This window comes from Lepeophtheirus salmonis, chromosome 13 (genome assembly GCF_016086655.4).
Source record: "Lepeophtheirus salmonis chromosome 13, UVic_Lsal_1.4, whole genome shotgun sequence".
NCBI classification, from domain to species: Eukaryota; Metazoa; Arthropoda; class Copepoda; order Siphonostomatoida; family Caligidae; genus Lepeophtheirus; species Lepeophtheirus salmonis.
Window position 1 is genome coordinate 45,238,328 of NC_052143.2, and position 269,863 is coordinate 45,508,190.

The 269,863-nt window shown below is 31.5% G+C and overlaps 3 protein-coding genes and 1 long non-coding RNA gene across 5 annotated transcripts; 2 read left to right on the forward strand and 2 right to left on the reverse strand.

Annotated features, from left to right (window-relative positions):
- Positions 1–39,742: 39,742 nt before the first annotated feature.
- On the forward strand, positions 39,743–85,804 carry LOC121127896 (uncharacterized). The gene is made up of 11 exons (XM_040723467.2): positions 39,743–40,208; positions 57,414–58,202; positions 58,942–59,109; positions 73,068–73,397; positions 73,463–73,690; positions 73,754–74,696; positions 74,756–74,877; positions 75,168–75,269; positions 77,044–77,180; positions 84,082–84,324; positions 84,600–85,804. Exons 2-11 carry the CDS (start codon positions 57,924–57,926, stop codon positions 85,051–85,053), a joined length of 3,006 nt encoding a protein of 1,001 aa, XP_040579401.1. The 5' UTR covers positions 39,743–40,208; positions 57,414–57,923; the 3' UTR covers positions 85,054–85,804.
- Positions 85,805–127,085: 41,281 nt separating this feature from the next.
- LOC121127931 (uncharacterized) lies at positions 127,086–156,600 on the reverse strand. Of its 2 annotated transcripts, XM_040723518.2 has the most exons (8): positions 156,298–156,577; positions 151,724–151,801; positions 129,530–129,706; positions 128,841–129,459; positions 128,519–128,778; positions 128,302–128,403; positions 127,918–128,219; positions 127,086–127,850 (listed from the first exon to the last, which is right to left on the reverse strand). In XM_040723518.2, the coding sequence occupies exons 1-8, from the start codon at positions 156,298–156,300 to the stop codon at positions 127,604–127,606; spliced, it is 1,788 nt and encodes a 595-aa protein (XP_040579452.1). In that variant the 5' UTR covers positions 156,301–156,577; the 3' UTR covers positions 127,086–127,603. The 2 variants fall into 2 exon arrangements, with proteins under 2 accessions (XP_040579452.1, XP_071748819.1); XM_071892718.1 differs by lacking the exon at positions 151,724–151,801 and having other exon boundaries at positions 156,298–156,600.
- Positions 156,601–203,195: 46,595 nt separating this feature from the next.
- Positions 203,196–206,274, reverse strand: LOC121128313 (uncharacterized). Its single transcript, XR_005868136.2, has 2 exons — positions 205,989–206,274; positions 203,196–204,456 (listed from the first exon to the last, which is right to left on the reverse strand). It is a non-coding gene; the product is annotated as an uncharacterized lncRNA (long non-coding RNA).
- A 41,495-nt stretch (positions 206,275–247,769) lies between these two features.
- On the forward strand, positions 247,770–248,870 carry LOC121128286 (uncharacterized). Its single transcript, XM_040723867.2, has 2 exons — positions 247,770–247,885; positions 247,955–248,870. The coding sequence occupies exons 1-2, from the start codon at positions 247,815–247,817 to the stop codon at positions 248,700–248,702; spliced, it is 819 nt and encodes a 272-aa protein (XP_040579801.1). The 5' UTR covers positions 247,770–247,814; the 3' UTR covers positions 248,703–248,870.
- The last annotated feature ends 20,993 nt before the right edge of the window (positions 248,871–269,863 follow it).

A 269,863-nucleotide genomic window follows, 5' to 3' on the forward strand; every position in this document is an offset into this window, starting at 1 on the left:
GTTGTCAATCCCCAATTCTACTCTGAGTCCAACGAGGATTTACAATTAAATCTCCACTACAAATCTTCAGGGTTACGCTCCGTTGAGCACACGCGAATGTTCAATCAGATTGACAACTGCTCAGGAGACTAAAATCCTGTTTCAGTCTACAAATCCCAATAAAAAAACACGTAAAACAGGAGCACACACAGACTCATAATTACACTTTACACTTAGATGTTATCTCTTCAAAAATTAAAGAATAATGATAACAGTATTAACTCACATTATTTGAAAGGATAGAGTCGAGCCATTAAGAGTATCTCTAACAAAATAAAGGCTCTCAATTAAAGAAAAAATGTTAGGGTTCTCTACTTATCCTGCAAATTTGAATACAAAGCATTTGAATTGATGAAAATATGTCTATAAAAAACAGTGTTTAAGTTCCAAACAACAACAAAAATCTTGTATGTATGTAGATCAATTTACCTTAGTAGAAAACTGTTATGTATATACAGATATAAAGGAATATATTATATATTTACTATCATTCTGAATCAAAGGATTGCTTGTGGCTGTATATGTATCCTTCCACTTCATTTGACCGATTTATCCTTTCTTTCTATATAACATACATATATATATGATGTTAGTTCATCTTATCGAATCTCACGCCAAATTTATTTACGTTTACTTTATAGATATTTCATATTATAATGTATTTACTATTATAAGATTATCTGCATTTTCAGTGTGTGTAAGCAAATTGTACTGTTTTTGTATAGTAAGATTTAAATCAACTTTATCAAGAACTACATGTACATATATACTACATTGTATTAGGAGTCTTTTTTATTCTAATTAAACATTATAATATCAACAATTATTTCCTCCTTCTGTGGCCAACGTGTTTTCCAGTCCTGGTCAAAAAGACCTTACACAAGTTGATGACGTAGTTATTAGATATAAAGGGGGTTTCAACAGGAACGCTCACATTTTACGTTGATAGGATTCGAAAACGACGTCATGTTTGTAATTGTTTCTTTGACAGTTGTGCTCAGAAATAATTGTAGTTTCATCATGGAGCAATCCACACTCGAGCAACGCTTGCAAATTATTGAAATTTTATTACAAAAGTGGTGAGTCTTTGATATACAAACTTTAAGAGCGTTAACGCCAATTTATTGTGAACATAATCGACCTGCAAAATCAACAATTCAACGTTTGGTGAAAAAAATTGAGTCCATATACACGCTACATAATGTCCCGGTGCCAGTGAGATAAAGAAATGCACCAAGTGAAAAAATATTGCTGCCGTAAGCGCATCAATTCAAGATGACCCAAATTTGTCTCTTACACACCCTTCTATATAGTTGGGCATCTCTGTGACATCGTTGTGGCGAATTTTGCAAAAAGATCTTGGTCTGCACCCATATAAGATCAAGTTGACACAAGAACTGAAGCCACTTGACCATTTCAAACGTCGGGAATTCGTAAAATGGGCTGAAGGAAAATTCGAAAATGATCCTCATTTTCAACGTAAAATCATTTTCAGCGATGAGGCACATTTTTGGCTCAATGGCTTTTTTAACAAGCAAAATATGCGCTATTGGGCTGAAAAAAAACCACACGTGATTCATGAGGTGGGGAGGTTTTCCTTGCACTCCGTTTGAGTTTTTATAGTCTTAAGACCCTGGTGTGGAGTCTTGGAGCCAACAGTAGTCCCTTTCGAAGGCCCTTACGACAGTTGATGATACTTCTGACTAAGCAAAAATCTCAACAGAGCAAATCACAATGTTCCTTTACAGAATGATGAGTGCAGAAAAGATGTCGAATCTGTTGCCTTTTTGCCTCCATTGTCGTTTTTTTGCAGTTTATGAGAGTTGATACATTTTGAAGCAATTTCTTATTAATAAGATAATAGGGTTGGAAAAGTAATCATGGTGTTTTGAACCTCTAATGGGGGCAGTACGATTTGCTTACACACATTATACATGTATTTATATACGTACTTACTTGGGAATGATTGTGAAAGGGACTCTGAGTTACAACAGCTGCAAGAACTCCAGAGGCCTTTGTATACAAATGACTCATTATAACTTTTGACTCATATATAGTATGTCAAAATTATAGCGTTCTTCTCATTAAGAAAAGTTTTCCTTCCAAGAGACTATTTGATTAAAAGGAGGCTACTGCTTCATCTCTCCTCTTCATTTAGTTTTTTTTTTTTTTTTTTTGTTATTCTTACTGTACATATATAGAAAGAATGAAATTGTAAGACAATCTAATTAGGAGAATCAAATAAAATGTATTTATCCTCATAAATAAGAGAGGGTAAAAGAATAGAAAACAAATGACAATTAATTTCTTTAAACTTTTTTATTTATATGTGTAGTTTCTTGTTTCTGTCTTCTTTGGGTGAGTAAAGACTTTTTGCTTTCTTAACCTTTCTTTCCTCTCTCCGGAAGGAAGGGAAAATAAAGGAAGCTGTTGTGTGTTCTTCTTCATTATCATCAAGGAATTAAATGGGAGAAGAATAAATAGGGGAATGAGGCCAATTACATGAATCGTAGAAGAAGCTCTACCAAATAACAACTACGGATTAAGGAACGGATTTGTTATTTTAATTTCTTTGTACTTGTCTTTTATCAGAGTTAAGACTCGGATTTAACAAATGAATAATGATAATTAAAATAACAATTATCTACATAGTACATCATATTCTTTTTTTTTGAAAACAAATAGTATTTTTACTCTGTTTATCAGTCGAAAGCAGAAGAATGGTTATTTTGTAATTAAATATATGTCATATATGTTTATATTACCCACCTATTTACACTTTAAATTTGACAACGACCCTTTTCAATACAGTAAGACACTCTGTAGAAAAGGAAAAGATGAACACATCTTTTCTTTTCAGGAAGTGATGTAATTTTAGAATGGAATGAGGAGTAGGGCTTTTAGTCAGCTTTTGAGAAAAATATGTAATGGATTGTAATGCACCAAATAATTTAAAAGTAAAAGAGAAGAAATGAAGTATAATCACTCCATATTTATTTAAACTACACGTGGACTACTAGTGTTGTCAAAACTATTAATCCAAGAACAAGAACCAAACTTATCTATAAATATTTTAATTACTAAAAATAATGGCAATTTATGCATTTCTAGAAAATGTGTTTATTTTTTGTTGAGTGCAATTAAGCTTTAATTACAAAATTTGACCAAATTAATATATATATATATATACAATTAAATCGCTCTGATACACGTTCACATTAATGGTTATTTATACATATAAAGGTATATTACATATATTTTAAAATTATAACATGTATATGAAGGCAGAGGTAGAGGTATATAACCAGAGTTGTAAATTATAAGTATTTTTTGTTTCTATTTGACAATCTAAACGGTTTTTTTAAATTTTCTGAGCCTGTTATCATTATTCTTAAGTATAAAGTAACTACGGGTGAGTGTTGACAAAAAATATAGAGATTGATGCTGATAAGTTGTTGGATGTTATAGGTGTAAGTTTTTGTTGGACTCCAAACATAATTAAGAATCGACACCGAAGCCATTCCTGGGTATGTGCTTGCTGTGTACAAAGTTGAATTTGTGTTGTCATCCTTCTTCTCAAGGCTGCTTGTAGACATTTTAATAAAAGATCATGTCAGCTAAGCTGAGGGGTCCATTTAAATATAAACACTTTGAATTTTAACTGCAGTAAAATATAATTTATTAACTAGCAATATAATTTCAACAAAAATAACACTATAGCTAGATGTTTGTCTCATATCTCTTAAATATTAATGTAGCCGCCAATGGAGGCTTCCAGGTGACGGTGGAAGGTCTGTCACCTGCTGTGAATGGGATCCTCTGTCATAGCGTCCCGGTACTGGCTGACAGTAGCATTGCCGGCCTTGCTTTTGGGATGATGGACACTGTAGGCCTTCCCATCATCATTTACCAAAAAAGTGTAGTCAAGGGGGTTGTCATTTAGGGTTATAGGTTGTTTTTTTTGGCAAAAGTGGCAAAAAAACAACTCAAATGACTAATTCAAAGGAGTTTTGCAACAGAGGAAATAAGTTTCTTTCAATGCTGGTGTCCAAAGTGGCCTTTCTACCCTCACAAGGCTTTTCCCACCCAATTTTTTTGATATCTCTGTGGACAGTATGATGTGAAACTCAGAGATCTCTTGCAAGGGCCCTCATGGACTTAAGGGGATTAACATACACTGGTTTTTTTTAACTCGTCTAGGTCCAGTTTGGCCTTTTTGACAAACCCCTTCTTCCTCTCCATCATTTTGGACTTGCTGACGGCGTAGACAGTGGTCTTGGGGACACCCGACTGTTTGTCGATCACGTTCAAGTGTGATTTTCTCGACTTGTACATACTCTAGACAGAGCAAGATTTTTTTAAAACCAATTTTTTATGTGTTAATTTATCGAGATATGAATTAACTTCAATCCTTCAACCTTCATTAATTATTGAATTCATAAGTGTTGAGATTTCAATGGACCACCCTGTATATGAAACTATATAAAGCAAATTAAACCAATTCCGCCTTGCTAAAAATATATATTTAGTTTTTAGGAACTAAGGAGCACTGAAATATTATGTAAAATATTTCATTTCCATGAAATGAGGGTACCGTAAGATTCAAATGGGCTTTCTAAATTAATGAAATAAGTAAAAAGTATTAAATATAAGTGACACATCAATCAATTGTTATTAAATATACTGGAAATTATTGTAATGATTTTAATTGCATTGTGTTAAAGATCAAGTTGAGAGACAAGACCAAAAAAAACAATAATTGTTTTTTTTTTATATATTTAATATAATATGATTTCTTGGATATATTGGTCTTGATAACAGGACCACGAACATATAAATACTTTTAGGAGTGAGAAGAAACACGAGAATAAGTCTTTCTTTCATTAATTTATTGATTGCCTCGTATTTGAAATTTTATCTTTGTAATTTGCTCATAAAATTCAAAATACAATGCATTATAAGCTTTTTCTGCGGATTACTGTACTCATGATTGGTGATGTACAAAACAGTCAACCCCATTCGAAGCCTCTTGAGCAGAATTAAGTTATACCAATTTGCAATGATTTTTTCAAATCATTGTATGTTCGTCTAACGATTCCTAATAATGACCCTAATAATTATTGTATACAATACATTGTAGAACGATATACATATAAGTTTTATATATAGATGGAATCTACCAAAAAGCCATTAGTTTATCCAATGAAAATGGGATCTCCTTTACTCTAATGGTTTTTTAATCCATGTTGTTCCATGCTCACTATATTTACATAATATCCACACAAAACATTATTGTTCTTTTTATTATTGACTCTGCTAACTTTCAAAAATAAACATTTTGAAAAGACATTTTACGTACATAGATGAAGGGGGGAGGGGGAGTCTGAGTTTGGAGTACATATAAGGAAGTCCATTATTATAATACTAAAGTACTTTCTAGCTTAGAGCTAAATCCTTTTTTTTGGTCATTCTTTTCTCCGATTAAAGTGATGTTATTTTTATTTTTTTTCGTGGAACAACATAAAAATGCAAATCAGAGGAAGGGAGAAAGGCATCTCTTCTTTTTTGTGCCCTACCAATATACTTACAGTACATGATTATGACGAAGAGGAGAATGGTTTTTCCTCTTCTTTTTATTATTGTTATTGTTGATTATGATGGTATTAAGTGCTACGTTCGGAAGGAAGTTATTTCTCAGAAAAATATGTAAAATCTCTTGTTAAAAAAATTAAGAAAATATCTAAAAGGGTGTAAACTCAACGAGAGACTCTGTGTTTCAAAGGCTCTTAAAGATCCTTAGAGAGTATGACAAAAGACATACCAAGTAATTAACACTTAAATTTGTCAAATGGAATATTCCCCCTCTTTGCAATATCTTTTCTCTAATTCCCTATTAATTAATTTGGCAGGGATTATGTAGTAGTCCTCCTTGTCTTAGTTATCCCTGTACACATAAATTTGTACATGGATTTGTTCTCAACTTTCTCTGGGAGGTCTTGAGAAATGAACTAATCTTGTAAAGAGCCCCTCCACTCTGTAATTAATTGTCTTAGACGGAATCTCTTCTAACAAGATATTAATTATGCACAATGTTCTACATACTAATGATCCTACTAGAAAAACAATAACAACGACTGCAAAGGAGTACATAGATGTACAAATGATATGGTGATTTCCATCTATTATGTAGTTTTCTTTTTTTGAAAGGGTTGAGGGGAACGTATGTATGGATATGTACATCCATACATACAAAGGAACAAGGAAACATCTAAATCAAGGCGTGAAAAGGGTGTGGTCTCCTGTTGGATTCTTCTATGGTCATTTGTTTTTATTGTTCTGTTCGTCTTCGCTTTTTTTTTCTTGAGCTGAGTGACAACTTATGAAAACATTTACATCCCTTTGGATGAGTTTTTTTTTATTACAGCAGAGAATAGGATCCATTCCGACTGCTCTCTTTTTAATTTGGGTAGACAAAAAAATATGTATTCTCCATGTTTTTATAGGTACGTTGTACATCTAGGAGATCCATGGAATGAGATCTATTTTTCCCGATTTATATAACACATTTTCATATAATTAATCGTTGTTTCTTCCAATGTAATAATAACTTTGAGCATGGTCTGCAAATTAACAAAAATGATTTAAAAAAAAAAAAATACAATTCTGCGTCCATGTGGCCTTTCTTCCATCAAACATTGCTCAACCTCTCAGTTTCCCAGTTGCATTAACATCCAATTAAAGGAGGAAACAAAAATTCTATACAATTCTGTGGGAAAATATTTCAAAAGTGAATTCTATGCAATAATTAAAATTAAAATCAAGGGCATGAGGCCTTTTCCAGACATCTAAGATTGTATTTTATAGCCAAAATTGAAAAAAATGTTTTTACATATTCCACTAGTTTTAATAGACATAAGTAAGTTCATATATTTTCTTTGACATAAAATAAAACTATATTTTAAATAATTGTTTGAAGAATATAATTTTAAAAGAATAAATAACATTCAAGAAATTTTTATTTGTAAGATCAAAATAGTTAATTCATATAATGTAAATAATAGAATTCAAAGTTTCGACTATTCACACATGATATTTTAAATATCTAATTACAATAATATTTTTTCTAAATTGGATTAGATGAAGGAAGTATAATGAAACTCAACCCGTACTCATTGGGTACATTGACTGCAAAATATAATATCCTGAACTCAATCAAGATTCCGGATGGAGACGACTAAATATTCTCGTGGGTCTTTCACTATACCTTCAATAAATTGAATATAAAATTGGGTCTAATGGGTTTTCTAATTAAACAACTTATATCCTTTCTTTTAAATACTCTGTTTTCGTATATTTTTTTTTCCTTCTATCCTATTCATTTCTGAAACTCTGTAAATACGTTCTTTCTCCAACTTTTCATATAATATAAAAAATACAAAATAAATATTTATTCAAAAAAAAAAGAAGTTTATTTTATGAAGGATTTATGTACGCAGCAAGGTATACCTCTTCCATACTGAATACATATATTCAAAGACGCACACTGAACTCTTCAGATTCTATTTCACTATATATTTTGTTAAAAAAAGTGTATGAACTACAACTCTAGAGACAAAAAATAAAAATTGTATTACATAAATAAATAAGTTAACAAAAAAATTCTTCAAATAAATAAATTGGATAAAAAAATATCCCCCCAAAAAAAAATTAATTAGATGTGTTTATAAAGTGAGAAATGGAGCCAAGAGAAATACGAAATTGGCTCTTTCAAAAACAAAAGTGTAAGGGGTGTTTGTTTCAAATAAAAAAGTTGGAGAAAAAAATCACGTTGAATAAATTATAATTGATGACAAGAGGAGGAAGAAGAAGAAGAAGCGTGACCTGAAAGCTGAAAAGCCTTTCGAGTATTAATAATAATATTACCACATAAATAAATATATATGTACAAAGATGTGAATATAATGTAGAATTTTCCTTCCATACATAGAGATTGTCAAAGGGGATGATGATCAACTTAGTTTGAACAAAAATGATCCATAAATTCAATTTTAATTAGGCCTTAAATGCAATAATAATACTCCCTATACTGCTTCAAATTACATACATAAATATGACGATTGTTGTCGTTTCTTCATACGAACAAGCCTTGCTTCAATAAATGCATCCGTTAAGTTAAGAAGGGATTCTTAAATTCTATTCAAATTGATCATTTGTTGTCATTCGATACATGTACAAATGCATAATTGCCATACTTTAGAATATAGGAGAGGTAATGATGACAAAGGGGAAGTTCGAGCACGGAGTAACAAAAGGTAAGCTTCAGGTTTATTCAGATACATAATTGTATAACTAATTTGTTTTGTTGATTAGATTTTAAAATGATGTATACATAGAGTGGGAACCCAAAAGTAGCAGTATCATTTAATTATATTAATTGTTTTTTAAACAATATTATCAACGCAAGAAGAACCCAACTTATATAGCAACAATATGGCTGACTTCCTGACTGTCATATTTGTATTCACTCCGAGCTACCATTACGACTGCACAAAACGTCAGGGACACATGTCCTTCATCATCAAGAGCTTCCAATCTGTTTGCTGGCTTGTTGAGGCTGTTATTTCTTTTGAAGTAGGACATATTTAATAAAAAATATAGCAACCTAGTATTTAAACATATCAAAAATTGGTTTGATTAGTTTTTGTTTTTTGATTTCATAAAAGTTATGTTTTTCGTAATTTAGTCATGCCACTGCAAGTTTTGGGTCCTCACTCTCTATATAGATACATATTAGAGTTGAAACTTGATCTAAGATCAATTTTCAGTGACTTTTATAAACCGATATTTTGGTAAAGACTGCAGTCTTAGATCGTGGACCCAAATGTAATAGTTTTAGAATTGTCTCCCATTACCAGGTATTTGAATGAAACACTTTAATATTCATATGACGTCATTGTACCAATGTTCACGATTTGAAAACACACTAGTCCTTATTCAACATGCATCTTTAAAATCAGTTTAAACTGATTTGGTCGGTTTTGGGAGGAACTTGTCCTAAGCCCTTGACTGAGGCTCCGCGCTCGATAGATTTATTCAAGATTTACTATGCCTTAAAGTGTGCATGATGTTGCTTATGGGCAACATGCTAAAAAGCTTCTAGAAAGCTTAATCAATTAACAAATGTAAAAAAGGGATTCTAAGTTCCATCAGATGGGACTGTATGTTTGAGCTGGATATGAAATGAAAATACTGAATACATATATATTAAATATAATATATTCATTATGAAAAGAGTAAATACTATTTAATCAACAATTGCTATACAGTGGAGAGGTTTGAAATTTTGTTTGAAATTTATTTTTTGAATGCCTGCCGCTTATCAAAGGTTGTTCCTAGGCATAAAAATATGCTTTGCAAAGTTTTACCCCATATCAATATATTTGCCTAGTTACAAAATCAATTAAATCATGGAGTTTCATATGAATGTTTTCTTTGTTAATAGGATTTTTAAGTGCAATAATTCAAATACTACCATGGATTTATGATACAACTCATAGTCAATAAGGGGCATTTATCTTTGTTTTTTCAAATAATATAAAAATACACATGTTTCGAAAATTCAAACATCTGAAAATAATTTTTCGAATTGATTTATTCTTTGAATAATTTCATCATATATGATAATATATTCTTAGGCCTGAAATGCACTGCATCATTGTTAATTTTGATACGAATGACAATTTAAAGCCATATAAATATTTTTTTTAGAATAATTATCTTGTTAAACCTTTTCATAGTACTATTGAGGTAACTAAAATTTGTTATGTGGCAAATATTGTGTACAAGGTCATCAACTGACCTAAAACTTACTCAGTAGCAATTTACATTTAAAAATGATGCTTACAATGCCTTTCATTTACAAACTATCAATCTATAAATTTTACAACTGTTATATAAAGATCTAGAGCTTTTTCATAATCATTATAATTTCTTTTATTTGTTATAGAAACTAGAAACGATAAATTCAATAACCAATTGAAATATCAATTTAATTAATTGATTGGATATGTTTTTTTAGTCTACATTATTCTACAAATCTTTTTGTTTGAGCCAATCACCATCAGGATAAATATATCCTTGAGAGTGAGCTTATTCACATGTGACTCATCTGTCAATCCAAACGCATTTAGAAATAATGAATTTGTCTGGTTTCCAACTATCACATTTGAAGAAATACGTAGATTTTCTTGACCGACATTCACAGGGAGTCCCTGGAACGGATCCATCACCTCTCCTATCAAATCATAGTAGCCAGATGTAGTCGAGTAGATAATTAAATCCCTACTCAGTGAAATAGTAGTTAAATTTTTATATCGATGAAAACCGATTCCAAGTTTGGGATTCCACTCGCAAGAGGGATTTACTCTAATATTTTTGAGTTCCACGGCCACTTAACTTTCACTTTCTAGTCTTTTTTCCCCCTATGGCCCTTAAATAGTTGAATAAAGGAAATGAGATGTATATATTTTTTTCAACGATATAGACCTTTTTTGAATGGAGCTTTTATTCAATTAAATTTTAGGCTTTTTAGCTATCAATTGGTATATTTTTACACTTTCGTATTTAATTTTTTGTGGAGCTATAACCTTTGAATAAAAACATCCGTTTTCAACGTTGAACAAAGGCAACTTGATTTCCTCATATTCTAAATACATTTTAAAAATAATTTAAGATTAGGTTTTGAAATATATATATATATCATTTATCCATATCTTCAATACCAAGGTATTATAAAAGCTTTAAAACTTAAAATTAGCCAAAAATACGAAATTAAGGACATATTTGTAGTCATGGGATCTAGTTCTACTGGTTTAATCTTTTCGACATTTCTCCTGTTGACCAGTGTAGTAATTCATGTCTATGCAAAATCAATGATGTATAATGAGATTATTCTTTATTTCAATCATTTGAACATGGATTAAGATGGTTGCTTCATCTTGCGGTTTAATTTTTTATTGCTAACGCCCTATTGAATTAAATTAAAGTTTCTTCATAAAAAATTCAAATGATCAGAATAAAACGTTTTTTAAAGCTTTTTGCTTAGATTTTAAATAACATTTTAATAAAGATATAACAATTGTAAAAAAGTGTGTTTTTCAAATTGCGATTTTATGAATGTGGACCTTGGAAGGACAAGTTTTATTCATGGGTATGTATGGTTTTTTAGAACAATTTTGAAGTCCTTGGTCTAGACAAAAGAATATTCAAACATTTGTATTTCTTCATTTATTATGTTAGACCTGCAAATATGAAGTTTAATATTTAGAATAATATGAGAATATTAATAAAATATAGAGGTTTGAGAGCCAAACTATCGTAACTTACATATTAATTAATTTGCTTATATGTCATCCTAGAAATTAAGGGAAATGAATTTGCAGACCATTTTGTGAAGAGGGGTACTGAGATACAAAACCAGTTTACTATTGGGATGCCTCCAAGGTACATAAATAGGGTAATTCATGACTTCTTCTATCAATATTGGTGTTATCGATATAAAAGAGATAAAAGTATTAAACATAGAGATACTATGCTTAATAAGTCAAAGTCGAAGTGTTTCATGCTTGGAAGAAAAAAAATGATACTCATTGTACAAGCCTAAACTGGACATGGCCCGAAGTAAGTGGAAGGGCATAAGCTCAATGTGCAATCCCTGTATGGAAGAATTTCAAAGGACAGACCATCTCATCAATAGATGCCCCACCCATTCTTAGAGAGACATTAAGCTATGAATGGGGAAAATGAAATATATTCGTATTTTAAAATTATGAAATGTAAAAAGAATATTATTGAACAAAATTTTAATGCAAAGTAGGTTTTAGAATCTGCTGTAGTCGTACAAATACCCCATTGTGTGGTTGTGTTCGTTGCCTCATATTTGTAAAATTTTATTTTATGTATGTATGTATGTCAAGCAGTAATAAATATTTAATTAACTTCTCATCCTATAAGTCTAATATTTAAAAAAAGAGAAATTATGGCTGTTGAAATCAATTTCTCAGATCTAATTGATTGTAAAAATTTGGAAAAGAGGATTGTTCATAATCAAAAATGGAGTTTCCAAATTTCATTCTCTAAAATAAATATTTTAATGACGACAATTTGGCTCTCAACCCTCGATATGTCTTGGTAGTTTTAAGAAGAAAAAATATGTATAAAAAAAGGTAATTAAAACATAAGTTTTGGGTCCCCACTGTGAATCTCTCAATGTATTGGTACAGTCTTGAGTACAACACTGTGCTAATTGTTCTTCCATATATTACAAAATATAGACACCATAGAGCTATATTATTATAAAAAGGAGTAGATTGGGCTCTATGTCCACAAATGGGACCACAATTTAAGCAATATTTTTTCTTTCTCCCTTAAGAAGATATATGACAACATATTATACCATATCAATTTATATGTGTATGTATATAGTTTTGTAGTATTTTTTTTTTTTTTCAATTTCTTGTATACTCAAATGATATATCAAAAAAATTATTACACATTATTGAACAACATTCCTCAAATATATATATATATATATACATCAATAATATTACAGTAACATATCATTCCATTTGAGAGTGGAAAAGGGGTTGAACACTTGTTAGGATATATTATACTATGTTTATATTTATTTTTATAAAAGCTGATATTTTGTAACTCTTAATTCAATTATCATTCAATTTTCAATTTTTATTAATTATTAATATGTTGGTATAGACTTCTACAACGTGTGTGCATGGTTAATTTGTTTTGACATATAAAAAGGAACGACGTCATTTGATGTGCTCTGCAATTTGATATTATTGAAAAAAATCAATTAAAAAAAAAAAACAGTTATAAAATAGTTATTTTTACAAATATGCAAAATTTTGAAGAATAAACAATATTTTAAAAGATTTTTCCTTAGATTATATTTTTTACTTTAATTTTATACAATAGTAGAAAATGGCAGAGCACACCAAATTATTCTAATTTCCAATTTAATTATCGTTCGATTTTCATCTTTTTTTCATTATGTTGGTACATATATTTATAACGTTTGGATTGTTACTTTATTTTAAATATACCAGAGGTTAGATATATTTTAGTGTGCTCTGCAAGTTTATATTAATGAAAAAAATGGAAACAAAAAATTAATTTAAAAATAGTTATTTCTGCAAAATGCTAAATAATCTTTAAAAAAAAAGTTCTCCTAAATTGAGTTTTTCTTGTCAATAGTCAAAAATTGCAGAGTATATATTTACCTCTATCAAAAATAAACTAACAATACAAATGTTTGCAACATGAGTAACAACATAAACAAATTAGTTTTTTTGATTTTTTTAAAAAGTTTTCGAATTTTTTTCTTAAGTTCATAGCTATTCACATCAAATTTTCAAAAATGAAATTTGAAATATTAATTTTTTGTAAAAAAATTAAAAATTTTTTTTGAATATTAAATTTTGTGTAAAAAAATTAAAAAAAAATTTTTAATATTAAATTTTTTGTAGAAAAATTTCAAGGATTAAATGTTAAATTTTTTGAATTTTTTTTTTACAAAAATCTATCGCTATTTTCAAAAAATTTTCTTTTTTATTGAAAAAATTTCAATAAAAATGAATTTTGTTTGAACAAAATTTCAAAAATCTTCAGTTATTGTCAAAGAATTTCAAATATTAAATTTTTTGCACTACTGTATATTTTCCCGAATAACAAAAAACATTTCTAGTATAAAGCAAAAAAATCCCTCATTGGGGGGAGGAGGCTCTAGGTTCTGTTGCTCTTTTATCAATGTTTTTGTACACTTTTGCTATGTATATGAGTTGCCAGACCCTTATTTCGGTATATATTACATATACATACATAAATCACTCAAAAATTGATCACATTTTTATGTTTTTTTTTTCCTTTACTTTTTCCCCCTTACCACTTTGAGTATGATACAAGCCCCCTCAAAAAAAAAGAAGAAGAAATACACAGCTAAACGCTATATTTTAAACAAAATGGCGTAAGTTTTGAAATGCAATGAACATACATACATAATATTTAGTACAAAAGAAGGAAGGAACAGATGAATCCATCAAAATGATCAAGTGTTTTTTTGGATGATGAATATTAATGAGCAAAAGAGTCATCCATTAATTAATAATAAATACGTAATACTAATAATAATCTACCGTGATGTTTCTTTTTTTGTCATGAGATCACCCAGTTGTGTTTTACAAACAACTGTTCTCAAATAATATGTATCTAGGATATTAAAGCACGTGATGATTCAAATCCACTTTGTATCTCTCTCTCTCTCTCTTTCTTCTTTAGAAAAGATATCAATGTGCTTTTTTCAAAGCATATCAATATGTGATGCGTCAACATATACAGAATCTAGAATAAATATCAACAAAAAGGCACTTTTTTTTTTTTTTTTTTGGCTTTACTGCCAAATATATATATTTTGGTGAGTTAAATGCTTAATATTCAAATTTTTGAGGGAAAATGAAATATTAAATAATGTATACTATAGTTTAAAACTTTCAATTGATTTATGATGGTTTATTTAGGCCAAGCTTGGGCGTTTCCAAATTTAAATTGTTTTGCCTTCAAAGGATCCATCAAAACAGTTTAGCAATTAGTTGAAGAATAAATATTTTATTAATTTTAATTTTATGCTTCTCATGCAATAACACCCTCGGCGTTGCAGTGAACAGATTGGAAGCTTTTGACGATGAAGATCGTGTCCATGTTATATCCAGCCCTCATGATGGCAACCCGGAGGAATAACAAATTCAGATGGGAGGTGTAGCAGTCATTCTTCTCGAAGACGTGCCAACCCAAACTACAAAGTCCAGGGGGATGGGGTTGGGGCTCGAGACAGGCCAAAAGTCAACTGTATTATTGTTGTAGAAGTTTAGATATGTCTTGGTTGTATGGGACTATCATGGGCTTCTTGATAATCTAGGCAGCTCGGATGGAGATGTTAATGCTCTTTGCAACCTTTTTGGCACCGACACAGAGGAATTTGCACACGCGAAGCCTTCTTTTCTCCGACATTTTTACGCAAAGAGACATGAATTAAAAACAAAACTTGAATTTTAACTGTCAATTGGCTCCATAATTAAATCCCGCAGTAGAAAATAAGGGGAATACAATAGCAATTATATCATACTGCAAGTTTTGGATCCCCACTCTCTACAATCCCGTGAGGTCTTAAAGAAGCTTATTCGTTCACTCATAGAGATTTTAAACTAATTAAAAAGGTAAAAAACGATGTTTATGCTGAGATATTTGGTTAAATTTATGAGTGCTTGGTTGAGGTAAACAAATATCATGCACTTCATTTTGAAATGAGTGCATGACTTGATTTTAAATATTCAAAGTGGAAACAAGACCTTTCAAAGTAGGAAAAATTTAAGATTTATAAGCCTGATTTTCAAAGCAATAGCTTTGCTTTTATTAATATATATTCACATTTAGGAGAACAATATCTATCAATTTTGATCAACTTGTCTGATCATATGAGGGGATATCTTAATATATCAAGAAAAGGAAAACATTCTCCTGGTAGGATTTCCTAACTGGGAATGGGAGTCTCACGCTTGAGAGTTAAAACCAAATAATTTACAAAAAAATATTATATTAAATAGGAACATTTAAGATCAATGGCTTGGCTTTTAACAATATCTTTCCTCGCAAATTCAAACTTTACTACGTGAAATCAGCCATTTTCATTTGATATCAATAATTTTTTAGCAATTCAAAGTTTATTCACTAAAGTAGCTTAAATATAATTGAGTCTATACATCATTCAATAGAGAAACGAAATAAAAAAAGTGAATTGGCTATTTTTGGGCCCATTGGGGTTATTTTATCTCGTAGGATGTATCCTTGGAGAATTTTATCCTAGAGCCCATGAAATTATTTATGTGGATTGTTAGTGTTCTATGGGAACTTATTTAAAATTTGGAATGCATAAATTTTGTCATGAACGACATCAGTGCTTCTCTAACTAAGGAGTCCACCCCATAAATCAGGTACAAAGTAACTCCAGATGATGGAATCGTAGCAATTTCTTATTATAATCATCTTTATTTATTACAAAAAAAAGATCAAGGAGTCTTTAAATTTACATAAACATTCTTTTAAAAATGAAGAAACCATACTTAGATGCTCAAATACTATCTGAAGGAAGACACTTTTATTTTTATTTTTAATCTCCAGGTCAAAATAAAGGGATTTGTTCAAACGTGGAGATGAGCTCAAAATGAAGATGATTTGAAGGGTCAAAATCAATAAATTATTGATTAAGAAGATACATTTTATTCAAAATATGTCAAACTGGAAAAGGAATAAAACATGCTTTAGAAATAAAAAATTAAAAAGGAAAACATTGTCTGTCCCAACTCGCAAGGGTTTATTTTTGCAATCTCAAGAAAGGATTGCTCAGATGCTGATATTGATAAATACATGTACATATGTACATTGTAGATATGTATACACAAATCTTGACTCATTCTACCCAAGATGGTAGTGTTCCAACTACCTCATTATTCATTGCCTCCATAAAAAGAATCCTGCTCTTCTCTTCTTCCTAATTTAATCCCAGGATCTTAACAACAAAGTAAGGACAATAAATACATACGCATTACGCACAAACCAGGTCATTAATCATCCTCAGCTCCATCATTACCATCAGGATATCATCATTCCCCTTATCCTAACTAAACAATGAATAGATTAGTATACCTAATCCTTCAAGAGAGTAAGAAAAAAATTTTTTTTTTTTTTTTTTTTTTTTTTTACCAACTATATATATTTTTTAAATTTTTAAAGATGTAAAGAACTCAAAATGATGCATTGAAAATTTCAAAGAGAGTTTCTGTTGTTTTTATGAGTATAAGAAATGCTTTAGTTTAACAGCTTCTTCTTCTGTTGTTTTCCTTTTCCCCTCTTCATTCTTCTTCTCTATCCTATGTTTGATTGATATTCACACTTTAGAATATAGAGTTTTCTGATCCCTAACTAAAGTTGGACAAGTACCTATTTTAATTATTAGAGTAGCATAGAAGTGTAAATATTCTCAATCTATTGTGTTTGTTCATTAAATATTAACGATATCTCAACGTGGTTTAATGAAATTCAATAATCAAATTTATGGATACACTAACCAATGGTACATAACATTCATGTCTTTATTAAGACGTCATAAAAATTAAATTTTTACTAGTTATATATGATATTGATAGGTCATGGAAGTTATATATAATTTTAGAGCACTCCTTGAAGGGCCTCGTTAATGAAGTATATCAGTTTAGTACTATAGTTAGTTAAGTAAAACTTTAAGTTTATTTCATGGTTTGCCAATTTTGCCCTGATTAAAGTATTAGTTATTAAGATTGATTGATGATGATTGTACACATATGATGACTTCGTTTCTTAAAGATTTTCTGAAAGAATGCTTTTGCTTCCTATTCAAACGTGTCCTTAAGACAGGAACAGACAAGACGTTATAATTTTTGAACCAATACATCTATAGTAAATGTCCTTGTTTCTACGGATATATAAAGCTTGCAGGCCCTATAAAATATTTTATTTATCATTAGAAATATAATAATTTCTATTTTCTTTTCAATTTGAAAAGTAAGCTTTCAATTTTCAAGATATTATGGCACTAAATAATCACATGTTAAAAAAAAAAAGATGAAAATATGGCTCTTTATTTAAATAAGGGTCATCTTTATGTACAAAGCTGGGACCCACAACTTGCAGAACGAAACCCCTGTTTTTTATTAAATCATAAAAGGGTAACACATTCAACAATATGTGATATGTTTACATAATTTACAAAGCTATATTTTCAATTCAATATGTCTTCCTTCAAAAGCAATCATATCCTCGACACGCCAGTGAACAGATTAGTAGCCCTTGACGTTGAAGGCAATGTCCATGTTGTACCACACTGTCATGACGACAGCTCGGAGCGAATCAAAATTTGGATGAGAGGCGCGGCAGACACTCTTCTCCTAGACCCATTAAACTGTAAATTCCAGGGGTGGTTGAGATCAGATATGGAGGAGGGGAACATGGAGGCAGGCCATAAATCACTCATATTGTTGCTACAAAAGTTTTGGTTCTTCTTTTTTTTTATACCTTTTCACTTATTATTTTATAAAAAAATATTGGTTTTAATTTTTTAACACATTAAATACACTATTCTTCAATATCCTCGTCAAATCCTCAGGCAATGGTGTTCATGTGCATCTAAATTTATATAAGATAACTTGTACATTTGTAGTTATATAATTTATTTCCACTTGATATGAGCTGGTATAAAAAATAACAAAAATGTTTATGCACTCAACATAAAATTGAAAAAAAACAACAACTTTATCACTTGGTCCATTATACTAATTATGTGAGTGGATTCGAATAAAAATGTTGGGATGTCTCCGTAATTGTTTACAGAAGAAACCTGTTCTCTCTTCCGGTGTTCTACCATATTAACTACTCAAGGGTTTTTATTGTTGGAAACCACTCAGTACTTCATTCAAAATAATGAATAGTCTCTCATCCTATTCAGCCCTACGATTATCTCCCCAACCGAGGCATTAAAGCCAACCCTATCTTTCTGTTACTTTATTTGATCTAAAAATTGATTTCGTTTTGAATTGCCCACTAAAAGCATTGTCACGTTATTGTTTCCGATCATGTTCATACAATGAAAAGAACTATCCCTAGGCCCAACTTTTATTCTCTTAAAAACAACCCTCTTTAAAATACTTTCACTTTTCAAAATCTCATTTGCCGTAAATTCACCACTTTTATTAAATATCAAGTACAATATCTTTATTTTGATAGATATATCCGATATATAAGCCAATATGCTATTATCTAAAACTTGTTCTTGACTTTCCATTCTTTCTAAAACTTTCTCCGCCAATTCCTCAATAATTGCTTCATTTTTTCCTCAGAATGGGCTTATATCCGTAGTTTTCTGTATAATTTTGTATGGGTCGTTACCTTTCTCTCCCTCTAGTGGAGTGTCCATTATTTCAAGGAACGGTTGTTCCGATATTTTATTCCATATATAATCCTTATAAAAAAATTAATATAAGATTCATCGTTTTCCAAAAATCTTTAAACCTTAATGAACCAATCCCAACTAATTTTATAAGGAAATTAATACGAGTCCAAAGTATCCTTCTGCTTCGTCCTTCCGGTTCTAAAAAATGATATATGTCTTTCTGGTGTGGGACTGCAATGGAGTTCTTGACGTTGAAACAACGGGGATAAATCGTAATTTACTGCAAGTCTTGGGTACCTATTCTGTAGATATAACCTCTTTGTTACATCTCCTGAAATCAGCTTTTGAGCAAATTAAAAGAGCACAATCAGTGAAATGAGGATTAAAATCTGTTTTTATTTTCTTATAGTTTTTGAAAGAACGGCTTCAATATCCTTACTCTATGAATATATAATAAAACATATTCTACCTTTTGATATAATGAAAAAAGGACTGTGTATACACTACTAAATATATTATATGTATATAGTAGAAGGTGAACCTATGTTTTAGAATAGAAAAGTATACATACATGGAACAATGCTTTCGACATGCGCCTATATAAATATAAGAAAATGTGAAACGGAATTAATAATTAATTTTGTGAAAAATGGGAATGAAAATAAAAGATGAGAATATATATATATATATTTATTTATATTTCTGTATATGTCATTTCTTTAACGTTTTCCTTTAATTTTGCTTATTATTGTTATCCTTCCCTCCTTCTTAGTAATAATTTCTCTTTCTGAGGAGCAGTCTAAGTATGTATGTACATACATACGAAGAAAATTTCCTTAGTCAAATTTCAGTTGTGAGGCAGGAAAAGAAAAGCATTAATATGAAAGAACTTGGGAATAATTTTTCTCCTTGTCTTTCTGTCTTTCCTTCATATGTATGTATGTACTTCGACTATCTTCAGGCAAAAAGAGAAAAAAAAAAATAATATCAACTGAGTATATTAGAATGTAACTACTATAAGTAGAATTATCCTTAAGTTTGACTAGCAAACATATTCCGCATCTGTGTGAGGGAGAAACTTAAATACTTATTTCCTTAAGGCAACAATTGCCGTTCCCTTACACATACAAAAAAAAAAAAAAAAAAGTGAAAACTCATTGGAAATTGGAAACTTTTTAATATATATATTTTTTACTTTTTTTTTCTTCCATTGGGTTGTTTAGAGGGATATATATTTTTTTACTATTAATACAAGTCATTCGAGCCCAAAGAACTTTCAATAGGTTTTTTTTCTTCTTCTATATGAATTATTGTATATATTGCAATGTATGTACCTCAAAAAGTAGGATGCAAAGAGTCTCTATATCTTTTCTTCTCTATCTCCAGGGAGAAAAACAAGTCGTAAATTTAATTTCAATTACCAGGTGTGAGAGACAAACTTTTTGTAGAAGAATTAAAGCATGTTTTGGAAATGAAGGCAACCACAGGGATAGGACATTCTGTTAACTCATGGAATTAAATATTTAGACTTTTTATATTATAAAAAATGAAATTCTACTAAAGAGAAAAACATGTTCCTAATACGTATCACACTATATGACCTAAGTTTTATAACAATTGAGGTAATCGGTATGTGCTTCAACTCTTTCAAATTTCATGTTATAGAGCATGGAACGCACTGATTTTACAGATTTCTTATATATTTATGTTGTATACAAGTTATAACTTGTACAGTAGGGTACAGTTTGTCCCTGCGAATCGTGAACGAAAGTTTGCAAGCTGAACTTTATCTAGGTTCTCAAAAAGCACAAGTAGTAAGATAATTAGACTAAATATATTTATTTAACTTTAAATATTCAAACTGAAAATGACCACCCCAGGTATCCAGCATAGCTTTGATCCTAGGTCTGAAGACTTTGCAGGTCACCCATTCTTCCCACAAAGGGCATCCACATCTAGATGGCACATGCCTTATTCCTGATCTTCTAGTCTAAAAGTTGCAGTCAGGTGAGGACAAGTTGTCTTAAAATCCTTCTTGAGTTTTTTTAACCTTGTTGCTTCCACTCTTCCTCTCATGGTTCTTGTCGTCACCCTTTAGCTTTTTAATCTTGATAATGATACCCTTGGAGCAGAAGACGATGCAAAAAATCTTGTCATATCTCATTCCTTTTCAAAATCACTCTCATTTATTTTGGCCTCCATCTTAATTGTCATTCGTCTAATGACAAAATTAGTTTCACAATAATCGTTTGTTTTTATACCTCTACCAGTTGATATTATGGGAAAAATCGCCAAAATATTTAGTAAGTAAAACAAGCCTGTCCAATGTTTCATTCACGATTCTCTGGGACACGCTCTAATGTATTGTATTAGACAAATGTACAAGTTGCAACTCAAAAATGAGATGAAGCATTTTAAATAAAGGATTTAGAGTAGGACTTGTGACGAAGATAATGCAATAATTGAATGTACTATAGATTATCAATATATTAATGGTGTATTATTTGACTAGTCGATGAACAACACTAATTAATAAGACGTACATATTCTGTGGCACATTATACAGTTCAAATGTTTATAGTTACAATACTTTTAAATAAGTTATATGCCAATGGGTAATTGGAATCGATCAGAGTGAAATGTAAGCAACTATTAACACTTGATAACTAAAAATGATTAGAGTCATAGAAGACATTATCAGACGTAAATAACTGTACAATCTGCTTATACAAGTTACTTTTACAAAATTTATGCATTGTACATGGTGTTATATATAAGTAAAACTTTATTTGTAAATTCTAGGATGACTTGACAAATCACTTGACCCATTTTGGTTCCCATTGCAGACTTTAAACAATTGTAATTATAAATAGAATTAAATTTACAATCTGCTTATATGTACAAATTTTATGTGGCACATTAAAAGTTCAAAAGCCCACAGTTACATTATATATAAATACATGCTAACCATACAATTTTGATAGATCAAAATGAAGTGATCACGTCAATGTGAAGTAGGTAATTAGAATGACTAATATTACTATTAAATAATGCATTAAAGAACGACGTAGCCCAGTGCGAATTTATTCGCTTGAAATCAATGTGTGTATGTTCGTGCCTTGGTCGTTTCTAGAAAAGGGAAATACATAATGTAAATGTATATGGACTTCAAAGAAGATTACGAGGTCAGACGGAGTAAATGTAATACTAAATTAGTTATAGTTGCAACTGTATCTAAAAAAAAAGTAATGTCAATACCATTTTAAAATGAAGAAATGGACACTTTACTTATAACAGTTACAACTTGTACCGGCATCGCAACTTTAACATTATTATATACATATACAAAAACAAGAAACAATCAATCCATATTTGACCCATAAATCCAGGAAGATGTGTGCCATTTTCATTATCTTGCTTAGCATCATTATTAATGTATATCTTTGACGGTAGAGATTAGAGTATGGCAAAAAGTTATGTATCTATAAATGGTATATCCGGTGGCATTACATTTAGAGTCTTTATTTTTATTTCTCCACGACTCCAAGTTCTTGCACACATATCTTACATATCTGAATGGAAACAATAAATAAGAAGAAAGAGACAAAAAAAAGTTTACACATTTATTAGAATCTTCTGTACGAAATATTTTAATAGCCTCTGTAGAACTGTTTGAGTTTTTCTCTTGTTATTATTGTCTTTTCCCGGGCAAATATATACATATATGTATGTAGATCGAATTACTGCTTCCGTTCAGCCCCTTAAAGCTATGCTTGACAATAATGAGTTATGCCTTATTGGAGTGTTTGCCATAAATAATTAAGAAAAGACACAGTGAGGTTGTGTGAGATATGATAGGGAATGATTTACTAATTAGTGGGGGAAAAGGCTTGTTAGTACAAGGAAGAGTAATAAGGATCTGGTGTAAATTGTTATATACACGCTCATCAAAATACTTTATTTATTTAAGAGTCAATTTTAGTGACCTGAAAACATTCGTTAAACACTTGGGCCACCTATAGTTCAAGGTCAAGTCGTTTCTTATATAATTTGACCATTTTGTTTTCTCGTTCATTTTTTGCTCTATTCACCAAATATGGGGGAATTATACAGGATTCCCCCATAGAGGGGAATGAATGTTATTAGTAATATATTATTTATTTTGTGGGTTTTTTATATTTTATACAACTTCTCTCTCTCTCTCTCTCTCTCTTGAAACACAGAGACACCAACGGATTTTGAAAGAAGAAGCAACAAAAATAAACGGAGAAAAACTAACATTTATGTATATTATACAAATATAGCACATATACACACACACACTGGTGGAATATAAATTATATTTTTCTGTCTTCTGTTTTGAATAAATATTCTCTTCTTTTCCCCCCCTGCTCTTTTCACTTCCAATAACCCGAGATCATGTTTCCTCCTTTACAAAAATAAAAATAAAAGATACTTAAGAAAACGTTATTCAAGAATCACATTCATAAATTTCTTCTTAATGAGAAGTAAGGAAAAAAAAAAACAACCACAGTCACATGGATAAATGTATTTAACACACATAACATAACCAAAAAATGTGCACTTCCAGTTACAATTTACCTAGTTTTGGTAGTAATGGATTTAAGCTTATTCAATCCTTTTTTTTCAGTGATACATTTAAAATACATGGGTTCCTATCTGCCATTTGCTGGGGAAAAAAAAAAAGTTGACTAATGAATAAACTCTTCCTGATCTTCCTACATATAATCTGGATGTTGATCCTTAGAAATCGGTTAAATATAATTATTTATTGATCTTCCAGAGTAAATTTATCTCACTTTTTTTGCAGCAAATAATCATTATTAAGGATGACCAAGCAATTATCAACACACGCAATAAAACATAATCATAAATAAATTAACTAAAACAATAATAGACAATAATTTACTAAGACATTAGCTCGTAGAAATGAAAAGACGAAAAGTTTTTCTTTTAGATTTTTTTGAGTAGGCAAAATTTGCTGTGAAAAAACGAGGGTTGATGTAAACAATTTATAATGATTAATAACAGAAAAAAGGAAAAAAAATTCTTTTATTAAAATGGTCATTCCAAAAATTTCACTTTAAAATTAAAAAGTTTTTGACACCTCTCTATCTTTAAATTACTTTTATTCTAACTTGAATTCGTCTAACTGAACAAAAAGTAAATAATTTAGCAAATATTACTAAATCAAAGTTTGTCTATCTATAGAGGATTCATTTTTGAGAGTGTCTTAATATCTTAAAAAACTAAATGACTAATTGATTTGAGAAATAACCATGTAGCAAAGAGCATGTATGAAAAAAGTTTGGCACGTCATATTAAAAAGAATATAGGGAGAAAATACAATTCCATTAAGGTAGGGACTCCCACTGGAAATGGTAGATTGGTTTAAGACCGTTATGAATTTATTATTCGGCCTGGAACGGTCTTTTTGTAAAATCTACCAAAATTGTTCTTGATTTTTATTTAAAAAAGATGATTTTTTCATTATTTGCAAACTGAGCTTTTTTTAGAAAAGAGAATTTTGGTTCTATAGTTTGAATTTTTGGTACACGGTCTTAATTTTGATTTATGATTTCAATTTCGATCCACAGTCTAAATTTCGGTCTATGATTTGAATTTATGTTCACGGTCTAAATTTAAGTAAGGACCAATATATCTGTTGTATCATGATACACTATAGAATTTTTTCATTAATTTGCTTTTAAATCTGATACATTCAAAAATCCCACGCCCCTTCATTGGAATTGATAGATTTGTCTCAAATAAAAAAACATTTGAACCCTCTCCTTCCTTCCTTCAAAGGTAATTTACTACAAAGAAGAATCCATTTACATATATATAAAACAACTTCATTTCTCAAAAGTGTATTTTTCTACTTAAAAAAGAAAACCCCAATAGATAGAGTTGACAAACTAAATTTGAGGTGAGATTCAATGAGACACGCAACAAAGAGATTATTCTTATACTCAATAAAGAAAAATCATATTATCTGTAGATATATGTAATATGTATTGATATATACGTATAATGTGTATCTTGTATATGGTTAAAGCAACGGGAAACATGGATCATTTACGATGACAAACGATATCTGCATTAAGTTTCTTTTCTCTCTTTGTCTCCCTTCCCTTTCATTCGATACATTATATCCCAGGCAATTATATTAAATCATTATGTGAAACGATAAATGAAATTAGTTTTGGGTTCCTATTTGGTTGAGGAAAGTACTCCGGTGAGCTTACCATTATTCGAAGGAAATTATCGGTAGATTTGTTCACACATAAGTGTATTCTGAGATTATGAAATTATTCAAGAAGGGCATTTTGTGGGTCAAGGATAAGAAGGGATTGTAATTGTTAGCCATGAGGAATGAGATCACTGAAAATATGAGACATTCTAAAGTTTTACTTTTTTGGGACAAATGCTGAATAGCAAACAAGGAGGTTTGAGAGTACTTTATTAAATTCTTTTGATTTTAAAATCTCTACAGTAATGTTTTAGATTATTAGGAACATAATTAAAAAGTGTTTGTAAACCAAAACTAACTAAGTAAGAGATTACTTTAAGAAAATAAATTATAATCAGGTATTCAGTCTAAAATCTTCATCAAAAGGGAAACAGTTTTGACTATATGAAGTGTACGAAACAAAGATATTACCTACCAATAGAGGAAATATCTAGTTATTTAAATCGAAAACGATCACTTTATAGCTCTATACACTCTCTATCTAACTTACTCGTAAACCAAAACCGAATAAGGAAGAGTATACTTTAAAAAAATTATAATCATGTAGTCTGTCTAGAAAATGAATATCCTTTTGAAAATGAGACTGTTTGGGCGTTTTGAAGTGTCTGAAACAAAGAAAAAAACAAAAAACAATCTAACACATATCTATAAATCAAAATCGAAGACTTTGTAGTTATATAAATACAAGTGGCTCGTTATTCGAATTATTAAATTATCTTGTTTTGAAATTTAATTTCTACCCAATAAAACCAATGACTAACAAATTCTTACTCGAATACGGTTTTTCTTATCCAAAACCAACCCAGGATTTGAAGAGGAGAAGGATCAACATAGTCACGAGAATCTAAATGGTTCTACATGAAGGGTCTTGTCTAAAATATACCTTTCCGGCATTTTAAAGTGACGTACTCCTAATTCAATTATTCACTTGTTATTCAAATTCAAAACAGTCAGCTTCTCGTCCATAATGCTCGTACATACTTAACAAGTATCTTCACATTCGAAAGGATCTGTACTAAATTGCTACCCAATAAAACCATTGATTAATCAACCTTTAATCTGAATTTGAAAGCATTCTATTATAGAAAGTTTGGTCACACTCAATAAAGAATGATTATTTTTCCATAATTTATGTTACTACAACTTTTTGAGCTGATGTTACAAATATATATGTATTAATCTCCAAACCTTTTGCAAGAATAACAGGCTGGAGTTTCTTTGTTTTTTTTGTTGATTTTTTTCCACAATCTACCAGGCTCCTTTGGAGAGGCTTTCGAATGTATACACATAAAAAACAGACAAGAACTTATCTAGCTTTTTATGTTTTTCCTTCCTATACAAAACTAAATGTATGTATACATTTATAGAACACTCTTTCTTTTCTTCATTTTAATGCTTTCTTGATATAGGACCACTCTGGTGTCTGTATGTGTATTTTTCTCATTATTCTCAACGCAGTAAAGTCATACTTTTTGTCTTTGCATGTATATATATACACATATACTTAACGAGAAAGCAAAGGCATAAGTGGGTGTTGTTTATGAAATGTTTCCCCCATTCTCCTTCTTCCTCTCAGAAAATACATAGCAAAGGAATGAAGAGAAAAAGAGAGAAACAAAATAATAATAATAATAATAAAAACAACAGCAATAATAAAAAAAGCAACATCCAAAAAGAAAGAAAGCAATACAGGAAAGCCAGAAGGCCCCGCTGTTATTTTCTTCATCTTTCAAGGCCCTTGCTTTCACTAAGAAGTAGGGGGGGGGAGAGGAAGAAACAAGGAGAAGAAGAAGAAGAAGAAAAAAAGCAAGAGCAAATAAAAAGCACCAAAGAAAGCTTTAAAAAGCTTCTTGAAAATGAAAAAAAAAAGGAAGGAAAAAAATAATTTGTTGTGTGAGACTTTTATAGCATAACAAATGCTTTCATTTGGCCATATTTTGTTGTTTTCATTAAGGAAAAAGAAGAGACTCCTCCCATTTTATACATATGTATATGTAGTTTGTTGCTTCTGTTCTTGTTGTTGTTGTGGAGTGAGGACAGTGGAGGAGAAGCCTCCTCCCATTGCTTCTTTCCCCCCCTGACTAAAATAGGCTCTCGTGAATAAACAACAAGAGCAAGAACTAAAAAAAAGTAGTAGTCGTGTTTTGGCCTTCATGTTTGGTGAGGAAGGAGGGGGGGGGGTTATAAGGAATGAAGATGGAGAGAAAGCTTGGATTCAAGGAAGTTATGTGTGTACATATATATATATATATAGTATGAACAAAAATAGGACTTTAAAAAAAAGTAGAAAGTATATATAAATAATCAATATTGTATATAAAACATACACATATTCATTTGTATAGAGGTTCTTTGCCTAGTATCTATACATCAATAGCAAAGTATGTATAACCTCGGATGCAAAAGAAATCCTTTAAAAACATTATAAAGTAACTGACATATATAATCAATATCAATATGTACTAGGTGCAATTCAACATTATGTACCTATATAGTTTTTAGAATGTACAGTGTGCGAAGTACAATCGTGTTTTTTTTTTGATAAGGAACAGTTAAGGTAAACTTTTGCAAGAGTTAAGTAGGAGTTCAACTTTGAGGCTTTATCACATACCTCTTAATTGATATATCTTTCTACATTAGAAAACGATTTGCTTTGACTGCTGCCAAGGCCTACAAACCTGGGCCTAAAGACACTGCATCCATCCTTGATGAAGGCATTGGACATGGTCAACCTTGCTGCTTGATGGAGGCATAGAGGTAATCCAAATTTCGTTGAAGTAGAGTCTCTTCCCATATTGCAAAATAGACGTTAATGCTTTAAGCAAGTCAATCATTTCTGGCCTAGTTAGCCTGGATTGCTGTTAAAAGCAATGTCGTCATACATAAGAGTTCTTCCCCAAATCCATCACATGGCTCCTCAGAGTTTAATCACTGACATTGAGGACCCTGTCTGCTGCCTCATCGACTTGCCTGGACTTTTATTGATGACTGTGTCCCCACTCTCCATGATCCCTATTTCCAGCGTCTACCACTCCCAGGGGACATCTCAAGGCTCTCCTCAAGCCACCAAGCTTTTAATATTGTAAACGAGACTCTGAGAGTACCCTTTGGCCTTCATGGTCTCCTCGACACTCCATTGGGCCTGGAGCAAATGAGACACCCTATCCCTTTACGTCTCCAACGTGACAACTGTTGACTTTTGAAAGTTTTTATATTATTGTTTATTAACTGGAATAGTTCTTACTTCTTATAGCGTAAGCTAGTACTTGAAAATATTATCCCTAAGTTAATTTGGAGTGATTTAAAGTCAAGTCGACGGCTCTACCTTGCATACTGTATAGTGTATATGTATATAAACTATCATAAAAGCATTTATACATAATGCATATGCCTGAATGGTTCATTAAGTATGTAGTATGTAATAAATAGAATATGGAGTTGTATATTTATATATAATATGTCATTTTGGCACACATCCCATTTGAGAAAACTATGTATATTATATATATATATAGTTTTCATCAACATTATTTCTCCAACAGAATAAAAAACTCCTGTGAAATTTAATTTAATATACTATTTGCATATTTATTAAAAAGTAATGAATAATTCAGACTCAATAATGCTTTAACATATATGAAAGACTCTCTCTATAAATTTTCTTCCAATTATATACATATATAGTATTTTTTTGTATATCAAGAGTTAACAGCTTTTTTTATACAAGAAGTCAAAATGTACAAGAAGAAACAATTTATCAAAAAAAGGATATTTAAAAAATAAAAAAGGTAAACAAACTTTTACGATTTGCCAATAAAACAATATTATTTTTAAATTATTACTCTACCAAACAAAAGAAAAAAAAAAGAAGATATCTTATCTGTTATTTAGAGTAGGGTCATGGAGGATCTTTGTTAACTTATGTTTGATCTGTCAGAGGACCACTATCCATCATTTTGATTATATTATTTTAATACATATATAATATACACTTCCTATACTTGAATTATAATTGATGATGATATAAATGAAATGGCTCTAAAGAACCTGGTGTGTCCTTTTATCAAAATCTTTTTTTTTCTCCAAAAAAAAGGGTGCTTTTTAAAAATGAACTTTTGTTCTGTTATATTTTAGAGTAGATTATTATATGTATACATTTATTATACAAACGAATCTTCAACATAGAGTATAAATATTCCCTTAGAGAGAAGGGGGGATTCAGAAGAGGTGGAAAAGGGGGGAGACTGACACTGATTGATAAGAAAGATGGATTTATCTGTCCTGAAATTATTTTTATTTTTCCCTCTCTCTTTTTTTCTACTGAAAAATTCAACCTAACCTTTGGTTGAATTACATGTTATTTCCTAATTTATTGTTAAAAGAATCGTCATACCAACTATTAGTGTTGATACTCGGTCCGATGCCAAATTTTTTCTTTGGTTCGATCCTAGGGGATTCTTTGTATAACAATGTGGACTAATATTTCGATTCAGACTTAAATTCAAACAATGGACGGACAACATCATTTTTTCCTCCTCAAATTTCTTTTTTTATAAAAACCGAATTGGGATCCGAAGAAGACGGATTTTTTATGTAGCCAGAATTTTACAAGGAGGCCGGTCAATACCAAAGCACGACAGATTATTATTATTATTTTTTTTCATATTCGGTTAATTGGTCGAGTCCCACTGATTAAGTATAAGTAAACTTTAGAGTATTAGATTGATTCTATTTGACCTAGCATTTTTCTTTGAAGCCCATATATATAAATTATATTTCCTTCTCTAGGATCGACCGAGACACGAACCTACGCACATGTAGTACAAGAGATCAATTTGCGTGCGTGGTCCATTGAGCTACATTGTGGTCGGAATTTTACTACGAAATCGGCCCGGAAATAAGTTTTACCGAACTATTTGTCATTTTTTTAATTTTTTTAAATGTAATCTAAATTGATATCCAGACATGGATATGGATGGAAAAAGTACGGCATTAATATTCAAATTTAAAGATTACTTGAGTTGTTAAAACTTTGGAATTATTCATCTTATTTCTTGCTTCTTAGATGTTGAAAATCTTAGGTAAGAACTAAACGTTGTCTGTTCTCTGAAAAGTTTCTTAAAATATCAAGATCTTTTCCACGAATTTTTTGTATATTTATTGGAATTGGAACTTTATTTCATTTCACAAAAATTGAATAATTTAGTCATTATCGAGGATGAACAATTCAATCATTTGACACTGAGCTGTGCTATTGCTTTGCGCCACTTGGAAGATGTTGCAACTTTTCTTCGTAAGGGTGAAGATGTAATTAGTGCTGTATCATCCAAGAATTCCTCAAAGTTATGTCTTGTGCCCTCGTTGGACTATATCTGGTTGAGCAATAACTAACTCTAAAAATCATGACAAATAAAAAATTATTTAATAAAGTATTGCCGTTCATTTCGCACATTGGTATTTTTTAAACGCTTCCCAATTGATTAACTATTATATTTGATAGGTAGTCTATTTATAATACACAAAGTAATGAATTTAGAAGGACCAATCCTGGGCATGACTCATCACTAGCAAAAGATCAAATTAAAAGGGGGAAAAAAACCCTTTTCACCTCTGTTCCAAAGAATTATCTCATTATAAAGACTTGTCCAGTGACCTTTTTATTTAATGATTCCCTTGAGTCAATCTTCTCAAAGAATGGATTTTTTAAATACATTTCCCTTCTTTTGAAAAAGTAAACACGTAGATTAATTCCCTCTCAAGTGAGTTAAAATTTTAATAATACTTAAGTAAGTCTCATTTGTCGAGTGAGAGAAAGATAAAAAATGAAGTTAGTAAGAGTTGCCCTCCGAGGGCATAGAAGAAAGAAACAGAAAGGATTCTTAGCAACCTCTCTAAACTCCTTGTCAACCATCAACCATCATCTACTCCATTCTATAAATCTTTATTTTGTCAATGAAGTCAATATGTAGCAATGGTACTTACCTATGTATGTTATAGTGCAATAAAAATACAAGAGGAGAAGAAAAATCAAATTAAATATTGGGAAAAATCCTTATAGAGAATTTTTTTTTTTTTTCTTAACTATAAATTATCTTGTCTCGTTATATACATAAAAAGGAACATTTAGTGGAAGGTAAAGTGAGTAAGAAAAGCAGGGGGGTACTGTAATGATGTGTATGTTGTTATTTAGTTCCCCCTCTCTTCTCTCTTCTCCCCCCTCTTTTCCAACATTACAATGACTGCATTGCTTTCTAGAAAAGAAAGTATTATACACAAAAAGTAAAAGAAAAAAATAAACCATTTGAGAAATAACCGATAATCGTCGTTATTTATTCTAGATAAGTAAGAACAATTACCTATATATATAATACATACAAGGTTCGTTGGTTTAAGGATTAAATACCTTCTCGTTCCTTATTTAATGACCTAATAAATTAAAGATAAAAACAAATTAAATAAAATACCTCTTCAGAGAGATAAAATATAGAATTAAAAAAAAAAAAAACCTTGTTTTTATTATTCCATGTTATTTATTATTCGTGAATACTTTCTAATTTCTGCCTCTTAGAATCAATAGCAAAGATTTTGAAGTACTCCTTATGTATAAGATTGATTTTAAAAAAAAAGACCTATGAGGGGTAAATTGTTATTGTAATCAATTGTAACTAGACCTACTCATTGTGGCCAATCCATGTGCGACACTTCCCTTCTTAGATACAGGAAATAAAATTAAATAATTCTTGGATCTATTGTATTGTCTGGCTAAATATGAGTGAGTAATCTTTATCCTATCAAAAAGTTATTTCTTTATTTGTCAATGAAGTCAGAGGTGAAAGGGATTATAAGCAAAAATACAATTGTCAACTACAAAAAATCTCTATTATCTCTTCAGCTTTTCTGATTTAAAGCACATATTTAGGAATATGTATTCACAAGCCATTGTGTGTCCAAGTGTTTAAAGATTAAACAAGTTACCACACCGAAAATGTATTGTTTGAATAGATTAATTGATAAATTGGAAAAAGTAATAAATTATTTTATTAATAAATATATATTCAGAGTGTACACCTCACGTTACTATACCAATCCTTCCAATTTCTCAAATGAAACACTTTAAACTATCAGAAAATATCTTTGAAAGGGTTTGGTGAAGGTACTAATTAATAAAGTGAGTCATTCCTTATTCAATCACCTAGAATTTGATGAAATAAAGCATTTGATTGAAATATCAAGGAGGTGAACATCAAAAATGATACAAGGAGCTTTTTTTTCTTTTTAATTTTGGGCCTCACTTTTTACAAAAATTATTGGACATAACCTTTTCTAGGTATACCATAAAGTGTCACATGTTGCCTAAGGGAATAAGCTACAAACAAAGTGATGAAACGCGCGCTTGTTAACTTAAAGAAAGTTCCCTGGGCTACAATAAAACTTTTTCCTACTACAAAATGTTGTTTTTAATATGGGGTTACTTTATCTTGTTTTCTCGGCATGTGTCCAATTTTGTATTTCTTTTACCGAAGTTACCAATTGTTAATTCAATTAAAACTAAAATAGACACTCAGTAGAGCGCAAAACTTCCATTTAAAATCAAATTGAATGATGTATCTCAATGTGTTCTAAAGTCAATAGTGTATTTTTACGTTTTGTATTAATTTGACTTCCACCTTTGACCTTGATTTTTCGAAATTTAATGGCATCTTACTGTGACCATATTCAATCTTGGTACGAAGTTTGATCAAAATCGGTGTTTGATAGTGTTTGATAAAGTCACAATAACCTGTAAAATACCTCAAAGGAAAAAAAGTATTTTCATAACCATATATGTTAATTAGGACAAAAATTGATCACTCGGTAGTCGTTTTTCTACACCAAACGTAAATAAAACACATCTATTCCATAAAAGTAATAATCTGGATAAATATTGTCATTTGATAATTGTCGAAATACATACATCCATATTGCCGGGTGTAAAAAAAATAATAAGGCCTTCAAAAAATACGGTTTGAATAGTGTTGTTGATTAAATGTAAAAGTTCTAATTATTTTTGAATAGCTTAGACTCTAAGCCTTTGATTGACGTATATGTTGCAAACAAAAATTCTGTATATGTCGCGATGGTGGCAAGAAGAATCATCATAGGCAATTTAATCCGTGTCAGGAGAAAACGTCAGACATCATGAAGGCATTAAACGTCGGTAAAGGCACAATCTGTCGGTTCAGAAATCATTTGGCTGATGGGGACAACCTTAAGGATAACCCCAAGAGTGGAAGACCCACTAAAGTGAACCCTGAAGACATCATGGAGGCATTTATAGCCAATCCAACGATGAAAATGTCAGAGTACACCAAGAATAAGAAGGTGCATCGGTCTACTGTGTGCAAAGCCATCCGAAAGCCTGGAAGATGGTCGCTTGGAAGAATTTAGAGGCCACTTTTGTACCACTGTCGAAAAAAGACTCCGTCTTGGGCGATATCAACAGCTTTTGAATGGTCTGAAGCACAACATCTACTTGTTAATTTTTTTCTCTGATGAAAAGAACTTTACCGTTGACCCCGTCTACAACAAGAAAAATGATCGGATGGTATGCTTTGACAAGGATGAATACAGCATCAGATAAGTCACCAAGACCAAACATTCGGCCTCTGGGATGATTAGGGAATGTGGCATCAACTGGAGAAAAAATGTCTCCAATTTGGTTTCCTGTTGAATACCGATTACCCGTGGCCGACTACTTGATGGAGTTGAAGGAAAATGTGGTCCCATAGATCACCAAGACCTTAAAGAAATCCAACAAGGTCACGTAGGTATTTCAGCACGAGGGGGATCTAGGCCATACTGCTAATATTATACAAGAGTGGATGGGTAGCAACATGAAGTTCTGATCCAAGAACCCCCTCACAGAACAGATCTGAATCTGCTCGATTATTCCATTTGGTGGCAAATTGAGAAGAAGCCCTGCAAAGTCCGCCACCCGAGTAATGATGCCTTGAAGACCTCCGTTAACCAGCTGTGGAGGATCATGAAAAAGGACTACGTTGGCAATGTGTGCAAGGGGTTTCGGAGGTGGTTGGAGGCTGTCATTAAGGCTTATTGTGACCATATTCATAGTTAATGTGTATTGTTATAGTAAAAAATATTATAATATAATTTTTTTTATGTACAACATCATCCAGATCATATAAGTATTTTAATGACTACTTAGAAGCAGGTCTTAGTACTTTTATACACCCGGTATATGTAGATTGGTAGAAATGAAAAATTGAGAGAAACACGGCTCCTATTTTTATAAGACACTCTGTTTATTTAATATTATTATTTTTTTTGATATATGTATGTTTAAATGTGTACAAATATGCAGGTTGTATTTTATTTATGTGCATAAATTTTCATTTTTTATTCAATCATTAGACGTGATTAAATATTCCCCCAAAATGTATATTTATACTTTCTTGTTATTATTAATCTCCTATCATATTTTATATATACATAAGATATATTGACTGAGTTTCACATATGTATAGATATACAATATTAGTAGGCAGAATGGTTAAAACATAATTTAGATGTTTTGAAAGAAGTGGAACAAAGTTTATGAAGGGTGTGACAGTCAATTTGCAATCAACATAAATAATATATATTAAAAGATACGGATGTGTTGAATATATGGCGTAAACCAAAGTATGGTCAAGAGGGGTTAGTCTGTTATACCATTTTTTTATCTTGTCTCAAAATCAGGATTGTTTAATCAATTCATGCCTTATTATTATTCGAGGCGGTATATTAAGATTATTTAGTTTGCAAGGGATATATGGTACACCTGATTTCAGTTTGGATCATCATAAAAAGTGGCATTTTAATTTGGTGGATAGTGGGGAAATGTATTTTTATAAATACATAATTATAGTACGCTGTTGATAATTTTTTTGGGGCTAAACCTGCACAAATGAGGATAACTAGCAATGCAAGTAACAAGTTTCATATGTGCATGCTTAAAAATTAAACTTTAGTAAAATATTTAGATGAATATGTTAAAAAATTATAATTCCTTTCTGGTAGACAATACCATCACTGATCTAAAGATTTACTGAAGTCTTCCAAAGAGATATTATCATATGAAGTAACAGAAAAATACTGCAATTTTATTGCAAATAAATATATTTATTATAAATATTCAGGGGTAGATTCTTGTGGTTTCATATATGGCGGAAAAGATTACTAGATTTTGGTAGTGAGGATGATAGCGTACTTCAAGATAGAGACGTTGAAGTTGTATTCTCATCTATGTCAGCTCGGAAATATTCGTCTATTGTATCACATGATGTATATAGACCACCCATTTGGTCAGTGATTCGAAGTGTTTATTTGTCCCTACGAGCCATTGTAACATTAGTAATTTCTTTATCTAGCATTTTTTCTTTTTTAATTTTGTTTTCTTTCAAATCCTATGCTGTGTTGATCGGGCCTTGACTTGAGACGATAATGCACAACTACGTTGCTTAGCTTCTCTTCTATAGAGTACATAGTTAATAAAGACTACGCTGCGTTCTTAGCAGCTGAAGTACAACTTGTACTACAGCATTATCATGGAATAACCACCTATAAAAACTGTTTGATACAAATGTATAGCCACAAGGTCGCTCTCGATCCAGTCAAAACCTGACATGAACTCAAATTTTATTCAATCAAAGGAAGTCAATTTTGTGTCGAAAGTAATTTTAGTTGTATACACTTTGCAATGTGCATGAATTTCTCATATTTTATAATGTTGTCGGTCACAGTTATTCTTTTATTTATGTATAGAAACTGTTTAAGGTCCAGCACGTCTTTTCAACGAATGCTAGGCCCTAGTATAGCAACAGAAACTCAGAGGGTATGAAAGAATAATTATGAATGGAAACATTATGAAAAGTGAAAAAGGGAATATATTTATATCATAAAAAAATTATGCTTTCTACAAAATAATTTCTTCATAGATTCATGGGAGAATACTATTCAAAGATTGATTTCCTTATATATTGAACTTAAAAAATACCTCCATTGATTTTGAATTTGTTATTTGTTATTTTTCTTTAGTCCGTATTGAAAGATTGGTAACGACTAGAGGAATAAAAGTTTAGTAAATGGTTTCCAATTTCTCCAATACGGTCTATACATAATTTATACATAATTTTTATCAAATTAGAAAATAAATTGTTGCGAAACAATTCGGCTGGAGACATAGGGCACCATCGTTTTTCCTCTACAAATTAGCATGTGTAATGAGGATTACTCTTATTAATGTGATTATTTTCTAACTAAGCAAGTAGATCTGAAAGAAAACTTATAGAATATTGAAAGGATAGTTAATTGCTATGAGTTTTTCCTTTTTGTTGAATATCTCAGATCATCCTTGGGCCAAGTTATGGCAGAGAGTCCAATGAAAAAGAAAAGGATTTTTATGTAGAGGGTGGTCCAGAAAAATTGATATAATCTTTAAAGGCTCATAACAAACGAACTATATAATGAAGAACCATATTTTTTTATTAGTTAATGAAATTCAATTATTTATAATGAAATCCACTTTTCTTCATAACCTCTGCCAGACGACCCCAGAAGCTGTCCACCCGCCCACAAGTTCAAAAAAGTCCAGCATGTCTTTGCCACAAAATGTCATCACTTTTGGAGCCCATATTTTTGGCCTGCATACACCCTGGACCTGAATCCCTGGAATTTTTTTTTCTTGGAGAGCGTCGAGCATGAGGCTTGTACCAAATATCATTCGTGTGAGGGCCTTAAAGAAGTCCATTACTCGTAAAAAAGAAGAGCTGAATCCACATGAAGTTACTAGGGTCTGACAAAGCTTCAATAACTATGTTAAGAGAGGCGGATCTCATTATGAATAATTGAATTTTATGAAATGTAGCATTCAAATAAAATAAAAAATATGGTTGATTAATTTCCCACCTTTTTTTTCATTATTCATAGTTATTATTGGTGACATCGGATCGTACGTTAAGCCGCTATAAAGGTGTGCGTATATACTACAATCGATTACTCAAAAATATTGCGGTTGGGAAGTTCTGTTGTGAGTTATTGTGTGTCGAGACTGTTGGTCCGAAATGAAAAGAAATGCCACATTTTACATTTATACAACCTGAAAGGGAAAAAGGCGATTCGAAAGCGAGAAAGAAAATTGCTCTTCTGGGTCTTGTTGTACAACAGTGATTCGAGCAATTTCGTTCTGGTATACTGTAAGTTAATTATTCACCACGCACTGGTAGGCCTGTTGTCAAAAATATTGATAAATTGTATAAAATATCAAGATGCACCGTCATGTTAGCAATCGAGCTGAACATCAATAATCATAAAACTATTGGATGGATATAAAAAGAATAGGAAAAGAATCGTGTTTCATCAAGGCAACCCCAGGTCGCACACATCTTTCATGACGCGTCAGAGTTTCTTATGCCTCCACTTATAGTCTGTACCTTACACCAAGTGACTACCACATGTTTTTGTCTATTTTCAACACGCTTGGGGGTACAAATTTAGCCTCCAAAGAGGCCTGTGAAAATTGGTTGTCCGATTTTTTTGCCAATCGGTACAATGGCTTGAACAAGAAGGGCATTAAGAAATAGGATTCTTGTTGGTAACAAATTATCAAACAAAATGAGGCATACTTTGCTTCAATCGAATGATTGTAGCACTTCTTATTAAGCATTGAAATAATACGAAATTACTTTTTCCACAACTTAATATTTATATATACATTGTACATATATACTTTGATGTCAATATTTCTTCTACAAGAAAAGCAATATCTCAAAATATGAACGATGAACCCTTTTAACAACTTGTTATGGGGTACAAAAACCCCTAATAACCTTTTTTAAACATTCACACGGATCGTTGCTATCAAATATTTTAGACTACTATTGTCCATTTTACATGGTATTAATACACATAAAAATAAAGTCAAATGTAGAAAACTTGTACCATTTGCATTTTGAAAAGACATATGGGGCGGAAATTAAAATAACTCCTTTTCTAAATCCAAGGGACTCTCATGAAATTGGTTGAAGTTCCTTCCGTTCAAGATATTGTACATAATTCCTCATCCATCTGTAAATATTTAAAGAACATTAAAAAGACAAACTCTCTGAGACCCTCTTCTCAACTCCAACTCAACTTCTTCAAATTACATATCTCTAAAATGGACTTAGATCAGTGAGTCTCAAACTTTGTACAGTGATAAAGTATGATGAATTTGAAGGATCAGCAAAATAAATGAAGAAACTGAATATAATGAATTGGTACTATTGCAGAAGAATAACCTATTCATCACTTTAGTCCTCGTACAATTTGGTGGAATTCACTTACCTTGGAGAATTAAGTGTAGTACAGTTTGAGAACCACTGATTTAGATGTAGGCATCTTTCAAATGATTAGGTACCTTAGCACATTAATACAAATAAATACTACAATCGCAGAAGCTTAACCTATTTATGACGTTTCTTCATGTCCACTTAAAGGAAGCTTGTATACCAGAAGTGGTACGCATACCACAGTTTGAGAGCCACTGATTTAGAATTATGTATATGACAAGAAAACTGAGAAAGGGATTTCCTAATGAATCCACAAACATCACTCCAATGATTAATTAATTACCTTTGCCACATTTTGCAGATATTAACACAAATGAATCATATTCAAATGTTTAGTTTGAATATATGTACATATGTACAAATCCTTGAAGCATGAGTAAGTGGCCTAAAAGTGATGGTGTTACCCACAGATAATCTAAAATGAGTCACTTATACAAATTGTTGAAAAGAATATTTGTCTTTAAAAGAACAGAAGAAGAAAAAGAGTTCAAAATCAATTACTAATTACTGTCAACTCTAGCTTAAAAACCTATAGAAAAGTATATGGGCTATTAAAAAAAAATGTAGTAGGTATGGGTTATTTACAACACTCTACAAGAGTGGGCGGCTTTAAAAAAAAAAGTATACACTTACATATATTAAGGGAAACTCATTTGCTTTTGCAAACAATTTTTTTTTTTTTTTCATTTTTCAAATATCATTTGCATTTTAATTATTACTATTAGTATGTAGTTTTTAATATTTTATATTTTTTTGTATAAATAACATAAATAATATGAGCTAGGCTATGGTGTTACATACCTACATACATACTCGTACATGTGAAGGTAGTTATTTATGAAGAGTCTCAAATATTTGGTGGTTTCTATGGATATTTGCAAAAATAAAATAATAATAACCAGGGCATTATGATGCTAAGTATTATATCATATTTTTTTCGGGAATGAATGTATATAACATACAGATAGTATTGATTAAATTCCGTTCAGAGCAATTTTCTCTATACCTCTCAATTGCTAAAAGTATGCTTAAAGGTTAAGTCTACACTTAAAAAAAGTTCATTTTGAGTTTTGTTTTTGGTGAAGCCAGTTCTTTGTTAGAGCGTACACAAAATGAAAGTAAAAACAGAGACAATTCGACACATTCTTCAGGATCACTACGACCCAGGTGAAAAGGGGGATCAGGCGCCCAAAAACTGTTTGCTGTTTATGGAGCCAGTATCGAATACAACAGCAAAGCAGGGGCTTCAACGATTCTGTTCTAGTGAAATGGGCGTCGAAGATTAGGCTCACTCTGGCAGGCCGATTATCGATCCCGTCGATAAAATAATGGAAATTGTCGAGTTGGACGAGCATGTGAACACTTATTCAACTCCCAAGAACTATAAGTTAGCCAGAAAACCATTTGGAACCATGTAAATCGGATAACAAAACAAAACTGTCAATAAATTTTTTACATGCCTACGCTTAACATTTAAGTATATTGAAATTTTTTCTCATGCAAGGTATTAATCGTGAAATAACTGCTCACTAAAGACATTCACATAAAAAGGCTCAAAACAAATAATAAAACCTAATATTTGAAAAAAAAGAATAATAAATATTTCAATAGGTCTTCTAGAAGGCTATACACTTAGTGACTCCTAAATTTTGATGTCCTTTTCTCCTAAGTCTGAGGGACTTGTCTGTGTCAGACATAAAAACCGTCTCATAGAATAATCTTTTATAAATGACGTCATTATAAATATCATCCAGTGACATCCCCGCCAATCAGTAATCACCAACTTTTATAAAAATAGTATACATACTTTATTGAGGCCTAACTTAAGAAATTGCAGGCTATTATCCTGCATGAAAGATACTTCTATTTTGACAAAGCTAATTGAATTGGTTAACTGAGCTACTTACCAACTGCATTAGAAAAAATGATTTCTTGAAGAGAGTTTTTTAAAATTCGGGACGTTTTCCAAAGATTTATAATTGGAACGGATTCTTTAGTGACATTTTAAGGACTGATGCAACTCTATACATAGAAAACTATTAGACAAATATAACTTTTAACTTATTTATAAATAGGATCAGAGTTGAAAGATAATATATATATATATATATGTCTTGGAGGAAATATCTTTTGTTTTTTGTAGGTCTCACCTCTTTAACTCTCAATTTATTCCCCATAGAAGATTCAAAGGATCGTTGTTTGAATGAGTCATCTGCGTATTACCTTATACAACTTAGAGTTAGTTTGTTCATCTTTAACGAGTCTTTTGGGAGTTGATACAGACTCATTTACATTCATAAGCATTTCACCTGTACAAATGTTTTTAAAACTTTTATTTTCTGTAGGTTCGTCTACTACTACTCCTGTGAGTGAGTGAGTGAGTGAGTTAGTCGTCGTTTTTGAAGTCAAGATAAAGAGTTCAATAAATAAATTTAAGGTTTATAGAGAAACACAATACATACTAGTTGTAGTACATTCTATATATGTTTATGGCATTCTTCTAACCCCCTTCTTTTCTTCTTCTTCTGAGAGAATGAGGGAGTTACACAAAGGGAAGAAGACGAAAAATCAATAAATTAATGGGTCAAAGAATAGGATTTATGAGGCAAGAAATAAACAAGAGACTTCTTGCCAATACATACATACAAACATATACATATATGTACAGAGTGACTCATGGGAATGGAAGAAGGGGTTATGTTGTGGTCAAGGACGATTGACTCTATGAGTGTACTACGTATTCAGCTGTTCATCCTTCTCCTAGGAAACAGAGGGGTAAGGTATAATAACGTTGCTTTAGCATAGAGTTAATTAGGAACAGAGTACAAATAATGGGCATTCTTTGTACATTAGCGTGTCCCGGTTTGGAGGTAATGTGTTTCTACACTGTTAATCCTACTCCGCAAATTAGAGCTCAATATATAAATTTTTACTTGCAATCGATGTTAGACTATTGAACATAAATTGTTCTGAAATTTACCAGCTTTGATACGCTCTGTTATTGGTTGCAATACCTCAACAAACAATAAAAATGAAGGCAAAATGACAACGGATGGCATATCTCCTCTGCGCCCATCAGATTTCTTGACTGTTGTGGCGCAGGAAGAGCGCCAATGAGTACCAGGAGGTGATGGAAGAAGTTGTGATGCCAACTACTTCGATCACTGTTGCCAACAAGACTCAACACTCAGTCATTACAACCTTAACAACTCAATCTTGGCGCAAGGAAAACCTCACTGATTTTCTGACCTGTGGCCCCTCATCACCCGCCTGTTTGTCACTGGACGATAGAATATGGGGCTTTGTGGATATCGAGGCATGCAAAGTTCCCCACTACAATGTTGATTCCATATCGACCTTCGTTGAGAAGGAGTGGGCTAATATGTCCAATGAATACGCCATCAAGGTGTGCATGGCCTTCAGACTCAGACTGGAGGCCATGGTGGCCCCAGAAGGAGGAATTTTAATAAATAACTGTTAATAAAAGGTTTATGCAGTTATAATAAACCAATAGACTTGATACTATGTACACGTTCTTCTTGATGAAGTTCAATTAAATCTTACTATCAAAAACACTAAGATTTGCTGTCGCATACTGTACTTTGGTTTTATCGTCAGAAGATGATCACTTTTTGTTTCCAAATAGGAAGACATGTGGTCTGATAGATTTCAGTTGTATGGGGGAAGGAGGGTACATATTTTGAAATGATTAAAATTTAATTTAGAATAAAATATTGTTTGCTTGTTTTTTTGGAGAAGATTTTCTCAATCTTGGAAAATTATTTATATCAAACTTTATTTTTATTACAATTAGACTTCAACTGATTTTTTCACAACATTAGAACAGTTTATCCATTTAAAAAAAAGTATTCATAAGTTACTGACAGCATGGCAAAATATGAATTGTCCAATGAAAATAAAATATTTCGTCTCTACATCCTGAATGGTATTTAAAAAAGTAATCTGCTAAATTTTGGGTTCTACTTACAATTTTTGGAATGACATTGCCAATTTAAGAATAAGAGAAAATAGTATCTTGGATAAAAAGGGTCTCTTTCACATGTCTTGCACTATTCCATGTTCCATGCCAAATATTGTAACTTTATTGTTGCAAAATTTTTAAAAAACAACAACTAAAGTGCTCCTTGTCTTCCAAAATATGATACGTCTGAAATGAGTTCAACTCAAACAGTTCCAATACAATATTCAAGCTAAAAAACTATCTTATTTGATCAAAATACAAAAAGAGAGGTACACAATTTCAACTAGAATAGCACTGGATGGAGTGCAAAACCACCCTCTAAAATCAAATTGAGTTAATGATCTCAAAATTTAATGGTTTGTTATTGTGACTATATATATAATATTCTCTCAAAATTTGATCAAAATCCCTTTGGAACATTTGGCGTAATCTTGGTGACTAAGAAACTAAGGTAACAACCAAAACAGGAGTTGAACTAGAATGGGCGCTCCGTCAAAGTGAGTTACGTAACTCAATTTGTTCCAAATTATCGTCAATTATGTATTTTTGACGTTTTGCGTTACCTTAACCTCTTACAGTCTCCAAATATAATCTTCGTACCAAGTATGATCAAAATTGATCTCTAACTTTTGGCGTACTCCTAAAGTGAATAAAAAACAAACAAATGCAAAAAAATGCCCACCGTTCACCTTTATTGGCGGAAGTAAATATCATATTTATCGTCATTTGAAGCAGCATTTACCTTGAATTATTCTTAAATACCCACAAAATTAATGACAAGTTTTGATATTTTGGTTTTATTTTTCATTTTTTTGTAGAAAAAAGTTGCATATGTAATACAACAATAAAATCTCAACATTTGGCTAATTTTAAGTCAATTTTTGTTTCAATTTTCAATGGCATGAGGGTTATACAATTTTGCAAATAGTATTTTTTCGATGGTTTACAGTAAACATTGACGCTCTACGTATCCATGGAGGAGATGAAATATCATTATAATGATAGATAAAGGAATCAACTTTCTTCTTCAGATTTTAAAAAGATAATTGATAAATATATGATACACTCACTCAAGAGGATATTTCATTTGCATAAATGTGGATATATTTATATCTCAAAAGAGCACACTTCTTCTTAAATGAAGCATTTTTAATTAGTTCCACTTGAATTATTTCATAGCTGTACACCATTTGATGAAAAAGAAAGGAACTAAAAACGAGGACAAATTAGTTGGATATGAATGCGTAGCTAGTATTTCCATAAATTAGAATGCTTTATCTTCCTCTAAAATGTTTAGCTATATCAATTTGTATATTGAATTAATAGAAAACTTGTATTATTGTAAATTACCGGTAAGTATCCTTACATAAGTTATTAAGTCATTTTGAGAGATTTGGCCTATCACTTTTCAACGATAAATTGGAACTATCTTAAAATTCAACCTGCTTGATAAAAATGGAATTTGGAGTGTATTTGTTAATATGAAAAAGTTAGACATGATATTAAACAATAAATTTATTTAACATGTCCTCCCTCAGCAGCCACCATCTTCTCTATCCTGCCCCTAAAGGATTTGCATGCCCTGATGACTTCCGCGGAATCGACAGCATTCCACTCCCTCGTAATGGATCCCTTCAGGGCCGCGATGCTCTTGTGGCTGACCTTGCACACCTCCCTCTCCAACTTCCCCTACCAGTAGTAATCACACGGATTGAGGTCGGGTGAGTTGGAGGCCAGGTGTTGCGATCCCAGAAAGTGATGTCGTGGGAGTTGAAGAGGTTAGTGGTCCTCATGGCGATGTGTGCGGGCGCGGAGTCTTGTTGGAATATGAACTCCCTCCCAGTGGCCGTATCCTTTAGCCAGGGGATGACGAACTCCTCCATGACTTCGCAGTACCTTATCGCGTTAACTCTTTCCTTGGGATTGAAGAAAAAAGGAGACATCACCTCACCGGTGCTGAAGATGGCACCCAGGGTCATCACTGAGGCCGGGAACTTTGTGGTGAAGACCACAGGGACCTCTTCTCTCTCCTTGGCAAGCCACCTCTCCTTCTGGACGTTGTAGCTTCATCGACAGTCCAGTTCTTCTCGTCGGAGAAGAAGATGATTCTTCCTCCATGGCTCTTCAGGTCATTGAGGAGACGCTTACCGTTGGTGAGCCTGGTGGCCTTCATGGATGCCGTGAGGATGTTCTGTTTGGCCATTCGGTATGACCTGTACCCGAGGTCCTCATTCACAGCCTTGGAGACCAGCTGTTTGCTCACTCCACAGTTCTTGGCCAACCTGGACAAGGAAGTCACCGGCGAAGCCTTGATGGACTTCCGGAGGCCTTCAAGGAAGCGGGGAGTGCGGATTCAGTCACTTCTCATGTTGTGGGCCTTGCGGTAGACCTTCCCCTCAACCTCCCAGGCATTAAAAATCCGGTACGCCGTGGTCTTGGAGTAGTTAAGAAGCTTGTAGATAGCAGAGGGCTTGTGTCCTGCGCGAGCCAATTCGAGGATGGCGTCTCTCCTTGCTTGTTCCATGAGAACTATTGTTTGTTGTCAAAACAATTGTGGTGGAAGTTATAGTGTATTGTTTACGCAACCTTTTATATTAGTATGATTTAACCCCGAATATCCACATTATGGATCTGGATGAAGTTTAAAATAGTTCCAATTTATCGTGGACACCCTGTATATACTTTTAAGTTGCTCAATTTATAAGCTAAATTGATTTTGAAACCCTTTAATTTTAGTCATGTATACGGAAAATAGAAATTTTGAATCCCTGACCATTTTTATGGGCATTATAACCAGTAATACTTAATTATTTTTAATAAATCCATTCAGTAATTATCGTTTAATGGAAAGAAGGATTTCAATATATTGTAGCATTTACAAGTCATAACTTGTATTAGTAAGTTAACGCCTAAAATGAGATGATGAGTTTAGAGTACTTGTGATGAGAATAATGCAATTCATTGTATGGTTGATATATTTAATCTTATTCTTTTAACTTCTTTACTGAAAATGACTAATTGATAATGAGTATTCTAGGGTAAACAATAAAGTTCAAATTACATGATAAATATGAAAATACTTTTCAATAGAGCAAAACGTAAATGATATCATCAATACATAGTTGGTAATCAAAAGAACAGATGCGTTTTAATCCGAGTATGGACACGTATTCTAATGTTAATTTCCTGAACAGATACTTTCCTGAATTACCACATTGCCAAACGTACACTCTGTCTGAAAAATAATAAATATACTATATAATGATTCAGATTCTCATTTATATTAATCTAATCCTAAAAGATATAATATTAGTTGTAAGCCCCAGATTGCAATCATTCAGTGTTTATTACTAATAATAAATTCATTTCCTTATGAAGGCACTTCAAGTGTTCGCTCAACCCACAATCAGAACCATTGTAACCATAAACCTGATATTTTCTCAATAAATCACGGAGTTATATTGATATCACATATCATTTGTTGTCTTCTATCGATGTTTGGATTTCTTGGGTTAATATTTTTCGTATTAGTTTTCAATGATGACCAGCTTACACTCTTGAGAATTATAGAGTATGAAACAATAATTAATTTATGACACTTAATCCCTGAATTTTGCGGCAAATAATTGAACATTTTATCTTATAAAATTGGTGCAACATTAATATAAGTCATAATTACAAAGGATTACAGCAGGAATTTATCATACAATAAATAGCTCATTTTATTTTTTCCAGCAAAAATGACATTCGAAATGTGGCTATGGGCAAAAAAGTTTAGGTCAGAGTGTCTTAAAACTCATTTTAATCAAAAAATGCATTATGAGACATATAAATTGTAACTTCTACATCATTTTCTTATACAAGTTACAACTTGTACACAATATGTGTTTCCTTCATGGTTATATAAGAGAAAACTTATTTGTACATTTTGGGACGATTTGACATATTACTTGACCCATTCTTGATCCAATACACTCCTTTCAGAAGCTGTAAATAAGATACAAAATATATAATTAGAAACAAAACATGGGAAAAAGTATCAACAACAATAACAACCATTAAATTGCATGATCAATTACGTAATGAAGAGAGAGAGAGAGAGAAGTTTTGGCTGAAAAGAATAAAAAATAAGAACAAAATAAAAGGGGTATTAATTTGTATGTTATATACAATGTACATAAGTCTGTTATTTGTGATTCTCATTTCATAATCATGGTAAAGACATTGCTAGCATGTCTTAAACATGTTCTCCTTACATACATATGTTTATTCTTCATTTTTCTCTTAAATTATAGATGATAAAGGAACAATCATTTGACTTGAAAACCAAGAGGGAATTACTAGAAAAACAAGAAGATAATTATTTCAATACACATTATACATACATATTACGTACGTAGTAGATAGCTACAAAAGTAGCGTGTCTTGAATTGTGTTGTAAATAGACATGCATATAGCATCCTCTATTCATGTCCGTATGTATGTCGATATTCATGATGATGCAGAGGATTGAATCCTCCTGCCCTGCACCTCACTCACGCCAGAGTTGAAAACACAATCGAAGAATAAATAAGAATCAAAAATACATTTAAAATATAGTTTTTCTTGGAAGACGTCTTGCAATAAAAATATTAACAAGTATTGTATGTTATTTATAACCTAGATTCTGAGTCACTTTGACATTGCCTCTATCCCACAACCCTTTCTCTAGAAAGAAACAAAATAAAAAGGCTGAAGTCAACTAGTAGTCATCTTCTTATATATTTCAAAAGTTATTTGTAATTCCTCAGATATTGACAGGAATTAAATAAAATTCAACCTCTCCACGCTCAGAAAATTGATAAGAGGTACAAATAAATCAACAGATAACAACCAAATACAGTCTACAGAATTGGTACCCAAAACTACGTTTGTCGTATTTTTTATGGAAACAAAATAAGACACTTCTAAACACTAATTTTGATATTTTGAAACATTTTATTTAGCTATACAATAATCAATAAAAGCTTCTACACATCGGCAAAAGGATTGGCAATGAATGATGTGTCCATGGCGTTACCATGATAACAACTTTGAGCCGCCAATCTAAATTTGAATGACAAGTGCGATATACATTCTTCTTCAAATTGCCCTAAACTGCAAAGTCCAGAGGGTTGAGGTCAGGTCTAGGAGAGGGCCTCATTGAGGGAGGCCAGAAGTGGCCCATATTGTTGCAGCTGATGTTTTGGTTCTTTTCAGTTGTTTGGCCCTGTGAAAAATTCTTTTGACGTTGTAGGTAGTCCATATGGAGATGTCAGCTGTCTTTTTGGCACTGATACCGGTGTGGAGGATATAAGACAATTTTAAAACCCCAGTTCAAAATGAATAATGACCATCCAATTGCTAATTAATTCAATGTGTTTCTTTTTTCCAATAACCTAATAGACGAATCAATAAAGAAAAACAATCATATTATTCTAATAGAAATTGAATGTCAAGTAATATTCAATGCATACTTACTATGTTATTTTTTTAAAGCTATTTACTGAAGTTACATCAAGATTTTTTGGAAATTTGACCATTTTATTTAATAATATACCAACTATAAGCCCCAAGATGGTGCCGTCTTCAATTATGATACAATTCGTAACATCAATATGGAAGCTGTATAGGTATATACGAGTATATGTTTGGCAAACTCCGGGAAAGTTAACGAAAATTGGATTGAGGGTCTCTGACATTAATTAGAAAACATATATTACTAATTATGTAATTTACTAATATAAGATACTCTGCAAGTTAGATTTCAAGTCTTTTAGGGATTTAATAGTTAGTCAGATCAATGTTGTAATTGGACGGTGCCAAGTCTGGTCAAAAAGCCGTATGCAAAAGTATTTCAAAACCAAACATCTCAATCGTTTCTTTGGCGAGTTTTTAGTTGTGTAATGTTGCGTTATCATGAAATAAAATCACTTTATGTTGCTTTTTATGAAATTCAAGTCGTTTTGAGAGGTATGAACACGCCCTCTGGTTTTCACATTCAATGGATCTGCGAGTGCTTGTTAAGTTTAAGCATAATTGTTATCCAATAATACTAACCAATCGCTGTTGTTAACCCTGTTTCAGTATTTGTCCAAATTTTTAGTTTTTTACGTCCCAATTGCAACTTTTGAATTTTTTATACCACTCAAGGCTCTGTTATTTACAAAAAAAAAATATATATATCTTTTCATCGTTAGCTTCGACAGGTATTCGATGCGATTCTGTAGCTGTTTTCTTTAAATGGAAACTTAATCTTAGTTTCCAGGCACAAAGTTCGACTTTTTCTCCTCTCTTACAACTTTACTGTTGCATAGAACTTGCATTGTGAATAATGTAAAATATCCTTTGTCAGAAGTTAAAACCAAGAAAATTGTACAATTGCGTTGTCTGACGACTACCAAATAATGCTTATGTAAATTCCAATTTCATATTTACACACCTTGTAAACTGTATTGGTATTGAAACGAGTACTTGCAGTGCGCCATTATTTTCTAGAAATATATTACCAATCTAGAATGGACACTTTGTAGAGCGCAAAACGTCAACCTAAAGTTAAATTGAGTTTTGCAACAAAGTTATCGTCGATTATCCCTTTTATATGTTTTGTGTTAGCTTGACCTCTCAAAATTTAATGGCATTTCACAGTGACCACGTATAACATTCGTACCAAGTTTGATCAAAATAGACAGGTAACTCTCTGCGTAAACCTTGTGTCTAACAGACAAAATGTTCATAAACAAAATCTCTGTACAACTTCATTGGCGAAGGTAAGAATCCATATTCCTGAGACCACTAAAAAAATGAGAACAAACTATCAAATTTTTGTGCTCAAGCATATTAAAATATAGAGAACGCTTCGGTTATTTCCTGTCCATTACACCTTCTTTGTATATTTTAGTCGAAAAAGTATTGACAATATGTCGCGTCTTGACGAGGGAGAGACACAAGCTTATTTATAATAGGAGAGATCCAGGATGACCAAGAGACGTGAGGAGAAGAATTCACGTGGAAGAATAATGTAACACAGTTTATATGTTCATGTGTATTCTAATTATACTCTAGGACGATACTATTTATAATACGTAAAACTCAGTACTTATAATACATAGACGAATATACAAGAATATAAAAACCAGAAAGGACATATTAAATACATAACACAATACTAAACGTAATTGATTAAAGTGTTAGAAGAGATTAGATTTTGTTGATCCTTGGGATCAACAAAATCTCATTTTGTGGGTTTTTTTTTTTTTACCAAAACAACATTAATTAAATTAATAAAAAAAGTTATGCTACGAGAAGAAGGGTTTAAAAGTGCATGAAAGTGATGGATTTTGTACTTTGAATATAAAACAACTGATGTTTTCTTATCCTACCTAGTTCATCCTTAACATCTTAATTAATCTGACTTGTTTTAAAATAAAATAATAAAAAAGAAGAAGAATTAAGTGAAAAAAAAACACAATGCTACCATCGCATCGGTTGCTTTAATTAACTCCTGCCTCCTTTTTCTATTGTATTTTTGTTTTTTAATCTAGAACATAACTTTTTTCTCTGCCGTTGTTATTTTTATTATTATTAAGTTCAACTTAAAAACCCTGTCGTAATTATGTCATTTTCCTCGTGACTGATATCATTGTGTTATGTATTCTCAATGTATTTTGTTTTTTGAGAAAACACGAAATAATTTCCGCAATGTCTTCTTTTACAAATGATATAAGTGCCATACATACATAGAATAATATGTTTCGAAAAGGTGCTTGTACGTGATTATGACACTAGTAAACTAATTAATTGTACTAATTAGACTAATTAGTGACAGATACAGAAATACGTGAGGAACGATGACTTTTCTACATACATAATGTGTGGAATTGTGTTTTTTTGTTTTCATAAGAAAAAGCTAATCCACAATGCATTTCACATCATCTCTTGAAAAAAGATCATCAAAGTGTTTTATAGAGCAAATTCACATTCTATGACGAAACTACATTATTTGATATTATTATTATGATTGAAGTCATCCTAAGGGAAAGGGGGATTTTTCATTATGACAATCTTTGACATAATTGTAATTTAATTAGTAAGAAAGTTGAAGAATAATGTTTATTTAAGCTATGTATGCCCCTGAATATGGGCAGGGAGTATCTGAAAGAAAAAAAACCCGTTCTACACTAAATACTTTATGAGAGAAAACTGGAATAGAAATTACAATTTTTAATATGAGTTATCCAAAACTACAATATTTAAGATTCTATCATCGAATTATCCACCTTCTGTGCCCACACATGCCTCAAGACAAGGCTGAAGGCTTCTGAATTCTTTGCCAATTTCGATGAAATCAACAGAACTCAATTCCTGGACAATGAATGCATTTAAATCAATGATATCATCGTGGTCGATCTAACATGCCTTCTCTCAATGTATAAAAAACAATAATAATCCGGTAGATTCAAATCTGGTGATGCTTGTGGCCATTTCCCCCCTTCTGCCAGAATCTCCCAAAGTTGTCGTAACACTATGATTGATGATTTTTTGGTGAGCAATTCTTGCCTTTGTCAGTGGATAATCAAATTTGACGATGGAAGATGGTACACTTTTTGTAATTGTACCCTGAATAGGATTTTAATTTTACAGATTTTTCCGTCTAAGTTTTTTAACAAACTACTTTTAGTAAATATTTTATATTTCCCTATTTTCTTGGCAAAACGGAAATCATTTTACATAGTAAAAAAGAAGGGTCCACACGTTCAACTTGATGAAAATGAATCTATAAAACTCTTATAAATGTCTACCTAATTATTCCTAACTAGATATAAGCTGATACCTATCTACCTATAAACCATTTGTCCATGCACAGAGATGACTAATTTTATGTAGTATATATATATATATATGGAGCAAGGCAGTTTGGTGTTGCTGCTACTTAAGGTATCTACTAACGGATGTCTTAATGAATCATGCTGCACATTTGCGCTACTTAAATGCAATAATACAAGCCACTTGACACAGACGCAGAATTTACGAGCCCCTACGCAATATTAATTAAGCTAATGGTTGTTCCATATATTTTATGTACCTATGGTTCTTTCATGTAGATATGAGTGAGTGCATTAAGAAGGTAGATGAGATCATTTAGTCGTTTTTATTTTTTACTACCAGTGGATTTTTATATGTATATTTTGCTGAGTAAAGAGAATCTCATAAAAAAAAAAAAAAAAAAAAGAAATAATGCGATATCAAAAGGAAGTGTATCTACAAAATAAGTCATGTGGACTGCCACCTTATTCTTTTCTTGCTTTGAAAAAGGAAAGAGAACAATAGTAATTGATTTTAAAAAGAGCTCAATATTGGTTGATCATTACTAAAAATACCTTTTCAACTTTACCAACAATAGCACTGCAAAACAGTTGTGTATGAATGACCTAAGGCCTAAATAAGCCTACATCACACTAACCTACTTGTCACGATACTAATATTTGCGTACAGCTCCGGATACAATCGGTGTTTTTTATACTATTTTGGAACTAAAATATTCCCATAGACATTTACAGGGGAATTTACGTCGAAAAATAAAAGGAATTTATTTTTTTCTTTTCTTTAGCAAGTTTTGTTTAAATAGCTTGACTTATGAATTCACAAGAATAAAGTTGGAACTGTGTCTCTCCTATGAACTCACAGCGACACAAAGGAGATTGCATCCATTGATAGGGTGTCCCTGGTCACTGGCTACGTTGAAAAAAAAAAATTATTATGAAAAATAACCACAAAAAAGCATATACCTGCATCAAGAGTATATCCATCTAAATAATTTCAAACAAGGGATGTCGGTCCACACTGGGGCTTACTCCAAAATGTCTTATGTCCAATGTCTTACTATGGTTGATGGGTAATTACTCCATGGGTCCATGGGGGATTGTTGGTGGCAGAAGGAAGGAGCTCCTTCAACATAGGGAATTAGAACTAGGTCTTCTCCCAGTACGAGTTTCGCATTTTTCTGTGCCTGGAACTTCTACCCCCCATCATCTCCCAGTCTCAACTTTTTGGACTATTATTGTTGGATAACTGTTGAGCAAGTACAACAGAACCAACCAGGAAAATAATCAATCTGTCAAGTCAGCCATCAGGGAGTCATGGGAGATCCCAAAGTCTGGAAACTGTTCTTGCAGCTGAGGGAAAATACTTGGGATAGTTCAAATAGTAACTTTTGTGTTTATCAATTTACCAATCGTGAATTCAAAAGTTGAATCAATCATAAAATTATGGCTCTAAAACTCATTATTTGAATATTTTTAATTTTATTTCCGGCACACTGTACATACAGGGATGTTTTATAGGGTTTTTGGTTTTCTAGCTTGGAAATTTGATGACTTCTTGTTATATATTTGCTAATTTATTGGCTAACAAATAAATTTAAAAGGTTAAGTAATTTGTTTTTATGATCTCGTGACACTTAAACTACAGGCTCCAATTGAAATTTAGACCAGAAGTTGCAAGTCCCCATATCTACGAGGGTGGTTTGAAAGGTTTCCGACCTCAACATGTATATGGAAGCACTTGTAACTGAAGTCATCTCACAATCTATTTAGCTGGTTTCATCCTATTTGGACAACAAATATTAAATGAAAGCTAGATAATCGATTTTGACCATTTTCAGAAAAGCACTCACATCAAGTGTCTCAAACAACAGCTACATATCAGCTGTTGTTATGTACCAAATTAGCAGAAACTTTGTTGAGTAACTATCCACAAATGCTATATAAATCATTCTTTACATTGAGGTGGAAAACTTTTCAGATACCTCTCGTATAGAGTATATTTTAGAATGCGTTCAGAACTCCAATACCACTATAGGTACAACCTCCACAAGTTTGCTCAAAATATACATATAAACATAGCGAGGCACAACATGTCAATTATGAATAATTTGAATAATATGGACAAAGGGAGGGAATAAGAAATTAAAAAAACCTTGAACTCATTCAAATAATTAGCATAAAGTGGTCATACGTTTGGAGCATTTCTATTACTAACACGAACTAAAGTGATTTTGAATTGTTATAATTTTAACGACTCCTTGAAGAGTAGTTCTAATTAAAATGATATAGCCACATAAATAAATACGTAAAGAGAGAGAGAGAGATAAAAGCCAGAGCTTAAAAACAAATAAATGTCGAGTACAAAATACACAAAAAAATGAACAAGAAAAACCCAGAGCTTGCAAGTGCTTCAATAATTTCATCATCAAAATATAAGTACACAATATAATATTTACAGTGAAGAAAATAGTAGAGAAAATAACAAGATATTGATATTGAGACTACACGCCCTGTTTTATGGGTGACTACTACCAACAACACCTTTCAGGTTCCTCCAAATATTAAAGAAGCACAGCACATTCCATGCAGTATAAAGGCACTACCACTATTTATAAGCATATATACATACCACCACCACCACCCACCCAGTAGGCATGACTGAAAGTGAGATTATTGAATATTTAAATAAATAAAATCAAACAACAAAAACATCCAACTGATTTGGCATTTATTTCATCTTTTAGAAGAAGACACACATAACCTAACGTTAAAGTCAAAGTCAAGTATTATTTAAGGGTTCATTATGAATAAATAACGTTGTGGTGAGGTCCCTTTCATGTAAAAAGGAGACTTGAGACAGGTTGGTATTGAAATAACAACACATCTGGTTAATTGAGAGGTGGTGTATTTGACATACGAGGGGGGTACTTGTGGTTCCTTTTGTATTGATAGTTAGTCCTTCTCTAATTAGCTTATTAATTATTAAATGATGATTCTATTAGAAAAAGGAAGAAGTTTTGGCTCCATCGTTATAAGTCATGATCTATTTATGTTTATTTAAATGGTCGGTTATTACCTTTATATTTTATTAATAATATCATCATTAAAGGAGGCTTATTATTTTTCCAGAAGAGGGCAACACTATCATCTTCTTTAGGAATAATATAATGAAGTACCTGAGTTTACTAATTGAATTAATAATAGTTTGGAATTATTTATAATTAAAGTCTAATCAATGTATTTATTATAATAATAAGCATGGGTACAGATAGATTGATGATGATGTGAGCGGAAGATTTCTATGATTACGTCCTTAAGAAAAGTATATTTCTATAAAAATTGACTTTGTGTCGGATTTCTTAAGATTAAGGTGTATTCAGGACGTGATTTGTTTGGAACCAATACAACCTGGGGATTTGGGTATGATTTTTTGTAAATTTTATCATTTATGCTTGACTCATTTTTTCAAATGTATTTAAACTTTTTTAACTATGATAAATAACTGCAAAATAAAGACTCTTCAAAAACGAACTTGATTATATGAGGTAAAAAGTTGTTTTTCAAACAAAATAGTATTTGTACAAATTTACCAACTTGCAATAAATAAAGTAGCACTCAATAATTACTTCTTCGAAGTCCTTGGCTTGGATGGAACATCCTAAAAAAAGATACGCACACACATGCAATTTCCTCATGTCGAATGTTTTTTTAATGGGGGGGGGGAAAATATTTGTAACGAGTCGTATCGTTGCCGTGAGTGAGACTAGTCAATGCTAATGAGGCCTTTAATGATTCGTACAAAGATCTCATTCACTGAATTCATATGTTGTGACCGGTTATCTAACAGAAATGAAAATATGTCATGTACAGTAATATTTGAGATTGTAAATCATAGATATATATTGATTCTTAGGCTCGAGGGTTGAAAAATTCGTCGGAAAATTTAATATAATGTAAATCAAATTTGTTATACATTCAATGTCAAAAGACGGCCAAATATTTTTTATAGTGTAGGAAAATGTCTAAAGTTCGGAACTTGGTATTGCAGCTATTCATTTATTTTATTAATCAAAATAAGAAAGTAATCTTGAAACGTCCGAAAAAACGGATCTTTATTGACGTGTTTTGATTTGAAAATCTTTAGGATATCGAATAAAAATGATTAAATGTAAAATTAAGTATTGCAGATTATAAGTAGGAATATATATTTACCTCAATACTCTAACATCCTTCACGACATGAATATTTTAATCCTAAAGATGTTGCAATTAAATAAATATATGTACTCTTTTGGTACCGTGTATTACGCGCAGATATTTTTATTTTTAACGATTTTCTTCATTTTTACTACTCAAATTTTGTTTTTTATTCCAATCGATTAATATATTATTATTAATTATACTTTGAGGGTTCATTTATGTCCACTAAGCAATCTTATGTTACCTACTATTTGGATCTTTTAAATACATACAAATAGGAAAATTTATTGACAATTCAAAATATCTTGTTTTACCAAAGGTCATCCAAAAAGATGAATGGTTCTATTTTGGATGACCAGTAGCATCATTTCTCTCACACGGATATGACTCAACCTAAGCATGTCTTGATTTCATCTATTCATATATTCAAAAAAATATGTTTTTGAATGGAGGAAAATATCAATTTGAAAATTGGCAATAATTACATATACATAGTATGTGTTTATAACTAATGATGGCGTTAACAAAGGGAACTTGCTTTTGACACTTCATTCTTCAAGTTTATCTATCTCCTTTCAAAGAAAATGAAGGTTTAAACGTTCATAAATCATGCTGGGATTTAATTAACCTGATCTACAACCATCATATTTTTAATGTAGGGTGGTGCTATTGTTTGCTGTTCCTTGGCAGTCACCTCTATTTTTCTTGCCTTCAAATAAAGATTTAAAGGCTAATGGATTTTTGAATATTAAACGCACTAATCACATCATTTCAACTCTTATTGTCTTTGCATAAAGTATGTAACAATATTGTTCAAAGAAAGTAAATCATTAATGAAGGTTTGTTGGGCCCTAAATCAATAATGATAAATTGTTGTATTAATACAGATGAGGGACTATCAATTCGTGACGTCATTCCAAGTCAGCCATTTTTTTCTCTTCCCTTCTATCATTTTCTCCTTTTTTTTTTGTTTATTTGCAATATTTTCATTTGTTTAGTCCGCTGCCGCCAAATAAAAAAAGAAGGGGGGGGGGAAAAGGAAGAAATAAACAACAACAAGACCTACTAACAAATAACAAACAACTTTGTGTATCACAAACTCCTCCTCTACATCCAGTGGAAGGGAAGAAAAAAGAGAAAAAGACAAAAAAAAGGAAAAAATTGTTTCCCCCTTTTTTTTTTTGTAAACGTCGAATTGTATCGTTGTCGCCGGGGTTTTGTTTATTTGTTGTTTACTACTCTCCTTTTAGGAGTAACATACTACTATGAGTACACATAAAAAGGAGTGAGCACGCCCGAAGGAAGGAAGAAAAAAAAGAGATGAGAAGAGAGGCGCAATAATAATAATAATAAGAGTACATAACAAAATAAAGGGAAAAAAGTGGGAAGGGCTTGAGAAACAAAGTGTAGTGTGTTTTTCCCCCCTTTCGACCAATACAAAACAAGACTCGAGTTGTTTATTATTTATGTATGTCAAGGCGTAAATAAATGTGTATATTTGTGTACATCTATATATATATGTAGAGAGAGGAGAAGTCCTACTTATAGAGGAGATACAAATTCATAGAAGCGATACATTTGGCAATTTTTATATATGTATAATTTAATTTACTCTGATTGTGTAAGATGTAAGAATGTTTATTATCCCTTCTCTATAGGTTTTGTATATTCGTGAGTGTGTGTGTGTGTTTCTTCTCTTTGCTCCCCCAAAAGAAGAGGAGTAGAAGAGGTACTTCTTCTTCGACTACTAATACTACTAACTTATGCATGTATCAACATACATACAACATATTCTCGCCGAGAGCTTGAAGTAAGATCAAAAACAAAAAGAAAGCCCCTAAATTTTGAAGAAGTAGAAGAAGCGCGCGATCAACAACAATAACAACAACATTTTTAGTGAGGCTGCGGAGGACACATACAAAAGTCCTAATCAAAGACGCATTTAAAAGCGAGGACGCTGAGGACGAGGTTCTAGTTGATGTGAACTTTTTTTCCTTTTTTAGTCGAATTATTTATCTTTGAAAAATAATAAGGATATTGTGCCTCTGGAATAAGAAGTTTGAAGGAAGAAAAGGGCGTCTTCTTGCATCATCAGGACTACATGAGAATCTCATCGACTCTCATCTCAAATCTCGAGTCGAATCATCCTTGACTTGGAGATTCTAAATATGCTAGGTGGCGCTGTGGGATTATCAAATATCTGCAGTCTGAATAGTAGTACTTCCAACCCCACAGGAAATAATATCCCACCTTCTACCAGTAGTAGCAAGGCTAGAGGATTCAGCCTCTTTAATAGCATCTCATCCTCTAATTCAACATCTTCTTCATCTTCAACCTCATCCACCTCGGATCGATTCGCTTCTGATCTAGAGGCAGCCTGGAGGGACTCTCTTCTCTCAATAGCAGCCGCAGCAACTTCTTCTACTTCCCCCTCAAACGGGAAAATCGTAAGTTTCTTCTAACAAATACATAGTTGTAATTAATTGACCGATTTCCGTTGTACATATCACCGTGAAAGAAGTCATCACGTAGCTCTTTGGTTCATTGATAGTTGTGAAATATGTCTATTTCAAATGAAACAACTATCAATAGCAGTAATAAATAAAAACAATAACAAAAAAAAAAACACAGTTATTTAAACTGTGAAATCTCGTGTCTACTCCATTCTACAACTCTTTTCATACAAATTCATTTCCAATTGTTTATTATAGAAGGGGGGGTTATTAGTCTATTTAGAGCAGGCGAACCGAACGTAGAACAAAAAATGAAATAAAATTTTGTTAAAAAAAAAATATACACATTTTCATTAATTTACTTCTTTTTTTTATTTATTATTATTTTATGTATCTCCTAATATATACAAAACACAGATCTTTTGAGGTGTAATTGTTTATGTTACAAAAAAAAATTGCGTGTTAGGAATGGGCCTGGATTTTGTACACACACACACACTAAAAATATTTGCTCAAATCATTTACATACAAAATAAAACAGAGAGTACATTTAATGATGTGATTTTGTTTATATTGAAAATGATTTGCAACCCGCACCCATGCAAACACACAACAAATTAATCATTGCCCATCAACACCTAAAAGAGTGATTGATGGAAGGATGTATACAGAGCACCTAATACTAATAAAATACTCTAGTATCCATGTTCATGTAGTACTCTTTGATTTGCAGGATACAAGCCTTGAGGATCATCACGACGGAGTCATCAATCTCTCATCCTCCTCCTCAGCAACAAACAGCAACAACATTCATTCAATTCACAACAATAATATTAGTAACAACTCACCCCTTACCAATAATAGAAGAATGGACGTCTTGGACAACTCCAATGAAGAACAGGTAAATAATCTTCTCTTTTTTTTTTTGCAATTTGCCCTTACTTAGCTCCTATCAAAAATAGGGGGGGGGGATGTGCATGCATCCTTCCATCTATCAAAATATTGCAAATAAAAACCAAGATACTTATTCTGAAAAGAAAAAAACATCAGTTCACAAATAATAATTTCTAATCTCTCTTTTTTTCCAAATAAAATTTTGTCAATAATTGTTAATATTATTTATTGATAATCCTTCATGCCTCAGTGAGCAGACTTAAATACGTACATACATATGTACGTGAACAGTACACCCTGCATAACTTGGCATTGGATGTGTCATTAATAGAGATGATAACATATAATATTATGTAAATATGACACATTGCTCAGAAATGTAAATCATTTAACTAATTTTTTTGATTGATAATTACATAAAATGTACCAACAAACCCGTGGTTCTTCTTTGCCTCCATAGAACCAATTTAAGAGTCTCAATATAACCATTCCCTAAATACATATTTTTGGTTCTAAAAATGTAAATCCTTTTCTTCAAATTCTAACGCAATTTTTCCATGCGGTCACGCCAACATTAAATAGATATTTTGACAATAAAAAATTTATTTATCCCTTAGTAATTGTTACATACATATGATAGTATTTGCACAGAGAAACACGCTTTGGAACCTTGATAATTAACCCCAGAATTGGTGAATAACTCAGACACCAATTATAACAGTAAGGGTTAATACAAGGCAATTAAAAAAATTGTGTGAAGGACTTTTTATATCATAATTAAGACAAAATAAGACACACATTTTATTAAGAACTACTGATTTAGCATATAGTTAGACTCAACGGAGGGTTGCAGACCAAATTGTCGTAACTTAAAATGAAAAACATGCGTACTATTCCAAAAAGTCTAATATTTAATGTGAACCCATTCTCTTCTAGTGATCACAAAATACTTTAAAATGAAGAAATTTTTAGAATAAAAATATTTTTAAAATATTATGAATAAAAATATTTTTTAAATATATGAATAATTAATACGTGAAATACCTATATTAATAGGGAACCATACTGCATGGGCTGAATTGTAAAAGTTAAATGATATAAAATTTTCATTTTTTTTAAGAGGCTTAATACTTAAAATGGGAGAGACTCCCCCCTTGAAATGAATTTCTCAGATTCATTTTGCTGTAAAAACTGACAAAACCATTATTCATAACGAAAGAATATAGTTTTCATAGCTTAATTTTTATGCTACGACAATTTGGCTCTCAACCGAGTGAATGCTTGTTTAAAAAAATAGAGAGTACTTAAGTTTTTGATCGGTATGAAACAAAATAAATATAAGTTAGCAAATCGTATAGCCTCTAACATACCGAGTTAGCAAAGTTTGAAAGTAACACGTCATGATACGTTATGACTACTTAACAAAACCACAAATACCTATCATTTGCAAATATGGCGTGGCCATAATATCTATACCTACATCATAGGTATATGTGAAGAGCACGCTTTTCAAAGAGCTTCAATCCCTATTTCAAACCGACTAAATAAAAATATAATAATACCAACATAATGATAACATAAAAATAACAATTTTTGCATTTTGGAAGATTCATATCAGAGAATTTCATTTCCTTTCTGAATATATCTACGTTCCCTTTACTGCTCCTACGTAAAGGGAACGTCTTACCTTGAAATAATGAACGTAATGTTTTAACATTAAAATGCTAAGAATTTACCTCTTAACTATTAATATTATCATTGTTTTGTATTTTTTTGTTTCTTCGTGTTGTTGTTATTAATTATACAAAGAAAGATTTCTTGACTTGATATGCAAATTCTCTTAGAACTGTCTTTAATTGTACTCCATTAAACTACATGCTTATCTACCTGCATTAAGCACAAAGTAATTTATTAATGTAGTTTTATTGTTCATGACAAATTGTTTGTGTATTTTCCAGTGGTTCCCAATCTTTTTATTATTATTAAGGTACAAATGTGAAAAAAATTGTTCTAATGGAAAAAACCCGTTTGTATAGACACTTTTAGGCATCAGTACTTCTTAAGGGTTTTCATTTACTTCAAATAAGAACCAAATTTAACATATTCGATATATGTTACTTTTTTTTAATATAGTCAGTGTGTAATAAAGTTATTTTTGAATCTTTATCCTCTTTATTGACTCCTTGAATGCTGTTACTTTTTGGGTTGTTTCCAGAGATCAGCTTTATTTGGGACCTTGATTTTCTACCTTTATCACCAATGTTGATTTGATGATCAAATAACCTAAAAATATCAAAAAACCATTACATAGATTTATGTATAAAAAATCAGATTTTCATATAGGCAAAATTTATTGAAAAACACCACATGGATATTAAAATAATCATATACTACGCATAAAACCTTTTAATCGCTCAGAAAGCGATTAAACGAAACGTAAAGAAGATCAATAACCCACAAAATTTTCATTTTCTTAACTATAAATACAAGACTTTAAATAGTCATATTTTAAATGATTGGGGGTTGATAAATTCAAACTCAGAGCTAAAAGTAAATATAGATGATTTTAGAGACCAATCCAGACAGAATTGTTCTTTTTTTTGACTAGTTTAGATTAACCTTCTTTTACTTTTTTGCACTAAAAATTAGAACAATCTGATTCTGGTCCAAGATTTTCTTACTAAAACCCAAAAACTACTCCCTATGTACTTTGTACATAGCCTTTAATCCCAAATATATTCACTTTCCAACTTTCCAATAGACCCAAAAATTATTTAAAATTTTGGCACTGATGTCTTGGTGCCTATGGAATTAATACAAGAAGTGAGACTCTCATTAGCGAAAGATCCCAAACATACGTTCAATGTTCGTAGATCCTTGAAGGAGTTAAATTATGCTTTTCAAAATTAACTTAAAGACCTAGACATTGGTAAGCTTTTATGACATTTAAAGTTTGCTGAATATGTAATTTTGGGTCCGGATTTTGTAAAATTAAAGCATCTAAATAAAAAAAAGCGTTAATGTCTGAATTGGATCTTAAAAAATTATTACTCTGTATGATTCTTTTCTCAACGTGGACTGTTCCAGGAATTTTTCTATATTTTGAAATATTTTATTTCAATTTTCCAACTCTGATAAATCCCAAATATAATAATGAACACTTTGTGATTAATAATTTGGTTCATTTTTAATCTATTATCTTTTTTTTTTTAAACCTTAGTGGATCCTTTTTCCCAAAACTGTGTCGATAATAATTTAAATCCATTTCCGTTAAAATGGTCTATGTTAAATTTAAAAGGACTTTATGTCTATATTCTTTATTAAAAGTAATTACAAAAATAATCAAAAATTCCGAGTAATCTCCTAATTATTCCGACTCAGATACTTGATAGTTGGTAGAAAGTTCACCCTTGTTGCAACAGTTCTATCCATAGTGATAAAAATCAGGTGCCTTTTTCCACTCTTCTTTTTTTTTACGTTGGCAAACTAAAGAATAATTTTTTTTTCCTACGACCTGATTGAATATTTGATTATGTTCATTAAAGACGGAGAGTATCTTGGACCTTTCGTTCCAGAGTTATAATTGTAAGTCCTTGTTGTAGTCAGAGTGGAGTCGAGGATCGGAAACGGAGTAATTCTAGACAACGTCTTCTTAAATTACGTCTTTTCCTTCGTCACAGCTGATCTAATAAAACGTCATGATAGCTAAGCTACTCTCCTACAAAACATTCTTCAAATTGTAAGGGTAGATTTTCGGTTTCTTTTATTTAAAATGCCCCCAAAATACACGCGATTTTCATTACTATATATCCTCAGCATTAGAATGAATGAAAGTCAAGAAAATTTCAGTTTTCAAGCTAGTCAAAAACATATTCAACTACAAAAACCTAGACTGAAAAAAAAAGAGACCAAAATAAATGTTAACAAAGTAGTTCCTTCATCACAGGAATGTTCTCAGTATAGATCATCCCACTACCAATCTATGTACAATACGTACATAACCCCGCAGAATACTTGTATTTACAAGCAAAGTTTTTTTCTTCAGAAATAACTTCAAAAAAAAATTATGAGATATTTAACTAGAGATATAACTTTTGTTGGTAGATATATTTAAAAATATTAAAAAAAGAAATAGAAATGTTTCCTTCACTTATCATGATGAGTATATACACAAAATCTTAATAAAAAGATTTAAAATGTGTAGCAGTACATATATGTAGACTTTAGAAACCACAATGTTATGTTTTACATAAGTAAGTAGTACATTTGACGAAAAATAAAAAGTAATATCTTCATTGTACGTACTCTACAACCAAATACATAACATTATTATGAATGTATATCTTTAAAACGTGATTTTTTAGTACGTTAATGACAAAAAGTTTTGTTCAATCTATTTATATTCTCAATGATAAGGAGGTAAAAGACAGAAAAAATAGAAAAAATATTTCCTATTTCATTACGGTTCTTATTATTTCTGTGGTCTTTTGTCTATGACGTGTGTGGGAGGGTGTGTGCTTTTGTTCTACTCAATTGATGAGTGAATAAACATATATTTTTTTCCTCTTTTCTTTCTGTTTTAATAAAAACGAAAGGGGTGGATGGATTCTGAAGAATTTGTGTGGTCTAATTCAAATTCCCTCTATATTATATATATATACTTATTAATTAATTAAGATTGATGCATTTATCATTCTTTTCGATGGAATTTGTACTTTAAAGGAATTGTCTTTTTTGATTAATTATAAATGCTTGCTGTGTGCAAATTGAAACTTGTACGTCTAATAAATTTAATGCGGCATAAAGGTTGTGTACTGTTATCAAAATGATCCTGAGGTGCGATATCTTTCAGCCAAATAACACAATTCCGGAGTAATTTATATTTAATGACATAAACGACCACATTTATATTTTTTATTCATTCTTATTATAAACAACAATAACATCGTCAAAAAGTCCCAAAAATATAAGTCCATGACACTTAAATCCTCTCCTCATTATATTTCAAATAATTCCGTCAAAACCCAACCATTTCGAATGTTTTTAAATATCTAAAATTGAACAAGCTATTTAGTCTAAAATCCATCTCTTTGTCCAAATAATTCGCCATATCTTTTTAATTGTAGCATCAATTTTCATTTAAATTTTTCCCAAGACGTAATGCCAAAAAGTATTCTTTCTCGGCATAGTAATTAAGTGTCCTAAGGTCAACTATAATAGACTAAATAGTTCCTTGTATTTTGGGACATTCTCACAAAGAACAGACTACCTCCTCAGGAGAAGCCTTGTCCCAGAAAAGACTCTATACCTAAGCCATCTTTCGGTAGATTTTAAATATGCGTTCCGTAATTATCCAACAATCATCTTGACAATACGATTTTCGATTCACCGTCTATTTGCAACCCTTTCTAAGAACCACACATTCGTCTGTCAAACAATGACTCTAAATGACTTTGAAAATGAGTGGATGTAAAATATATTTGAAATGGGACCGCTGGTTTTTTGGCTTTGGTCTCGAGCAACTCCCTGAATCATTATACAATTTTGTAAATTAAGATAGAAACGGTATTACCCGGGATTTCCTGGAGTTGTTAGAGACCAACTCCCTGAATCATTATACTATTTTGTAAATTAAGATAGAAACAGTATTACCCGGGATTTTGCTTTGATAAAATATAAAATAACTCCTTCAAAAATCATTTATATTACTTTTGGTTTTTCATGAGTACTTACTTAAAATTTAGTGGTTATAACCTCACGAGTAAAAGAATAATGATAACATCTGGGGGATAATACAACAAAGAATTCTAATTCTAATATATAAATCCAATATTGCATTTAGGGCATAAAATACATAAATTAAAAAGGAATACTCTGTTTAATTCATTAATGTTGTGGCCCCAAACTACATACCTAATCATCAACTTGGGGATAATATATATTTTTAGTTTGTTTATGCCACATTACCCATTGAGGATATCACTTTTATATGATGAAATAGTATTGTTAATTATTTGTATGAAAGATGAGATCATGGACTTTTGGTAAATTGCATCAGTAAGCTCTAACGTTTTAACAATTTGCAGTTCCGACATTACCAGCTCGACTAATATTGTAACTTTGAAATTATGACATAACTTTAATCATTGAATTTCGGAGGGATCCACCAAATATAAATGTTTAATTTAAAATGTTTTACCGCATTTTATAAAAAAAAATCTACTAGTACAATCTCCTTAGTTTACAATTTAAAACTTTTTTACACAACGTGTATGTCTGTACAAAATGCAAAGGAAATTTGCTAAAAAGTAATGAAATTAGTCTGGGATTTCGAAGATTAAAGATGTTAAAATCAAGACAATATTTAAAACGTTTTTGTACAAATATTGAATATCTCATTTTTTTTTGCAAAAGGTGACTTTTTGAACATTTGCTCTGAGCTCACGGCATTGCAATGTATAATTTTTATCAGAAAAATTACATACTCAAATCAACCCTCTATCAGAATTTCAATCATTGCATTATACTGGGTTGGGGAAAAAGTAATTTCGTATTTCCCACCCTTTTTTTTTTAACTAAGTATATCTTGTTCATTATTGGTCACATCGGATCAAACGATAAAATGTTGTAAGGGTATACTAAAAACGCTTTGTGTAGTGTTGCCCATGGCCAGTTTAGTTGTAAATTATTTTACGTCAAGAATGTAGGTCTCACAGAAAGAAATTTCCTGTTTTTTACATTTTTACTATCTGAAATGGTGTTGCACAACAGTGGTTCAGTCGATTTTTTCCACCTTATTTCTGCCCTCGTCTGTGAACAAATCCACCGTTTCCAAGTTGGCGAACGAATATAAGGTGCAGTATTAGTGAATAGGAGACAATATCAAGACAATGCTTGGCCATGCTCATCTTTGATGACCTTCCAGAAGCTCCGAGATCTCGGATAGGAAGTTCTTAATCATCCAACCTACAGTCCGAAACTGGGACCAAGTGACTAACCCCTGCTCCTATCTACAACTAATGTACTTGCTGTACAAATTTGGTCTTAATAGCTGCTTGTGAAATTGGTTGTCCTAGTTTTTTTGCCAATAGGGACAAGGGGCTTCAACGAGAAGGGAACTATAAAATTATACGTGGGTTCAATTGCACGATTGTAACACTTTTTATAAAGCATTGAAGTAATAAATACGAAATTACTTTTTCCCCAACCTATTGTATACTTGTATACTAATCAGAAACAATTCTTCATTTAATTTTTTAATTGCAACTTATGCAAAAATCCTAATTTGTACATTACATAAATACATACAGTTGTAGTATCAAACCCATGTGATGACTCATTTCCAAATGAATACATAAAAAATAAATTAGTTAAAAGGTAGGAAACATTGATATATTTAGAACGTTTTCATTGAAGACATATATGCATCATAAACCGACGTGAGGCCATCTTTATTGTCTAAATTAATATATTTATTAAATAATTTAAAAAAAAACAACGACGCAAATGCATCGAGAACTTCTAGATGCCAATGAAACACACTGATATTTAAATACAATCAAGTAATGCGTGCAGAAAATGGATATTTTTTACAATTAATTTTATTTTAGATCAATTAGGGGGAAGAAAAGACGGAGGAATAAAGAAAAATATCATATTCTGAACAAATATAACAGTTAAAATGTAATAGGAACAAACATATCCTTAATTTCTGATAGACACCAAAAGTTGAAGCCTTTTATATCTCAACCCTATATTGAAATTCAAATACACGATAATAGTAGAAGAATTTCTTAAAAAATGGAGTTTTTATTCTTATAAAAACTTGCTTGCTGGGGCATCACTTTTGTAAATGGTTTACCACTGACGTCATATGAAACCCCTTTATCCAGTGATTGTTTAGTTCAATAATACTTTTTTCCTCTTTAATCCCACACCTATTAAAGATATTTTATATCTTTTTGGCAGTTCAAAACATAATCTCTCACACCAGATTTACTCTTTTTCAATTAATGTACTTTTTAATCCCTAAAATTATGGTCAGTTTTTAAGAGATTCTCAAATTGATTTTGATTCTTTTTTTATAAATAGATCAGGGACGTTTGCAGGATTATATATATATATATATATATTTTGGAAAGAGGGGGGAGGGGGGAGTAGCAATTCTCATTAAAAAAATTAAAAAAACTAAATTTTTTTGAAAAAATAATCAAAAACCCATATCTATTCATAAAAATTGAATTTTAAAAAAAATTAAAAATTAGATTACATATTTAAATTTAAAAAAAAAAAAAAAAAAAAAAAAAAAAAAATACAGTTATACACACAAGCTTATAAAAAAATTTCAAATATTTACTGTTTTAAAAAAAAAAATCAAAAATTCACAATTCTTCACCAAAAATTTCAAAATAAACATTTCAAATATTAAATTTTTTTTTTTAAAATTACAAATATTTAATTTTTTGGAAATTTTTTTATAAAATTGACAGCTATTTAATAAAAATTAAATTTTTTCCCAAAAAAATTCAAAAAATATACACTTATATACAAAAGTTTAAAAAAAAAATCTCAAATATTTCATGTTTAAAAAAAAAAATCAAAAATTCACAATTGTTGACCAAAAATTTCAAAAAAAAAACATTTCAATTATTAAACCTTTTTTAAAAAAAATTACAAATATTAAATTTTTGGAATTTTTTTTTTTAAATTCACAGCTATTTACTAAAAATTAAATTTTTTCCAAAAAATATACAGTTATATACAAAAGTTTAAAAAAAAAAGATTTTAAATATTTCATGTTTAAAAAAAAAAAATTCAAAAGTTCACAGTTGTTCACCAAAAATTTAAAAAAAAAACATTTCGAATATTAAACTTTTTTTATAACAAAATTACAAATATTAAATTTTTTGCAAATTTTTTTTATAAAATTGACAGCTATTTACTAAAAATTTAATTTTTTGGAAAAAAAAATCGAAAATATCGTTGTATATATTACATTTTTTGTAGAATAATTTGAAAAATTCACGGCTGTTAACAAAAAAAAAATTGTCTCTCTAGCCTTCTCCCTGGAGACGTCCTGCAGATTAGAATACATATATTTTTTTTTGATCCATGATTATAGGGATCGTCATTGTCCATTTGTTAGGTTGAGAATAATGAAAATGACTTCATTCATTAAGAACTTTCTATTTTTTAGAGTCACTCATAACTTTGATGATAATTGTTTATTTGTCTTTCAAATCTACATATGAATAAATGATAATTATATTTTATGAGTCGTAATGTGAAACAATAATTACAAGAAACTTGATTATTTTCTTTTCTTCTTCTGTAACTCCAATTATCATTATGATTTTTTTTTCTCCGTTTCTTGATATTGTTATTAAAGTAAATACAATGTTATGTATATAATTTATGAACACTGATTGTTTAAAATGCTGGAAAAGGAAAACTTTCTGAGCGGGTTGGATGAATTTCATGAAGAAAATGATTCACTCACTGCAAGAGGAAAAAATCTCAAAAACAAAGGCATAAACATCCACGTTTCTTTGCATAAAGTTTTTTATTTTATAACTTTTTGCAATCGTACATATTCATGTACGAATTACGATTTCTTAAGGGGACGTGATATCATTAAAATATGTTTTAATGCATATAAGTACACAATTTGCTTTAACAAAAATATGGTTCTTAGAAGTCCTTTCTCGCAAGGTTAGTATGAACCCCCCTCTCCATATCTTCCCCTCTTTAATTGGACCATGGAGTCAGAATGAATAAAAGAATGAAAAACGCATAAACGCAATACAATTTTATATATATAATATGAATTGAAAAGTCGTTAAATAGTTCATTTCAACACTAATTTATCAATCTTCCCAATCCTCCTTTGACCCTCCCTAGTGTACGTACATAATATAATATGTACCATTGAGGGACACACGTCGTTGTGCCATCATTAGTTAGCTTTTATAATAACCATAAATCCTTTTTTGTTATATATATTCTTTAAATGGTTTCAAACTATATAATAAATATATGTGTATGTATAGTCGTGATATCTTTATCAAATGGAGAAAAAAATACATAAATGAAATAAAAACTCGGAAAGGAGAAAAAATTAACATGACAAAATATGTACATCATAATCATGGTTAGAAATTCAATTTATACTTTTTTGGGGCGGAATAAAAAAACAATAACAAGAGGAATAACCGCAATGGACTCTCCTTCTCTTATTGATTGTATAGATTACATATTGTTTTATTATTACTCTGCTATTCTACAATAATAAATTATTATCATTATTCTGTATACAGAATATACTTTTTACCGAATTTTTATATTTATTTCGTGTTGGGCGTGTTGGAGACTATTCTCCCTTCCTTGTGGTGTTAGGGTTGTTGCAACTATCATGTAAAATGTATTGGTTCTATGTTTGTAAATATACAAATAGTCTCACCAATTTGGATTATACCTCAATTACATATGTGAGTAGTACTTTATTGTATTACCTAAGGAACCACAAACCATATGGTTCGTGAATGGTTGGTTGGTTGTGTCTAATGTCTTTAATATATATAAAATATATATTAGGCTAAGTAAAAGGTTCTGAGCGTTTTTTTCGCTAGATGTCTTTAGTGAGCGATGTCTCACAATTAATAATTTGCATGAAAACTAACCGTATACTTAGAAAAACTTCATTGAGACTCTTGTTTTTGGTGAAGCGAGTAGCGTGTCACTGCGTTTTCAAAATGGAAGTTAAAAAATAGATACATTCTTCAGTAGAAAAGGTGAAATATTCAGGTGAAAAGGTAGAGGAAGTCCCCAAACAATTGTGCTGTTTATGAACCCAATATACTATTGAATGAGACAGCAAGCAGTGATTCCAACAATTCCGTTCTGGTAATATGGACGTCAAAAATGTCGATAATATAATGGTAATCGTGGAGTTGAACCATAATATTCCATTGCCCATGCATTGAATATTAACAAGAAAACATTTAATTAGGCCATCTACATGTAATTTCACCTATTATATACCCATATATATTTAATGAGTACCTTCCCTACAACATCAAGAAGTCCATAAAGGAGAACATCCGTCCATACAACCAAGAAGAACCAATACTTATTCAACAACAATATAACTGACTTCTAGCATGCCTCCAAATGGCCCTCCTCCAGCCCAGAGCTCCATCCCCAGGACTTTGCAATTCAGGGATTCTTAAAGAAGAAACATTTTTTTCGTGAGTGGGTTGAAGCTGTTATTACGTGTGAAGGAGAACAAATCAAATAATGATTAAATAAATAAATGAAACAGATCATAAATTGGTTTGGAGATATATTTTCTTGATTTCATAAAAATCACATACCACAGCAAGTTTTGTGTCCACACTCTGTGTATATATTTAATGAATACCCTGTGAGTACTTCTCCAGTCTATGCTTAACTTGTTCCATATGATAACAGTAAATATTTATCAAAAAATATTAAAAAAAACATTGTGACATATTTTTGTAATAATCATTTAATAATTGATGTGTCATTAGAAGATAATAATAGTAATAACAAACGTGAAGAAGGGGTCTAAAGATGATGATGACATCATTGTTTGCTAACATATTGCTAATCGCTCTCAAAGGGACAATATAATAATAAGAACTTAAGTCAACAACAAGGGTTGAGAGACTCTATATTTATTTATATTGAAGTCCTTGTTCCTTAAAAAGCTTATGTTACAAGATGTTGTAGAGTCCTCTTTGGTTATTGGATAAAAAGCTATTTTAATATAGTGAATAAAGAGAGAGTGGTATTTTATTTTACGTTTCCCCTTAAAAGGATGGGGTAACGAACCTATCATCTTATCATAATAACGATAAATAAACCATATCTCTTTACGTATACATAGGTCCTGAGTTGTTGTTAAATTATTCAAAAAACAAGTTGAATTTATGTTAAATTATACATATGGTTCTATAGCATCACGAGTACATAGTATAATTATGATTATTTTTGTTATTATTTATGTCTGTATATCTCAGAGAAATCCTTCCATGAAAAAAAAAAAGGCAATCAGCCATAAAATTATCGTTCAAACGCCATTTTTTCTCATATTTATGTATGTTAAAAATACATTTAAAATATGTATAATATGTCAATTTATGAGTTTTTAAAGAAATTATAAATGTAGGGGGATAGACGAGGAGGGGGGAACGGGGGTCAATCCACGGATATTATCCTTATAATATATATCATAAAATCAAACTTTTTCCCTGTCTACATTCGTCAACCCTCCTTTACAGATATATATATTTTAAACTATAACAAATTCTGCCAATTTTATTCGTTATAAATAAATACAAATTGTATTCATATATATAGGATGTGTATTTTTTTTTATTATTATTTATTTAAAAATCCGTCTGCTACAATTCATGTGTGAAGTGAAAATTGTTATGATAAATTGGAAAGAAAAGTTTTATTTTTTATTTTTTAAATAAAAAAAAGAATAAATTTGTTAATACCACCTTGAAATGAATTTCCCAAAAAAGTTTTTCATTTATATATTTATAAAGTAGCACATTTGTAATATGTAGTGTTGTGTGCTGAATAAAGTCGAGTTGTAATAGATCGAATTTAGTCGATAAATTAGGAGAGTAAAAATAGAAAATGAGAAAGAGTGAAGACTAGGAATGGGAATATTGTCTAAGTTGCGCTAAGGATAATTTAAAAAAAAGTAGATGTTTAATTAATTTTTCTTCCATACTTTAAAAATTCGACCCTTATCTGCGAGCAATGATCATTATTTTAGTCAGTGATGTATGTATACATATATTTATTTTTTTCTGGAGGGGGGAAGAATTGATCTTTTAAATTTCCGTGAAAAAAATATTCCAAAATATAAATTTTTTGAAAAAAAAATCATAAATTTATGTCTTTTCTCAATAAATAAAATTTTTTGGGGGAAAAAAATTAAAAAATCAACAGTAATTCACAAAAAACTTGAAATATTAAATTTTTTGCAAAAATATATCATCAATAAAAAAATTTGAAAAATTTAATTTAATTTCAAATCTTTTTTTAAATTTTCAAACTTTAAATTCTCTAATTAAAAATGTTAAATGTCAATTTTTACGAAAAAAAAACCCTTTTAAAACAAAAAATAATTATTCTCAAAAATTATATCTCTAAATTTGAGATTCATATAATTTTTCCTACTCTCCCGCATTGAAAATCCATATTCGAGCTGGGTATCCTTTTTTATTATGATATCATGCATTTCGTTACAAAACCGTGAGACACATCTAATCGGTCTGCTCAGATATGAGAAGAGTCTCATTGGATATTATCATTGTTCACTTAGGGAAAGAAATGCCGCGAAATTCATAACATTTGATGAGATTTTATGATAAATATCAAACTATCTCAATGATATATCAAGTAAATTCTAGTTTTTTATTGAAACTTCACATTGAGGCATTTAATGTTCAAATCAATTGAGACACAACACTAATATGTAATACAGAAATGCAAATGGGAAATTTTTTAATACTATGAGGATCTATGTACATGCATAATATCCCTAATTGTGAGTCTATTTTGAATCATCAAGAGTGCCAATGATGACTAAGATGAATAATATGAAAAGTAATATGTACTATCATCATCATCAACAACAAAAACAACAAAAACAGTAGCAAGATGTAATTTCAAAACAATGACAAAGCATTTTATTTTATAATAATATGTGGATATTCAAATTTCATTTCACAAAATATAATTTTATTTATTTATATGTACTTATATATATACATATATGAGGAAAGGGGGAATAAATACTCGTTCTACAAATGTAATTTACATATTTTCGATTGGATCCAATATCTCCTCTTCTCAATTGTGTACTTATTATTACATATACAAATATACCTACTAACAAAGTATCTTTTCTTCTATTCTTCTTAGAGCAATTCCCTACTCAAGGCACTGAAGACAACAAGTTCTTCTTCTCGGAATGGGAGCGGGTGTGGTGGTGATTCGGATATTGAAGAAACACATGCTAATGGAGATCGTGACTCTTCTCCATCCTCTCTTCCTCCAACGACCACATCTTCTTCATCCTCACCCAATGCACATCCTCCAGTCCCCGTCTCGTACTCTCAGTTCGTACCTCCACCTCATCCTCCACTCTTTCCTCCGGGACTGCAGCAAATGCAGCAGCTCCTACAAAATCAACTCGGGGGATTCAGTCCGGCACAACTTCAACAATTTGTGGCTCAGCATCAACAGCAACAGGTAGGTCCTTCCTGTTCATACAATGTCCATTCCTCTAAGTCCTCTTTTCTAATATGTATTTGAAGCAAGATGCTGGGCGAAAACAGTTGGAAGCATTTCTACAGCAGCTTCAAGAGCAGCTACAAATTAACATTCTACAACAGACGCATCTCATGCAGACTGGAGGAGGCAATGGAGATAAAGGTGGATTCGGTCGACCTAATCCAGGCCAAGCTGCTGCTCTTCAGCAGCTACAAATACAACAGCAACAGTTGATTTCCCAGCTACAGCTCATTCAACAACGCCTAATCACGGTAAGTGACTCACTTCCTCTTGCTGCTAACACAGTCCTTCAGCTTACTCCATCTGCCTTTCAGCTTCCAAACTTTCAACAACAAATTCGAAAAGAAGAGTTCAATATCATTGATCGCGTCAATAGCTGGAAAGAGAATGGGGAACAGATCAAATCTCCAAGTCCAAAGCCTCCTCCACCCTCAAGTAAGAGCTTGTTAAAGTGCAGTGAGCCAAAGGATGATTTTGGGAGTTGTCCGCCTCCCCCTCCTTTAGGACTCCTTCCACCTCTACTTGATCCTCGCGCTGTCTCACAACAGCATCCTCTTTTTTCTCATGGTACATGTCGGTGGACTGGCTGTGATACTCAGTGTGAAGACTTGAGTACATTTCTCAAGCACATTTCCTCAGATCATATCCTGGACGACAAAAGCACTGCACAAGCCCGTGTTCAAATGCAGATTGTTTCCCAATTAGAGCTCCAACTCCAAAAGGAGCGAGAAAGGCTTCAAGCCATGATGGCACATCTCCATTTATCAAAAGAGGTGGACCTGAAGAGTCATAATCATGGTGTCAACAATAGTGTTAATAATGGACACAACAATTGCGTTAGTAATATAAGTGGTAGTGTGAATTCTTTGTCCTCAAAGTCAGGTCCCCCTCCCTCATCTGCAGCTGCTCTTAACAATGGGAGTCTAGTCATTTCTTCTGGAGGTGGGCACAACGAGTCTCGCTCCACTCCAGAGCGAGAAAACCAATCCAAGACTCCTCCAAAATCCTCAAATACTAAATCCTCTTCTTCCTCCAGTAGTAACAATAATCCTAATTCCCTCTCCGCTGCCTTCCCCAGTGGACCCTATCCTTCCCTAAGCCTTCGTGACGGTGTGAGTCATCCCAATCCACTTTCTGCACTATCTGTTGCAGCGAGGAGTCCTTCTCTCCCTACATCCGCTGTCACCTCAATGACCGCCAATAGTATCAGCGGCCCCATTCGACGACGAATATCTGACAAAGCCCCCATTCCCATGAGTAAGTGCCCCTTGGATCTTAACCTCAAAATAGCCCATTAATACGATTCCTTTTTTCAGATATGCCCTACATGTTGGATCGAGCTGGTTTGGATATTGCACAAGAGATTTATAGAAATCGGGATTTTTACAGAAGCCAAGATGTGAGACCACCTTTTACGTATGCCTCCCTAATACGACAGGTAAGACCCCATTATCTCCTCTTTTTTTTTTTTTTTCTTCAAATAATCCGAAACACAAAACTAATCCATTCTCCTTTTCTGAAACTCTTTATTGAGCCATTTATAATTACCCCATCAAACAAGTAAATCAAATAACATGTTGTACGTCAATGAATCTCTTATGCATGGCAAAGCAATTAATAATTGAGTCATGGTTCATCTATATATTTATTTATTTTTGTTCCCTCCTCATTTACACTACTTAGGCTTGTATATTTTTTGATATTTGACCCTTTTTGGGATAATTTCAGGCGATTATGGAAGCAGCCGATCGCCAATTAACCCTACATGAGATTTATAATTGGTTTACTACCACTTTTGCATACTTCAGAAGAAACACTGCTAGTTGGAAGGTACATTTAAATATTGTTACATTGTAAATACATGCATACATTACCTTTAAGAAGCGAGGAGGTCAATCAGGAGGAGGCTGAGCTCCACAACTTCTTCATCTTCTTCCTCTAAACTTTCATTTCCTTACCTTTCCAGAGTTGTTTGAAGTATGCAAAAGTGGGTGTGAATGTCCACTTCTACCTAATTTCTTTGTTCATAAAGAGTAAAACATCATTATTCATCTTAAACGTATCTCTCATATTGTATATTTGTCTCGATTTTAATGTTTCATATCATATAAATTCCAGGCCATTATTGAGTCACCCCATAATCGACTCTCTCTGTGTGAGATTTACAATTGGTTTCAAAACACTTTTGCACACTTCAATCAAGTTTCAACGACCTGGAAGGTATTTCATAACTATTATTTATTTTCCCTTACCTCTTACAAGTTAAGAAAATTATTAAGTAGAATAGGATATAACTACATAAATGCGGGGGGAAATATTTCGGAAGTTTTGACTTAATCACGCAACCTTCTTTATTTCATCATCTTTATATATACAGTCTGCATAAGCTAATCGTACCGTTTTTGATACTAAGACGTAAATCAACGTAAGAACTATTTTTTAATTATAATTATACCCGATAATACCAACAATTATTTCGCAAAAATCCCTCCTACTACGGCCATTATGGCCTTAAGTCTGGCCCTGAAGCCTATTGCCACCTTCATGACGTAGCTATGAGACAGCAGCCTTCAAAGAAATAAGTATCGATATGGGGGACTTTGCTGACATTGTTCTCAACAAAGCCCCATATTCTATAGTCCAGTCGAGAACAGTCGAGGGCCACAACTTTGATTGCCAGTAATATGTGAGGTTTTCCTTGCACCTAGCTTGAGTTGTTATGGCCAGATGTAGACTACTGTTGCCAACAGTAATCCCCTTTGGGTTAGTTGGTATCCAATCAGGTCTTCACAGCCTATTACATCCCTCCTGGTACACATTTGTCCCCACCCTGAGCCACACTGGCTAATAAGTCTTCAGTGACAATCTTGTTGTCACTTACTGCCTTCCTGGAGAGGCACTCACCACTGTTACCACAGCCTCCTGACCGTACAAACAAGCTCAACAGAGCAATGTACAATATCTGCTACTTCTAATACAGATTGTTGGCTGTGGAGTATATTTGCAATTTCTTGCCTTGTTTGGTGTTGTCTCTTGACATTTTGTAATCAACAATATGTACATCGTATCTAAGGAATTCATTTTAATACCATTCCTTGTGATTAATCAAATATCGATTCAAAGTAAAAATAGCTTACTGGAGCTCTAATTGTGGCGGTACGATTTACTTTTGCACACTGTAGAATATACATATATAAATATATGCACCAGAGAGCTTAATTAATTATTGTTTTTCTCTTTAATAATGGTTTAATTATTGCAACTGAGAAGTACATATAAAGAAAGAGAAAGCCTTAAAGCCAAAAATTGTCAAACAAATATACAGATATATAATTTGAAGGCGAAAAGAAAGAAAGCGATGGGGGGGCGGGAGGGTAAATTTCTGTTGTTGTTTATTGGTTAAGAGAGAAAGCTCTCTTCTGCAGTGTGCCTTGTTTACACAAACCATGTTGTATGTATTATATTTTTTGTTTTGTTTTTAAGGGAGGCCTCTTTTATTTTTTTAGCGGAGCAATGCTCTCTACCCATTTATTTTACATTCATAAGAAGTATGTAGATAAGAAAAATGATTGAATTTGTTTTTTTTTGTTATTTTTCCACCTAGAACGCTGTTCGACATAATTTGTCTCTTCATAAATGTTTCATGAGAGTAGAGAACGTCAAAGGTGCGGTTTGGACAGTCGATGAAGTGGAATATCATCGAAGACGGCCACAACGTGGAGCTGCGGCTTCCACTGGCGGGTACGTTGTTCCGTCTTCACCCTCTCTGAGATTCCTCCCAAGAGAGACCCTTTATTAATCCATTTTTTAGCCTTCTTTCACTCTATCACTCACATTGATTGATTCCATATTTTGCGTCTCATTTGTGTGTTACTTTTTTATTATGTTGATTTGAATCACTTCTTTCAGTCTGTTCAGAGACCTCAGCCGGGGGGTTTCACCTACAGCGCACACTCATCATCACTAATTCATTATTCATTCCTTTCTTTACAGCGTTTTTCAGGAGTTTTATTTTTATTGCAATTACATACCTGGCTTCAAATCTTCAAGTGACTGTTATTGGTGCAAAAATTTAATTCCTTATATTGTTTCCTAGATATCCTATGAAGATTTGAATGCCAAACATCACTCTGTATATACTTTTATTTCCTTCTTCTTAATCTATTAACAAACTTTAATATTCATTATTCAATATATTTTTCGTTTTTTTTTTACTCTCTTCTTTATTCTATTATTACATCATACACCAACCAAAAATATATATAAATTTTCGGAATCATTCGGGTTTTGTATTCCTCTAATTATTTACTTATTAAATAAATTACATCATTTCCTTCTTCATTTCTCTATCTCTCTTAATATCTTATTATCTTAATAAACATTAAAAATCTCTTTCAAACTTTATTATTATTATTTTTTTTTTTTGTACACCACCAAATGTTTCAAAAAAATCCAATTAATTCACAAAACAATTTAAAGAACGCTATACGAACGAACTTGTCTTTGCATAAGTGTTTTGTCCGTTACGAAGACGATTTCGGTTCGTTTTGGATGGTGGATGATGCGGAATTCTTAAAGCGGCGTCATCTTTCCCGCGGAGGTCCACGGAAGTATGAACCTTCCGGTGGGGCTCCACCGACACGATCTGCATCGGGTAGCGGAGCTCCGCTAGCGGGAGCAGGAGGCCTCGCATCCGCATCAAACACCCCAACTTCGCATATTCATCATCAGTAAGGGATCTTTATATGAAAAAAAAAAAAAAAAAAAAAAAAACACCCACCAAAGAAATACAAATGAAAATCATGCCAATTGAATCATTTGAGGGGGTATAACTGCAAAAAAAAAGACATTTTTTTGCAGGTATGCCTCTCTCATACTCTTTTCTTCCTAACAAAAGACTTTTGGAAAACATTCTTGTTAAATATTATTATTTCTAATAAAAAATTTCCAATCGTCTTTTCCCGCTTTTATTTCTTTGTTCTACTCATTACTTTTCGACTCCATTGGCATTTTTTCCATGAACCAAAAAAAAAAGAAGAAAAGTACAACATTTTTTGTCAAACTTTCTTACCAGTGCAAAACATTATGATCCTAATTGCTTTTAAGATCAAAAGAATGTTTAATTTCTACACCAGAAAAAAGTTTCATGCAAATTTTTAAAATAATCATTTGATAAGAATTTAAAAAAATCTATAAAGAATTTATAAATAGTAGATATATAAAGAATATTTATTAAAGTTTAATGCAATGTTATACTTTTTTTGCAATGCTTTTCTATTTAATTAAATATACGTCAAGAAATTTTGTGGTCAAAGCTTGTTGTATTCAAAGTTGTTTTTTTTTTGGTTACAGGTATATATTTATATCGATGTAAAATAAGAGTAATAAACTATTAAGATAAAATAAGATTAATATTCTACCAAAATGCTCATTTTATTTATTTATTTTTTCAATATTAATATTACACTTCTTTCTATATTATGTCTTATATCTATTGATTTTTGCATGTGCCCTTAGTAATTATCCAAATAAGTAGACCCAGATAAAAGCAATTTGCATAATATCAATGTCTTTCGGAGAAATATTTTATCATATATAAACACTAAAAATTAAAATGATATGTGTCGGATAAACTTTTAATTTTGCCGTACACTGTAAATTGAACATTAGGATTAAATTTAGAAATAGGTAAAGTATGTATTTAAAAGTAATCCCATTTTTCTGATTTAAAGTTCATTAAACTATTAATAAGTAAATAAACTTCTAGCAAGCATTTCGTTTACGTATAAAACGTTTTCATTGACATCACCAACGATCAAAGTGTAATAATTTTTGCAGTTATCTTTATCAAAAAAACTTCCAACTTTGGTACATTGTCTTTTATTTCAGGGGGGTCCGTGGACGGATTTTTCAAAAAAATCCCAAAATATTTACTTTTTCTATTTTTTTCAAAAAAAATTAATTTTCTATGAAATAATATGGAATTTGAAGTTTTTACCATAAAATTGAAGAGCAGCTGTGGATTTTTGAAAAAAATTAAAGTGATACATTTTTTTTCTCTAAAAATTTAATTTTACAATTGTTTTGTGAAAAAAATATGTATGCTAGAAGTTTTTACATCATTGAAAATCCAAAGAGGAATTTTTAAAGAGCCAAATACAATATTAAACCAGTGAAAAACTGTCCAAGAAGTTATTAATATGAATGGTATTTGTTGAAATTTTTATATTAATATATAATATACATATTCAGTCAATTTGATTGTGCAGTATTTTAACTTAAAATTGAATTTTGATAGTATCAATATACTCCATTTCAGTTGGTGAGGTTTTTTCCTAACCATCTAATCCCTTACTTCTTTTTTTTTTATTCTTGCAAAATGAATAATTATACACTCTTCTTTAAAAAAAAAATCCACGTCTTTTATAATTAGTGTTACCAAATAAACGATTTTTATCAAGTTCCAATAACCTTAAAAACCGCGGCTCCTAAGGACTTTGTCACTTTTTTGAATCAATATAAATTAAACTAATCATAAAACAGACACTTTTATCATACTGTTGCAATATTGAGAGAAAGTATCCCAGCTTGCTTTTATGTTATCACCAAATATATGCATATATATAATTATGCAGACGACCCTGGATTTGGCAGTTTTGTCTGATTATTCTCTATCAAACTGAATCCAAGTAGAAAGACAAACTATACTTACTTTTGTTAAAATTTTTGATCTTTTTTAATTAAACTATTTCTTCATTATTACAAGTTTATTCTAATTTAACATACTATTTTCTTGTCTATGGAATGAAATTGTAAGCTTATTTATATTTTAGTAGTTTTTTTACCACATTTTACTATTAGCAAAGTAATTTCATTAAATTACTTTTAAAACATCAACCAAACGTTATTTACCTATATGAAAGTGATCAACATTCGAATGTTTATAGGTCTACTACATATCTAAGTATGTACACATACACATTTTTTGTCTTAAAGAAAAGCATATAAAAGCAGCATTTTTATTGAAATTAAAGCACTGTTTTTATTCGGGATGCCCCCACCCCCTCTTCAACTTAAAAGTAGAGTAAAATATACAACCAGCAATTCCAACATTTTTAATAGAAATATATGTAGTTAACTCTTCATACCTGTTTAAATAGTTAGTTAAGCAACATGTATAGGTGTATAAAAACAAACTAACTAGACAACACTCCTAAAAATGCTAGGTAATTTGTCTTATTCGTGTAATAAAATACATTACAAGTGGAATATTTAATAAACAAATATTTATTCACTTACACCTATTTGTACTTAAAAACTCAATGCCATTCTGGCATTGAGTATAATTCCTCAAACATAGACATATGTATAAGTATAGTTTCCATGGTACATTTTTAGAATTGTAAAAAGTTATGTTGGAGTTCATTTTTCAAAGTTTTAATTAGGGGCTAATATAATATTTTCTACATGCATAATGAATGAATTAATACCATTTGTTGAACATGTATTGATTCTTTTTTACTGCCTAGGCAATGCACATAATTAATAGGTTGTGTACAAGTTGTAACTTGTACTATCAGATTGTACATGTTACAATTTTATAAGTAGAAATTAATCACATTATCCGATTGATATTATCAGCTCATTTTGATCGATTATAATTAAGTATATGATTATATATTGACGAGATATATAGCTAAGGACTTTTAAACTGAATAATATGCCGCATAATACAGTCAAATTTGATGAATGTGTTTTATGATGCATATTGTATCTGGAAGCCAAGATTTATAATGATAAACCTAGAAATAATAAAATCCTCATTCTCCTTAAAGTTTAGTACTTTGAAACTACTATTAAATGAATGATAAAAAACAGCCTTACATCCCCTAATTGGTTTATTATTTAAGTTAATCCTTCAGCATTAGACGAATTATGATTATTGTTATAATAAACTACTCAATACTGTTCAGAAATTTTTGAAGCTCATCATAGGTTTAGGCCTATTATTCTAGAAATATTAAAAGTAACAGACTTTGATATTTCGCTAAAGTTAATAATGTATAAATATGCATTTAATACGTTGTTATTAAAAAATTTTAAATCCCTTTAATCGATACTTTATATGATGTCAAAATTCTATCAGTCTCATCAAATCCTTTATATAAATATTCTATGGTACTTAATTAACAATAAGTAATTCATAAAAATAGTCCATATTTACATCATTAATGCATCAACACTTGAAGGGACAATCAGTTATAGAATTATCCGCATCAAAAATGATTTAGATTGCAACTTGTGCAAATATATGTATGTATATACAAAAGCGGTCTGAACAGTTCCCTCAACGTGAAGATGACCTCACTCCTAAATAAAAGATTGTCACATCTATTTAGCATCTATTGACTCTTACCTACCAAAGTTTTAGCCATTTTGGAGGCATAGTTGTTGTATAACAGTTGTTTGAGTATGTTGATGTGAGTGTTTGTGTGACAATATACAAAATTGAGTATAGAGCTGTCATTAAATATTTGTTTATAACAGTCTAACATTTAAATAGAACCAAACATATAAAGGCTTCTTGTGATACAATTTGATGATTCTAAATCAATCCAACTCGGAGTAATTGAGTTATAGAGGAAAAAATGTCTTGTATCTTTGTTAGGTCGGACACTTTTCGGAGCACCCTTGTATATATGTATATGATAATTAAATGTATCAAGTACTACCTACTACATAGAAGAGGGTTTAAAGGATAGCAAAAAAAAAATATGTAGGTATAACAAAAGTTGTCGGAGTAACGAATGTTCTTTAGGACTTTCCGTCGTTATACGTACATATTATGTACATAAGTAGGTTCTTCTGTTTTTAATGATACTTGAATTTATTTATATTACTATTATTAATCACTTCTTATATAATGATAATAGGAATAAGGATCGAATATTTGTTTTAAAAGCCATTGCATGCCCTGTGCTCTCTCTCTCTCTCTCTCTCTTTCCTTCATTCTCTTTCTTTTTTTCATAAATCTACATACATGGGATACACAAAAAAAGGATGGAACAGCAACAATAAACCAATACATTAGCCGTCATAGCAAATATAACTACTTCACTCACAAAATAAATTATTTGAATATTATTAAAACTTTCTGAGAAAGAAGATGGGTCTTAGGTAATTTTGCCTCGAACATTTTTGACGTCATTAATTTCACCGTATACCTTCTTACCTCTTGGAGATTTTCTCAAGAGACATATTACCGGCCTTTTGTATGTTTTATATCATAGGTTCTTATATCACCTTTAGTCTTTACTGTTGAAATATTCCTTTCCTTCTATCGATTGTGTTTTAACTGTTGCTTTAATTGGTCAGATTAAGTATATGTAAACATTATAGTTTTCAAATTTAATCCATCCGATCGAGAAATCGTCTTTTGAAGTAAAATATATTCCCTTCTCTAGGAACGACTGAGGCGGAAACCTATGCACATTGAGTTCAAGAATTCAATAATTTATCCCAAACGTGGTGTCTATTGAGCTAAGTCGTTCTTTAGATTCTAAAAATAATTTCAAGTTTGAAATGAAATCATGACTATGAGTAATGTACCACCATTGAATTAGTCATTTGGAAGTAGACTCATGATCATGGGCCTGTGACTTTTGTCCATATAAAGGCTATTCCTTCCGGTTTTTCCATTTTTCTTAAAAAACTAAACTTAAAGATCGAACGTATATTATAAAACATACCAAAGCAAATAAATTGTATTGGAGAAAATTCTATATGAGACGAAAATGTATGTCGCAAAAATTTTCACGGTAAAAATTCCAGGTACAATGAGATCAATCATTAGGAAGATAATGATTTACAAGAAATAAAAATATATATATGACAAAAAAACTGGAAAAACAGCATAAATATAAAATATTTTATAAAATAATATCTTTCATATACTAAGAAATGCTTAGAATGAACTATTTTATTTTGATGTGTTTCCTTGATCAAAAGTATAATCTGTCTAATAAAAGTTTGTTTTTGTCTTATAAATTTGCTGAAAACTTTTCCTCTTTTCTCTAACAAAACTTTTCATGAATACATTGTGCATTTTCCCTGGAACTATGTTTGCATAGTGACAAAACTATGATAAAATTATGCAGATTTTGTCATTTAAATTTATATAAAGCAAGTCTTCCTCCACCTCCATTTTCTTAGTAAAGACAAGATCAAATAAATATTGATGGCATCCCAAATTTTTAATTGGTTTTTACAAATTTCTTTAGAGAAATTGCATATGTAAATAAAAAACTATTTATAACATTTCAATTACATATTAAAGTGAGTCCAGTATTGGAGGTTTCTTGGTATTTAAAGGATTGGTCCAATTGGCTATAACTTTTTTGATAACATTGAATACATTATAATATATCAATTCATATTATATACAAGGGAGTTGTTTAAGTTGTTATAGAAAATTAAAAAGAAGGCAGAATGTTATGACGACAAATGGATAGCAAATGTTCCCTTCTTTCTTTTGTGTAATCTATATAATACTCATTTGCTTATCTTATTAATAACGCAACCTCTCTCATTTCCACATCACAATATACATACAATTTGTTACATACATTTCCTCTTTTTGTAGGAGTGTTCGGACGAAAAGTCCAACATTTCCTCACTCACCAAATGCGTATGGTGATGCTCTTAACGCCTCCTTACAATCTGCTCTGGGATTCGCGTCAGCCAATGAATCCTCAAACAATAATAGAGAAGGCAATCACCCCTTTTTGAATCAGGGTGGAATTGCTGCTGCAGCGGCGGCCGCGGCTGCACTGCACCAGCAACATCAGCAAAATAGTAGGAACTCATCATCTGAGCACTTGGAAGGGTACGTAAGTCGTCCATTCCATCATCAGAGTACATACTTTTAGGGTGGGGTTCTCTTCTTCTTCAATTAATTTTTGTTTCTTTAATTCTTCTTGATAGTGCATGATTTTTTGATTTTTTTTTGTAGACAATACTTACTAGTACAAATATAAGAACAAAATAACTCATTTTGGTGGAATATTAATGGATGAGAAGTCTAATTAAATTATATATTTCTATTCCTCACCTTTTGCGAGCATCTCACTTCAATACAATTGATTGTTCCTTATTTTATAGAGCACTTCGATCTTCATCTGCTGAATATCTCAAAATACGTAATAGTCTCATGTGCGGTCCTGGAAGTAACAGAGGAATCGGAGCAAGAGGGGACCCGCCATCAGGGACCCGAGATGAAGAAGAGCCCGACTACGTAAAAAGAGAGTCTTCTTCCCCACACGGAAATGATCTTCGACGCCTCTCCTCAGAGGATAATGGAGGAGGGTCTGGAGGATACGATTTCATTGCAGCAGCGGCCGCAGCCGCTGCACGTGCTGCGGCTGTTAATTTTAACGGAAACTCCTCCATTCCGGATGATGAGGAAATGGATACCGATGACATTGCAGTTGCTCCTTCAGAGAACGGTGCACCCAAATCAAGTCCGGAGCTCCACAATAACAATAATAACAATATCAAGGATCTCTCAAGGAATGCTTCATCCAGCTCGGAGGAAATCAAGAGAGAAAAGTTTTGAGGAATGAGTTGCTGATTGTATACGAACCTGGCCTTCATTATGGATTTCCTTTGAAACTACTCATCCTCATCACCTTTTATTTCTTTTTACGTGTCGTGTCGCATAGATTTGATTTTCTAAACAAACATACCAACCCTCATATCAGTAAATAATTTTAAGATATTTCAATTTTATAAATAAAAATTATATTACTACATACATATAGACATAAATAATATCTACTACCTTTTATAAATATTTAAACCCAAAACAATAAGAGTTATTGAGTAAAGAAACCCACAACGAAATATTTATTTATTTGGTAAACTGCAACGATTCATAATTATTATTTGTATATTTACATTTAACACAACCACCACATACTGTATAACCCCCTCTAACCATTGACCCCCCTCCCCCCCATCCTCTCTTTCTTTAAAACATGATGTTTAATATGTAGCAAACTGAATAAATATAAAGATTAAACATTCCCACACAACTCCTTCATTTCTTTTTCTTGATCGTACTTTTTAAATTAATATAATATTTTTTTTTTGTCAAAAAATATATTTATAAATATTTATAACTCATTGTTTTTTTGTGAATATATATAAACTAAATCTATTGTTATTATTATCCTTCACAATATTATAATTGATATCAATGTACTTTCTATTCTTAGTACAAAAAAAATATCTCTTAATGATTTTTATTTTTTTTGTTTGGTTGTTTTAATGACTTCTTTTTGGAATAAATGGTATTTGAATTCTAAGTACTTCGTATTTGTTCACGGATTTTCTGGCTACAAATAGAGTAATACCCTGGCTCACGAGTTTAATATTGTGCCTGAAGGGAGCTGATAAGTCAAGGTAAACTCTAAGACAGCTTATCTGAAAAAAAATGGCGTATGTCCATGCAGTTTTTGCTTAGAACCCATCTCACGGTACTTAGAATGCAAGAGATATTCGACTATTTCAGACCAGTATAGATGTACTTTTGTCTTAAGTAAGCCAAGTTTTATGAGTACAAAAATAAAATATTACATTTTCTGTAAAACACAATTTATACCAATTATACAATTATAAATTGATGTTCCATAGATCGTAACTCTCTCTTCAATCTAGAATAAGTTCCAAGTTCTTTATTTCAGAATCAGTAAGCCTCATTGTTTACTTTATCAGAATAGGAATTTAAATTATCTAAAACGGGTCTGTTCGACTTATGAGACGTTGAAGTAATACTTATGATTTGAAGCAAAATTTCTCTTGTATATACGGTATTGAAGATACGGCATTACGTAGACAAACGGGCTAGATACAGGGCACTCTGCACAAGGCCAACTGTTTTTTTAGTAGCCATAGGCTAGCATTGGCTAATGAGCCCTGGTGGGCCGGACTCATATTGGCTTCATCTTCAAAATGTAATAACTTGCCCACAAAATCCCTTTTAATTAGTACGCCCTGTTTCATCTTCTGACTCAACTCCTTGGCAAGTTAATTATTCCTTTATTTTGTTCCCTGAAATGATGAAAGTTCTTTTTTTTTTTTTTTTTGTAACCTTTTTCTTTCTTCATTGGACTTCTTTCATCTTTATACACAATAAAATAAAAAATAGTAAGGGGTAGAGGCCATAAATTTTTATGCGTGTTTCCCCAAAAGAAACTCAATCAGTTCCTCCTGGAGCTCCTATAAATATTGAACAACAGGAGAAACATCCCTAAGAAATCTATGAATGAATGTAACTTATCAAATTTAGAAGATTTTTTTTTTTTTTGGCTCTGAATCTACACATGTTAATAATAATACCCGGGTGGTTGAGCAAGCACCAAAGAATTGGAAGGGAAGAAAAAGTTTTTGTTTTTTTTTCCTTTTGCTTTCATTTTTTTTGAACCATTGGCATCCTTCCATGTTTTATATATGTATATATAATCAATACATTAATTGTGTTTATATTGTATGATGATATCTTATATACACACACAAAAAAATGTAGAAAGATTTATATGGTATCTTTGTCTTTATTGATGTGTTTCCTTCCCTTATCTTTCTTTGGGATAGATTATGTTGCGTGTACGTACATACATAGATAGCCAGGGAATTGTAGAGTCATCATTAATTTGTATCAGCTAGCCTCAATACGACTTTTAATAGAAAATAATCAAAAAGTTTCTCAATGGACAAAAAAATATAGATAAATTATCGACATACTCAACCAAAGTTGCGGTTCAGGGCCGAAAGAACTTGTACTCACTATAAAAATGACCAATAATTAAGGGTAATCATTTTCAAAATGTGAACAACTTTGTTGTTCAGGTTTCATAGACAATTTTGCATTGGATTTTTTTTTTTGAGTAGTCAAATAGGTACTAAAAACCTAATACTTCTAAATTATAAATAGTAATTTAATGGATACCATTAATTATTTCCTTGGGTATTTGGAAAACCATTTTTTTTAAAAGTCCGCGATCACTTACATGACTGAGGTCTTTTTGATTAATTTATATAATGTGGCTTTTTTTTTTTACAAAAATGATGTGTTCTATTATGAAATATTTCTATTTTCGGTTCTTAATGGTCGTTATTTTGTAGAAAAATAAAAATATTGAATTACAATTAATCAATAATGATAAAGTTAAATAAAGGGTGACTTAAAATCTGGTTTTTTATACTTGAGCTTAAAAAACTGCTTCTACAGATTAAGGACGCAAACGGAGCAGAAGGATTTAATAACGATTTTATTCCGTTTACTTTTAATAACTAGGTTTCATTATACAACCAAACGAGAGCTAAAACAAAAGTTAACAAGTTTTTGTTTATATACGAATGTGTAAAAATGTGTAAGCAACAAATTGAACTAAGAAGTCACGTCTTCAACCTTCTCTCTTTAATCCCCTCATCTTCATTCTAGAGATTAATTCAAATCACATGTTCGAGTCTATATGTTTAGATACAATGTACTAGTATTCTTCGGTATAACTGTAATTTAGTAGTACCGGGGTACTCACGTATTTATAAATATACTACAGATTATTAAGGACTCAAAACTAACTGTAGCATATATGTAATTATGACTTTATCTTTTTTATTTTTCATTATACAACTAAACAACAGCTGTTTCAAAAATGCACATGTTTTGTACTTATCCCATATCCCTCAGTTTAGAAATATCGGAACTACCACAAAAAAGGCAACGTGTATGTGATCTCCTCCGCGCCGGGGTCAGTCCCGAGAAGGCTGGAGAGACCGTTACAGCCAAGAGGAACCAAAAAATAGGCAGTAGGAATATGGCTTATTTCTGGCCATTTTCCAATTTCTCCCTCATCCAGCCCGAACCTCAGACCCCTTGGATTTTGTAGCTTACGGATTATTGGAGAAGAACGTCACCCACACTCCGTGTTACTATCATGGGAACGTGGTACGCACGCCCTTCATTGTCGAGTACTTCCAATCTGTTCAATGGCGTGTTGAGCCTCTTATTGTTTCTGAGGGAGAACATATTGGATAAAAGATATAGATAAATATGGTAATTCAACATATCACAAATTGGTTTTGAGTTATATTTTTCTTGATTCCATACAAATCACATTCTTTTTATTTTGTTGGAGTGTTGACACCCCATAGGAAAGTATTTTATTTCGGATTTATGGGAACTGAGGGTTAAAGATCCATTGTACCATAATCATACTCATTTTATTATATAAATAAATGACATCTTTTTGTCTTTTGCATTGTTTAGAGACTGTTTTTGGGGGTAGGATTTAAACGTATACATTGAAATGATGGAGGAAACGGCTTGAAGGGATATTGCTTTCTTACTTGTTTGAGGAAGAGAGGGGGGTGGGGGGAGGAATGAAAGGAAAGAGGGGGTGATCCACCAAGTTATTGCTATCAGGATTACTATTATTATTACTGTTTATTTTTATTGTCTAGTCTTATGTACTCCTTTTTCCATTTATTAGATTTGGCACGAAAATTGGATCCGTTCTGTTTGCATTTATATGATGCAAGAAACAGAATAATCATAAAAAGAGTAATGAATAATAAACATTCACCAGCTTAGCTTTTTCATTCATACACTAATTGACCCACATGTTGTTATAGGTACATACATATATTTGAGTTTCTATGGTAACATGATATAAAAAAAAGTGGGTAGGTGAGTACAAAATAAAAAAATGTGTTTGTTCAGAGTTCATAATTATTATGGATGTGTGACATTCTCCGTATAAATTTGTTTCTATCATTTATTGTTATCATGATGAATGATGAGTCTAATAAATTATTTATTACGTATAGAAAGTCATAATAACCTACAAAGATATCTATAATTCCATATGCATCATGAGGTTTTGCTCCTTGATTAGAGTTATTTGACAATTATGTGCTTTAAAAAGTTCATGGATGAAGTTTGGATATCAGAATTTCGGATATATAAAAAACACATTTAAAGTCAATGTTCTATTAAACACTACTGTTTATTACAGAACTGAAGTAGAGTCCTTATTTTCTGAGTCAACTTTGAGTCATCAGGATAAATTTATGTATTTCTATTCCTAACCGTAAATACTAGAAAGTTAAATATTCAAAAATGTAAGCAATTTTGTTATTTGTTTTTATGACATTCCTTTATATATAATAAGGAATCAGTTTTCCTTTATATATAATAAGGAATCAGTTTTGGAATCGTCCATAAATATGGTGTCGGAATTGGAACCGAAATTGTCTGAAAACTTGGTATCGGTCCATCCGTAATAATTATATTTAATAGTTCTGACTAACATCACAAAAATGTCGAATAAAAAGTTAAAAATCTTTCATTTGGATCCAATACTTTTGTTCGAAAATAATCAAGAATTCAAAAAGTTATTAGACTTTATTAACCAAATGGAAATATAATCCAGTAGCCTCTTCTCCTTTATTGAAGTAATCTATGTTATATCACTCTATTTTTTAGCCTTCTTCCCGTTGGGCCCATATATTGGGCTCCACAGTTGGATTTTGAGTAAGCAATGCAATATATTACCCCAGTTGTCTCACAGTCAAACAAATAACAGATATGTGTAACAGGTTCTGTTTGAGGAACACATATTTTTTTATTAATTTGGAGTAATGAGCAAAAATGGTATTTGTCCTTTTTGTACTTTTTGAGGCCCACATTTGACGTGGTAGGTCTATTATCACTTGAAAGTTCTGGAACTTGTCCTTACAGATCATGGAAACGTGAAGATTTGTTTCATTATAGGATATGGCATAAAAACATAAAATGGTATGGGAAATACAACTCGATTACATTTCAGTTGGACACTATATTGAACACTTTTTCAGGTGTGAACATCACTACTAATTAATATTAAAATATAGTCCAATAATTAGGACAATATTGGCTAAACATCCCGTTAAATTTGAAGCCTTTTCTCCCTGTTTTAGTGAGAGGAAAGTTAAAGATAAATATTAAGTCATGTTTAATTGCAATACAGAAAGGGTCTTTTCGTTGTTGAAGATTCAGTTCTGATAATTCAGATGACAAAGATGCAAAACGTTCTCGAAGGCAAGATATGTGTGTATAATTCTGTATTGAGTATTTTTTTTAAATCCAAATCATCAAAAACTGATAGGAAGACTACTGTAAATGATTTCTACTTCTTTTTTTTATTTGAATTAATAATTTGTAAATAGAATGGAATTCGATAATTAAACATAACTACATACATAAATATAATTGAATCATTTCTTTCATGATATTTGAACGAACCCAATCTGAGGTTTCGAATCTTTTATATTTCTCTATTTCACTCTATCGATATAAAGATAGTGAAAAAGGATGTACATAAAGGAACAAAAGGCCTTATAAAATTGATATATACATATATATATTTGATGTTATTGTATCTTTGATATGAAAAAAGTGTGGAAAATAAATGAATGAATGAGGGAAATAAAGATAAATAAAGGTAAGAATAACAATCAAACACAATAATTCAATATCTTATCAACATCATGGGGTGAAAGGCACGTACGTACATAAAAAATATTTTATACAAAAATATGTAAATTTATTTTTGTATAAAAAAAGAAGAAAATATTGATCAAAGATATAAAGGAGAAAAGAGGGGGGGGGGAGAAATTAAAAAAAAAAATCAAGGTGATATATGCTATAGAAAATAAATAAAACAAAGATACAAAAGATTGCTTTGGATTCGCTGAGGGAATGTAAAAAAAAAACAAAAAAACACCCTGGATTGCAAACATTGATATTTTTTACCCAGTTCATTGACAGCGTTATAAAAGGGCTTTCACTAACGGAGGATTAAAAACAGTGGGCCGTCAACGACAATATATCTATTTTCTTACATTTCTGAGCAGGAATAAAAATTGCTTTTTATTGCAAAAAGTCATCAAATTCTTGGTTGCCCAACCAATAGCTCTTCACTTTAACCTTCTCAGCCTAAACAAAAGTCCTGTAGACATCCTTAAACACATGTTTGTTAATATTTTTAGCCCATGACGTAAAAAAACTACTAAATCTATTTGTTTACCTGAATCGGCGAAAATATTACTAACGAGAGAGCATTAATATTCATGAATTAAAATTCAATTTTTCATGCTGATTTTATATTTTTAGGGAGGTAACTTTAAAAGAGAAAACATTTTTGAAACGATTTCTTTCTTAATTGCATACGAGTTCATCTACGTCAAAAAGACAAAAAAGTATTTGCAATAGATTATATTCCCTTGTGACATGGTTTTCCAATGATGGTTGGGATCTAAAAATTATAGTAAAAGAACTGAATGAGTTAATTTACTCATTTCTTTATTGGTAAGTAATAAAAAAGCTTCCACTCTGAAATAAAATGAGCATATAAAATGGAATGTATTTCTCGAATGGATGTTTAGGAGGTACGTGATCTTCAATTCACCCTTTGGGATTCTAATAAAGTTGAAGTATTCTTTTAAGAACAGTAGTGTTAGTTAATATATATTGAAAACATTGCGTCATAGTATTGCACAGTTCCATGATCAAAATTTTCATCATATTGGATCATTAAAAACGTCTATAATTGTAAAAAAAAAGAATCTTTTTGGGAGAAATAAATGATTAATAAATCAGTACTTTTTTAAAAACTCAATTAATCTACTTAAAGTTCCAGTAACATTCAAATTCATCTTTACAGAGGAATTGGGATTTGGGAGTAAAGTTGTGTATCATTAGATCACAATAAAATATTCTAAGAAAGAGTAAACATTTTAGATTCTGCTCGAAATTTCAAAAAAAACAATTAAAGATTGAAAAGTTTCCAACCTCCCGTGATAAAAAGAAATAATTTATGACTAGATAACAGTAGAAATAAGTACGATCATCCATGCTGAGCCATAAACTATATCATTTACTTGCAATACATATATTTAGTGACGGAAATTTCTGTATTTGGGCATTTTAAAAATAAACCGAAAATTAAAATGGCAGCTTAGATTTCATGATGTTTTATAAAGAAGGACATTGTCAAGAGTTACTCGGATCTCGAACTTAATTTTACTCTGAGTTCAAAAATGACATAGAAGTATAACTCTGCAGCAAATCCTTCATGTTTCTCTCCCTCTTTTATGACCTTACACAAATGTTCAATCAGGTTTTGAACATTACTGAAAATGGTAAAGAAGGAATTTTACTACTCAGGAGTTAAATATTAATGACAAAACCTGTCTTTAAAGAAAATATACTCTTTAGACTACCAATTCCAAAAAAAGGTCGGTCTAAAAAATACACCAGATTTTCATCACTTATTAAATCTTATTTTCTTTTATAAAATATTTTTAATATTTGTCAAATCTGATATACAAATTGATTTTTGTCTATAGATTATCCTCTAAATTAAGAACAATGAAGAGTGGATCATTTGAGCCAATAAAACAGGTCATAAATGATGATTTATTGTATTATACTAATGCCCACTAGGTTCCTCGAGTTATTTAGCAAATGTAATTGGCTTTTAATCATACACGTGTGAGCTGAACTGCAGTGATGATAGACACAGACCAAGAGGAAAGTTGGGTGACTTATATATGGCTTTAGCCGTTTATATATATTTTTAATTTTTTTTGGCATTCATAATTTATAGTATTTTATGTAATCGTTTGAGTACATTTCCCTGATCTAAACAAAGGGAGAAAATCGTAACATTTGCAACTTGCAAAGTTAATTAAACAAATTAAAAAGTCTAAACACATCTCCAGAAATCTTTTTATTATTATTTTTTCTTATTGTCTGTTTAATTTAGTCAAATAGGTAAGACGAAATAAAAGAATAAAGAAAAGGAGAAAAAGAAAGAAATAGAAGAATCTGTATTGCGAATGTGTAAAATCGACTATTTAAACAATTGTACAAAGAAGATATTTGCAAAAATTTATTCTGCATATATTTAACAAAAAAAAAAATGCATTAAGACTCCCCTTTTTCCCGCACATACACACGCAGTATATTGTTATTTGTCTGATAGAGAATGATTTTAAATGTAAATGATGATGAGTTAGCTGATAGTTTAAATATCTGCATTGCCTCTTCCACCAGAAAAAAGTTTTGTACGAGCATACAATATTCTATATACCTAGGAAGATAAATACAAAATGAATGTGCTGACCAAAGATAGTGTTTGCAATACCTAAAGCTTTTTGTAACACAAACTTTTTTGATTTATGTATTTTAACCATTTAAATAAGTTCTTAATGCTTTTTAAATAGAATAAAAATTCTCGAAATAAATGTCTTTGATTAAATAAATAAATGAAACGCAATGAACAATCTGAATTTTAATCTAAAAAGAATTACATTAATCAAAGCTTTCTCGATCACTCTTTTTTCTCTCTCTCTCTCTACAGAATGACTATTCAAAAATTGTACAAAAATAATAATAATATAAAGTGGTTAAAACGAAATGGTTATATAAATTATATACATATATACACACAAAAACTAAAACTAAATAAATACAAAAAAAAAAAAATTTTTATTTTTCACAATCCTTCCTTAACCCCCCCCAAACACATCTTTTCCACTTTGATTAGAAGACTCCTTTTCATTTAATGTTGTTATTATTTTTTTTGAAAGCTTGCAAGAGCATCTCAATAAGTTCATGTATGTACTCATGATGTGAAATAAACAGATTTGCTGATTCATGATACTCTCGTATAATATATATTGTACATATAATATATATGTTTTTGAATTAGGTATATTTTAATATACATACATAAGTATGCATTATTCTCTATTACATTGATATATATTCATCTCTCAAGATTAAGTGAGCTTCGTTTTCTGACGTGAAAGTAAGGGATTTTTTTTTAGTAAAAAAGAAGAAACAAAGATATTGAAATGAAATGGAAATATCTAGAGGATAAATACATATTATATTTTTTTTATTCTGCTTATTTAAATACCTGTATGATGTTATACCAGAGGATGTCATTTATCTAATAAAAAACCATTATTTAGAAATTAAAAAAAAGACAAACGGTTGTTGTGTGGGCAATTTCATACTTTTTGCTCATTGTTTAGTCGGTAGTCATGGTGTTCACTTTTGGCTATCTCAGGTCTGAATTATTTCAAAAATGCATAATAGAATAAATTTGCAGTCAAACCCATATATAAGAAATAAATATGCATATAGTCAACGTTCTCTGGGATACCATTAATTTATTAAACAAAATATTTGTCATCAAAGATACAATAAGTTAAAACTCGCATTTAGGAACTTTTTTTTTTTGGTATCAACTTCATAGGATTTCATGAGAATGAATAATTCCCTTAAGGACGTTTCCTTTTTATTTGTAAAAATTGTAAGTAGGGCCAACATTCTTGTTCTGGATGTTTCTAAAAATAGGATCTAATCAATTAACAGTTGCCTCAAAATGGGGAGTTTTAAAATTACTTATATAAATAAATATCCAAAAAATGTAGTTTGTCATATACTTTGGATTTAAAAAGAAGTCGGATATACTCAATTTTTCATTTAAAAAAAAGCAGTTTCCTTTATACAGAGTTGACTGTATGTGAACTAAATAGTATTAAAAGATTATACATGTACTAATGTTATTTTTAATTTCGAACATTCTTCTCTTTATAACAGTATTTCATTTTCTCCTTGCAAAATCCTACAACATGTAGCTGATAGTAACAAGGTTTTTAATTCAGTAATACCCTATGCCTCGCTTCGCCTTCTACTAGCATTCATTTTTTCCTTTACAATGATGTCATCATTAGTCATACCTTTATGTAAGGTATGTATTGAAGACTTGATATTAATATCTTATGCATATCTTAAACTTTATTACTTTAAAACCAAAAAACAACATTAATCTAATTTATAGTTCAAAGTGTTGTCATTCAACCAATGTTTTTGACCTGGTTCCGGTACCAATATTGGTATTTCAGTATGTTTTGACTATTAATATAAAACAAAAATCTAATTTTGCGCAGTTTACTTGCATCTTAGAGTGTTTTCTATTTTTTAAAGTTGACCAAATTCAATATTAACATGAATCATGAGTTGTGGTTAGGTGTTAAGAATGACCTCACAATTATTTTTTTTCTGTGCCATCAAAAACTGTTACCCTCCATTTGGTCAAAGTTCCAGCGTTCCGGAATAATTCAAAATGAAGTCAATTAAAAAAAGAAAAAAATCTTATTAAATTTCAAACATAAGAAAAGAAAAACTTATTTTTATAATTTTTTTGAATTTGTTAGTAATTTTTTGGGTTTGTAGGTTAAAACTCATGACGTAACTATTGACGGCATACAAATATACAAATAAAATTATGGATTTTCTATTTAATCAGCTATTTATTTAATTAATTTTTTTCAAGAACAAGATATAAATGGGCGTAAACATCCATAGTTTTTATATCTTTGAATACTCAATAAATTAATTCATGAAATCAGACTTTTGAAAGTTTATATTCAATTTTGATATCGAGTAATTTGTAATAATTACATTTTTGTGTCTTTTCTCTTTGTCATATGTTTTCTGGGATCTGTTTGTTGTTGATGCTACATAACTTTCAAAATCTACATATTTCAATGAAAAAATGAAATAAAAAAAGAAGTCTACTCGTCTAATTTTATTATCCCCTCCACCACTTTAGTCTATATCAACAGATTTCGAGCAGCATAAGAAAAACTTATCATTGGATAAAGATTATCAGAGAATCAAATAATTTGACCCACCTGCATGTTAAAAAAATAAAGCGAAAATTAATGTGTTCACCCTATCATATGGTAGCTTTGGTATATGAAAAAAATACTTTCAGGTAGCAGTTGCAAAAAAGGTACAATCATTAAATTTAATATTTTTTGAATCCCCGTCATTATTATATTGTGCACTATGTATATATCAATAATTGGAGTTTACGAAATTCAGATTCAGGCCACCCTTTCAAAATTGCTTGATCCATCAAAACCAATTAGAAGTTTGTCGTCTGATGGCTACCTACCCAATTTGGATTTCACTCCCTGACTCACTTCTATTTTTTGCAGAAAAAACTTGAAGAAACCCTTTATAAAAATGCAATATTTCAAATACTATACATTGGTCTGAGGATTGGGTTAAAAACAGACTTGATGAAGTTTCGTACTCTTAGTTAAAAGCTATTTTTGCTTACTTATAAAATATAATTTTGTTTGGGGGAGATATAAATTGAGGGATTACGTCATCAATTGGCCATTTTTTTTGTAACGTTGTAAAGCTACAAGTACCGCTTCTAATTGCAGTTCAATTTTGTTCTGTTATAAATTAGTCAGTACTCCGGTAACACAGTAACACCTGTGTAACGAATATTACTTGTAGTTAGCAAAGTCCGTCATTTTCTCCAAATTTTGAACTATTATCTATTTAATGGTAGAACTTTATTTATTTTTTAGAAGACATAATTAAGTTCATGAAATCAATGGTCCGAACCCTAATAAGAGCTAAGAGAAAGGGCATCAACAGCAGACAGAAACAAATAGATGATAAGTTCCAATGCCTTTCACTTTTTAATGGAAAGGTTAAAAAGTGAAAATAATCAAGTTCAAAAATCTATTTTTAACAACCATGTCCGCCATTAGTATTCTTCTCAATTTTTAAAAAGATTCTAATTTTTATTTGAGGCACATTATAGTTCAGCTGAGTGGGTATACATCTGGGATTCATATTGTTATGGAAAGCACCTGCGCTTAACTGTTCTATTGTGAAGATATTCTTGATCACAAAATACATAATCATAGTCGTCGAAATGGACATATAACCCACAATATCTATTTCAATATTTAATATATTAAAATAACCCCTAAAAAATCATCTTTCCCTATAGGTTGTGATGAATCTGACCCAAATTTTTAATCCAACTACATGTGAAAACTTTTTTAACTCCTTCTCTAAAGTGAATAAATTATGTTTGTATTATAACTTTAAAGAAAGCATTAATAATTTGGCGATTTACTCATTCATTTTATTTGTAAATATAAATAATTATATGTACGTATGTAGTCTATTAATCGAAAGCATTGTATATAAGTTTTTATACCTACCTTTGTACGTTATATAAGAAAATAATCACGTTATTAAGATATGTACAGTGTACACATAACCTGATTCTTTTAAAATATTCTTCTTATTTTGAATATGCTCAGGAATCAAATATAATAACGAATATGTACATAAAAGACAAGGAATTTTATAAGGGGAATGATTCCCCTTGCGTTCTGTCACATCCCCTACCTGGGAGAATAACAGCCTGCCGTGATGAAGGGTAAGGAAAGGAATAAAAGAATAGTAGTTTAGTGGTAGGATATGAGGAGATGTGATATGATCTTAGAAGCATCTTACTTACTAACAGTAACAGGAGATGATTGTTAGAGTTTCATGGAGGGGTAAAGGAAAAAAATCTACTCACGTAGTAAAATTGATACCAAAACAGTGATTGAGTAGGAGGGAAGGAAAAGTTTAGGAAGGAATATGTTTGTATGTATGTTGATGCTCTGAATAAATAGACACATACCTTTGTATGAATACGTAAACCCTTTTGTGTCATTAGTGGAAGGGTAATTTTCTTCAGTGGTCGGTTGGTTGGTTGGCTTAAAACGTATGTATTTAGGAAAGGAAAAAACTTTTGATTAGAAAAATGTTCCTCTCTTTCCCCCTTAACTGCAAAGATATTATCCTTTAAATCTGTATGTTGTATACAAGTTATAATTTTGTAAAATTTGCCACTTGTACTATCTGCAACTAAAAAGTGAGATGTATAATATTAAATCAAGGATTTACAGAGTACTTGGGAGAGGATAATGAAATAATGGAATATTCCATGGATAGTCCATCGGTAAATCGGATCATTTTTGACTATTTTATAGGTATTTTATGCCCCATTATAAAGTTAAAATGTTTCGAATAATATTACTCATAAATAATAGATTATAATGTAATTTTAATCAATCAAAATCGAACATGTATCTCCAAGACTGATTGGTTGGTGATGTGATCCCCTTTCTATGAAAACTTCAACGAAATTGAATAAATCGTTTCAAAAGTCCTACTTTTTATCTACTCCACACGTTCAAACAAGTTCATGATTACTACAGGCCTCAATTGGTTTGTGGAAAAAGAACATCATATTTTAGGGAAGTTTGGGGGAAATTGTCCAGTGGGACCCAGGTGGGTTGAATCATCTTGTTGTTGGACGGAGGAACCTAGGCATACTAGGCTACAGTTCTTTGTGGGCACTCCCGTTATCTTACCGATGATGGAGGATTGCAATTGGGCACGAGTGAGATCGATGATCCTCTTTTGATTAACCTCTTCTATCTTTCCCATTGACAAAAAAGGAAAAAAAAGACTTTTTCTCTTCCTTTGACTACCTCATTTGAAAACGTCACCTGATACTACAATAGGATTGTGTAAAATAAAGAGTCCACCACACTGTTCATAATATTTTTAATTTTTTGATTGAACTAGATATATACTCCAAGACACATGAAAAAACATACAAATTAAACTCTAGGAGGGGTTTTGTATGTAGCATCGTGTTTTTGTCAGTGAGAGCTCTAGAGACTAAAGTACTCATACGTCATCACGGAAAGTAATAAAGATGATTTCTTGGAGAATTATCTATATATTGATTAAACATAGTTTGTTCTTTTGTCGAGTCACCAGGTACATTTTATGTATTGCTCCATGATGTATATAATAAACATATTTTGATTTAAGAAATAACACTGTAGTCGTGCCAATGAAATATTCACGGCGTGTGCATATAACATCACACGTCTGTGGAGAGTGCATTTTATGAAGGGTTCACTGATGTAAATGTCCTATTAATGAAATGTTGCAGGTGTGATCAGGGATAACAAGATCAATGTTTCTGTATATCATATTTGAAATAACCAAAGGTTGGTATGTTAAAATAAATTTAATTTGTTTCCATTAGTGAAGACTTTAAAGACTAAAGTACCTTTCTGTTATGCACTCATATTAAATTTGTTTTCTCAAACTCTAATTATTATTATTGCTTCTTTCTTGAGGACAGAACACGTCATATGAACTGGTACAACTATTGAGTAGTTTCGTCTGACTGTTTTCAAGAAAAAAGGAGAGTATCACAGAGGATTTCTTGGGGAATTATCTTTTATATTATTTAAGCAAAGTGTGTCTCTTAGCCGACGCCTAATTACACGAGCCACTACCGACTCTGAAAACATTTTTTGTTATTACCGACCACCCTGTATACTTAGACACATGATTGTACATATGTACATTGAAGGAGGGCTTCTTTTCCAATACAAATAGTAGAAATAAATCAAGTATGCAGGTAGAAGGTACTTTATATAGAGAGAGGAAGCGTAGATATTTGTATACTTATATGTAAATACAATGTACATAGTTTGTTGATTAGAGTGATGATCCAACTATACTTTTCGATATACATATGTAGATTGTAGGTACATGACAAAGTTATGAAGATCAAAAGAAGAATTTATTATCCGTATACATATGTATATTTGTATAAGAAATTAATCAAATTGATCAGTCTACAAATATTTATAAATTTCAATGCGCATCTGAATACACACACATATATATATATAGAAAGAGAGAGAGAGCGAAAATAAATGATAAAAATAATCATAATAATAAACAGAAGAAAATTGTTTATTCAATCATTTTATATCAAATATTCCTTGTGCTTTTATTTTTCATCATCAATTTTTTTTTTTTCAATGCTTTCTATTCCCTAACTCTTTCTCATTGATCTTATTTTCCCCATTTGTATCCAGCTCTATTAAATAACAAAATATTTGTTTATATTCAACTCAGAAATGAGAAATTAAAGTAACAAGGATAGGCAAGGATCATTTAGACAAACTGCTTTCATTTTTAAACCCCCATAAACCTAAATAAATAAAACAACATTTTTTTTTTTAATTTAACATTATCTGAAGTACTTACACATAACAAAAACATGGAAGTATACTTTGTAATCGAATTGATTTATGTTATGTAGTATTGAAAGCCGACAAAAGCTAAGATTAGTTATATGACTAGAGTTGTAAATTCTTAGAATTATCTCGTGAGTGGGATTTTTTTAAATTGTCGCCTACTTTAAACCTTGATAACTTGAAGACGATATTATCAAATAAAAAACCGGTTACCAAATAGGAAAGCTATTGTTGTCAGCTGACGATACATAGTTCAGTTAGCATCATGCCGTCATCATATAAGGATATAAAGAGCTATAAGTGGAACGAGGAGCTTTCGAGGTCCGCCGTAGTCATGGCATTGGTTAATAGTGGAGGTGAAATCTCCAATTCAATGATTGCTTCAACCTTAGGAGTGAATTTACGGACTGTTCAGCGTATCCGTAAGAAGCTAGAGAATACCTGGGATGTTGATGACACCATAAAGAGGGCACTCAAGGAGGAGGGCGCCGACAGGAAGGTCAGGGGCACCGACTTTGTCGACAAGGTGAAGAAGATGATTGAGGATGACCCTACCAGGTCCATGAAGGCCATGGCGAGGGATCTGGGCTGCCATGAGATGTGTCAATAGGACTCAGCAACCTGCCATTGTTCAAAATCTCCATGCAGTGGTTAACCGAGAACTGTTATGACGTTGTATGCAAGGATTTGTGGCCTCCTAACTCTCCCGACCTTAATCCTTTGGACTTTTTGTCTGGGTCTATGTTGAGAGACATACAAACAGACATTGCCATAGCACCAAGGCCAGCCTGATGGACTCCATCAAGGAGGTATTCGGCAACATGGACAATGAGATGGTAAGAAGAGCCTGCGGCCGGTTCAGAGGCCTAATTGAGGCCGTTTTTGATGCCAACGGTGATTATATTGAATGAATAGCTACTCTATACTTATTTGCTCGTCATAGTTTTGATTTTCAATAAAAAAGTTAAAAAATGTATATTTTGTGTTGTTTTTTGTAGAAAAATATTTTGGCGACAATTGGATTCCCGCTCCCTGTATTTTTTTTTATAGAGTACTTATCATAATTAATCTATTCTTGAGGAGATACATCTAAGTATACAGTGTGCGTGTGCTCATAAATGACATTGAGTAATCCTTTGTTGGACTCACTCAAATTAGAATTGATGATGTAAAATGAAGTAGTTTCTGTTTATGTTACTGCTACCAAGTGCTCCGTTGAAATATGAAGGCTAACTAGTTTAATAATTGATGGAGGTTGAGGGATTGAAATGAATATATATTTCGATATATCAAAGGATAAACAATTAGTTACATAGCAAAATAGACTTGAGCTCCTTAGCTTACATACAAATAAAGAAAATGACACATGAAAGTGATTGAAGAATTTCATGTCCCCACTCCAAGTAGTCGGGCGTCTCCAAGATCACAGTCTATGCTACCAGGAAGTCAAAAATATTGGAGATGAAGAAGGGTTCTGTTAAAAAAAGGGCAACTGGACACGAAGGAGTTAAATAAAACAGGCCAAGCCAATTACAGTAAGTCCTTGAGGGCCCATGCAAGAGATCTTGGGCTTTTGCACCAAACTGTCCAGAGAGCTATAAAAAAGTTGATGGAAAGGGTCTTGCAGGCGTAAAAAGGCCACTTATAACGCCACCAATAAAAAGCACATCTACTTCGTTGCAATACTATTTTAAATGAGTCTTTTGAACTCTATTCTGACACTTCTGGTCTCCCTAAAACCGTAATTCCAACATCCTCGACTAAAATGTTTGTATACATGTCAAGGGGAAGGCCTGTAGTGTCTGTCATCCAAACACCCAGGCTAAGGTGCATCAGACCCCTCCCAAGTAAAAAATATTACCTTGGCGATATGATAAAAATGGTCTACTTGTAATAAAAAAACACCGTATGAAATATTTTTAAATTCAAATAAATTATATTGGTGCTATATTAAGCATTTTTAAATTAGAATATTATGGTATATGGTTATATTACTATGGCAAGCAACAAGATACATTTTTTTTTGAACAATTATGTGTTTAATATTATAATTGTTAACTTGAACTTCCTCGAAATTTTTTGTTTTAAGTTTAGTCATTAAGAAATACATGGTTACTAATCTAGAAAATATAGCTTTAATGGCTTAAGAGAGCCAAGTGAAAGAAATTGCATCACTTCAGTGGGATTATAAACTTATTGGTACTTTCACAAATAAGATTGTTAATAAAAAGTGGCTGACTGCATCGATCAGTTATTGTGAAGGAAGTCCCTTGGTATTCCATCTTACAAAACAGGTACTGACTGTCGCTGAGGGAAAAATATAACTGAGAAATGCATGGAAATGCTGAAACTATGGAAAGCAGCGGTATCGAGGATGTTTGACACAAATGCCTCTAACACAAGCTGTTTTACTGTTGCTTGTATTAGTCTTCAACAGGTCTTAGGAGCGTTGTTACTCTGGGAAGCATGTCGTCATCATATTGTTCAGGTGATGCTGACACATATATTCAAAGACCGGAAAATAGAAATATCGAAATCACCAGAAGCATCCCTCTTCAAAATATGTCTAAATACTTTTGAAAGTGTCAGATTTATCTTTTGATCCAAGTCCATTGATGAAATTAAGATTGTGGTACAAGAATGGAGAAATGAAGCACTTCAGTTTGTCAAAAGTCTCTACACAGCATCAGCATGATGATTACAAGAAATTATTATCTGAACTGTGAGAGTTGTATTTAGTTGACCTCAGTAACAAGGATTTTAGTTGCAAAGATCCTAGTATCGTGCACATGACGGCTGGAAGTTTGAAATTCCGCTTTTCAAGCAAAATTGTTTTTTTTTACAACCCAATATATAATCTTTGTCACCTGGAACCATTTATTCCAAATGTCAGAGTGAGAAGTCTTTATCAATTTTGTATGTTTATCTAGAGTTCATAGTAGAATACAGGTACCAGAGCCGTGGATACTCCTTGGAATGATTTTTGTCTGTACAATAAATCACAGCAATATATGGTAATCAATCCAACAGTGTCTAAGAGTCCCATATCTGCTCTATCTCGTCATCAGTAGTATTTAACACCAGAAATAGTAACATGTGCCCACGTCAGTGATTTAACTCCATCAAGTGAGCGAAACAACACGGCTAAGAGGCTAAATATAAGCTCGGTGATAGACAGTACTATTTACATATTAGTTTGGTACAGGTATTGGGAAACCACGTTTTCCAATTGACATAACACAGTCTACGGGACTCGCGGATTTAGTTTCATACGACTCCTGGATCATCTTTACTCTGCTGGGCTTATAGAATAATTTCCTCATCCAAAAAGTCACAGAGTGGTTACATTTGACGTCTTATATGTCTTCCAAATCAATGATCCATTCCATTGACGTCATTTATGACTGTGTAGAAATAGGTCTAAAACTGATATTGGTAAATTAGAAGAATATTTTCAGAATGTTTTACAGGTAATAGAAGCAGATAGGATTACGATAGAAAAAACTAATACAATAAATATGAGTAGCTGTAAAGATTATCACTTTGTACATTATGTATTTACCTTTGATTTGTTTGTTTCGGACATTGGACATAAAAAAAAAGAATTTCTAGTATTCTATTATATTAACATTGATAATAACTATTTGATGAGTTATGCATTGTGCAAGAAAGTAATATATTTCTTATGATTTAAACTACTTTTGTCCCATTTATTTAATTTATGAACATAAATCTTATATATTCCCATTATTTAACATTAATTATTTTTTATGTGGTAAAACACTTTTTCTATACCACCGTAAAGAAATAAAAACATTTTTAAAATCATGGGGGGGCTTGATGCACTATAGTAACCATAAGTTTTGAATCCCACTGAAGTAATGCAATTTCTTTCACGTCGCTCTCTTAAACCATTAAAGCAACATTTCTAGATTAGTAACCATCTTTTTCTTACTAACTAAATAACAACAAATTTTTGAGGAAGTGTAAGTGAACAATAATAATATTAAATATATATGCAATTCATGAAGAAAATAAAAATGAATGCTTAGCGTTGCTTGCTATAGTAAAATATTTGATATGGTGTGTATTTATTATAGGTAAAACATTTTTATCATACTGCCAATGCAATATTTTTACTTTGGGGGGGGAGGTCCGATGTACCAGCATTGGAATGTCATGACAGAGGTCTACATCTACAGTGGGTGACAGGAAGCCATTATTGTCGCTAAGGGTGGCTATATTAATGATTATGTGAGCTCCTAGACACATCTATTTATAGTATTAATTTTGTTGAAATTATATTCAACTTACGGCTGCTCCCAGCTAATTTAAGGAAACTCAATCCCATCTAGGCTACTATACTGCGAACCACTCTTCAAATCGTCAGAGTTATCAGCTAATTTTTGGTTTCTGTCTTTAAATACCAAAAATGCCTACAATTTACAACCTTACAGTCAAATCTCGATTAAGAAAACTGGTGAAAAATTTATTATACCCGAATTTTGGTTATATTCCGATGTATTTTAAAAAAAAACCCAGCATTTTATTTATAGATTTATGCATACAATCTAAACAAACAAATTCTTAACATTAAAATGTAATATTTATTAAATCTATTCAGTTATTTTTTTTTTCTTTTTGATTTAATTATTTGTGTTTTTTGAGGGCATTCATAATATGTATCAAAATTTATTAAAAAACAATGTAAAATGAATTTAAAAAGCAATGTAAAATGAATTTAAAAAGAAACATACAAAAGAAGGAATTAAAATGGAAAAATCCTCAGTGTAGTTTTTATTCAAAAAAAATTTTATCAGCTTTATGAATTCCCATAAAGCTGAAACCAAAAAATGGAAGAAAGGTGTTGACTATTGCAAATTTTTTACCTCATGCTTCTTTAATGCAAAGTATTTTATTTATTAAAATTTTTTTGCCAGAGATTTGTTGACTAAAAGCGTATTTGTATTATATCCGAATTTCTAATATGCGGATTTATCTGTATATACATTAAATATGTATGTTAAAATAATAAGTTTATTATTTTAATGTTGTTATAAATAATATATTGTGATTTTTTCATAATATAGAGATGTCAAAATAACTCTATAACCCCATTTGGTTAATGCATTGTAAACATATTCAAATCAAATAAAAGTTAGAATCCTTGTCTATTTCTAAAAATAAAAACATTGTTTTCTTCTTTTTTGAATCGGAGAAAATCGAAATTTTTATGTATAAATTGAAAATGGTATTTGTCTGGTTTTCCATCCTCCCCCCCCCTCATGACAGCTGAACTGTTCTCCTCTTTGACATTTGTCAAATTGTTGAGGTTCCCATGTTAATTTGTAGCTTATTTCTTTTACATACAAAAAATGCCATAGTATTTGCAACTCTAGATATGATAAAATTAGCAAATTGAAATGTATAAATTAGTTTCAATGAAAGATGAATTCAATAACATGGACATTTTTATTCAATGCAAGTGATTTTTATATTCTTTTTTTAACAATATTTTTACAGAAAATGTGTAATTAATTTTTTAAGACACAAAAAAGTATACTTTTTTGGGCAGAAAGGTTAGAATGGGACTCATTTATTTAACATATAAATATATATTGTAAATCGTATATTGCTGGTGGGAAGGAAGCTGGAAGAGTTGATTTATCTGAGCTACGCCCAGTTACATTTTTATTAATCTTTTATCGAAGAAAAATGGAATTCAACATAAGTCGATTCCTCCATTTTTGCATTTATTTATTGTATTGAATTCACCTAAAGATGATTTATAGGGATGTTTGGTGGATTTAAAGCTTTACACCAAGTAGCGAAATGCGACCGTCAGAAATGTATTTCTATTAACCTGAAGGCACCGTTTCAGCATCGCTATTGCAGAGTAATTAATCTGAAGTTCAAAATATCATTTATATTATAAGGTCCAAATTCCTTTGTATCTCCCTAGATAAGTGAATTTTCACTTCCGTGTTTTCCTGAAGTGATCCAATCACTCCCATAATCTGACAATATATCTTCTGGATCTTCGCTTTCGGTGCCAAAGATTTTCCCATGGAATTTGATAAGTGGTTGTACTCGAAGATTTCCTTACAGGTTGTCTATTAAAAAAGTTCTAGTGAAAATTGCCATTAAATACGCTCTTATATGCTTTAATATAAATTCAAATTACTAGTGGATACATTAAATAGTCATGAACGAGATATGTAAGTTAATAAAACTAAAGGAACACACCATTAATAGCAAACCACTTAAGAAATAAGTTAAAGTGATCAATTATCGATATATTGTTTCAATTATCATTGCAGACTAAATAGTTTTATATCTTCAGGAGAAGATCCTCTCCGATGGCGATACATGTGGAAAGTGAGTCTCTTCTCATAAATGAATCTAAAACTTGGAAGCAAATAAAAGTTTATAAAACTTCATTTCTTTTCATTTATTATGGAATGTTTATCCTTCATCTGAGGTCAACTTTAATAACTTAATTAATTCCGAATTCAATAATGGACGGCTCTTCAGCTTGAAGGTATTGAGCTGTCCCAACTTCCGATTTAACCTCATGAATTTATATCAATTTCTTTACCTCCGGAGAGGCACTGACAAATGATTGCATCAAGGATTTAAAGACGGAGTCTTGATTTTTGAAGGCTTGTCTGAGAAAAAAAACTGAATTCATCCTCCTCAAAGACCTCCTAGTTAATTTTAGAATTGAACTACTCCACAACATGGAGACCTTGAAGACTAATATTCCAGTAGGTATTATCCGACAGTGGGAAGCAAAGCCATACAGTACTTGTAGAGGGGTCAATTGACTAGCAGAGTTATTCTCTAAAATTACTCTTGATATGGTTTAAAAGTTCATCCAAGAAAAGATCACCATTTTTGGAAGACTTCCATTCATTTATCTTATTATCTCACATAATTTATTACTAAAATAAATAAACTATAGTTAATAGTTACTTAATAATACTAGAATTAGAATATAAGTATTTAGTATTCTAGATCGACACTTGTGACTCAAGCCTAGCTATTTTGATTCATACTGGAATACATTATAGTGTATAGCTTGAGCTGTTATTATAGAAATAATAGTCAAATAATGCCCCAGTCGGATAAAAAAAGTAAATTCTAACCAATACATTTTTCACCTCTTAATTGTTTTTGTCCTCGTTTCGTTACTGGGTTTAAAGCTTTAGGTGGATTAAGAATAAAACCATTGAAATAAATACAGGCAAATCCGAATATAAGAAATTCGGATATTGTAAAAATAAAAGGTAACATTTTCTTTACAACAAAGAATACTTTGCATAAAAGAAATATGAAGTAACAAATCCGCATTTAGTCAACTTTTTCCTCCCTTTTTTGCAATCAACTTCAGATACAACTCATGAGAATGAAAAAAGGTACAAATCGTAAGCTGGTCCTAACATTATTTTTGTTCTGTAGATTCAAATTACTTATTACAATCACTCAGTAAATTGTGGTTTTTTTATATACTTCGGATATAAGAAAATCCGGATATCGTCAACTTTTCAATTAACTAAAAGCAGTTTCCTTTATCCAAATTTGACTGTATATCACTATCACATAGTATCAATATATTCTACTATTGTAGGCCTACAAGTATTGATTTCACAACACACCTGCTTTGCTCCAGATAAATATATATATTTGTAATTCTCATTACATTATGTTCCATTTGACAAATCTCTACACAAAAAACAAAAGATTTGAAAACGTGGATATTTGTGAGTTATATATAATATGTATATAATGAATTTATGTTACACTTTCCCCTTTTGCTTAATGATCCATTTATCTGTATACATATTTGATCATGTATCATTTGCTAATATATGAGTTGCATTAAGTATGCATTCAATTGAGACGTACAACAAATAGATTTATATATCTATGTTTAAATATTTGCAAGAGTATTTCCTCATTTTAAGGCTTCATAGACAATGAAAAGTACGCATATGTAATTTTAAGAACATTTTCCAATACAAATATCCTATTTTGTTACGTTCGGCAATTCACAGCTTTTTAAATCACTTCTAAATAACTGAAATCAATATTTTGTACTGGTTTCCGTACCAAAATTAGGGCTTTAGAACCCATTACTGAAAACCTTTTTCCCGAGTGTCATCTTGCCGATTGACCACATTTCTGAACGAACACTTTTACCTAAAAAATGATATATATATTATATGATGAATTATCTTCACGTTACTCCAATTTTAAAAGATAAAATGTTTGATTATTTTTGACAATTATTTTTTAATTAATTGTCAAAGAATTGAGTTATTTCATTGTGAGGAAGGTTTCTTCAGTTAGACCGAAACTTTATTATAACCGTTGTAACAAGACTCATGACAATCGCCTAATACATCGCGGTGTTACCTTCCTAAGATAAAAGTATAGTTTATTTGATTGTCCGTTGTGAATGTTTGAATATCTTTGGTGCATATTTTTCTTATTGTTTTTTAAAGGGAATTGTGTTCCTTTTGTGTTATCAATTTCCTGTCTAATGACAAATCCATCTTGAGGATAATAGGGTCATGGACCATAATTAATTAATAAATACTTTAAAAAATCGTGGCAAATGATTAAACATAATTACATAATATTGCAGCATGAATAAGATATATTGGGTGAGGATTTTAAATACAGAAAATTGAAGAATAACGTATTCTACAATATATATTTCCCAAAATTAATTGAGCAATTCACAAATATTTTGTTCTTACATGAGATGATCCATAGTGACACCAATCACTCAAATCAACTACTTCAAGCATCAACCACAGTCTCTAACCTGATCCTGGAACAAGCCTAGATGAGGAACTCCATGTCCATTAGACCTGTTCAAATTGCAACAGGTTTTTTTTTCAAACCTTTTAATATTTGACTTTTTTCCGTTCTCCAAGGTCTATTGAAACTAAATATGCTAGTCATCTGGATTTTGGAGCGCGGCTATGCCTGCCGCATGGCCCTTGAAAATTTATTGTCGATGGCTCTAAAAAAGGGTAAAAAAAAAACGTGACTTTTTTGTATTCTTTTTACTATAGCTTCGCAATGGCGTATCGTAGAGCCTTGATATGGGTATCAAATCAAAGCCAATATATTGTGCTTCAATTCGTATAAATATGTTATTAACCCTTTATTTGTGCCCATGAGTAAATTTTAAGCCAGATATTAAAAAAACGCTTGTTTTTTATATTTTTTCTCCTGTGTTTTTAGGTGTTCTCCTAACTGATTATTATCTTGACGTATATGTATACAAAAATAGACTAAAATACAAAAATCAAAGCCAATGAGGCTAGTAATGTTTTTTGCTGGTAAAGGGGTGCTTTGCATTAAATAAATATTTTACAAGTCACTAAAAAAAGGTTGAGAATCCGTGTTGTATTTAATATAGACTCGAACATTTGCATTGAATCAATTTGTAGAATGGAGATGAGGGGAATGAAGACGAAGTTGAAGAAGTAACTTCTTAGCTAAAGACAAAGGGCAAACAATAAATAGAAAAAAAAAAAAAAAAATAGAAACTTAAATATTTACATTTTTATGTTTTTTTATCCGTACATTCTACAATAAACTCCTTCGTTCTCCTAAACGTCCAACTTTTTCATTAATTCCAACTTCCCTACTCCTCCTCTTTCCTTATTCCTTTCTAGCCATCTCTTTTTCTTTCCATATATCTATGAATATTGTACAGATATAACCAAAAATAAAATATAAATTTGCATAGACATAAAAAATTTCATTCTGCGATATTTTTTTTTTTTTTTTTTTTTTTGAAAGCCACTAATTACATTTTTTATGATCTTTGATGTTAATTATTACTTTAATGTCCTTTTTTCTTACAATATATATAAAACAAAAAAAAAACACACAACTTTCTTTAATTCCATACACATTTATATATATGATATAGTCATAGCAAGAAGGAAGTTCTTCTATGTTGATGACGATTATTATAAATTTCTATACATTTTTTAATGGGAAAGAGAATGAAAAAAATTTAATTGTGTTCATATTGTGTATAATTTCTTTTTTTTTTTTTTTGTTTCTAGTTTTTCATTGACTATGTACAATTATGGGAGGGGTCGTCTTTATAGCCAAAGTTTGTACAATTAAAATGTTTATGAAGATCTTTATATATATAGTACATTTATACATATAGAATGACTATTTTTTCTTTTAATGATTGTTGTTTGACGAGTAAAAAAAAAAGGACAAAACAAATTAAGAAAAAAAAAGTTAAATGAAGTTATGTTTGGGGTTGAGAAAAAAATACATTTGGAATTTTTTAAGATTCGGATAAATCCACTAGGAATTGAGTTTTTAATGATTTTTACATAAATGAAGTTGAAATTATGTAATTTATGCACATTCTTTTTAATTTATAGTCAAAAAAGTGAACGAGAGTTCACATAAACAAAATAAAATAAATTCAAAGTCGTCAGATTGTGCAAAGACCCTGAGTCTTGTAAACAACAAACCAACTATCACATCTAGAGTTATAGAAAATGGTGATATGCTAAATAAAGAAAGAGAAAAAAAAATATTTCAGAAAGTCCTGCATGTCAGTCCTTGATGACGTCACTCAACTTTATTTATTCTTATTTAAATGGGTTCTAGTACTACAATATTAAGGACAGGTCCCAAGAACTGATAGAACCACTTCTAAGACTGAAATGGATCCAAAAAATAATGACTGAAAAAACACCTTTTAAATTACCAGCTACAAAAAATATCGCACTAGCTTTAGGTCATATATTCTACAATAACTTTCATATCTTAATTGTACATCAACCGACTAATATAGCAATCATAGTCGCAAGATGATAGATATATAAGTTTAGTAAATGAACGAACTCACAAAACATTTATAGCCTCTCGATGGTACAGGGATACTAAGTTCAGTAAACAAACAACGATCATACCCTATTGAGTATGAGAGTAATAAATAAATCATTATTGATATTTGTAAAATGTTCTTCAAATATTACAAAAAAAAATATATTTCGTATGTTTCCTCTTCACTGGAGACTAGGGTATTAAAACTCGTACAAACACGTTGAATATTATCCATATGGTATTTTTAGATACTATAGTTTTGCATTAATGCTTTGCGTAAAGAAATTTTTCTTTTGGACGTCAACATTCTGATTTTCGAAAGATTTAAGAGTGGTATTGTCAACAAAGTATAAGTTTATATATGTAAAGGATTATAAAAATTATTGAATAAATGATTCTGAAGATTTATATTAATTTATTGATTTAAAATTGGTAATGGAATCTAGGATCATATGTCAACATTTAATATTGGTTTTATGGGCTTATGTTTATACCAATAACATGGTTGCTTGATCTATCCATATTTCCAGGAAAAGATGTTTATGTACACCTAAATAATCACCTACCACGGAACCTTTCTTTCGATATACTATATACAATCTTTGTTTACATTCAGTTCCTTCAATAATCTCGTGGGATGGATCAAAAATTTGAATAAGCTTTGCTCACTATTTTGTGATCTAGAGCATCAAGAGGATTTGATATCAATGGTGTATAATGGCTTCCTTGACAAAGGATTACTTTTCAATACTCCAAAATGTAGATGAAATGCTGCTAACGAATGGATCCCTCAGATATTCACTTTGAGGAGCAAATAAAATTTCCTTGTTACGAACGATATAGATCAACTCAAGAATCATTGTCATTGCTAATGATATATACAATAAAGTTATAGGATAATTTAATACTCAAATAATTTAATTATATGAGATTCATGAATTATGAAGAAGAAATGATTAAAAATGTTTTTTTTTAGTATCTAAATAGGAAGGCTACTTCTACCTGTTACTGCATCAAAGGCTTTTACTCTATAGAGCCGTACTTTTTTGATTTGGACTTACACTCTAGTCCGATTGTTTTAATGGACTCTGAAGCATTTGGAATCGTAAGCATGAGGACTAAGGAAAGGTGGACATGACTACGCTAGTGACCTGCACTCATAATACAAAAACTCTCTATAAATTTATCAAGTTCTTCAAAAACTTTTTATCTAATCGTCACTATATATTCCTCTACGCTACACTTAAACTTTTATTTTGTTTTATAAAACAATGATACCCTCCCATTTAGCAGGAACATCTAGTCCACTGTGATAAAATTAGTTGTGAAAACTTCTCAATAATTATTGAATAATAATTCCATAGTTGGGAAGAGTAATTGACTAATTACCTACTGATTTTGGGCCTTTTTCTGTTCATTTCGTAGGAAAGATTGCGTGAGGCATTAGAAGCAACGACGTCCCTATCCCTAAGGAGGTATAAGACTGTCCCTATATATATATATTTTTAAATATATGTTTCATTGAATGAACATTTCCATATTAAGAAAGGGGCATAGGAAATGGGTACTAAGTGCACACATGGGTGGGGTGAAGGAGCAAAAAATGCCAAAAACTTATATCAATATATTTTACAATACATAGGCCTATATACAAATTCTAATATTATAAAAAGTTCAAACTTAATTGTTGTAAATTCTGGCTTTAACAATTACCGATTTAGAACTAATCAAACTTTCCTGTGTTACCATTCTTATCTGCCTACCAGTAAAAGAAAATTTGCACTTTTATTAATATAAAGAAATTAGAAATATATCGGAACAATTTATATACACACACTAACGCAACCTTTCTTATTAAAAATATGTCCCTGTTTTTATGTTGTGTACATGTAGTAGCTTGTACATGTAAATTATAGAAGTTGCCATTTTTTCGTCTTGAAATGCATTATTTAAATTCATCATTCATCAAATTATCAATTATCTATTAAATTCACATAGTTATTAATTATGATGTATATTTGCGTGATATCTTGCGTGATTTGGGTGATTCAAAACGAATTGATTCGCCATGGTTATCACGTTATCACGCCATAGTAACATACTTTATGTTACCTCAAATTGAAGCGCATGGTCTCCACGATATTTGGTTCTAACAAGACGGTGCCACTTGCCACACAGCGCGCGTAACAATGGACTTATTGGGACATCATTTTGGTGAGCAATTAATTTCACGTTTTGGCCCGGTGAATTGGCCACCAAGATCGTGTGATATCACACCTTTGGACTTTTTTCTTTGGGGCTACGTAAAAGCAAAAGTCTATGTTGATAAACCAGCGACGTTGAAGCATTAGAAGTAAATATTCAGCGAGTTATTCGTGAAATTCCGGTCACAATGCTCGAACGTATCATCGAAAATTGGCGCGAAAGAATGGACCATTTAAATGCCAGTTGCAGCCAACATATGAAGGGGATTCTTTTTTACAAATAATTCTACAATCCAAAAGCCGTTCGTTTTGAATCACCCTTCATTACTAATATAACTATGGGGATTTGAGTTTTATAATGTGCATCAGAACACTTCAATTTGAGTAATTTAAATAAAGTTTCCAAAAATTACACCATTAATATATCCATAGAAATTTCAATTATTCCAAAGTTAATAGAAATACTAGGTTAGACTATCATGTAATTGGGCTTGCTATATTTTGTAATTTGATGTATTTTACCAACTGATTGGCAAGACAGACAAATTTTCACCAAAAAACGCAACCAATTATAGTTTATGACATTTCTATTGCTATGTTTATCAATTTGATGTATCTTACCGACTGTTGGGCAAGAAGGACATATTTTGAAAAAACAGGCAACCCCTCACACACTATGACGTCAATATTAAAAAGTGTTTTTGGAACTCAAGTATCCGTTGTACCCGTGTTATGGTATAACCTTGGATTTATATTAACCTTTCTCATCTCAAGTACTGCAAATCTTTCATTCCTCTCATTTTTTGGTTGCAAATTGCACAAAATCGTAACTTGTACAGAACATACACAAAGTTGTACCCCTGGGTATTTTATAGTAACATCAACTCTTGCTTTCTTCAATCTAGAAAAGGAGGTTCCATTAAAAAAATAAGGGCATTTCAAAATGTGACCATGACATACAATTGTTACAATTTGACAAAATTGAAAGAAACATCTGTTCTTTTGCAAAAATTGATTGGTAATTGTCGTGAAGAAGTCTTAAGAAACTAACATTGATTCAACTTAAGAGCCAGCTAGTGAGTAAAAAATAGTTATGTGCTCCCTGATTCATATACCAAAACAGTATGAAGAAAAAAAAAGATAGTATAATATACAGAGTGCACCTTATAAAATAAATAAAATCTCTCATGGCATTTAGTTCAACTCATATATATATATATATATATATATAGTTGAAACAAATTGAAGAGGTTAGTGAGACCCGAACTATAGAAGAAAAAGATTAAGTAAATTTTCCAGAATGGACCAAGATCTTCTACCCGAAAAACAAATTGAAAAGACTAGTGAGACCCAAATTGTAGAAGAAAAAGATGGAGAGAAGTCTTCCAGAGTAAACAATGATCCGGCAAATGATGTGTGGAACATATTGATTATTCAGATTAGGGAAACGAATGTTCTCTTTTAGAAAATGATAAGAGGAATGATGGAGAAAGTAGAAATGAAAAAAAAACACAATCCAAGCCTCATTTGGATGTTCATACAATTCTGGAAAGACGTACTCGTGGTTCCTCTGTGGGGAAAAGAAGTAAACCGGATACAGATCTTTCCCCTGTAAGAGAGAAGAAACAGTCAAAAAGCTCTGAGTATGGTACTTCTTGATAGTTGGTGGACGACTCCTGTTATCCGTTTATATATTTTTTTACATTATTATAAAATGAAGCTATCAAACAAAAAAATACAGATACAAATTATGCAGTAATGAATCACTTGAGGTCATTGGATCCTGACATCGTTTGTCTTTAGGATATTAAATCAAAGATATCTTCTTCTTGCTATAATAACCATCCCATTTGCTTACCTAAAAGATTTCATTGTTTCTTAAGTGGAAATGGATCTAATAGAGGAGTTTTGACTCTTAGTTCAAAGAAAATGTTTCCTGTGTTAAAGAGTTCTCCGACAAAAATGATTGGCATAAAATTCGAATTTCTTTAAATGGGATGAGTTTCAGTCTTATAACTGCCTATGGGCCGAATGAATGGTCTACTTCCTTTTTTCAAGCAATTTCTATTAACCAAATAAAGGATTCAACTCCTTTCCGGCTATTTGGGGATGTAAATCTACAAAATATAATTTTTAAGTTCAATTTTGTTGACTTAACAAAAAAATCAGTCCGGAAGAGGGTTTTTCCTTGAAGGAGAGGGAATCAGTCTTCCAAAATTGACTTGTCTTTGATTTCTCCTACATTGACTCATATGGTAAAAAATAAAAACATTTTGTAAACCTGAACCTTCCGCTGCTCATAAATTGATCTGCTTGGAATTACACACTCTGGGAGCTGCATAGTAAGCGTTTGGGCCTCCCTAGGGGTTGGAAAATAATAATAGTGTCTTCTTTGTAGGGAATAAATGATGATAAAAAGTTTATCGTGCAGTTACAAATCTCCACAGATTGTATTAAATATACTAGACCCTCCAAGGACTGTGGAAAAATATATAATAACACACTTCATGCGTTTGTGGACTGCCCTGCCATCTATATCCTAAAATATTTTGCATCTATAAATCTATAAGGGCTGACGAATGGAGAAGAAAAATATGTTAAAGGTCTTGTTCTTTTTGGAATTTCAAAGAAAAAGATTGGAACTTCTTAGGTAACAAGGGCTCTGGACTTATTAATTCTTAATTGTAAAGCCCTCATCACCAGCCGACTAACTAACTATCAGCCTATTCGGAAGGATGAGTTGAGAGGTATCATCTTGGGAGCTTCAGCCCGCTATGTCTCTCTCACGATGAAAATTCCTAAATCAGGATGTGAGTCATGGAATTTTGCAGCCGAAGAAATCCGGTACCTTCCATCAACTTCACGGAATTATGAAGTATTTTAAAAAGGGTTTTAAAAAATTTTAACAAATATTTATCATTATTTTTAATTTGCATGTTTACTGTTGTTTTTATTTAAAGGTTAATATTAGTTGAAATTCTACCCCGGAGCATTAAATATAAACTATAATGTTTATTTATGTAATTTTTACGCAATTGCTTCGGTTTATTTATAAGTTCTATATAATATATAAACCAAATAAAGAATGCTGAAAAATAAAAGAAATCTGGAAGTACTTTATTTAACATTTAAAAAAATGAATGTAACTTTAGATGAGGGTTAGCAACGAGCTAAAGTACGCTCATCAAATCTTATAGAAAAAATCAATACTGTACTATTGTTTTATTTATTCTTGAGGACATAATGCCAAAGTATGGAGTTAGTAGCTACGTATGAGCGGTCTCATAAAAAGCAAAATTAGTACGTTTGTTGGAACCTAATAACTCTGAGCATTGTCGGGTAGAACTACTAGTTTAAAATAATGTAAAATACATCTTATAACAAGATTTATTTTGCCTATTTATCAAACAACATTTTTACTTATGATCTAACTCTTTTTTTTCTTCTTTTTGAAGGCTTTCTTAACTCAACTTTTTATTTATTTATTGTCAAATACTTTTTTTTGTTCTTTATGTAAGAAAATGAAAGTAAATAAAATATTTTTATTTAATCGGATTACATATTTTATATAGTCGCGTTAGGAGCCGTCAAAAGAGCACAGTGCCATGGTAAGAAAGTAAATATAAGTACATTCAATCGTTTCGAGGTGATGAGATCATATTCCTAAATTATATCTATATATATGTACATACATAAAAAATAATCTAAGATTATCTTCAGTTTTGACATAGTGCGTTTATTTCATGTTTTAACATACATATGTACATTATATATTTTAGAATCGAAAATATAGTCGCAAAAAAGGGGACTGAGAAATAAGGTAAAAAAAAAAATCCAGTCCCTTATGGAAAAAAATCATGTCAGTGACAGTAGTTTAATAATTAAAATATGAAATTAAAATGAAGTTTGTTTTAATTATAGGTTTAATTAGCCTACTTTTTTAAAAATAAAACATGAAATATTTTGTAAAAACAAAAATTAGGAATTAATTTTTAATAATGTAAATTGATATTTGATGGATCTCAAAAAAATATTAGCTAATTATGTACGTATGTTGTATTTTTCTTTTTAAACCATTTAAAAGTCTGGAAAATTAAAAAAGAAATGGGGACTTTTTCGTGTATGTTTTAGTTTGGAATAGTGATATGCAGCGAGCTAAATTTAGCCCCTCAAGTATTGTCGAGATTCTACAAAAAGAATTATAGACTTGACACGTTACTCACTTCAATACTTTTTGCTTCTTAACAAACTCGTCGGTGAAAAAATTAATGTTTTTAAAAGAATTATTAAAAACCAGTCCTTTCCCCCCGTAAAAATTTAAATTAAAAATTAACTTGACTAATTTAAATTGTGGCTTAGAGTAATTCATCAATTTATATGATCAACACGTCATTTTTGTATAATAATCAATCCTATTATATCCAATCACGCAAAACAAAGAAAACCCTTTTTTTCCCGTTCCAAATCGGCTTTTTTTAAATTTGTTTATTTTATTATTTACTTTATGGAGAAGAGTTCTCACAACAATTTGAAAGGCTTTAAGGTTATTTCGAAATAACAAAAGTTGCGTTCATGAAATTTGGATATCTGAGCTTGAAAAATTAGTATTAACTACAAATGAGGCGAATAAAAAAGATAACACACTCAATGAGTGTAGCCCGGGACTTTTCAGCTCATGTGTTATATTATCAGTAGTATTAATATTTATTGATATGAATGTATATTGAATAGCTAATGTTAAAAAGTTTATTTCTTAAATATTTATTCATAAAGAGGAGAAATGGATTTAAAACAACATTCTCTAATAAGTTGTGTTGATATGTTTTTAATGAAAAATTATCTTTAAATATTAAAAAAGAAAAACAGCTGTTGAGTTATCTCTTTCTTCTTTTTTGTTCAATATTTAATAGGTGGGCATGGTGTTAACTTCTCCCTCTGAAGTAAGCTCTCTCCGATATATTTGATGGGAATTTAAAAAAAAATACATAGTACATTCAATATACCTATGGGTGACAATAAAATCTTTTTTTTTTGTTTTTAAGTAAATGGCTTAAATTAAAAATTGTTCCTAGGTGTACAACAAACATTGAAGACTAGTTTGAACTGTTTTGAAAAATATTCAGAGGTAGCTAAACGGCCTTAAATTTTTGAAAGTTTACATTTTTATAGAAAAAACGGAGTATTTGCTTGAATACCATCCATATACCTCAAAATAAAGCTTTTTAATTGTGTATGGGTGCCACACTCCCACATCGTTACCATATGTTCCTTTGCTCAAATTGGTCATTAATCAACAAAACTAACTATAAACCTGAAACTGCAGATGAAAAGATGGCATTTAGGATAGTACTATTAAATTTGTCAAAAGATCATCTTAAAAAAATATATTTTCAAACAACGAAAATGGAGAAATATTAATTATATATCTCGAGAATGCTCCTGAGTGTGGAGTTAATTTCATGTAACCTGGTTATAATCCACCATGTTCGTTGGCTTTCCAAAGTGATAAATATACTCTAAACATTTGAATATATATATATTATAATTCAAATTGACTTCCAAGGAAGAACGAGGATTATATGACGGTCCTTTGAACAATGTTTATGGCATTTGTCAGGGGAACACATTGTACTCCTTCTCTTCGATGATAAAGGAAGTTCAACTACGAAAAGGAAAATGCAACTCTCTATGTTTTGCACAGGAGCCCAAAAAACTTAGCCAATTATTTTTTACATAAAAATATTGAAAACTTTTTCACAAAGAAGTCAAAAAAAAATCTAGAAATTTAGGAGCTGACTGATAGTTTTTTAGTAGTCGATTCAAGCTTTCGAATGGAGGCATCAGAAAAAATTGCTTCGCTCTAGTTATGCTGAAAGAGAAGTAATGTTCTTCATAGAATACAGAGTGCTAAAATCAACTGAAAAGTCGGAACTTCAATGTCTTCTACAAGTTGTGGAAGACCTTCGTAAGATTGATCCCAACACTAACAAGAAAATACATACCATTTGTCTAAAACTTAGAAGAAGAAATTATTTATATATTTCATATTATAAGAAAATATAAATATACTGATTTGAAAAATAAATTTACTTAAAATATGAAATAATTTGAACAGAATAAATCTTGTGTCTAAATATTTAAATATAAATAAGGGTATTTATTTGTTCATTTATTTGATATAGCATTAAGAATAAAGAGCAAAATGTATTCAAATGATTTTTTTTTTGTATTACCATCTTCGAATAGGATGACCTAGATTTTTATTGCTGGTTTTATGTGTTAATAGAGAATTAAAAAATGTCCCTTTACTTAAAAAGGTCATAAAAAGGTAACTAAGGTCATGATAACTAAAAGTTTAAAATTGTTTCGTTGAATTTAATGTGAATCTTCATATTTATCAGTCTAATAGTTGGGATACAATATGCTAAAGAAATAAATAAAGCGTTAATTTCAATCAACTTTAATGAACGCTATTTTGAACGTATATATATATGTATTTTTTAAATAATTATAAATTATATTTTATTGAAAATTTAGACGATCAATTCATTGCTTTTACAAAAAAAGAAGCTTTAATTTGAGGTATATGGACAGTATTCAAGCAAATTTCTTTCACAATATGAATTATCAAAACTTTAGGACCGTTGTTGAGCTATCTATATATATTTTCAAAACTGTTTCAACTTTTCTCAAATGTTTTGGTACAATTAGGAGCCATTTTTTAACCTACTTTTCCAAAAAAATTGATTTTATCATTTATTTTATCGTTAAATTTATTAATTTAAATATAATCATAATATTTTCCCAGAAGTAATGCTATTTGAAATGTAGAACGTTCTTATCCTTTTACCATTAATTCATTTTTTCTCCGGAAATCATATAAACGGCAGCCTGATATTAACAAGGGTCTTAATTCAGTAGTGCCATATATCTCTTTCCCGCCTTCTCCTCGCTCTCTTTCTTTCCATACAAACATGCCAATTCCACTAATAAGTAATAATAGAGATTCTAATTACATACATCAACAATCTTAACCGGACTGTATGAAGTAGATTTATTCCTTGTATGGGCGTGAAACTCTTTGAATAAGAATAAAAGAAATAAAGAAGTGTCGTGAAAACGTTGCCGTCTTCACAACAATCAATACAGAGTTGATCTTATATAGTAGTACACATTTTTTTTTTTTTTCAATATTTCAAGAGTAAAATTTAAACGAGAGGTTTTGTGAAGACATTTATTTTTCAAAATCATTTGAATATACTGCTCAGCACAACTTTTATTCAATATGTGAGCCAACAAGTCTAATAATTGCCTCAATACGAGGCTTAAACCCTTTGCCTCTAAATTTACTATCTAGTCACACTTGAGCTTGGTCCAGTCCTTTTTGATAAAAGCCTCCGGAGACATGTAAAGGCTTCAAAAGTTTGGAAAGATGACACGGAGCTCCGTTTTGAGTGAAAACAAAGTGATCCCCGAACTTTACTCTGACCGAAGGTGGCACTTTCATATCCAAAAGTTCGATGTAAGCATCTGCATCCAGCCATAAATGAGAGGGCAGCCTTTGCATGTGACGTCCACTGCATTTTTTGTTCTAAAACATGTCTCACTGAATCGGAGAAATTGTCTAGTTGTTTGGTTGTGAGGTATGCAGCTGTTCTGCTTTTTCACAGTGGCATCAACGGTGAAAAAAAATTGATAACAAAAGAACAAAAAAATTTGTTGGCCTGAAGAAAAATTAAAATCTTCATAACTCTTTCCAACCGTCTCCACTTACTCTGTTCAAAAGATAAGATCCCTAGTAATCCTTATCCGTGAATTTGCACCAATGCTATTCTTATTGAAAGTAATAAAGTATGTACTACAAGATAAAATCAACCCTGTAGATAGATTTGGTGAGGGAATACATAACTTCTTAATTTTACACAAAGAAGTGACGTCAGTCTAGGTCTTAAGAAGATTTTGACAAGTTATGTGTAAATACTAGCTTTTTAGGTACACGATCCGAGTTTTTTTAAAGTATTTCTTTGTTTTCTTCATATAAACTGAACGCTAATCGACACACATTGCTCGAAGCACATCACTAATTTCTTATATGTATATTAATATATTTTCTCTGTTGATCATCATAACTTGAGCCAAAATAAAGGCCATTGTGTTACGAGAGAGTGCGTCTTTGAAGTTGATGTATCCTTGTTTTTATAGAATCAAAACTCAATTCAGAATGATACAACTTTCCCCCTCTCCTTTGCCTATTTTAATAATGTACATACATTAAACGAATTCGTTTCATTTGAAACAAATTCTTTGTGTGTTTAGAGGAAAACAAAGAGCATGTCACTTACAATTGACTTGTTTGTTAGAGCTATGTTATTTTATACAAATAAGAGATTTAAGATTTAATGCTCGTTTCCGCATATTTAAGGGTTACATGGATATTTTTTTGGTATTTTACAAAAAGCATACATTTATCTTGCTATGTTTTGAATCATCCAAATCTTGACTAATAAACGAAAAGTAGAGTCACATTTTTATTTTGTTTGTTTGTTTAAATGATTCTAATTGTCAGCAATATTGTTGAACGAAAAATAGTCGTACAGTTGAGAAAATGACTATTTTCCTTGGCTTACTAATTGTCTTTTGGTTAGGAGAAATACTTTAAGGAAAAAGAAACAGATATCAAAAACTACATCCATAAGATCTACTTTTTGTGTAGTGAGTATTTTACAAAAATATATTTTCAAATGTTGAGAGATATAACGGAAGAATATTATGGCTTCCCTGTCAAAAATACTTGGTTTTGTGAAATAAATAGGTTCGTTTTCAGCATTGATTACACAAAAAAAAAATAGTAAATAAATAAATACGAACAAAAGAAAATATTTTTGTGCATGCTATTCATCAGTTCTCATAACATTCCCTTAAAATACTTATTCCTTGAATCTACTATCAATGGATTAGTATATATTCATGTATTTTCAAGAGTTGCTTCCCTATTAAAATTTATGAAACTTTAGATTTTATTTTTTGTGAGAATGGGAGAGTTTGTATCACCATGGGATGTAAATTGGGCCATCTGACTTATCAAAAAAGAAGAAGGATATATATTCGCTTTACATAAGTTACCATTGAATCTCAATGAGAGAGACAAATAGACCAGAGCGTTTGTTCGCTCAAGAAATCCTGAGCGTGCTCCCGCTCAGTTACGAATTTAGTGAGCACCATCTAGCTCCTACTCGTTTTTAAAGCAATAAGTGCGAATCTGTTCAATTAAAAATGACCTTCCCTCATTTTTTCGTTCCTCTACGAGTATTTGAATTTTACAACTCTTTATGATTGCAATTAAATTCCTGATATTTTTGTAAACCACTTATTCCAAAAAATGAAGAGAAAATATGTACAAGAATAAATGAAGCTTAAAGACCTAAAGTTATATTTACAATTTGAAAAATTCATAAATTGTTTAATCCAATGTTTGAACAATTAAATATCTGATTCATAGACAAAAGTTTTTGTGTTTTTTTTTTTTCGAAGATTTCATGTTTTCAATATTGACATCTATCCTTAAATAGTTGACTAAGTATACAAAATACAATCTCAACGGTAGCTCAGGACAGCAGTGCATATATTAGAAGGTAACATCTGCGCTTGATTAGATCTAACGACGATTCTGCCAAATATTCCAATTACATTGAAATCAAATTATTAAATTGATATAATTCATAGTACCACTTGCAAATCAGACAATATTAATTACAAAAAAATGATGATCCAATATTTTCCTTTTAAACCGGTATTATTTAATGGATAATGGTAAAAAAAGACATTTTTATACAAAAATATAGCATCAATATTAAGGAACTTATGACCAATTTATCATCGGAATTTCATCACTTTTTTTCCTACCGTTTAGGTTAAAACCTACACCAATATCTTTGATCTAATATGATATTTTAATAAAATAACCCAACTTTCTTAAACATCAAGAAAATTGAATGAAACTTTCAGGATTTACAGAGTATAGTATTCTGCAAAAAAAATTTAGTTTTAAATACTTGCAAATTAAAAAAAAAATGATAATAATAGGACAAAGTACTACTTTCAAATTGCACAATAATAAATATTGAAGGTGCTAATGTGGGTTTAAAATTTATGTACTTACATCGACAGACTGATGGAAAATTTAACAAGATACTAGATAAATAAATTGATTCACGTCCATGTCAATTGATTTCCCCATTTTAGTCATGCAAATCTAGCATTTATATGGGTACCCCCAAAATGGACACTGATGGACTTTTATGTACATCTTCTACAAGTTTTTTTTCCGCACCATAAATCGGTATTTTCTAACATTCCTTATACTAAGTGTTAATGGGGTTCCCAAACAGGGTATTTTGAACTTTTTTTGAAACTTTTGAACTTATACTTGAGTGAAAATTTTGAGATCTTATGTCAATTTACAATATAAAAATATAATAAAATCGTATTTCAGTTGGGAAACTTGGTTAACAAAAAAAAAAGATTTATCTTCCAACGTGCTCTCCATACAAGAAGGAGACGGTAATGTATCTGATACAACTGATGTCTGAGTCTTTCTAGAGTAGCCATGTACATGAGAGGCAAACTCGTCAACCGAAGACAGCAGAGAGCCACAGAGACTGCATAGAAAATAGATATTCTAACTTATCTTAATACATAACTTCAACCCTCTTTTCTTGCAATCATTAAAATTATTATTGAACCCTCAAACTTTTTGATGTTATCTCATAAGAGGTAGAAACGTCCAAAATAATAAAAAATTAAATAAATAAGGAAAAATTCGAGCAATTTGATCGCTCTTCTAAAATGTAAATGTAACAGACTATATGTTGTTCAACCCGTCCTTATCTTTATTGTATATTGCAACCGTTACTAAGAAAAAAAAACCATTAAGTCATTTGGTAGCAAGTAAATTCTTCTCAACTATGTAGTTATTCTTAATTTAATTCTAAGGAACAGTTGTTAGCTAAACAAGGACACATTTGTCTTCGACAAATCTACATTCATTGCACTAAAAAAGGTGGAAATGTAGAAAATGGTCTCTGTAAAAAACCAGTCTAAATTTTTTTGTAACATTTATTTCCACAAAGATGTCAATTGCCTCATCAAAAAATCTACTTTTTTTTCAAAATGATAGAATGTATAGTATTATAGATCAAAATATAGAAAGTCCTTATTTTCAAAATAAAATACATAAGAGGTTTCGTGAAAAATCATATTAATTATTTAAGGGAATGGATTGATACAATATTTTATTGGCAGTTTACTTAGTTCCCTCACAATTTTTTTCATTTTTAACAGAAAGAGTTTTTGACTTTGAAGATTCAAAATATGAAGACTAAAGAGTCATTTCAAAAGCACATTTTTAAATTAAATACCGTGCTACGCTGAACAAAGTGGGCAAGAGATTTTACATACTTAATACAAGTGAGTCCATCTCTAAAAGAAATGACTGAATTCGAATTGTCTCTAAGAGCATTTCAAGTGACTATAATTGTAATCACAAAATGATTCTCATTTGTACTCTATTAAAAATTTAAATGATCATTTTTTTCGATTATATTGATTTTGAACAATATCACATAGGCTATAAAGTGCCTATTAGTTAATTAATATTATATAATAGTAATATTAATTATAATTATAATTTATGTTCAATGTTTATATTTCATTTTTAGCACAAATGGAGAACAACTTTTCAACTTTTAAAGTACATGAGTTATTTTTTCATTGTAAATTGACATTTATTTTGATAGTTGTATGTAGATTGCTGCTAGAAAACTCTGCATCATTTAATTTCCCCTCATAAACACAAATTGACTGAGAAGTTTACCTATAATAAGGATTCCTGTATTGCTATGAACACTAAATGTTTTTAAAGTTTACATTATTTAACTATGTATATGGATTATTCCATGAACACTCAAAATTTATTCATCATATTTGAATAAAATTTAGTCTGTCATATCATTGATTAATATTGTGTCTAATAGAAATGATATTGTTGATATCATCACTCTGCATTTATGTCTTTACAAATGTAGATATATTTAATCTGCCTTTTTATTGTTTATCTATAATTAAAATAGTGAATCTAAATGTGCTATCACTAAACTACTGGTATTTTTACATATATATTTATCACGAAATCGGGCTTTAAAATAATCGTATTGGCCAAATTTCTGTACTCTAATTGATTTTAAGCAATTAAAAATATGTATTAAAGCCTTTTATCTCTAAAATTACATCAGAAAAAGTTTTTAAATTTTGTATTTGCCAATTTTTGAAGCTGAGATATTGATAATACTGTATCGTGATTTAGAAAAAAAAAAGGGCGCACATCCGTAGTTAGTAATATCGATTTTGGAAAAAGACTTAAAAATCTTAATTTTCCCGGAAAAAATCTAATATTAAACAGTCGATCTGACCAAAAATTAACAATTTAGAACTTGTACATGCCACCAAATCGGATGACATCAAACCTGAGATCTCTAAATTAATTATACGTGGAGTTATTTGCGTTCAAAAAATTTTGCAAATTTCAAATTATAAAAATAAATTGAAAAAAATATTTTTTTTTTTATATTAGATATTGAAGCAATGAACTAATTTTCAAAAATCAGCACCAATAAAATCTCAAGATCAAAATTGCAACTACTTTTATTTATATTTCATTATATAGCACCATTCGTAGTTTCGTAACTAAACAACGTTCCTTAAAAATCCAACTCATAATAACGACTAACTGTATTTAGAATCTTACCTTAAGAATGAAACCACGCTCATTTTGCTACTAGTTATACAGCGTGATTGTTACGCGTGATTAAAAAGTACGTTAATTTGTCACACCCAGAGTTCGGAGCTGGATTAACCCTTAAATTTTATCAAAAAATGTATTGAACACTTTTGCATTTTGAATTGTTTGTCATAAACCATTCAACTGATGGCGCACATAATAGATCAGTTTATAACTATTGATCTATTGAAATTCTTTTTGATTCGGTTATTAAAAATATATAGTTGACTTTGGCCATATTTTCTACTTTAAATATTTCAAACATCATATTTCTGACTTTGCTTAAAAAAATATTCAAAATTACTTCAAATAAATATCCCATTCTAGGAAAAAAAAATATATACAAGTGGACGGTAAATGGAGTTGGGGGATATGTGAGACTAAATTAGCTCACATAAACAAAATTATATCAGAAAATTTCACATTCATATTTCAAGAGGTAAAGTCATTCTAAAGTATATTCAATCTTCAAATTATTGAGAGTAATTTTTTCATTGAATGAGTAAAATAAATCTAGAAATGGAGTTAATAAGTATCTACATAAACATTGATATTAGCAATTAAATAATTAATATTCATCCAATTATTTATGTACCAAAAAACACCGATTTTGGGTTCTTTGGTTATTTTTTAAATTAAATGTTTTTGGACAATTGGATGCTGAATGCATTTAAATGATTAATAAGCATTTATTTCATGTTATTAAAAAAAAATCAAAAGTGTTGAACATTGATAGAAACAAATAAAAAAAACACAGAGATACTTTGATGATATGAAATACTACAATATTTTAATTTTTGATAAATACAAAAATACATTGATTTATATGTAGAATAATAAATACCACATCACAGGTTTAACAGTAATTGTATTCGTACGTTAACTATTTCTTCATTCTCTTTTCACTTTTATCACCAGGTAAATGATTTAATAAATGGTTGTTCGCATATTTATAATAATTAAACAATAAGAAATATATATAGGTATCATTGATTAAGTTTACACTATAAATACAATTAAATAATATAATATATAGCAATAATATGTTACAATGGCAATCTGCGTGTACACTGTACATCCAACAGGATTAAAAAATAAGAATAATTCTCTTTGACTAAAAAATAAAGTGACAAATGCAATGGATTGATTGACTTCAGGCCCGTGTCCAATAATTCCTTGCACTTTTTTTAATTATTATTCCAGGGAGAGGCAGATAAATCCTCTGGATTATTGCAATCATTTGCATCTAGAGACTCTCTTTGATTGTCGGGCAAAATTTCCGTTGCTCCATCTCTTGATGGTGAATGATAACTACGCTCATCTTCATCTAAATGTTGATCCTCCTCCTCCTCCTGTTCCCCATTCGTCTCCTCAGCTCTTTCTGTCTTCAGACCAAAGCCATATGGAAATGGATTGTAGTAATAATCATCGCGTCTACATAGAAAAAAATATAGATAGATATTCCCTCCATTAAAATGAAAATAACTATTCAAAAACTCACCTAAGATTCCCATTCGTCCCTACTCCTAAAGATGCTCCAAGTCCCTGAAAATAAGCTTGATGTTCTGCCACAAGTACTGCTTGCTGTTGTTGCTGATAGCTCATTAAATCATTCCCATTGTAGGAAGAGTGCTCTGGGGATCGACTAGACGGAGATTTAGAGGATGATTGTGATCCACCTGGTGCTCCTCTTTGAGGACGACGACGATGATATTCGGTTTCGTCTACAGTCCAAACAGCACCTTTCACATTCTCTACTCGCATGAAGCATTTGTGAAGAGAGAGATTGTGACGAACGGCATTCTAAATATGTACATATATTGAAATAATATTAAGAATAAAATACTCATAAATATGGAAGCTGTCAAGTTCAATCAAAAGTTACCTTCCAAGTAGCTGCATTGCGACGAAAATATGCAAAAGTGTTTTGAAACCAAGTATATATTTCATTTAAGGTTAGCTGTCTGCCAATTGACTCATTGATGGCCTGGAAAATTAAAATACATTTTAATTTTGCTCTTTGTTTATTTGGAGTTATTCAAGAGCATGCACATTAAAGTATCTGATGATCCTGAATAAAAATATAAAGATTAAGGATTTACTTGTCTAATGAGGGCTGCATAGGTACAAGGAGGTCTGACATCCTGTAATCGATAAAATTCCCTATTTCGAATGATCTCGTTCTCTGGATCCAACCCTCCTTTTTCTGGAGATAATGATGAAGAGGATATGACTTTTCCAGATGATTTGTGGCTACTGTTGTTGTCAATATTGTTCCCTTTACAGGAGGGCGATAGAGGACTACTACGGACTAAAAGGGTCTCTGATATAGATTCTGTGTTTTCCTTGTTATGATATGAACCTGGAGAGATATTAATATTTTGTAGAGCCCATTGTTAAGTGTACGTAATATATGATCCTTACCTCTTCGTCTCTGTTGATGTCCTTCGACCTTTAAATGATACTTGATATTTTGATTGGCGTTGCAATTGTTATTATTATTATGAGCCTTGTTGTTATTGCTCATCCTGGTGAGGGTTGGAAGTGGAGGAGGAGAGTTCAATCTTTTAACCTCCTCTTCCTCGTCTCCTCTTTCCCCTTCCCTACTCTCATCCCCTTCTTCGGTTCTTCCGCTACCACTCATGAGATTATCTTTCTTCATACTAATTTGCAACCTTCTCCTCATCTCTTCTTCCTCTTTCAGCTTATTGAAATGATCCATCATCGCTTCAAGCCGATCCTTTTCTTTACGGATCTGTAACTCTAGTTGAGATACAATTTGTACTTGAACGCGAGTTTGAGCTGTGGAGCGATCGGATATGACGTGCTCTGAGTTTAAATGAGATATAAAGTCCTCGAAGGACTCAAAAATCATTTCACAGCCCGTCCAACGGCATATTCCATGACTAAATAGAGGATGGCGAGGCTCTTCTTCTGTCTTCTGGGATGAGGGCAAGAGTGAAGCAGCAGATTCATCTGATCTTCTTTTTCGAATATGAATAGAGGTTGAACGTTTCATGTCTCCATTCTCTAAATTGTTATGCTGTAAAAAAAGAATTAGATAATGAGGTATTGATCAAGGCAACCATGATTACACATGAATATCTACATACCAAACTCCCTCCAAAATGGGAGAGTAATTGGTTTTGTATATGAAGAGAGTCCATAGATGTTATTTTTGAGTTTGATAGGCCATTGAAGGAGTTGTGTCCTAGAAGATTTCTTGTGAGGAAATGTTCCAATTGTCGACGACCAGCCTCAACAAACTCTTTCTGTTGGTGATGATTGATCTATTGAGTAAAAGAAGGGAAAATGAAAAATCATTTACGTACAGACGTTTATAAAGAAATGAACCTCATTTCTAAGAAAGTAGTTTTGTTCTTGTATCAAATAGAAGAACATAGTTCATAGGATATCAAGGCTTGACTAAACAAGCTTATAGAATCTTAAAAGAAAAAGGTCGTTCCGATTAGAACCTTTCCTTTCATTTTCTTCCTTGTCTTACAAGCTTATTTTATCACATTATTAAGAAAAATGAATTAATAATAATGATCATATGAAAAATTGTGCCTTATTACGGTGAATTAAATAATTTATCCAGCAATAATTTCAATAATCGTGCACGCCTTTCTGCGGTTTTCCAATATAACTTTCACATCTTCTACATATCAATTTACTACATAATGATTAAGATCACTCTGTTGTTCAATTTTTGTCATATCCTGGTGAAACCCTTGAAAAATGATCTCAAAAGATCAATTCTAAAAATGTGCATATTTTTTAATAAAATGTATCATTAATTGATATTTATAGAGTAAATTAGTTGATTGAAACTTAATCTATAATTTACATAGATAAATGTAACAATAAAACTGACTCACATCAGTTTAAGCTTAGATATAATTAGATCCGTAATTTTAAATGAAGATATTGTCGTTCTACTTGGATGGAAATACATTAAATATTATTGTAGATTAAATACTCTGAAATAGTTTACTTGATTTAACTTGTGAATAACTCAGAGATTTTAGATCTTAAGGGATTCTGACCCCCAAAAAAAATATATTTTATGAAATTTTTGTTCATTCTTTTTATAAGAATTTTTTTCTTCTTCTTTAATATAATGCAAATTATACCATAGACATAAATATACTTTATATACGTTTGAATTCAATATAATAGGAAAATTACAAGAATTATGTATTAAACTAAACGCAGTTGATCAAAATCAGGGGAACAGGTATGTAGCTACAATAGAAACATAAGATATTCCGTACACTGGTTTATATATCGGGTAGTTAAAAATACTTTGATACTGAGACATATATTTGGTAAAGAATGTGGAAGAAATCGTTCTTCTTTTGCAAGGAGGAAAGGGAAACTTGAAAAAAAAAATTCTACATGAGTGGTAAAGAAAATATATTGTCCCCCAACCTCAACTTTTGAGAAACTTTACCTCATTCAAATAACTCAAAAAAAATTCAATAAAGTTTTTTGTCACAAATTTGGTATTTAAATTTGTAAATGGGTATTTATATTTTCATTTTGTAGAAACTTAAGAATCAAAGAAATTATGTTTAATGCAGATACAAGAGTCCACTGATGAGATCATCAACATGTAATTTGCCCCTCCTCCACCTCCCCTAGAACTTGGAAATATATTCTGGCTCCAGTATTTTCCATAAGACATAAAATTTACCCAAACAATCAGATTTTGCTTCAATTTACATATATTGGCCCAGACCCAGAAGAAGTAAACTGTCTTTTAATTGACATGTCTAATCTATTAAATAAGCCTATAAGCTCAAAAACTAAACTTCCTAACATTACAAGGAAAGTTGTCCATAATTATTTTAAGTGCTCAGTTGATTTTCAACTTTTTTTGAATTTCGATTACGGGCAGTGCGGAAATGTTGCCTTGGGATATGAAAATAATCAGTACACAATTTCTACAACTCCACCTTTAGGTGGTACATTTTGTTCAAAGTTTTTGACAATTAAAATTTTTTCCTCATTTCGAATATATTTTTTGTATACTAGAATTTTAAACAAAGCTAAATATTGATAAAATCTAAAAAAAAATAGACTATAAATTATTTTTTAAACAGTTATTTCTCCAACAAAAAGAAGAAATTAATACAAATTAGGATGATTCGTGTATAAGGCGCACCTATTTTAATACTATAAAATGAATAGTTTTAGTGTGAATACATTCAAAAGCTAATTTTATTCAATTCCTTCGTAAAATTTCAATACAAAAAATAGCTTAAAAATATCATTTTGATTAATATCTTTTTTATGACTCACAACAAGTATGTAATAAATGTCATATGAAGATGAGTTTGTATCTTCATATCTGTAATACCCTCAAAAATTGAGTCCATTTCAATAAATGATGTCCAATAATCTATTTATTATTCCTATTTCATGTTCTTATAAACATTTAAACAAAAACACATAGTCACGCATAAAGAACATTTATTAAGTGTTAACAATACACAGTTTTATAGCGGGCCTTAGTTTGAAACACAAACATTTTTTTTTCTTTATGCTAAAGTGTCCCCAAAATGTCAAGAAAATGTACTTAAAATGTGTTATTTATCAGGGTATTAATGATGAGTTATCCATAGTTTACTTCAACCATCCCCCCAACCCCCCAATAAAAACTAATTTTTTAAATATTCATTTCTATTTTTAAAAGCCCTATTTACAGTTATGCAAATGTGTCATAGTTTGAACAAACAGGGTATTTGAAAAGGTAATGTCATTCAAAAGTTACTCAATTATTCCAAAAAGTGAAACATGAATCATACATATTCAATATATATGTATTTGAAAGGATGACAGGTGATGAAAGTTGTGTGTATTTGAGGAATGTTACGAAAAAAAAGATCAAAATCAACATGATAACCCAGTCAAATTACAGAATGTTTTGGAGAAAAGCAGCTTATATGTCATGCTGTTTCATTACATCAGGTACAATCAGCTGTAATCAAGGAGGAGGAGAGAAGGAAATAAACAAAAGTATTTGCAATAATTACTCCAATGTCGATCCTGAATTATATTCTTCGTCCAACAAGGACTTGCGATTATAACTCTACAAAAAATCCTCAAAGACGTCTTTTGTTGACCACACTTGAAGATCACTGATCAGGAGTGAAATAATTATGGCAACAGCTTAGGAAAAGAAATTAAAATCTCCTGATTTCTAATTCAAAAAAAAAAAAAAAAAAAAAATGGAAAAAAATACAAACGATGTTCATAACATAGGATGATAATATTTTGATTTCCGAAAAAGAAAAACACTTTTAGGTAGGAGGGAGGGATAACTTGAATTCTAAAAAAGTTAGACTCATCTAATGATTTCGTTTTGTTGAGCAAGAAAAAAATATTTTAGTTTTTACATGATATTATAGTTTTTAGATGATATTTCTATTTATCGATTGTATTTACATTTAAAGCCAGTACTTTAAAAGAATAGAAGGGAAAAGAAAAGAAAAGAAAAAAGATAATGGCACTTATTTTTGTCACCTTATAAAAGTAAATATTAATTTGATGGGGCAAATTATAACTTTGTACATGTAGATACGATTTAATAATATGTGGAAAAAAAGATGTGTCATTAAAAAAAAATATAAATATTAAGTATCTTTTTTTGTTTTCCTTTATTTTTATTAAAGTCGATTTTCAACATTGGTATTTGTCCCAATTAGAAGCAAACATTTCATGAATTTATATAAAAGTCCCCAACGCCGTGGTGGACAGAATGTAAAAAAAAATATATATATCCAGAAAAAAGAAAATAGTTTGTCACTTTAATATTTGAGCACCCATAATTTAGTGGGGCTTCATTTGGAGTCTAACAAAACAATGAAGTAAAAATTGGCAGTAATTGAGCCTATCCGAGTCGAAGAAATGAAAACTATTCTGGTCTCAGCCGTTGCCCGATATTATGCCTTCTCCATTAGGATTCCAAGGGCGCTTCAGTCTTCATGGATCTATGCTGGGGACATATTACACTACCACCACTCATTGTTAGATAAAAGCTTAAAATTCTCACGCCGTTTAATGCACAATTTAAAAAAATTTAAAAGCTACTCCGGATCTACAGAATAGGGGCAAAAGTACGAATACATGTTACAAAAAATCATACATTTTTTGTAACTGTCATAAGTTTCACAATTGGAAAGATAATAATTCAAGGCCTGGGCAACATGGCTGGTTATTTTTCTTTCTTAGATTAAAAAACTGTCTACAAGGTGGACGTAAATAAACTTTAATGAATTTTATGCTAATTTACAACATCTGGCAACACTTTTTTTCAGTTGGACAATTGTAAAAAGTTAGAGTCTGTCATTTTGTCTTGCTTTTTGTCAAGTTTCATTCGGATAGCTTGAATTATGAATTTTCAAGAGAAAAAATGGAGAAGGATTGCCTGTCTCCTTCAATTTAAAAAGCCTAAAGGAGATTGCAGACATTTTAATTAGGTACCCTGTATAGCCCTGGTTGAAAGCCAATTATACAAAAAGGAGATTGTTAGTGGCAACCGGATGGACTTCCCTGCTCCACAACTAAGAAGAACCTTTATCAACCTTTATATTTTACAAATTTATGGTCCTGAAAATTATGGCCCCATCATCTCCCGATCTCAACCCTATGAACAACGTGGAGAGCAAGCCCAAAGCTCCCACCACGAAGGCATGGCTCCCTCAAGTCAACCACCAGGGAGGCTTGGCAGGTCCTACCCATAGCCGATATTGACTTGGCTTGCTCCTCATTTCGGCAACGTGTAGAGGCCACGCACGGAAAACTTCCTCAGAAAAAATTGTCAGGGCGGAAAATTGCCCAAATTTTGTTCAAACTTATTGATGAATGATACCACATTATAAATTCCCTTAATATTATTTATTTATGATTCATGTATTTTTAACAGATTCATCATATAATTTGCATCTATTTTAGGTCTTTAAGGTTTAAGTTATTATAAGAAATTTTATATTTTGTAGGAATTTATAAAATATAGATATTTGTTTAAACAAAATTATATTTATTCAAATTTACTCACAGGATTAGATAAAATTATTTGCAACAGAAATCAGTTAGGTACTCTAACTTATCCAAAAAGAAAAAGAAAAAAGTAATAAAAAACTTGAGTGTACCCATTAATTAAAATAAAAATAAATTTTATTTGCATGTAACGTAGTATTCATAAAAAAAAAGAGTTAAATGGCGTATAAACACAGAAAAAATGCAGTTTTCAATTTTCAAACCAAGGACCTAAACTATTTTTTGATATTGGAGGGGTTCCTTGGATGAATTTGTGGTAGTTCTTGGCAATCCCACACGTCCTCTGGGCCAATCCGATGGTGGAGGCTATTCAACCATATTTTAAGAGACCCTTAGCTTTTTAATCCACCTTCTTACGAATCATTTCGATTCTTAGAAGATTGGATTGAATTTAAAAAAATGTAAGGAAATTATATTGCAATAATATTACTCACACTTGAAGGTACTCCCTTAGGGGATGGAACGAGCAAATATGTTTAGATATTTGTCATAAATAATATTAGGCGAATTTATAATATGTCAATTATGATGTTTGAACAAAATACGGGCAATTTTCTTAACTGGCAATTTCCCTCCGGGGCAATTTTCGTCAGGGCAGTTGTCCTAGTATCGTAGAGGATGTCATGAAGCTGAAGGAAAATACTTTATTACCTCAAACAGTAGTTATTGAACACTCAATTTACCAACAAAAAAATTTCGGTCTCCCTTTATAAAAAAATTTATAAATAGTAATATATTATAAGAGTTTAGTTCCGATTAGAACTAAGGAAACAAGGACTTTACAAATATGAGGGTTTCAAATATGACACCTCGCTCATTCTAGTATTCAAACTCTAGAATATCATTTGACAAGCAGTTGGACATCAAATCCTCCTCCTCCAACCTTTTTGATCACATATGATAAGATACATTAAACTAGATAGAAGAATAAGCTTAGCATATGGTATAATACACAATGTAAAAGAAGAGCGGACGACTCTTTATGACGTATTCCTCTAAAATCCTAAGGACTTACGTAACAATATTTGCAACATACTACTCCTTCCAAGAGCGACCGTATTTTATTATTAGTAATATTTAGTACTTTATTTGCAAATTGAACTAACATAAACATGTTTGTTTTAAAATACATGTACATATATATATATTATTCGTCAAAGCACAGCAAAAAACTCATGTCATTTTCGTAATAAATAAAAGAAGGAAAAAAATATTTGAAAGAAGTATTCATTGCATATTGTATACAGCGCCCCCTATACATCACCTTCTAACAGTATAAAGATGATTTAGCATTGCATAATATTATTGTTGATTTTATTTGACTTGATTTGATGAGTGTGTTGTTTTATTTATTATCTTGCTTTATTTTTGCTTATTTAATTATCCCTTTGCACTTAAAAATACTGGTTTGGGGCCCTTTCCTTTGGTATTTGATAGTAGTTATATTCACAGAACCTCTCATATTACCACAAAAATAGTTTGTTGTTTTTAAATCTCAATATGTTATCATTATAACAATATATATGCAATAAATAACAAAGACACAACAAAAAGAAATGCACTCAGGCTTTATGTTGTATGTGTGTGTTTTTATTACTAAATGTATTCCTTTGGGCCTACATATAAAATAAGTGTTACGCTTTGTTTTGTTTTTTTAGAATTAGTATCAACCTCCCAAAATTTAAACATAAAAGGATTGATTTTTTTAAATAATTTACTCATTTTCCATCGCGTTCATCCCTATATATATCCCGGTAATTCTAGTGATAGGAAGGTGATAAGTGATAAGGAAGTCAGGATAGGCCCCAAATACAAAGGGTACAAAACTGTATGGTCTAAAGTTAATTCTATGTACAATGGCCATACAAGTTCAGAGAATAGATATCCATACACATGTTCCCCTCTACTTACATCCCTTAAATACAAAGATCATACCTTGCTTCACAAGTGGTTTGGACGAGGTCTGTGGACTCGCTGAAACTTCAGAGGGAGTCCAAGTCCTGAGCCCCGCCTGAACTTCAAAACCAAGCTTGACTTGAACTTCAAGATCAAGTGCAGAGTATAATAGGAATTTTATGTCCGAGTCCCTAATCTGGCAAGCCACATACTTGAATAAGTATATGTATATTGTATTCTGTCTATCAATTTTGATGAATACTAGGACAAATGAGGGAAAAAACAACCTCTCCTACTCCAAAATGTGGTCGACATACAAAAATAAATGAGTGATAACAATATTTTGGATTTTTTTAAAGTAGAAAGTCATAATTATCTTCAAAACTAACCCTTTTCGTTTCGATTGTGTAAATTCACAAATATTATATATGAAAAAACAACTAACCAGTATTTACAGATCCTCCTCTACTTTTAAGAAAAGGATTGCATTAAGAAGATCACAGTACCCTACCCAATAAACTACCTTTTAGTTTCTAAAATACGTAGCTTTGTAAATAAAAACTGACTATTCACCACTAGACTGACGGGGCCCTTAATAAACTTTCTTTAATAATTCAAAAGAAAAAGAAGGACTCGGGACTCGCACTATATTTAGACGAGACAAACTCCTAAAAACAACATAGCAAATTCGCAAGTCCGTGTCCACAGCTCTGGTTTGGGCACCATGTACTCACTTCCATTCAGAACTACGCACGTAGAACTACTTTTATCCACATGCAACCTCGACTCTCAAAGGAGAATAAACATAGTGTAGCTACAACCTTCTTTATTTTTCTTGTAAGCAACTATTAACTATTATTTAAATATTAATTATAATATACATTTATATAATAATTTTATCAATACAAGAATCAATGACTGATTATGAAATTACACGAATGATTAGTTAAAAAAGATATTAATTATATCAACTGATAGAACATTTTCATGTGACGTCAGAATTGTTCATGTCGGCCATTTTGGGAGCCTATACAACCAAGTTTAATATAAGTAAACGCCTTTTTTCATTAATATTAGTAATAAAATTAATTATTATGCAGGTATTCAATCTTTTATAATTCTTAAATCAAGATTTCTGGGAAATTTGTAAATTTTATGTATTAAAAATAGCAACTATGAGCCCCCATGATGGCGTTTCCTTCAATTAGGATGCAATTTATGACGTCAATGAAAACACTCTATATAAAAGTCAAGATCATATCTATGTTTGTAGTTGTTGTTTTTTTTGCGTTTTTATATCATAGGCCAGCTTTTTTTTTTACCATACATACAAAAAGCAAGACATAAAAACATCTCAAAGAAAAATTATTTTTATTTATTTCAAAAAGTTAGTTATGATGATGGACGACTCGAATAGAGAGTTTGTTTACCTCCATTAGTCTGTTCACAATCCTAATCAATATAAATTTGACTCACTGGATAATGTATTGCAGAACGGCATCCCCCAAAAGTCAACCCTTTCTATCTATGGTTTTGTTGACAGTTAATAAATCTATTCAATGCTTCCCGATTCATTTTTTTGGGATAATTGATGTACTTGCATGTATTTTTATTCTAGCTGTTCTTAGTTAGTTGACTTTTTCTGATTTGAAGAAGCCAATTTTATTTACATATGAATTCAAAAAAGTATACACACTTTTTCACCTTCTTAAATGTAGGATAGCAAAACATGGCTTACATGCAACCAAGGCACTGTTCACCTTTATCATTTTATCATAATTAAATCATTTATGTAAATTGGTTTATTTTATATATATTTATATATGATTTTTTTTTTTAAACTGTTAGGAAAAGTAAGTTTAGGAAGAGGAATGGAATGTATATGTGAATTATACAATATATGGACTAAGTTAGTTTTGGTACAAGATACATTAATACTTGCTCATCAATCTGAATACTTTTGTGCGTTGGATGTTGCTCTTAATTTTATATATTAATGTATTATTTATCATCATAAATAAAACCTTTCTAAAGTAACTAGTATATAATAAGGCCTACCTTTGAAGGTGAGAATATATATTTCAGTGGTTTTGTTAAAGTATCAAATACATGACTGTATTATTAAAGGGATTGTCCTCCTACCTAAGGAAATTCCTTTTGTAGAGTACCTCTCCTGACTTTTATCAATAACTTCATTAAAGGATCTTCGTTGTAAGAAACATTCTCCAAATATTATCTTTGTTTAGGTATTTACATTTTACTACTGTTTCACAACTAGTTATTTTCTCTTCATACATGTTTAAGTCTATTCGCATATGCTTCAAATACTATAACATTTATTAATAATTGTGATTAAACAATTTTTGATTAACAATTATGTTAGCAGACATATTTCAGATATTGATCAACAATTATGTTAAGAGACATATTTCAGATATTGATAAACAATTATAAATCATCATTGTTCTCAAATAAACTTTGTCACTTTAAAAGATACAAGTCCATAATTTCATTTTATTTGTCCACTATTTATAACAAAAAACTTTTACATCCATTCACGGAAAGAAGTGTCAACTTGTAAAATCTCCTTATATGAAATGTCAACTTAAGTGAGGGACTTCAAAACACAAATTAAAGAGCAGAAAAAACATACATATTTTCTTATTTAGGGAAGACTTATGAAGGCAAGTCTTGTATTGATTTTTATCATACGTCGACTCCAACATTAAGAATTTATGAATTTCGGTTTCTCTTCCTCCGAGTTTTTGTTTTTGATTACTCCTGATTGTCATTTATTATTGTTATTTCTGCCTTATTTATAGCAAGCACATATCTAATAAATAAGTTAACATCAATAAGAAATCCAATATGGTACAATTTGATGACTGAAAAGTACACACGCGAAAAAGGGGAAATGAAGCTTTAATGTAGAATACATACATGTTATGTACGAGTTCCATCTATTAAACACAACTTTTTTAAGTAGTAATTTCTTCGTCTTTAAATGCCATATTTAATTACATCATGAGCAGTTAAATCAACAATGTAATCCTCACAATTTGAAGAATTTCCTGGGGGTCAGTTTTGACAAGGGAAGAAGAAAATAAAGAAAGACAATGGTAAGAATTACTCAGATGTCAATCCTCAATTCTACTCTGACTCTAACAAGGACTTACAATTAAAACAAATCCTCAAGGGGACTCTCCTTCTTTTAAGACCACAAAGGAATGTTCAATCAGGTTTTGAACAGCAAAGTAAAAACAAATCATTCGGCAGATTCCCAATTCCAAAAAAAAGCTCACCTAAAAAAATACACACTATTTACATAACTAATATTGAGTAGCATTGAGTAATTGATGTTATCATTTCATTTTGATCAAAAATATTATAATTTTCTAGCCGTAGTACCCGGCATTGCTCGGAGTTATTAGGCGTAGTCAAACGGACAAATTTAGCTCTAATATTATAGAAAGTAACTACACAGAAAAACCGTTTTTCATGACCAAACTCACGGGTAGTTACTCAATGCATATATGAGATCTCCTTAAGAGGGCAAGAATATTTATAACAACTTGATAAAAAGTAATAATATGCCTTATGAGTCAGGAAGTACTTTAATACCTAAAGCGGCACCTGGATGACCCCTAGCTCCACATGTTCGATACTACATGCAAATCCCTGCAAGATTTCATTTATATGATTACATTGCTATTTCTTAGATCAAAAATATGGATATGATTTATGTAAGAGAGCATTATATATAGCGCACCTTATATACATGTTCAATGCGACTTGCAAAACGTCGGCTAGATTTGATTAATATGACTAAATTGGTATTTCTTGGATCGAAAATGCCTTGAGGTAACTATTAATGTAACTGTGGACATTTGAACTATATAATGTGCTTTAGAAAACGTCATATCAATTAGTCATTTTCAATATTAAAAAAAAGTAAATAGTAACACCATAAATATTTCCACAATCTAGGGAATATTTAATTGTCCTCAGCAGAAGAAAATACAAATTATCTTCTCATTTTTGAGCTATAAATTTTATAATTTGCTTATACCGGGTGCGGCAAAATAAATTCATTTTTCGTAAAGGCAATAAAACATGTTTTATAAATCAAAAAGTTCTATTTTTGTACCATAATAATAGTTATACATTTAAAGTCTTATTTGACATATTTTTAAAAACCATATCAGACAGGTGACGACCCACATTGTCCATTTACGGAAAAAAAATATATTTTTTGTTTATTGTTAATTAAATAAAAAAAAATAATGAACAATATATATTATTTGATTGTTCTGGATGATAAATTGATTAGTTCATTTATTAATTAGCAATTCGGCTCTTTAAAGATATTTTATTTATTTTCAGAATGATCTGTTTTGAACAAAGTGTACAAATTTAAAATTCTAGCACAACACTAGATGTGATCGTGCCAATTTTAGGTATCTATCATCATTAACTGCGGAGCTATTTGCGTTCAAATAATTTTGCAAATTTCAAATTATGAAAATGAATTGAAAAAAACTGCTTTGTGTATATTAGAAATTGAAGGAATGAATTGATTTACATAAATTGTACAACTATAAACTTAGTAGCTACTTCGGCAGTTAGTTTACTTGGAATGAACCCACGCTCAATGCGCTAATATATTTAGAGCCTGATTGAACACATTATATAAAAGGAAGTTATGTTGCTGCACCCTGTACAAGTTATAATTAATACACAATATATACAGTGTACTATGTTTTAGGTAGAGGATGTGACCAAGCCTGGTAGATTTTGATTAGTATCTACACCTATTGCATCATTCATTATATTTGAATAATGTGTCAAATGTTTTTTAGGAAATTCCCCTCAATTACTGCTTAAAAAGAATGTACTCTTTTCTATAACATTATTTGTATATAGATGGGCCTCAAATAGACACAACTGGGGATTTGTATAATAAGTGTAGTTCATATTTTATGTCAGGATATAATTATCAATGATTTTAAATTTGTTATGAGTAGATTCAGGGATTTCCCCGCTTGATAACAGATGTGATTAAAAAGGGAATCTGAAGTTACTTTACGGGTTAGAGCATATACAAATTTACATAAAAAGATATATAACCATTTTGCAGATTTTGGTGATTTTTTTAGTCGGGCAATTTTTTTTTTTTTTTTTTTTTTTTTTAATGAATTGATAATCTGAAGAATGAATTTTCTTTTCCTTCTTTGGATGTTGTCTTTATTATTTAACTCCTGAGTAGTAAACTACAATAAAAGAACGAGAGTCTCTTTGAGGAATTGTTGTCGAGTTATAATTGTAGGCCCTTGTTGGAGTCAGAGTAGAATTGAGGATCGACATCGGAGAAATTCTTGTCAATCTCCTTGTTTATTTCCTTCTCCACCTCCTCTTTTATCACAGATGATTTAAAAAAATAGAATCTCTGTCGTAACATTCTTCAAATTTTCAAGATTACCATTTTGATTTTCCCTCCTTTTTTTTACATGTCTATTAAACACACGATTTTCATCACTACTCATGAAAAAGGGAATTGAGTTAAAACAATGTAATGGATGTCTTTAGCAATTAGAATAATTTTTTTATTGCTATTATTCTCATGACTTAAATAAATAAATTAGTTCTTTAAGACTTCCATTTCACGATTTCTTAAAATTCAATTCCCTCTTTAATTTCATAATGAACTATTCTATTCTAAAAATAGCTTTTATTTTGACCAACTTCGAAGGTAAAAAGGAAGAAAAATAAAGAGTGAATTTTACATGTGTAAAGTTTTCCTTTTCAAAAGCCATTACCCCGCTAAAAATTGACGTCAATTATCAACTCATAAAAACCAAATTTGCAAATTGCAAATGTGAAGACTATATATTTCAGGCTCTCTTAAGGAGATGAAAATTAATTGTAGATGACAGGCACAAAATGAAAAAAGTTGTGAGGATTTTAAATCAGAAAAATTTAAGGACAATTTATACTACAATTTATTTTCCAAAATTAATTTGGGCCTTCACAAATCTTTTGTTTTACATTACGGAGTCCATAGTGAAGTCAAATACTCAAACCACCCACCTTCAACTTCAACCACTGCCTCTTAACTGCCCTTGAACCTGGCACAGGTCTTGATAAGGTACTCCTAGTCCATGTTGTCCACTACCTCGAGAATTGAAGCCTGCAAGGAGTCAACAATGCACGTTTATTCGACTCTCTCTCCAAGACACTCACACAAAATAGCCCATAGAGTTCCGATCCGGCGAGCTAAGAGGCCACATGTACTTTGTCCTCAGGTCATTAAGGAAGTTTGGAGGTTTTTTTTTGCTTTCAGAACGATCATGTGTCTCCTTTGCAGCTGTTACATACACATCACATTCCTTGAAAGCCTTGGTAACATTTTAAATAGTTGATTTTGGCAGCTTTATAAACTCAATAATCTCCTTGAGCTTGTGGCTGTCAGGGCGGCACACAATAATGGGACACGGAGTTCGTATTTGGGGGACATCTCAAACGTGTTGTACTTTTTGTTATACAGTTTGTCAGTTAAATCTGTTGAGAACACTTTCATAAACATGGATCTCAGTGTTGCTCAGATATTGAGCTCTAAATTTGTTTTATAATTTAAAATCCCTACCCTGTATATTCCTATATAAAAGTGTGTCGATATCAAGAAAACATATAAAGAACTGATTTTTTACTGAGGCGCTAGGTCCTTTTTTTTTTTGTTATTTGTATGTACATGCATTTCATTCGGGATGACTTAGTTTCGTTACTTCATAGATATATGCATAATAATATAATGTTTATCTACTACTAAAGTTTTGAAGAAAAAAAAAGCCCATGACGTCAAAAGTCCTTTTTTATCACCAAGAAAGGAAAGGTAAATAGATATGAGTCATTGTAGTTACACTTATAATTATTATTATCATGGTGCCTCGATAACTGAAAAATAAATAAATACACAATATATATATAATCATCCTACTACAGAGGACTCAAAACAAATAATTTAGAAAATCATTAATGTGTGCGTACATGCCACACATAGCCCAATCATGCCGCCCTCTCTACATACCTTAATAAACTTATAAATGTAAGAAAAACCAATTGCTAATGCCCACAAGTCCTTCTTCATTTGTACACTTACATACCATTAGGAAGGAATATTATTATTCAAAAGAACGTCTCTTTACAGGTCATCAAACACAGTCACGCAACTTCGAACTTAGATAATAATTCACGGAACCTTTTGCTCACTCTACATCTAGTGATTACTCACGGCGGCTCGCTTATTGAAATAAAGAAAGATGTAGTAGGGTATTTTCCTTTTGGCTGATTTAATTAATTTTCATAAGGGGACTTTAGTACAATTTAAAGCAACTGACTCTACGTATTATGAGTTTAAGTAATGTATAACAAAGGATTTTGATTGTTTTTGATAACTTGTTCCATTCTACGTTTATAATGATTAATATATATTCTTTAAATAATAATCAACACTTAGCTACATGAAAAAATTCAGAAGGCTAGCTATCATAAGTTTTCTTCAAATCGTAAAAATCTTTTTGAAAGTGGAGGTTGAGAGGAAGATGGGACAAAACATAATCATGGGCAGGAATAATTATAATCTTGGAGTCTGAAAGGTTTAAAAATTTCAAAGCACTCAGTTCATTTTTTTTTTTTCGTATCCTTTTTAGTGATGGGATTTTTGTAGAGATAGAATAAATTGTGATTATATTTTTTGTCAAGGTTGAGTGAACTTAATTTAAATACATTTTTTTAATTACTGTTATTTGCATTGTTTTGTTGCATACTTCCTTAGACTCTTCATAGTCTGCTACTTACTCCTAGTATGTACCCTAAATGTAATTATAGGTTCTGTTAAACGTCCTCTGCTGATGCAGGCGCTTGTATCGCAGCGAAACATTATAAAATGTGAAACATCCAAGCTCAAAGTAAAGATTATATCACGACAAAATAATAGCGCGGTGTAATTTGACTTTTTCGACAGACATTTGACTTCCTTTAAGTGTTTGCAACTTTAGATCCACTGAAGATTTGTTCGGATAAAGAGCCCACTAATGGCCATTCATGAAAGTAGATCAAACAGACCTTATGTGTAGTAATAAATCTGTGGATTATTATATCTATATGTAGAAGGAAATTGAGAGTTTCGTTGGATACACTTACTACTATTGACGTCGAGGGGAAACAAAGGCAAAGGAGAGTGAAACACAACAGTAATTCAATAAAAATATTTTTTTTACTATAATAATAAAAAACGACTTATATAAGTATATACAACAAAAACAACATGACAGGCAAGCAAGTAAGCAAATGCTTGGGCCTCCCAGAGGATAAACACGAATTGTTTATTTAAGAAAGAAGGAAAAAATAAACATATATATGTATATGTGTACAATATATTAGAGTAGAGAAGAGAGGAAGAGGAGAGAAGAGAAGAGGAAGAGGAGAGGAAGAAGCTTAGGCAGAAATAGTACAAAGTTATGCCCTGTAAACAATAATTAATTAATTTTCAATAATACGTAAGGTAGATATTTTGAATAGGGATAACAATTCCTTTTATTCTAATTTGATTTTACTTACATTACACTTCCCTACTTTTATTAGATCACGCAACCTCCCATCTGAAAAGAAACCAGGGGAAGAAGTACTCCAAATCAGTTTGGTAGCAATATATTTGCAAGAGAGTGGGCGCGGGGGGATTGGGAATTATATATAGGTAAAATCATCAGGGGAGCCTTTTTTGACTATTTGGACAGGTTTTTTGACTTTCTTTCCTTAGTACAAAAAACTTTTTAGAGTTAAAATTTTGAAGAAGAGTCTAAATTCGAAAAAATTACCTTTCCCCCCGCCCCTATATTATAACATTTTCATTTTTTATACAAGGAATTTCTTTAAAGTTATAATACCTTTAAAAATTCTGCTAAAGCCTTACAAACTCTCAAATTATGATTCAATAATTGTTGTTGATAATCGTTCAAAACTTAAAATGAGGTAATTCTAATTCAACAAATCACCTTTCAAAACACAGATTAGGAGAAAAGAAACAAACATATCTACAACTGACAATAAAATACACGGTATATTTTCGTCTTAGCAAGGTGACACTGTGATATTTATGACTAATGGGTTAAATTATATATAGGGTTTTCACTGACGTCATATATTCCACTGTAATTGAAGGAAACACAATTTTGGAGGCTCAAAGAGGATATTTTTATGGCATGAAATGGACAAATTTCATGTCAATCTTGATTAAATTTCATCAAATGGCTTAAGGGACGAAAAAAACATCACAATTCCATTACAGAATTCTACTATATGAAAATGATAAACAGTGAGGTTTGAATATAAACAATCTACAAAAAACTTTTTAAATTGGCTAGATTTGTATAATTATTTTCTTTTATTTTTGGATGGATTGAGGAGAAGAAAAGTAGATTAATCATTAGAGAAAACTGCTTATTCTTTCCATTCTAATAGCTATTTTGATCCTCAATATAGAAATAAGACTGTTGAACGACTTAATACATTTTAGAGTCATTTAGAAATATAATAAAACAAGGCAATTGAGCGATAAAACTTCTATAGACAGTAAGGTTCATGTCCATTTATTTCTTGGTCCAATTTGACATCAAGTAGTTGACTATTTTCCTTAATAATAATGAAAAAGGGGAGTTCAATGCTATAAAGCTTGGTTGTTTAGGCCCCAAAATGGTGGATATTGACACTCCTGACGTCAGGGTACGACGTTCTATTAGATTGACCCCCTTTCAAAGGAAGAAAATAAATCAAAAATGTGTTAAAAAAGATTAATAATAAAGCGCCCTCTTTTGATTGAATTGAAACAAATAACAACAACAAATTAAGCCATGTGTCTATTACTTATGAATGATAAGCGACTCCAGGCAGCAGCAGCCTCTACTCTAATATTAATAGATTCTATTTCTATTAATATAAGTTTTTGTATTTTATTTTTTTATGTTACTGACTGAAACAATAAAAAAAACTTGTCATTAATGAAAGGAGAAGAAAACGATTAATGGAAAGTTAATGTAAGTTTGATTATTATTAAAATGATTACTTTTGTTGTTCTTTTAATCAGGCCTCTTCTTCGCAAATAATGCATTTGCATTAATGTACAGTATGGTTGTAGTGCCCTTTTCAAAACCTTGAAGAGGAAGAAAAGGGACAAAATGTACCATGATTGAATGAATCAGTATCTTAAGCTGTTTTATATTTTCGTACATTTGTTTGTCATCAATTAGACTAGAGCCAGGGTCGTTTTAGAAAGGGACATTGAAGACATTTGAATAATGAATCATACTCATTTTTAAGTCATTTGAAAAAAGATGGGGATTTTCTAAAAACCGACCGTGAATCGAACCTACGTGCATTAAATAATAATTGATGATTTTTTTCTTTCTTTCTATTTTTAAAAAAATGTCATTTGAAAAAAGAGAGGAATGTATTTTTCTGAAAAAAAGTCATCAAACTTTTATATTTCGAAATATTAATCGAAATTTTTTAAATTTATATTGTAAAATAAATATACGTTTAAGAAATAAAAATTATTTTTTAAAACAAAAGAACACGACGCCTCTATTTAAAAATTGTACTAGACCCCGCGGACGGTGAAACCGGGCCTATCTACAAGCATGAAAAGTCATTTATAAATGAGAGGAAATAGGGGTACATCATTAGTTCTCTGTAACTTAACCTAGTGGGGTTACTTGACGCTACTTGGGTCAAAAACAGTTTTGTATTTTCATTTGATACTGCTTCTGGAAGGGGAAAAATACTATTTATGCTAAGCAATGGCTTGAAAAGTAGAATGGGGACTCTGCTCTATAAAGCAAATTATAATTTTAAAAAAAGTAAATTTTGAACGGAAAAAACACGTTTTCTTTGTTAAACCCGGGACTTTTCACCAAGAATCTTATATCTTTAATTTCTACACCTTCTATGTACCTCCTTAATTAATCATTTATTATTTTATGTATCCAATTTTTTTAGAGCATATACTTTATTAGTTTCTAAGTTATTAGCAAATTATATAGTTGATTATCTAGATTTGAAAGAACGTTCTTATTAATAGTCATGTATCTCAACGATGAATATGAAAGGAGAGTGGGACATGTCTTTTTGATATCATTTATTAATTTAAAAATAATATATCTTTCTATAGTTTTATAAATGTAATAGTAAATTTTCTTCAACAACTATTTTAGATTATGAATCCACAGGTATAAAATAATATAATGGAAAAAAGTATTCAATTTGTTGACTCAACTAAAAAGAGAAAGTAAAGTTTAAAGTTGAGATGCTTTCACGTTTAACTTTGCTTTAAGCTTGGATTTTTCACATTTTATAATTTTTTTTTTTTTCATAATGATTGTGGAAAATCCTATATACATCTGCAGACAAGTAGTGCTGAACGTGAAACCGCCCATATACCATGAAATTTTGATTCTGATTCACAAAAACTGTAAGTGGGGATTCAATTTAATTTGACTAATGACATTTATAGGTAGAATTTCAAGAAGCCTAAGCAATTAGATCGATTCTTCATATCAAAGGCCTCTAATGCAAAGATAGAAGTACCAATAATTATCAAACTTTGTAGAGGAAAAATGAAATGTTTCTTATAAATAATGTTACATGCACAATGGCTCCTTGTCCATAAAAAAAAAATTAACCTCAATAGTTGCATGATTATGGTATCCACAATATGCGACGTCGTCATTATTCAATTGACCTCTCTCCACAACGTTATCAATTGGTTATGACTTCTACGGATAGGCATTTCTAAAGTAACAATAAAGTTTAACTTGTGGTCCTAATAAACGGGTAATAATAGTGTTTAGACTTGGTCCATGACCAATTTTTTTTCGAGTCGGTCATATTATTTTTTTCTTCTTAAATTTTTATTCCATCGAAATACCCATTCAAATGGGAGGAGAGACACGAGGTATTTCACTTCTTGAATACATCTTCCTTCGCTCACTCATTTGCCTGTGCATCCTCTTTTAACGACACTTTGCTCTCATCAGGGGCGTCTGCTTGATTATATATACATATTGGTTTTTGGATTTTCTTCTTTTTATTTTAAAAAGTTAAGCTTATTTGAAATTCCAAAAATCGACAGCTGTTTAAAAAAAGGAAAAGTCTTGGGAAAAATTTAAAAAACGAAATTTCAAATATTTAATTTTTTCAAAAACAACTTCAAAAATCCATAGCTATTCACAAATAATTAAATTTTTTGAATGAGTACACTTTTTGGAAATATTGATAATTGGGGCAGGCTACAGCACTTCCAGCCCACCCCCTGATATTTACATTGCGTGAAATCGTGAATCGGAATTCCAATCGTAGACAGAAATTTACTTCTATAGAAAAAAAGGTCACACAAAATCATTTTGTTATTGTTGTTGGGCCGAATAAAGATTAATTTATTTGCGAAGACTTCCTTTTACTACAAAACTCGCCCAGAGAACCGCTCAGGAATATTTCAAATACGTTAAATTTTAAGGATACAAGAGGTGTCTAGGATTTCCAGACAGAAGTCCAACACTAGCGTATACATGTACATAAACAATATGTTCTTCTACTCATCTTAGAAGATTGGAAGTTTTGGAATCTCTTTATTTATATCTACTTGTATCTTTGTCTGTTTGTGAGTCTGTGTATCCCTCTCTCTCTCTCTCTCTTTAATTGTGTACATATAGCAACATATTGAGGAAAATAGGGGGTCGTTTAACTATAAACACATAGTATATATATGTATGTACAATAATAAATACGTATTAATGTTTGTATATAACGTTCGTTTGTTTGTGTATTTGTTTGTTGAATAAACAAATGTCGACGTTTTTCTATATGTATGCTTTGGTATATATAGTCTTTGTGCATGTTGTCATGTTTTGTGCTCTAGCCTCTTCCATTCCCCCTCTCAACTCTTATTAACATTAATGAACTAGGACCATTATAGGTTATATCTACAAAAATAAATGGTTTAACTATACAAAATATATTAAACTGCCCCGATTTTGAGTAAATAATTTTTATTTTCCCAGTCACAAAAAACATTTTTTGCTTGCCATAGTCAAAAAACACATTTTAACAAAGTCTAAGCCCTTTTTAGAGAGGTACAGGTCAAGATTAATGTTCCTTTTTGTTTGTTTAACAACTATCACTTCAACTAGGGTTAAACTTAGATATATAAACTTCTCCTTATCTTTAATGAAATAGGGAAACCGTAAATAATAAATGATTAAAAACTAGGTATATTTTATTAATAAAACAAATAGCAATAAATGATAAAAGTAAAGTTTTTGACACATAGACAGTGATGCTAATTAGGAGCATTTCGGGCATGTTAAAAAAAGAAACCGAAAATCAGCATGGTAAGGCTGAAAATTACAAGAATGCTTTAGAGATGGAAATAATCAAGGATATATGGAGAGCAATAACTCAATTCTACACTGTGTCCAACAAAGATTTAACATTAAAAATTGCATTAAAATCCCATAATTACTTTCTGTTTTTTTTTATGAGCATATCCAAATGCTCAATCAGGCTTATTATATATCAATGAGATGTTGTATGGAGTAGAAAGGAAGTTCCCTCCTGAGGAGTTAAGTAATAATGTCAACAGCTTAGGAAAAGACACTCGTTCAGTTTTCAGAAGATAATTTTTTTGTACAGTAGGAGGGTGGGTGCGGGAATGTCTACTCGAAAACGATACAGCCTAATATCAATTATACATGGTTTTTTTTTTTTTTTTTGGGGGGGGGGGAAAGACTAAAAAAAACTAGCCAACGAAATCAACTGGGAATTCATTCCTTTCGACACTTATTTATATTTGATTACTTTCATCCTTCTCAGTCATTACTACTAATACTAAAAATAACAACAATAGTAATCATATAAGGTCAGTTAAAACATGCTCAAACAACTAATAACACCACACTCACACACAAAAACAGAGAGAGAGAGGGAATAAATTACATACCAAAAAAATTACATAGTCCGTAACAATCAGGTCATACATAATGCCTTCAAACAAAACAAAAAAATGAATATAAAAAAAACAAACAATGAAGATATCCCCAAATAAAATAAACTGTAAATATATCCAGTCTCAACTCTCAAATTTCGAGTCTATTACAGGACACAGATGTCCAATTTTCAATTTGGGGCATAGCAAGGCATGTTTTGAGTCACTGATGGGCAGGCAACAAAGATAAAACTTCAAACATTAATGAATTTTTCTTTGCAGATTGACTAATTTGTCATATTTTTTTTTTTCTTTAAAAAAAATAATAACTTTTTTGTATAAAAGCCCTAAATTTAAAGTTTGTCGTCTTCGTTTTAGAAAAGACAGCTTGTTGAACATTTATATTATTATTACAACACTTAGTGTTGTCAGTTCTTGTGTAGGACTCAAGACTGCAATCCTGTCCAGTTGAGTGTCGGTCCGGTACTAAATATCAGTCCTAAACCTTTTAAAGCTTGATCCTTGATCACGTTACTCAACTGTGTTTTTTTTTGTTAAATCAATTATAGTCCTACGACTAGACTAGACCGTAAAACTCCTCATTGGGCAATGGGGTGTAAAACAACAAGTGCAAGTATATAGTTTTATGTTATAAAACTGCACAGATACAATAAATCATTCAAATAGTTATTGCAACTAGACATGATAATCCTTGCCATGGATGGAATTGTAGATAATTTATGAGTAAGAAGCATCTTTTTTTGATCCATTAATAGTTTTTTCTTAGAGATTATACTCTTATTATTAGAAATGGTATTATTGAATTAAGATTTTTAATAATATCAGCTCCCTGTTATATGATTTTAGATGGAAAAATGAATTACTCATATAATGAAAATAGCAGAAAAATATCATTTGAATTAATACATATTTATTTTATAATGCATTTTTAAATCAATTTACACCAAAGATAGGCGAGAATTCTCTCTTCAGAGGGATATGTTGACATACCCACGATTTATTTAATAATGAACCAAAGAGAAGAAAGTCGTTTTTCCTTTTCTAATTCCCATAATTTTTTTCTTTTTCTTCTTTACAAAGATCCATTCTTTGTGCAATATATACTCAAAAGTTAGGAACATAGATAAAGTGAGTCAAGTTAACTCATTTGCCATTTGTAAAATGACCTGAATTACAATTACATATGCAACTAATTCATTATCGACTCTTTGGAATATCCAAGGAGTACATCATATATATATATATATTGGTAAATACTTAAATTTTCATAGGGAAAAGGTTAAATAATTACCTTTACACCAGGTGAGTTGTTAGAGGAGCTTCGTTCTGATATTAAATTGACAGGTTGTTCCAATTCGGATTTATCACACTGAAAAAATAGTGAAAGTCTTAATACGTGTATATGTGTACGTAACAATAAATGTTATTATATAAAAAAGTGTTAATTAATATAACATAATTATTAGGAATAGAAGCAGGATATAACATTTGTGTTGCTGTTTTTTCTGGGGGAGGGGGGCTGATGGGGGAGGGGATTTTTTTAAGACAAGGGTATCTGCAGAATTATATTTAAGAGGGGGGGGGGCTTAGATATTGGATTTTTTTTAAGGAAAATCAAAAAATTAAAGCTGTTTGTAAAATATTTCAAAAACCCATAGCTATTCATAAAAAATTTGAAAAATCGATAGTTATTCACAAAAAATTAATTTGATCAGAAGAAAAATTTAAAAAATTAAATTTTTGGGAAAATGGACACTTACAAAAATTAATTCCTTTGAAAAAAAAAATTGGGAAATAAAATTTTTGAAAAACATTTTAAAAATAGATAGCTATTCACAATGAACTTCAAATTTTAAATTTTTTTCTCCACTTTTCACAGCAAACATATAATATATAATCCATAAAGTGATATTCAAACTTTTTATAATGTGTACCATCTGAGAAGAAAATATTGAGATCTGGAAACATGTGATGTGTGAGTGATTATTTATTTGGACTAGTCCCGTCTCAAGACTGGTCCTATCAATCCTTGGGACCGGTCTTGTGGATTCTCAGAACTAAAGCTGATCAAAAAAGAAGAAATACAATTGATTGACGTCATCAGAAACCAATTTTATATGTTTTTGGACTGAACTGGATTGGACTTCAGTCTTCAATCATAAATCAGAATTGACGCAATACGAATGATTACAATTTTTGAATAACTTTTTTATATATTATTTCTAATTCAGACATTTTTTAAATTCAAATTTTAAAATGTTTGTATGTTACCCCTCGTTCGAGGTTCCGCCTCCACATATCCCCTAAGGAAGTTTGCATAACACAATTTAGGAACGATGCATCTATAGAATTTGTAAGAAGATTCTTATTAGAAGGGCTTAAGTCTATGGACAAAAATCCTTCCGGCATTTAGTTTATGCCTCCCTTATTGTGTAACTAGTAGAGGTTGTCATAATTTTATCAAGAACATTTACCATATAAAAGGGTTATTCATAAAAGACCATTTGGTCAATTTAAAATAGACAAGGGCGTCCGCGGGATGTGAGCCAGAGAGGTTGCAACCCCAAAAATCAGCGAATTTTTGCTTATTACTCGAAATTTTTGGGCTCAGGATGAATAAATTAAATTTTGTGTGAATATATTTTGATTTTGGAATTTTTCGTCCAAAAAATTTAATATTGGATAATTAATTTTTGAATTATTTTCCCAAAAATTGTTATTTTGCGAACCACAAGGAATTTTTGAAAAAAAAATTATTATTTTTTGTAAATAGCAAGGAATTTTTAAATTTTTTTTCCAAATAAAAATATTTGAAATTTAATTTTAGAATATTTTTTCAATTTTATTTTTTTGTGAACAGCTGTGGATTTTTGACATTATTTGTAAATAACTCTAGATTTTGAAATTTGTTTCCATCAAATGAAATTTTTGGATTTTTTTTCAAAACATTCCGAACAACAAGCCGCCCCCCCCCCACAACCAAAAAAAAAATATATATACATTTACTAGGTGTAGAAAAAGTAATGAGACCTTCTAGAAATACAGTTTTGAATAGGTGTTGTTGATAAAATGTTAAAGTTTTGATTATTTTTGAATCACTTAGATTCTAACCCTTTGATTGAAGTACATGTTGTAAACAAAAATCCTTATATATCGCGATGGAGGCATGAAGAGGCATCATAAACAATTTAATCCGTCCCGGGAGGACTACTCGGACATCATGAGCACATGTAAGGACAGAAATCCTTTGGCTAATGGGGACAACGTTAAGGACAAACCCAAAAGTGGGAGGACCACCAAAGTGAAGGCTGAATGAATCAATTTAATATTTCATAGATACCTATAAGGTCAACCCAACGATAAATATGCCAGAGTACGCCAAAAAAAAGAAGGTGCATCACTCTATTGTGGCAAGATTAACCAAATGGCTGGGGGTTGTGGCATCAACTACAGAAAAAATGCCTCCAATTTGGTTTCCTGTTGGATACCGGTTATTTGCAGCCAACTTATTGATGGCGTTGAAGAAAAATGTGGTTCCGTAGATCACCAAGACCTTGAAGAAGTCCAACCAGGAAACGTATTTGAGTATTACTAATTTTGTACAAGATTGGATGGGTAGCAACATGAACTTCTGGTCCAAGAACATTTTGCCCCCTCAAAGCCCTGATCTGAATATACTGGATTATTCCATTCGGTGGAAATTGAGAAGAAGGCCTGCAAACTCCACTATCCCAATATTGGTACCCTGAAGACCTTTTTTAATCAGCAGTGGAGGATCATGAAAAAGAACTACGTTGCCAATGTGTGCAAGGGGTTCCGGAGGCAATTGGAGGATGTCATTGAGGCTGATGGTGGCCAAATTCATAATTAATGTACATAATATTTTCTATGTAGACCATCATCCTGATCAATAATTATGAGTATTTTAATGACTGCTTAGAGGCAGATAGAGTACTTTTTCTACAACCCATATACACAATCCTGCGGACACCCCTGATTTAATATAGGCTATTCATGACTGTTAAATGGACAATATCCTCTCTTTCCCTGAGTGAAATATGTTTTAATTGTCTAAGCCTTAATTATTTAATTAAGAACATACTTATTTATATAATATCTACAAATTCATGTATGTATAAAATATAAGGATTATACATATATATTAAAACCTTTGACTTTAATAAACAGAGAGTTTGTTTATATTTACAATTTATATATATATATATAAATTGGGAAATGGCAAAAATAAGAATATCTTGTTTACTTATTTTGCTCTATATTTTGAAGTACTTGAAGAAGTCTGAAAAAATATATATATGTGTGTGTTTAGTATTTATCCTCCCCCCTTTTTTTTTTATCGCATTTCGAATCACTACATATATATAATATATGTATTCAGTCGATTAATCTATCAATCACGTAACTTCATCTCATACATTCTACTCTAATCAAAAAGACACTGTTATTAAATCATTTTGGTTAATATTCTCATTCGAATATTAAAATATTTTTCTTATCATGTTTTTTAAAATGTACACAACGTTTGCATTAATAGTTTTTTGTTTTTTTTGACATATACAAAGGTCGGACGTCTTGGGTGCTCTCTAAATTTTTGTATTATTTAATATAATAGAAAGAAAAAATCAATTTAAGGGGAAATTCTTGGAAATCTAATGAAAAATTGTTTATTTTTTACAAAATACTTAATTTGGAAGAATAAACAATGTTATTTAAGTTTTTAAAGAATTTTCTCCTAAACTGAATTTTTCTTTCCATTTTTTTTTTTTTCAATAGTCAAAAATGGCGGAGTAAGCCAAAAAAGTCGAACATGTTTATCTGTCAAAAAAATGAAGAGCGCAAACGTTGAGGACATTTATACCAACATTACTAAAACATTAATTTGAGAACTGAAAATAATGGTTTCTTTCTGATCAGACCTTATAATTAAAAAAATATATATAATTTTTTTTTTTGGTCCATGTACAAAGTATGTTGGCAAGTTTTTGGCATTACTTTCACTCCAACCCCCATGGCCGCATTTGCTTACATATGCAGGTATGTATTTTATCCTAGCTCCTTATTGCAATTAACATATCCCCACCACCTATGCACGTACTTTGTCAAATAATTGGTTAAATCCAATAATATGGAAATTGACAAATTGCATCTAAAATAAACAAAATATAAGAGAAAAAGTTTTGAATCACCTTTTAAATATATGTATTAAGGGTATGATTCTACCATTGGCCTTCATTAGTATACTTTACATTTTGGATAAGCTTCGATTCCGATAATCCGCATCATTAAGTGAGTTAAATATTTATATTTACGTCAATTATATTTCACCCAAATGTTTATTTGTTCTCTCTTTTAAAGATGAGTTAAGAAAGAATGATTAATGAAAGCCGTGAAATGAAATTAAACTCACAGCTCATAAAAATGAATAAATAAATAAATAATCTTAAAGGTACTACTCAATAGTAAATTCAAATCATTAGCAAATGCGATCAATTGATATGAATCTCTGATATATTTTATAATTAATAAATTCATTCAAAAAACTATGTTAGAGAGAGAGATTGGAGAAGGAGACATAAATACTCCTTGAGAGGATTTTAAGTCCCTTGCACCTGAAGCAAATCCTCATTGAATAACATATTCATCAAGAAATAGAAAAAAAAAAAAAAAAGAAAGCTCATCCCTTTTCTCCTTACTGAATAACAGCTGAATATACTTGGTATGTAGTACATCTGAAAGACTTTAAATTTCTTCTTTTCCTTTTTACAATAAAAAAAAATATCCAAATTTTTAAAGGAGAAAAAAGGGAGGAAAAAAGAAAAGCGGGAGATTTAAAAAAAATCTTACCATGTTGATGTGTCGAATTGTATTATTTAAAATAATATGTCGTCAACTAATTTTCTTTATTTTTTCTTAATATCAATATAGCAAGTACTCTTGACCACCACTGAGTAATACTATGCAATAGAAAAAATAGTAATAATGTTTTGTTGAGCTGTGTGTACTGAACAGTACACCTATGTCTATGTCTTTAGTGAACAATTCCGACGACTACTTTGATGATGATTATTAAGTCGACTACAACTATAACTAATACTACTACTGGAACAACAACATAAATAGTTCTATTTTTTGTCAAATATTGTAGTCGTTGTTGTTGTTGTTATTTTGTTTTGTTTACTTCAAGGAGCGCGCGCAAGACAGGGCATGTAAGGGAGAAGAAGGAGAAACATACAGCACACGTAGTGCTGTTTGTTGTGGTTGAAGAAGAACTCTAGGAAAGAAGAAGAAGGCTCGCCCGTGCAGGCAAAATACATTGAATAATAATGGAAGAAGAAGAGTGTGTAAGAAGGCCGTTTTCCCCCGAATTTTTATTTTGTTTATTTTACTCGGAAAAAAGTAAACAACTTACGACTACTAATAATTCTGCTTGTGTGTGTGTTGTATACACAAAAACAACTACAACAACTAAAAGAGTAGTGTGTGATTAGTTGGATTGAATGATTCATGAATCCTCCTTTTATTTGTTTTTCCCCTCAGGATTGTATGTATTCCCTTTTTTTTTATAGATACAAAGATAGTTTGTAATATGTGTATACATAACAAAGCCAAATATTAAATTTTTTATTTTTATTTTTGTCTTGGGTAAATAATTTGTTGTTTTGATGAATAATTGAGATCCTTATAAATAAGGACACAATTTGAAGAGTCCAAGCAGGGAGATGAAAGGTGTCCACGGGTGTGGATGGAGGGGTTGTAGCCTCCCAAATCAAGGAATTCTTAATTTTTTTAAACAGACAACAAAAAATTTAAACATTTTTTTGTTAAAAAAGGCCATTCAGGCAAATAATGCAACAGAACAAAACAAATTTAAAACCATTCCAAAAATCAAGCCCCTCACCGCTCCCAAAATATAATTTTGCAAACACCCCGAATGTCTTTTGAATGTATTAAGAGAAGTACGCGGGATTTTTTTTTTTTTTTACTAAGCCATTATTTTACCAAACAAATAACCTTTTATAGAAAATAAGGCTTAAAAGATAGTTTTTTTATTTGTTTTGACATTTAAAATTTTCTTTTAAAATATATAATTGTTGGGTAATAAGGAAAAAAAAAATATCTAATTTGGAAGGTGTCTCAATGCCAATCCCGGGGGACGCCCTTCCTATCTCCCCCCTCATGGACCTAAAATGTTATGTTCAGCATCAAGATCGGTGGCTATGTGTCCCTTAGTTAAATGTACTTAGCTAAAGGGAATGTCCAAATTTCAAACGAATTTATTTTAAAAACAATATACCTATGAATACATTGATCCAAAAATGTTTTTTTTCTTGTCCTATATATTCAAAATATGTCCCAGACATTTTTGGTTGTATTGATATTTTCGGTCAGTGAGAGTTCAGTGATGAATTTTTATAAAAGAGTGTTTGCTATTTTTTAAAGTTGACCAAATTCAAAATTATCATGAATCATGAGATATGTTACGGTGTTGGCAATGCCCTCCTTTTTTTTCTGAGCCATCAAAAACCCTTACCCTCCATCCGGTCAAAGTTCCAGCGTTCCGGAAGTAATTCAAAATGAGGTCAATATATATATATATATTTAAAAGTAAGGCATAAGAAAAGACAAATTTATTTGATAATATTTTTGAATTTGTTTGTAATTTTTTTGACTTTATTATGTAGTCGATTCTGTAGGTTGAAACTCATGAAGTAACTATTGACGGCATACAAATATAATAAATAAATAATTATGGATTGTCTATTTATTCAGTTGTTTATATAATTAATTTTTTTCAAGAACAAGATACAAGAGGGCATACACATCCATAGTTTTTAAATCTTTGAATAATCAGTAAATTAATTAATAAAATCATACTTTTGAAAGTTTTTATTCAATTTTGATCTTGAGTGATTTGTAACAATTAAATTTTGTGTCTTTCCTCTAGATCATATGTTTTCAGGAGGTCATTCCCAACACCTAAACACATCTCATGATTCTTGATAATTTTGAATTTGATCAATTTTAAAAATAGACAACACTCTATTTTTTAGTATAGCAATATAAAATGATTGTCATGCTAATATGAATTAAATGTCAAAATTTGCCTTATTTTTATTTTCATTTTATAAATAAGAAACGTTAAAATTTTGGCCCCGTCTTGCAAATACGAGGGATACAAAGTTCTTGTTATGTATGGAGAAGAATATAAAGAGATATTGCCCCCTTGCTCCTCAGATTTGAACCCGCTGGAATTTTCTATATAGATTACCTTGGAGGGGGAAACCAACAGGACTTTACTCACAAATGCCGACTCACTGAAGTCCTTCATAGTGGCTGCATGGGACAACTTGTCTGAGGAATTTGGCATCAATTCCTGCATGGCATTCAGACAACGTGTATAGGCTGTGATTGATAATGAAGGTGGTCATATTGAGTGAAGAAAGTTTTGCAAAAACCTTGTCTACATGTTTTGTTAACAAAATGTTTTGCTATTATTGAAAATATAAAATTATCTTGGAGTTCACGTTTTGCTACCCTACACTGCATATAAAATAAACATATTTATATAACGTATTAAAAAACGTTATTGATAATTTCAATAATAAAAGCTAGCAACCCATATACCCATAATTTTAGAATCATTAGCAAATATATAGGTATATTATCTTACAAAATGAACGATTATTCGACTTTTATAAAAAGTTTTTATCACCCTTGAATGAATAATTTTTTTATAAAGAGTTTATTAAAGTTTTTCAAATAAATATTTTTGGACTTAACTAAATTTTGAGGGTTGAGTGCCAAATTGCCGTAACTTAAAATTACAAATATAAGTTTTATTATCTATAGATCTTCCGAAGAGTATAAAATCTGATGTTAATATTTAAAAAAATAAAATTCACTGATAAATATATACAAGAAATTCGGAAATATTATTAACTATTATGTAAAAATGGAGTTTCCAAGCTTTCTTCTATAAAGTAAATATTTGAGACACGATAAATTTGACACTCGCCCCACGATTTGTTATGTAATAATATGTTAATATTAATTTTATTTTGAGTAAGATAGGTACATTTAATTCCAATTTTTTTTATTATAATAGGTAATTTTAATGGTTTTTGACATATATAATATTTTGTATGATCACAATATAATCAGGATTTTTTATATTATAATTAGGTGGGGTAAAAAAATTCTGGCCAACCCCCCCCAAATTACTTTTTACTCATGAATACGTATTTTTTATATTTTTTCAAAGATAGACAGAAAATCGGCAGGAGTCCTACAATAAGGTGCTAAGGTACCCCATCTTGCCATCTCTCAAGACTAACTATACGAAAGGTAGCTACAAGTGGAATCAGAAGGGTGCCCCTATCACACGTCTGCCAAGTGCCAAAAGTTCGGCCACAAATAACATGGCTCGATTTTTGTCCAAAGAGATATGACCTTCTTCTTCACCAGATTTGAACCCACTGGAATTTTCTATATGAAGCATTTAGGAGAAGGAAACCAACAGGACCTCACACCCAAATGTGACTCACTGAAGTCTTCAATAGTGCATGTATTTGTAATTCCATCTCAAATCACCAAAAAAAACAAAAAAAACACATAAATTGTAATCCGACCCTTCCCATTTTGATGAAACTTAGCACTATTGATGCCTGTGGGTAGAAACTAATTACTGTGAAATTTTATAATATTTAGATAAATAGTTTAAAAGCTATGATTTTTTGAATTTTTGACTTTTTGACAAATTTGACCTGTACCCGAAATTTGAAAATCCCATATCTCCGCAACCACATGGCCAATATCGACGTATGAACTATCACTGAAAGGGTAATAAGCCTAAAAAAACAATTCCAGGTTCATTTTTAGACTTGGTATATGAAAGGGAGTAGTTATCTTCGAAACTATAACTTGACCTTGAAGACCTCGTGACCTTGACCTGACCTTGCATGGAAATGAATGTTCATACTGTTAATTACAACATATCAAAAAATTGGAGGGGTATTATTCCTAGCTCTCGTATAATTTAGAGTTGAAGTTCAAATTTTAAAGCTTGTATAACAACAATCAATTAAGGTAATAGTTATTCCCAACTATTTTATTTTCTATTTCTATTTATACATATTATCTCAAGTGTTTGTTATATTAGTTATAAAATTTAAAACTTCAACTCACAGAAACAATGAATAATACCTTTCCAAATTTTTGATATGGTAATTTTAAGTTTTTATTTAACAATGTGTGGTAGTATTGTAATCCATGTCCATGAAGACTTTTACGTCCTTGGAATCCTAACAGAGAATGCAGAATATCAGTCTACAGCTGCCTTCAGATTAGCCTTGATTTCTTCCACTCTGATAGGCTTCACTACTTTTCAGCTTGATAAAGCACACTCAATAGCTTCTTTTTTTTTTGTAGGAACACATTGGATTGTTAAGGATCGACCAAATCAAATTAAAGTTGTAATAAATTTTTCTTTAATTCCATCTATGCTCAGTGTAATAAAATTTCTCAAAATCTAGAGGCCCGGGCAAACTCCCAAATACATTCATAACTGTGTTGTACTTTTTCCGCAGTCCTTACAAGGTGTATTAAAAAATATACAACCCGAAAATATTTGAAAATGGGGCAGTAAATCACTTTCCATCCCTAATTTTAGATATGTAACTCTTGACTTAGGTTCTTCCATGTTTTAGGTAAATTCAACCAATTTAAATATCCGTTGCAGATTTTATCCGCCAGTTCTTCAGAGTTGAAGGAAAAATTCATTCTTGAGTGCTTCAGAATTGGAGTGTGATGGATAATTGCAGCTCTTTTCAGTGGGAAAAAAAAAAATCCCTATTGAATAAAGAATTATGCTCAAGAACCGTGATTATGTTTTTGGATAACGCTGTCTATTACAAATTTTTTGGGTCTATGAGGTTTTTAAAGAAAAACTTTTTATTACTATTCTGACCCACAAAGTCAATAGTAGAAGAGGATAAAAAGGCTGGTGCCCCTTTCTAAATGATTATTTATACAGCTACCCGAGAATGAGAGAATTCATCAATTTTTGCATTAATAAAATCAGTTCCTAGCATTAACAAATTGTAGGCAGGGTGGAACAAAATAGATGCAAGCCACTCAGACTCCAAGTTTCTTGAAAGGTCAATTAGAATCTTTCGACAAATTTTCCGAATAATTCTAGAAAGCAAAGACAACCCTCCTTCTAAATAACTTTTGGTTATTTTTATGGATCCTATTTAGTTTCTATGAAAAAATATGACCTTATTGCAAGTTTCCGGTGGGTAACTTTTGTTACAGCCTTAACAGAGTCAGAAAGCCAACGTGCTTTCAACAATGTAATTATGAAGCAGTTACCCGTTTATAATGCAGCTATAAATTATGGTTTCACAGAAGACGAAATCGCTGGTGCACAAGCCAGATATGGCTTTGGATACTCTTTCTTTTACACCAAGGTACCTATGGACATTCGTCCAAGGGTAGAGAGATTAAAGAAATGTTACAAAACCGATGTAACTGGACCTAAGAGTGAAATTGTGACCATTGATATGAAAATTAAAAACATTGACAATTTTAAATTAGATACGACGAAAAACTTCAGGATTAATACCGTGAATAATTTTAAAAGAGTCGACGAAAGCAGACTGAAAGAAATTGCGGTTAAATTTGTTGACATTGTTGACTCCCACCCAGAACAAACCCCTGGAGACTCAGAAGCGGAGGAATGCTTCAAAAATTACAAAATGAATTCGAGGACCTCAAATTATATTTTTGAGGTGAATATCCCCCAAATAATGCCATTGGATGAAAGCCTTGTTAATCTCCGATTTCCTAAAGTTAGACTACAATCCCAAAGATGTTTTAGATTTGAACATCCTTGGCTGAATTACAGCGAAAAAAGACTGCAAATAAGCGAATATACACAAGTTCTAAAAGACAAAATCAGAATTATTAATAAAAATAAATCGAATACAACTTCCCAACTCGTTTCTCCGATTGATCAGGTAGGTTCGAGTGCAGAAAAGCCAACAAAAGAATTTTACATTACACAAACAGACGTCCGACTTTCAAAGGCACTATAGAACTCCAAACGAGGGAGGAAGGAATGGGGGAAGAACAAATACGAAGTGTCATTAATAAAACAGATGGTCAGAAATCGTCCACCTCTGAAGTGGAAATAGGGGCCCAGAAATCGTCCACCTCTGAAGTGGAACAAGGGCCCAGGGAAGGGGAATCTAGTGTAAGAAGAGTAGACGGAGAAAAGCAGACTCTTACCCTTGAGACTAAAAGGAAGAAGATTCGGTCCCAAAAAGATATCTTAAAACTACCAAAAACTGACTCCCCAACAAATTCTACGGGTTCTCTTTCTAATAATAATATTTTGGCCTTTAGGTCTAGATCTGGATCCAATCCAAAGAGGTCATTGTCTTTCACAATCGTCTCTCATCAGTTCTTACTATCAAAGATTAAAGCTATATACAGACAGGCTGGAGACTGAGAATCCACCAATAAGAAGAGGAACATGGATATCATTGTAAATATAAATAAGGATGACATTTTAGATCGTGAAATGAAATTCAAACTGGATCAAATCTTACGAGATTCTGACCTAGCATTTAGAACCAGATTAACAATGAACAACGTCGAAGACGTATCTAAATCAAGACTACAATGTGGTATGATGGAGAAAAACAGAAGCAAAAGCAAGGATTTGTCAATCAACCTAGCAAGTTGAGAAATATCTGAAAATCCTACTGAAATATGTAGAGAAATAAAAACCTTCTTCTCCATGCTCTATCAATTCTTCGATTGTACAGCACTTAAGAAATGTTCCAGATGTAACCATCGATCTACATACTTCTCCGAAGAACTGAGATGTAATATTTACCATAAATTCACAATTCCTCCTAATGATAATCATTTCATCGAGAAACATTTAACGATAGGAGAAATCATAACTGCTGTGAGAGAAAACGCTAAATATAATAAAACTCCTGGATCCTCTGGTTTTAGTCTTGAATTTTACAAAAAATATATACTTTATATCGCCCCTATTTTATTACAATTTTACGAACAGATAATGAGCGTCGGATATTTTCCTGAATATGCGTCTGATGGAAATATCATACTGATTCCTTATAAAAAAAAATTGCAAAATTCATACAAAAATTTGAGGTCTCTTACTATGCAAAACTGTCTTGACAAGATTTTTACACATATTATTTTAAATCGCATAAATAACATCTTGAATAAAATTTTACATGAATCTCAGTATGGCTTCTTAAAACATAAGCTTTCACTCTACAAACGTGTATAGAAAGTGACCAAGAGCTGACGTTAATGGCTGTGGACTTCGCCAAGGCATATGATACTTTATCACACGAATATATTATCAAAACGCTGTATTGAAAGGGTTTTGGAGATTATATCATTTGAATGGTCGGCGTAAGCTTAGCAAGAAATAGAACAGGCATATGGTATGGAAAACAGTGCAGTTATTTTGAGAATAAAAGGAGGGTCCGCCAGGGAGATCCACTCTCTACAACAATTCATCATATGCTTAGACGAACTTATTCGTAATGATCAATCAGAAGCCACGATAAAAGGACTTCAACTATCTGACAGAACTTGAACTTGTATGTGCTATGCAGACAACCTAACTTTGGCGTTTTCAGGAAGTCCTATCAAAACTTAAAAATCAATAACAACATTTATACGCAAACGTAAAAGTTTTTCTGACAAATCTGGTCTTTTTGTGAATGAAGAGAAACCCGAACTTGTATGTCCTTATGGCCCCTAATATCCAAAGAGTGGCCAGAATTTAATTTTGGAAACCCCCTCAAATTATTAGGATCATTGGTTGCCCCGATGGTATGTTGATGAATTATAAAGAAATCCTCTCAAGGATAAAAATATCTTTAAGCCAATACGACTACCTAAATTTATGCAGATAAGAATAAGCGCATGAAACACGTTCATTGTGCCCAAAATCATCCACTTGTTACGAATATCTCCATTCTGTCCCAATATAGTTTATGAGATTCATATAATTGAAGATTCTTTCCTTAAAATCTTAAGGAAGAAAAATATATCAACTCAAAGAATGCACAATCCAATAAAATATGGTGGCTTAAGCGTGATATAATTTGCTAAATTTTGGAAATGCTTCAACTCATATTGGATTAGGTAATTGTGGGACACACAACACTTGTGGAGTCTCCAATTGAACTACTTTCTAGTTACAAAAGGATTAAAATACACCGACTGCCCATACTCGAGCCTCTCCAAAGTCATTGAAAAACTGGGCGGATCCTTGGCTAGACTCAAAGGATTTTGTGATGGGTCCTGGGAAGTAATCAAAAAACTTGGTGTCTCCTTGGGATGGGAAATGCCTCTGAAAAATTGTGTTAGCCGCAATTATACTGGTTATTTTACAATGGATGTAGCCGCAGATTTATAAGAGTCAAACTCTCTTGTAAATCACATGGCTTTTTTCCTTCTATAGGTCAGTCTTAGGACATTTTTACCAGTATAGCGACCAATATTTCCTTCTAGAATCAAGATCAGTATTTTCTCCACCTAGTAACTGAGTAGAGGTTTAACACATTGCTTATTTAAGCCGTTGCAAAATCCCAAAAACTCCACAGTAAACCATCAAAGCCTTTAAAGATAATTATCTAACTCCTCCTGAGAAATGGTTTAAGTACAGAGTACTTCCGGGTACTCTTGAAACGGATGGGAAATACTACAAAAACGGGTGAGCAGATTGTTTTTTTCTTCGGTTTAACAAGAGAAACAACAGGCCACATACTCTGGAAATGCAGCAGATTAGCATAAATCTACAGGGGTCTACAAATCATCATTGAAGAGGAATTTGCCCTCAAACTTTGGAAAAATTATTTTTTATCAACAGCAAACGACGGAAAAATTCGTCGCAATAATTACAAAGGCAGAGTCTATAATATAAAATTGCCCTCTACAAGAGACGATAACTTTGATGGCATTTTACATATATTAAGATTGTATTTTAGGACTTTGAAAGGGATTATTTGTTAATTATTATTTTATTCTGATGGAGCTTTCGACTGTCTTTGATGATCTAAAGGTAAATTTGTCTTGTAGTACATGATTATCAATGGTGATTAAAATGAGTGCGAAGTTTTTTTTTTAAAATGATATATGTTATTTTCTAAATTATTATATCAATGTAATCTGTATTAGAAAATTGTTGAATTAAACGGAATGCCCTAGTGGCCAACAAAAAAATAAAGTTTCGATGAAAAAGCTTATTGAGTCAACAATTTTCTTCGTCAATGAACTTTTCGGCTAACCATGGAATAGACGTTACCTTTTAGAGAGTAGCAGGCCCAATTTGGTAATTAAAGGTCATATCAAAGAGATCCTGCTCGCTTGGTGATCTTTTGCTAGATTCCTAATTGAACATTTTGGAATTTGCTTATTTTTCCGTGGAATGCATGTTTCATCTACATTGTTTTAATTTGTTTCTTTCTTTCCTATCCAGTACTACAACCCCAAGAACAAAAGTATTTGTACTTTGAGTCTTCCACTTTCGAGAAGGTTGATGATGTCGACATGTTTACTTTTTTGGTCTATAACAAAGAAAATTTAAATATGTATATATTTTTTATAAGTTATAAATCAAAAAAGCATATGCAATAATTATCTCGGTAAATAAATAAATATAGTTTTACTTAACTTCTAAAATTGACTATTAACATTTTTTTTTAATCAAAATTCAGTCCCAATAATTTTGCACCACCTTTTATTGACATAGGGATTGATGGATCCTTCGTCCTTCCAAGATTTGAAGTGTTATAGTTAGTGGCTTGAATTGGGAAGTGTGCGTCTATCTACAAAGATATATTGCAATTTGTAAAGACTAAGTTAGCCTTTGTTAATTAGCCAAATCCTTTATTTCGGTGGGGGGTATACATACAAATATTAATTAAAGGTAACTTTGAATCATCTGTACGTCTCTTAGTTGGATGTCAATCCATCGTCTAGCTTTTACATACATATTTATTATCCAATAAATATGTATGTAATTATATGCCAATGAATAATCAAAATATTCCAGATATCTTTGAAATGTTAGTGTAGAAGTGGAGCTCAGAGAACAACGCACTCCTGAAAAGGTATTCCCTTGAATTCAATTGGTGCATATTAGATTCATGGGTGCCATGGTTGCTCCTAGAGAAGGTATACTACTAAAGCAAAGTTTGTCCGTCTAGATGTTTGGATATATGTATTTTTGGATTCAGTACAGTCAGTCATTTTGGAGTGTATCTTAAGACGGCCTAGATACTTTATCGAAGAAATAACAATATATTAGAGCCTGTGCGTCTTATTTAAAAACAAAAGTGTATTAAGTATATGATGTATAAAAAGGATATGTATTAATGAATGAAATTTTATGGGGTTTCAGGTCAACTCATATTTTATGCAACTCTATACTGTATACAGGGTCGTTACCATCTTTAACTGTATCCTAATCAATATGGGAAGCAAGTGGAAGTTTGAAATATAATTTACAAGTTCTAATAATACAAAAGAAAAAATTCATTTAATGTGTTCGTTATTTTTCCCAATCCTTCGCTCGATACGAGGGATAAATAATTTGCCTTGCCTTTACCCCGTCTGACGAGGGAGAATTTGATCCAGTACTTGATGATGGAGGCCTTCAAGGAGTGGATGTTCTTGTGTGAATCGGCAAAGACCTTCCTCCATAATTCCCCTTCAGACAAACCCCTTAATCCATGGGATTTATATAGGGGGAGTTAGATGGCCAGGCGTGGGGTGTCAAATGACACCATCTCTTCTTTAAACAAGTTTTAGATCTTGCAGGCCTTGTGAGGGGGAACCAAGACTTGTTAAAACAGGAACTCAAGAGCATTGGTCTGAACTTTCATCCAAGGTATCCCTTGGTACGACAGGAGTTCACAGTACCTGTCGGTACCCAGCCTCTCTTTTGACTCAAAGAAGATGGGAGCATGACGATGCCGTTGCTCCAAGTTACTCCAAGGGTCATGAGGCTGGCTGCAATCTTGGTTTTAAAGAAGTGAAGGATAGTAGCTCTCTGGGAGGCCAACCAACTGTCGTTTTGGATCTTGTGGGATCTGGAGACACTCCATTATTTCTCATCCGAATAAAAGATGATTTGGTTATCATATGACTTCAAATCCTTCTGCAATTTTCTTCCGTGGGCAGCCACCGTGGCCTTCATATTGTTTGTAAGAGTATGTCTTTTCTAGAGGGCGTATGGCTTCATCCTCAGGCTTATGGCCCTGACGCCTGTTGCAAGGTTTCATTGGTGCATTTTTGGTAAGAACGTTGATCGGAGTCCCAGGAAAAGCCTTCACATACCCTTTCAGACCAACGATAAATCTGGGGGTGCGTTTTTTATCATTCCAGATCTTGTGGGATTTTCTCTAATATGGTCCTCCTCCTTCCAGCGGGTGTAGACGTCGTATAATGTGCTCTTTGGATACCCAAGCATCTTCTTGATTTATACTGGGCTATGTCCACGGAATGCCAATTCGATGATGAGGTTCCTCCAGGCTTCCTTCATCACTAATACTTGTTTTGAATCAAAAGTTGCGAAACTAACTTAAATCTAACACTACACCTGTCACTTTAAAATTGAAATAACCGAGTTAAATGCTTTCCTTATTGTACAGGATGTAGTTAAAGATTGTTCTGGATTTACCTGAATAACCCTGTGGAATTCTATATCCTATTAATAGAGGATTCATTTTTAACAACAGGTATGTTTAGCTAAAACTCATATTAAAATAGAAAAGAAAACGCAATTAAATAATAATGAATGTTGCTTTCGATAAAGTTTAGCAACGAACGTGTGTACGCTCAGCGTGTAATATAAAAAAAGAAAGAAATAGGAAAGTTTTGATGTTCATGGCTATAGATCCTAAGTATTTTTAGCTGGCGAATTTTTTTATTACTTTCTTAGACTATTATTATTATTGTTTCATTCTTGTGAAGAGAACATCTAATAATTGAATGTGAGGATTTCTTGGGGAGCTATACAGCAAATATACATGTATTATTCAAACAATGTGTGTCTTCTTGTTGGCGCCTAATTACTCGGGCCAATGCCTCGTACTACCACTAGTATAAGAACAAATACGAAAATCACTCTCAAATAACGTCATTAGAACTTACAATATCCAGTTATTATAGAAAAGAATATAGAGTTCAAAGACAATTTCTAGGTCGGATGGAGTAATTCTAATACTATAATGTTTACTTCTACTTAATCGGTGCAACTGAAGTTGATCAATTAATTAAACATAAAAAAAAAACTACGACTAGTTGAAATATATTTACATATGTTTTTTTGTAGTTTTTTTTTTTTGCTTACGTACGTACGAACAAAACTGAGAGAATCATTTATCACAATGTACTAACATAATAGTTAGTTAAATTTAGGGAAGTGAAAATGCGCCCATTTTCACTAGAGAAAAAGGAAAGTTGATACTTTGATCTGTTCTATGAGAATTGTTTATTATTTATTGTTAACAACAAGTAGCACATAGAATGAAAACAAAGGAACAAGATAGTAATTTAGGGCATGCCACCACATAACTACCAACTATAATAATAAGATATGACCTAGCATCAGTGGCATATTTGGGGTCTTAGATCAAGGCTGGATAATCAGGCCCTTCTAACGAAAAAAAAAAAAAATCAAAGGAACGACCCTGGGGATAATTACCGGTTCAGATCCAATAAATGCATTCTTACTACGTTTTAAACAGGCTTTAAGATCTCAAAAAACCCCTTTGCTAAATTTATTTAAGCCTTTAACCTAAATTAATTCAATACTAAAAATCTACGTGAAGGATTTTAGACTATAATTTATCCAAGATTTATTAAAAGTAACCATAATATGTACATCTAAATCAAAGTTATTAACTCTATTTAGAAATTTCATCGCTCCTTTGGTTAAAAAAATTAATTATTTTTAAGTTTTTGTGAGGAAAAAAAAAATCAGGCTTGGATTTATTGCACTTCCTACTCCCTGGGACAGAGAAGCTAACAAAAGAAGGATTACTAACAAAGAAAATTGCCCTATCATGAAGTTTGAATATATTTAGTTCAATTACTGATTTTGCATTAGAATGAGTTATAAGGTGTTGTCGAAAAGACACACTTTCCCTAAAAAATGGATAAGATAACTACCCCAGAAATTGTTTGTGATACTCACCATTTTTTCATGGATGCCAAATTCCTTGGATATTCCATTAATGTGACTATATTGCTATTTATTAGGTCAAAAATAAGAAATATAGAGTTCATTAATATATCTACATTGTCATTTCTTAGACCAAAAATGATTTTTTTCATTCAAATATATACAAATAAACTTTATTTTTCAAATATAGATTAGTAGGGGTATCCGGCACTCTATGGATTTATTAAGCATCAATGAACAAATACAAATACATACAAACTTTGATTTAATAATATGAAAATGTACACCCCTTTCCTTTTCTGTTTTAGGATGACCCACTGAGATTTAGCTACAAACCCTCCTTGCTAAACCTCACGTAAAGTTGTATTTGTTATATGCATGTACTTCCTTTTTCATTTTTTATATGACGTACTGAGCGTCAGCTAGACAACCTCATTTTTCAAAATGAATCCACCACAGTCAAACAAACTTTATACATATGGATCTATTCAACTCTTCCTATCCCTTCCTCTTGGATATGGGTATTCTAGGATCGGGTGACAAACGAATTGATTTTCTATAAGATATGTACTTTTGTTATATAAAAATAAAAGTAACCTAAAAAGGAACACGGTAACCCAGACAATTTTGAAGAGGTAAAAGCAGATTAAACAATTGGAAAAATGTTGTAGAGAAAAACAGCTTAGCCTGTATGACGTTTTACTAGATCAGCTGCTAGCAGATGTGAGAGTGAGGAAATAAGCGTAGCTTTAGTAAGGACATAGGGTAGAATTACTCCTATGTTGATCCTCTATTCTTTACTGATTTCAACACTTATACTTTTAATTCCACAACTAATTATATTTGTTACTCTCCACCTTTCATCCACTAGTTATTACTTTATATTTAGATCTTCTCCATTTGAGGATTATAAACTAATCCTCACAACTCTAGCACATACAAACAGAGTTCTAAATTTAGCCTTTTATCCAAATCACTTGTTACTTGAGTATACAAATACTGTGAGTCTAAAAAGGTTAATCGTAGGAAAAGCATTTCCACCTGTATCAGATTTGTTTTACTTACAAAACAACAATAAAAAAACAATCTCATTCTCTCTTACTTATACAAAAACAAACATGTATGTATATAGATCGTTTTCACGTGACGTCAGCACCATTTAGGGGCCTACACAGCCAAATCTTACTACAATAAAAATCATTTTTTTCATCAATATTAAGAAATGAGAAATGATTGCAAAATGTGACCGATAAATAAAAGCAAAGTTACCTTATTGACTATGAAAAAAGCCTTGCTTAGTTTTTTTACATATCAATCGTTAAAATTTATTAAAATAGGTGATTACATCGTGATACAATGTTGTTTCCATATTGTGACTAAAAGTTAACAGTTACAATGGAATAAATAAAATATTTCTATCCAATTATTATTTTTTTTTTTTGTCCCTAATCGATCAAAAAAATGACAAATTTGGATATATATATCGTAAAGATTTTCAGTTCAGGTTACTTATTCAAATACCATTGTTTATTCATAAATATAAAACAATTATACTTATTTTTATATATAACAATTTAAAAAAATTCAAATATTCACAACTAGGACCAAATCATAAACCAATAGCATTACATCTCTTAAATGCTAAAAGTCAATTCTTATGGAAAAGGATTGTCATAGCACAATAATCATAATAAAAAGAACCCATTAGCAAAGAAATAATATTTTCATGTCAAGACAGAGCAAGTGTGCATATTTCCTTTTCAGCCTATTCCAATAATTAGGGATTGGAAATTGCCACAAAAGTTAAGATGAATGTAAATTTAAAAAAAAAAGAATATGCTTGTAAGTAATTAATCCGGATTAATGTTTCCTACCTATTTTGAAGATTCTAATGTATTAGTGAGCAAAGAGTTAACCAACCTTTATTTTTTACTATCACTTCACAATGTCCTAATGAATTTTGAGTAATGTTGAGTCAGTTCTTATTAATTTGGTAAAGTACAATCCAGTCTTAGTACCGTTCCCAGGGGCGTCTGCAGGGGGTGGTATAGCCCCCTCTCCCAAATTAAGGAATTTATATTTTTTAACAGAATTGTTTTTTGTTTCGAGCAAATTATGCGGCAAAGCAAACAATTTAATATTTGATTTTTTTCCCTAAAAATTTAATTTTCTGTGAGTAGTAATGGATTTTTGAAATTTTTTTTCAAAAAATTTAATTTTTTGTGAATAGCTATAGATTTTTAAATTAAATATTCGATATTTTTTTCTTCATAATTTAATATTTGATTTTTTTGTGAATAGCTAAAGGTTTTATAAATTTTATTCCAAAACTTAATTTTTCAAATTCTTTTTGCAAATAACTATGGTTTTTTGAAAAAAAATTCCCAAAAAAATCATTTTTTTATAAACAGCTATAGTTTTACATTTTCTTTTTAAAAATTGAATATTTGTATTTCTTTCCTAAAAATTGAATATGTGATTTTTTTTTTTTTTTTAAATTTAATATTTGAAATTTTTTTCCATAAAATTTAATTTTATAGGAATAACTACTGATTTTAATCCAGCAGACTCCCCAGTGTCCTATTAGTCCTTGGGACCCGTCCTTACTACTTTGAACCGTTCGGACTATCACTAATAAAACAGATTTAAAAAAAAGTAAAACATAATCGAGTGACGTCATCGAACTTCATAAGTTTTAGGACTTGTAAGCAGGACTGAATTGTACCGGACTGTGGACTGAATATGGACCGACACAACACTATTTATGAGTAGGAAGAAATGAAGATGGTTGATTACAGCCTAGTTGTTGCTTCTCTTGTAGAATATGAGTATTGGCGTATATTGGGCGTGTGGGGTTGGCTCTGAAATTATTTGTTGGACTGAACAAATTTGGTTTGGATGAGTCTTATTAAAAATTCGGTCTAAACCGAGTTTATAAATGAATTATCAATGATGTCATGTATGCTTCCAAATTGTAAGCATTGGTACAAGGACGTTATATGAAATTTAAAAAATTTGATACGTATGTGTATTGCTCACATAATTTGAGGCAGTGGAAGATTGTCATAAACTCCATATTGAGGTCATTTATTTTTCGACATGAAATAAAATATAAATTTTATGATGAACATTAAATTTATCATAAGTCATACATTTTGTAATTATGAAACATATTTAAGGTAAAAAAATGATTTATAAAGTGAAATCAAAAGAATCGGTCGACGATTCGAAAAGATTGAATTAAAATCTGGTGCAGAAAAAAGACATGAACAGAAAAAAAATGGATATTAACTGAGTCTCTCTACACTAACATACAATGTCAGGTCTTTCGTAATCAGCAAAGGTCGTATCCAATTTACATGAATATATAGGTAAAAGGTGGGGTTCTTTTATCCAGAAAATTTCAGAATAAGGTATATTACAATTTAATTCCCAAAATTAATTAAGTCATTAACAAATGTGTAGTGGTCCATAGTGAAGTCAATCACTCAAACAAACTACCTCAAGCTTCAACTACTGTTTCCATAGTGAAGTCAATCACTCAAACAAACTACCTCAAGCTTCAACTACTGTTTCCAACCTGACCTTCATAATGAACTCAGTGTCCATGTTGTCTACTGCTTCGAGAATAGAAGCTAGCAAGGAGTCAGCAAGATAGTAGTCAGGGTCCAGATCTGGCGAGCCAGGAGGCTGCATTTACTTTTGCTTCAGGAAGTTTGGAGTGCGTCTTACAACGATCATGAGTCTTTTTTGTAGGTGTTCTCCTATCAGACTCCTTGAAAGCCTTGCCAATTTCGTAAAAAAGTAGACTTGCACTGCTTTGTAATCTCAATAATTTCATTGGGCGTGTACCTAGCACAGAGGTACACAATAATGGACGTACGGCGTTTGTATTCGGTGGACATGTCAAGGATTTTGTATATTTTCTTTAACAGTTTTGTCAGTTTAAATCTGATGAGCACCTTTTCATAAACATGAATTTCAGGGTTGCCAATATATTGAGGCCTAAACTTGTTCCGTGGCAGAGGTCATGAAGGCCATGAGGTATTAGAGTCCACGTTTTGCTGCCCAACCTTATATCCCCTCTACTTCTTTTTTTCCAAAATGAAATAACTCCCAAGAATTTCCAATTTATCCCCAAAATGATGCCTGAGGAGAGAATGATGAAAATCCCCACCATTTATTTATTAACAGAATAAAATGAAGACTGTTAAATACAAAATGATGCGGATTATGAAGAGAATGTATCCATGTTCGCTTCGAATCTCGAATTACTCTTTTGGGGAGTATTACGTATTTGAGTCTCCCATCTGACATACTTCCTTCATTTCAAAATAAACAAATACATTATTGCATGTGGGCCACTGAAATCGTTAAATTAATTATGATAAACAACACAACTAAATACTACGTTGTTGTTGATGACGACGAATTGGATTAATAGGTAAAAAAATGTTGACAAGTTTTTGACATTAAAATGCACACTTATAAATTATGTAGGGCGTAGAGACATTCATTTGTATGAAAAGTGATACAAAAGAATCAAATATCCATCTTATGGTTAATGCTAAAATTAAATCTATTGATTCAGTGCGAATTCTTAACTTTTCGTTTTCATTATGGATGGATTTTCTTCGATGGAGGAGGTGTTCCATTACTTCTATCCTCATAAAAAATATATTTTTTAGAGGAATAGGAAGGTCCAAAGCTTCGTAGGAGCAAATTGCATATAATAATATTGTCAAATTCCAATATTTTCGTACGGGTCCCTGTAGATAATTGGAATAAGTATTTTTATACTTTTTCCGCAAAAATATAAAACAAATTTTATATCGTCACTAGAATAATTGAGTTCTTATAATATGTAATGATTGTCTTAAACTTTTTAATGACACTTTACATGCCTACGTGAATTGCCCCGTTGTGGGTATTTTAAAGTCCTTGGTAATGTTAAATATAATAGGATTAGAAAATGCTAATACACACGTTGCCAAAGGTATGGTTTTGTTCGGGATTTTCAAAAGGAACAGAAACCAAGGCTTTAGATTTTACTTTACTAATCTATAATTTTAAGCCTTAATAGCGAACAGAATAACAAATAATGGTAAGGTACACTGTTATACCCTCAGGAAATGAGGACAATCGTTATTCCTGCACAAGCAAAATATACTCCACTTTTCATTAAAGTTCAGTCTCTGGGGAATAATTCGTGAACTTTGGTCTTGAGAAAACATTAAGTACTGTCCGTCCACTTCAATACGCCATTCAAACGCTTTAAAAAGCATTTTAATATAATCTAAAATTGATATTTAAGGCTAATTTTTAGTCTTTTCAACAATTATCTTAGTTTTATTATGAATCAAGTATTTTTTTACCTCCTATAGCATTGATTTTATCAGTTTTATATACGTATGTTTTGTAAATTTTAATGTAATCTACCCCCCAAAGCTTTCATTTTAAACTTAAATGTTTATTTATGTTTATATTTTACATAACTACTTTGGTATTTAAGTGTAAGAACAAAAAAAAACAAAAAAATGTCGTTAAGAGTAATTTACATGTACAGGGTTAATTTTATTGAGTGGTACGCTTCATTTCAATTTTAATAAATCACAATTTTATTCCTCAATTTTTTTCAAACTTGCTGACAGATAGGTTTTGTGACTCAAGATTCCTTATCTAAAGTTTCGACTTAACTAAAAACAAACACGAACGTAATAAAGTTTCCCCATATGGGGAGGAAGGTTAAGGCTTTATTGAAGAGGAACTTAACTCAAACCAAAAGCATTACATGACATCATCAAATGTCATCATTGGAAGTCTTGTTGATATTGGTGCAAACTGGACTACTATAATACCGGCAACAACCTTCGATGGCTTTTTTCGAGGTTGAAAACTTTTGAAGGGCAATAAAAGTTCCAGATTAACAAGTTTTGTTTCGTGGAAGTATGTTTTCGTGCATAAGGAGATCTCTGATGTTAGCACCATTGGAGGATCTTGGACTGCAGCAAGCCTGTAGGAGACAAATTTATCGTAAAGGAACAACATTATTCAACGCCACTAGAGTGTCATTTTGAACAACCTGAAAAGCCAAGAACCGTGGATCCAGTCTTCAACCGAAAAATGATCACCCCATATTGGGATCTGGAAGGTTACCAGGCTTTATTGAAAAACATTCACCTTGCTACATCAAAGTGCGACCAAAGTATCTGGCAAGAGGGTGTGTTTCATGGGGCACCACCACAGCCATGGTAAGGAGAATGTGGAATTATGGCTGACATCAGCATCAAATTCAAAGCTTAGTCCTTGTCCCCGATCTTAAAAACATGAAGTTGGAAGTTCTTAAAATCAGTCAGGACTTTCCGGACATCCGGTACACCTTAGCTCTGAGCAGGCAAGCTGACTCAGTTAGACAGAGGAGAGGAGATTCTAAATTTTCTCAAGGCCAACAAACAGTCGTGCAAGATTTTCCTCTTTATTGATCAAATTGTTTTCATCATTCATGCCACTGTGAATAAGTATACCACTACATCAACGTCTAAACGATGCCTCAGCTTCAGTGGGACATGTCTTCAGAACAAAAAATCCCCCCGCAACCATGGTCGGGGGAGTTGTAACCCGCAATGGCGAAGTCTTCCCTCCCATTTTTGTTGAGAGGAAGGAACGGCTCAATGCAGATGATTACATCGAACTTCTGGATAAGAAAGGGCTACCTTGGACCAGAGACAAGTTTGAGTACAACTTTTTTTTATTCACTCGAGACGGAGCTACTTGTCATCACACCGCTAAGACCCAAGCCTTCCTGAGAGACCACTTTACGGACTTTTGGGAACTCAACATGTGGCTGTACTCATCTCCAGACGCAAAACCCTTTGACTAATCGATCTAGGTGCGTCTGGAGGAGAAGCTGTATGATACTCCTCACAAGAGTGTCCAGTCTCTAGACGCATCCATCAAGAAGCATTGGACCAAGCTTGAGTCAGACTACATAGTGGAGGTCTGAAAGGGATTTAGGCCTGGTATTAAGGGAATTATTAGCTCTGTGGGCTCACACATTGAAGAACAGTTGTTCCAAGCAATTTTTTAAATTGATTTTGTTAAATAAATATCCTCACAAAACCTATTGTTGAAATTTTACTCTATCAGTACGTTTAATAGTGCATTTGCCTTAGTGTTACTGCTATGAGTAATTTAGGATTTAAGAGAAATTGTTGATAAGAAATTATGAGTCTCATGCCAACAATTGTAATCTTTGTGTTTTGGTTTATTGTAATTTTTGGGAGGTTTTTGATAGCTTTTATTAATGAATCGATTTCTGAAACTATGCAAAATCCAAAGCACTTTACTTTAATTATTCTCTTTCTCCCGTCTTCTTTAATATTAATTTAGGTAACGCAAATAAAGTTGGACTCTCATTATTTTATTTTCATAAGCATTAAAAATACATAACTATGTACAACCTTGTCTATTGTTAATGTATGTTGATGGTTGTTAAGTCAATAAATGACTTGAATGGAGAGACTCGTAAATAATACAAAACCCAAGTACTCTTTATTCTTCCGTATGGGAAATAGGAACAAATGATCACCAACACCTCTTTTCCTGTAAAACTCAATAGAAAATTAAATGCATATAAATTAGTTGAATATTTTGTTGTCATTCAAGAAACGAGTTACCCACGTTTCTTTTCTTCATATTGTACAGAATAGGGCAGCAAAAGGTGGACTCGAGCGATGGATATAGAAATACATCATTAAATTTGATATTTTCAATAGTCGGCAAAAAAATAAAATGTTAACAAAACATGTAAACAAGGTTCTTGCAAATTTTTTTAACTCAATATGGCAACCTTCATTTGCAATCACAGACTTTAAACGTCACGTAAAGGCAAGGCAGGAGTTGATGACCAAATCCCCTGACAAGTTATCCTATGGAGGACTTTAGTGAGTCAAAATTTGATTGTGAGGTCTTGTTGGTTTTTCTCTCCAAAGTACCCCCATTTAGAGAAAAGTCCACTGGGTTCATATATATAGTGAGGAAGGGGCCATATCTCTTAGGACAAGAATCGAGCCATGTTATCTCCGCAGAACTTTTGGCACATGGCAGACGTGTGATAGGGGGTGCCGTCCACACGTAGTTAGCCTCCGGGTATTTGGTCTTCACCATGGCAAGATGGTGTACTTAAGCACCTTATAGTAGGCCTCCTGGCCAATTATTTATCGAGCTTTGAAAAATATCAGAGGTATATTCTTAATATCAGAGGCTACAACGCCGTGGACCATTGTTTGGGCTGGATATTTGGTGTGGTGAATCCCTTAGGCATGGTCTTTTTTTCAGCAATCCAGCAGTCGTTCCTGCAGATGTGAAATTGATCGACTTTGAAACTCTTCTTGTCCGAAATTATTTTCACACTTGACCTTTTCTTTTGATCCATGTGAGGATTTTCTTGCACCTCACGAGCCTCCTAGCTTTCATCCCCTTTGTCAAAAGTTTGCATGGGGTCCTTGTGAAAGAAACGAATCCCAAGTTGTGCTTTATAGCCCACCTGATGGTCCTAGGAGTCACAGAGAAGTCGTTGGCGAGGCGACTCATTTACTTAGTAGGATCTTCTGATATCTATCTTCTCCAATTCAAAAAGTTATTATACCTCTTTAAATTATGCCATCCACTTCCTGATATCCTGGATAGATCTTGTCCTTTTTTTTCATCTTGATCAACCTAAAAACCAGTCTCCTAGAACACTTAACAATGTGAATAATCTTCATCACATCAACTCCAGGATCCGGAAGATCTTAGATGCGCATCCTTTTTGTTAGTTACTCGCTTTTGATGATGAAATGACTAAATGATTAGTATAGTTTGCATATGTAAAAAGAACAGTGGAAACAGAACATCAAAAAATGATCACTTTTATTAGTAATTAGAAAATAAACATTCATTAAGAGTCAACGTTTATCTCTTATACCCGTTATTTAATATGAATAATCATATAATACCTGTTTTCTCTAATAAAAGCGGGACTAAGTATATGTCAGACTGGCCGGAAATATACTTAAAGAAATTCAACGAATGGTTTTACAGTCACATCTTTATTATTTACTTGTGAGAGAACTCAGTATTGCCTGGAGTAATTAGGCGTCAGATTAAAAACAAATTTTCTTTAATACTATAGAAGATAATTTCCCCAGAAATCCTCAGTGTTTTTTGTTTTTTTTTGCTTTTCATGAGAATCCTTACATGTAACTTCTCAATACCTATATAAATTCATTTATATCATTTCCTCAAAATTGAAAGAATAATACAGAGAGTTTCAGAAAAAAAAAGTATAATATGTTGGGTTGACTGATGAGTAATTTAGTCTTTAGAGCGTTCACTAATAAGAACAAACAAAACTATTTTAATATACCAGTGTTTATATTTAATTCAGATCTTAATATTGACTGAGAATACACATGAATTAGGATATACTGACGAAGCTCATAACGAAAAAAGAACTGAAAAAGTGTTCTTTTCATACATGCACACGCCTGTAATATTTTATTAATACCACTATATTATTATGTCGTATATCAAAAATATTCATATGATTTACATCATAGAGCAATATATGCAGTACACCCTGTATACACGTTCTATGCTATATCATGGAGAATTATATTCAGACCACCTCGTGACTTGTTTTCTTATATACATAGGTACATTCATACAGACAACCTTTACATTATCATGCATTAACAGACTTTTGAATAGAAAATAGGTAGTTTGAGGGCTCAATATCTACTATTTGAGGTATTCATAGGATTTTTCCTCAGCTGCACATGACAAGCTCGAGACACGGTCGAAATCAGGAGTAAGCTCAGGGAATTTCCTGCATGGACAGACCTCTTCTGTCTCCAGATGACTGACTTGAGGGAGTCCATGTTGCTGTGATGTGTGCTTGTCGCTAATATTTCCACAAGTGGTCTATCAATAATAGCCTGCAAGGTTGAGGTCGGAGCATGAAGAAGAACAGGCCCTTCTCAAGCCCAGAAAGGTGTAAATTTGGACTTGAGAAAAAGTGGCAATGATTTTTGATTTTGTTCTTGCGAATTCATTTTTCAAGCTGTCTAAAAGACACTTGAAGGTAAGGGAAAGAAACCTTACAGTACTCTATTTATTTACATTAGCATATCAGAAAAACATGGTTGCCGCCAGACGTCGTACATTACTATTAAATTCATTTAATTTCATTTATGGCCACTCTGTAGTACCATCAAGTTTTGACTTTCTCAACCAAATGAAATGTTATGGTTTATTATTCATAAGTGAAAAATTTTATTTACAAGTTGTTCTATACTGGTATTTCTACAAAAAAAAAAAAAAACTTGATGACAAAAAATAAATTTTACAAGAAAAGTATCGGTCTAGAAAAAATCCGTGTTTCTCCACACTAATAGATACGTGTTTGAAAATGGGTGTATGTTTTCCAAAAAGCCTTAAATATTTGCAGAGGGTTGTCGGACGTTAGAGATTCCAACATATTTCTAAAGATTCACAAACATGTAAAAATATGAATTATGGGATTTCATTCAGATTCATAAGCAATGTATTGATTTTTTTTAGAGATTTTTCTATATCCTTATAATTTTTGGTAGGACATTAAATACCTACAAAGGTTTATGGATAGGATAAAGAATCCAAGCCGAAAGAAACGACACATATGTAAGTAATTAAATCTTTCATTTAAGTCCGTCTCAAAATTGATGAAGTTTCAATATTTTGTTATTTCCAGACATACATACATAGATATTTGTATCTATACAGAGAATGTTTATTTATTTTATAAGAAAAAAAAAATCTTATTTATTTATGCGTTGCTTTATTTTCACAATTTATTATTTCCATTTTTTTCTTCATAAACAATCTTCTTTAGAGTCGTTGCTGTTGCCTGTACACACTCATAATATATAAATACATAGATTGAGATTTACAGTTACAAATAATATGTTTACAAACTTAAGAAATATTTTTATTTATTTTCTTATAATAATAATAAATTCTGTAATTTAAGATTGTTGATCGTAAACTTTCCATGCAGAGACGATTTTTTATTTTTATTTGTTGAACAAAGGTATTTTAAGGGGAAAACAGCATTCAAGTTATGCTATAGACAAAATAAGTATTTATATGCATATGGTAGCATATATATATATATATATATATATGCTTAATGGCCTTCATGACCTTTCTAAAGCACTCTCTCTTTCTCCTTCTCCCAGAGAAAACTACTTAAACTTGTTTCATTGCAATATTTACACTTGGAGGTTTTTTAGATTGAAAATGTTTCTTTTTTTATTTATTTAAATTCTAAATAATAATTCGTCAAATATGCTTAACTCTTGGATTCCTATTTTCCTATTAATTAACACCCATATATTAGAAAGTTTGTAATAATTCCATTTCTTCAACAGATTGACAAATTTGTCAATGTTTTTTCCCTTACAACAATGAAAAGAAAACTTAATTTGATTACACTACTTTTTTTTTATTGGTATTCTGCTGATTTGCGCCGATTGAGTCGATGAGTTTGAAAAGAGAAAAAGTATGTATTGAAAAAAGTTATGTAGTTAGACATGCTCACAGCCCATTTACTATTATTTATTCAATAAAGTACTGTCATAATCCACATTGTATTATGTCCCAGCGAATTGTAAATCAAACTTAATTATAGATTTCACGGACTTAATAAAAATAAACAATTCTAGTGACACAAATTTCTTCATCAGACTAAAGACTACTAAGATGGAGGCCATAAGAAATCGTGTGTGTGTCAGCGCTAATTGACGCAGGAATGATTTATGACGAGATTTCCCCTCCCACATTGCCTCCTGCTCCAAGGGTCTCATTACCAAGATTATAAAGCTGGAAGACGCCAACAAGAGTCTTGAGAGGAAGCCTGGAATCCACAAGGGCAAAAATAAAAAACTCCAAACATGACCAATTTATGTCCCTGGTCAATGTCCTCACCAGATTACAACCCTTTTAACTATGGGATCTGGGGTATCATGGAGAGGAAGGCCTGTGCCACCTCCCATGTGAATGTGGATGCATTAAAGGTTTCTGTGAGAAGGAGTGGGCTGACATGTCTCAGGAATACGTGAAGAAAACCTGTAAGGCCTTTAGGTCTACGATTGGATCCATGTTGGGGCCGAGTGTGGCCACTTTGAGATAGAATTTTTATATAAAGACTCATTGTCTTACTGCATATACTCTTTGAGAATCTTGATAATGTTCCGCTTGTGAAAATTCGTTCACAATTCGCAAGGACACACTGTACATTTACTAACCTACTAATCCTATACTATTTCGGGGAATTTAAATCTTTAATTTCAGTGCACTAATGAGCTTATATCTTTTAGCAACTGTGTAACTAATAACATTTGATGAGATTCAGTGATAAAAATCAAAGCTGGCTAAATAAAATATGAAGCAAACTCGAGTCTTTTCGAATTTGATTATCCACGCAAGGTTTGAGTCAACTAAAACCTATTTAATAATTGGGTGACTCGGCATAATTTTATTGACTAAAAGAACATATTTCGGGATGAATATTTTGGCGAGTTGCCCTTAAAGGTAATTGAGAGTCTAATGACATGCTGATCAATTTTTTTACATACTAACATATGTATATATATTTTCAAACTCTTATACTAAGCTATCCTATGTTATGTGATTTCCTTAAATCATTATCCCTTCAAAAGTATTTTTTGGAAATACTGTTTATGAAATGCAAAGCTTTTTTCAGGAGTAACGGAAGTTGAATGCAGGATCACGCTCTTTTGAAACTTGTAGTTGTTGAAGATTTTGTGGAAAATATTTTAATTTGCTGGATTATATTCTTACAATAACTTCACCTTTGAAAAATTTAATATGGGATTCATTTTGTCCATTCATTGCAAGATATAGGCGTAAAAGCACACACTTGAATTTACGTTATTTTTTGTATGTTTAGTTATACACCTATATTTACCTACTGGTGATGCTGGCAATCACTTGTCACTCATAATTTCTTATAAGTGATTTTCATGTTAGATATGAAGCATACCGAAAAAACACCCTTAAAAATATTCAAGGATATTCATTTTTTGTGTCTCTTTAAATTACTTTTCATTGAGAAGTTTTAGAGGGATAGTTAGATTACACCAAAAAATGCAAAATTTATTTGACAACATATCTTATACTATAACTGTGAATAATTAGTGGATAAAAACATGAGTTATTGGGGATTCGCCAAACATGTTGATTTTTCAAAATAAATCAAATTACTCAATTTTGACAAACCACTATCATTTACAGTTCTTGGATTACAGCAAATATGATGTACCAATTTTAGTTCACTAGCGTCCTTATATGTGGAGTTATTCGCATTCAAATAATTTGAATTGAAAAAATCGGGTTTTTTTTTTGTATAGTAGAAATGGAAGTAATTAACTGATTCCCATAAATTCATTAGTTAAAATTCAAGTGCTAAATTACAATAACTTTATTATTATAAAATATTTTGTCAATCCATTTTTTGGCAATATTTATTTTTGATGGCAAACACATACTCCTCACTACCCCCAACGCATGATGGTTACTGACTGTGTTTACAAGAAATTTTTACAATATCTGCTCAACAATGAAACCACACTTACTCCTTCACTGATTATATAGTCTGATTGCCACGCATTAAACAAAGAAGTGATGCTGTGGCATCCTATCATTGCACTTTTGACAAGTTGCAATCAAAAATTTAAACATAAATGCAGAATAATTTACAGGTGTACAGAAGACAAAACGAATGATGGCCCCACTTTTTGAGAATTTCCTCATTTATGAGGCGAATACTCAATTAGCGTTAACTATAATAAACTTTCATAATATTGTCAACCATCTTCAATATCTTCTACTAACTACTAACTATTGTCAATATATATTTAAAAACCGTCAACTAAAAATAAAATTCTTCTAGAACATTACATTTAGTCCAAACTACAATCCCTTGTGATCATTGTCAAAGAGTTGAGCGTATTTCAATTCCCCAAAAGTTTCAAAAGTTGACGGTATTTGAGTATTTAACAATGCAAGGAAAAAATATATAAGATATCTTTATTGTATTTATTGTTCCACGTTCAAAAACATACATGCTACCATATGTTTCTCCCAATCTTTCCTTACCATTTTGACAGTCAAGGTTGTGAGTAGATAAAAAACCTTTCTACATGAACCCTTTCACACTTGGAAACATCAATTTTTTCTTTTAATTCAATAGTATGCAAATATAATGATGATTACATATATCTGTTATTAATTGTAAACATACTAATACTCCATTTATAAGACAGTTGTTCCATTTTGCTCCCTTTTAAAGGTAGCAACAGTGATGTACTTACATTGTTTATGTGTTGTATCAACATGCAAATTCCAGGTGTAGAATATAGCATATGTGTAAAGCACAACACTTTGATTTTAAAAACAAATTTGTGACTCTATTTATTTTCAGGAATAAAGATTTGTCTTCTGTATTTGGTTGGTCAATTTCCACAAAGTCGAATGTTGTATTTTGTCTTCATTTTATGCCAAATTTTGAGTGTACAGGGTTGAGCAGCAAAAAGTGGACTCTTGAGCCTCCTGGCCTTCATGACCTTTGTCGTAATGTGGTGTGGGATCTTCATATATGAGGACAATCTCAAGTCCTCCCCTTCACCGGCCTCTTGATGGTCCTAGCAGCTATGGAGAAGTAGTTGGCGAGGCGATTCATCGATTAGTTGGGGGCCTCCCCGATCTTTTTCTCAAAACTAGATCGGACGTCCGGATCCCTCTTTAAATTGTGCCCTCATTTACCTGCTTTCTTTGAGATGTTTTCTCCATCATTCTTCATGTTGGACACATTGAAAACCTGGCTCCTAGAGCATTTCACAATGATCATAATCCTGTCCACCTCAACTTCAGCATCTAGGAGATCTGAGATGCGCTTCCTTTTGGTTTCATGGTTTCTCATGATCACGAAATAACAAACTATTTATAATAGTTAGTTGATGCACAAAGGATGGCTGAATCGGAATGTAAAAAAAAAAAATAACTAAACCATCATATATTAATAAGACAACCAACATTATTTAAGACTCCATGTTTTGCTACTCATCCCTGTATAAAATTTTCTTGACAGGTGAAACTATGCATCTAAATAGTATTCTCCCGAGTTGTCTTAATCTACTATTTAATATTATGAGTTTAAAAACTAAAATTGTAATTAGTATCCTTTTTCATTAGTGTACTTATTTAAATACAAACACATCTTTTGACCATTATCTGAAATGTTTACTTTGTAGAATGAAACTTAATTTCTTGAAATTGTGTTCATTATGTAAATATGAATTTCACTTAGATATACCCTAATATATTAGACTAAAGAAAGTTTAAATTTAGAATAAAAATGGGGGTTTTATTTCTATAATTGAGTAAAACTCGCGTTTTGATATTTTTCGGAAAATAATACTTTCAAAGAAAATAATTCACCTAAATTTACTTAAAACGTGGTAAAACGAGTCTTATTCATTATAAATTTACTAAAGTTGTTTTTTTGTTTATGATCCACAACGCAAAATGTCACGTACGATGTTTAGGTGATTACTATTTAGGATCATTTAATAAAACTATGTCATGGACATATAATTATTTCAATTAATAATTTGTAGCTCCTACTCCATATTTTGGTATGCTTAAGTGTATGCAGCTGTTTTGAAACTCCAATTGAATGATGTGGCCACCTTACTTATATAGTGAATCAATCTAATTATTTCTTATTCTTGAAATATTTAGCATAGTTTTTGACGTCATTTAAATCTATTTGAGTTAAGAGAAAATCATAGAATAAAATATTATAAAACTTGAGCTGCTAAAGTATTCAAATAATTTAAAACATTTCAAAGTCAATATTGGGTTAATATTAAAGTCTCTATAGATAGACCTTCAAGCCTAGATGATGTTTATCTTGATTTACTAAAATTTGCTAATATTTTTGTACTTCTAAATTTCTTGGACTGAATTATCTATAAATTGAAATGTAGATTTTGGATTGGAAAGTTTCTTTTTAATTTGTACAAGGGACCAACTTACTGAAATTCAAATAATAGTTGTGTATGATTTCTTTTAGAGTGATAAGATACAATTTCTATACAATGAGGACGCCGTTACCTCACTAACACAAAAATACTTGATCTGTCATGGTTATTTCATATATTTAACTACACATGTGCTCGGTTTCCAGAAGGACAAGAATACAATTATTTGTTGATCCCTCGTCATTTACATATTTTACATAAATTGGCCAAATTATTATTATTTCTATGATACAATTTTAGCCATCAAATATTACTAAGCAATTATATTATATGTACAGTATCGATTAATATATACTATGTATGATTTAAGATTATGAAATACCCATATATGCATATCAATTTTAAAAATTAAGGCGAAATAATATAATAATGATAGTCTTGGATTAAATAAAATATAAATAACAGTTGGCATGATTAATTTACTTGGCTAGTTACCAGATTATTTGGGGGTTTTTTTCTGTTTCTTCTCTCATAAAAGGTTACGTAATACGATTTATAGCCGGGTAATATTGAGTGTCGTTCAAGAAAAAGTAAGCATAATATTTGTGGTGATTAAATAAAATTAATCACACTCCACGTTCAAAACGGATTTTTTTGTGTCTTTGAGACAGGAAAGGCTTCTCAAAATATTTCAAGGACTTAGTGGGGAAAACAAAATTTTTATAGGCAAGTTCAAGTTCAATAAGGATACCCCTGGATTTTCTTTCATTGTTTTTTTTTTTTGTCTTTGGATCAAGTTTGACTAGCTTTCTTAGCAAGGACGACCCTTAAGGTTTTTCCCTCTAGTAAATATTTACAGATATTGTAAACTAGCTAATTCCTAACTGACCGATAATGTCCTGAGTGTTTTTTTTGTGTGTGGATCAAACTGGGAACTTATATCCCCTTTTTTTCCTTTCATCTTTTTTTCTAATGGAGCTACAAGTATGCTCAAGATCTTGTTTTAAAGCAAAATAGTAAACACACATATACATAAGTTCTTGAAACCTTTCAAAAATACATTTGAATAGGTGTTAAAAGACTTTTTAACTAACTAGGAAATGGAAAATGCATGTATTTAGGTGTAAATGTATTTAAAAGGATATTAATAAGAGTGTAATCATTTTTGGGATGGTTATAGAACACATTTTGACAAACAAAATTAATGAACTAATTTTATAAATATAAATACTCAATACTGAATAAAAGGGTCTTAACTCTACATTTTTACTTTGTCCTCAAGCTTATATTTCATCACTTAGAACTGTTGTAACAAAATTAGTTGAACTTTTCCGTATAACTAAGGTATCAAAATTTGCTCTCAAAGTTCATACACTTGTGAGTCATTCGAAATTGTCTTAATGAAACGGCACTGTTTCCTTCGGAAAAATAGGACCATTTATTCATAATTCCATCCTGCAAACGCTTTAGTAATGCTATTAGTGATCGTTGTTAATAATTTAGGCCTTTTTGAGGTAATTAATTAACATAATATTATGTGTATCCCAGAATACTGATGCAGAGTGCAAAATCTTTCTACACATTGGATTTGGTTCCATGTTTTGTCGTATGTCACATATTTTCTTACAAAATTACATCTATTAACAATCATGATTCGTTATTGCTTATGATTGATCGTCAGCTCCACTTTGCACAGGGCTTTTGCATGTTTACATATTCACACAATATGTTCAACACGTTCCTTTGATATCTGTAGTAGACGGGTAAAGGCTCAGCTATGTCGATCAACTTTACTTTACAATCATTCCAAATTATTTTAAGGATTTTTTTTGATGTTTTCCTCGAAATCTACCTCTTTCCCACGTCCTCTGCATTGTTTTTCAATAGTTGAGTACTAATAAGGTGTACCAAGTAAGGTTTTGTGATGAAATGATTTTTTTTTTTTTTCAACAAAAAGCTTTATAGGCACACCTTTTTTATTTTTACATCTATTTTTATTTTTGTATCTACAAAATGTCAGACAGCTAACAAACTTCTACGCGATTTGTTTGAAAGTTGATGTAAACTAAAGACCATATGATTTAATGACTTTGTTGCCATCTATGCGTCCACCGAATAATTATATTTCTATTTTATTACTTGTTTTCTGTATTTATATTTCGTAAAACATTCATAATAGTGCAACAGGGATATAAAACCATGACGTCATGTTTTCTTTTGAGGTAATGTGTATATTAACTGCATTTGTTGTTGTGCTTGTTTTTTAGAAGTTAAACAAAATTTAGTAAATATTTGTTTTGTTACAAATAAGTAATGTTATGATTTGTTTAATAAATCCGCATAATTAAAAATGAGGATTAAAAAAATCCAGGACATTGAATAAATTAGTTGTCCATTACTTCTTTTACACTGATAACTCACAGTTTCTATACAATGAGAGAAGAAGGTTTCTCGCACCTCTCATCCAAATTTGAATTCTCTCGGAGCTCCCATGTCATCATAACAGTATCCTACAAATTGGACACGACCTTCATAGTCAAGAGCTGATAATCTGTTCCCCAGCATTTCGTAGCTGTTGTTGCTAGTGAAGGAGGACCTATGGGATTTAAAAAAAGCTATATTTGTTAGTTGAACAAATCACAAATTCGTTTTTGAGCTATATTTTCATGATTCCATAAAAATCCCGTTGTTCGTAAATTAGTCATATTTCTGCAAGTTTTGGCTACCCACTCTGTTTATATTATGTGCATATGTAATATGTCAACATAAAAGCAGATTAGAATGGTCAGAAAAAATCTATTTGTGCGTCATAAAATCGAATAATAGGATTTAAAAAAGACTTTATACACCCTTACTTATATCAGGATTATATTTTTAATTAATTTATATTTATTGAAGGTTAAAAATCTGAGTTTTTTAATGAGACTTATCATACCAAATTTTATGGCTCAAGTCTTGCACTTTTTGCAGGAAGGGTAATTAATTTATTTCTAAATTTATAAAAAGTATTGCATTTTGGTCGAACCGTATTATTTAACCAGTAAAACAAAGAAGGCACGCTAGCCCATGTTTAGAAAAAAAATTATCAGACTATTACAGTGTTGCCTGCATCTAACCAGTTTGCTACGTAATGCCATACCAGTACAATACCTTCTTCTTCTTTTTTTTCAATCAGAAACAAGGGCATAAAACGTATAACGAAAATGTTAAATAAATAGTGTAGATCTGGAATTGAGATTTTCCCTTCGAATTTAAGACATTCAAATATTCATACACAAAAATAGCTTACATATTGTTGTATTCTTGGCTAGTAAATATTTCTCAGGGATAGAAAAAAATATATATTTGACTACCCCTGTTGTCTAGTAGCTAATTTTAATGACCATCATACCCTAATTATACAGCAAGCCATTTTTCACCAGTTATTTTCCCCCGTCCAGAGTCTGCATAATGCTTATAAACCCAAAAAATGGCTTCAATAGATTTTTTTTTTCGAAAAAGTAATGTCATTAACGAACGAAATTATTTTTTATACATTTTTTTAGCAATAACAGGTTGCTTCACTCACAATGATATGTCTCACGAATGAATTATTTGAAAGCTAATAAGGTTGTACACCTATTGTTTGAAGTTTGATACTAACTATAAATTCAATAACTTTTAATTCCATGACTTTTAGTTCTTAGTGTCATAGGAAAATCTATATTTGAATGTCTAGAAGAAGTTGCTTTTGTATCACAAAACTTTTAAAGCCTCAGTCAACTTTAAGTCATAATAATTATATATATGTATTTAAATATACATATTCCTATGTTGATTCGAAAGAATTGTCCCTAAATTAAACGATTCTTCAAGAGGTTGACAAATATTTTAATAAGATTTTATATAAAGTTTATTATCGTTTAAACTTTGATAAGAAACTGTTTTGTCCCTACATGACATAGATATAGGTAAATGTTTAATCAAGGTAACATTTTGATTGATATGTAGACGGTAATACGTAAATAAATTTATTAATCATAATTTCTGTAAATTTATGTAAATAAGTATATCATCCAAGATTATGAGTTCTGCAGAATTGTAAGTGCATTATGAATACATTGCCTGGAAAATAATGTTTTCATATGAATAAGTCCTTGTGAAGCAAAAGGTATAATTTAAATAGTTTAAATTACAATCAAAAATCAGGAAAATTAGAACAAAATAAATATTAATATTATTGTGATTGAGTAACTTTATAGATCTATGAAATAAAATAAACATAATTTAAAGAAGGAGTAGGTTTGGTAATATTATCTGGTCCAAAAGTGGACAAGTTTTACTCGACAAAGTCATTCATAAGAGAGCTATTGACAATATATTAAAAACATAATTCATGATTATATATATATATATTTGAAACAAAGTATGTTTTTCCCTGTCAGTTTGTTTGTTTGTCTATAAAGCAACGCTCCTCATATTAAAAAAGTAAAATAAAAAGAGATTATATACGAAGTGTGTTCAAAAAGTAAAGACTTAGTAAATAATTTTGATGCCGTTCCCATCAAAGTAATCCCCCTCAGATACAATACACTTGTACGAACATTTTTCCAATCCTCGAAGCACTTCACAAAAGCACTTTTTGATATAGCATTGAGATCTTTCAGCAAAGCTGTTTTTATCTCTTTAATCGTCGCAGATCTCCGTCCTTTGATAGGTTGCTTTAGTTTTGGGAACATGAAAAAGTCACATGGACCCAAATCTGGTGGCTGAGCCGTGATTGTGGTTTTGTTATTTGTCAAGAAATACCTCACAAGCTTTTGGTCAAAATTAAGCAGGCTCGGAACAAACTTCGCTGGCATTCGTCAGATCCCAAAACGATAGAAAAAATTTATGGCACGAGCCAACCCATATGTCAATATGGGTTGGCTCGTGCCATAACTGCTTCAAAGTTTTCATTCGTTGTTGACATGCTTGGGAGTACAGAGTGAGGTTCCTCATTAGGATCTTCCAGACCATCTTTGAAGAGGTTGTATCACTTGTAAACATTTTTCTTATATTCTGAACAGTTTCACCATGTGCCGTTTGGTAAAATTTCAAGTGTTTTGAAGCTCTTTTTTCATTTTTTACACAAAATTTGAGGCAATTTCTTTGATCCATGTTTTCAATAACATAAATACCTCAATACTCAAAATGCTTATAACAGCTATGCCTCTTACAAACAACATATCAAATGTACCTTGCGAGCGAAATTTGAAAATTCATCTTATTTTTAGAAAGCATCTCGTAAAACGTTATGAACTTATTATCTATCTATATAAATAAAGGAAATATATATTATTATTGCAAAGTTTGTCTGATCATGGATGCGTAATAACGTTGATTAGTCCTGGATACTACTGGTAGTATTGAATAAAACAAAGACACTTTTTTAGAGTTATCTACGGCACATAAAATAGTTTTGATTTTTGTAAGAATAACACACGGCAACAAAATGCAACTCCTGCCCACTAAAGCCCACATTAATTATTGGTGTTTTAGCCATAGAGCTCGAAAATTATCTATAAGATTTTCAATCGTAGTAGGTTAAGCCTTTAAAGTATATATATTTTTTTTTTTAAATCACGTATTTTAATTATAATTTCGATTCAAAGCCATATTTCGAAATGAAATAACTTTAAAGATTAAAATTTAAGGTAACATCAATTGATAAAAAATATTCCAATTTTAATGGTAATTTTCTGTTTTATGACTTAAATAACAATAATAAATATGGTTGGGCGAAAATGATGTTCCATAGTTCTATATATCACTCAAAAAATAATTTTAGATAGTTAGGTAAATTACACGTGTTACATTTAAGATTTTGTTTGTGTATGCTTAAAGGATATTGTAAAAAAAAAAAAATTTTTTTTTTAACAAATTTGTAAAATATATAGTTATTCCCCAAAAATTATTTTTTTTGGAAAAAACTTCAAAAATCCACAGCTATTAATATATAAAAAATGGCTGTTCAAAAAAAAATTCCGACCTTAGAAAACAATTTCACTTATAATCTTTTTTAAAGAAATATCAAAAATTCTTGTCTTTTCACAGAAAATTTAAGTTTTTTGAAAAAAAATGGAAAAATTAGATTAAATTTTTGGAAAAAAAATTAAAATATTAAATTTTCTAGTAAAAAGCAAAGAATCTTTTATTTTATTTTTTGGGTGGGGGCTACAACCCTTCCAGCATACCCCCTGCCAACGCCTCTGGGGTCGATTAGCCCAGTATGCATTGGTTTAGCTAGCTTTTGAGATGATTGAATCCAATTACACTTTCTTCCTGGTGTCGCTGTAATTTCATTTGAATAAATTAATTTACTGTTAAACCCTAATATTTATTTGTTCACTTTTTATCTGGTAAATGAGCCAACTATTTGACTACTCCACTTTTTCTAAGGACTGACACTTCCTTTTATACATATGATGAAGGTTAAATGGTTAAATTAATTTAGATTTAGGAATAATACTTTTTGTTGGGTGAAATATTCAACTAGCAGACGAACCCAGATTATTAGGCTAAAAATAACCTGCAATTAATAACAGAGTCCCAATCCTATTTTGTTCTAGATAAAATAAGATGGAGTCATGAAAAAAAGGATTTGACTGAGAATTTTTGATTATTCTGGTAGGGACTTTAAATAACTGAAATGAGGTCCTTTTGAAAAATAAAATAGACACTTTTACAGAAAAAAAAGACCTTATACAAATATTACTTTACACAAAAACTAAATTAAATATCCACACGGTTAAAAAAGAATCCAAAAAGTTAGTAAAAAAAATAATATAACCGTCATTTTAATGAAAACTCAAAACTCAATTATTTTGTCTCAAAAAATTAACAATAAATGATTTTTTATTTTATTTATATATTCCTTTAATTGGTAAGATGGAGAGTTGCACTGATTAAGAATAAGTAAACATTATAGTATTACATTTACTCCATCTAACCACGGAATCTTTTGGGGAAATCCATTTACATAAAGTATATTTCCTACTCTAGGAATCGCAAGGGCGCAAACGAACAGTGAATTCAAGCGAATAACTTTTCCTGAGCGTGTTGTCCATGAGCTAAGGCGACTCCATGATATTTATTTGATTATGTGTCTCAATTTATTTTATATGACCTTGACCTCCTTTGACCTGTATGTACAAAATTTAATTTGAGTTATGTATCTCAATTTGTTCTAATTTATGGTCAATTTTGCGTTTTTAACATTTTGTGTTACAATGACCTTACAAAATTTTATGACCTCTCACTGTTAACATATATGTATATATAACTTTCCTTCAAGGTTTCACCAAAATATATATTTCACTTGTTGAGTATTACTGGCTACAATCAAACACACAAACAAACCGAAGGGGAAAACATAATATCTGCTCAACTTCGTTGAGCGGAAGTAGAAAAATGCCTATTTTAAGGATAAAAGGAAAAATCTTATTTGCAAAAAAAATAAAAAAATCACAACATATCAGTCTATAAATTTGTCATTTTTGTCATTTATGTAGTGGGATTTTTTCTACTTTGTAATCTGAAAAGTGTTTTAAATTTTAAAGGCTGCTACCATTATTATTTCATTCTTGAGAAGGGAACATCTAAGTATAAAGTAATAACTAGTGTGTGTGCTCATAAAAGACGTAGAGTAACAATGAGCACAGATGTAAATAATCCGCCCGTATGTTAAAAAAAAAAGAAACTGAAAATTAACATGATCACAATTTGAACAATTTGAAGAATGTTTGAGTGTAGAACAACTTAGTTGTTATGGGCTTTCAGCTATATTAGCTGAAAGCAGCTATGAGTATAAGAAAGTAAACTCTGATGTTGATCCTCAATTCTACTCCAAGTTCAACCAGGATATAACATCTATTTATAACTCTGAAACAAATCCCCAATGTTACTTTTCGTCTTGTGCTTTCAGTGATTACTTTTATGCTAATAATTATATGTTCTCTCTTCAAGAATATAAGAATAACAACAACAGGCTTTGAAGATATATAAAAAACATATACGGTGGTAACAAATACAAGAACCAACAATAGTATTATTTTGACAATGACAAGGAGGGCTTACTTTGGATTTTTAAATGAAAGCCCTAGTTGGACTCAGAGTAGAAATAAGGATTGATATCTGAATCATTCCAGCCCATATATCCTTATAATTAAACTTGGGATTTGTGAGCGATTGCTCCATCGCTTAAAAAAATACTCATTTTGACTCTCTTGGGAAAAACCGCTCATTTTATCATTTTTTGTGTGAAAATTCCTGATTTTTCTAAGCTGGATTCAAATATATACAGAAAATTTGGGTTTTACTTAGATTACACAACAGTTTTAGTTTATTCTTTGATTATATTTTTGGAGAGAAAATCTTCTTGCAAAAACCCTTCTTCCTTAAGCTTTCTTTTTGGAGATGAAAATATTTATATGATGAAATCAGTGTTACAATTACATGATCAGATATGTGACGGAGCCAAGTTCTAACAAACGCCAATTTGGCCTAAAATTGACTGTTGAATAATTCCCCTTGAATTTTGCAACAAATAATAAATACTTTTGTACAAAATTTCAAAATCCTGATCTTCCATTTATGCAAAACGTTGGAAATATAATCAGTGGCGGTGATGATGAGGTGCCTCCATCTACCAAGACTGCTGAAGATCCTGCAAACTTTATAATTACTCCAACTCATAAGGTGGACTTTGAACGTTCTTTTAGACATGTTTAAAACTACCAACACTAATGGTAGGCAAAAGTTAAAGGTAGAAAAAATTTATAAATCAATGTAAAACAAAACCAATTTTATTAAAAAAATACAAATTGCTCAATTTTGATATTTTGAGTGCTCATTTTTCTCTATTTTAGCTTGACAAGATGTGTTTTCTAAAATTTCAAAGTCCTGTACTCTTTTATTGCTCATTTTGGCCAAAAATATCGCTCAATAATCCTAAATCCACTTACAATATTCATGTTATTGCATCAGGCAACCTTTTTCATAAATTAGAAACCAAAAAAAAAGGCCTAAATCAGTTGGTAGATAGGCAAATAAATCATATAAGTATACTATAACTTAATAGTTCGTGTACTAATCAAAAAGAAGAAGCAGTACGTATCAAGTTAAACGAAGAAGTCGATAGCCGGCAACAAAATACACTGTGTATTTTTGTGTTAGCGAAGTAAAATCCGTGTAGGGGTATTCTATGGAGTGGGATTTCCGTTCATTTCCTTCCTCTCACTCGACTGCTTTCAGCTAGTTTAATAAAACGTCATGAATATCTAAGCTGATCTTCTCCCAAACATTCTTCCAATTGAGGGGATACCTTCATTTATTTTCGATTTCATTTATTTTTACAAACCGGCTGGGCATATTTGTTACATTGTCTGCTCAACATGAACCCTGTTCCCTTTTCCAAAGTATGTGTTTGTATGGTTGAACATATTCAAAAATCTTGATATGTTTCATATTCATAAATAAGCACTACTTACATATGTTTTTTTATATGTATTGTTTATGTATATGAATGCAGACTAACAAACATATACATAAAAGAGCTATATTTTTTCCCTTCGAAACAAACACAAATCAAAACAAATAACAACCAAAGACGTTCCTTCCTTCAGAGTGTAAACAATGTCTTTTATATTTATACTATATTTGAGAAAAAATATAAATATGGAGTGACAAACAATATTATGGTGTTGTTTTTGTAGAAGTTATATTAGGACTTACCCCGTTAACATAAAAGTTTGCAAGTCATTCCTTCTCTCTCTCTCTTCATGTGTGTGTATATGCAGGGTACTATTACACTGAGGCAAAATAAATAGTTGGGGAAGGGGGCGGGGGAATGGTCAAATACAAAGTCCCTAACACGGATTCTTCAATACATAATCAGTGAGCAAATGTCTTCGTTTTACAACATGCCTGGGGCATTCAGGGCTTTTTTATACATTCATAAAATGTCTGGTATTAAGAAGGACAAATGGGTCATGTTCAAACCAGGGATATTATACTATTGATAAACTTTTAAAACATTTTTTTATAATAATTAACATAATTAAAATGTGTTTCATAGTTTTCTGTCGAAAGTACTTCATTTAAACCAAGTATCAGTAGGGAAGGTGGGGCAAGTCACTGCCCTCGGGTTAGTTGAAAATTCAGAGTTGTTTTACTTTTAACATATTGAAGGGGACACTATTTTACCTTTTCATATTAATCTTATTAGAAGATTTAGTAAGATGGACAAGATTTAAGGAATTAAATTAGTCAAATTTGTATATGCGATGTCACAACACTTTTTGGTTCATATCTATTCCTTAAACGGTTATTTGATTAATTTTTACATGTTGAAATTGTTCGTTAGACAATAGTCAGTGATTCGAGCATATTTTTTCCGTTTATTTCGTGATGACTTTTAAACTGAATGGCATAGGGTTGGAGCAAGTTAAGACACTTTGTAAGGGGCAAGTTGATACATGTATACACTTGCCCCTTTATCATGCTCCTCTTCAGTACCCACAAACAGTAGGGGAAGGAGAGGTCACATAAAATTTGAGGATATGCGAGTTACTGCCGATCTAATCTAGGAAAAAGGGTCTCTATCAATGAGTTGGCTCGGCTTTCCAGCCATTCACAAATACTTTAAGCTTTAAACCCTACTAATATTCTATCAAGCTTTAGAAACACGGGTATATTCCTCATAAACTATGTATAACATTTTCGAAGAATCGGATTATGTAGCTTCTGAAATTACTGAATGTGAAATGCCAAACAAGAGTAAAGTATCTTTGCCGTCCATCTCTTCAGAAAATTCTTGTAGTTCAAACCAAAATGGCAAATCGTCAACAATAGGTAAAGTCTCTCTTAAAGTATTTTTCACACTACCTATCCCCCAACAAAGACCATCCAAAAATCAAAGTTGCAAAGTATCAGGTTCTATTCCCACAAAAACACCACCAAAAATGTGAATAAAAAGCATTATTTATTATTTAAATTATGATTATTATCTATGAGCTAAGTGAAATATTTGTTTATTTAGAAAGTTATATGAATAAATGTATTATCGTCTTTATAAAACCATGACAATGTATTTATTGAGCAAGGTTTGATATATACCTAATTATGAAATACATTTGAATAGACTTGATAACGTTCATATCGTCAATATGTCGATCCTTCTTAACTATTTCTGATCTTAATCAGTCATTCAATTCCATGTATCAACTTGCTTCATTACATTACTGAGGTAAGTTGATACATTTGCCAATTTTTTTATTATTGAAAAAATAGAAAAAAACAAGAAAGAATATCATATACATACATTTTGTTAGGTAACCTTTTGGCTACCTAGTTGCAAAATATTAGCCAAAATAGATGTTTCTGAACTTTTTGAGATCTTAAAAACCAAAACGTGTATCAACTAACCTCACCCTCCCCTAATTAATTTTCAGGACTACTTAAGTATAACTACTAAATTATAGAATTTAAGTACAAGTATCATTGTGCTTGACCCCACCCCTGGTTAAAACTCGATTTAAATGGAAAATAAATTACCAATTAACAAAAGAAATAAATCCAAAATATCTATTGTGAATAAAAGAAAGATCAAAAATATTTGAAAATAAAACATTTTCTACAAAACACAATTTAAAGAGGGATCCAGAGTTTTCCTCTAGTTTGGAGAAGAAGATCAATACCCCACCATATCAATAAATCCCCTCCCAACGACTTCTCCGTGGCTTCTAGGACCATCAGAAGGGTTGTAAATGGGGGATGTGTTATTTTTCTAATACACAAGGATCTCACACCACCTTTTGACATCAACAAAACTCAACACTCAAAACTGAACTCACTGAAGGCTTTCATAGGGGCTACGTTGTACAACTTGTCTGATGAGATTATCATCAACTCTTGCAATGCCTTCCAGCGATGAGTAAAGGCTGTGATTGATGCTGAGTTTGGTCATATTTAGTGACCAAGTTTGCAAAGGCCTTGTTTACAAGTTTTGTAATTATTTTTTTTTTTGTTATTTAAAAAAAAAGTATTTCCAAATCAACCTCTCGAGTCCACATTTGATGGGGAGCCTTGTATTGAAAATATATTCCAAACTAAAATGACTTTCTCATTTAATATAATATTTGTTCTTTTTTTACTAGTTTAGACTATAAAGATTAAAATCCAAATGTTAAGTTTAATCGGCAATAATGAATTGTTTATATATACAGGGAGTGGGGATCAAATTGTCGCTTACTTTAAACCTTGATAACTTGAAGACGACATTATTAAATAAAAAACCGATTACCAAATAGGAAAGCTTTTCTTGTCAGCTGACGATACGTAGTTCAGTTAGCATCATGCCGTCATCATATGAGGAGATAAAGAGCTATAAGTGGAACGAGGAGCTTTCGAGGTCCGCCGTAGTCATGGCATTGGTTAATAATGGAGGTGAAATCTCCAATTCAACGATTACTTCAACCCTAGGAGTGAATTTACGGACTGTTCAGCGTATCTGTAAGAAGCTAAAGGACACTTGGGATGTTGATGCCACCATAAAGAGGGCACCCAAGGAGGAGGGCGCCGACAGGAAGGTCAGGGACACCGACTTTGTCGACAAGGTAAAGAAGATGGGTGTGGCAACAGGACTCATCACCCTGGCATGTGTCCAAAATCTCCATGCAGTGGCTAACCGAGAACTGTTATGACGTCGTAACCAAGGATTTGTGGCCTCCTAATTCTCCCGACCTTTGGACTATTTTGTCTGGGACTATGTCGAGAGACATACCAACAGACATCCCCATAGCACCAAGGCCAGCCTGATGGACTCCATCAAGGAGGTATTCGGCAACATGGCCAGAAGATGGTCAGAAGAGCCTGCGGCCGGTTCAGAGGCCGTATTGAGGCCGTTATTGATGCCAACGGTGATTATATCGAATGAATGGCTACTCTATACCTATATGCTCGTCATAGTTTTGATTTTCAGTAAAAAGTTAAAAAATGTATATTTTGTGTTATTTTTTGTAGAAAAATATTTTGGCGACAATTTGATCCCCGCTCCCTTTACATCAATGAATTAGAGTCTTCTTAACATTGAATTTACAATTCTCTACTATTCTATTTAAAGTGAGTAGTATGTCAAGTTGCTTCAAGTCCTCTCACAATTAGCAATATTCCTCAGTTATACAGATTTTCTTATGACAGATGATGCAAGCATTGCAAACTTGTAGTTTTTTTAACAGATATGCATAAACCAAATTGGCTCTTCAATATATTGTACTCAATTTATTGTAGCAACAAAATCTTGTTCATGTGGTTTCCTATAGCAACATATATATATAAATAAAAAGAAAATAATCAAGTCCCCAGGGATCATTTTTCTTTCAAAACGAAGACGGGGAAAACATGGCTGTCTCAATTATGTCTACGTAATAATTATTGTGTGAAAAATCATTGATTAATTCTGTGGAATCAAATAAGTTATAAAGTTGGAGGTACAGGAAACAAAAAGTCAAATTGATTTATTTTTCCATTCCAGTAAGACTTTTTTCAAAAGTTGTGCTGTTATTTTAAAGTACATATCAATATATGTTCTCAAATATATGATAAAGTCATTTATCTGTAAGTCCAGCTATAATCAGAGTTTATTTCTGTTGCTTTTTAATTAAGAGATATGATTATGCAACCAAACGACAGCTGAACCAAAAAGAAAGGAAAGGGACGCATTGTTTGTATCCTATGTCTCTAAATGTAAAATTTTTGCAGCAAAACCAAATAGGCAAGCCTCTGCAATCTCCTCTACAACTTATCCAGTCCCAAGAAGACTGCAGACCGTTGGCATCTCCATCCGGACTGCTAACAGCATCAAGAAGTCCATTGTAATCCCACACAGCCAAGAAGAACCAAAACTTCCGGAGCAACAATACAGCTGACTTCTGGCCTTCCCTGACCTCAACCCACTGGACTTTCAGTTTGGAATGTCTTGGAGAGGAATGTCTTCTACACCTCTCATCCAAACTTGGGCTAACTCTGAGCTGCCTTCTTCACAGTGTGGTATGGCATGGATACGACTTGCATTGAATAGATCTGCCAATCTGTTATTTGTGAAGGTAAGACGTATTCAATGAAAAGATTAGCTACATATAACATTTATACATATATTACATATAATGGTATTGACAGTCTTTTCTTGATTCCATAAGAATCTCGTTTTTCGTAATTTAGTCCATGTTTTGGGTCCCCACTTTTGTATGTGGCACGTCAGCACAAAAGCAAGGGTGTGACTACGTGTGAACTCAGGACAGCACCCTCTCTCCCATGTCCGTCAAGTGCATAAAGTTCTATGCAGATCCCATGACTCCATTATGTTCCAAAGAGATATGTCCCCTTCCTCACCAGATTAAACCCACTTGACTTTTCTATATCGAGCACTTTGAAGAAGGAAAACAGCAGGACCTCCACTCAAATGTGGACTCACTAAAGACCTCCATAGTGTCTCTATGGGACAACTTGTCAGATAAGCTTTTCATCAACTCCTATATGACAACCAGGCAACAACCTGTAAAGGCCGTGATTGATAATGAAGGTGGTCATATTGAGTGAAAAGTGTTTGCAAAAACCAGGTTTTCATGTTGTGTAAAGAATTTGATTTTTTTTTCTGCCTATTCAAAATAATTTAAAACTATTGATGTACGTCTAAATCTATCTTAAAGTCCACGTTTTGTTGCCCTACCCTATATATAGAAAGTTAAAAAATTAACTGGGATTTTCTCCTATTTTTCATTTTCTTTTAGACTACTTTATCTCGACGCACCCCACACATATCTAGTCTGTAATCAATCAAGCAACAAATTACATTATATAGGCCTCCTTGTAAGGGTTTGTTTCTCAAGGACTGTCATAGTCTCTATTGCTAAGACCAAACCAGCAACTATTTATCCTTTCAATTTATTTATTTTTTTCCTTTTTCGTTTCGACTAAGATTGAAGATGTGGAATAATTATAATTTAGATAATCATGAGGGATAATAATTTTCTTGAATTCAGTATAAACAAGATTCTAAAGATCAAATCAAGCCGTGAGTCTTTGCTTGCAAGATGGGATGTTTGTAAAAGCCCGAGTAGAGGCGGGTGCGAGATATTATAAAAACCATGTTAATATCAGCTACCTGGTATATGATTTTGGTTGCAGAAAATAAATTACTTTAATAAAGAGGAGAACCAACTACATTTGAAATAAGATTAGTTTAGGGAAAATATTAATTATATTTAAATTTATAAAATATTTTTTACTATGCATTTTTAAAACAATTTAAAGCAAAGATTGTCGAGAATGCTTACTTCAGAGGAAGAAGTTAATACAACAACAACCTATTAAATAATTTGGAAAAAAGAAAAAAATCACAAGCGATAACATTTTTCCCTTTCTAATTACTATAATTAGTTTGTTTTTTTTTCTTTACAGAGACCTTTTCTTTATTAAAAGTAAAGGTATCTTATTTCTGAAAATCACATATTGATCTTTTTAAAATTGATTAAGAAAAAAAAATGATTCTTCAAAAATATAATGTTTGACTAATTGAATATTCATTTTATTCAAAAATCAAATTAAAAAATATTATGTTGTATTTTGAAAAAATACAACTGAAGGAAAAGTTAATGAGGAGATCAATAGAGAAATGGAATATTAACCCCTTCAGAAGTAATGAATACACTTTCTAGCTCTAAATATCCTTTTACTTTAATAAGAAAGCAGATATTTCCAGACTTGACTAATTTGACTTGCATCTTTTTCTCCATTCATAACACTTAAGCCCTTTAATAATGTGGCAATTAGATTAATTGTGTCCTCACCTCCGCAGAAGTATAGATTTTTGTGCATCACATAAATCTTTTTGAAGTGTTTGTTTTTAATTTATTCATTTCCTCAATACATGACGTATTAGTCATTCTGTTTTTGAAGCTATTTGACTACTCCAGCGGAAAAGAGGGGAGGGGCAAAGAAGTGCTCCAAATTCAAAAATAACTCTTTAACGACAACAAGAAAGAAATAAAAACACACAACATGTTAAAACATGTAATTGAATTATTGTGATCATAAAATTCCCATTACAGTTTATTTGGGATATTTTTTTTTTTTTTTGTATATTAATCACTGATTTATGCCATGGATAAGCATAAATATGCACTCTAAATAAACACATATTATATGTTTGTATGTATGCTTTGTAAATTATGACTCTAAAGCTTCCAGATTCAATACATACATAAATATTTATACGTGAAAAGTCCAATACTGTTGTCGAGTGTCCCTTGCTCACATATGTACTTTACTCTAGCTGAAGGATATTTTGATCTTGAAGCAAGTGAGGACAGCTATTCAATCTATCTATATATTATTTTCTTGATAGCTTAATTTGAGTAGAATTTGAGGTAGATGATCATTTATGGTCTGACAACACAAAATCATTTAAGATATATATATATATATTTTTTTTTTTGTTGAATGGGAATTATATTTGTACACTTTGACAAATGATCGTGAATTTCTAGTAACAAATATTCTTTATTAACCCCTTTGAAGCACCGCAAATTGTACTTCAAGTAGCTCAAACTGATTGTTATAATAAAAGAATTAGAAATTGATAGACTTTATTGGAAAGGCCATATTAGGGCCAATATAAGTATCTTAGATAAAATAAACGTTTGAATATATAAATAGAGCTTTTGAGGAACTAATTCATCCAACAAATTTGAATAGAAATCCTATATAACTGACTCAAACATGTCAGTGAAATATTGGCCTGTATATTACATACATTTTACTTACCAAACAACAGCTCATTCCAAGTCAAATCAATGAGTCAACAGCAGCATCATCTTGGATTTTTTTTTTCAAAATTGGCATATATTGTTATATCATTTAAAAAATCCAAAATTACAACCTTTTTTGTGTTCCAGCTCAAGATTTATAGGCTTCTAAATTTTTAGCCTCTATGCCACCTACTCTATTTTTGAATAACTGCATTTTGAATGTTTTTGAAGATATCGATCTACTTTAAAACTATTTAAGAGATCATTGTTTAATCATTTTGATGTTGTTGTTTTTTTTAGCGGATAAAATAAGTTCTTACCCATAAGGTCACGAGGTCAATATTTTGACCTCAAAAAAATGAAACATGTCTATTTTTAATTTCACTCAAATTTTATAGATGTTAATTTGTAATATATCATGAAGATATAGTATAAGTTTTTAGTGATGCATTCGATTCCACTTAAATACTACAGATGACAATGTGGGCTGTAGGTTGAGCAAATTTCTGAATATATATCTATATATTCAGAAAAGTAGCTAATACAATAACTTCCTTTTTTTATCAATTCCACTTGGAATGACACGACTTTAAAAAAATGTATTTCCTCATAAACTAATATTACAATTCTAATTAAAACCAATGGCAAATGAAATCTCAATAAAAAAAACCGATTTTTATTCAACATTGTAGATATTGACGTCTGTAACGGTTTCGACTCGATCTTCGAAACAGGAGCAGTACTTGACGACACTTTCCTTTTGGCAGATTCCGAAATTCCTCGCGGATCCTGGACATCAGTTGTTGTTTTTTTCTTCCAACAAAGAACCTGTCCAAATTTAATACATTTTCAATCTCAACATTGCCTTTTACGGCGCGGATCGTAACAAGGATGCCTTTTCCAAAATTATGGAATAAATACTTGGTTGATGGGTGTCATTTTTTTTTAAATGACGTCAAACACTTTTGGCTAGCCTCCAAAACAACAAACAACGTTCTACCTTCACATATGAACCTGTTGCAGTAGTTCAAAATGTGTTGTCAAACAACGTCTGCACTCTGTTTATATGTAGTAAAAAACTAATTGCATTTTTTTTCCTTTTCCCTATTTTCCTTTTCAATGTTATCTTTATGTTGACGCATCATATTGATGTAATACATAGGTCAGCGAAACATTCATAGAAAGAGCTCTTTGATCTTTAAAAATTAGGAGGTTGGACTTGGAAATGTGTGCAAATTGACAAAATAAAATTGACATCTTCTCATTTTATTACTACATTTCATTGCAAAGATTTTTAGTATGTAGAAAGTAATTTTAAAGTTCATTTAGTCAATGTTCATTAATAAGGATAGAGTATATAAAAATCTATGGTGTAAATAATTTTATCGTAATTGAATTTAGACAATACAATAGGTGTAGGAAAAAAAAAGTTCATTATTTTCCAATAGATGCCTTTAGTAATGTGTATCTCGCGTTGTATAAGTGTATGTAGTCAGTTTACACTATATGACATTAGAAAGATAAGATTGTGACTTAAAAACATTTTTTTTTAAGTTTTGTGATTGTTTGACTCAGTATTGCTTGAGTGTGCGTCCAAGATGGACACAGACGAAGAGAAAGTATGGCATATTTTATAGTTTTCCTTCAAACAAGGCGAAAATATAATTAGTGTTTATGGTCCTAATATTGTATCATCAATCATACAAATGTTGGTTGAGTGGATTCGGTTTCGTTAGTTTAGATATCAAAGATTAACCATGGTGTCGTAAATGTGGATAAAGTAATGGAAATTGTCGAGTCCCACTGTCGTCATGTACGCACTGTTTTGGCAACCAAGGTGATAAACCTTTATAGAAAAAAATCAATTAGAAATAATAGATTTCTTTTTACGACATCCATTATACTTATGGATTCATTATTTATACTGATTAAACTTATTTAAAAGAAAACTAAAAAAAAAAAATGCATTCTCAACTTCCACATATGTACAATTTTAAATGTGCAAAATGCAATTTCAGATACAAGAATATTGTTTATTTGCCATGACCATCTATTTCCTTAAGAACCAAGAAGAATATACAGAAACAAAATATTTTTTTTATCTACATAGACTTTTTTTTTCTATGATTAGACTGTTTTTAATTTAATTTACGACTTATATGAATCGTAAATAGACCTAGGAGGAAGTTGAAAAAAATAAAACATTCAGTATATATTTTTATAGTTAACTAATGTCATAGAGATTAAAACATGATTCCACTTCATGTAACAAAGTATAATTTGACTTTTATACTTTAAAAAAAAAAAAAAAACAAGACACGATATAGTGTCAAAAGAATACTTAATTTCCATATCTCAAATTTGGATAAATATTTGAATATTGTGATCAAATTTTAAAGGCTAAAAAATTCTATGAATCTGATATTAAAAATGTTAAATTTTTTAATCAATTTGGATTTTCATACGTTTAATTGTCATTCATTATTGTTGCGTTTTTGAACATTTTGAGTTATGTGCCGCACATACAGCATTGGGCTATAATGTATTCCTTTGACTTCATTTAAAAAAAAATGGAATCATCAATTTTGTTTTTAATAACGAGTATACTTGAATATTTTTGACTGGTAGAATAAATATATTTTTTGTTCTATAAACGTGTTAAAACGAAATATTATTTTGAGTTTCTTCTCATAGCCTGATGGGGTGTGTTCCATTAATGGGAAAACAATAGTCATTATAATTTAACAAATTAGCAAATATTTTTTTAAATCAAATTAATTGGGAAGGATAAACTTTAAGCATACATAAAACCGATTGGTTGGATTACGTCAATAAGTATATATAGATATTTTATAAGTGAAAAATGAAGTTAAAAACAATTTGGAAAAAAGAACCTGCTATTTTTCAGATGAAAAATTGACTATGTACGGATTTTTTTATTATACCAAGTATGTAAAAAAACACAATTAACTACATAAGTAGTTTTGAAACTTCCAATTTTGAGTCAATCCGTGTTTGATTAAATCCTGTTCTTGATAGATCATCGAGTATTTTTAGCTTTCAACAAAAGTGTTTTGACCAGAACTCATGATATGTATTGTTTGTCCAATAATAGAAAAGAATCTACCTCCAGCCATGAAGGTACAATTCCTTAATTATTTAAGGTCATGCAACAAAATACTAAGACTATATCATAAATATACAACAATATTAGTAACAAAAACCTGAAATGAATATATGTAATATTTTTAAATGATTATGATGGGTCTACGAATTGATGCATTGAGATCCAAAAAAATAGACTCAAAAATTTTATTATGAAAAATAAGATGCCTTCAATACAAATAACTTATTATTTTTTTAAATAAAAATACTCACATAATAAAATGTAGTTATATAATTTGTTTCGTAGTGATGGCTCTGTTATTATTCATCCATGATGATGTTGCTTTGATGCTTTTGTTTTTAGCTCTTGCATATTTTTGTCCTGACTTTATTATTATTCCTGAATGATGATCATCGCACAATAATAGATTATGCATGTATTCAAAGTAATACTACATTGTTGTCCGTGCATCGTATACATAGAGTATGATCGATAATGGATATAACCAACAAACAGTACCTTTATATTAACATTGTACTTATGTAAAATGCAGGTATGGCATCCCATTGTTGACTGACAGTGGCTTTGAGGATCTAAGTTTTGATGAGGGACACTGCAGGCCTTCCCCTCGACATGCACTCAAAAGGTGTACTCGGGGTACATGAGTGCTGTAGGGGCCCAAAAGTGTCAAAAAGAGTTCAAAAGAGTCTTGCAACGGAGGAAATGGGTTTCTGCCATTGTTGGTGTCAAAAGTGCCCTCTACACCGTCAAAAGGCTCCTTCCACCCACTTTTTTGACAGCTCTCTGACCAGTCTGGAGTAAACACCCGAGATCTCTTGCATGGGGTCTCATGGGCTTCATGGGATTGACCTTGGGTATTTTCTTTACCACCTCCTAGTCCAATGTATCCTTTTTGATAAAGTCTTTCTTTCCAACGTTTTGGACTTGCTGACGACGTAGACAGGGGTCCTAGAGACGCCCAACTGCTTGGACTGCGCCAATGAAATTCATTGATCACGTTCTAGTGTCATTTTTTTTCAACTCTTTGTTTTGTAACTAATTGTTCATGCTTTAATATATCGAATAATGAACTAATTTCATAAACTCAAACTTCATTAATTATTGAATTAGTAAGTGGTCAGATTTCAATGGACCACCTAGTAAGTGCAGGGATCATTTCCTTTTCTTTTTTCAAATTTGAATTTAATTTGGAGTCTTTTCTATTCCAGGAATAATTTTTTGAATATTATTTTCTTTTTAAAGAAAATGATTTGGTGTGGGTCCCTATTTTCTACGTTAAAGTATCACCGGCACATAGTGCTTTATTTCCCTAAATAAGGGGCCGGAAATATAAAAATGGATATTATATATGTATTTTTACAATTCCAGTTGTCATTTAAGTTATATATAACTTATTTATCAAAAATATGTATGATACCAACTGATTTCATATAATTTTTAAAGCATTTATAGATTTATATATTTATGAAAATAATTGAAATATATTTAATATGTTACTACAGGGCAAATAAACAACAAACATGAATTTAATCTATCTCATCAGATTCATCGTTTGCTCTATCAATATAAATATTCATCTAGTATATGCCAATAAGTTTTGTTTATTTTCCTTAAAATTATATTTTCGAATGTGAAATTTTAAAAGATGGTTAATCTGATCAGTTAGGGGGGTTCATTCTTTATGATTTTCTTGAGTGATTCAGTCTGGAAATTCTAATTTCGTAATTTAATGCACATACAGAATTAAGCCCAATTAGACAAAATGATGTATCTAACTAACCACGTTGAGTTTTTTTTTTTTTTTTTTTTTAGTACACACTTGTTTTTCTATATTAATACATTAGGTATATACATAATTTTATGTATTTAAATCATAAAAATAGTAAATTTTTCCAAATAAAAATTTCATAAAATATATAACTTACAAAAAATTATTGTCAAATAGTTACCTGTAACTAATGCATTGATATAGTTTTATATTTAAAATTGTGTACGAAGCTTTAACTCGATTATAGTAGATTATTGGTATATTCTCAGTTGTATAATATATTCTCGAATGATGATACAAAAAACAATATTACTGTTTATTAAATGATTTATTAATACCTGAACAACAAAATATAGACGCATTTTATTAGATGTATACAAAAAAAATCAACAATATTAATATTTTGACCGTTTTTTCTGTAAAATAAAGCATTATGCGGCATAAAGAAAAAGATCCCTCTAAAACTGAAAATCCTTTTAGATATTAAGGATTCCCCAATACTGAGTTTAAAATACATAATTCACAGCAACTTATCATTAAGGATGCTCTATTGGAAAAGAAAAAAACTAGTTTAGAAATTAGAAAAGGAAAAACGGTTGTTGGATGTACTCTTTCTTCTTTTTTGTTCATTATTTAATAGATTGTCGTGGTGTTGACTTCAATCTCTGAAATAAACATTCATACCTTCTTCCCTTCATAGCAATAATTCATTTTCTCCCCCAAAAACCATATAACAGGCAGCTGACTGTAACAAGGATCTTAACTCAGTAATACTACAAGTATCACCTTGCCTTCTTATTGACTTTTTTTCCCCTTTACAAAAAAGATATCCTTACGTATTATACATCCGTTATGACAGAAATGGTTAACTACAAATTTATGTAGATAATATTCCCTATTTTTTTCTCCTGTTTTCTTCTTTTTTTTTTACTTTTGGTTTCTTGCCTTAGGAAAATATTAGTTCTGGAAAGATGTTATCCTCATTAAAAATTATATGTCTATATTTGGTGTCCCTTTATAATTATTTTTCAAAGATTTGTGATTCGAAAATTTATTTTTACATATCTCCGGTGAAAACTTTATTTTCGTATGGTTAAATAAAAGTTATGAATTGAAAGAATTTTATTGGATAAGAAGAACCCATGATCAATGAACAATAGCACAATAGTTTTAACTAGCAAGAGAAGAGCTTATACCAAGTATTTTATTCCACTACTTATCTTCCACAAGGATCCACATTGGGCGCAAACTTTGTCCAAAAGCTTCAAAAGGAAACAAACATTGAATTTTATCAATCAAATTGTATATCTCCAATTTCTGTATTAGTTTAATCTCTCGAAACCACCAAAAATAAAAAGAAGTGATATCTCACAAGTTTTTTAGAGCTTCAGTGTATGATTTTAATATTATAAAACTCATTGGGTCAGCAACGAGTTTGTTTCAAGTCTCAAATAAAATTTACTAGCATAACGTATGACGTCTTTGGGAACCCCAAAGACTGGGATATAACGATGGAGAATAATTGAAAAATCTTAAATATGGAATCAATGAAAGAAAAAAAAATTACTAAATTGTTTACTTTTTATTATTATATTTACCCAAACAAATACATCCAATGACGTCACTATAAAGAGAAGGTGAGAGAGAGTTGCTTAATAAATATGTTGTGTTTGCCCAACTATTTTCTTGTTGTCTAACCTTGTTCTAATAACATTGGGCGAACCACTATCTAACAAAATGATACGGAGGCTGGGATAAGGAACCACACGAACTCTTGGTAAGAAGGTACGGATTCAGAATAAACAAAAATGGTACGCTGCCCAGCTCTGGTAAATGAACGTACTTATCATTTCTCATTGTGTCCATTTTGAACTGAGGAATGATTGTTTTGAATACTGTGGAGTCAGTGAGACGATTTACCAGATCCTCAATCATCCACTTACGAGTTATCTCAGTCCTCCTTCTCCAAACTTCTATATTATCAATCAAGGGTATTTACTTTTCATGAGTAAAATTTGAATTTTTGTTTTATTATCCTATTCTTATTTTTCGGGGGAAGGTTCAGGAACTGGGGCATATTTAACTTGTCTCAACAGTTGATTACAAATACTTCTCTGGAAAAAATTTGAGTGTTTCTAACTGTAAGTTTGACTCTAAAGGAAGTCTTCCCGATGGTTGACTATAAGTCATATTCAAAATCAAAGCATGAGAGTTGGTAGAAATGCTTATGTCCGTCAAATTGCAACAGTTTAAAAACATATTAATTTTGGACAAACGTTTTGTTCATATAGTTAATTGTTACCCATTGTCTCAACCATATAATATTAGTAGAGTATTTCAAAATATGGTTGGACAATCTATCACTATGAAACAACACAACCAATGCCTCAAATAAGGTTCCTTTAACTTTCCGAAATTTTTTTATGATTTCAGTAGAGTATGTAAATATATGTATAGCTTCACTTGAAAACAAGACACATAACATTTTTTGGTTATTACTACAATTATGTATTTTACTCGCAAAAAAAAAACCAAAATAATTCACCTGAAGCCAATGCTTAATTGCTATTATCAATGTCCAAAATATTCTATTATTTTGTTATTTTGATGAAAATATATAGGAAAAATATATATACCTAAATACATACATTCATATAATAGGTTTGTACCAAAATAAGATTTGATTTGTTTACAGACATTTGTTTTTGGTTTTTTTAAGGCCTCTTTTTGAAATACAGGTGAAGCATGTATAGGTAGATACATACATATGTGTGTAATATATATTACATAGGTACGTCGGTTTGAGTGATGTATATACGACTGACGTTTATGTTTCGGAGTGGGGGAAATATTTAATATTTTGTGTTTAAAGCCATCATTTATGACATTGAGTGGAGGCTGATGCATCTAGGAACTAGTGAGTATTTTTTGTTTTGTTTTTTTGCGAAATACATCGATGATTGTTGAATTGTAGCACTCAAAAAATCATTAATACAATTTTGCATATTTATTAAAGTGGTAGATAAATATCACGGGTCAATAAAGAGAATAATATCCTTGAATTCCAAATCACCATTTTCTTGTTGATTACATATATAGTTTTCTATTTTAGCCCAAAGGATATAAAAATTATATTGTATGTTGACAAATCAAATTTACTTAGAATTGAAATTTCCTTGAATAACTTTAAAACAGGGAGTAACTCGATAATTCTTCGTAATTTCATTCCCTGCAAAATTCATCCTCGGACATTTCCTTCCCAATTTGATTTTTAAAATTTGGTGAGTGGTTACAATTTATGTTTTTAATGTGGTATTGTATAACTCTGTACAGGGAGAGGCCTTAGCACGTCGTTTTCTTTATTGTATCACGCAACCTTTCATCCAAAAAGAAAACGGGGAAAAAGGGCCAAAATCATCTGGTAGTTAGCCAAATAAGTCAATCACACCAACTACTATATATATACTCCCAGATTATTTCTTCATTATTTTTAAAATGAATTACATATTATTAAACTGTATAGGGTATTTATTTCGATACTGTATTATTGCTTAGTAATATTTTATTAAAATAGTAATTATGTATTTGCGTATGATGGACAAACTTTCTTCATAGAGATAATAATATGGAAAATATATATATTATGTAAATATAAAGAAATCAACAAGAAATTGTATTCCAGTTCTTTCGAAAAAGACCATAAGTATAGAAGAACGTATTACTTTGTGTATTTATCAAAAAAAATAAATTATGAAATAGCCATGATATATCGAGGGAGAAAAGGGAATCAACAGCTGACAAAAAAAATACATAAGGTATTTTATTGTTAGCGAAATAACGCCGTGCTAGGGATTTGCTTACTAGATTCGAATTTTATAGAGAGGAAAGAATTAGAAAAGGAGATTTTTATTGTTAATTGATGAGAAGCTATAAGAGTCACATCGATTAGTTTTTTTATCCACTCTCAACCTAGATTGACAAAAGGGAAATATTTTTTTTTTTTTTTGAAAATCATATATTATAGTGTGTATTTTGTACTTTTCTTATGGTCAATTGTTATTTAGAGAATAGTACATGAATTTTAAACATTGCCCCTTGATTCATATAAATTAATATACAAATCCCAATTCTACATAATAACTTTATTAAGTTCATAATACATAGCTGGTTCAAATCATACAAGACTCTACATATGAAAGTTAATCAAAACACCTTAAACTAAAATATACCACATCATAGTTTATTCCAACAAACAAACTGTGGACTCCTCGTTTTTAGTTTATTGATCATTGATAATTATTTTGATAAAATTATCCATTTAATGTATTTAGCATTAATATATATTCTCTAGATAATACTTTATAAGAAAAATACAGAAAACTACTACCATATGTTTTTTGGTTTTTCTTTTTTTTTTCCTTTCCCTTTTTACGGTTAAGGTTGAAAATGTATAAAATGCTAATTCTACTATTGAGTAGGGGGGGACGATAGTCGATACCTGTGGAAGAGCCACAATGGAATTGACTTCTATTTCCAAAACACCAATAATATCCAGAGATTCCAACTCTACTCATTATCAAAGATTTATGATGACGTCATTAATAACCAATAAACACCACAAATGGTATATTGTTCCCCATCCATAACTAGTCATCTCTAGATATAGATCGTATGATAGTTCTAAACATACCCAGTTCAAAGTGGGAATGAAATGTCCGGGGAAACACAAGTTGTGTATGTTAGAAAAATACAAAAATCCGTATCTTATTTTTAATAGTATGTTCATAGTGTATATCTATGTAGATTTATTATCATTTTTGCGGAATTTCCTTTAAGTAGTTAATAGTATTACATTTTTCCTTGTTTGCACACCTCTTAATCAAATATGCAATACTTTTTGTTTTCATAACATGTGATAGAGATAACCCGTTCTTTTCACAATTAGTCATTTTATAAAGTGTTGTGTGTCCCTATTTAGTATCCAGTTCAGTCTGGGGCCGGCCAGTTCAGTCCTGTATATCAATCCTAAAAACTTTATACAATTCAGTCCTTGATAACGTTACTCAAGTATAAAGGAGGGTTCTTTTTAACATTTGCAATTTTCTCTGGCATCATACACATTTTCCTACAAGCCGATTATAATAGACACACTCACTAATCGATAGTAAATATGATACAGAGAGAGAAGGGTCACTCGAAGCAAAACATTGAAAAATGCCACCCGTGAAGGATTTTGCCTAGTTCTTCTTAGATGATTAAGATTAATGTCATACCTAGATACATAACTCGAGAAACAATAAATGGTTGGCAAAAAGTTCTTGTAACGTCCCCAGGATAATGAAGGTCAAGTTATAGTTCTTGTCCTTGATAGCAGTGAGAGTCACGTAATTGAGCCCGTCATATTTAAACAAGCTCTGAAGGACAACGTCAAGGTCTATATCTGTGCTCGACATACCAAAGTCTTTCCATTGATCAGCAGCATCATGAAAGACTGACCTTGGATCTGGCAACAAGACGAGGCAACCTATCATGCCAACAAAAAAAACTCGATTTCTTTGATTCTGAGAATGTGATGCACGCCCCACATAGTTCTTGGCCTCGTAACTCACCGAAATGGAACCCTTTAAACTCTTTGTCTGGAGCAATGTTGAACAAGTTTCCAATGAAGGTCCCCACAGCACCGCCAGATCCCTTGGATCTGGTATACAGAGGGCATCCCGTACTTTACCCAATGGGTCGGTCAAGAAGGCAATGGGTCGTTTCCAGATAAGTTTCGAACGTATGGGCCGAGCTATCAGCGATTTTATTGTTGGAATGTCAGATTTAAGTTATAGGCTTGATTTTTTTAAATATTGTTATGAAATAGGTAAAGAAATAAAGCCTTAGCATTATGTTACTAATATAGTATGTTGCAATGCATCTTCATATTATGTCATAGTATGAGTTCTATCAATCAAGCAAATAAATTGAATCTATGTAAATTAAACACACCCACAAAAATTTGAGAAAATAACTAAGTATTTACATACCTATATAGGTCCATAGATAATAAAAATAATAAAATAAGAGACCTGTATTTGATCGACCTAAATAATTTTGTAGTTGTTGACACATTGTTGATAATTATACTTATTCTGTGTTCTTATTTGTATAGGGTTGAAGAAGCTATTTGTAAATTTAATTCATGAACAGGTTTCGAAAATATTTTTACGACATGGCAATTCGTTTTTATTTTTACATTTTCAGGTGTTGAAAGTCATAAAATGGGTGAAAATACCATTCAGTTCTTTGTTACTTAGCATTAACATACATACAAATTTGTATGATTACGTAAAAAAAAATTACAGTGAATGTTATTGAAATATAATTGAAAAAAACTCATGATTTATTTATATTTAGAATTTTAATAGATATACATTTAAAATTGGGTTATTTTATTCAACAAGAGCACTTAATTAATTTTTAGATCCGCCTCATTCACTAAAAATATTAGCTTTTGACAATAAAGTTAATTAACGAAATTGCCAAATTCTAAGATGATCGGTCAAGCAATACAAGCATCATCTCTGTGTGATTATGTCATTTTCACAGAAAATGTATCAATGAATATGTCTAGTGTCATTTTGATACTAGTTTTTTTTTTTTTTAATGTACTTATGAATCAAACTGTAAATTTAAAATATATATATATAGATTGTTTTGCCCACTAAGGCCCCGAGGGTATCATGAATTACTCAGTATAGTTAAAGTTCCAAAATATATGAATTCCAAATATGATTTTCCAAAAAAATAGCATACGTCACGAGAAAATGATTAAGTGACGTCACCTGTGGTATCTAAAAAATGGACATGAAATGAAGTCTTTCTAACAAACTAAATTAGAGCCAAATTGATAACGTCATTTGATTTTTTGAAAGAACAACAGAAATTTGTATGATTACATAAAAAAAATTTTACAGTGGATGTTATTGAAATATAATTGAAAAAAACTCATGATTTATTTATATTTAGAATTATAATTTTAATAGAAATACATTGAAAATTGGGGTATTAAGATGAATAGAAAAAGATTGAGCGGATCCAAAGCTTATTTATTTACTTTCAAGTAAATATTAGTCTAAATATAACTAAAAAGACTGCAATGCTATCAGTCAACTATTTGTCAGCTGTAGGACCGGTCGTTATCGGTCTATTATAGTAAACACAACATCACAAATGACGTAGTTTCTAACTACGTCATGTCAGGTGTTGAAGTTTTATCATAACCTCTTTCAAAGGCCAGTTTAAACTAAAAGGTAGAAGTTGTGTGGCTAGAACGTATAATGCAAAAGTATTATCCTTTCTAATTTTCTTTGTTTTTATACACTTCAGTCATAGATAGGTGTGAAGAAAATAAAAAGATAGGTGGGACTGAAGGAAAGACTGATCGGTCCTTAGAGCCGTTGAATAGTAAAAAAGATATGACCGATAAAAAAAGACTGAACGAATTGGGGGGAGACTAATACGTAAATCTAGGATAGCTAGGATCTAAGCCCAGTCCACCACTAAAACATGTACATTCTACAGTATTGAAGCTTTTGCTCGATTTCGAATTCCAATAATCGTCAAAAAAAAAAAAAAAAAGAACATACATTTGTATTTTAATTTTTTGGTCCTTTTAAGTCTTAAAGTATTTCCTTACTCATTTTTTCAAAAATACAATAGCTTTTACTCAACTTTGCACTTTTATAATCTGTAGACAAACACAGGAAAAATTAATACATTTGTTTTTTCCTCCACAGACAAACCCAAGAAAATTACAATTATTCTCGCCGAGAGTTTAAACGTACCTGATCTGAATAATAAAAAAAGTCTTATTTTTAGATGGTATAAAAAAAGTTAAAAATTGAGATCCTAATGAAATCACATGAAAAAATTGGGTCTCATTTCTTCAAATGCAGACCTTTCAAGTCCTTTGAAATCAGCCATTTCTGCCAAAAAAAAACATATTTTTTTGAAATTTAAAGGGCTTGAAAAGTTTGAAAATAGCTCTTTCAAGCCTGATACTTTACGAACATCTTTTTTTTCAACAGTATGGACCAGAAAATACCTTGAGGTAAAATACTTTTGAGATCACTTCACAAACATTCACTTCTTTTATCCATCCTAATGAATCCGACAGTATTGATTTTCTATGTACTTCAAGGTAAATATACTTGCATGTCATCAAAATTATATATTTATTGGAGACTACAAGTGAGTAAACTCAAGAATTGTTTTGTTTGAGTTTTTTCAAATTGTTGGAGGATAAAGAAAACAATTTGTTGTCAATTTTAATTGACAAACTCAACAAATAATGTAATAATGTTAAAAAAAGTTCTTCTTCATTTATAAATGTTTTTGTTAATAAAATAATTTAAAATAGAGCTTTCGTTTTGTCTGGCTGTTTCTTCTTCTATTTTTGTTTCTACTAATTGTGGTCACACTGAAAGTAATTATTAATCATTTAAGTATATTTCCTTTGCTAACATATGAACGCACAATGCTAAAAATATAAGCCAATAAGGTTGAGCTATGGTATGTATGTATGTATGTTCGTTCTTTGTAAACATCAATAGCTTCTATGTATTTGTCTTAGCGCATTAGTCCTTACTTAGGAATTTAGTGCATGATTGCATTAAATTTTTAGATCCTTATTGATAAATAGGTACAATATACATACATTGATTCACATGCTCCCAATCCAATCCTACGCCAGGTAGGGATTACAGCCATACAAGCTATTATTTGTATACTCAGTAATGTATGTTCTATTTTCAAAGGTATGTAGTTGTAATTAGTAATAGCTGTTATAAACAACAAGGCCGTGTCAAGTCAGAGTCCAAACTCATTTAATAAGCCGGTGCTTGGACATAACGGGTTAAGACAAAACCTCGAACGTAAAAAAAAATTATGGAACAAAAAAATGCAAAAACAAAGAGATCTGAGGACATGATGAAATTGCAACCAATTAATGTATAATTACGTTATAAAAAAGTCACATATGAGTATTCGTTTGACTTTATAGTAGTACTAAGTTTTATAAGTATTTTTAGTCGTTTAATAGATTCAGTTGCAGGTACAACTGATACCTTCCATGTGTATTGGAACTTCAAACTATCATGGAAACTATTATGATTCAATAAGGAGGCCTTTTGCATAAGGGGTATGCATTAAGGTGTTCAAATACATATAACAATATTATTTTTTTTCTCAAAAGTTTAAAATGCATACCTCCATTTTTTTTTAATTTTGTTTATATTGATCTTAGTTATTCAAATATGAAGAAGAAAAAAGTGTAAGACAACGATAACAGGTGCCGACGAGCGTTGAAAGTCAATTTGATGACTTGATTGTAAGGTTGATTAGTAAATTTATATTCAAATGATGATTACACAAAAAACAAATATATTTTAAGTCATTTAAGTATTAGTAAATAACTTGTCTATCATTAGATGAACTTTAATTTCAGATTAAAAAATATGTGACTTCATTTTCCCGTTTCAAAATTGATGATTATTTTCTTCGTGAAGATCCATCCATATGAGATAGTAATTATGCTTACATTGAAGCCCGGAAAAAAATGTCACTGCTTAGTGCAGTGAATGATACAACTGAGACTGCAATTAAGTTGATGAAAGACTTTCATGGATTAATTACAGGGGATGAGGAACAAAAACAATTTCTTCTACGTTGCGTTCATGAACACAAAAAGATATATCCTGACTCTAATATAAATACTTAAAAGAAAATAAATCCATTGATATTAATTTATTGTGTATAAAGTAATAATAATCTTATTATAAATAATCGAGTCCTATTATTTATTCATTCTTAAAGATATACTCAACATCATTACTTTAAATAGAGTAGGGTGGACCGGTCCAAGTTGAAAACGTTTGACTGAATTACTTGGATATACATCAAATTAAACACACCAAAGTTTTACACAACAGACATACATCTATTTACTAATAGTAAAACGAGTTAAAATACATTTAGATAAGTATTTTTCGTGTGATCTTCATTCGAATATAAATTTACATGTCCATCCTACGATCAAGTCATCGAATTGACTTTAAGCTCTCGTCGGCACCTGTTGTCTTACAGATATTTTTTTTTCTTTTCATATTTGAGTAGCTGAGATCAATTAGAAAATAAAATAGAGGGTATGCATTTTTGAAAAATTACTTTTGATAATATGAGACCCCTAGCAAAATGTCTACTTGATAAAGAAAATTACCCTCTATCTAAATTCCCTAATCTAATACCCTATCTAATACTATTGGAAATTGAATAAAAGAAAATCAAATATTGGCAGAGCTATTACAAACCATTTAATTAGCATCACTAAAAGTCATGCCTTTAAATCTTTTTCTTTTTACATTTTCTTTGTTCCATAATTGGGTTTTGTTCCAAAATATACTCATAAAAATTGTCTGTTCAATGTGGTGTCTGTTCTTCATTTTTTCTGTTCAACGTTTTGTCCAACTACGCTTTGTCTTCTTCAATTTTTTGTCGACATACATTTTGTCTATCGACGTATTGTTCCAGTACCACTACAGCTAATATTTAATGTTGCTTGGAACCGAGTAAAAAAAACCATGGATATTTTTTTAATTAGTCCCTGATCACCCCGACAAAGAAGTATTATTTCCATGTATGTTTAATACCGGGCCGTGCAGAATTATTTACCGATTTTTGTTCAGAACATATTGCGGACAAGAATGACATTTCGAATGACTTGAGAAACAATTTATTCATACATTTTTAGAATAATAAAATAGTTTGTGATCAAATTTAATCAATGTAGCCACCATTTGACTCAATGACACTGGTCAGGCGACGTCCGAAGCTGCCGCAGACGTGCTGGATGTAATCGGTGTCCATGGAGGCCCAGGCCTTGTTGGCAGCAGCCTTTAAGGCATTTATGTTCTTGTGTTGTTTTTTGCAGGTCTTGGTCTCCACGTGCGCCTAGATAGAGAAGTCTAGTAGGTTCAGATCTGGGCTCTGAGGGGGCCAGTAGTCCTTAGGCCAAAAGTTCATGTTGTCCTTGAGCCACTCCTGAGCTTTCTTGGAAGCGTGGGCGGGTGCTTCATTTTGTTGAAAACCCCAAGGAGAGTTGCCGACTATAGATTTGATCCACAGAAGGACCTTGGACGCCAGAATCTTTTCATAATCCTCCGCTGTTAATCTGTAGCCAGTGGGGAGCCATACCGGCTTCATGACCTTCCCATTGGAGGCCACGACACCCAACATCTTCACCGAAGCAGGCTGCTTTGTTGTTGCCACATAGCGGTGCTTATCTTGCAAATCTCCAAAGCTAACAACACGGTCATTTTGCCTGTTGAAAACAGGATCGACCGTAAAAGTTTTCTCATCTGAAAAAATGATGATGCGTCCATATGAGCTCTTGATATCATTCAAGATTTTTTTGGCACGCTCAAGTCTGACTTCTCACTGGCGTTCAGTCAGCAGAGGGCGTTCAGTACGCCTCAGGGACTTTCCTCCAGCCCTTTTCAATGCCCTTGAAACAGTTGATCTCGACGTTCCCATCTTTCTGGCCATGTCGGCAATGGACCTGTTGGGAGTCCTCTTGAACACTGCCTTTACTTGCCTTGTTGAGACAGTGGGCTTCCTGCCAGCCCCAGGGGAATGCTTGAGATCACCCCCAGCCTCCAAGCGCTTGGAAACGTTGTAAATTGTCTTCAACAAGGCCCCAACCTGTTCCTTAATGTTGTTATGAGGCACTCCTTCTCGGAGAAGGGCTGCAATTTCGATCATCTTTGTTTCCTGATTGGACATGGTCTCACGTGTGGATTTTTGTTTATTTTAACAGTAAAAATACGAAACAATCAGATTGGTTGACACGAAACCTCTTAAAAAGTATATTTACATCATCGGTAAATAATTTTGCACGGCCCGGTATATGTACCGCCGATATGTAAACAAACAGAAAATTTATGTTGTCCACTTGACTATTTGAAGAATGTTTAAAAGGAGAGCAGCTTAGCTCTCATGACGTCACCTGCAGCATCCGTGAGAGGAAGGACATGGACATAAATCCCACTTCGTATATAACAAGGATGTATACAGGGCCGTACGTCAGTATTGCGCTTTGTCCGCTTCAGCGGACAAAAAAAAAAACCTTACTCAACCGTCCACCAATAATATAGGTATGTAAATATAGATGAATTAAGTCATAATTAATTATTAAAATCTATTATATATATGTAACTTATGACCAACTCATAATAGTACTGAGTCATTATAATAAAATTACATATTTGTAGCACGTCCACCCGAAAGGAAGCTAGATAATTTTTCTCAAAATTGAACATGGAATACATTTTCCAACAGATTATAGTTCATTTAAATGAAAAAAAAATTCTGATTAATCCTTTGGAGGCACCACAAATTGTACTTAAAGTAGCCAAAATTCACCGGCACATTTATAGAATTAGTAAATTAATAAATTATATCTCTAAGACAATATTGGGGTCAAATTAAGTCAGATAGATAAAACGGAGGTTTTAAACTACAGTTAACACTCTCGGGTATCTCAATTCATCGCAGAAATTTGAATTCAAATCCTGTAATTTACCGTAATATCTCTTTCAAATATTGCCTGTCATTTTATAAATATAAATGATTGAACCTTTGAATATAAAACGCGTTTTCCGCTTCCCGTGATACATTTCTGATAGTAAATAAATTACTGCAATTATTTCAAGAGACTTTACAGCCAAAAATAAAAAGCAAAGACGCACACAACATTTTTCGTATGGATTTAAAGTGCTTCACTTTGACTGGATATTTGAGTTAGATATTACGTTTAACGTTACTCGTTGCAAATGTGAAGTACTTTACAGCCAAAAAAAAAAAAGACGCACACAACATTTTTCGTATGGAGTACTCTTGAAATATTTAAGAGCGTGAGAATTTGTTTCATTGAATACAAGATAAATTAAATTATTACTGCTTAAAAGGGACATAAATAATTGTTATGTACTTTTTAGAGTGGATTGTTGCAGTAATTTATTAATTATCAGAAATGTATCACAGGAAGCGGAAAACGCATTTTACCAGAGAGTTGGTGATTTGTTCTATCTGTCAGAAGGAAATACAGAAGGACAACTTCAATGATCACAAAGTTAAACTCCATAAGAATGACCCCAGCTGCAAGTATCAAGTGAAAATTGATCATAAGAAGCAGAAAACATTGAACTTTGCTGTTAAGAAAACTGCTACATCCTCATCCTCAGTCACTGCCTCCTCCTGTCCCGATGACCCTGCTCCATTTGAGGCCTTACTGCCTGAACCAAGATCTGAAAAGTCCGTTTCTGCTGTTGAGAAAGTTACTGCAGACACAGAAAATAATGGCGACTCATCAAAATACCCCAGCCGACGGATTTCTCATGGAATAAGACTTCCTAATCTCGATATCGGACCAATCTTCTCTACCAAGCAGCTCTCTGTAGTCAACAACAACAATATTCCCTCTGCAAAGGACTCTAAGACTAGCGACAATGACCAGGGAGGTGAGAAGAGCAAGACAGAGGAGATGGAGTTTGTGGACGGAGGCCCAGAGTACCCTGTCGTCTTCACGAGCCAGCTGGGTGACCCGATACTTACCGGGCGGGAGCCAAAGCGGAAGGACATCCAGACCAGAACCAGAGTGGAGACTGAGCGGGAAACTGTGCCTAAAGTCGAGAGAGATCATCCTCTACAGCCCAAGTTACAAACATACAGTCCTCAGATAGATGACAAATACTCCAAAGACTTTCAATATGATTGGTTCCGTAAGTTCCCGTGGCTAGAATATGACGAGGTTGAAAAGTCAGCCAAGTGTTTCGCCTGTTCCAAATTTTCCATTTCCAACCTTGGGAAATTTGAAAACATGGAAAAACAGTTCCTCGTTGAAAGTTCATTCTAACAACATAAAACACAAACTGTCGATGGAAAAGTGGATCAATTTCCTCACATCAAAGAAAAAGAATACCTCGGTTCTCGGCCATGTTCAGTCTCAACATGCTGAAGAAGTCGTGAAGTGGGGAGCTTATTTGAGGTATCTTTTCCAAACTGTTGGGTTCCTCGCAAAGCAAGGATTAGCTTTTAGGGGCGATTCCAAACAAGAGAAAAGTTGACAGAATCTAATGAAAACAATCGAGGAAACTTCTCGGAGCTTTTGTCCCTGCGTTCACACGACAATCATATTCTCAAAGATAAACTGGAGGCGAAGTCAAAAAATTTGGTTCAGCTGGGGCAGGTTTTGCCAAATGGACTTCACCTGACATCCAAAATGAGCTGATAGAGATTATAGCATCCAAAGTGACGGAAAATATAATTGAAGATGTCAAGACTTGTGCTGGCGATGATGACTACTGGTTCTCTGTGATTGTTGATGAGACATCAGATATGTCAAACACGGAGCAGTTCAGTCTGTCACTGGGATATCTGATAAGTGAAGGCATCAAGAAAGAGAGCTTCCTCAAGTTTGAAAAAGTTACCCAGACTGACGGCAAATATTTGTTTGAGAAACTTCACGAAGCTGTCTAGGATCTCGGCCTTAACCCCGCCCGCACTGTCTCCCTGGCCGCGGACGGTGCCTCCAACATATCCGGCATCAAGAAGGGTCTTGCCGCCAGGTGGAAGGAAGCAGCCCCACTGTGTGTCTACATCCACTGCTACGCCCATGTCCTCAATCTTGTAGTCAAGGATCTTCTCTCAGATATAACCCTGTTGAGAAATACAATGGGGACAGTACAAATTTTATACAACTTCATTGAAGGGTCACCAAAGAGGTCAGCAATCTACAAGTCGGTGAAGATAACAAGTAAAGAGGAGGAGCATGCCAAGGTGATGACCCTGAAGAACCAGTCTGCTACCTGCTGGAGTCTCCACTACGATACTGTACACGCTGTATCTCTAGGGATGGTCAGATTCATGAAGACCCTCATAATAATGAGAAAAGATAAAGATACATTGTCGAGTTCAACAGCAACTTCTCTGCTCAACAGCATCTTTAGTCACGAATTTGTTTTCGGCATTGAACTGTTGAAGACACTCCTCAGACACACATCTAGCTTGTCAGATGAACTTCAAGGCAGAAAGGTTGACCTAACAAAGGCCCGGAAACACGTCAGCCTAGTGATTAGGACTCTTGAAGATCTTAAGAATGAGAAAATCTTTGAATCAATCTGGAAACTTGCTGAGTTGAAGTCGTCTGAGATGAAATCAGTATTTGACCAGGAGGACTCCATTGATTTGGAATTCAAGGAGGCGAAGATTCCAAGGAGAATAAAGTGGAAAGGAACAACTGAATCCTACTTCCGTGAAACACATTTCGATGTTGCAATCAATAAGATTGTATTAGAGCAGATTTGCCACCGACGATACAAACATCACAATGGATCTCATTGCAATCGTCAATGACAGTGAAGAGGAGACCTGTGTCATTGAGCGTGTCGCCAAGCACTACAGACCTGAACTCGAGGAGCTCCAATCAGACCATGCAATCTTCCAGCAATTCAAGGTTAATATTATAATGTTTCATTTTGCATTATATGTTTAAAATTTATGTTTCTCTAGGCAGATATTGACACAGAACACATGATTTCGTCACAAATTGCTGCGGAGTTAATAAGCTCGGGAGTGTTCCGCCTGATGCCGGAGCTATACAAGGTGATCGTTATCCTGGCCTCAATGCCCATCAGCAGCTGTGAGGCGGAGCGGTCATTCTCCTGTCACAGAAGGCTCAAGAACCACATGAGGACCACCATGGACCAGGAGAGGCTCTCCTCCCTCATCCTCTTGAACATGGACAGGGTGATGGTGGACAAGGTGCTCCATGAAGACATTGACACCTTTGCGTCAAGGAAAGAGAGGAAAAACTTCTTCTTCTAATCATGATAAAGAACACATGCATTTTTTTCTTCATTTTTTTCAAACACACCACCATGTATACATGCAAAGTTAAGAACATCAAGACTTGTGAACATAATTTATTTTCTGTCGATGTAACCGTTTCATGGTATATTATAATCTCGTTCATTATCTTCATCCGTTATTATTTTAAAAATATTTAAGGAGGTTTAAATTGTTTGACTTAATTGTATAGTTCAAAAATTTTCTCTCATTCTTGCACCGTGCATTTTATACTCCTTCCTTTATGAATAGGTCGGCATTGACTTTCCATCTAGAGTTTTTCCTTTTCATTTTATTTTTCCCAATGTTTGCCTGAAGAAAATAATGGTCAGACAGTCCATTGGACGATATTCTTGCAAGATTTAGTCTATGCTGTAGCATTTGCCCTGTTTAAATATCCCACGTTCACCACTGAAAATCAACCGTTCACCCTTGTAAAGCGGACCGAAAAATCTTCCTGACATACGGCACTGGATGTATAGGCTGGTAGTACTTCGAAGTCGACACTCAATTGTACTCTTAGTCCAACAGAGACTTATTCTTTTAACACCAGAGCAAGCCCTTACTTGCAGTCTTTATGAGTACCATCACTAGTTATTATTTTATACCTAGATGTTCCCTTCTCAATAACTAAATAATAATGAAAACAACTTCGGAAAATAAAATCGTCTTGAGATTCATAACTAAAAAAACCTCTTCCACTTTCCAAGAAATGCTTTATACACCTCTAATTATTTCATTCCAATAGGTAAATTAGAAATTGTACATATGCTTGTACGTATGGGGGAAATACTGCAATCCAGGCGAGCGTAAATTTATCATAAAATATAAAAGTAAAAATGAGAGCTATTCAAAAACAGCTCATAACTGAATGGCCAAATGACTACAATTTTGAGTTCTGATGGTTCCGAGTCAATGTAAACATGACTGAAATTCAAGTTTAGACTTGAGTACTCGAGCTCTGGTACATTCAAATTGTATATGAAGGACTTTATTGGAAGATCATAAATAAATTAATAATAATTGCACAACGTATACAAATCCCATTAGCTTTAACGTCATTGAATAAAGAATATACACTCGGTATAGTGTATACCTTCAAATTTCAATTTGTCCAATTACTAATAAACGTAAGGGATTCAATTTTAACCATGAATTGAGATCATTAGAAGAAGAACTTTTATGGGAAGGGCAAAATTCAATAAAAGGCTATGTTTTTCTATGTTTTGTTTTTTCTGTTTTCATTATTCATATCATTATTATTATTTTCTGATCCGATGTTGATGGACAAAGACACATAAAGGGTTCGTAATCAAATATTAATTATACATTAATAATAATGATATATTCGGAAGTGAATAAATTGCTTTTATTTTCTATTTTTTGTTGTTGTCAATGTTGTGTTTGGACAAGCTACTTGTGATTGGCATTTGTTTGCACACGTTTTGGTTGACTATGAAAGCTTTCAAATTTAGCATTCAATGCAAAGCAAGCCTAGGACTCAAAATTCTCCCACAAATAGTAGTCACAGGGTGTTAGGTCAGAAATGCTTAAGGGGCATTCTTGAGATATCAAAAATTGGGAAACATTTGACTGCGACAATTCAACGTCTTCTTAGTTCTGTGAGAGGGGCTTGTTTCCTTCTGGAATATTTATTGCCTACCTGAAGCAACATTATTCATCCAAGGGATCACGGTGTATCCCAATCATGATCAAAATTGTAAAAATTAATACTTCAGCTCACTTTGAAACCTCCCATATTCAACAACTTCACCAAGTATGTATGTATTTTCCAAAGTCAGTTACCGATTTTATACTTTTTTGTTGTACATTATTAATATTATTATTATTTATGATATTTGGCGATCCATGTTCAATTAATAACCAGGGAAATAATTATGCATATATAAGTGTACAAATGTGTGTAGTCGAATCAAAGAGTAAAATACTTATAGAATAAATAATAGAGGTCTGACATTATGTCTCGAGGGATATACAAACCTGAATGTAATTGGTAAGTAATTATACGGGAGACGATTCACAATTGAGTTGAATTGTGTTTCCATTTTAAGATTACAATGATTGATTTTTTCCATTCTATTTATATTTAAAAAAAACCAACAGATTGACTGAAAAATATGTACTTAACAAATGATACTGCGCCAATTACAGCTTCATAGAAACATTATTACTTGCAATATATGTTAAATTACTAAAAATGATTGTTCCCAAAGTTAATTATTGGTTGTAATACGTCAACAAACAACGACATTGGAGGCGAAAAGACAACAGATTCCAGATTTAATCCGCACTAATTACTCTGTAAAGGAAGTCGCAGACATGTTGAATTGCTCGTTTGAACTAGTTGGTAAGTTCAGGAGGCTCATTAACAGCTGTAAGAGCGTCTGTAAGAAGAAACAACAATATTCTCATTGAAGACTTCTTGACCCGTGTGGCTCAGAGTGGGAACCAAGCATTATTTGGAGGTTATGAACTATCCCAAAGGGGATCACTGTAGCCAACAGGACTCAAGATGTTGCCATAAGACCATAACAACTCATTGATACAAGGAAAATCTCACCAATTTCGCCTCCAAAATTGTGGACCCACTCATCAACGGACTGCTCGCCACTGGACTATGGAATATGAGGTTTTGTGGAAGGCAAAGCATTCAAAGTCCCCAACGGCAATGTAGATTCCTTGAAGGCCTCTGTTTATGAGTAATGGAATTATATGTGCAATGACTACATCATCAAAGTGTACAAAGCTTTCAGCCCTAAGCTGGAAGCCATATTGGCCGAAGAAGGAGGACATTTTGAGAAATAATTGTTACTGCTATAAGGTATAAATATAATGAAAAAATACACCTAATACTATGTACATGTTGATTTTGATGAAGTTGATTTAAATCTTACTATCAAAAACTGTAAGATTTCCTTATGCACTCTGTAGAGGCACAGTTGATGTACTGGATGTAAGAATAATGTCATTTCCTCAGAATATTTGTTGCAACTTAAATTAAACGTTTTTGAAAACATATCATTGATTTCTGTAAATTATGTTCCATAGAATCCAGTTGGTTAATTTTTGGTAAATAAAATTGTTTATAAATATATTTTGTGAGCATCTATTGATAAATATATTTTGTTTAGTTATGAAATTATTTCACAATAGCTGTTTTGTTCCTTTGCATGACTTAAATATTGAGTATTTGCATATGACTAATATTACGTACATCAAATATACAATTAAAAAGTATTAAATCAAGGTTTTTCCATACCTCAAATAATGGTCAGTTTTTTTTTAATTATATCGTTTTTGTGGATTAGTGAATTTCAAACTGGAGATTGGAGTACATTTTTTTACCTCAATGTTAGCAAATATTATTGCACAACCTTTGAATTTGGATGTTTCTTCGTTAGACAAATACATACCTTGTAAAGTTTCATTCAATCGATATTTTAAAGAATTTTGATTACATAATTAGGTGTTTGTTTGAACCTCATATATTACCAATTCCAAACATATTTTTTTAAATATTTGAAATGTTCTTCTCAGTATATTTTGATAAAAATCAAAATAATACAAATTAAGGTATGTATTAAAAATGAATTTCTATTCTACAATTTTGTTCAAATCTATGGTTTTTGTCAAAACTAAAAAAATATACCTACTCTTTAAGGGGAAATGCAACTGTTCGATTATAACAAATTTTAAATATAACTTTAGAAAATAAGAAAAATATTGTATATGAAACATATCATAGAAATTTTCGTAAGTCATAAATTATCCATTAGTATTACCCCATCATAAAAAATTAATGAGTTTCAATTATCTACTTTCCTCATTAGATATAACAATTATAACAAAATATTTTTACTTACTTGTAACTCAATTAATTTACTAATTCATACTGACAAATTTATCTCAAGTTTTACTTCAAAACAGTAACTCATATCAATTTCTAAATATATAACACTATTCAACAAAATTTAAGTCTGGGAACGTCGCTGTATAAAACCAACATTGTTATTTAACCCATAGAAAACAAAATGGATTTTAAAAAAAATTTAAAGATGCAAAGGGATTGACATTTTAAGTCATTTTTTTTAAATCACGTTTTAAGGGTATAATTTCGATTTGGAGCCGTATTTCAAAATTGAATAGCTATATAGATGAAAATAAAAGATAAATACAATAGAAAAAAAAATCCAGCATTTAAAAAAGAAAATTACTTATTCAAGTCATCTTAAATTCATTTTCTAGAAAATGGATGTAAGGGTACAAAAATCAATTAAAATGAAGGGTTTTAGTTGGATGTAAATATTTTTTTCAATACAGGCTCCTCCGATACAAATGCAACTCTTTTTGAAAGTTAGAAAATTTTATTATATTTCAATAAATGGTTATAGGCCATCACTTCTAGAGATCTCTGATGGTGATTTTCCACAAGTGGATAGCTACAGAATTTCAGCTCTGTGTATCTCAGTTTTTTTTGGTTAAGAGTTATGGCGCTCTTATTTCTCGATTTATTATTATTATTTACAGTATCTTCAAACAATTGTATACAATAAGTTACAACAAGGTGTCCACGATAAATTGGAACTATCTTAAAATTCAACCTGTTTGATAAAAATGGAATTTGGAGTGTATTTGTTAATATGAAAAAGTTAGACATGATACTAAACAATAAATTTATTCAACATGTCCTCCCTCAGCAGCCACCATCTTCTCCATCCTGCCCCTAAAGTATTTGCATGCTCTAAATCGACAGCATTCCACTCCCCTCGTAATGGAGCCCTTCAGGGCTGCGATGCTCATGTGGCTGACCTTGCAAACCTCCCTCTCCAACTTCCCCTACCAGTAGTAATCACACGGATTGAGGTCGGGTGAATTGGAGGCCAGGTGTTGTGATCCCAGAAAGTGATGTCGTGGGAGTTGAAGAAGTTAGTGGTCTTCATGCGTGATGTGTGCCGGCGCTGAGTCTTGTTGGAATATGAACTCTCTCCCAGAGGCCGTATCCTTCATCCAGGGGATGACGAACTCCTCCATGACTTCACAGTACCTTATCGCGTTAACCGTTTCCTTGGGATTGAAGAAGAAAGGAGGCATCACCTCACCGGTGCTGTAGATGACACCCAGGGTCATCACGGAGGCCGGGAGGTGGTGAAGACCGCAGGGACCTCTTCTCTCTCCTTGGCAAGCCCCTGTCATTCTGGACGTTGTAGCTTCTGTCGACAGTCCAGTTCTTCTCGTCGGAGAAGAAGATGGATGCCGTGAGGATGTGTTGTTTGGCCATTCGGTATGACCTGTACCCGACGTCCTCATTCACAGCCTTAGAGACCAGCTGCTTGCTCACTCCACGGTTCTTGGCGAACCTGGACAAGGAACTCCCCGGCAAAGCCTTGATGGACTTCCGGAGGCCTTCAAGGAAGCGTGGAGTGCGGATTCGGTCACTTCTTCATTGTGGGCCTTGCGGCAGAACTTCCCCTCAACCTCTCAGGCATTGAAGACCCGGTACACCGTAGTCTTGGGGTAGTTAAGAAGCTTGTGGATAGCAGAGGGATTGTGTCCCGTGCGAGCCAATTCGAGGATGGTGTCTCTCCTTGCTTGTTCCATGATGACTATTGTTTGTTGTCAAAACAATTGCGATGGAAGTTATAGTGTATTGTTCACACAACCTTTTATATTAGTATGATTTAACCCGGAATATGCACATTATGGATCTGGATGAAGTTTAAAGTAGTTCCAATTTATCATGGACACCCTGTATAGTTTAACATCGAAATATATCAAATAAAACAAAGGGGTTCCATTAAAAAAATTGTTACATTTCAGACGGGAGGGCCTATATTATAGCTAAAATAAAGAAATATACTTTACATTGCAATTTAAAAAGATTCGCCGTCGTAAATAATTGATTTCAGTTTAACTTTTAATTTTATTACAGGATATTTAATAAATATGAGGTTGCGTGAATATATTTGTAAATCAAATACAATTATTTGACTAATTGTAAGAAAGAATTAATGATGTTCAAGAAGTTTAATATAAATAAGCCCATTTTATTACTTACTTCTAATCAATAAATAATAATCAAATACATGGGTTAAGAAAAATATTTAAAATCTTACTGCTTCTAAAATATTAATAACTACTTACAATTATTCATACATCTTCCTGCATATTCTGAATCTCCTGTTCTTTTTGTATAAGTAAACAAAATTAACATTTCTCAAATCTTTCATCATGAGAGAGCAAGAAGCCAAAAGGCAGAGGATCTCAGACCTTCTGGATGTCAAAGTTGAGGTGGCAGAGAATATGGGCATTGTAAAGTGCTCCAGGAGTCTCATTTTCAAGGTGGCCCAGATAAAATAGGAGGGAAAATACCTCTCAAGGAAAGAAGGAAGCGAGGGAGACAACTTGAAAAGGGATTCTGAGTTTCTGGGGGACCTGAAGAAGAAGACACCACAAAATCCATGAATCCCCTCTCTAACGGGTTTGACGTGGACAAGAGGACAATCAGAAGAGCTGTGAATGAGGTCCCCACGCCATCTGTTGACGGTCACTCTGAAGGAAGGGAGACTTCAGAGGTTCAAGAAAGTTTATGCGTGGATCAAGGCAAATGAATCAACAGAAATAAATTCACTGACGAGAAGATTTTTTACCTAACAATTTTTCTATCTACACCTCAGTTCAAGATGGAGTCCTAGAAGCATGCTTGTCAGATCTTCCCAGCTCTCAATTGGAGATATTTGCCGTATCAATCCCTGCTCCAGGAAGCTTGTAGCGACTGTTAATAAGCTTAAGAAGGATAGACAAGACTTTGACAGGGAACTTGGTTGCGGTGGGTATGCATTGAAGAAGCTCCTGGCCGGTTTTATTAGCAAAAATCGAGGCCAAGCCAACGACAAATATTCCTACCTGAATATCATGAAGAAGGAAATCCAGCCTTGCTGGAAAAGAACTACCCAAAATCAATTACATTTGGCCACAACATTACTCTCCATCACATAGAAGCTCATTGGTACAAAATTGGTGCAAGAAAAACTCGGTGGAATTCAGGAAACGGGAAATGTTGTCTTCTTTATCACCTGTCCTTCCTCCTCTCGACTATGTTTTATGGAGCAAATTTGAAAGGAAGGCTTGTACGACACCTCACAAAAATGTAGCAAATCTCAATCCTTTGGTTGAGAAGGAGTGGGCCAATATGTCCGAAGATTTCGTTATTTCGTCATGCAAGGCATTCAGAGACTGTGTAGAGGCAAGGTTAAAAAATAATTTTTGTACCTACAGTTAATATCTTGCAAAAAAGGTGACTAATTTAACTACTGTGGCTTATAAGAATCAAGGCGTCAGATATAATGTCGATAAAGTTTCCAATTTGGTTCCCCACACTGTACATATTAGCTTTAATTTATATTTAACTAGTAAATGATTATCTGGCGCCAAAGAGAGTAAGGAAAATCTCATTGAGAATGTAAATTGTTATTTCTTTTTCATACACCTTCGGTGCGGCTAGCATTATAATATAGCGCCTGTATAATGGGTGACCGGTATTTTTTCCGCTAACCTACTCGTCCCCTACATTTTTTCTGCTTACATTTACTCTCCTGGTGATTTTTCCTCGAGGATATTTTGTAGCATGACATCTTTGTCGCCTTTTTATGTTTTTTAATTATCGGTTCTAACTTTACTATATAAGTAGGAAAGAATAAATAAAGAAGTAATAATCTGTATTCTTGTACTGTTTATATTATACATTATAAGGAAAATGAGTAAGGAATCATGGATCTAGGATACTGAGTTTATTTCGAAAGGACTCATTGACTTTTGGCACGTTAATGAATCATACTCGTGGCCTTAGTTGAGGATTGAAGAAATGGGAACAAACTCCCATCGATAGAAAGAATATCCACCCTTCCATCCCAACGTTGTAGGCAAATAAAAAAGACAGATACACAAAAACTCTATTAGCTTGGAGAAAAAGTAAATTCGTATTTTCTGGTTTTTTTTTAGCTAAGTATATCTTTTTCATTATTAGTCACATTGGATCATTCGATATACCGTTGTAAAGGTATAAGTGTATACTACAAACTTTTTTTGGACAGTATTGAGCTTGGCCGATTCAGTCTTTGATAATCATGCATCGAGTATGGATGTCTCAAAGGAATAAATTCACCATATTTTACGCTTTTACTAACTGAAAGGGAAAAACGCGTCGAAAGTGATCAAGAAAATTTACAAAGTATACAAGGCTGATACTCTTTCCGTTTGTGTTGCTCAATAGTGGTTCTTAATTCTGCACTCTACTGTGAACCACTCTATCGTTTGAAACTGGCAATCGAACAAAAGCGGCTTGCATTGGTGAATAGGAGACAACAAGACATCATCAAGAAAGCTCCAGGCCGCATACATCTTTGATGACGCGGCAGAAGCTCTGGGAGCTCGGATGGGAAGTTATTAGCATCCACCCTTCCGTCCAGACATAGCACCAAGTGACTACTGCCTCTTTGGATTCTCGTTGGCAACAAGTTATTGAAATGAACAGGGCATACTTGGATTAAATCAGATTATTGTAACACTTCTTATAAAGCCATAGAAATAAGAGAATAAAATTACTTTTTCCCAAATCTATTATCTAATTCTATATTTATGAATTATTACGAATTTTCATTATTAAAAATTATAGATCCGAAGACTAACATGAACTTAAAATGGCATTGTCTAGTATTGAAATTGGTTGAAGTTATAAAAAATAATTCTTATGTAAATAAATAGATCAAATGTAGAAAAATCATAGGAATCACAGCAATTTAAGAAAATATATTGAAATAAAGTGTTAGTTATCATCGCAACATAATAAGCATCATAACAACAAAACCTCTCATAATGTACATTAGTCATCTAATATTACCTTCTTCCTTTCTACAACTTAATATACTTACTCCCTTGAATCTACTACGAATCAATAAGTTAATTTATTATTCGTAAGAGTTTTTCATTTAAAATGTATTAAACTTTAGAGGTGAATTGGTGAAAATGCCATATAGTTGCATTGCCTCAGGTCAGGTTGGATAAATAACGAGGTTATTAGTCATCATACTGTACTTATGGTCCGTTTCCAAGAGGACAAGAATACAATTTCTTGTTGATAAATATCTTCAAATATAATATAAATATATTGCGCGTTTTATTATTTTTTTGTATCTAAAGAGCTTCTTCATGTACATTGAACAGTATGGAATAAGATACTTAGTAGGATTTGAATATTATGAAATATAGTTTTGTATCTCATTTGTACAATTGTGTAGTAATGATGATATAAGTATGATAATGATAGTCTGGGAGTACTTAAAAGATAAATATCAGTTGGTATGATTGACTTATTTGGCTAACTACAAAAGGATTTTGGGCCTTTTTTCTGTTTTCTTTTTTGGAGAAAAGGTTGCATTATACAATAAAGGTAAGGTGTTGTCCCATTGAAACTCAAGGAGATGGAATGGATAAAAGCCATTAGTTAGGGTCAATTATACTTATCCTTTAAATACCAAGAAATTTTTTAGAAAATTAATTATTATATGTAAATTCAGAGAGCAACCAAAGTGTATTTCCTCCTCCACCAACTCAACGAATGGATATGTAAGATTTAATAACTATAATTGTAATAGAAAAATACAAATTTTATAATAATTTTCTTAACAAAAGAAACATCATTGCAGGAGAAAATGTTATCTGTATCTACAAGAAATTTTGTTACAGAAAAGAAGGATTATGGTTATGATCAAGGTTATAACACAAAAACTTTGATAAGAAAGATTGTAATACTGATCAAAAAAATAATATCAAAATTGAATGCTTAGTATACAAAAGATAAGCTTCATATTATTGAATAAAATATTTTAGGCTATGTTTTTGGGCCTATTTGTTCGTTTGTTGGTTAGGTTAATAGTCACTAGGATTACTGCAAAAGTTACAAATCAATTTTAATCAAACTTGGTACTAAGATTATAAATAATCACAGTAAAATGCCATTAAATTTTGAGAGGTCAGGCAAAACAAAACATACAAAATTCATAATCGAGAATAACTTTGGAACAAATTGAGATACAATTTGGCCTGACCGATTGTCCGTTCTTGTATTAATATTATTTTTATAGTTTTTTTTGTTGTTTTTTTGAAGTCGTTTTATTTGTTTATATGTTAAAAAATCAATATGGATTGTATCATTGCTTTCATTACTCAAATAGTTTTCAGAATATCCTAATTTTTGTATGATAAACTTATTTTGCAAAGCTATGTATTTAATGTAATTGAAACAGATAAACAGTTAACCCATTATTCTTAAATGGTGACTGTATTAAAATAAATAATAGGAAATGGTAGATCTTTGAATAAGAACTTTTTTAAATTTAATTAATCAATGTTTAAAATACAGCTATCAAAAACATGAATACAAAGAAAATGATATTACGATACTAGGACAACGCTGTTAATGTGTTTAGGCTCTATAAATACGAGCTATGATAGTTCAATAATACCAAATTCATACTTACATGGTATTGCAATGTTAATCATTATCAAATGTATCTATCCTTTTTTTTGACAAAGTGTATATTATCCAATTATTTTATCGAGAGTCTATAAATATTCCTCTTATATTAAAAATGACTTAAATATTAAATAAAAATGTAATGAATGTTGCCTAATTCATTTATAATTCCACCCCCCGCCCCCTCAACCTGCACTAATTTAAAATTACTTTCATTCATGTCTAACGTATGGCTTAATATTTATGAATAAATTATTAAAGTAAAACTTTTGAAAAATGTAGTGTGTTAAATAATATATTCCTGAATTTCAATTGGCGAATTATATGACTTGTAATATATAAGTATATTATATTTTTTAAGGACTATTCCCATGGGTAATGGAGTATTTGTAAACAAGCAACAGCTTACATATGCATACATGTAAGTCTGGTGGGTTTTTAGCTGGTCCGTTAATTTGTAATTGTTATTATAAAGAACAAATTTTATTCTCCTAAGCAGTTGTCGTTATTATTTAATTCCTGACTAGGGAACATCCTTTTCAAAATAGATTCAATTATTTTTAAACCCTGATTGAACGTTTGTGTGTGCTCATAAAAGACAAAGCGTAGCCCTGAGGATTTGTTGCGGAGTAATAATTGTAAGTCCTTGTTGGACTTAGAGTAGAATTGGGATTAAAATCAAAGTAATTCTAGCAAATGTCCTTGTTCGTGTCCTTTGTTTCCTTCCTCTCTTGTCACAGCTGATTTTGGGACTTTTTTTTAACATGCCCATTCCACAATGGATTTCCATCTTTGTTCACATGACTTGAAGCATAGGTAGTAGGTACGTTAAAATATCCTTTTAAAGAGTATTTATGATGTATGTTTAATAATCATTCCTTGATTTTTTTACAAGTATATGCACAAAAAAAGTGTATTTTCGCTGTTATTCATATTATTGTTCAAGGAATTAGTCATGAACGGGTGTAATTGCTGATACATTTGTAAGGTTATTTCTCCTTTTCATTTAACCAAGGTTTGTTTGTATTAGGTTGAGGCATTCTTTGTATTTCTGGCATTATTAATGAAATAATTACCCACTCCCAAAATTATTTTACATTCTATTCGAGAGCATAAATACAAAAAGATTATGCATTTCTACTCTCTAAACGAAAGGGAAGAAAAAAAATCACACTAAACAAGTTTTAATTCACGAAGCCTCATTTTTTTTACGTTAAACTGATTTAAAAAATTCCAATGCGTATGAAAGCCAAAATATAATATTTTCGAAAAAAGCTATAGAAAGTATGCACGTGACGTCACAAACGCAACTTCTCAAGACTCTCTCGGTGTGACATCGCTAATACAAAACATAAGGAATTTAGTAAAAAAAGACGTTGACTTTTTTTTTAACCAATCCATCCTTTCATTCCAATCACTTCTAATTCTTCAACCTGCCCTTGAGTCTGTCAAGCTGAGACAAAAATTTTCAACATAAAAATTAATGTTAGAGCTAACAATAAATACTATTTATTCTTAGTTAATGAAAATTGATACCAAAAATTGCATATCGTTTTAAACATTGAAATGAGTAAAGTTATTACATCGTACTTTAGAACATTCAGATCCTTAACATAATATTGGACTGGTAGAGTTTTTTGTTTTTTTTTATCCAACGAATATTTTAATGACAAATGTACTTTTGTTCCTTTGAATCATCCCTTTATGTCATTGTATTAGTTATAATGTAGCTAAATTACTTTTAGCAATTCGTTATCCATCAATATCAACTTTATGATGACGATACAGGGATATCATTTTTTTTTTTTTACTTAAAAAGCCATAGCTTCAACGAGTCTCATTTAAAAGTATTGGCCAAAACGGGTTTCATGAATTTTACTGATATTCTTAGCCTCAAGCTGAATCAAGGTCCAACAATACATCGTTAAGGACACTCCAAATATCCTTAATATTTTTAGAAAATGATTTAAGGATTTTTAAGTCACTTTCGATTTATCACTTTTACAGCTCATGATTACGAGTAAGGACACTACCTCAGCTTGGATTGAATTGTGAAGTTTATGACAAAAAGTGAATCAAACCTATGATAAAATTAATATGATCTTCCTTGTTGTTCAGAACATTCACAACAAAAAAGGAAGAGGCCTATCTACCAAATGAATGAAGTAACATCCTCAACTCACAGGCTCTATGTGGCAAGGCCAATACTTGCAGGGTTATATATGTGGCACAGGTGAAGTTTCTGCATTGAAATAGTTTAATACAACCATGAGATACAATAACAAGGAATGGAACATAAAAATAAAAATTCATTAGTCGTCATAAGAAATATAGGTAAAAACAATAAAACTTTTTTCCCGAAATTTGGATATCTTGAAAACTTTTCGAGAAATGAGAATAATACAAAGGTCGATAATAATTTGTTACTAATAAATATATATAAATGACTGAAAAAAAATGAGAAAGTAATTGAAAATATTTTATAAAATATTAATTGATTTATCTTTAATATATTAAAAGATATTCTAATGAACCACTCAAATTTGATATTTTTCTTTGATCAGTTAAAAAATAAAATAAGGAATAAAATATTTTTTATTACTTTACCAAACATTTTCCCTTTTTTCTGTAACAAAAATTTTGATGAATATCTTTTTCTCTGAAAATAATATTTCCTTTGAATTGGAAACTATAACCAGATCTGCGTTCCTCTTGGATATTATTTAAGTCTTCCACATCCATCTTTTAAGTAGTTTTGATTGCTTTTGAATTGATAATTAATTTTCATAACTTTTCTGATCTTACAGATATGCCACAAACCCATAATAGTTATTTTAAGGAATTTAACATGAAAGGTTTCTTGGTATTTTGAGGATAATTCTAATCGGTCTCAATTTTTTTAATGGATTTTATCTACTTATCTCTCCTTGAGATTCGATTCGAACTTATGTTGACATAATATATTCTCTTTTTTTCATAATCCAGATGATCAGTTTTACATACCAGGCAATAATACGATTTGGTACAAAACTCATTTAGAGAAGTTGCATACCAAAAATATAAATAAACATTCTAGTTTGAAATCAATTCTCTAAACCAAAGTCAAACATCTTGGAATAACATATAGTATATGTTATTATTGATCAATACACTCTCAGTATAACGTTCCCTCTAAAAAATTAACAGTTAATTAAGAAAAGTAGCAATCTCCCAAATCAGCTAAAAAAACTCATGAAAAAGTTTAGTAACATTTAAACTAAACGACAATAATTATTCTTTACATCAGGAATAGGTATTAAATTTTATATAACTATAAAGGGAGCGGGGATCAAATTGTCCCCAAAATATTTTTTTACAAAAAACAACACAAAATATACATTTTTTAACTTTTTTATTGAAAATCAAAACTATAACGAGCATATAGGTATAGAGTAGCCATTCATTCGATATAATCACCGTTGGCATCAATAACAGCCTCAATACGGCCTCTGAACCGGCCGCAGGCTCTTCTGACCATCTCATTGTCCATGTTGCCGAATACCTCCTTGATGGAGTCCATTAAGCTGTCCTTGGTGCTATGGGGATGTATGTTAGTATGTCTCTCGACATAGCCCCAGACAAAATAGTCGAAAGGATTAAGGTCAGGAGAGTTAGTAGGCCACAAATCCTTGTTTACGACGTAATAACAGTTCTCGGTTAACCACTGCATGGAGATTTTGGACACATGGCAGGGTGCTAAGCCTGTTGCCACACCGAGGGCCTGTCTCCGGTCTTCATGAACCTGGTAGGGTCATCCTCAACCATCTTCTTCACCTTGTCGACAAAGTCGGCGTTCCTGACCTTCCTGTCGGCGCCCTCCTCCTGGGGTGCCTCTTTATGGTGGCATCAACATCCCAGGTGTCCTCTAGCTTCTTACAGATACGCTGAACAGTCCGTAAATTCACTCCTAAGTTGAAGTAATCGTTGAATTGGAGATTTCACCTCCATTATTAACCAATGCCATGACTACGGCGGACCTCGAAAGCTCCTTGCTCCACTTATAGCTCTTTATCTCCTCATATGATGGCGGCATGATGCTAACTGAACTACGCATCGTCAGCTGACAAGAAAAGCTTTCCTATTTGGTAACCGGTTTTTTATTTGATAATGTCGTCTTCAAGTTATCAAGGTTTAAAGTAGGCGACAATTTGATCCCCGCTCCCGGTATATTAATCGGTGCAAGAGTTTTAAGTTTTATCTTAAATGAGGGGTAGTAATGTATTATGTAAAAAGTAAAGTTCCATGAAAACTGAAAAGCCCTTGGATCTTAACAGAGAAGGCAGAATATGGGACTGCGGCTGCGATCAGAATAGCTCAGATTTATTCGAATTTGATAGGCTCTACATACTTTTGCAAACTTCTCTGCAATCATATTTCTACAGCTTCATAAAGAAAACTCCATAGCCTTTATTTTTGTAAAAGAACTTTGATTTTTTAAGAAGAGATCAAATAAAATTAATGGCGTTCTAAATTTTTCTGTAACTCCACCTATGTTCAGCGTCATAAAATCTTTCAAAATCCAGAGTATTGGACAGCCTCAAAACTTTCCCACAGGGAATATTAAAAAATATACAAACCGAAGATATTTATTGGTCTGTAAATCTCATTCCATCCTTGATTTTAGATTTGGAACTCGCGGAAGTTGCTTTATCTGTTAATAAAAAGTCCCAAGTGGTAACAAGGCCTTGTACTTTGGCCAATAAAATTAAAATATGGAGAAACTTTATTAGACGAACCAATTAAGGTGACCAAAGAATATATAAGAGCTTTAGGGTATATAGAAGTATTAAAGCTCCCGAAAATTTGGATCAAATGAAAGCTAAGATTCACATGTGGAATCTTGGATATTCCTAAATTTACGACTCAGTTACAGATTTCAGCAAGATGCATTTTTTTATAAGCCTTGTAGACTAAATATTTAAGGTCTCATACATACAAAGGCAAGTTACCTATCACCTATTATTCTTTTTGAATTACCTGTGAGAAAGAATTTGCGTCCAAAACCTTTTCAATTCCAAACCAAAAAACTTATATTGAGAGAGCCGATGAGAGTAAATTTTTTTAGGCATTTTAATAGATGTCACAGCAAGATACATTGATTTAAGTTTAAAAATACCAAGAGTTTAACGACAGGTATGGGACATTGCCTCTAACATAGTGAGGTTCATACCCTCTGAATCCCAATGTCATCTGACAAATTTAAACCCCACCTATTGTTAGTTATTTTTGAAAGCATCATCGTACTTCAAATAGGTTATAGGAGTGAAAATTTTTGTGACTGTAATTTTTTTTTATAACTTTAAACGTTTTTGAATATTTGTGTCTATTCTTTTTATATATATATATTTTTGTCGATGTTTTATTTTTTGTTTGTTTGTTTTTGGTATGTATATACATTGTGGAATCTTTTACGTTTGTATTTTTATTTTCAATATTTTTAATTGATTACTCCATACTTTAATAGAAAGAATGATATACGTATAGTCAACTTCTTTAAATTAGAAAAAAAGTCAACAAACAGAGGATAAGACTGAGTCATCGATAAAATATGCAATGTATATAATAATTAATATCTGAATAAAAAAGATAATAAAAGAGAAATATATTTTGGAAATTAGGATTCTAGACTGGAAGGTTGCAAAATCGTCTAAAGGAATGCTATTTTTTAAAAGATTGAGCTGTTGATAAAGAGTTGTCAATCGGTGACAAAATATTGGCTTTGTGGCCTATATATTATCGAAAGAGTAAAACGCTCAGGGAATTTGAAAATAAGTAGTACAGCATCATAAAGAGTCGATATTCTTTGGCAAATCGTCATGGAAATTCATGAAAAAATCTGTAAAGCATTTTTTCCATATTTCAAACATTAATATGTATTTATACAAAACGATAATTCTAACTTTGAATACGGTTTAATACCGAGTGGTCCATTAAAATTTGAAAATTCAAGAAAATATTATTGATTATTTAACAATAGCATTTCAACAAAATGTGTGGTTGAGCTCTCTTAATCATTAATGTAGCCACCATTAGTGGCGATTACGGCTTCTTGGCGACGGTGGAAGGCCTGGCACCAGCTGCAGATGTAGATATGAGTCATGGCGTCACATTGTTGGCTGATAGTGGCTTTGAGGACCTCTGTGTTTGTATGACGAACACTGTAGGCTACCCCTTCGAAATGCACCCAAAATGGGTAGTAGAAAGGGTTGGCATCAGACCTGTAAGAGGGCCAAAAGGGTCAAAAGAGAATTCAAAATAATCTTAGAACGAGGCGATGGGTTTCTTTCATAACTAGTGTCAAAAGTGGCCTTTCCACCCGCATAAGGTTCTTTTCGCCCACTTTTTTCATAGCTCTCTGTAAGGTTTGGTGTCAAAACTTGAGATCTCTTGCATGGGCCTTTTCAGAATGGAAGGGATTGGCCTGAGCTGTTTTCTTTAACTCCACCGAATAAAGTTTGACATTTTTGACAGAGCCATTCTTCCTCTCCAACGGGTTGGACTTGCTGTCGGCGTAGACGGTGGTCCTGGAGACACCCAATTGCTCGTAGTGCGCAAATGGAAATTCATCGATCAAGTTCAACTATAATTTTCTCGACTTGTACGTCAGCTACAGAGCTCAGGTTTGTTTTGTTTTATATCCAATTATTTAAGGTGAATATGAATTAATTTCAATCGATCAACATTCATGAATGATTGGTTTAGTGAGAGTTCAGATTTCTTAGAATATGTTTTGTTTAATCTGAATTTTTTACTGGATTACCTATCTCTAAAATACGTAGAGAAAATTAGTTTAGTTCTATTAGAAATTATTTTAAGTAGAAACAAACGTTTGCACATCCGTATCCGATTGGATTCAAACTATGAAATATAACTTTCAAATAAGTCTTAGACGAAGGTATTTAACTTATCAATGATGGAGGTTCCTTGGCAAATTAGAACCGCTCAAAACTGGGATTTCTTCTATTTTGTTTTTATGATAAGGATAATAGATAGATGCACAATATTAGTGCTTTTTATCGTAAATATTTAATGATTTAATTTGTTTAACAATGTATATTGTACACTTGAATATGTAAAGAAAATAAAAATATAGTCAGTATTCATAAAGAAAAAAAAAACAATTGGCATTAAGAAAAATACAAAAGACTTTCAACCATTTTTTTTTTTTTTTTAATTTTTTCTTTAAATTTTAATAGTGGAAGTTTCATGTGGATAAAAAGCTCGAAGCAATGTTTGTGGATAAAAATATCGAGAAACTACTTCCATTCTCCTACGGAATAATCGGTAGGCTTTGTAGTTGTCTGCATATGGGAGCTTTGTAGCAGCACGGTTATTACTGGCCTATAGAGACTTAACTCTTGCGTGCGTCTCTAAGGCCCCTAGACATAGGGGTCCAAGGGATTCAGATCAAGGGAGTCTTGATATATTATGTAATTACACTTTGCCTTGAAAGTAGAAGTCGTCTTCTACTCCTGATGCCAGTTTTAGATTTTCCTGGTGTTCTTGCTTGAGATCTCTAGTTTTTTAAGAAACCCACAAACTGTGTTTCAGTGGTAGGCAGTGAATTTGCCGATAGCTTTTGCTTCATGGCCTACATGGAATAATTCGGTGATCGGGTTTCTTCTAAGCTACTCCATCTCGACAACTGACTCAAAATGAAAATAAACGGAAATGATTTTATTCTTCATCTAACCTCTTGTATTAACAGGGAAAAATTATCCCTTTATGCACCCACCGATTATTCCGTGGGAGAATATAACCCTTTTTTTTCAAAAATTCATACCACACATTTTTTTTTCTATTTTATCTCAGCTACGCAAATATGACAAAAACATTCTCTGAGACATCGATAACAGGTGTTGACGAGAGCTTAATGTCAATTGGATGATTTTATTCAAGGGTGGACCGAGAAATTTCCATTCAAATAAAGATTACACAAAAAATACTTATCATAAATGTATTTTAACTTGTTTTACTATCAGTAAATAGATGTATGTCTGTTGTGTAGAACTTTGGTTTGTCTAATTTGAAGTATCTCTAAAAGATTCAGTAAAACATTCAGTTTTAACATTCTTCGCTCCAGCTTACTATATACAAAGTGATATTTATTGAGTTTATCATTCAGAATTGATAAATAATAGGACTTTACTTCCTATATTAAGATTATTTTTACTTAATAACACAATAAATTAATGTTATCGGATACATTTTCACTCCGATAATATTCTAATAAATCTTCAATTTATGAAAGTGATAGGTTACTTTGTAATAATGAACGTAAGGAGTATATTTTGAAGGAATCTATAGTTTTCCAATAATCTTTGAAAGAGATGAATATTTGAACTTGTTGTTACATTTTTGATTTTACCTTCGAAAACACTTTTTAAAATCAATTCATGAAGATGATGACGACAAGTAAATAAAACATTTCTCCTTCAAATTTTTGCTCCAACAGCATAACGATACAATTAAGACGATCAGTATTTTACACTGTGGCATCACACAAGAGAGCTTCCACATTTTCTTTGAATTCCCAGCCTAGGATTGCTTCCGACATCGTGAATATCGTCATCATTCACCTATACATCTTTAGTAATGAGACAATGTTACACTCCTAGTTTTTATTATAACTTCAAGCCTTGCTTCCGTTAATCTAAAAGGATGTTCCATTTAGAAAAATAGGGCATTGATAATCTAACCATGACATACAATTGTTACAATTTGACTAAATTGAGAGAAACATGCCTTGTCTTTTAATCTTTTTCATCTAAGGAATAAGAATATAGTCATATTAATTAAATTTGGCAGGCGTTTTGCATCTAGCATTAAGCGTGTATACAGTGTGCATTGTAAATAGTGATCTCTAGTGCATATCACATAAGGTCATGCGCATATCTATTGGTACACCATATATATTTTTTTGTTTTTCCTATGATATTTTGATATTTTAATATTATCAGTTATATATGGGGCCAAAATAATTATTTTTTATTATAAATGCTTATTAAAAGTTACTAAATGAGTTTTTTATAGATAGTTTTCCTTAAGATTCCTATTAGCTTATTTAGATACTAGTATGGGCAATATCATTGTCACTCTCAACAGTTTTGGCTATTTTCATGGGCAGTTTTTTTTATTTTTTTTTAATCCGTGTCTAGAATATCACTTTTAATATGCTTTTACTGAAACAATAAGATTAGGAGAGTCCGGAGTACTTTAAATCCTCCCTTGAGAATCTCTTTAGATGTGATGAACTACCTCAGTATTGTCTAGTATAGCAAAGACCAAAGAACATTGTTTTCAAGTCAAAGAGAATATATATTCAATTTTTTACGCAAGGCAGTGGATACAAATTGATTTCAAGGAAATTGGATGTTCCTTAGTCAACTGTTACCAATATAATCAAGAAATATGGGGAAGTTTGCAATCGTAAAACAACTGGTTGGCCATCAAAACTATCTCCTCACTTACAAAGAAAAGCGGTTAGGAATGTCAAAATTAACCCCGGAACAAATACCAAGTTGGTTTTATATGATTAGAGAAGAATGGTGTTGTTGATTCACGAAAAACGATGTCTAAAATGCTTCACAAAGAAGGCTATCATGGGAAACGTACAAGAAAGACATCATTAACCAAACCTCTACACCTTAGATCAAGATCAAAGTTTGTCCAAGAACACATTGATGAAGTTCACCTTATGGTGAACAATATTGTGGTCAGATGAAACAAAAATTTAACTGTTTGTTCAGAGCTCTACCCAGTCTGTTTGAAGGAATTCTAAAGAGGCCTTCTTTCCACGTAACACGATACCTATAGTAAAGCATGTTGGTAAATCAATCACACCTTGGAGCTGTTTTTTCCAAATTTACTTGAAGGGGTGTCAGAGTAAATGGAAAAATGAAAAAAGAGGATTATTTAAATATTTTAGACGAAATTTTGAAATCCCCTACAAAAAGCTTAGGCCTTGGTTGTAGGATGTTATTCCAACAGGACAATACAAGCAAATCCTAGTGGCTTCATAGAAGTAATATAAAGGTTTTGGTCTGGCTTTTGTTCAATCCAGACCTAACTCCTATTGAAAATCTTTGGGGTGACTTAAAAAAACGGGCTCATATAAAAAAATATATATATATTTCCCAGAAACTAGAGTCATTTAGTATTGAAGAGTGGCAAAATATTCCTTAAACAACTTGTTTGAACTTAATTGTAAATTATAAGAAAAGATTATTTGAAGTTATCAGAAATAAAGGTTAAACAATTGACTATGAATTAAAGAGATGTCAATACTTTGGCTATGTATTTTTTTTAAATTATTGCCTTTAAAATAAAATATATAGTGTGGGACTAGGAAATTTTCCGCAATCAAGAAGAATAAACAAAACCTAAATAACTTTTTAATACATAGGTATAATGAAAAATTATTTAATTAAAAAAAATTAAATTATTCTTGGCAATAGTTATTCAATATGGCCGCCTCCAGCCTCCATCACAGCCTCTACACGAGTTCAAAACTTGGCGTGGGTTGCCACAATATAATTGGCGGACCTGTTGGTCTATTGCATCTTGATACTGGCCTTGTATTGCAGCATATTTCTGTGTGATGTCTTCCCAATCTTGTACTCTAAGATGATCCACACACTGAAGTTGAGGGGATAGAGATCAGAACTGGTAGAGGGCCAGAAGGTCTTGTCCCAGAAGTCAGCAAAGTGCTTTTTGCAAAAAGCATTTTGCTGACTTCCTTCATCTTGGCCTCCAGGCACTTCATCTCGCTTTAAACCGTTTCCTCTACTTCCTGCCTTCCTTTTGGCCGAGTTACCATTCTCCTTGGGCACCTCCAAGTTCTGGAATGTCCTCACAGTCGCACCCACAAATTCTTTGGCAACAATTCTTTTTGGATCAACATCTGCGTCGAAAAGATCAGAAGCCCTTTCCTTTTTTTATTTATGTTCACTCATTTTTCGTCCCATTTTCATCAAATTAAAACAATTTGCAAGAAAACAACAAATGTATCGGAACATTGCTTGAGATGTCACCTAAAATCCGCCATTAGTGTCAAAAAATTAATTTCAATGAACTGAAAAATTTTCCCTGTGGCACTATTTTTTTCTGTTTATCTAAGTAGATAAAGTTTACATCAATTACTATCAATAAACATTTCTTTTATTATCATTTCATCAGATTGTGGATTTTTGTTTGTTTTGTACATAGCATTGAGTGGGTGTAGTGTTTAGCTAAGGTAGCGCTATAGAGACTAAAGTACTTCCTGGCTCATCAGTCGTTACGTCATTTTTTTATCCACCTATTATTCTTTAATTTTTAAGGAGAAAATATCCGTGTATTGCGAAACTCCGTGTGAGTGTAATCATGACACAAAGTATTTCTTGTACAAGTTAAATACTAACTTGTACACAACATATATAAATATATTCAATATATGTACATAATCTAACAAAAAAAATGCAATTCTTGAATTAAAAAAGCATGAAAAATCTCTTTAATTATGGGGCTTCAAAGTTTGTTTTATCGATTATTAGTTTAAATAAGTTCTGAGCGAATATGTATGTACATATTATTAATGTATATTCTATGTAAATTAAACTCTTGAATAATTTAAAGATATTTTGATAATTCAAAAAAGTATTTTTTGTTCAAATTAAACACATAATTTTGAACAAAGTTTTTTTTTTAATTCTATGTTAGACCAAGTGTGTTGATAATTTCTGTTCATTCCTTCTTGTTTCATAATATAATCCAACGGTACATATACCATATAATGTGAGTAGTCACTTTATTCTTCCTCAAAATGAATGCGACAGAATGAAAAATAAACTTAATACAAGTTACCTACCACTCTATTTAGAATAATATTATGACGATTTTCAAGGGGTAATACGCCTTTTATGTTGTCATTTCTACATATACCAAAGTATGACCTATTAAATATTTCATATTATGATTTTAATAAAAATAGCTTTTTGAGGGGCAACCCCAATTGGGGACTTGGACTCAAGACTTGCGACTCGAAGGATATTTCTATTTTTTAACTGGAAATAAAGCACTTGATAAAGTATCCTATATTTTCTAAGGACTTGAATGGGACTAAATAATGAAACTATTCAAGGGCTTGGATATGTGAGCAAAGACTAGGGACTTGATATGGAATTGTAGTTATACGACTTTTCCCTACCTCTGTGGGTTATAAAGAAAACAAATGTATTTGTGGTTGCTATGGACTTTCAAGTGGAAAGCATTATATACCGATTAAATTAATATAAAGTGTTTCATTACGCAACCATACGAGACTTGAAACAAAAATAAACAAGTTTTGTTTTGACCCCATGTCACATAGTGTAAAAATGTCGGAGGAACAACAAAATAGACCATGCGTGTACAATCTCCTCCGCGCTGATGCAGTGTCGAAAAAGCTGCAGAGACCGTTAAGATCTCCATCTGGAATACGTACAGCATCAAAAAGATCATTAAGGATGTGAATGGTGTTGAAAGATGTAAAGTTCATTAAGGATGTGAATGGTGTTGAAAGGTGAACCAAAACTTATGTAACAACAATATGACGGACTTCTTACCCACATGTGATCCTCCTCCACCCCTGACCTCAACCCCCAGACGCACTTCTCATCAAAACTTTGGTTCACTCCTTGCTGCTATCATAACAGTGTAGTATACCATTGACACAGGCTTAATTCTGAAGAGCTGTCAACTTGTTCACCGGATGTTTATCAAGGAGGACATATTTAATAAAAAGTAAAGCTCAATATAGTAATTAGATATGCCACAAATTGATTAGGGTTGCCTTTTCCTGATTCCATAAAAATCACGTGAAAATGGGGGGTCATACATTTCAGCGTGCTTCTTTTCCGCATAGTTATTTTCAGCGCCATTAAAATGTTCGTTATTATATTGACTTTCATGCATAAATGAATACATTAATACGATATTGATAACCTAAACTATAGTTATATATCTATTTCACGCTACTTAATTCCCAAAATCTAGTCAAAATATGCCATAATTCGTTCAAATTGTTGCTAGAAAATGTCAATATAATCCGTTTGAATTTATCATGAATGAAGAGAAGTTAATATTTTATTGTAAGCACAATGTTTGTATACTAAAAAAGCTATTTTTTATTGAATGGATCTTATTCTCTAGGACTGTTTCTTCGAATGTAGATCAAATTTGATTACCATGATGCATAACTAATGTTTCATGAAGAATAAGTCCATCATATATTAAATACAAATCGTTTAAAGTCAAAGTAAAGGACCTGTTTTAAATATTTATCACATATTTAATATTTTTGATTATTCTCTATATAATTCAATAGATGTTACAATAAATTGAAGCAAGGATGTACACCGTAGATATAATTGAAATAATCATTTGTTATCAGTTTCCCAAGGTACATCATCAAGTACTATAGAATTTGTACAAAGCAGAGAAAATCAATCTTTTTGATAGAAGAATTTGAAGCCAATCTGTAGAGATATAATTTGATATAAATAATATATTAATAGACTGTTTTCAGGTGTTATGAGATCTGATTATTTTAAAGAACTATTGGGATATTTTCTGCTAGTAAAATTAAAATTCAATGGAGAGTGTGTGATACAGAGAGAGAAAGATAGATTCCAAATGTGCAAGATATGTAATTGATTACAAGTGGCTATTTCAATAAATAATTGTAGGAATGATTAAGAATAGACCTCCTATGTATAGCCAGTAGCCAGATTTTTTTTGATTTTATAGGTAATAATGTTTGAATACATTATGGAGAAGGTAAAAAGAGAACAGAGTGAGAGACATACTCCTACATTTAAATATAGGTAAGTTTCTTTAAGAGAGATATTTAATTATACAAAAATATTCATGTTAATGAGTGTATGTCTTTCTAGAGTGAAGCTTCAGAGGCAAATAAGTCTGGGAAGTGAGAGCATCATGACTGAAGCCACAAACACAAATGGATTTTCATCCACAGCCTCAAAGAAAGAGCATGAGACTCCCTCCTCCACGCTACCACTCTTGTTTCTGGCTATTCGGTCTAAGGGTCTCGTGGCAGTTCCCTCTCCCTCAGAATCGAATATATTTATGAGGAATCTTATGGAGAGAAACTTTGAAGCTCTGGAGAAGAGTCAAGAGGATCAAGTGATCCACATTTCCTGGTGGAACTACATTGATACTCCTTTAGAACGCTTTGCCATTGCCTGCCAAGATAATTCCAGCTATTTGCAACTGTCAAAATGGGTTAAAGACATGCAAAGTGAATATCTCATCATGTCACGTGATCAAATCAAGGAAGCCCTCAAAAACAAAGGCTCTCCTCTCACCACCACCACCACGTGGAAAGTGATTCTTCCCTCCATTTTGAGTCCAAAGTTCACTCCTTCCGCCATCATTGATGAAATTATTGAGCACCACGAGCTAAGGGGAGAGATCACTCTTCAGAAAGAATCTTTTTCATGCCTTCCAGAGGCTATTAATGATCCACGAAGTGATTGGACCCTTCACTTGAACCTAGACTTAGAGGCAGAACTGTCCCTCAACTCCTTTCAGACAAAGATGAAGGATGGACGGAGTCGAACGATTGTGTCCATTGCAGGATTTTCTACGTACTGGTGGAAAATGTCCAGCAAAAGTGCTTGAGAGATGAGGAATTTGTAACAACTTGAAGATCATTTTTATTTCATAGGAGCCCCCCTGAGAAGGCGTGTCTTTTATTGTCTTGTTGTTGCTTTTTTATGTTGTTGTTTTGTACTATTACAAGTATTAGATCTTTACATATACTATATTGAAATACATCCAGTAAAAATAGAGTTATATATTATATAAAAACATTACATAATATACGAATCAGGGAAAGTAAAAATATTTTATTATTCATATAGGTATACAAATGAAAACAGTTTGGCGATGAGGTTCGTTCATCTAGCTACTATTAAAGAGTTGAGCTCAATAATGATAGTATCAAATAAGTGTATGTATAATCATCATATTCTACTTATGCGAATGAGGGGTGGAGATATGCGGGAGAGTGTCTTTAAAAAGCAATATTTAAATGCGGAAGATGTCTTATCAATGTTTTCTTCGTTATTTTTTCTTGTTTTTTGTATAATATATATACATATATATATATTGATCAGTAAATACAATCTTTTATCACTTTTTTTTCCCAATTTTTAAAGGATTTGACAAGAATGTTTAAGATATTTAAAAAATACTCAAAAAAGAAGAGGAAGAGAGAATCACATCATTTACAAAGATGTCTTGGTACATATGTTATGTATTTCTTATTCATATAAATAAATGTACATTGTAGATAAATGGAATTTTGAGGTCATGATGAATGAAGATTACGCATGGAAGGAATAGATGAGGGGTTGAATTTCCTTCCTCTCCTTCCAGGAGTTACTTATCTTGTAGACATATATATGTATAAACGATTGACTAAGTACTGCATATCATCAATATCCTTCGAAAGTAATGTATTTTTTTTTTTTTTTGTTTAGATATATTTAAAATATATATGTACATATCCATTTTGAAATACATACATAATGTGTATAAAAAAGGCATGCTAATGGTCTATGGCTCTTATCTTTGAATGGATGTACATTTTACATCCGGGCAGAAAAAAATGTAAATGTAAATGCAAACTACGGAGAATTGTCTAAATAAAAAATGTTTTCATTTCCTATTTTGCCAACGTGTGAAGCAATATATTATTAGGAGCGTGTATCTAAATACTAATACTCTAATTAACTTTTATTTGTGGCCTCTTCCATGTGTACCTATGTATATATTTATTTTAACATCAGATCCGGATTTAACGTCATCACTTCAAAACAATAAAGCAAAGGTTTATGTGAATAAAAAAGAAGTACCTATATTTAAGTTCTGATGAATAATTAAGATGGCATAGGTCCTGATATAGGACCAATGATTTGGAATGTCATAAATATATACATTAGGCAGGTTTGTTTTTCTATTTTTTTCGAAATTCGATTACAGGTAGTTCGGACATTTTTGGATTTGGTAACGAAATAAACTATGCAGAATTTAATTTTCCTACGGTATCATCTTTATATAGCACATCCATTTTAAATTTTGAAAAGAGGCACAAATTATTCATTTCACCAATAAAGATTAAAAAACAGTATTAATCCGTATTTTATAATTATTAATGAATATAGACATATTTCTAAAATATAAAAGAAGATTTAACAAGTTGTTTTTTTCTAAAGGTACCCTATGGAACCAAAAGAGAGAAATACTTTTAAAAAAGTGATCTTTCATTTCTGAAAATGTAAAGAATGATACGTGGATTATCAAATGTTTCTAATTTTTTTCTCTTTTTTTCCACAATAAGACAGTTTTAGAATAAAAACTTTTTGAGTACTTTTTATAGGTTAGAAGAATGTTTATCCAAACTATTTTTTGTAAAGTAAAGACAAATGTATTTTTAGTATCCATATTCACAATAGTTTTTGGTTTTTTCATAATTTGATTGAGATGACCTTGTAGGGAAATAAAATTTTGCATAGGTAATGTTCATTCTATATGATACTTTTATATACTTTTCCGCACTACCCCTAATCGAAACTCGAAAAAAGTTAAAAGTCAAAGAGCTCTAATATGCAAACTTCTTCCATGAACAGGATGAAACACCAAAGGAGTGTTGGTATTTAGGTAAATACTCTGATACTTGACTTAATAAAGTTTCACCTATATATATATATAGTTATACAGTTTTTGTGTGTGTTTTTTATAGTTATGGTCTATGGGGTTAAACCTTTCATGAGTGCCTCCTTTAAATCTGGTCAGGCTTAAAACGAGGGTGGTGATTTTTGAAAGGCCATATGAGGGGGCTTATTCTATAGCCTAAACACGAAAATTGTTGTTTTTTTGGAGCCTAAGGTGACTAGATAGAGAGTTGAGCTAAAAATTAAAAAGTCGTCATAAACGACAACTATTTGAATAACTACTTTTTTCTAAATATATTTAAAAATCAAAAAAGTTATGGGCAAAAAAGAAATTGGTGGAAATAGCACTTTCGGTTTTTTTTGTTCGTTTTTTTTTTTTTTCAGGTGCAAATAAATGGATTTTCAATGGAATATTGGATTTTTAGATAAAATAAAGTGTGTAGAAATTTGTTTGCATATAACTTTAACAAATAATGATTGATGTTTAACAGAAATATTTGTCATTTACTGAATACTTGTTCAATCATTTTTTTCCCCTTGTTTTTCATCAAACATCAATTTTCTATTTTTAAGAAGAAACACAAAAATGCATTTTATCAGTTAAAGTTCATGTGCATTTTCAGTATATTCTAAAATTTGAATTACATATAAAAATGAATTTTGTTTGGTTTTATTAGTGAGCGCTCTATAGACTAAAGTACTCAATAGTTATTCTTACATATTTTTTTTTTAATCTTATAATTATTATTTCATTCTTGAGGACAGAGAATAAATATGAATTGATATAAGTATTGGGTAGTTTCGTTTGAGTATTCTCATGAAAAAAAGGAAAGTAAAACTGATGATGTCTTGGACAATTACCTTCTATATTCTTAGATTAAAATGTGTCTATAAGCCGACACTAATTACTCCAAGCAATGCCAGATACTACTGCCAGTATACTAACAACTCAACACTCAAATAATAAGTCATAAGTCCTTTTTTTTTATTTTGTTTTTGTCAAGAATAAGATAGTTAGATGTATTAGCTCTGTGAGACTATATACTTTCTTTGTTTACGCGTAAATGCATAATAAAAAAATTTAAAATGCATCTCTGATTTTAATAATTACATACCAAAAATTAAATATCTCAATTTTTAATCCAAGCACCTGAAGCTCAGTGGATGTGCCTTCAAACCATATGAACCCCCATATTCAAGCCCTGAAATCCATGCAGTAAATTATGCATTAATAAGTTCAAAAGCACTTATAGCAAGTCGACTTACTTTTGCCAATAAATTGGGATTTGGGGAAATAAGGAAGGTATTTATAGAATCTGTGGCAAGATATGTCTTTTTCCTTAAGTATTGGGACTTTACCCACTATTTGGTTCGATATTTTCCTTCTTAGTAGGTTAAATATTGTCATAAACTAGTAAAGACTATAATTGATGGATTCCGTAAAGTAAAGAATTAGATGAGTAACGTCTTTTGGGTTCTTTTGTTATTATTATTATGAACGTATTATTTTAAATCTAGTTTTTTAGTTGTGTATGTTCCTCGGTTGTTTGTGTAATTTTGATTTTAGAAAGTAATTTTAAACATTTCTGTTACTGTATTAGCTTTCTCAATGTTTACATATTTTCCATGGAAATTGTTTTTCAGTCTTGTATGTTTCAAAGGAATACACATTGGATAATGGGCTATAACTCAAGATGAGAAAATGTGTACTTATGATTTCTATTTTTGCATTCCCTCTTAATTTATTTTTTCATGATGTTATATATGTTTGCTAATATATTTTTGTGAAATAAAGCCATGAGATCCAAAAATAAAATATACCTGAAAGGTCAAGTTATAATCTAACCCTATATGATCGAAATTTTTCAATAATATCATCTCTCACAGACACGTCAAAAATATAGCATATAGTAGAAATAAATTAGATACCTGCTAGACATGTCGCTTAGAGTAGACAAAAGTAGTGTATTTTCAATACCGTATACAATAGAGATCAAATGTCAAAGAATTAGCTCAATCCATCCTGCCATTTTGGAGTCTACTGATAACAAAATATACAAGTGTATATTGTGTAGAAATGGGATGAAAAAAAATCAATGGCCTACGTTGTGTAAGACTATAGACTAGATTGTTTTTATTTTTACGATCTTTATAAATCTTTATTTTGCTATTTATCAACTTGAATCCATACCCAAAATAGGTAATAAATCAATACCCATATACAGCTCAAATTTGTATCTATAGAGTGAATCAATAATATTGATAATCATCTTGAACACTTGTATCTCTTAAATACATGAACTGATTCAAATTTCAGACCAGTTGTTCACTCTGTATAACAACTAACTTTTTAAACTTTCAATTAAAATCTCTGTCCTCGTAAACAAAAATATTAAGCTCTAAGAGCAAAAACCTAATAAGATCTAAAAACAATGTAAACGATATCATTGTAGCTACAAAATACACCTCAACGACAACTAAAACATATTGAGGAAGCTAAAAGCATAAGTTTAGCTTTGTTTAACAAAAACAAACACATGCCTTCTTTATTGGTAAATGAATCTAGCATAAATATTGCTTTCTTTGATTTAAAAAAAAACGAACACATGCTTTCTTTATTAGTCTCAAGAGGTCCAAGACCTATATATATGAGTTTTGCCTCCAATTGAACTGTGAAAAATAGAAGATACGCTTAAGTCCTAAATCATGCACAAGCAATACCTGGGGTGTCTCATTCAAATGAAATTGGAAAAAAATGAGTATTGTTACTTCTGTGACAGAAAAATGTTTCCTTACTATTTTGTGTCCTCACAAGAGTAACGTAGAAGTGGGATTTCATTAGAATATGTATGTTCTTTGAATCCTTAACATTAAGCTGATTAGGTGGATGCCTTCATTTTTTACATAAATGAAGAAACCACTCAAATATGTTATATTTGAATCATTCTAGAAACTATTTGATTAAGTCCCCGGAAATGTACGAGTTAGGTTATGTCGACTTTTCCTTAATTGGGAGATAACGAGAATGAAACATGCAAAATCTGATCACAGCACACTCTACCTCCCAAAGCCAAATATAAACACTTTCAAGCATATTTTTTAATTATAGATCGCATAATCTCTAGAATTCTACTTCTATGCTTTCTTCAATAGAGTAAGGCTGATCTTTAGTGATCTTAAGTATTTTTTTTTTTGACATATTTATAAATATATTATTAATATTTTAGAATTGGCATAATTTTTTTTTTTTTTTTTTTTTTTTGTACATTTACGTTATTTTTTAAATGTTAATATTTTTACTTTACTTGTATTACTTTTAAAAACAAATTATATTTGATAAATATAAGTCGACCGTTATAGGCCTTGACTATCGCCGCAGGTCAAAATAAAGAAATATTTCTTGTGCTGCACACATAACAAACGACTGTGCTAGGTCCAACTATTATATGTTTCAAGTATCATTCTACAGCAGTCTTACTTGTTCAAAAAAAAAAAAAATCGTTTTATCAGAAAAATATCACAGTAGCACAAAACGATAAAAATACATAATCGACCGTAACTTTGGAGCATATTGAGGTACATGGCTCAAAAGCTTAAGTAGGTTTTCTTTAATGATTCATTTATCGAAAAATTAAAATTAAGAAAAATGACCATAGTTGGAGGTTAGCACTCTACCGAGATCCCATTTTCGTTATATCATGTAAATAAAGATGATGGTTTTCAGCAGAGATGTTACTAGTTTGAATCATTTGCCCCAAAAATTATCGACCCCCTGATGTATTTACTTATATAATTAGGTTTATTATATATATATATATATATATACTAGCAGAGGATTACCGCTTTGCAGGGCTGAATAGAGGTAAAACAAAGAATGAAGGTAGTAGAAAAGAGACAAAGAGAGAGATGTAGAAGAAGCGGGAAAAGAGAAGAGAGAAAATTACTATAAAAACATGTTTTGCTATTGTCTACGTTTAAGTACTTGCTAAATTTCATAATGGTATGTTTAACGATTTTAGATTCCTATATGATAACACCAAAAAGCAAAAATATGATATGATTTTTTTTTTTGCTGTTGGGGGGCTTCAGAAACTTTTAAGAGGGCTTAAACAATCCCAAAAAGGAGCTAGCAACGCCACTGGTTTTGAACAAAGATTTATTCTTTACGTTGATTATTTTCCATGATATAGGTAAACACGAAATCACTTCCAGGGATTTCATGAAATGCCTAGATACACAGTTTGACTCAACATATGTATATGATATCATATAGGCTACCCTTTGGCATAATGAATATACTTATTATCAGTTTATAAATGAATATGTACATATTATTATTATTCGGTTTGTTGATTAAATACTCCCCCCACACTCCTGGTGTATTTTTAAGCCTCAATTAATTCTCTTGAGCAATGAGGCTTCATTATTTATGTAGAACATAATTCCTTCAATTGACTATTTACTTTCACACTTGATTTCATTTTGCGATAATAAATAATAATATTAGATAGTAAAAGGGTTTTTATTTTGTTTTGTTTTTTAAATAATGGTGAGGAAGGAAGACAAACATATTTATTTTTTGTTCTTGCGATGAATAATAAATGAGTGTTTAAACACACAATGGTTTGTTTTTCATCAATATGTTATTAAGTGTGCAAAGAGTTGATGTGTTCAAAAAATAATTACAATAACTAGTAACCAAACTATGTTTGTATATAGAGAAAAGGATAGAGATTTTTTTATATCACTGTGTATATCGTGTATTCAAGGTGAGCCAGCCCTATTAACTTTAATGTGCTTGTATCGTAGCAAAATCAAATAGGATTTTAAGCTATAATGATGACTGAAAATATTATGAAATGTGAAAAATCCAAGCTCCAAGGAACGTTTATATCATAAGAATAAGAGGCGCCCTAGTGGCCATTTTTGTACATCAAACTAGACCCTTTACATAAGTATAGTTTGCTTGAGGGCGGTAGTGTCTCGTAAGATCACATCAACTGTTGTGTACCCCGTTGTATGATATACTTATACATGTAGAGAGGACGTCATCTTGAGTTGATGACAAGCTCGTGTTGGATTGTAGATAGGTTTCTTGGAGTCCTTGTCCGTCCCGCTATAAGATCCAGTTCACACTGCAAATATGATATGAATGGTGCAAAGACTATTTTGAACCGATTTGACCTCACTCGTTACCTTATTTTAACCTCCTTGACTTTGCAATGTAGAATATGGCTGAGGGGAAGGCCAACGTGCGTTTTAGGGTTAGAAAGAACTCCCTGATGGCAGCCACGGGCAATAATTCCACAAGACATTGTGCTTACTGGCTGCAAGTTGTTCCGAACAAGGTCAAGCACATAGATATTGTTCAATTGTAAGCCTATAATATATATATATATATCTTTCATCATTTAAAAATAGAATATAATGAAAGGTTGCTCATACTTGAGTATTTAATGGTCTAAAAACACACCTACTTTAAACGTGAGGTATCTTATCTCTTTGAAAAAAGTTATGTACAAATTCGACGCCTGAAATTACGTTGTTAGGAACTCCGTCATTTCAGCTGTTGTATTTCCTATAAAAGAACAATAAGGACAGGTCCTCGGACTGACAAATTGTATTAGTACAAGACTGTTATGACTGCAGTCTTATTATTTTTTAGACCGATCACCGATCCGACACTATCTGTGAGGAATTAAATTTTGTGAATGGGATACTATTTCTGGAACACCCTTCTAAATATGTATTGATGGAGAGAAATAAAAAATAGGAAATTCAAAGATTTACTTCTTTTGAATGGAGGGATATATAATATGTATTATTTTTTGTCAATTTCCGATATATTTTTTTTCTCCCAATAAAAATAAACTTTTATACATATATATATAATACAAGAATAATATTATTCAACACAAATCATATTTGCATTAAACTTCCTACTTTGATTCACTCCTCCTCAATATGTAGGCAAATACTCACCCCAAATTCTTAGAGAGGGAAGGGGATTTAAGTGTCTCTTCAAAGTGTTCAAAACCCCATTAAAAGAATCATAAAATCCAGAAATTGTTACTGATATATCTTGTATCTCTATACCTTCCCTTCTCTTCTTTCTAATTTACTCCATATTTAACTCCGCCCAGGAAGGTGAACGGAGGTGAATGTTTTACCTCTGTTTGTTTGTTTCATGGTCACTAGGATTGCACCAAATCGATTCTGATCTAACTTAGTTCGAAGATTATATATGTTCACTGTAATAGGACATTAAATTTTGAGTGGTCAAGGTAGAAAAAAACGGTAAAAATATATAATCGACAATCACTTTGGAAAATACAGAGCTCAAATTTGTATCATTATGTAGTTTGAATAAAGATGTATTGGATATCAAAAAATCATAGCTCCAGATTAAATGTCAAAGTCTGACAAGATTGACCATCACTTTTGAACAGATTGAGATGCAGTGCTGAAATTTGACCATACCCCTCTGGCACACAGTGCAAATACATATACTAGAACTCTGTAGACTAATCTTGATGATGAATGAACGAAAACAACTAAGAAACATAGAAAAATAAACAAAATTATTCAACTTCTTTGGCTGAGATAATAACGGATATTAAAGTCTAAATGCAATTGGTATTAAATTTCAGTTAATTTAACTTGTTCAACATTGCATTTAATTTTCATACGTCTACATCCATACACAATTTATTATATATGAGTTAAATTTATGACCTTCCCCTTATTTTTATCACATATCCTACACCCAAAGATACACATTGGAAGTCGTTATATTTTTTGGACAATCGCTTCATATGATTGTATTTAATGCGTTTCACTTAAGAAGTTGAAGAAGGGGGGTGCAGGGTTTTTATTGCTCCAAAGGCTTATTATTTATAGCCTAAAAATGGTTGTACGTTGGAGCAATGTATTGGATGAGGATGATATTTTATTACTTAATGTCCATTCAATAAGTGTTGTTAGAAAGATCGATAAATCTGAGTTTTTGAAAGTGGTAGAGATAAAAAGGGGATTATATCAGTTCAGAAAATCGGGAAACTTTTATTTACCTCAATATATGTAGTAGAACCATTCTTTTCAATACAGATTTGTAGGTCCAAAAACTATACATTTTTTCATGTAGGTAATTTTTTTAAAAAGGAGTTGAGGCATGCTACACAGTTTGATCTATAGGTCACACATTATCTTTCTGCACCATTCTTGTTCTGAACTTACTTAGATTTGAGTTTCCTCAATAGATGATAGAAAAAAAATATCTTGAGTTATTATATTTAATCCAGATTAAAGGATTATGATATTTGTTTCCAAAACAAGAACATCAAAGTTATCTACAGGAAGCGGGGATCAAATTGTCGCCAAAATATTTTTCTACAAAAAATAACACAAAATATACATTTTTTAACTTTTTTATTGAAAATCAAAACTATGACGAGCATATAGGTATAGAGTAGCCATTCATTCGATATAATCACCGTTGGCATCAATAACGGTCTCAATACGGCCTCTGAACCGGCCGCAGGCTCTTCTGACCATCTCACTGTCCATGTTGCCGAATACCTCCTTGATGGAGTCCATCAGGCTGGCGTTGGTGCTATGGGGATGTCTGTTGGTATGTCTCACGACATAGCTCCAGACAAAATAGTCCAAAGGATTAAGGTCGGGAGAGTTAGGAGGCCACAAATCCTTGGTTACGACGTCATAACAGTTCTTGGTTAACCACTGCATTGAGATTTTGGACACATGGCAGGGTGCTGAGTCCTGTTGCCACACCCAGGGCCTGTCTCCGGCCACCCCTTGGATCCAGGGCAGAACCTGGTAGGGGCATCCTCAGCCATCTTCTTCACCTTGTCGACAAAGTCGGTGTCCCTGACCTTCTTGCCAGCGCCCTCCTCCTTGGGTGCCTCTTTATGGTGGCATCAACATCCCAGGTGTTCTCTAGCTTCTTACGGATACGCTGAACAGTCCGTAAATTCACTCCTAAGGTTGAAGCAATCGTTGAATTGGAGATTTCACCTCCATTATTAACCAATGCCATGATTACGGCGGACCTCGAAAGCTCCTTGTTCCACTTATAGCTCTTTATCTCCTCATATGATGGCGGCATGATGCTAACTGAACTACGTATCGTCAGCTGACAAGAATAGCTTTCCTATTTGGTAACCGGTTTTTATTTGATAATGTCGTTTTCAAGTTATCAAGGTTTAAAGTAGGCGACAATTTGATCCCCGCTCCCTGTATTTCTGTAATTAATTATGTTGTCAGAGTGATGTATACAAGAAACAAAAGTAGTTTACTATATAATTAATTATGTCACTGATAGATCATTCACATTCATTGGATTTGTGGGAGTTTACCTGATACCTATGTGCTCTGTAAGAGACAAAACTACACTACTGTCTACTTTATCAAGAACCAGTAGTTAATTAATCCTTTAAAGAACGAAAATCATCTTTTAATTTATTCTTCTTCTATTTCATTTAAAAAAACATATTTTACATAAAACTATTTAATTACACAATTAACTTTTGACGAGAAGATAGCCAGAAGTATTGTACAGATCAAAAAAATTGATACAACTTAATCAAAAAAAGACTGGTTTGATCGGGCTGAACGATTAATCATGGTGTTATATTACTAAGTCCAGAATACCCTTTGTATTTAGTTGTCAGCTGTCGATTCCCTCGTATCACTTAAACGTCATAATTTACTATTTTTGATAAATAAACGAAGTGATAAGTATTCTATACATATGCTCCGTTTCCAAAAGAACCGGAATACAATCTCTTGTTCATCCGTGGTCGCTTACAGCGTGCGACTGTTGTTTAGCAAGCAAAATTTGAGAACCTGGGACATCTGCCAATGCATAGTTAGGACGTTGTTTGCTGTTTTAGTGGCTAACTTATGTTTGAAAATCAATGCAATCAAATCAACAACGTAGTTATTCAACATTTGTGGAAAATGTATTGGCCATTTGATGTCCACGCCGGACCAGACAATGTTGAGATTGCAAATAATATCAAATCTGGGTAGTTTATCTTTTTAGAGAGTCAGGAAGGAACAGGAAGAGTTTGGAAGTGATTATGAATCAACAGCAAAGCCTGCTGATCACAAGATGAGGTCAGACTGCCGGAGGGATAAGGATTTCAAATTTGCAAACCATTCAAATCGATTAATGTCATTGCCAGGGATCTGAACGGTTCTGAAATGGTGATAAGAAGTATGTGGCAGATGATTTGCAACTCTCCTCCTTACAACACTGAAAAAAAAAAGTCCAGGATCCGGGAGGAATTCTGGAATATAACAGAGGAGACTGTTAACAAGACCCTCTCCCGCTTCCAACGTCGAATCAAGTTTGATATTGACGTCAAGGTAATTATATTGAATAACATTACTTTTTTATGATTCAGCTGTCATTTGGTATTATTTTTATTAAAATCAGATCATTAGTTCAGGAGAAAATCCTTTTCTTTTTGTTTTAAATCCTATTGGTTATCAAACATGGGTCGCACCCTGTATATATTGGCAATTTTATACTAGTACAGATGTATGGCTACACTTTTCATAATATATTACCAAGTGTTATTATAATGCAGTTTCGAATTTAAAACTAAGTAGGATTTTAATTTTATGAAATTTATGTTGTATTTGAAAAATTATTTAGAAATAAACTGTATGCTAAATGTAATTCACTTGGAAATAAAGGCCCACCTGTATCAGAGTTAATCACATAGTGTTGTTAAGAAAAAGTAATTTTAAGCATCTTACTTAATCGCAAAACCAAAATTCAAAGTGTAGTAATAGTTAAGATACATTGTAATTCGATGAAGATAAAAAAAAAAAAAATCAATGACCTGTCATCTAAGAACAATATTTCTTATTCTTTACAAACGACTGTGGAGATTCAAATGAAGCTTTTATTCCAAATTTAATACCAACACAACATCACGAACACAACACCGGAAGAAATATAATATCACACATAAAAAATAAAGGATTTAAGGGAAGGTTGCGTGGTTTAAAAATCAAATATGTATATATTTCATTGTCAATATACATAATAACCATAATTACTATTAGGAACGTACCATTCTATATAATTTGAACAAACCATGTTGTACCCTCTTCACACATAGAAGGATGTAAAAATACATTTTCATACTTGCAATAAAATGGTTTTCAACTTTCCAAATTTAATTTTGAATTAAAGAAAAAACCTTGTTTATGCTCTGATATCTTAAGTACTTCATTAACTTAACAACTTCCTATTCCTCTCTCCCTTTCCAATCCTCTTCTTTTATAGAAAGAAAAAGCTATTTCAACCAAAAGATCTTAACAGTAATAAGATATTCTTTAAATTTGATTGCATTTTTCCCTCTCATTTCCACAAAAGATTTAAAACGATAGGAGAAGTATATTTCGTTCGAATAAAGGGAAATTAAAGGGCCGTTTATTTTCTTAGTGGGTGTATTGATGTGTTATTGAACTACAGTCACATATATATGTATGAGTATACAAGAGAAAGGATGGGATTGAATTGATTAATCAGCTTCCAAATGGAGTATAGGAATATATATATATTACCTACTGGGAAGTGCTTAAATGAATAGCCTTTTGATTATAAAGATTGGACTTAACTAAGAAAATGTGACATATGTATAGTCAGAAATGCTTTGGGATTTATCCGTAAGATCCTTGGATATTGAATTTACGTAAGGGGTGGTTCGTATTAACTATTTGAAATCTTGGGATTTTATACGTTCAAAAATAATTGATGACTTTTGTTTAAAAATATTAATTATATCTTCAAACTTTATTTATCTAAATTGTTTAGAGTTTGCTACTCGTTTGGTCGCTCAAAACTCGTTTCCGTTTTGTCTGATTTACAGTCTGACTAAGCAATATATATATATATATATGAAAGAACGGAGAAACATGTTCCAACAGGCAGTCTCTTATAGCTATGATAATGAAAGTGGAACAGAAGAATGTTCATCAAGGATACAATTCATAGGCTTAAAGCACATAATAGAAATGATTCTATACTCAAATCGGCAGATATTAGTGAGGAAGATTTTGAAAATAGTGTCAAATTGGGTTGATAGGATGAGGAGATAACTGTTCTCTTTCTGTTGGGGTAGAGTAATATTTTCCCTTAAGAAACAAATCCCATTGACCCCATTGTAACAATTGAAAATATTATCTATTTTCTTCATTTATCTTTTTATGTTCTCTCCCCACCCCTAATTTTCCCCGATGAAATCTTCAGGTGAGGCAGTCTGTTGCAATGAAAGGTTTTACATTCCACCATAATTTTTTGAAAGCCCCGGAAATATGGAAAAAATACAAAATTAATATAAATTATATGAAATAAAAACTAGGTATTTAAGAAACATACTTCTCAACCTTTTCCTGCCATAGACGAATGAAAAATTATAGTTTTCCTGATCATCCTTTCCTTTCCATACCTTTGTTAGCGCTAATTATGTAGATGTTACACTTAAAGGGAGTGAAAAAGTGCGGCACAGATTAGTATTTATTACATGACTGCTTGAACATCATTCTAGATACCCTCCAATGTCTTTTTTAATAGAACATTGGCTCCGACCACTGTACATATTATAGGAATACATTTTTTGTAAAATTTCCGATACCTTTTTGAACGACGGTGATTGTTGTCAAACTTATGATAAAATTTGTAAAAAAAAAAAAACGAAATTATAAATCCAAAATGTTAAATTATGTCTATATGTGTCAAATTTTGAATTTTTTTATTCAAAATTGTATCTTTTGTTAAGTATTTATCTTATTTCCCTTTGGGGATTTTGATTTTAACCAGGGCAAGACCACCTTCTTAAGGAAGCCCCAATATATGGGCATCTTCTTCCCCTATGATCCCACGATTCCCAGCATCATTGGAGGGGATGGGAACTTAGTCTGGTTAACTGGCAGAATCTCATCACGCACGTAGGTGAGGTAGCGGTCTTTCTTGTAGTTTATCGACTAGTCCACGGTACAGTTTTTCTTGTCTTGTTGTTCTGCTGTGTGCGAATCAAATCGGATATACTTTTTTACCTCCATATTGAAAATGAATACACCGATTTTATTCAGTTGTAGCTCATTCGAACACAAATATTCACTGGATAATTCTGTTAAAAAATCGAGTTCTCAAATGAGGCCTCTTTGACACTATCAAAGTGGAAGTCGCGATTTCTGTCATATAGTGTATATGGTCTAACCTTAAGGTTGGAACGTGGAACGGAACGGAAAAATGGCGTTCTGCCATTTTTTCTGACCGAAACAAAAATGAGCAGAACGCTTACAAGCCTGGGAAATATGTATTTTTACATATAACAGAGGTTGCGTGTATTTCATCATATTTCATAAAATATTCGTCTTGGCTTTTACACTTTTTGTTCGAATATTGAAGTAACTAACTCATCAATGACACTTATATATATTGAATATGTATCTACAAAAGTACACAGCTATGAATTTGCATACGAAGAAATAAAGTGTGCCTCTTTCATCTCCCCACCCCACTCCCTCTTTCTTGAAGGTAAAAATAAATGTTCAGAATTTCCATTTTTGTTTCCTCCTACATACATACATATGTATATATAATAATAAGTAATAATGTTTCATAAACCCCTTTAAGAAATACATCGAATAAGAAAAAAAAAAGATATTAAAGTTTGTCAAATTGATGATTAACATATTATAATACATTTATTTATACATATATATGTATGTAGAATGTTGTACATGTATTATATCTCGAACACGCATCATTTGTGAAAACTTATGAGATGGAGAAAGAGAGGGAAAAAGGAGCCATTAAAGCACTAATTCAATTCCTTCTTCCTGCAGTTGATTCCTCCCTTCTTATATGTACAACTATCAACTTGGTTCCTTCATTGATTCTCCATAAAGCTTACTATGCATAAATCATTTTACATATATGTACATATTTTGTATGACGAAAGTATTTGCATAATGACTTTCTTCAGAGAGAGAGAGATAGTTGAGCTGGATCCAATTTGTGGGTCATAGGTATCTTTGGGGAGAGAAGAAATGACTCTTTTTCATTCAAACATGCATTTATAATACAGATAAACTTTGCTTTATTAATAAAGATAATTAAGTTCAAGCATTTAGTTCTCTTGGGAATTTTTCGTAGGAGTAAATCCCCGATAAATCTTGCGAGAGAAACTAATTATTAATCAACACCTTTATAAGCCTCACAATTATGAATAATCCCCAAAGAACGTTTCAATGGTGTGCCATCCTTTAAAAAAATACCCATATTGGAGGTATGCATAACGAAATTTTATAAATATTAAAATCCTTACTCCGAGATTACAAAAGTATAGGTTTTTTTTAAAGAAAGTTTCCTTTAAAATACTCATACATAGAGCAACAACTATGCTTTTGACATAGAGATCACTTTTCTTTAATTTACACTCTGTGACGTCAGTGACAAGGATCTATACATTTGGGTATTATAATAATAATTCGTTAAAAGTCACCAACAATTACAAATTACAAAAAAAGCAGCACGGGTGGAAACTTTTATTTCCTCAAAGTTTTCATTATATATATATATAAGATATATAAACGCCATTTTTATTATTAATATGAAAAAAATACATACACATATTGACACAATTTTTTTTTTTTTTAATATTATGAAAAAACTTTTTTTTTCTCTCTCCTTCATAAAATCATCATATATATATTTTTTTTTATTCCTTCTTTCCCCTTTAACCCTTGAATGATTTAATTCTAAAAGAAAACTTTATTTTTTTCTCAGAATATAATAACGTTAAACAAAAAAAAAAAGGATTTCATTGATAACAAAAATTATTATTATTTTTATAAAATACGTTTTATTGTAATTAGATATTAAAAAATTTTCTGGTCTTATACTCATAGAAGAAAAAAAAAATGGGGTAAGGGAGCTCTACCCCCCTCTCCTCATTCTCCCTCCCCTAGAGTCAAGGGGAAGATGAACAAAAATAAAATAAGAAAATGTCTTTCATTGCAATGTGAGTCTTTATTTCCCCATTTATTTTTCTAAATTTATTTTTTATAAATGAGATGATTTCATTCGAATGTGATAAGGATTAAGAAACATTTCTTTTTTCTTCATTTCTGGTGTGAGGAGGCGGGAATCTTTTATATGATCCTTGGTTCTTCTACTATAACATATTTTGTATATAAATAAAGCGTGTTTTCTATTCTAAAACCTCAATTAGATATTATAATATGATCTGTAAAAGGAAATTTTTAAAATTATATATCACATATCAAAAATTTCCAAAACCCAAACCGTTTGACACAAATTTAAGTTTTTTGGAAAAAAAAACTTTAAAAATACCATGCTGTTGACAAAAAATTAAAGTTTTGAAAAAAAAAAAATCAAAAATTATATTTCAAATATAATTTTTTTTTTAAATATTCAAAAATTAAATTTTTTGGAGAAAAATTTCAAAAAACCGTTGCTTTTTACTGAAAATTAACATTTTGGCGGAGAAAAAATATTGATAAATTGAATTAATTTTGGCACCCTCTGCGGACGCCCCTGGGAGTTTGTCTCTTATTATCTTTGAATAAATATGTTCCTATAAATAAATTAATTTCGATGACAAACTCATTATTCACGTTAAACATAGCTTATTCACTATATACACCTATAGAAAAACAACTCGTAAAAAATGACCCCTATCTAACAAGTATAATTGAAGAGGTAAAGTGAAGTATGTCAATAACAATGTGTCTCTAATAAAACCTTGAATATATTCAATTGAATACCTCTAGATTATATTGAGTACATATGGAAAAAATTATTACCTATAATTACTCAACAGGGGAATACGTTTATGATAAATATTTTAGGCCATTTTAATAGTCTCAAATGAGTCAACACCTTTTAAGTAGAACCTTTATAGTTTCTCCTTTTGAAAAAAAGGTTATTCCCATTCGGATTTTTTCCATGAATAGTAAATAGGGCAATTAAGTTGCCTATCAAAGTAAACTGAATAAGTTAATTATCATTATAGAGTCTAAAATATATAATGTACCTACAAAATATCAATGTTAAGGTAATGCTAATAACTAAATTCACGTGGAATTAATATAAAATTATTTCTGGGTATGAATTATTAATATTATTATGAGAATGTATGACATCGGAAATATAAATTAACTTGTCATTCATTAATCTATAAATTTTCAGTGCTGTATAGTAACGCGTTACTTTGTATGTGTTCTTGAATAAATGTCATAACTATGAGAGGGCATTTGGGAAATTTTTTTAACTAAAACTAAAGAATTGTGACCACATTTAAGATTATCGTTTATTTATAAATTGTACCGCCCAGTTCCGTGACTAAAGTAATAAGCAATACGGAAAATGTTCATTTTAACATGGATATAATTGTGAAATGCTTTTGAAAAATAAATCATAGAGGAAAACTTTGTTTTTACAAAAAAATTCATAAATGATCATTCTAGTAAAAAATTTGAGACCCAAAGAAAAAGCTTCACGCCCAAGACCCACGCATCAAAATAAAAGAGCCTACGGGAGATTCATTGAATGAATTTTGAGGATGCAAGAGAGATCCTTCATCCAGCTTTAAGAATTTTTAATATGACTTCCAGTTTCAAATTCGCCAAAACTAAAAGTTAGTGATTGAAAAACCATTCAGTAGATTTTTAAAGCTTTATACTCTGAAAAATGTGTCATCTATCTAAAGGACTCGGTCCTTTACCATGAGACAAAGAAATTAACAAAGTGGATAAGGGAAAATTTTCCTATATTCTTCGAAAAAAGGATCTAGTCATCGTATTCCCCTAACATCAACACTCTTTATTTTGAGATATGGGACGTAATAAAGACCAAAGGCTATGCTACTCCGCTCACCAGTTTGTTATCAATGTGGAACAATATGTCCTATGATTATATTGTCAATAGTTCCTGGATATTCAGAAACCTTGTTTGTAGGTCTGTTATCGAGGATAGAGGTCAACATATTCCGAAAAAAATCAAGGAAATAAATATGGAAAATTTCTTACAAACAGTGAAGTGGCTAGACTTTTTTTTTGAGGGGGGGAGGGTCTTGAGATCCTACAAAAATTTCTGATTTTTTAATATTTCTGTTTATTTGTGTGGGGTCAGTTCAGGGACACACCATTAGATTCGTCAGCAAAAATCTCGTTATTTCTGGAATATGCCAAAGAAGTCTGTCATCGAGACTGTCTCCCATTCCAAGATCGAATCAAGGCTGTTATTGATGCCAAAGTTGATTATATTGAATTATAATAAAATGTTGAGTTCAGCTTTCATTTGTGATTGTTTGTTATTGATATCTGAAGATTAGTTTAGGAGAAAATTCATCTATTAAAAAAAAACGTGTTGTTGTTAAGTAGAGGTCGCAAATTTTATATATTTTTTAAGTTTATGCGCTCCTTACTGGTTAGACACCCCTGTGCTAGAGGTGCTTTCTTATAAAATTATTGAATTTGAGGAACATTATTAAGTGATTTATAATAAAAAAATACATTATGTACCCCCAAGGAGCTGTAGACTCGAGTCACCTGGCTTGGACTTGAGTTAGACTAGAGTTAGTAATATAACAACATGTGACTCGGGTCTGAAATGAATTTTGACTTGACTTGGACTCGACTTGATCTCACCTCTGGTACCACTTGAAAAAACATCCAGATCTCATTGTACCACCATTAAAACTAAAGTTAATTTAGAATAGATGAGGCTTAACCTATGCATAATGTTCCTTCACGTAACATTTGGTGAATCAAATTTTGTGGAACTGCAAGAATCCTTCATGATACAAATACTACAGGGAGCGGGGATCAAATTGTCGCCAAAATATTTTTCTACAAAAAAATATACATTTTTTAACTTTTTTATTGAAAATCAAAACTATGACGAGCATATAGGTATATAGTAGCAATTCATTCGATATAATCACCGTTGGCATCAATAACAGCCTCAATACGGCCTCTGAACCGGCTGCAGGCTCTTCTGACCATCTCATTGTCCATGTTGCCGAATACCTCCTTGATGGAGTCCATCAGGCTATTCTTGGTGCTATGGGGATGTCTGTTGGTATGTCTCTCGACATAGCCCCAGACAAAATAGTCCAAAGGATTAAGGTCGGGAGAGTTAGGAGGCCACAAATCCTTGGTTACGACGTCATAACAGTTCTCGGTTAACCACTGCATAGAGATTTAGGACACGTGGCAGGGTGCTGAGTCCTGTTGCCACACCCAAGGCCCCTTGGATCCAGGGCAGAACCACCTTCTCCATAACATCCAGGTAGACCTACGTATTGACCTTTAGACCTGTTTCAAACATGTGGGGAGGCATAACATGACCTTTACTGCTGACCACCCCGAACACCATGACCATTGCAGGGAACTTGGTCTTCATTACCCTCCTCACATGGCTGGTGTAGGTGGCTATCCACCTGTTGTTCTGCTTATTGACCTTCTGATCTTGACAGAAATTCTTTTCATCAGAGAAAAACCACAGCATCCCGGGCTGATTTGGGTGCTTGAGCTTGTTGAGCAATTTTGTTGACTTCATCAGCCTGTTGTCCTTTGCCTTCTGGGTCAAGATCCAACCCACCTGCATCTTGTAGCTCCTGCACCTTAAATCCTCAGATACACAGTCCCTTATTGTTTTATCATGGCACCCCAGATCCCTCGCCATGGGAACCGGTTTTTATTTGATAATGTGGTCTTCAAGTTATCAAGGTTTAAAGTAGGCGATAATTTGATCCCCGCTCCCTGTATATAATAGAATTCGTTTAAGCACAACTACCATCTATAGCCAGACTATCCTATCCTACCTTGGTCCTAAGTCATGGATTATATTAAAGTATGTATCTGATCCCCAACTATGTTATTGATGGTGATGATGTCCATCCCGTAAGGCATTCTTGAGACTTGGTTAACCTAAGGTATGTTTTGATGAGGTTTAGATTTGAAAATCTCCTCTCGGCATGAGCAACAGTGATTGGAAGAGTGAGGCCAATTCTGAGAGCAGTTTACACATTCCAAAAAGCTCTTTTTCTCAGACAAATGTCAGCATCTCAAGTAAGGATGTAGTCGTTGATGGCAAGTCAGCCAAGTTTTTCAGCTCTTGTGCAAACTCTCTTCCATCCAATCTATTAACCCTTAAAGTGCAGTGCCGTACTAAGGCTCATATATTGTTCTCACAGCTCCTCATCTGTGAGACTATGGAAAATTGTCAGCACCCTAAACTCCCGGATTTTCTTACATTGTTAAGTGATAATACATGCATCCTCAATAGTCCTGTTAAAAATACTTTAAATATGATATATTAAGAAGCCCTAAAAAATTAAACCCTCTAACTTTAAATCATTAATTATAGTTAGCCGATTTTGAGAACGTTTGTTGTTTAAAATAGCTGATTTTAGAAGTGCATATGTCCTATTTTGCTTCAAATCACCAGCCAACACAGTGCAGCATAAATAACTGGATTAAAAATGTCATCTCTATTTATTTATTTTCAACCCGTGGGTTCATCAAATGCTTCATAAAAAAGTGTGGCAGTGTGGACTGTTTGAAAATGGAGTTGATTTGACGTGTAGATAAGCCAAAAACCAGAGAAAATGAATACAAAAAAATACTTTTTTTCCGGACATTCATGCCGGCTTGACAGGTTGCCTACATTACCAATATCAGGAACTGCCCCTAATGAGGGAAAAGTCACAAAAACATGCATGTAAAAGATGTTTGTTAATCTATTTTTCCCCTTTTTGCGGTTGTAATTTAAAAAACAAAATTCCTTTATTTGATTTTTATTCCCCCCCAGCTTCTTCTTTCTTCCTCCTTCTTTTAATTCCCCACCCTAAACAATAACAATATACAGAGTCTTTGAATAGATGAAGGAAGAGGAATGGTGCGTGATAATGAAACCTGCTCTTCTCTTCTAATTTGCATAATTAAAGCAAACACAGATGTCCGTGACTCAAAAATAGAAGAAGATGAAAATTCCATCCCCCACAGAAATGTTGTTGTTTTGTTTTCATTCTT

Excerpts from the sequence above, each read along its gene's own strand:
- LOC121127931 (XM_040723518.2), bottom strand. Across the intron at positions 129,707-151,723 it reads ACAACTCACCTGGTGTAAAG|ATCAATCATCACCAACAGAA; the intron begins GTAATTATTTAA and ends TTTACTCAATAG. Across the intron at positions 128,404-128,518 it reads ATGCAGCCCTCATTAGACAA|GCCATCAATGAGTCAATTGG; the intron begins GTAAATCCTTAA and ends TTAATTTTCCAG.
- LOC121127896 (XM_040723467.2), top strand. The coding sequence starts at position 57,924 with ATGCTAGGTGGCGCTGTGGGATTATCAAATATCTGCAGTCTGAATAGT. Across the intron at positions 73,398-73,462 it reads CTCAGCATCAACAGCAACAG|CAAGATGCTGGGCGAAAACA; the intron begins GTAGGTCCTTCC and ends ATGTATTTGAAG. Across the intron at positions 73,691-73,753 it reads TTCAACAACGCCTAATCACG|CTTCCAAACTTTCAACAACA; the intron begins GTAAGTGACTCA and ends TCTGCCTTTCAG.
- LOC121128286 (XM_040723867.2), top strand. The coding sequence starts at position 247,815 with ATGTTTGAATACATTATGGAGAAGGTAAAAAGAGAACAGAGTGAGAGA. Across the intron at positions 247,886-247,954 it reads ACTCCTACATTTAAATATAG|AGTGAAGCTTCAGAGGCAAA; the intron begins GTAAGTTTCTTT and ends ATGTCTTTCTAG.